Source organism: Plecotus auritus (assembly GCF_963455305.1).
Source record: "Plecotus auritus genome assembly, chromosome: 6".
NCBI classification, from domain to species: domain Eukaryota; kingdom Metazoa; phylum Chordata; class Mammalia; order Chiroptera; family Vespertilionidae; genus Plecotus; species Plecotus auritus.
This window is the reverse complement of record NC_137773.1, coordinates 37718419-37925824: the sequence shown is the minus strand read 5'-3', so window position 1 is coordinate 37925824 and position 207406 is coordinate 37718419. Positions and strand designations below refer to the sequence as shown.

General features: G+C 39.5%; 1 protein-coding gene across 13 annotated transcripts; it reads right to left on the bottom strand.

Annotated features, from left to right (window-relative positions):
• Nucleotides 1-19921: 19921 nt before the first annotated feature.
• On the bottom strand, nt 19922-202419 carry RAPGEF6 (Rap guanine nucleotide exchange factor 6). 13 transcript variants are annotated; one of them, XM_080672873.1, is made up of 32 exons: nt 202142-202396; nt 188984-189054; nt 187075-187131; nt 177015-177098; nt 165190-165259; nt 145197-145340; nt 133922-133990; nt 131988-132066; nt 121175-121306; nt 112969-113146; nt 110711-110847; nt 109447-109605; nt 108729-108881; nt 103214-103378; nt 100489-100596; nt 97940-98143; nt 94000-94108; nt 88416-88656; nt 78869-79026; nt 76371-76385; nt 70752-70992; nt 69816-70199; nt 59212-59423; nt 54081-54204; nt 51758-51781; nt 48134-48354; nt 42086-42277; nt 39436-39570; nt 32929-33157; nt 30128-30630; nt 24327-24641; nt 19922-23260 (listed from the first exon to the last, which is right to left on the bottom strand). In XM_080672873.1, the coding sequence occupies exons 6-32, from the start codon at nt 145319-145321 to the stop codon at nt 23235-23237; spliced, it is 4638 nt and encodes a 1545-aa protein (XP_080528999.1). In that variant the 5' UTR covers nt 145322-145340; nt 165190-165259; nt 177015-177098; nt 187075-187131; nt 188984-189054; nt 202142-202396; the 3' UTR covers nt 19922-23234. The 13 variants fall into 13 exon arrangements, with proteins under 13 accessions (XP_080528999.1, XP_080529000.1, XP_080528989.1 ...); XM_080672874.1 differs by lacking the exon at nt 76371-76385; XM_080672863.1 differs by lacking the exons at nt 131988-132066; nt 133922-133990 and having other exon boundaries at nt 202142-202419.
• Nucleotides 202420-207406: the final 4987 nt, after the last annotated feature.

Below are 207406 nucleotides of genomic sequence, written 5' to 3'. Positions count from 1 at the left end.
TGGGGTAAGGCCAGTCTTTTCAACAAATAGCCCTGGGAACATTAAACATCCATATGAAAAGAATAAAGATAGGTCATGTCTTGGCCTGTTTAGGCTGCTATAACGAAGTGTCACAGACTGGGTAGCTATAAATAGCAGAGACTCACTTCTCATTCTGGAGGCTGCGAAGTCCAAGAACAAGGTGCCAGCATGGCTGCTCCTGGCAGGAGCCTCTTCCCGTCCATCAGCTGCCCTCGTGTGGAGGAGGCAAGGCACCTCTGAAGCCTCTTTCATTAGAGCAGTGATTCCCTGCCTGAGGGCTCTGTCCTCACAACCTAAGCACTTCCCAAAGGCCCACCTACTAAAACCATCACTTAGGGCTGATTTCCATGGACCAGTTTGGGGGAGGGGACACAAACCTTGAGACCATAGCAGACCTTTCTCTCACAACGCTCACAAACATGAACACGAACCAGATGTAACACAAGACCCAACAGTGTAAAACACTTAGAAGAAAACACAGGAAAAGCTGCATGCCAATGGATTTGGCAATGATTTTCTAGACATGTCACCCAAAGCACCAGCAACAGAAGTAGAAATAGAGAATGGACTACATCAGAATGAAAAACTGCATCAAAGAACAACAGTCTGTACAGGCAACCTGGAGAACGGGAGAATATATTTGTAAACTACATAGCTGATAAGGGGTTTTGTCCAGTATAAGGAGTTCCTACAGCCCAGCTGGTGTGGCCCAGCAGATTGAGGGTCGTCTCATGCACCAGGAGGTGGCTGGGTGATTCCCATTTAGGGCACAAGCCAGGTTGTGGGCTCGATTCCCAGTAGGGGACATGCAGGAGGCAGTTGATTGCTGTTTCTCCCTTATCGATGTTTCTATCTCTCCCTCTCCTTTCCTCTCTCTGAAATCAATAAAAACATTTTTTTAAATGAGAGGAAAAAAAAATTCTACAACCCAACAACCAAAAAACCCAATTAAAAAATGAGCAAAGGACTGGAATAGACATTTCAACAAAGAAGACATACATATGGCCAATAAGTACATGAAAATATGCTCAACATCACTAACCATGAGGGAAATGCAAATCAAAACCATAATGAATATCACCTCACATCCATTAAGATGGCTACTATCAGAAAACCCAAACAGAAAAAACAAGTGTTGGTGAGGACATGGAGAAATTGGAACTCTGCACTATTGGTGGGAATTTTAAAATGGTGTAACAATATGGAGGTTCCTCAAAAATTAAAAATGGAGGCGGGGGACGGGAAGAGATTAACCAAAGAATTCATATGCATATATGCATAACCAAGAGACACAGAATTATGGTGAAGGCCTGGAGTGGGGCAGGGGTTGGGAGGAGGGGAAGAAGGGGGGTGGGAATTGGGGGACATCTGTAATACTGTCAATAATAAAATAAAAAATTTTAAAGCAAACAAAAATTAAAACTAGTACTACCATATGACCCGGCAATCCCACTTCTGGGTGTGTCTCCAAAAGAATTGAGAGCAGTCTCTCAAAGACATATTCCCATAGCCATGTTTACAGCAGCAGCATTCACAATAGCTAAGAGACATAAGCAACCCAAGAGTCCATCAACAACTGAAGGAAAAGATAAAATGTTCTACAAAACAGAATATTATTCAGCCTTACAAAAGAAGGAAGTTCTGACACATGCTTCAGCACAGATGAGCCTTGAGGACAGATGCTGAGTGAGACAAGCCAGCCACAAAAAGACATGTGCGGTCCTGCTGATACCATGTATCTACAGTAGTCCTATTCATAGAGGCAGAAAGCCAAAGGACGGGTCAGTTCACCGCCTTCGAAGGCAACAGCAGAGTGGAACAACAGAAGGGAAACCAGGAAAGTGTGACAGTCTCACAAAGGGTTCACTGCCTCGGGCTGCACTTGGCCCTGCAGCTGAGAAATGCATCGCTGCCCTTTCCTCTGGAGCTCCTCCCATCTAAATGCGTACTGGGAGACACTCCAGTGGAGACCACCTGCGCCCGACACTGCAGCAGAAACGATGCCTTCGGGACGGAGATCTTGTAACAAGACATGGGAACACGACGGCCACAAGAGCCAGAGACCCCCGACGAGGCCGGGGCAGAAGCTCAGGGTGTTCAATAACTGCCCGGCATCTCGGGCTCGGGCCGCAGGGATCCCGCACAGGCCGTAAACCCACTGCACGCGTCCCTGCTGGGCACCAGTGCGATGACACCGGTGCTTTACACGAGCCTCCGCACTGCCTGCCTGTGGCAGCGACTTGGGGATAAACGGACCATGACCGGCCCTGGGAACACATGTGATGGTTTCAAATGAAGCCTGAGACATCGGTCAGACACAGTCTTAACGTAGCTTCCATGTGAAAGCACCATGTGCAACACTCACGTGGCCTTGGGGCTCTCCTGGCGGCCGCACCAAGGACGGGGAAGCCCCAGGGCAGCAGCCAGTCGTCCCAGGAAGCCAATGCCTGGCAAGTGATGGGTTCTGCCAGGACTGGGCAACTTCGCGGTCTTTTTCACTGGGATTTTGGAGGCAGGCAGCTCTTTTTCTTCCCTGCTATTGGCACCCTCCGTTGTCTGCTTGGAAGTTAGTGAAATGCAAGTCAAAACCATAATGGACATCACCGCACATCCATGGAGATGGCTGCTGTCAGAAACCCAAACAGAAAAGGCAGGTGGAGCTTCTCCTGCCTCAGACGTCCTTGCGACTCTCAGTTACAACCACCAACCAGAGGACAGGCAGGGGTTCCGGTCTAGTCGAGGCTGCCTGTGGGCACATTCTTCCTCGGATCAAAGGAAGGGTTGCCAGGAGCAGTAAGAGAAAGTCGGCAGCACGGGCTTCGGGTGAGAGAGATGGCAAAGACACAGTTAATTCTGAGCTCCACAGCAGGTAGGGCTTCCAGGATAGGGCCATTGACTGGCTTATTCGCTGGGCTTTCCAGCTCGCCAAGGCACGTGACAGACATGGCCGGCCAGGGAAGGCAGGCAGCTCAGAGGCAGGCCTGGCTGGGGCTACACGGGAGGATGGGACACGGGAGGGGGGATGCAGACACGTTGGTAAACGGGTCACGTCCAGGCCTGTGCTTCGCTCCTTCTCACAGCCTTGCTAGTGAAGGGCTTTGTTACCCTCCAGTGTCACAGACGAGGAACACATGGTTGGAGGGCAAATAACCTGCTCAGGGTCCGATGGCTGTAAACGGGTATATTCCTCTTGAGTGGATGAGAAGTGTCCTGGCGTCACACAGGAACTAACCCTGACTTACATGCTAGGAATTCCAGGGAAGGCCTCACACGGGCTCACCTGCTGTCATGTACACGTGTGTGTGTGTGTGTGTGTGTGTGTGTGTGTGTGTGTTACTATGACTCACAGTCCCACCAGAACCCGATGGATTGGGGAAGGAATAGTTGCCTTAAAAAAAGGAGTGGGGGGAGCCCTGGCTGGTGTTTCTCAATGGTTAGAGCATCGGCCTGCGCTCCAAAGGGTCTTGGGTTCGATTCTGATTAAGGACACATACCTGGGTTGCATGTTCAGTCCCCGGCCCCCCTTGGGGTGCGTTCAGGAGACAACCAATCCATGTCTCTCCCCCCCAACCCCCCACCCCCATCCTCCCTCTCTTCCACTCTATCTAAAAAGTATCAATGGAGTGTTGGCAAAACCAGAGAACCAAGATGGTGGCATCGGTAAACACCTGTACTCACTGCCTCTCACAACCACATCAAAATTACAACAAAAACACATAATTCAGAACCGCCTGAAAGGAAGTCCTATAACTAGAGAAGTAAAGCAGAAAGCACACCAAGACTAGCATGAGGAGCAGAGGTGCCGCTGGCTGGTCCGACACTCACGTGTGCCTGCCGGTCTGTAATTGGAAGGGAGATCGTCTCTGTGGAACCCCCACTCCACGAGGAGCAAGGGGTCCCAGTCCCACACCAGACCCTCAGCCCGGGGTTCCAGAGCTGGGAAGAGAAGTCCCTGTAACTTTGGGCCGTAAAGACCAGCGGGGATTGGGGCTGAGGGGCACAGAGGCTGCTGGAGGCCCAAAGGGCCAGCACACGAACTCACCCTGCTTCTTCCGAGCCCCAGGACGGGCGGCTCTGGGGGACCCAGACACATACAGGAAGGAACGGGATTGCCTGGCATTGGGCAGGAACTTGGCGATGGCTTTCTCCCAGACTAGGGTGCCCGCAGAGGTCATTGTTTCTGTGCTGGGACCTCCCCTGTCCCAGGGCTGACTGGCAGCCAGATAGATCATTATGGCCCACACTGTTTGCTCTGCCCTGGGGATTCCCTGAGACCCCGCCCCATCCAATTTGCAGCTCCAAACAAGCTGCAGCTGGTGACAGCAAGCCCCAAACATTCAATAAAAGGCCGAAGACCCGGCTCTAGCATGAGGTTTTGCTTCACGGCTGGGCCTCATCTTCTGCACAGCAGCTCTCCCACTGCCATCACAGCTGGTCCTCACAGCCAGTTGGCCTGGAGGTCAGCTCCTCCCGGGACGCCAACAGCAATCAAGGCTCAACTACAAAACTGTGCACACGGCCCACACAGGGGAGCCCCTAGAGCAGTGGTCGGCAAACTCATTAGTCAACAGAGCCAAGTATCAACAGCACAACGATTGACATTTCTTTGGAGAGCCGAAAACCGACTTCTGCGCATGGGCCACGAAGTTTCAATCGCACTGTACGTGTGCGCCCGCACGTGGTATTTTGTGGAAGAGCCACACTCAAGGGGCCAAAGAGCCGCATGTGGCTCGTGAGCCGCAGTTTGCGGACCACTGCCCTAGAGCACCCAGCTCAGGAGACTGGGGAGGCTGAGCCACTGGGCCCCATAGGACACCTGATACACAAGGCCACTCTACCAACTCAAGGAGACACAGTAGCTCTACCCAATCATAGAAACAAACACAGGGAAGCAGCCAAAATGCAGAGACCAAGAAACATGTCACAAATGAATGGAAGCAAGCAAACTACTGGATATAGAGTTCAAAACCACAGTTATAAGGTTACTCAAGGATCTTCTAGAAACCTCCAAGGGACTCTGTGAGCTTTCAAGGATCTTAGTGAGAAAGTCAAAGACATGAAAAAGGACCAGTCAGAAAGTAAGCATACACTGACTGAAATAAAGAACAATTTACAGGGATTCAACAGTAGAGTAGAGGATTCTGAGGATCAAATTAATGATGTGGAACATGAGGAAGCAAAAAACACCCAATCAGAAGAGCAAAAGGAAAAGAAATCCAAAAATATGAAGAAAGTGTAAGGAGCCTCTGGGACAACTTCAAGCGTGCCCACATTGGCATTATGGGTGCCAGAAGGTGAAGAGAGAGCAAGACACTGAAAACAGTTGAAGTGCTCGCTTGCGCAGCACATACACTAAAATTGGAACATACAGAGATCAGCATGGCCCCTGTGCAAGGATGGCACCCAAATTCGTGAAGTGTTCCATATTTTTGGAGAGAGAAAGAAAGAGAAAGAAGGAAGAAAGAAAGAAAGAAAGAAAGAAAGAAAGAAAGAAAGAAAGAAAGAAAACCTGTTTGAAGAAATAATGACAGAAAACTTCCCCCAGCCGAAACTGGTTTGGCTCAGTGGATAGAGCGTCAGCCTGCAGACTGAAAGGTCGCAGGTTCGATTCCAGTCAAGGGCACGTATCTTGGTTGCGGGCACATCCCCAGTAGGGGGTGTGCAGGAGGCAGCTGATCAATGTTTCTCTCTCATTGATGTTTCTAACTCTCTATCTCCCTCCCTTCCTCTCTGTAAAAAATCAATAAAATATATAAAAAATATATATATGTTTAAAAAAAAAAAGAAAAAAAGAAAACTTCCCCCACCTGGTGAAAGAAATTGACTTACAAGTCCAGGAAGCGCAGAGAAACCCCAAACAAGAGGAACCCAAAGGGGGTTCCTCTTGTTTGGGGTTTCTCTGCGCTTCCTGGACTTGTAAGTCAATTCACATAATTAAAATGCCAAGGGCAAAAAACAAAGAGAGAATCTTAAGAGAAAAGCAGTTAGTTACCTACAAGGGAACGTCCATATGACTCCCAGCTGATTTCTCAACAGAAACTTTGCAGGCCAGAAGGGAGTGGCAACAAATATTCAAAGTGATGAATAGTAAGGAGCTACAACCAAGATTACCCAACAAAGCTATTCATGAACAAGAAAAAACTAAAGGAGTCTCATTACCACAAGACCAATATTATATGACTAGAGGCCCAGTGCAAGAAATTCGTGCACGGGGGTGTGTGTCCCTCAGCCCAGCCTGCACCCTCTCTAATCTGGGACAACCCTCTCACAATCCAGGACTGCTGGCTCCCAACTGCTCACCTGCCTGCCTTCCTGATTGCCCCTAACCGCTTCTGCCTGCCAGCCTGATCACCCCCTAACCACTCCCCTGCCAGCCTGATTGATGCCTAACTGCTCCCCTGCCAGCCTGATTACCCCTAACTGCCCTCCCCTGCAGGCCTGGGTCCCCCTAACTGCCCTCCCCTGCAGGCCCGGTCACCCCCAACTTCCCTCCTCTGCCGGCCTGGTCACCCCTAACTGCCCTCCCCTGCAGGCTTGATCGCCCCAACTGCCCTCCCTTGCAAACCTGGTCCCTCCCAACTGCCCTCCCCTGCTGGCCACCTTGTGGCGGCCATCTTGTGTCCACATGGAGGTAGCCATCTTGTGTGTTGGAGTGACAGTCAATTTGCATATTACTCTTTTATTAGATAGGATGTGTTGAAGGGTATTACTGAAGAAGAAGAAATAAAAAAATATGAATAAAATGGCAACAAATACATATCAACAATCGAACCTAAAAATAAAAATAAATGAAGAAATCCAATGAACAAAATAAACTGGTGAATAAAACAGGATCAGAGGCAAGGAGCATGGAAAAGACATGACCAATCTCGGAGGGAAGGAGTGGTGGGGGCAGGAAGATATTAACCAGGGATCTCACCTGTGGACACAGACAGTAGGATGGTGAAGGCCTGGGACGGGGCAGGAACTGGGTGGAGGGGGACAATGGGGGGGGGGGGAAGCAGGGGGGGCATCTGTAATACTCTCAACAATAAAGATTTTTTTAAAAAGTTGGCAAAACAAACAAAGAAACCCTAGCCAGTTTGGCTCAGTGGATAGAGCATTGGCCTGCGAACTGAAAGGTCCCAGGTTTGATTCCGGTCAAGGGCACATGCCTGGGTTGTGGGCTCGATCCCCAGTGGGGCACTTGCAGGAGGCAGCCGATCCATGGTTCTCTCTCATGAATGTTTCTCTCTCTCTCTCCCTCTCCCTTCCTCTCTGAAATCAATAAAAATATATTTAAAAATAAAAGAGAAAAAATCAATGGAAAAAATATCCTCAGGTGAGGATTTAAAAAAAGAGAAAAGGAGTGGGGGAGTTATAAGGGGAGGAAAGGCGGGAAAGCTTGTAGGGCAGGATGCAGATCTGGGGTTAAGAACACCGTTGGTCAGCTGCCTGCCAGGGCTGATCTCAAAGGAGACAAGCTTTGCAGACGAGAAGACAACAGGCAGAGTGGAGAGCAGGATGCTAAGCCCCTCTGCCCGCCGTGGCTCTCCATCACCTGAATGCAGGGCACTCCCGGCTCTGAAGCCTCCAGCTGCTCATAGCCCAGGCCCAACACTGTGTTCCCAGCCCAGAGGCCTGGGAGGAAGCTCTACTCTAAACCAACAGCATAGAATGAGAACCAATGCAAAATGTGGTTTTAATTGGGAAATAAAAAATATTGAAAAGAAAATAAACAGTAACCCAGAATGCCTGGAACAGCCTGGCAGCAGTACTGAGGTCAGGCCGCGGCCGGCTGGCTTTGGGGTCAGAAGCCGTGTTCTGCTCCACATGGTGAGTCGTGCGGGGTCCCAGAGGTGCTGCCGTCCCGAGCACCTGCCTCTCCAGCCCGGGGCCCGGGGCCCAGGACCTGTGCCTGCGTGCACCTCCTGGGATAGGAGCTCTGTGGCCCATCTCACCTAGCACTGCCTCTCACAGGAAACCATGAGCTCACACAGGACTTGGTGATGATAGAAAAATAACTCTTTCTAAGCTGGTTATCACCTTAGCAAGATGAAGCCCAGGGTGCTAGTGAAACGAAGGGCTGGACAAGCTGGAGTCGAACCCGAGGCCAAGTGACCCTGGGAAGCTGTGCCTGTGCAGCCTCAGTGCTGACTGGTCAGCAGTGTGACTGCCGGGGCCCGGCACTTCATGGAGGAGACACAGGAGGCCTGGAGGCTGGGTTTCACGAAGTGTGTGCAACGGCCCCACGTGTGCTCCGGACTCAGGGCTGGACCCTCCCAGTGCTGTTGGCTCCCCTCCCCCTCTCCAGGGGCAGCTCTCCACACATATTTCATTTCCTCATCTTTCTTGGAGTGGTTTTGGGCATTAGAAAAATTGTGGTAAAAATACACAAACATAAAATTTATCATCTTATCCATTTTTTAATTAAAATTTTTAATTTAGCTTTCCTACTTCAGTTTATTGAGTACCCATTGTTTATTTTATTTCTAAAAATACGTTTTTATTGATTTCAGAGAGGAAGGGAGAGGGAGAGATAGAAACATCCATGCTGAGAGAGAACCACTGATCAGCTGCCTCCTGCACGCCTCCCACCAAGGATTGAACCCACGACCTGGACAGGTGCCCTGACAGGGAATCGAACCATGACCTCCTGGTTCATGGGTCAACACTCAACACGGGCCGCGCCAGCTTAGCCATTTTTAAGGTACATTTACACTGTGTGCGACCCATGTCCACACCTTCCCGTCTCGCACAACTGAAACTCTAATACTCACTAAACAACTCCCCATGCCCCACCCGCCCCCTGCCATTACTATTCCTTCCTGTGTCTATGAAGAGGACTCCTCCCGATTCCTCACGTAAGCGACAGCATAGTGCTTGTCTCCCTGCTACTGGCTTACTTCACTTAGCATGGCTGTTCTCAGGGCTCAGCCATGCAGCACGTCCGTTTCCTTCCTTGTCCAGGCCGAGTCGTGCTCCCTTCTGGTAGACATGGTTCTCCTTAGGCATCTGCTGACGGACACTGGAGTTGCTCCCGCCTCCGGGCTGTGCGCACAAACGTGCCTGGCCTCTGCCCTCGGGTCTCCTGGGGGTCGCGCAGCAGGGCTGCTGGGCCTCGTGGGAGTAGCACCGCCTTTCTGAGGAGCCTCCGCACTGTTACCCCGGCAGGTCCCACCAGGTGTACAGGATCCCAATTTCTCTGCATCCTTACAGCACTTTCCTGATGGCAGCCATCTTAGTGGGTGAGAGGCGACACCTCGCTGTGGTTTCGATTGGCATTTCCCGCAGGATGGGTGGTGTGGTTCACCTGTTCATGTGTTTATTGGCCATTCCTATGTCTTCTTTGGAGACACGTTTATTCAAGCCCTTTGGCCATTTCAAAGCTGTGGTTTTGTTGTTGTGGGCGAGAGAGCTTTTATTTTATAATATATTATAAAATAAATAATATAGATATTTTTGAAGTATGTATTTATAATCCTCTATCAGATACATGTACTTCAAGGCTGGAAAGGTGAACTCTGCTCTCTGCTCTCCCAATCAGAGTGGAATGGCCTGTGAGGCCCTTGGTGACCACACTGTCATTAGACACACATCTGGAGACTGAAGTGCAGAGGATGTGCCTTGTCCAGCCAGACACTGCACCTGCCAGTGACGCCTGCGGGGACCCCGGAGCACGCCTGCCTCTGCCTCGCACTGCTCTGTGGGTTGCTGTTGCCTTTGACAGTCTTCAGGTGCTTCCCTCTCAGCTTGTCTCAGTCACACCGTCACTGCTGCGCCTGTGCTTCCTTCCAGCTTCCACTGGCATCTTAAACGTTAACGTCCCGTGCGGTTTAACTCAGAAAACAGGAAAGCTCGGCGTCGCCTCAGCCTGTCCAGAATGTAACTTCAGTGCATTTTCTATATGGAATCAATTTTGGTTTTGGAGCATCTCCGTTATATTTCAAATAGTTGAGGTTGTCAGATAAATGACCACTAGATAAAGGTTTTGGCCAGCCAAGACTATATGGGGCAAAGAAATGAAATTCTAGAAAAGGAGAGGCTATGGGAGAATTAAGGCAGAAAACTACAGAGAGGTGAAGAGGGAAAAGCGGGAGGGAGAGTGAGGAAGAAGAAAAAGCACATCACCACGAGGCTGTGATGATACAGGCACAAGCACCCAGCACTTCCAGGAGGCCGGGCCTTTGCGCGCGGATTACATGTGCACCAATCACTTCACCCTCGGCAACAATAAACAGAAGGCAGGGGACTGTGGTCAACCTGTTTAGAGGAGGAGAGAACGAAGGCCCAGGGAACATTCACAACTTCCTTCAGGTCGTACAGTTAATAAACGCCATTAGTTACCTATTGCTATAAATGAACACAAACTCAAGCTGAAAACAGCACAGCCTCGGTGGGGGAGGAGCCCGGGGCTCCCGCGGCTGTAACTAGGCGTGGGCTGGGCTCGCCTTCTGTGGAGGCCTAACCGCGGAGGAAGCTCACTCAGGTGTGGGCAGGATGCATTTCCTCGCAGAACCGAGAACTGAGAATGACGGCTCCCGCTTCTTGCTGACTGTTGGCTGCATCTGCACGTTCACTGCAGCATTATTCACAACCGCCAAGATTTGGCAACAGCCTAAGTGTCTGTTCACAGGGGATGGATAAAGAAAATGTGGTGCACACGCATGGAGGCTGTGATTCAGCCTTAAAAGAAAGAAGGAAACGCTGCCACTTGACAACATGGATGAACCTAGAGGACATTTCTGCTCAGTGAATTCAGTCAGTCACAAAAAGACAACACTGCACGGTGTCACTGTCTGTGGGATCCGCTGGTTCCAGGGGCGGGGGTGGGGGCTGTAAATGGGGAGGTGCTGGTCAAAAGGTACAGAGATTGGTTATGTGGGAGGAGTAAGTTCTAGAGTGGTATTGTATGCCATGGTGACTGCAGTTAAGAATGTCGTACTGTACACTTTAAACTTGCTAGGAGTTGATACTACCGTGTTTCCCCGAAAATAAAACCTACTTACAGGTTTCCTTCTGAGTGAAATATAAGGCATCCCCCGAAAATAAGGCCCCAGGCTCTGTCTCAGAATGAAAATTAATTTACCGTAAACTGGTCGCTAGGGCCGCCCCGACTGGCGTCTAGCAACCAGTGACATTACGCGGAGTCCTGACGTCACTGCTGTGTGGAGGCGGAGCGGAGGTCGGAGTGAGCGGTGAGCGCGGGGCGGGAGAGAGGAGGAGACTTTCGCAGATGCGTGTAGAAGAACAGGAGGATTAGAGCGGACGGGACACGGCGAAGGTGGTGAGTGCTGGTCTGTCTCTGGTGACACTACCTGATGCTCGCGGCCGCCTTCATGATGACGGAAGGTTCTCAGTCAGTGGCAGACCCTGCTCCAGCCCAGATCCAGGCCCCAGCAAGCCCAGTGACAGTCCCCAGGCAGGCCCCAGGGGGTAAATGTCTGATAAAGGGGTAGGGGGGATGTCTGGTGAAAGGTGTTCAGTGGCACAGGGGTGGGGGGAGGGGGATCACTTAAAATGACACAGGAGGATCAGAGGGGGCAATCAAAATGACACAGGAGGATCAAAAGGGGTTACTAAAATGGTAATCCCCCCTCTGATTCTCCTGTGCCATTTTGATTCCCCCCTCTGATTCCCCCTGTGTCATTTTGAGTGATCCCCCTCCCCCCACCTTGATACCCCAATTGCTTTTTTTTTACCCCTAGAAATGAGTGCAAAAAGAAAAAGCTACTCCGTGGAGTACAAGAAAGGAATCGTGGAAGACTCTTGGGGCCAAAATCTTACTGCTTTCTGCAAAGAGAAGATGTTGAGTATCCGATTGGTCCAAAAATGGCAAGCAGAGTATGGTAACCTCATTGAACAAGTGGACAAGGGAAATGCTATAAAGCGCAAGTGTGGATCAGGTCGGCAACCATTATTTTCCGAGCTGAAAGACCTGATCTGTGAATGGGTTGTTGACAGGAGAGCAAAGGCTTTGGTTGTGAATAGGTCTCAGATTCAAGAATTTGCCCTTGCAATGGCACCACAGTTTGACATAGCCCCCGAAGACTTCAAAGCATCACAACACTGGCTGGATAATTTCCTTCAGCGAAGTGAACTGTCTTTAAGAAGATCTACAACATTGTTTAGGTTGGAAGATACTCAAGTTATTAAGCGAGCACTTGCATTCAAGTCCTTTATTGATGATGCTGACTTCTCTAAATACAATCTTTCCAACATGATTGCTATGGATGAAACTGCAGTGTTTATGGGCCAATCATCTCAAACAACAATTGAACAGCGGGGTGCCTCCTTAGCGTACATTCCCTCCACTGCTTACGAAAGTGCACGTGTTTCCTGTTTGGCAATTCGTCTGGATGGCACTAAAATCCCACCTTTAATCATTTCTAAGGGCAAGAAGGAAAAGATTGAACGTGTTTTGGGCGTTTTTTATTCTTGAAACTGAAAAAGCCTGGGCCACACAAGCAGTTATAAGGAAGTGGGTCGATTTAATGCTGCCGCTTGTTATGCGAGGGAGCCAAAGAGGTCTGCTAGTCTGGGATGCAGCCAGCACTCACCGCGCTAAAGACATGAAGACATTTCTTCACGAAAGAAAAATAGATCAGATAATGATTCCCACAGGAATGACGGCCTATCTCCAGACTCTTGATATTGCAATAAACAAGCCATTCAAAGACAATTTGCGCATGGAAATTAATGACTACATTGAAAATAGAATGGAGAGAAATCAGCGTGGAAACTTTGTGAAACCTAAACTGCAAGAAGTTGTGACTTGGGTGAAGAATTCATGGGAGAAAATCACTGACAGTTGCATTGCAAATGCACTGCGAGCAGGCTACCTTGACAAGAAGTACTCATTTAAAGACAGTGCTATTGCTAAACATGAGAGATTTGGTCCACTGATTCTGAAAGAAATGGAGTCACAAGAAATTCACCAGGAAATTCAGGAATTGGATTGTTATGATGATGTTCCAGAAGATGATGACATGATTGTCATTGAATAAATGAGTAAATTCTTGATACTGTAGGATTCACAGTTTGTCTGGTTTGTGTTGACAACTACCGTACTACCGTACCGTATACAGGTAATAAATTTCCTTTATTTTCATTTAACAATAAATGTGTACCGTATTCTTCTTCATGGAAAAATAAGACATCCCCTGAAAATAAGACCTGGCGTGTCTTTGGGGGCAAAAATTAATATAAGACACTGTCTTATTTTCGGGAAAACAGGGTAAGTGTTCTCACCACACACAAATTGTAACTAAGTGAGGTAATGAATACGTTAATTAGTTTACTTGTGCTAATCATTTCACCATGGACACGTACAGCAAGTCATGTTGTACAGCTGTTCGCTGCCACATACTGATGTTTTTGTTCCCACCACCCCAATTTCCTATGTTGAAATCCTAACCCTAATCCTAAAGGTAATGGTTCTTATACGGATATTACCTGCTTCTCATTGCTGTTCAGCGTTGGGCCATTCGTATTTCCTGGAGCATGGCCCTTAGGAGCCTGGAATAAACCAATACTACCCCAAACCCTAGGTCCAGATGTACAGACACTGTATTTGGAAATAGCTCCATCCATACTGACCATTCATTAATGTCCAAATATTATCCAAAGAGAACCTGTAATTCTATATTTTCTGGTTGGAAGTGCTTTGGTTTCCTTACCTCTGTGAAGGAGTCTCCTAAAATATTTCACCGTGGGCTGCGGACTGATCTGGGAAAGTGTCTAAGAAATGACCTTGCTCGCACCTTCTTAAAGAGTTACACTGTAGCATGGCGCCGCCTAGTGGCGCCAGTGTAATATCACCACCTTTTTTAGTCTAAATTGTTTCTTCCAATGCAAGAAGTGCTCTGCCCATGATCATCTGCCACAAGTCCACAGGTCCACGCCCGACAAGGCAGGGCCCTATCATCTTTAGCTCATCTTTTTAGTCTGTTGCTAAGGAACCTTGTTGCCTGAAAGCAGTTCAGTAGTGGGAATCTGTATGAAGCAAAAGAAAACCAATGATTCTGAAACTTTCAAATTAGGCCATTCTAATTTAATCTGTCTATTTTGGTGCCACTTAATACATTATCTTTCAATTTTTATGTAGTGCTACTGTGATGTTGAACATCCTCCCTTGTACTCCAAAGGAAATTGGTCACTTGTAAATTTTTAACACAAAAGTTTTGTTAATGTAAGAAAACATTCAAACCTGTTGGAAGCCAGTTCCAGCATGTCAGCAGGGCTGAATCATCTGGAGATGGCTGAGGGCATTTCCCCAAACCTGAAAAGGATGCATAAAATGATTGCTTGCTGCCAGACAGCTGAGGGCATTTCAATCTACATGTTATTGCCTCCTGCTGGCCAAACACCTGAACAGCCGTAGGCAATTCTTCCAATTTGACATTGGATTGTTTACTAACCCTACCCTTTGATGTGTATATCTACCTTGCCTTAGGACAATTTGTGTGAATAAATCAGTAGTTCTCAACCTTTCTAATGCCGTGACCCTTTAATACAGTTCCTCATGTTGTGGTGACCCCCAACCATAAAATGATTTTCGTTGCTACTTCATAACTGTAATTTTGCTACTGTTAATGAATCGTAATGTAAATATCTGTGTTTTCCGGTGGTCTTAGGCTCTACAGCAGCGGTTCTCAACCTCAGCAGCGGTCGCGACCCACAAGTTGAGAACCGCTAGCAGGGTCGCCTAAGACCATCGGTCCCAGGTTCGATTCTGGTCAAGGGCATGTACCTTGGTTGTGGGCACATCCCCGGTGGGAGGTGTGCAGGAGGCAGCTGATTGATATTTCTAACTCTCTATCCCTCTCCCTTCCTCTCTGTAAAAAATCAATAAAATATATTTTTAAAAAATTGAAGTTGATCTTTGTCAGAGAAGCTGTAGAGACATGACTATCCACTATGAACTGCTTTTTAATTAAAGGCTTTAATTTCAGACCATCCTTTGTGGTTACTTTAGGTCTCTTGAGTTTTCAAGGCCCCACGCAGGCCTTCCCTGAGTTAGTCAGGTTAGCATGTGGCCCCTTTTTGTCCAGTTTGCAGACTGGCATAGCTGAAATGGGGAACTACAGTTCTGAATACTGATTCTCTATTAATACTTGTCTTTTCTTCTCGAAAATACTGTGAATTCCAAACAATTCCAAACAAATTTTTGCTTTAAGAGATCTTTACAGAACACAGGGAAAGGAAGACAAAGCTATTACATATGTGAAAGCTCTGAACTGAAATTTCTATTTGGAAACGAGGTAAGAGGACTGACATTTATTGCCAAAAAAAGGACATTGGGCAGATCAGAGCACTGGGGAGGGCGGCGGGTGTTTTAAGGAGCGTGGCGTGAGCTGGGTGCCAGCGCAACCCGGCACAAGACACAAATACCCACAGAAAAGGGGGTAACTCTGGGTCTTCGCTACTCAGCTGGAGAACCAGGTAACAACACACCGACGTCAGAACTGCAGACGGAGCCGCAGGGACCCCATTCAAGAAGTTTGGACACAGCCAGCCTAGCTTTGCCGGTCCCCAGCCAGTCTGATTTCCGCCATCTACTGGCGCCCCAAGTCTCACATTCGTCCACACTAAAACCTGGCCATGGTACCGATGGGATGGGCGATACAGCGGGTTGTCTTCAGCTCTGAGCTCCTTTCTCGTACATCTTTAAAAGTCCTTCCAGTCCCTCACAGACAACCGAGCAAACGGCCTGCGGGGTCCTAAGAAGCGACAACGTGCCGGTAACTAGAAAACGAGGGATCCAAATCCCACCAACAAACTGGGCAACTCGGCCCCCCCCGCCAGCCAGGAACCTTCATGAATCCCCAGCCACGCGCGCCCACTCTTCAGGCCGCCGCAGCGCTTTCCCCTGGACCCGCACGCCCCGCCCGCTGCCGGCGGAGGCCAAGACCCGCAAAAACAGTCTCACAAACAGCGGCGGGCCGGGCGAGAGGAGGAAAGGGCTGCCCAGGACGCCCTCCGCAGGTTTCCCCAGACCCGGAAGTGACCATTTATTTTTAGAGTAGAAGGTGTGTGTGGGGGGCGGGGGTCGGGAGCAATAGGAGACTCACACGTTGATGGGCTGCCTCCTGCACGCCCCACACTAGGGACCAAGCCTGCAACCCCGGCATGTGCCCTGACCGGAAATCCCAGCGTGGCCTCCTGGTTCATAGGTCCAGCTCAACCTGCGGGCTAGCCTTTCTACTAAGATGCATTTAAGGCTATAAACTTCCCTTTAAGTAGGGCTTTAAGCACACCCAAAATATTGTGATATTCACATTTTCATTCAGTTCAAAATAATTTTTACTTTCCACTGGGTGATTGGGATGTACATTTCTTCCAAATTTTGTAATTTTGTTGTTGTTAATCCTCATCAGAGGATATTTTTCCATTGAATTTTAGAGAGTGGAAGGGAGAGGGACAGAGAGAAACATTGATGTTAGAGAGACACATCAATTGGTTGCCTCTGCACACACCCCCACCAGGGCCAGGGATTGAACCTGCAACCCAGGTACATGTCCTTGACGGGAATCGAGCCTGGAACCCTTCAGTCTGCAGGCCGACACTCTTTCCACTGAGCCAAACCAGCTAGGGCCAAATTTTGTAATTTCTGTTGCCAATTTCTAGTCGGGGGGTTGTGGGAGGGGGTTCGTGAGGTATACTTAGGGACCACCACATCCTTTAATCCAGGCTCTGGGTCCTCAAATGTCAGACAAATACAGTAATGTGTATTAGTTTCATAGGGCTGCTGTAAAAAATTACCCACAATTGGGTGGCTTACCAGAACAGGCCAGAAGTTCAAAGTTGAGGTGTCAGCCGGGTGGCACTCTGGAGGCCCTAAGGAAGAATCTCTTGTCTCTTCTAGTTCCCGGTGGCCGTCAGCATCTGCTTTCACTTGTGGCTACATCTCTCTGTTGTCTTCACATTATCTTCTCCTCTATGTCTATTCCTTTGTTTCTTTTAAGCACACTAGTGAAAGATTTAGGGCCCACCCACAAAATCCAAAGGAATCTCCTCATTTCAGAATGCTTAATGACATCTGCAAAGACCCTTTCCTCAAATAGAGTAACATTTACAAGTTCCAGGGAGTAGGGCTTTGTATTTTGGGGTAGCCATTATTCAACCTACTACACTTGAGTTTAATGTTTTCCAAATAAAGGAATGAACTAATGACACTGTGGAGAGAGGGAAGGAATGGCCTGGGAAAACCTGCTGTTGGGAAGGGGTGAAGTAGGAGGAGGCAGAAGCCTTACCATTCTCTGGGTACAGAAGGGAGATCGGGAAGGTTTTAGAAAGAGACACTAAAGCCGAACTCCCTCCTTCTTTGCCAGGTCCTGAGATCTGATCCCATAAGAGAAACTGCTGCGTTTACACATGCTTCCTAAAGGAGTGAGCAGTAGGCATGCCGTGGTTGCCCACTCAGTATCCATTCTTTCCTGCTTCTCTGAAAAGAATCTCACTTTTAAAGAAAAGTTCAATACTTTAATGTCTCCATTGGTATCTATGCTTTTCTCTTTGTCTCCAGGTGAGTTTCAAGACTCCTCCCACTCTGTGGGTTCCTTTTGCAGATGTCATCTTGCCCCAGGCTTCCCTCGTAGGGATGAGGAAAGGGCATATGGAGGCCAGAGCTTCTCCTGAGCTTCTTCCTCGTCCTCTCCAGTCAAGCCCCACCTCAGAATCCAGAACTCTTGCCTGGGGACAAGGCCTGGCTCCAATCCCATAAATAGCCGCATAAAATACTGAACTTCAAATCTGTCGTCTATGGACAGGCCACTGACTCTGGGGACCAAGGAGTCCCCACCCCTGGCCCCCAACCTTTCAGGTTCCCAGTTTCCTCCTCTCAAAATCTGTAAGTAGGCTCTCAGCCTTCCCCTCCTCCCTCAGACCCAGAAGTCTAGCCCCCTAGTTACTCCTACGGGTCCTCAATCCCCTCCTCTCTTGGGCCTCCAGCCTCCTCAGGACCAAGGAGCCAGGACTCTCAAGTCTCCATCCCTCCTTAGGACCCAGGCCATGCAGCAAACAGCCCAGGTTCGTGCAGCCAGAAGCCCCACTGACTTCTCTTCGGCAGTTGAACTCCCTCTCAACTACCTCCAGCGTTCAGTTTTTTCCAGAGGCGGGTCTGACACAGGAGCCCGCCTCCGGAGTCTAGCTGTGATAAGCTACTCATGACGTCAGTCACTGTTCTCCAGCCAATAGACACTCCGTCTCCTACTAGCCTGGGCCACTCAAGGCTCGTTCCTTAGTAGGCGGGGCCCACGGCCTAAATCGGAGAGAGATAGGCTCTCAAAGATGCCAGTCTCCGCCCGTCCCGCCAGTCTGCCAATAGGTGGAGCACCTGGGGGAGTGGGAATGCAGGTGGTGAGGACCGAGGCTCTGTGGGTCCGGCGGGTAAGCCCTTTCTGGCACGGTCCGTGTTGGGGTTCTGGACTTACGAGTAGCTCCGGCGGGAAACGGTGGGCTTGGTGAGGCTTGAAGCGGAGCGGGGAGTTTAGGTGGCCACTGCCCATTTTGCTTTGTTGAAGAAACTGAATCGGGATGCAGTGTCAGATATCCATCCGTCCATTCCATTCCTCACATCCTAAATCTGATTCTTGTCTGTGCCTAGCTGCCCTGCCCACCGGTCCCTTCAGTCCTTCCTACCCGTTGGGCACATTCTTGCGCTGCATTATGCCCGTTGGGGGCTCTTGACCCTCCCGGTGATTTTCCTGTTATTCTCATTATAGGTTTCATAACTAACGGCCTTCAGTTTCTAGTAAACCGCCTCTCCCAGCTCCAGTAGACCGCCTACACCTGGCCCCACCTGCACCTGGTCTGACCAGTTACTCTGACCTTCATAAGAGACATACGTAAATGTCCCGCGCCCCCTCCTCTACCCAGCTGATGTCATTTTGGTCTCAGCCCTTCTGCTAGCAGATGTAATACATTTATAATTCTTTACCCCTTTTGGCCTCGTGCGTTCCTCCTTCCGCGACCCTAACACTACCTTCACTAATTCTCTCACTCACTGACTTACTCATATATAACCCCTCACACTCACCCATTCACACCCTCACCCACCCATTCCTTACACATTTCCTTAGGCTTCCTGTGTGCCGTCCGCATGCTGGGTGATGGTGACCAAGATGAGTCAGGCCTGGGTCAGAGGGGAGAACAGACCTGCACATTGATAGGCAGGGATGTCAGAGGCCGGGGAGTTCAGAAGAGTCTTGTTGGGTTTGGCGGATGAGGAACGGGGTTTCCAGAGAAGGAGCCATTGGAGGAGCAGGTAGTGCCAAGCAAGGGTGCAGGAGAGCGGGCGGCCTGGCTGTGGTCCGAGGCTCACCGGTGCGGCAGGCGCGGTGGTGCCTGGTGGAGTGAGGACCAGGCGGATGCGCTCCACACACAGCGTGTCTGGCTGCCGCATCTCAAGAATCCCACTTTTATTTGAGGTCATCAATTGCTCATCCCAGTTAGGTCATGTCCCAGGATTCCTTGCAGCTAGCAGGCACGCTACACAGTTCTAGTGAAATGTAAGCAGAAATATGCAAGTGGAGGAAATATGCAGGAAAACCTGTTTTGCTAATAAAGAGAGAGACTCATTTGCACCTTTCCCCTTCAGCCCTTCCTTCATGAAACACTAGTGATGCCCAAGGTGCAAAGGTCAGGACCCTGAGTCACTGTGGAGTCATTGTATCAGAGAAAAACAAGCCCAACTGGGTTTAAGCCATTGTTATTTGGTTTGTAATCAAACTAAATATTGTTTTAAAAACTGGATTATCTTCGTGCTTTATAGATACTATGAATATAGTTGGACCATTCAAATTTCCCTGAAGACTTAAAAAATAAGGGCTTCACACCAATGTGGGTCCTAGACTGGCCCTCTGAGTGTCAGTGTAATTATTTTATCTGCTGCCGTAACATTTGCAATAAAGTGCAGGGAAGGCTAATGTAGATTCTTTATTGATCTCACCAATGTATTAGTAGATATGATAATAATAAATGGTACTTTTACATTCTCTTAACCAAAAATATAACAAATATTTACACTCAGTAAAAATACAAAAAGCATACAGAGGCACCGTCTTTCTAAAAGACATAAGTTTAAGAGGTATCAAAATAGGAGACAAACATTGCTTGTTACAGGAAGCTTGACAATCACTGAATTGTGCAGTATAATTGCTATTAAACTTTTATGACTGTGCAGTTTTTTGTCTCTTGCTGAAGTTCATGTTTCACTCTTGAAAGATCAAGTACAACTGCATTCTGTGTATAAAAAATAAAAAAGCCTTTAAAAAGCACAACAAAAGCTAAATATGAACTGGGGTCCAAGTTTAAATTTGAAAATGTCCTATGACACTTTTCTGAAGATTTATTTCTCCATTTGTTCTAGCTTTTAAGGTAATTCTAAAACGACACATCTACTTGAGTATCTAATTTTTTAGAAATTTAAAACATCAGAGTAACAATCCTTGTTTTAAATACACAAGGACACCCTCCTGTTCTTTTGCAGGGAAGGAAACACTTTATAAAAATTAGGTTCGTTTGGGTTTAACCCCCTGGATCACTGCCACAGTCCAGCCGGGAGGTCCTCCAGGAGGCTATGCAGATGTGACATTATGACTTATCACCCTCATGAAAAACTGCTTATGGCTTTTCCTCCCCAAAATCATACTGAAAGTAATCATTTGGAGGGAGCAAAAATCTATTAATTACAATAAACTTTTATGGAAGTATGTATTGGATTTACTAATTCTGCAAATCTTTCATCATGAAGAGCCTATGCTGAAACTAATTTGGCAAAAGTTTGCACCACAAATTTACTGCTTTAGTTAGTAGTCCTGGCAAATTCAGAATTGTGGTGGGATGAAGGCATGAGTCTTATTAAAGTTATAAATTTATATAATAAAAACAAAAGCAAATGGGGATTTAGAATTGGATCAAATACAGGTTAAGGCTTCTCTTGTTGTCATGTGACGAGAAGGCAGGAATGTACCCTAAATAAAATATAAAAATCAAAACTCCATGATTTTTTAAGGGATACATTCATATCACACTACAAAGCATTTGGCTTTAGTTCCTGATCAATGTGATCAGCTGATACAGTTTAAGCTTCGATGAAACAAAGGTAGCTACAAGGTGCAAGAACAAAACCACAAGCCTCCAACTCTGCAAGATGTTACTGACACCACTAAGGACAGAGGTGTGTGAAGCCCTCACTGGACTGAAAGACCTGCTAAATAAACAGACGTTGTGCAAAGAGCATATTTTTCCAGGGTAATGAATGTAAAATGTGAGAATACCCAACCTTGATGAAAAGATGGTTATAGCAAAAATGTATTTCACTTTGGACATGAAAACAATGAAGCAAATCAGTGAAGGAAATATATGTGATCAGAGAACATCTGTTACAGGTCAAATCACAACAGTGTGACTTTCCAACCAGGATTTTGGTCTGGGCTACTTTCCATTTCAATGGACCCAGAAAGCTATGGAGCCAGTTAGCCTCATTCTAACATACCTGGGGTTTATTTCTAAGGCTTATGTTTCAGATTAACATTATTTTGCCCAGTGGAATTTTTCAAACATGCTGTTTTTCCTAAAATGAAGAAACATTGCTTAGATGGAAAAGATGGACCACTGCCATTTACCACTTGGAACTGACTTATGATTTTAAACTGAAGGGGACAGGCAGAACATAGGGACAGAGACAGGGATGACATGGCTGGGAAAAACAAGCACACACTTAAAAGGAAGTCATGAACACTAAACCCTATACATTTACATGTGGACCAGCACGCAGAGGTAAACCCATTTGGCTCCAAGCTGATCTGGGTAGTGCACGTCAATAGCTTTGGCTTTTTCTTTTTTTGGTAGCCACAGAAGTTTATTAAGCTCTCACTTGCCTTTACACTAAAAAAACAAATTTAAAAATGTAAATGTAAGATAGAGAACACATTATATTTTATTTGTAAAAATGTGGAAAGTCTAGCTTGTCCACTAAACAATCACGAAAACTTAAAATAAATACCTAAGAGTGCCATGCCCAACAGGCTATTAAAAAATATATTTCCTTTCTGTCTTAGGCTAGACTGGGAACCGAGAGATAATTCATTTCCATAATTCTAGCGCCTGTTTCCCCCACAGAAATTTCAACCAATTATATACCTTCATGAGCTAATGAGCTTTACTGCAGGCAGCTGGGAGATCAGCGGGCCCCAAGCTGTGGAGGCCCCAAGATGGGGAGGGTGCAGCACAGGACTGCCCAGAGCTAAATTCGTCCTCAGGGTCCCACCAGCAAGGATGACACATCCTTTAAAAAAGAATTCCATATTTGAGTTGAGAAACCTTTAGTTTTGGGTTTCTATGGAGTAGAATGCTCTAGAACCCATTCTCTATTTACTGGATTTATACTTTTAGTTAGATGCAGCATGAATTTAAGTTCAAAAAGCTTTAGTATACATTATTTAACATACACATTTCATTCTTTGGAAATTAGGATTACTCCTCCCTTCCCCAGAGGACTGGTAAGAAACCCTGTGGCAGTTCCTTTGGCCTTCCAAATCGAGAACAGCACATGAGTATTTTTCTTCCTACACCTCCAGTGCAATGGGCATCCAATTCCACTCAGACTGAGACCTGACACGCATTGGTGCTAGATCCTTAAAGTTCTGTACGGATCAAGCATATCACCCTACAAAGGCGACTTCTGTTTGGTCAGACCAGAGACAGTTTTATGGTCTCAAACAAACATCCACAAATGAGAGCTTCCAAATACAAACAAAACCACAAAACTTCAAATAATAAGTTACTTTTCAAAGACACAAGAATATTCTCAATATTGGCAGACATTTTGAATTTGTCCATTAGCCCAAGCTATGGCTTGAAAATACTACCACTACTATTTTAAAAATAACTTGTTAAAGGAAAACCTATAGTGATATAATATTATACACGAGGAGGACTCTGAGTCTGGATTTGTTCTAGTAACTTGGTCCCAAGGCAGGTCTGGTGTGCAAAGTGAAGACGTATCCAGGCACGACATCCACAGCTGAGGAGACTGCGCATCTGCAGAGATTGATGAAAGGAGGCAGGATACAGAGGACAAGGAATGAAACCTCTGGGGAGCGGGAGCAGGAGCAGCAGCAGCAGCAGCAGCAGCAGCCGTGTGCTGTTTGCTGGCCTGTGGAACCATGAGGTGGCTCTGCCCACTCCTTCCTCCGGGACTTTTCAGATTCAAATGGGCCATCCAAAGGCTAGACTGCTGACACCTGTTCATTTTCTGAAAATAATAAAAATACAATTAAGTGATAGATCAGCATATTCATGAATAATCTAGATATGTTATAAAATTAGTCAATTTCAACAAAGAAATCCTCTCAATGATCCTATCAAGGTCCAGATTTTCTTGTAATGATATTTATGAGTTCTGATCACAGTGAAAGCTGACAGTAAACTGGAATTTCATAACTTCTTTTTAATTATTACTCTATTGTTTAAGAGGATAAAATGTCATTTATTTTTAACAAAGCAAACCACAGCTGCCAAGTCAATGAAGGATTTTGCTCATAAAAGGAGCTATACCAATAGCATGATTTCAAATAATTTTGCATTTTGACACTTCCAGTTTCAAGTTTCCATACATTCATGTAAACCATGACTCCAATAACGTCAAGTCCCTCCTTTCAAAATTAGACTGAGCTGCTATCACTCATATATAAGAATTCTCCATTTTAGATGGAAGAAGGGGACTGGGCACACAATCAAGCGGTTTGACCTCTTTCATTTAAAAAACATGCCATCGCCCTAGCCGGTTTGGCTCAGTGAATAGAGCATCGGCCTGCGGACTGAAAGGTCCCAGATTCGGGGCACGCCCATCAATGATTCTCTCTCATCATTGATGTTTCTCTCTCTCTCCCTCTCCCTTCCTCCCTGAAATCAATAAAAATGAAAAAAATAAAAAACACACCATCATCCCAGTTGGTGTGGCTCAGTGGTTGAATGTCGACCTATGAACCAGGAGGTCAAGGTTCGATTCCCGGTCAGGGCACATGCCTGGGTTGTGGGTTTGATCCCCAGCATGGAGTGTGCAGGAGGCAGCCAATCAATGAGTCTCTCTCATCACTGATGTTTCTATTTCTCTCCTCCTCTCCCTTCCTCTCTGAAATCAATAAAAAAACAAACAAAACAAAAAACACACCATCATATTTAGGGATTTCTTTTTTTAAAACAAAGATTTCTGAGGCATTTAAGAAAACATTTCTGAAGATCTAAAATACCAGTATACAGGCCATTTAAACGTGCTCAGCAATTCATTTAAGAGCCGTTAAGGGAGTTTGTCAACATACCGTCTGCTTCGCTATCTGCATCAGCCACATCTGCTAGTTTAGGATGGGATGGCTGCAAACTATGCCTCTGAGGCTGAGTTACAATCTTCGATGGAACACAGGCCATGAGGTTGCTACTGAGAGATGCTGATGGCAGTCTAGACAGGCTGTTATGCATCATCTTTGACCTCTGCACTGCCACACTGTAATCTGGAGGTTTTAGGTGTAGGTGGGGTCCTTCCTTTAGGTCTGATAAAGAAATCCCCATGTATCCTGGAGGAGTAGGAGGTGGCTCCCTATATCTATCTTCCTTCTTGGGTGAGGTGACACAGTACACTGGCATAAAAAATAAGCAATGGACATGTTAATGAAAAATATAAGAAATTAAAAAAAATACTGAAACTTATTACAATGACAAAACAACTTAAAAACAGACACAATGAATATGTATATTTGAATACAGTGACAGCAGATTAAAACATTTTAAAAAAGCTTAATAAACGTAATATTTAAACTTGTTTTTAAAATATGTATATTACATTAGGTCAGTGGTCGGCAAACTGCGGCTCGTGAGCCGCGGTTTGCCGCTCTGTTGACTAATGAGTTTGCCGACCACTGCGTAAGGCATTACCCTTACCCAGAAGTTTTGACTTCAGGTTAAAGACATTAGTACATTATTAAAATGTTTTTTAAGTGTTTTTCCCTAAGGCAGTTGTCAGCAAACTCATCAGTCAACAGAGTGGCAAACCGCGGCTCGCGAGCTGCAGTTTGCCGACCACTGCATTATGTTTTATAAACATTAAATAGAATGAGACAGAGATGACAGATAACAGATTCCTTCGGCAGTTCAGCCCTCAAATCACAGAAGCGTGTGACAAACTCCTCAAGGAATAGTAACCCCAAAGATGACTGAGTCACAAACATTTTAAGAGTCCACCCTAAATATCTAGATGGATTTTCACAGAAACCACTTTTGGCCCTCTTTTTAAGGATGCTCTCCCTTTCCCTCTGTTTTATGGTACTCCTGGCTAGACTAAGTTGTTGGTTCTGGCATATAAACAACTTTAACTTTCCTGGTATAGAGGAGCTAATTCCTTTAAGGGCCTTATTCTAACTTTTGCTCTGTGATTAAGTGAACAAGAAAAAAAACACATAATTTTAGGAAATCCATCTTAAATCAAGTTTCTCTGATTTTCAGTGGATGTTAAAAATAATGGTGACTTAAAATTTTTTCCCCTAAGTTTATAAACCCTGGGTGGGACTAAGGTAAAGCTTCAAAAGCATCAGAAATAGGTTACACAGAGTGGAAGTTCCATGAAATTAAGACCAGCCTACAGAACCCACAGAACAAAAGGCTCTGAATTCCTTGATCATAAAAGTGACTTTTAAAACACAAACAGTAACTACATAAAAGCAGCACAAATTAAAAAAAAACCATTAAATAATTCAATATTAATTCTCCCTTTAGAGGATCAAGTTTGTCCGTAACTAAATTTCTAGAACTGTAAAATTTGCATGTAGTATCAAGGTCAGAAAGGATTTTCATTCCCATCTGTGGAGGATGGAACGAGGAGGAGATGGAGATGATGTCAAAAGAAGGAAGACAAGCTTGGCCGGTATGGCTTAGTGGTTGAGCATTGACCTAGGAACCAAGGAGGTCATGCTTCGATTCCCAGTCAGGGCACATGCCTGGGTTGTGGGCCTGACCCCCAATTAAGGGGCGTGCAGGAGGCAGCCAATAGATGACTGTCTCTCATCATTGATGTTTCTATCTCTCTCTTCATCTTCCTCCCTGAAATCAATCTACACTAATAAAAGAGAAAGATGCAAATTGACCGTACCTCCGTGACGACCACCAGCCAATCAGGATGAGTATGCAAATTAACTAAAAAATATGGCAGGTTAATTTGCATTTGCAAAGCCAAGCAGCCAAGGGCGGGGTGGCGCCAAGTGGCCTGGGTCCCCGGGACGGGCGCCAAGCCTGCAGCCTCCCGGGACCATCACCGGCCCTGGGAGGCGAGGACGGCGGCGCCAAGCCATGCCTGCAGGCTCCTGGGACCATCGCCAGCCCCGGCAGGCCAGGGCAGCCCTGCCAAAGCAGCCTGGGAGCACAGGCCATGGCCCAGCACAGGCCCGGAGTAAAATGTTGACAGCAAGTCCTTTCAGTATAACTGGAGCATTGGAGGCTCACAGAATGATCATTTCCTTTTCTATGAAACACATAACTCTGACACACTATTTACAATTAAATATTTAAGTTCCATATATTTTGACATTTTACAGCCCTGGAAAATTACATATAATGATCAGCAAAGTGAGAAGATGAAAAGAATTTTTAGGCTTCTAAAGATGTAACTAATTTCTGTCTAGAAGACACACCAATTCAAAAAGTGATGGTTTTATTGTCCTATAGCAGTGGTCGGCAAACTGCGGCTCACGAGCCACATGCGACTCTTTGGCCCCTTGAGTGTGGCTCTTCCACAAAATACCACGGCCTGGGCAAGTCTATTTTGAAGAAGAGGTGTTAGAAGAAGTTTAAGTTTAAAAAATTTGGCTCTCAAAAGAAATTTCAATCATTGTACTGTTGATATTTGGCTCTGTTGACTAAAGAGTTTGCCGACCACTGTTCTATAGGACATTAGCCAGATTGTATCCAATTTAGCAGTTTTACTTTAGGCTGCAGGCTCCTCCCTGGCCGGGGCCCAGGTCAGGGCTCATGCAGTATAGGCAACCAATCAAAGTGTCCCTCTCACATTGATATTTCTCTCTGTCTTTCCCTCTCTCTAAAAATCAATGGAAAAATATCCTCAGGTGAGGATAAAAAAAAAAGAAAGAAATGTCATATCCTATGAAAGACACATCTTGAAAATGCCTAAAGAAAATTGTGATTTTTTCGTGGTGAAGGGACTGGAGTCCGTGTTGATGAAAACACCTTGGTGGCTGCGGTGGCCAGCATTGGCAGCAGCAGCGGGGTGATGGGGGCGGCGCCTTCCCCTGATCAGCCAGATTGCCTCCTGCAGAGGGAGGCCTACTGATGGCTTAGACCCGCAGGGAGTGAGCCTAAGCCATCAGTCGGACATCCCCTGAGGGCTCCCGGACTGTGAGAGGGGGCAGGGTGGGCTGAGGGACCCCCCCCCCCACCAGTACACGAATTTTGTGCACCGGGCCTCTAGTAAAAACATATTGTTTTACAAAAAAGAAAGACAAGAGTGAAGAATTTGACCAGTCATCTAGAAATGAAAGAATAAAATATTTTTAAAAATCTATTATCCCAAATGGACAAGAAGGATATTATATCCATTCACAGTCATGTTTATATATCCATCCTATGGTTATCTATAAAACTTTAATTAAAAAAAAAAAACCCTTGGCAAAGAATTAACTAAAAACCCACTCAATAATGCAATCTGACTGATATCACAGAGCTATAATAATCAAAACATCATGGTATTGGCAGAAAAACACACACACAGATCAATGGAACATAATTGAGAGCCCAGATATAAACTCACATGTATATGGACAGATAATTGTTGACAAAGGAACCAGAAACACTCAATAGAGTAAAGAAAGCCTCTTCAATAAATGGTGCTGGGAAAATTGGAAAGCCACATGCAAAAGAATGAAACTGGATTATAGTTTGTCCCCATGTACAAAAATTAATTCAAAATGGATCAAAGACCTAAATATAAGATCTGAAATAATAAATTACATAGAGGAAAACACAGGTAGTAAACTTATGGACTTTGGTTGTAGAGAACATTTTATGCACTTGACCCCAAAGTCAAGGGATGAATGGAACTATATCAAACTAAAAAGCTTCTGTACAGCAAAAGAAACCTACAACAAAACAAAGAGTCAGAAGACCAAATAGGGTTTGATATTTGCAAGCGATAGCTCCAAAAAAGATTTAATATCCAAAATATATAAAGAACTCATAAAACTCAACATCAAACAAACGAACAACCCAATCAAAAAATGGGTAGAGGACCTGAACAGACACCTCTCCCAAGAAGATATATAAACAGCCAACAGATATATGAAAAGAAGTTCAACCTCACTAGCAATTAGGAAAATGCAAATCAAAGCTATAATGAGATACTACCTCATTCACACCTGTTAGAATGGTTATACCAACAAGACAAGTAATAACAAGTGTTGGAGAGGTTGTGGAGAAAAGGGAATCCTCATTCACTGCTAGTGGGAATGTAGACTGGTACATTTTACATTGGAATGGAAAACAGTCTGGTGACTCCTCCAAAAATTAAGAATAGTGCTGCCATACGACCCAGCTATCCCTTTCTTAGGTAAAAATACCTGAAAAACTCAAAAACATGTATTTGCAAAGTTATATGCATCCCTATGTTCATTACAGTGGCCCAGACATGGAGACAACCAAAGTGTCCTTCGATAGAGGACTGGATAAAGATGTGGTACAACCTGGCTGGTGTGGCTCAGTGGTTGAGCACTGACTCACGCACCAAGAGGTCATCGGTTCGATTCCTGGTCAGGGCACATGCCTGAGTTGTGGCCTTGATCCCCGGTGAGGGGTGTGCAGGAGGCAGCCGATTGATGTACCTCACTCATTGGTATTTATATCTCTCTTTCCCTCGGCCTTCCTCTCTTTCTCAAATCAATAAAAAAATAAAAAATAAAAAAAGATGTGGTACATATATACAATAGAATACTACTCAGATGTAAGAAAATACGAAATATCCCCATTTGCGACAACATGGATGGACCTTGAGAATATTATGCTTAGTGAAGTAAGTCAGGCAAAAAAAGCTAAGAACCATATATCACTCATATGTGGGAAATAAACTTGAACTTGTGAACACAAACAGCAGTGTGGTGGTTGCCAGAGGGAAGGGGTGGGAGGTTAGGGATGAAAGGGGCCTAGTATAAGGTGACAGAAGATGATTTGACTTTGGGTGGTGGGCACACAGTGCAATATACAGAATCTTGTAACAGAAACCCACACCGGAAACCTATGTGATCTTATTAACCAGTGTCACCCAAAAATTGTAATTTAATAAAAACTAATGTAATTTGACCAATATAAAACAAATGTGCTATAAAAATCATTAAATTGAATTGAAATTTAAAATTAATATTTAATAAATATTAAATTGAAATTTAAAAATTTCAAGTGACATCATAAGCTATAGAATTGAGTTGATTATGATAAAATTGATTCAAAGTATAGTCAGTCATTCCACATAAATAGAAAAACCGGAGCTATTATATTCATATTTACATAATTTAAGGAAGAAAGGAAAAAATGTAATTGATGGCTTGAATACTAAAAAGAACAGACCAAGCAAGCTGTGTGTAATTAGAACAGAATCCACAAACAGGAGTTTGTGCACCCATGTTGTGTTTCAGAAGAGTATTCTGAAAAAATGCTTTGGATTTCCTTATCACATTTCTTCTCACTTGTACTACCTTAAAAGTAATATCAGACTGAAAGTTTCTACCATGAATGCATAGCAACTGTGGTCCAAACAATTTATGGGGTGAAAAGAGTATAATCCTTTTATTACTATTGCATAGTAATGCAGTGTTTCCACAATGAACAAAAAACCTCTAAACAATTAAATACCTTCATACCAGCCTTTTCATTTTAATAGGCTTTAATACCTGTTCCAAAGTTCCTGAGAAATCATGAACTTTAAAAAAATAATTTATTTGAAGAGGGAAGAGGAGGTGAAGTGAGAGACGGGATTTTTTCAACAATAAAATTCTAAACCAAGATGTCCCAATGCCATTTTTACCCCTTAATCTCTAAATGCCACAGATGCACCAGAGAACACAGAACTTACCAATCAAGCCCTTTTCTGTACTCGAAGTAACAGTTTTATAAACTGGGTCAGCGCCATCCTTGGGGTCCAAGCCTTCAGATGACTCAGCTGCGGTGCTCTCTAACACTCTCCGCTTAACTGTCCCATAGTTTGGTTCGTACGTGTCAGAAAGAGAACTGGAGGAGGCCCAACTCTGTCTCATCTGATTAGTCTCTAGGCTTCCTTTACATTGACCACAAGTTCTGGAGCAGCTTTTAGGACAGGAATAGGGCTCATAGTCAGTGGGTTCAACTTCAGCAATGGGGCCATCCAACTGGGTATGTCGATAGGAGTTCAAAAAATCCCAGCCTTTTGGGTTTGGAAGGCTTTGGAAATTGTCATGGGAACTGCTTGAGCAGGAAGTCCAACTTCCACGACCACTATCGCCTGCTTCTATAATGATGTGCTCATGAGAAATCTCTTCATTGCTCATAGAAGATGAGACAGCTAAACTCTTGATTGGAGATGGCTTTGAGAGTGTCCACCTAAAATTGAAAATACAAGATTAAAAGTAATTTACTGGCTTACTGGAAAACCTTTCTTCTATCCATTTCAAGTATTAAATGCATCCAAGAGACTATAGAACATCCTATATAATAGAAGCCTAATAAAGTAAGTGTCCGGTTGTCTGTTCAACCAGTCAAAGCGTAATATGCTAATGATGTGCTAAGGCCACTCAACCGCTCGCTATGATGTGCACTGACCACCAGGGGGCCGACAGCTGACCAGTCACTATGATGTGCACTGACCACCAGGGGGCAGTCGACCAGTCGCTATAACGTGCATTGACCACCAGGGGGCAGTCGACCAGTCGCTATAACGTGCACTGACCACCAGGGAACAGATGCTCCAACTGGTATGTTAGTTTGCTGCTGGGGTCTGGCCAATCGGGACTGAGTGAGAGGGGCCGTACACACCCTGGAACCCTCCCGCAGTCCCTTCCCGGCTGGCCAACCCTCCCGTGTCCCTCCCTGGCCCCGATCGTGCACTGGTGGGGGTCCCTTAGCCTGGCCTGCACCCTCTCACAATCTGGGACCCCTCAGGGGATGTCGGAGAGCCGGTTTTGGCCCGATCCTGTAGGCCAGGCCGAGGGACCCCACTGGTGCACGAATTTGTGCACAAGGCCTCTAGTGTATCATAAGAGTTCATGCCAAAATAACCTTGTGGAAAAAAATGACCTATCATCGATCATCACTAAATTTCTATTGGCATTAATGTTAATACTTAGCTTAGAAACATACACTGAAGAAACACACTTAGCAAGGTTTCCTCAGAATTTTTCTTGAATTGAATTTAAACGAGAATGAAAAATGTGGCTTAAAATGAATAAAATTAAGAATACATTTTCATTCTTGGTCAAAATAATGCTAGATATTCTCTATGCATGCAGAATTAAGAGTTCCCAGCTACAGGAATGCACCTTTGAGGTTAGCTTATTTTTCAGTGTACCTCTGAGGTCAGCTGAGTACAACACTAAATAAATAGCAACTTTCCCAATTACCTACTACTAAATGAATTCTATTATTTACAGCAGGGGACCCCAAATTAAGGCTCACGGGCCAAATCCAGCCAACAGCCTCATTGTGTATGGTCTGGAACAAAGCATGGTTTTTACATTTTAAAGGGCTTAAATAAAACAAAATACTCTAAAGAATTTGAGACAAAGACAATATGCAGCCTGCAAAGCCTAACATATTTACCATCTAGCCCTTTAAAATAAAAAGTTTGTGAACCCCTGATTTATAGTATACAGCAGGGGCCAGCAAACTAGGACCCATGGCCAAAACCAGTCCTCTGCCAGTTTCTGTAAATAAACTTTTATTGGGACACAACGTGCCCATTTGTTTACATATTGTTTAAGGCTGTTCTGGCAAACAAGGTTGAGCAGTTGCAACAGACTTTATGGCCTGCAAAACCTAAAATATTTACTAAGTTTCATAGAAACACTGACCTCTGGCCTAGAAAATCATAGTTTAGAAGCCTTTACAAATATGATGGTAATATTTTACTACAGCTTACATTTTTCAATTAAAGTATACCAGATCTAACAATATTTACCAATTTAAAATCAACTTTCTCAAAAATTTCCATTTTGCTTGACTCTAATGAGAAATTTAAGAGTTAAACTCTTAATTCTTACTCCTTAAATCACACTTTCAGAGACTAAGGATCAAGGACACCCTACTCCCCCAACCTGTCTACAGTGTGTACCGCACTAGAGGTACCTCCCACTACACAATCTTTTTGAACAATCTCTAACCTGGGAGCCAGGTCCCCATATCAAAACAACTTCACTTTTCGTTCTTAATGATTGAAAAGGTGCATGTGTAGCCGAAGCCGGTTTGGCTCAGTGGATGGAGCGTCGGCCTGCGGACTGAGGGGTCCCGGGTTCGGTTCCGGTCAAGGGCATGTACCTTGGTTGCGGGCACGTCCTCAGTGGGAGGTGTGCAGGAGGCGGCTGATAGATGTTTCTCTCTCATCGATGTTTCTAGCTCTCTATCCCTCTCCCTTCCTCTCTGTGAAATATCAATAAAATATATTTAAAAAAAAAAAAAAAAAAAAGAAAAGGTGCATGTGATAGAAAGTTAACTTGAATTCAGTAACACTTAAGAAATGAGCACCAATACATATTTCAAAATAGTACTTATTTGCATATTCAGTATAGAGAATACAGGCTTGGCCTTCATATTCTTTTAAGGATCCTCTTGCAAACACTCCACGGGGTAGTGCTGAAGAACAGTGCAGTGGCCACTTGGCTTATAAATATAGGCGAGGATGTTTACCCGGGGCCAAGCTGATGATGGTCTCCTGTCCCTGAGGAGTGCTCTGTCCTTTCCAAAAGCCCAGTGGATTCAGGGACGGCTGCAACCTGGGAGGAACACCGTTCGTCCTGCAGAGCTGCAGACATGGAGTCAACAGAACAATTGCTCACAATGCTGGACCGTGAAGAAATCTCACTATGGCTGGAGTCAGACAAGTTGTCCAATTTAGCTGATGGTATAAGTGTGTAACCTGAAGAGAAAAGATAAGTGATCAAACTACGAAGCTAAAAAACAGGTGGGGGAATATGGTTGGGAAAGGACATTCCCTTACATGTTCATTCACTTACCTACACACACCATTTCAATTCAACCCCAAATTCAAGAAATAAAAAAATAAAAGTCCATTATTAGAGAAACTAGTCCAACTTTCTGCCCCAGGTTCTCACAGAGTTACAAGCATCTAATAAAACAAGAGGCATTAAGTATATTAGAAAGCATTAAAAAGTAGACATCCAGAGTTTCTCAACTTCTTTTTAACTCTATGTCCCTTCCTTTGATTAATATATTTCATGGCCTGACCTGAGTATTAACATAAATCTTTCATGGCCTGACCTGAGTATCTATATACCACCTTGAGGTAGGAGTGAGATAGTGGAGTCAGGACTCAAGGGAAAGAATATTTTTGCTTTTTCAAACTACATATACTTACCCAGATATTCTGCTTATGTCACCTAAGTAGTCTTGCCCCAAGTTGAAAGCCATCGTTTTAGTATTTTTTTAAAAAATGGTTTTAGATTTAATCTTATACCTAGTTTTCTTTTTTTTTATCAACTTTGCAGAATGTTATTATTGAACAGCTGAACTGACATAAGAATGTGTTATGAAAAAACACAGCATGTACCTGTTTTAAATTGTTTTACAACTTACTGCACAGCAGATATAGCTAGAGAGGCTTTCTTTTGCATTCTTTGGAATAAAGGGCTGGAGATGGAGTGAGGTGGAAGGATCCCAAAACAAATCTGCAGCCTGATAGTTAAATGTACGTTAAGAGTTGGTTTTCCTAAGTGTTAGAAAAGTAACCAAACTTCTTTTGCCTAGAAATAAAAGAAAATGCTATAGTAATCCCAGCAAGGAGCAGGCCTCAAAGAAGCAAACAATTATCTTCTTGTTCACTGAGAGAATGTGGTTTAATAGGTGTATAACCTTTGGTTCAATCCCTGGGAATCTCAAGAATTAATAGGCTTTATAATCACATACATATAACTCAAGTCATTAAAAATGTGTTTAACAATAACCACATTAAGCAGTTTCATTAACTATTTCAAAGAGAAAAATTAAGACCCAGAAAATGTGTGATTTATATTTAGCTTATGGGGCCAGGCACAAGTCTCGATTTCTACCCCAGTTCTCTGATCTGGGGTCACTACTATTTATCAGTGCCCATCAGGAATTAACTGGTCAAGTTTCAAGATGTGGTAAATAAATTAAAAATAAATTAAATTTAAACAAAATTAAATGAGATTCATAGGTACCAAGAACAGACTGATGATTGCCAGATGGAAAGGGGATGGGGGGAGGGGTTGGGTGAAAAAGGTGAAGATATTAATAGGTACAAATTGGTAGTCACAAAATAGTCACAGCATAGGGAATATAGTCACTAATATTATAATAATTATGTACGGTGCAAGGTGGGTACAGGAAATATTAGGGGGAGGGGGGAGCACACTGTAAAGTATATGATTGTCTAACCACTATGCTGTACACCTGAAACTAACACAAAATAATATTGAATGTAAACTGTAATAAAAAATAAACTTAAATTAAAAATTCTCAAAAGAAAAAAACAATAATTTCTTTTATCCTAGGGGATAACATCGCTATGTTAATCAATTCAGTATTTCGTAAATATAATCAATTTTAACAATCACCTGGAAAGCTTATTAAACCACACATTCTTGGGCCCATTTCTGGCAATTCAAATTTATGAGGTCTGTTGTGGAACAGAGTAACTATATTGTCTTAAAAGTTTCCCAGATGACCTGCTATGTTAGACCATCTCTTCCTCCTCCTCTAATCAGATATATGAAAAGTGGATGACAAAAAAAGTGTATGTGGACAAGATACAGTTTGTTACCTCCCAAACACTTCCTTTTCCTTTAGCTTGTGAGTAGCTGCAGGAAGAAGACAGCAATTAAATTCTCTGAGGTAAAGGTTCTGTCTGATCAGATAATTTTTGGGAGTTTCATTCTTTTTTAAAAAATATATGTTTTTATTGATTTTTAGAGAGAGAGGAAAGGAGAGATATAGAGAGATAGAGACTTCATTGAGAGAACTTCACTGCTAGGCTGCTTCCTCCACGCCCCCTACTGGGGATCAAGCCTGAAATGAAACTTGGGCATGTGCCCTGACTAGGAATCGAACCTGTGACCTCTTTCTTGGTTCATGGGTCGAAGCTCAATCATTGAGCTACATTGGCCAGGCTATTGGGGTTTTGATGTGAAAGTAAATACTGGTTCCTAAAAAGCCTCTTCTACTCATTTTACTCACAGACCCAGCTGCTTCTGGTAGGAAATAAAGCCAACTACAGAATATAAGAATATCAAGTTTACTAACATTAATAAAATAACATGTGAAAATAAGGCACTTTAATTCAATAGGACTTTGTTGCTTGAAGATCTGTAACACTAATCATAAAATACTTATAAATAGTATTTTACTAAATTATTTGCCTAAGTTTTGTTTGACAAATAACTTAATTTAAACTCCATTTACATTAATAAATAAAACAAATTTAACACTAAAATTAAGTTAGGAACTTCACAGTGTCTTCCTCCTTTTAGACTTGAATCGTGTATAGAAGCAGTTTAAAGCGTTACTGTTGCCTCGGCTATTGGAATTGAAGATGTCACTCCCTTTCTCATCTTTGATGTTGCTTCCAACATCCTTCACTTTATCAGAGCTTTCTGTAGCTTGATTGTGATCTGCGTCCTCTTTTTTGCTGTTGGCTAGTCTCTCCCTTGAAAGAGTTCTTTCCCTAAATCTTCTAAACGGGGATGTCATTCTTTTTCTGGCTGTGTTCTCACAACTTGTCCTGTCTCTATTCTCCTCAGTGGCCTTCTTGGTCCTGTCTGTTCTTTTGGCTGTGCTCCTGGTAATTTGAAGGATTTTCTTTTGCAAGTAAACCCCACCTATGCCGGGGTAGCTGCGGCCACTGATCTCGGTGCTGGACTCACTGGGAGGGCATGAGGTAGACCCTGAGAGGTGCAGCAGGATGCTGTGGTCAGATATGATACTGCCAACTGGAGGGAGAGATGCAAAAACCCTGTCATGGTCAATTAATTCTTTCCAATTAATCACAATTAGCCTGGTTTATATAACAGTTCACTATTAAAAATTCTAACATCCCACCCCACCACCAAAGAAAAGAAAAAAACCTAACATTTTGATAATATCTGAAAAATTGAAATCTAGCCACATATAAGTTAGTGCATGGAGAGCAGTCATCACAAGACAGAACACAGGATAAGGATAAGCTTGATCAGAATAAGCTGGTAATGGAAGTAAGCAAAGCTGGTAAAATCATAAGCAAAAATATTTTAAAAAATATTTCTTAAAAGTAACTATCTCTAGAATGTTCAGTCATTCTACTAAGAAAAAGTTTAGCAAAATCAGATAGGACATACAAATAGTATATACAATAAATGTTATAAAGCACAATTTCTGATCCTATTTTATCTCCAAGGTGGAAAGGTTGCCTTCTTTAAACATTGGGGAAGATAAAGGGTAAGGACTCTTGACTTCTTACTTTTTAGAAGTTCTTACTTGTTTATGGTGGGCGGATAGGTGAAAAAGGTGAAAGGGAATATAGTCAATAATATTGTGATAAGTTTGCCTGGCAACTGATGATTACTAAAATTAGGGGGCTGATCACATTGAAAGGTATGCAAATATCGAATCACTGTACTATACACCTGAAACTAATATAATTTTGTATACCAACTATATTTAAATAAAATATAAAAAAAGAAAAAAGTTCTTACTTGTGTATCTCCTTGTAAAAAATATGAAGATAGGCTTATTTTCTTAATTGTTAGAAAACAAAGAACTAATTCCAAAGTTTAGCAAGAACTAGGAACTGATCCTAATAATGTATGTTTAGTTTAATAGCATTTTTGTTCAGTCAAGATTACAGGCAAAAATCTGTCTATGGAAATATACAGAAATATTCCACGGGGGTTTTAAAGGAATGCATGTAAGAACAATTGGAAATTGTTTAAGAAAAAAATTTCTTAAGCATAACCAATGGATACAAGACACTGTGGGGGGCGGGGGAGGGAGCAGGTAAAGGCATGTACTGGGGGGTAGGGGAGGCCGGGGGGAGGTCAATGGGGAAAAAAAAAGGAGACATATGTACTACTATTTGTAATACTTCAAACAATAAAAAACAAAACAACAACAACAAAAAAAGAAAACAAACAAAAAAAAGAAAAAAATTTCTTCAGGTTCCTAAGGATTCTCAACATGACTATGACAGGCTCACAATAAACATCAGGACTGCTTGGTGGTCACACATGGGAGGACACATGGAGGAAAGACTTCCCTCTTCCAGTAGTGAGAGTGAATTTTCAGTTGGGAATAAGAGCAGTAGGGGAATTCCTGTTCCTAATACCTCTCCCACAAGTCACACTGGCTAGAGAACTATCTCTAGTGGGACTTCTGAACACCGAAGCGGTGGCGGGTGTAACGGTGTTCCTCAAAGAGCACTGAGGCGTATGGGCACTGTTCATTGGCCCATCTGTGTGACTGGCACTGCTCCCAGTTTCATTCCTCCAACCTGAAAGGACCACTGAGGCAGTAAAGTGATGAAGCAGACCCGTGAGCTTCACAAAATCATGTATGAGTTACACACAACAGGATCAGAAACTTGTGTTTTATTAATATACCTTTTATATATACTCTGTCTTATTTGATTTTTACAAAGCTTTTCTTAGTAAAATCCGAATGAAAACTCTGGCCAGTCTCAGCTACGTGAACGGGGAAAGGGCAGGTCAGCTATGGAGCTATGTTGCCCTGGGGTAGAAACAGGGAAAGAGGAGACACTCAATTTTCTGAACACTTACCATGCATCAGCCTTTATATATGTTATTTCATTCAATTCTCATATAAGTTCCCTAAAATAGGTGGTTTCCTCCCATTTTAGATAGGAAACCTGACCTTATAAATCAGTTGCTTATAGTGACACAGCAATAGGAGGGGACAGAGTCAGGATCCAAATCAGGTCTGATATCACTGTACTACACTGCTGCCACAGAGGGAGTGAAAATAAGAAAAAGCCTCTAAAAGTGAGATGAATCTTAGGACACAGGAGCTGAAGAAAGCTCTGGAAACTTTTCTTCCTGCTAGAATTCATAAGCTTGTCTTCCCTGGTCATGTACTACCCTGCACTGTGATTACTTCAAGATGCAATTCTTTTACATCCGTGAAGACAATGCCAGGACTAAGGAGCCTTTTCCCACAGGGTACAGCCAGAGTGTGGGTGGGCTAATGTAAAATCTACACACATCATTTAGAATGCTACATGCTAACATAATGACATCTCCAGGCACTGCCCAGACTACTCAAGAGGAGCTTAGTCTGAATTACGAAAACATGCAAATGAACAAGAGTGATTTCAGATTTTTTACCTCAAGAGGTCCTATATAAATATAAATGTAAAAATCCATAGGGTATTGGTTATTTTAAATCATGATTAATAAAAAGTTAATATTCCATTACTAAAGAAAGGAATGCTTCAACCTAAATATTTGTTTCTTGTGGGGAAACATGGGACTTGGTTGGAAAGTCTGTAAGGAGGATTTTCTGAAAGGCCAGAGGCCTCTGGGGACACTGCCTTGACTTTTCCAAACAAGTCTGAGCCCCTGGGTGTTTTACTAGAATCTTTATGTTTATGTTTAGACTTCAAAACATCCTTGTTTGAAAGAGACTACAGATGCAGGTGTTTTCTCAAGGATGCTTACCCTGCTGATTGTATCTAGAGGTTAATTTTAGTTCAAGCTGTTGTTACAATAAAAGCCTAAGGAGGCAGGCGAACAGGGCTATTTGCTCCTAAAGCAAAACAGCCCCTTAGCCCTCTCTTTCACAGAAACATTTGTCAGTGTAATCATTCATCTGTCATTCAGGGTCTGCTGGTCAGCCCCGGCAGTTTCTTTTCCTAAATGTTGTTGGTTAAAAACAATTTCTTGTAGAAATTCTTATTTTAAAATACTCCACAGAAATTTTAAATAATGGGAAATTTGAATAGCAACATCAAGAATATGCACAGAACAAAACAACTGTGAATTCTTACAGGAGTCCTACATAATACCTGGAAAGTATATGAACAATTCAATCCAAAACATGAAAGTTCAAAAAGAATCAGAAGTTATGCTTTCCTTCACATTTTGTTATTAAGACAGATTGAAAAACAAAATATATTACAAAGTATTGTTTGGAAAGTAAGAACTAGCTTGAACTGTTCCGCCATCTTACCTTTGCGTGGGGAACCTTGAGGAGATCCAGGAGGACTGGAATGTAAGGACGATGTCATGGAAACAGTGTCTTCTGAATGTTTCTTACCACTCATTTCTTCAGTTGTTCCTAAAACTTTCTGAGGTGAACTTGTACCTAAAAAGAAAGCACCCAAAATAAGCATCATTTCACAGTTAAAATGTCAGTAGTTGCCTAAATTACTACATAACTAAAGCCATGATACACAATGGCTAGTGTATTCAATTGAAATGTGTAAATGACAAACGGGGACTAAATGGGTAATGGAATACAGAGATTCTCACCTCTAGGTTATTTGTTCAAATTCAGCCAGTCAGCACAGACCAGATTATAATAGTTCTTTTTTGTTTGTTTTGTGACATAAGGGAAATTGATTTCATAGTCTAAGTCCCAACCCCCACAATTGACACACTTGTTGGAAGTCTTAATAGAGAAGGCATGGATTCAAACTCTTCCCTCCCCTCTAGAGGTGGCCTCTCCAAGTCAGGGCGAGGCATGTGACAGGAGCAGTGTAGGGATGTTGGCACTGTGACTACCTGTGGTGCATCTGTGCTGTGGGAATACAGAAGAGGCTGCAGGGCTGCCAGTCCAGCCCTTTTCAAGAGCACTAAATTCACACTACAGGAGAGAAGTAGACAACAGAAAGAATCATGAATTTATAGAATAGTATGGAGCCCACTGGAAACATTCCTGCAAAGTTCTATCATTATTCTTGTCCAGCAGCTTGTCCTGTTTAGTATAGATCAAACTTAGCAATAGTTTCCTTATATTCACATTTTTACATTCATCTCTAAGAAATGTCAAAGAGCTACTGACACTGTACTCAACAGTAAAGTAAGCCCAACTTTGACAAGGTTTCTGCAGTAACAAGCAGTCCTATAACACTGAAACAATTCAAATACAGGGGTCGAGCTGGCCTGCCAACTGCCTGCGGCCCCTCCCCCGCAGCCGGCCTGATCGGCCCTGATTGGGGTGGGCCCCACCCGTGCATGAATTTGTGCACCAGGCCTCTAGTTTTAATATAAATGCATTGATTATATAGATAACGGCCATATTACAAGAGGGAAGGGGAGTACCTGGTACATGTAATAATGCATCTCAGGTGATGACATCCAAGCAAGGAACCAGAGCCAGACCTATCCCATTTCTTACTCCTACAAACAAATCTATCAACTTCAATTTTGCATCCAATTCTCTCTTAATTTTCACATCCTCCAAACTAGTTCAGGCTCTGAGCAACTTCCAGTTAATTATTATACTAGTTTTCTATTCAGGCCTCAATCTCTAGTCTCACTGCACCCCCTACTCTTGTTCTCCAACATGAACTGGACCTTCCCTTGCTCAAATCTCTTCGATAGCTGCCCACTGGCAACTTCCCTTTAGCACACCATTTTACAATTTCAGCATGCTTATGACTTCACTTCTCTTCATCCTTGGTGGCTGTTTAGCACGGTGGTTAAAAAGCAAAGACTCTGTACCAGTTAGCCTCGGCTCAACTCTCAGCTCCAACACTTCCTGGTAATGTGCAAGTTACTTAGACCCTCCATGATAGCTTCCCCTGCTGAGTGAGAGTAGTTCCTATCACAGGGTTCTTATAAAGATTAAATGAATATAATATATAAAGTTAGCAAAGTGCTTAGAACTGTGTCTGACCTTCAATAAATGCTCTGTAAGTATCAGCTTTAATTATTACTGTTTCAACACTCTTCCTACAGCGTAGTATCCAGAGGCAGCTGCCTTAGCTCCTTGGAGATACCAAGGTTTTCCTCTGCCTGAAGCAACTTCTCTGGAATCTTTGCCTAATTACCTCTTTCCCCTATCAATCTTTTAAGGCCCTGCTTAGGTGTTATCTCCAAAAAGCCTACCTTACAGCTGCCTGCCCTAAAAGCTCTCCCTCTTCTGTTGTTTTATAGGTTCTGTACAGACCCCTGGCATAAGAGCAAACTTGTTCTATTAATTATCTGTTTGTGTGTCAATGTTACCAACTGGCAAAGGTAGAGACATTTCTTTTCAACTTTGGATCCCAAACCAAATCAAATTACATTCACATTTCACGAGTTCTACTAAATATGTCCTGTATATAATGCATAGACTAAGTAATAATACTAGGAACTAGGGCTTCCCATCTAAAAGCTAAAATAGTGATATTGTTAAAACCACAAATAAAAGTAATTTTGATAATGTCTACCTGGCTTAACAGAGGGGAAAAAAGTATGGCTTATACTTTATGCACTTTACATGCTGTTCTTGTCTTCTAACTAGGGTTTTCAGAAGTAGTCTTTAATGAAAAACCAACATACAGTCACTTTTAGAATAAGAACTTCATTCTTACAGGTTGCATTTATTTGCATTATGTAATTGATTAAATGCACCTTTGACTGTAGTACCCAAGTGTATTGCTGTTAGGTTTTCGGTTGATATTATAGGAATCTCAATGTTAGCATTTAAAATATGTATGCTGTCATCAAATACCTACAGGCAAAATGAAACATTTTAAAATTCGTAAGTGATGATTACATTCCACAAAATATAATAGCTGATTTCCTGAGCACTTACATTAGTAATTATTTTTCATTCCAATTCCCCTGGGAATTTCAATTAAATGAATGTGATATTAATTGTGAATACTCACTCAATGTGACAGGTTCTCTTGACTGCCCCTTCTTCCTCGTGGGGTGCAAATTAACAGCTGGCACTTGAAGAACCTGGCTTACTCTGTGGGGCTGATGAAAATGGGCTTTAGCTGTTTGGCCAGCTGACCTCATAGGCACTGGAGACATTTCTGATGATTTGGTTAATCTTTTTTCAGTTAAATTCTTGGTCACTAAAAGAAGAGAGTAAGAAACACATAATTCTGCACATTTAGGCAAGGTTATTACCACTGACAATAAATGGCTACTTTAAAACCACCTTTTCAACACAAAAAATAGATTAATTTTCCTAAAAATAACTTCACATAATTATATTATTATTTCTAAAATTTTTGTAGAATTATAGTTAAGTTTGCTTCCTAAATATTTTTTGAATCCATTAACTTCATTAGCTCCACCTCCACCATCACCCTGAAGGCCAATTTAAAATCTTCTTATCTATAGTATATATATATATTTTTTGTGGGACAGATCTTGTCTCTGGTTTCTTTGAACAAATAGCACAGGAGGACACCAAGCCCATGCAGACAGCAGCCCAGGGGTCACACCAAGCCGCAGCTACAGCCTGGGCCTTGGTTTGAGCCTTGGCCTTGGACTTTAGCCATAAGAGCCCGAAACCCTTGTAGATGTGGGCACGAGCACATTTCCCAAACTTGGGGTAAGTGATGCAGGCAAGTCAATTGAACTTGCGGCTGCCCTTTGGGATCTTGAGCTTGACCTCCTTAGGCTTTATGAGGGCCCTGATAGCTACGGCATGTGCACTCTTGGCCTCAGTGTTGTCAGCCTGCATCTTCTTCAAGCCTTACTTGTTGTGCTTCTTGGCAAAGCACATGTTCCTCAGGAACTTGGGGTTCATACCCTTAAGACAGTCCTATCTTTGTGGTTAGGGTTTCTTGATGCCATTTTGGTGCCATTTTGGGGACTACTTATGCGTGGTATGTTTCTTGGACTTGGCTGGGTCTGCACCAAAGCCTGCAGCTCTCAAAGCTCCTGGGACTGGAAGAGCTTACATCCTCTCATCTATATTACTGAAATATCCCCCCACTGCATCAGTTTCAGTTGCCATCAAGCCATTCCCCATAGAAAAGCAGGCTGACTTTTCCAACATGAAAATCTGATCATATCACTTTCCTTCTCCAAATGCCCAACACCAACCTTCAGATGACTTGCCACTACTATCAGGATCAAGATCCAAATCCCCCAAACAAGGCCTGACAGGCCTGTATGATCTGGCATCAACCCACTATTAGTTTCCCTAATAATATCCCGCCATTCTGCATAGATTAGATTAGATGCTAAGTTTTATATTCTCAAGGCATCCTGTGACTCTTTCATAGCACTGATAATTGCAGGGGGGCAAAAGTAGGTTTACAGTTGTTTGTATGGAAAATACAATGATTAATAAATAATACAAGAATAAACTGTTTCACGTACTCAAAACTGTAAATCTGTTGCCAACCCCTGAATCTGTGTGATGATCATCAATTCATGCCTCTTCCCCTGCCCAAGACTGTAACTAACGTGAGAGTAAGGACCATATGTCTTGTTCACTATTAACTCCCTATGTGTCCAGTGACCTACAGACAACAGATGCTTAACAGGTATCTCTTGAATGAGTAAGTGAAATTATTGCAACAGTTATATATAGGAATACCAAATATGGTTAGAATATTTGAATATGAATGTCTGAATTAAAAACAGAACTCTCATAGTAAAAAACAAAAAATTGCTTCGTTTGTACAAAAGCAATACTATGGTCCAAAGGAAAAAGCTCTTCCTTCAGGCAGCACTTTTAATTCTTCAGGGTGGTTTCAACACAGGTCCCACCTCAGTACTCCATGAATATTTGCTTTAAACACCAAGATAAAAGCAAAATTAGCAAATTTACCCTGTCCCAGCACAGCTATAATAGTTAGCTGCTATGCGAGAGCCTAGGGCCGTGGTCAGCAAACTGCAGCTCGCTAGCCACATGCGGCTCTTTGACCCCTTGAGTGTGGCTCTTCCACAAAATACCACGGCCTGGGCGAGTCTATTTTGAAGAAGTGGTGTTAGAAGAAGTTTAAGTTTAAAAAATTTGGCTCTCAAAAGAAATTTCAATCGTTGTACTGTTGATATTTGGTTCTGTTGACTAATGAGTTTGCAGACCTCTGGCCTAGGGAATATCTGAGTGGTAAGAAAGTCAAAACACATGGACTTCTGGGGAATAATATGTAGTGTCTCATCAACTAATTGAACCCAAAATGTAATCTTTTGGTTAGAGCCATAAAACACATTTCCCCCCTCCTCTCAATACTAATCAATTCTCTACTGACACTTTACTAATTGCTACAGTACAAAAAAAAAAATAAAATCAAGAGACTACCTTAAATATAAAAAGAGTTAATAGATGAGTGCCAAAGCCCACATATACTGCCTTATCATGAAGAACCAAATTCTACAATGCTCAGCAATCAAGTATTATTTGTGTTTGTGTTGGTCATTATTTAAACATTTAAAAATCAATTTTGCAATAGAAATCAAATAAAAACTCTCGACCAATTTAAAGAAATATGCAGAGTTAAATTTTCACAAAACTCAGTTTAAGGAAGTCCATAGGTTTTCTCATTTTAAATCAATATTAAATATGAAGTGAAAAACACCATTAATACATGAATAACTTTAAAGATTTTATATACCGTTTTGGTCTTTACTTTGTACATGTACCATTTTCCATGGCTGACACTCTTCTTGATAGCCCATGTGTGGTAAGAAATTTTTCCACATACCTTCCAAGTCTCACTCTCTATTTTAATGGCGATATACCATTCTTCATACTGATAAGGAAACAGTGTACTTTTAAGTATTTCCCAGCATTTTAATATCTGTGTGATTTCTTTTTCACTGTAACATATTAAAACATCTTTGTATAAGCAGTTTTGTGTGTGTGTGTGTGTGTGTGTGTGTGTGTGTGTGTGTGTACGCACATTATCTCATTGGAATACAATTCCAATACCAGACACTTCACAGATTGCTGTGAGGAGTAAATGACATTGTTTATAAAGAGCTTAGCATGGTTGCCGGCATATAGAAAGCTCTCATTAATTGTTAGCTTTTATTATTTCTTTCTCCTAATTTAATAGTTTTTGTTTTTTATTGATTTCAGAGAAAGGAAAGGAGAGGGAGAGAGGGATAGAAACACTAATGATGAGAGAGAATCATTGATTGGCTGCCTCCTGCACAACCCCCACTGGAAATTGAGCCTGCATCCTGGGCATGTGCCCTGACTGGGAATTGAACCATGACCTCCTGGTTCATGGGCTGATGCTCAACCACTGAGTCACACCAGTCGGGTTTTAATAGGTTTGATGTAGAAAGAATCACAGCGATAAAACATACTCCAAACCCTTGCTTAATGAAGAACACCTTGCTCAAATGGTAATAAATGAGATCCAAACCATGTCTTCATCCTTCATAGGTGATCTTTCCATTATACTCCTTTCCTTTTCCTATTAAAAGTGTTCAATATATTAATTTTAGAACATTTACTGAATGAATTGTTACCCTATGTCTTAAAAGTCATTGTTATATCTGAAATTTTTAAATCAATATTTGGTTGTATTTTCACTTTCTCTTTTTTCCTGTTGGTATGTTTTTTTCTATTACTATGCAAACACCATGCCATTTATCAATCTTAGGGTCAACCTATGATGGTTTCTATTTCCCTCAATTAGAAACACAGAAATAGAAATCTGAATGTTTCCCCTCCAATATTCTGTCAACATTTATCATGTTCTACTAGTGGCCTGGTGCACGAAATTTGTGCACGGGGGGGGAGCGGGGGGAGGTTGTCCCTCAGCCCAGACTGCACCCTCTCCAATCTGGAACCCCTCAGGGGATGTCTGACTGCTGGCAGTCGGACATCGCTCTTGCAATCCAGGACTGCTGGCTCCTAACCGCTCACCTGCCTGCCTGCCTGATCGCCCCTAACCACTCTGCCTGCTGGCCTGCTTGCCCCCAACTGCCCCCCCTGCCAGCCTTCTCACCCCCAACTGCCACCCCATGCTGGCCTGCTCGCCCCCAACTGCCCCCCCCCCCCCCGCCGGCCTGCTCGCCCCAAACTGGCCCCCCCTGCCAGCCTGCTCATCCCCAACTGTCCCCCCGCTGGCCCAATCACCCCCAACTGCCCTCCCCTCTTGGCCTGATCGCCCCTAACCACCTCTGCCTCAGCCCCGCCACCATGGCTTTATTTTATTTTTTTTATTTTATTGATTTTTTACAGAGAGGAAGGGAGAGGGATAGAGAGTTAGAAACATCGATGAGAGAGAAACATCGATCAGCTGCCTCCTGCACACCCCCTACTGGGGATGTGCCCGCAACCAAGGTACATGCCCTTGACCGGAATCGAACCTGGGACGTTTCAGTCCGCAGGCCGATGCTCTATCCACTGAGCCAAACCGGTTAGGGCATGGCTTTGTCCGGACGAACATCTGCAAGGTCTCTTGGAAGGTCTCCCGGTCTAATTAGCATATTATCCTTTTATTAGTATAGATCAGTGGTTCTCAACCTTTCCAATGCCGCGACCCTTTAATACAGTTCCTCTAGTTGTGGTGACCCCCAACCATAAAATTATTTTCGTTGCTACTTCATAACTGTAATTTTGCTACTGATATGAATTGTAATGTAAATATCTGTGTTTTCCGATGATCTTAGGCTCTACAGCAGCAGTTCTCAACCTGTAGAGCCTAAGATCATTGGCAAACACAGATATTTACATTACAATTCATATCAGTAGCAAAATTACAGTTATGAAGTAGCAACGAAAATAATTTTATGGTTGGGGGTCACCACCACATGAGGAACTGTATTAAAGGGTCGCGGCATTGGAAAGGTTGAGAACCACTGGTATAGATGCTTCCTATCAGTATACACACACCCACAAACCATCTTATATAATAAAAGTCCAGCAACCATAACGGCAGAATGACCAGAACGACCACTCGACCAGTCACTATGAGGTGCACTGACCACCTCTTGGTCCCTTTCCCCGGATGGCAGGCTCCGATCGCCGATGGCAAACTGGGAACTAAGGTGGGTGGTGGCGGGGGCAGGACTGGCGAGTGGGAGGAACATGCCGACCTCTTGGTCCTTCCCTCTGGCCCGCAGGCTCCGATTGCCAATGGCGAATTGGGAACCGGGGTGGGTGGCAGGGGATGCAGGCAGTGCTAGGCCAAGGCCCCCGCCCCACTGGTTGCCCCACACACAGAGGGCAACCTCTTGATCCCTCCCCCGGCCATCAGACTCACATCGCTGGATGGCAAATGGGGAACCGCGGTGGGTGGTGGCGGGGGGCAGGGCTGTACCCATGCACGATTTCGTGCACCAGGCCTCTAGTTCACTTATAACTTAACATCATCTTTATTTTGTTTACAACAAATGCAGTATATTGTATCATCTCTGATTTTTGTTTTTACAACTCGTGATTTCCTTGACCCAGACACACATGCATTTTGTTTTGTACTTGAAAAATAATTTTCTATTTTGAGAATAGGCTCTCTTTTGCCCATTATATATTTTATATATTAACAACATCAGAACGTGTCTGATTTTTCTTGTTTTACCTTACTTACTCACACCTATGATATACCTATGATCTCTAACAGTGTTTTAATTAAATTTATTGCATCTTCTATTTGGTAAATACTATCCATGACATTTTTAAAAAGGTAAACATTTCATTTATTTTTACTCTGAATTTAGAGATGAAGGTAAAAACGTTCTGAAACAGAGGGCTTCAGTATAATGTTCCAGTTCTTACAAGAATACTTTACAATGCTTTTAAAAGATGAACTACTTACCCCTCTAACTCTTCCATAAGGTAATCAGGAATGGACGAAATTCTCTGATTAACAGGATAACATGATCCTTGGCCTATGCCAGTAATCTTTTGTGAGTGAAAGTTAATCTTCTTGATACTTCAGCACAACTCTAGAGAAGTACATTTTTATTTTATTGTGCTATTTAGTGCCACATAAGAGAAAACTTGTACTTACAGGTACCATATGCAGGCTCCAACTGCAATGACATCATTTGGAACTTCTCCTCATCTGTCTCCACATCCAGACTGGAAAGATACTGCTTCACCTTCCTTGCCATCTGGGCGTCCTCGTATAGCTTCTTAGCGTTAAGCAGAGAGCTACGGCGTGCTCTTTTTTTGTGAGCACCCCCCTGAACATCTAGCATGTTTGAGTTTGTGCTGCCTTGACTCAATGACCTGTAAGTATATGGAGACCACAACAAGGGGCTGTAAAGATGAGAATTAAACATGGCAGGCTGAAGATGAAAATAATTTTGTTCTGTTAATACTATTTATTGCATGCTGATGTAAATGAGTTAAAAGATGAAGAGCATTAATGTGAAGTAATATGGCATATAGGGCAATCTTCTAAGTTTTAAGATTTGGCAAAGTGCAGAATTCAAAAGAATAATTCTTCCCTTAGCAATGAATTTAATCAGATTTGTGTTTGTGCCTATGTAACCCATGGCACAACTGTGAAGAGTAAAAGCATCCTCTGATTCTGGTGCTCACCCCTACTCTGAATATATGGTAAGAGCCAGAGTCAGGACAAGTCCATCCTCAGCCAGATCTCTGCACCAGGGTTCTTCAGCATGCAAGTTCGAGTAGCTTTGCTTGCCCGTACTGCTTTGGACAAGTTATGGCTATCACTGTACCAGTCTGCAGCAGGCCCACTCTCAGCATGCTGACCAATTTTACAAGTACCCAGATTTTGGCCAAAATTCAGAGATAACCAGTAAGAAAAATAACAGGATTTATACTCAATTCAATATAGTCAGAAATGCAAGTAAAAGGTACTCAATACTTCCACCGACATATGATATGGCTAGGCAATATGTGGGTCTAGGACTGGGGGTCTGACGTGATGGAACTGCAAGCTGGGCAGAAATAATCACAATTCAAACTAGCTTTAGTTCCATCCAATTCTCCTCTATTTAACCAACGCCCTTGTACAATGGCTATATCTAAAACCAGAGGAAAACTTGAAACACAATGCTATTTGTCCTAAAAGGCAAGCCAACCTGAAGTTTTATGATGAATTTGAATTTAAAGGCAGTTGCCATTCCAAAATAACCAAGGTATCTATGGGTTTTCTAAATTAGCCTAATATTTACACAAAAACATTCTGAATACATAGACCACAAGCATACAATAATTTGTTCTTAAGCATTCATATAACAAGTTTAAAAGATACTAAAATACTAGTGTTTTCATTGTAAATTAAGTGAAACAAAGTTATAAAAGTGTTATATATATTTTCTTTCACAATTTTAAGATCTTTGAAATAGGGTGTGTCTGACACTTTGATGGCAACTTTCAATTGCTATTGGTCAGGCAGAAACTGTGACATAGTTGTGACCAATTACACTTGCAGAAAACTTCAAAACTTGCAGAATGGTTTGGAAGAAAATACAATGACATTAGTGAATTACTCTATTAACCCAGGAACCAAATGATTTTAAGGAGGTGGTGAATCTGACAAGTTCAACAACATTTCCAAAGCAGGCATTAAAAGGAGGCTAGCTGTAAGTATTTGCAAAGCCAGCTTCAGAGCACAGCGCCAGAAGCTTTTACCTCTTTTATGACTTGTTTAAAAAAATGTTGCATTACCAACACATTTGATGGCAATATTATTTGGGGTGAAAAATCCAGAAACTAATAACTCTAAAAGTGATTTAGAAGATGTATATTCTTAATATGAAGAAGCTTTAGAAAGACCTAACCAATTTAATTTGCTTATATTTTCCTTTTTATGAATATAAAAGACTGTTATGTGATAAAAATACATACTTAAGTTTATATAAGAGCTCTTTTATCAAGTATAAGTTTAGTGGTACCTAAAATAATTACGTGTCCAACAACTAATGTCTTAGATTCAAAGAAATGCAGTTAAATCAAGCCCCATAATTTAGAAGCATATTTTAATATAAATATTTAATACTTTTATCTTAGTTGACATTGACATACACACACACACAAAAAAATCAAACATATATACAACATTTCTAATAAATGAAAACAATGTGATAAATTGACAACAAAATGTCTTCTACTTCCAAAACAGAAAATGCTCTGATGCAAAGGTGTAAGTACCTAGTGTCTGCTAGCATCATATAGTAAAGCTGAATCATCAGTGAATGTGGTGCATAAAGCATTCAAACACCCCAAATTCCCACTATGATATACTGACCAACTCCTCCTCTTCATAATAGTAATGCCAGAATTCAATATCTATTATCAGTGAGAAGAACCAGAAAAGACAGATGCATAAATGTATAATACAGAAGAAAACACATGAGCAACACACAAAGAAGGGAGGAAAAGGCAGAAGAAAATTCAAGTTTATAAAACTTCAACAGAAAACAAGACCATAAACAAGACAGGACTTAAGTAGTAAGTGGCTCATCAAAAATCCTTCTAACATGTAATAAAAACATCTAACTTCATGGTTCATTACAATCTTAAGTTAACGAAATTTTTCTTATGCAATCCTTTCATCCACAAACACCATCTCTCTTTCTTTCTTTTTTTAAACTATATATCTTTATTGATTTCAGAGAGGAAGGGAGAGGGAAAGAGAGATAGAACCATCAATGATGAGAGAGAATCACTGATTGGCCGCCTCCTGCATGTCACCATACTGGGGATGGAGCCCGCAACCCAGGCATGTACCCTTGACCGGAATCGAACCTGGGACCCTTCAGTCCGCAGGCAGACGCTCAGCTGAGCCAAACCAGTTAGGGCCACCATCTCTTTCTTCATCAAAAAATGAAAGGACTACATAGATGTTTTATTAGGTCCTAAAAATTCCTTTCTAAATAGGTATCTAGCTACATATAAGCAGAGATCTGAACTTACTTGAACAAAAGGTGGCAGTTTCTGATTCTACTGCAGTTTTAAGAGAGATAAGGGAATTTTTAAAAGTAGAAATTTAAAATAAAATTCAATCAATGCTGTAAGTTTCATGGTATTAGAAGGTCTGAAGAATTAAAGTCATCTTCGATTTCAATTATTTACTAACTCAATTTTAGTATAGTTAGGATAAGGACTGTCTCTTTTTGGAAAATTGATGTCAAAACTTAACCTTTATAACAAAATCTCCATTTTTATACTTACATATTTATTTTTATAAAACATGACATTTGAAAAAAAGAAAATGGTGTGGACTCTGGAACCAGATTACCTAGGTTTGGATCCACCACTAGTGAGTTTTAAGAATCTGGACAACTTTAACTTCTCTGACTGTACCATGGGAATAACAGTATTCATCTCATAGCATGGTTTGAATAATTAAATAATTCATATAACGTGCTTAGAACAATGTATGGCACATAGTAAGCACACAACAAATATTTCCTATCATCACCATCATCAACAAAAGAAAGGGACTTTTGGAACGTCAATAATAAAAATGTAAAGAAAATAAAAGCTAGCTCTATCACTACTTTCACCTAGTTAGCAAAAGGCATTTGTCAGGAATGTAGGTTGACAGGGTTAATAGAACGCATGCTACTTTATGCGCGTGCATTAATGAAGAGGATGCAGTATATGGTAAGAGTTGCACAACCTTCATTCCAGTTGCATTCATCTCTACACTTACCCCAGACTCCGCCACCTCTTCTTCCTGTAAGCAAGAGCCACAAACATTGAAGCATGTGTGTGAATAGGAAGCACAGAAAAAAGACAACAGTTGAGACCAGAAAAACTCTGAAGACAGAATAGGACAGAAAAATTTTACTAGGAAAAATGGTAGCTTAACAGTTAATGTCTTTAATGGAATGCAAAGGAATAAAATGAATTATGATAGGTATTGAAAGCCAAAAACCCCTACAATATTTTTAAAATATGCTTTTAGAACAATTATATTTTTAGCCTAATTCATAGATTCTAGAGGCTTATGTTAATAAGAAGCTTAAGGAAAAACATTTATTTACTAAAATTGTAAAATCTAGGTATTTAGGGGAGAAAACCTTAATTGTGGAATAGAACTTTTAAATATAATTTCACTTTTAAGTGCAGAAATTTCTCTGACAAGTTCAACAACATTCAAATTTTATAAGAAATTTGAACCAAGAAATTCAACCTAAAAAGTAAAAATATATCAAAATTTTTATCATATTGTATATCCTTATAGTACAATTGGATTGAATAAAGGCGGTTTTTAAATTTTTATTTATTCATATTTTTGTTCCCCTCTCAATCCCCCACTGGCCTTAGTGCACTGAGTGAGTTCTAGTGTGGGCAGTCCAAGATTGTTTTTTCAGCCAGTAAATTGATTACTGTTAAAATAAAGGGGTTACTTTGTCCACATTATGTAATATGCACCACCAAAATGGACAATTATTTGCTTAAGAAAAATAGTACATTTTAGTATTGGATGACAAAACTGATTTAGGAAAAGTTCAGTGCAATCTAATTATAAATGTTTTACTTTCTTCTATACTATATTCTACTTAGCCCAGGCTATTCCCAAGAAAATAGCTGAATTTATTAATTTCTTCCTATTTTTCATTCTTTGTTCATTTCTGAAGCATAGCTGTACTTAGTATATTATTAACTGGTCTGGCAGAGTTGCAGATTCATTATGTCTTCAGGAGCCAGAGTGCTAACATGTATGAGAGTAAATGAAGGCCCATGTAAGACAACATGCAGTGGAGGGGCCACTGTACAGGGACATGCTACAACAACAACAAAACTTAAAAAAACAAACAATGAGATAAACAAACCCTCCTCTAGATTTGTTTTGGTCCCTGGTTCTTACTGTTTTCCGCTTATACATTGCTGAGCAATCACATCTCTCATTACAAGTAGTGATTGGCAGGGGAGATCTGACACCCTTCCTCCATAGCTTGAGAATCTCTTAACTAGAGCAACCAACCATCAGAGCTACTACTTACAAAAACATAGGCCCCTGAACAGTAATTTAAATAAAATAAAACAAAACCAAAAAAACAATCCTGACACACACTAATTCTGTTTGGTTATAAAAATTCCATTTCCGATTTTTAAAGAACCAAATACTTTTGTTTTCTTACTAAACTGTATTTATTAAGTCAAAGGAATTGTGTCTGCCTATGTAAATATTTCCTTTCTAAAGCTCTTTATGTACTGAAGCTATACACATAGGCCCAGAGGAAAATCAGGCCAAAAATTAAAGCTCTACCATTTATTCTGAAAATTATAAAAATTACTGCGAACAGCTTAACAACATACTTTATGTTAAGTTCCATAGAATTTGAGGAAGTCTTTGTTGTTACATTAAAAATCAGTTTTACAAGGCATTTTTAGAAGATCAGTTTAATATGGACTACTACTAATAAAATAATATTTTCCATTTTTATTAAAGGAACATCTTAAGTCTGCACTTTCTAAATTGTTTAAAGAACTTACACATAAATAAACAGGAGTACCATGACTTGAGAAAAAGAATGTATTTTAGAAGAATAAAGTATGACTTAGATGGAACTAGAACTAAAAAATATTCAGTAAAAACAGAAGACATATGCACATTAATATTTTACAAATTAGGTTAGAAATCAGATGAAAGCATTTGTCCTCTGTGGTAACTTCAGTAAAGATCAGCAACTTATAATTAAGTTAGCTAATATTTTAAGTAACAGTAACAATACAGAACTTCCATGTGCTTTAAAAAGTAATGCAGAACTAGGGTTCAAATCTCAGAAAATTATGTAATCCTGGGCATTATTACCTAACTCTCTTAACTTCAGTTTCTTCATATATAAAAGGAAGGTCAATATTACCTACCTTTAAAGGTTACTGTGATAAATGATTACTTTGAGATTGTGTAAAGCACTTGGTACAGCATATAACAATGGTAAATGGTCAACAATGACAAATATTATTATTTTAATATATCACTCCTGATGCCACTCTGTAACACTTTACACACTTCACTACCATACCTCTGTCGGAACATCATAGCTGGGTCCATGTTAGCAGAAGTCATCCTAACAACTTGACGGATTTCCTTGGCAATCATTCTTAGCTTCTCAAAATTTACTAAACCATCTACTTTGGAGTCATTTCCTATGGAATAAAAGTAAAAGTTTTTAATTTTCAAAATTAAGGTATCTATATAAAGGTAGCAGAAGCCAATTTATTATTCTTGGGGATATAAATAACTTTCTTTCTCAAACGGTCACTCTTACCAGTATTTTTAAAAATTGATAAACCATAGATGGTTCAACCCTGCTCCCAGGGAATGAGCTATGAGAGGAATTGTATTTTTAGGGGGAGTAACAATTATGAATATTGGAAAGTGACAAACAGCATAGCTTCTAAAACCAATTTCATTATGTTATAGGCACACTAGTAAAATAAGCAGCTACTCAAATCTAACTCTCCAGTTACTCAGCCCACGCTCAGGTAGGTACCTGCATTTTCTCTTTTGGGCAATGAAAACTTTTTAGTCAGAGGTCACAAAGAATGAGCTTTGGGCTTATTTAACCCAGTGAGTTTTCTCTAGTTTACAATACTTGACAAATTGTTAAATGAGTTGCTAACATTTAAGAAGTAGAAGATATCCCATGAAAACAAGAATTTCTGACTTCTCTTGAAGATAAAAAGGGAAAAGGTTAGATGAGAGATTAAACAACAATAGGTCTGTTTTCCCAAATGGCAATAATTAGTTAAAATTAAGAGGTGGCTGACTCACAAGGATAAACACTTTTTAGTCTGCATTCATTTTGCCTCTCCCAGAACTTGAATTTACAATCATGACTTTAATCATTTAATACAATTTGCTCTTTCATAAGCTTCATAATTTTTGTTTCTGTACTGTTAAGTAGTTCTTTGAGAATAATTCACATAACTTTCAAAATGGTTTACTTTTCTTTGAAGAGAGTAGGTAGAAGACCAGACTAAAAGCTCATTTGTTGGCCTGCCCAGTTCAAACCACAAGGCAAAAAGTATGTTCAAAGAGCAATCTGTTTATAGCTGTGTTGTTGTTTTTCACACCTGTCTTTCTTATTTTTACATATATTTTTATTGATTTCAGAAAGGAAGAGGAAGAGATAGAAATATCAATGATGAGAGAGAACCATCGATGGGCTGCCTCCTGCACCCCCCCCTCTCCCCACACTGGGGATTGAGCCTGCAACCCGGGCATGTGCCCTTGACCGGAATCGAACCTGGGACCCTTCAGTCTGCAAGCCAACGCTCTATCCACTGAGCCACACTGGCTAGGGCCCATGCCTGTTTTATTTTTTTTTAACGTTTTTTTTTTTAATTTTTAAAATAAATCTTTACTCAGATTATTACAATTGTTTCTCCTTTTTCCCCCCCATAGCTCCCCTCCACCCGATTCCCACCCCACCTTCTGCCCTTACCTCCCCCCCACTGTCCTCATCCATAGGTGTATGATTTTTGTCCAGTTTCTTCCTGAACCGCCCCATACCCCTTTCCCCCTGAGAATTATCAGTCCACTCCCTTTCTATGCCCCTGATTCTATTATATTCACCAGATTATTCTGTTCTTCAGATTCTTAATTCACTTGATTTTTAGGTTCACTTGTTGATAGATATGTATTTGTTGTTCATAATTTTTATCTTTACTTTTTTCTTCTTCCTCTTCTTTAAGAATACCTTTCAGCATTTCATATAATACTGGTTTGGTGGTGATGAACTCCTTTAGCTTTTTCTTATCTGTGAAGCTCTTTATCTGCCCTTCAATTCTGAATGATAGCTTTGCTGGGTAGAGTAATCTTGGTTGTAGGTTCTTGCTATTCATCACATTGAAAATTTCTTGCCACTCCTTTCTGGCCTGCATAGTTTCTGTTGAGAAGTCAGCTGACAAGTCGTATGGGTGCTCCCTTGTAGGTAATTAACTGTTTTTCTCTTGCTGCTTTTAATATTCTCTCTTTGTCTTTTGCTCTTGGCATTTTAATTATGATGTGTCTTGGTGTGGTCCTCTTTGGATTCCTTTTGTTTGGGGTTCTCTGCGCTTCCTGGACTTGTAAGTCTATTTCGTTCACCAGGTGGGGGAAGTTTTCAGTCATTATTTCTTCAAATAGGTTTTCAGTATCTTGCTCTCTCTCTTCTTCTGGCACCCCCATAATTCTGATGTTGGTGCGCTTGAAGTTGTCCCAGAGGCTTCTTACACTATCTTCAACTTTTTGGATTTTTTTTTCTTTTTCGGTTGAGTGTTTTTTGCTTCTTTGTATTTCAATTCTTTGACTTGATTCTTGTGTTCCTCTCATCTGTTGTTGGGTCTCTGTATAATATTTTTTATTTCAGTCAGTGTATGTTTAATTTCTAGTTGGTCCTTTTTCATATCTTCGAGGGTCTCGTTATATTTATCGGCCTTTTCTAGGATATTCTTGAAAAGCCTTATAACCGTGGTTTTGAATTCTATATCCAGTCGTTTGTTTTCCTCCATTTCTTTTGTTTGTGATCTGTTTCTTTGTCGCTGCATTTTCACTGCTTCCCTGAGTTGGTAGGGTAGTTTTGTGTGCTAGATTTCCTATATGGCCCAGTGGGTCGGCCTCCCCAGTTAACCTGAGGTGGACACTCTTGGTACACCCCTTTGTGGATTGTGTGTACAGCCTTGTTGTAGTTAAGTCTTGACTGTTGTTGGTATCACTGGGAGGAATTGACCTCCAGGCCAGTTGGCTGTGAGGATCAGCTGTGTTTACGCTGGGAGAAGTTCGGTGCTGGAGACAGCCTTATAGGATTAGCCTTGCCAGATTGCAAAAGCCTCTGTGCTCAGCTTGGATGGGGTGGAGTCTCAGGGCGGAGCAGACAGTCTTGGCTTCCCGTCAGCCTTGCCCTTGCGTGCGCGCGCCTCCAGACCTCTGCCTTCCCCGGCTCCCGAGTCTCCGCCCAAGAGTCCAGATTTCCCCCACAAGAGCGTGGGTCCCCAGGGGCTTGCCTGGAACTGGGGTTCAGTGCAGTCAGAACTGGGGCTCAGTGCAGTCAGGAGCTTCCGACTTCCTTCCACTAGGGAAAGCCTGTGGCAACCTCCGCAGTCTTTGTGCACACTGGCACGCGCACCTCCAGACCTCTGTCTTCCCCGGCTCCCGAGCCTCCAGATTCCCCCCGGTAAGAGCATGGGTCCCCAGGGGCTCGCCTGGAACTGGGGTTCAGTGCAGTCAGAACTGGGGTTCAGTGCAGTCAGGAGCTTCCGACTCCCTTCTGCTAGGGAAAGCCTGTGGCAACCTCCACAGTCTTTGTGCGCATTGGCGTGCGTGCCTCCAGACCCCTGCCCGCCAGGGTTCCCCCGGGTCTCCAGTCTCCGGGTGCCTTTCTCTCTACCTGACAGTCCAGACTCCCCCTGTATGATCCTGGGTCCAGGGGGTTTTGCCTGGAACTGGGGTTCAGTGCAGTCGGGGTTTCCTTCCCCCTCCCACCAGAGAAAGTCAGCCAGGCTCTCAGCCGCCCTTCCTCTCTGTGTGCACAAAGACCCTTTGCCGTACCTCCAATTCTCTGTGAGCTTTTCTCTTTCCTTCTAGTTGTAGAATTTCCACTCAGCCAGCTTTCCTGTGGTTCTGGATGGTGTCAGTTCTTTTAGTTGTAGTTTTGAAATTGTTGTGTGAGGCAGCAGTGTAGGTGCTTACCTATGCCGCCACCTTGGTTTCTCCCCATGCCTGTTTTTAACAGTTAGCATAACCCCACTTATCTCCCATGGCAGCCCTTGAGGTGCCATTGTGGAACTCCAAGTCCGAGAAGACAAGTTTGAGAATCATATAGGTCTAGAACACATGGTGGCCCCCTGTCTCATAGTAAACAGAAGCTATACATTGGACATACGCATTATTTAAGGTTTCAACGTGAGTTGGAAACAAAATAATCTCCTAAAGTGCTTTCAAGTCACCTAAACATATTTTGAGGGAGCATGTCAAAGCATCAAAAGATCTTATGAAAAAGGAGTGATAATGAAAGGGGGGGCAGTAAAATTAGGTAATCTGAACTTTTGCTGAGAAATAATAGAAAATTTGGACAAAAGCTGAAAATAAACAAATGTTTTAAGGCATCAAAAGATATCCAGGCAGTGGAGATCTGAAAGAATAAAGATCTGGGGCAGGTTTAGCATTTCCCAGTGCTAGACTCTAGGGACATCTGCTGATTTCAGAAAAGGGGGATGCTGAGCTGCAAAATTGAGGAGTGCCAATCTGTCTTTTGAGGTTGGAGGAAATAATAAGTCCAGGTAAGCCTCCAATGCTTTGGGTTGAGATCCTGAAGGGCTAAATCCTGGGGACTAAGAATGAACTGAATATAGACTGGAGTAAAAGTTCAACGTTAAACTATCTCAAAATGTGAAAATGAAGTAATTTTGGAATGCTAGACTCCCTAGCTGCCTGGCAGAAGTACAGTATTAATTCTCTCTGGAGGAATGAAACATCATCTGAAACCAGATGATTTCTGTAATTTTTTAATACACAACATTTATTTGGTCAAAAATAACCAGGGCCATCAGGAGAAAAAAATAACATAATTAAAATGCAAAGGAAAAAAAAAAAAAACAACCACAGAAAGGGACCCACAAAGGATCCAGATTATGGAGTTAATAGTAATAAGACTTAAAAATAACTATATTGAATATGTGCAAAGATATAAAAACAACAACACTGAGAACTCTGGCAGAGATCAAGAAGATGAAAAAATAAACAAATGTAAACTGTAAAACTGGAAAAACACACACAGAGTAATTGGAATTAGGAACTCACTGATAAATTTAACAGTAAATTAGACATAGCTAAAAAGAGAATTAATTAACTGAACAACAGGTTGGAAGAAAATATCCAGAATAAAGCATGGTGCAAGCAGGGCTGGCCCCACTGATCAACTCGTGGGATGGCGGTGGCTGGAGCGGAGTTGCCAGCAGACAGGGGACCAGGGCCGTGGTAGGAGGGGCCAGGTGGGAGCATGGAGGATGGGCTGAGACTCACCCCTGTGCCTACTGCAGCCTCACGGCCCACAGTTCCTTTCAAGGTGCATAAATTCGTGCACTGGGCCACTAGTATTCAATATAATAAATCACAATTCTCTAGAATTAGCTGAAGTTAAACATGCTAATTTTCAAATAACTTTCAAATACCTTCATGTAGAAATGTCATATCTTTCTTGACAACGGGGAAGAGTGGAATAATTGGAGGCTGCATGCTTTGACTACTGAGAATATTTCTATACTTGGCCATGTTTCTGGATGGATCAAAAAGGTCTTGCAGATCTTGCAGGTGTTTCTCATACTTGCTTGGTAACTTTTCCCAAGTACCTTTGAGTCGTGCTACAGATGCCAGGTTCAAGCCACTGCCAAGGATGAGAATAAAAACATTAAAAAGAGATTTGGGTAAGAGAGAGGACTCAGGTAGGTAAAGTGCATACAGCAAGTTTCTCTAATAAATGTAAAACAAGCAGGGCCATATTTCAATGTGTTGAAATAAACAGAGAAAACCATAAAATAAGTAAATAAAAAGGATTCCTTGATCATAAAACAAGAAAATCCTCTTTTAGAGAAACTACATTACTTACCTATAGTTGTATACCTATAGCCTTTACTTTATAGTTTACATGCTAATAGACAAATAATAATTCCATAAAACACACATTTAACTATAAAATAAACCAAGTATCACAATATTGTTGTTTGTTTTACTTAGAAATAACTTTATGGAGATATTATCTATTTGTGAATGGTTTAAGTAATGCTGAGCAGAACTGTTATGTAAGTGAGGTAATTCTGGGGCTGAGGCAATCTTCCTTCTCTGAGATTTTATACACTAATGTCCCTGACTGCATTACTTCCATATCCCTAGGTTCTAATCCTTTTCCCCCGGGGTTCCATATATTCAATGTCTCCATTCTACAGGATTTTAAACACACTCAGCCCTAACTTGAAAAATAATTCATGCCCATTAGGCTTCAACTCTTCCTTATCCTTTTACTTCTATACTAATATCCCATTGGTAGGCTGTCACACGAATAGCACATAAATAGTGTCTCAATCTTCTCACTAGTAATCCCACTTTTATTCTAAGCCACCTGACTTTAATCACACCCTTTTATCCAAAATATTCTCTTGTGTTATTTTAAGGTGTGACGATATCTTTGTTCCCTTTGCTTCTCAGAAATCATTCCAAACAACTACAAAAAATGAATAACAATGCAAATTTCACCTCCACTGAAACAAATAGATATCTGTAACTCCTAAGCCCATTAGAAAGGATGACAAAGAATAGTCAAGGTCAAATCAGAAGTATGTGGAATACTGAAAAAATTATGTCCACAGCTGAAGATCTCAATGAAAGCTGGTAAAGCACAGTTCTCCAAAGCATGTAATCACCCTGAAGGCAAAAACAGCAATCTCTTATTTGATACAACACAACACAGACCATAGGCTGACAGAATTAGGCAGGGGCTCTGCTAGACTCTGTTCTCTACCACGAGGGAGTGTCAGGGAAAGTAAGATGATAACAGTACACACAGCAATAGGACATTGTGGTGAGAAGCAATTTAACAGTGAGACAGAATAGAAGGGAGAAACTCTGAGTTGTAAGCAGCCCAAAGGTGCCAATCTTCATTTGCTGAAAAGAAGTAAAAAGTAAAACTATTCACATGCAAGTTCAATTCCTGCTAGCTTTTAATACTACCCTGGCTCCTCTCCCACATGAACCTCCTGCAAATAGTTGGTATAAGAAAACTCATGTCATTTAAAAAGAAGTAATGAACACAGGATCTATAATAAGCTGCCACAAGGAAAAACAAATATTTTAAAAAACAAAGCAGAACAATGTTGCCAACGATTAAATAAAAATTGGAAGTAATTAACAACCTAGCCATGATTTCAAATGAATTAATAAAGTAAGTAAAGAGCTTAATGCAGTGATATAAGAGCTTAGAAAAAAGATGGTCAGAGAAGTTGATAAAAAACGTAAAGTTCAGAAAAAAATGGAAGAAAAAATAAACAGAGATATGAAGGCCACATTGGAACCTATATAAACAAAAATGACACTGCTAAAAAACATGCAAGTGACATGGAAAAAAGAATTAATAAAAGCAATAAATTGAAATGTACAGCTGAAAGGACAAGACAATAAATAGATATGGAAGACAAAGGAGCTCTAAAATCTCTGTAAGTGGTATCCTTGAAGAAGGAAACAAAAATAATGGAACTGAAAATAAAATATTCAAAGGTACAATTTGAAGAAACATTCCAGAAACAAAAGAACTGAATCTACAGATTGAATAGACACCACAGTTCCAGAGAACCTAGTACAGAACTAAAAAGATGAAAAGGTAAATGACTTAAGAGATACAAAAAGAATCTGGGAAGTAATCTCAGAAAATTAAACAGCTATATAGTAAAATGCTAGTTGTGGAGCCAATGTCTATGAAGTTTCCAAGAAATAACATGTGAGAAAAGAATTTTAAAGCCAGACAAACTGAAAACTGAAGTTCAAAGGCAACAGAAAGGTGCTTGAATATGCTCAGAAAATATAATTCCCACAAACTTCAACCAAGAGATGATTGGATAGAGTGATGTCAGCATCATGGCAGCATAAAATGTCCCTCATTTTATTCTCCCATCCCAACAACAAAAATGTGGCATATATCCATGAACAAAAGTGCCTCTGATGGAGTTGTGGGACCCACACCATACTCCAAGGGATCTGGGAGGAGGAGCCTCACTCACAGGTGTATTGGATAATAGGTAGCTAAACTTTGGTACAGGTTTGGGAGTGTTCTACAGCAGATTGGGAGTGTTCTAGCCCCTCTCAGCTGTGGTCTGAGAACACCTGCAAAACACAGAGTTGGGCAGTCACCCACAGACAAGAGAGCCTTGTGGAAGTCCAGGTTTCCAGAAGAGAATTTCCAACATTTGGTGGGAGTAAAACAAAAAGAGTTTGGATGCACTAAAGTAGGTAAAAAGAACAGTTTGACTTTACTGGCATCATTCCACCCTGCACTATCAGGGCTAAACTAGATGGCCCATGGTTTCTCCCATGGGGTAAAGGGAAAGCCAATGAGTGAATGCTTGGTTTCCTTAGCTGTGTGGGACACTGCCAAGGACACTCATTTCTCTCTCACATAATCCAGAGCATTAAAGTGAAAGCTCCATGACTGAGGGGAAGGTGCAGATCAGGTGTGTGGAATATGAGATTCCTGGAGGGTGTTAAAGGGATGCAGTTCCTGCTGACTGCTTCTGGACTACAATAGGAAGCCCACCCAGGAGACAAAGGGAACACCTCACCCACAGATCACTCCCATGGGTACCTGCAGTACACCCTGTACCAAACCCATACCTCCCCCTGGTCTGCTGCTGGCTCCCAGTGTAAGGTCCTGAGACCAAGCTCTGGTAGAGGCAGCATACGCAGTGTCTGCAGGCAAAGGAGAAACCACAAACGGCCACCTTCAAGAAAACAAAAGAGAAGCTACCAGCAACTGACATGATGTGTTATAAGATCGAGAGAAGACACACAAGCTTCATAATTCTGCCACAAGAGAAAGCAAGAAGCATAGAGCAGGTGTGTCCATACAACACCTGGGAAAGCCTCAAAATCTATAGAAAGATTGCCCTAGCCAGGATGGCTCAGTGTATAGAGTGTTGGCCTGAGGACCAAAAGGTCCCAGTTCAATTCCAGTAAAGGGCATGTACCTTGGTTGCAAGCTCCTCCCTGGCCCGGATCCTGGTTGGGGCTCGTGCAGGAGGCAACCAATCGATGTCTCTCACATCAATATTTCTCTCTGTCTTTCCCTCTCTCTTCCACTCTCCCTAAAAATCAATGGAAAAATATCCTTGGGCAAGGATTAACAACAACAACAATAAAATCTACAGCAAGGTTGATGAAAGGGTTTTTTTCCTTTTTTTTTTTCCATCTTGAAGACAGTAAAAAACTAAATGCAAAAACAAACAAAACAAAAGGAAAATGCAAAACTCCAATAATCAAGAAAATATTACTTCACCAAAAGTTCACAATAATCTTCCAATAACTAAGCCCAGAACATGGAGATCTATGATTTACCTGGTAAAGAATTCAAAATAGTTGTTTTAAGAAAACTCAAATGAGCTACAAAAATACACATAGGACAATTCAATGAAATTAGGAAAATAATAGATACTCAAAATATAGAAAGTAAAAAAGGAACCAAACGAACATCTAAAGTTGAAAAATTCAATGAAATGAAAAATGTAATACAGAGCATTGGCACCAGGGTAGACCAAATAGAAAGAAGAATCAGTGAGACAGAGGATAGGAACTTTGAAATAACCCAGTTTAAGGAAGAAAAAAAAAAAAAAGTAAGAGTATTGCACAGCAAAGGAAACCATCAATAAAACAACAAGAAAGCCCTCTGCATGGGAGAACATATTTGCCAATGATATCAACGATAAGGGTTTAATCTCCAACATTTATAGGGAACTCATGCAGCTTAACAAAAAGAAGATAAACAACCCAATAAAAAAATGGGCATCTGATCTAAATAGACACTTTTCGAAACAAGACAGAAGGAAGGCCAAGAGACATATGAAAACCTGCTCAAAGTCACTAATCATCAGAGATGCAAATCAAAACAACAATGCGGTACCATCTCACACCTGTCAGAATGGCTATTATCAACAAATCAACAAATGACAAGTGCTGGCGAGGATGTGGAGAAAAAGGAACCCTCGTGCACTGCTGGTGGGAATGCAGACTGGTGCAGCCACTGTGGAGAACAGTATGGTGTTTCCTCAAAAAACTAAAAATGGAACTCCCATTTGACCCAGTGATCCCACTTCTAGGAATATATCCCAAGAAACTAGAAACACGAATCAGAAAGGATATATTCACCCCTATGTTCATAGCAGCACAATTCACCATAGCTAAGATTTGGAAACAGCCTAAATGCCCATCAGCAGATGAGTGGATTAAAAAACTGTGGTATATTTACACAATGGAATACTACGCTGCGGTAAAAAAGGAGGAGTTCCTAGCATTTGCAACAACATGGATGGAGATGGAGAGTATTATGTTAAGTGAAATAAGCAAGGCAAAGAAAGATAAATATCAAATGATCTCACTCATTTGTGGAATATAATGAACGGCATAGACTGATGAACAAGAACAGATCCAGAGACTGAGAAACGTCAAACAGCACGTCATACCTCAGGGAAGGTAGGGGAGGGTGGGGATAAGGGGGAGAGATCAACCAAGGGATTTGGGTGCATGCATATGAGCCTAATCAATGGACACAGACAACAAGGGGGTGGGGCATAAGTGGGGGGTGGGGGGTTATGGGGGAATAATTTGTGTTTTTGCCTCCCTGACAAAGTTTATATAAAGTTACAAAAAGAAATTGACAGCCAGTTTGAAATTGAATTGCCATGGCCTAGAGCAAAGAATATCCTTACATGATATTATTCTACAATGTCATTATAATTTTAGATATTTTACAACAGCATATTGTACAATTATCCCAAACAAACTTACAAACTAATTCTTGGAATGTTTGGCAGCAATTTAAAAAAAAGGACATGAAAGGATATGATCCCTTTCAGAAGGAATTAGGGCGCTGGGAAGGCACTTGAGCATTCTATATTGGCCCCTCTTGCCTTTTGTGCCAAGAGGGACCCTCTTCTCACAATGCAATTGCCCTCAGCTGTTGCCTGAGCTTTCTTTTCATGCTGAGCTTGAAGCCTCGTGGTGGCTGGTACCATGGATCTGTCTCTCACCCAATTGTGTGAGCTGGGCCCTCCCTGGAGAAGAAACCTGAGTTCCCCGAGATATGTGATCAGTTCTGGGGCCCCGCCAGCAGGCCAGGGGATCCCAAGGCAGGTGCTGGGCGTGGAGGCCATGGGGCATAGGCTACCAAGGTGACAGAACTGAACCTCACATCACCCTGCTTGGCCCCGGAGGATGACTGGTTAGCCAGAGACGGGTAAGATTCCTCAGGGAAGGAACAACCTAAGACAGGCACAGTCGCAGAGGGGCCATCAGGAGACAACTTGGGGATCATCAGAGGTGGGGCACAGACCCTCACCCTCCCAACCTTGCAGGGGCCTGAACCCTCACCCTGTCTGAGGGAGGTCTCCTGCTCCCATGGCTGCTTTGCTTCCCACACCCAGCTCAGATCGGGACACTGGTGACAGACAGAGACTTGGCTTACAGCAGCTGCCCTGTATCTAAATCCAGCCTAGCACCAGGAATGCTCAGGGCCTACTCAAGAATGCAAATAATCCTTTCCACTAATATTTACAGGGTAAACTAAGATTGTTGGTAGAGTATTAAATTTGACAGTAAAATAATAATCAAGTTTTCAGATTAAATTAAATAGGCTAATTCAAATAAGTGAATATTCAAGAAAATTTAATTGTACTGGACAAAAAGCTGTTTCTAAAGTGTTAACTAAAATTTCTATTGGTAGTTCAACTCATGGTAAAATTCCTAAACATGCAATGAAACTAAAGCAGTCATATTTTTGTGCAAAAAATTAAAATTTAAAGTTATCAAGACTGCATTATAAAATTTACAAAAGCCTCCATTAATCAAAAAAAGGGGGGATAGTAGGGTAATATCACGTAAGGAATAATATCCTATAAGTAAATTACATCTAGAAAATTTTTACTTTACAAAATTAATTTTCATTTGTAATGCTAACAGCAAGACACCCATGAAAAACACACATGGTGTCTGTCTAAATAAGACAAAGGAAAATCTTTTGGGCAAAAATAAAAAGGATCCCAAATCAATTATATAGAAAAGATTCCTTTATTAACTTTTGGTCGAGAATATGTTTGTATATTTTCAGAAAACAACTCCAAGACCATGTGAATTCCTGCAATAGAGAGGAATTGACAGGTCTGCTCCAACCACGAAGACAAGAGGAGAAACAGTCCAGAGATGGGAGACGCTGACGACGCCTTGCCACGCTAGCAGTCAGAAGCTGTGCGACACAGCAGCTTGCCTAGGACCAAACCAGAGAGGGTCGGACCTGCATTGCCACCATGGGCCCACCATCCAGATATCATTGCTGACATGTACACTTAAGGAACTGTTTGACATTGAAATGGGGACTCAGAACTGTTGGACATTGAAATTGGGACTCAAACATTTTTTGTTATTATACGTTTATTTCTAGTCTGCAGAGGCAAGATTTTTTAAAGGAAAGAAAAGGGGAAAAAATAGATACAGAGACAAAGCAGCATTGAACAGACTGTCAAACTACAGCGGGAAGGCAGAGGAGGTTTTGGGGGGAGGGGGGCTGTAAGAGATCAACCGAAGGACTTGTACGCATGCATATAAGCATAACCAATGGATAAAAGACACTGGGGGGGGGGGGGCAGGTAAAGGCATGTACTGGGGGGAAGGGGAGGCTGGGAAGAGGTCACTGGGGGAAAAAAAAGAGACATATGTACTACTATTTGTAATACTTCAAACAATTAAAAAAATAAATTAAAAAAAAGATCTGTAATTGCAGAAAATGCTTGAAAAAAAAAAAGTAAGAGTAAAGAAAGCCTACATGATCTAAAGAAAACCATCAAAAAAATCAATATCCAAATCATTGGAGTTCTAGGAGGGAGAAGGAGGCAGAAAGTCTATTTAAAGAAATATGGCAGAAAACTTTCCAAACCAGAGAAGAGACCTAAATATCCAAGTTCAGAAAGTGAGATCACTCCATTATTTCAATCCAAAACAACTTTCTTCAAAACACATTATAATAAAACTGCCAAAAATCAAAGAAAGGGAGATAATTCTAAAGGCAGTAAGAGAAAAATGAATGGCAGAATTCTTAGCACAAATCATATAGGCCAGGAGAGAATGGGATGATACATTCGAAGTGCTGTAAAAAACAAACAAACAAACAAACAAACAAGCAAACAAACAAACAAACTACCAACTAAGAATAATCTGGCAAAACTATACTAGAGAAATAAAGCACTTTCCAGAAAAACAAAAGCTGAGAGAATTCATCAGCACTAGAATTGCCTTACAAGAAATGCTGAAAAGGGTTCTTCAACTTGAAATGAAATGATAACTAGTAGTAACATGAAACCACATGAAAATATACAACACTTTGACAAAGGTAATAAAATTCTGCAAAATCTCAGTACTGTAATTTGAGGTGTGTAAACCACTCAACTAGAGTATAAAGGTTAAAGGACAAGAGTATCAAAAATAACTATAGCTACCATATAATACACAATATAAAAAGGTAAATGTGACATTAAAAACATAAAATGGGGGAGGTTAAAGGGTAGAGTTTTATTCGTGATTGAAGTTATTAGCATCGAATAGACTGTTATAAATTGTTTTATGTAAGTTTCATGGCAACCACAAAGCACAAACCTATAGTAGACTCACAAAAGATAAAGAAAAGGGAATCAGAGCATGTGTATGTTACGTGCCATTAAGTCCACTCTAACTCCTGTGGAAATCTATGAATGAGTGATGTCCACAATATCCTGTCCTCAACAGCCCTGTTCAACTCCTGTATGTACTCTCATGCCTCTGGCTTCTTTTATGGAGTCAATCCGTCTCATATTTTCCTGCTGCTTTCTAGTTTTACCAGCATTATTGTCTTTACCAAAAAACCCTGCCTTCAGGCCCCTGCCTGGTGTGGCACAGTTGGATGAGCATTGCCCTGTGCACCAAAAGGTCACCAGTATGATCCCCAGGCGGGGTGTGTTCGGAAGGCAACTGATAGATGTTTCTCTCTTACATCGATGGTTCTCTCTCTCTCACCCCCCTTCCTCTTTCTCTAAAATCAATAAAAACATTAAAAAAAAAAAAAAAAAAAGAACCCTGCCTTCTATGATGTGTCCCAAGGACACCACAATGAAAAATCACCAATTTACAACAAAACACAGCAAAAGAGTGGGGAAGGAACAAAAGAATTACAAAACAGCCAGAAAATAAATAAATGAGATATAAAATGGAAGTAGTAAGTCCTTATATATCAATAATTACACTAAATGTAAATGGACTGAATTTTCCAATCAAAAGGTACAGAATGGTTGGATGGATAAAAAAACAAGATCCAACTGTATGTTGCTTACAAAAGAGTCAATTCAACTTAAAGGACACACAGAGGCTCAAAGTGAAGGGGATGGAAAAATATGTTCCAGATAAGTAGAAACCAAAAGAAAGCTGGGCTAGCTATATTTATGTCAGACAAAACAGACTTTAAGCCAAAAACGTTAACATAAGACAAAAGGTCATTTACATTAGATAATGATAAAAGGGTCAACTCCTCATGAAGACATAATAATCGTAAATATATGAGCACCCAACACTGGAGTGCCAAAATATATTCAACAAACACTAACAGATCTGAAAGAAGAAATAGACAACAATACAATAATACTGGGGGACTTTAATATCCTACTTTCAGCAATGAATAGATCATATAGACAGAAAACTAGTAAGGAAACATTGACCCTATATCCATTACATTCCATCTAACATCAGTAGAATACATATTCTTCTCAAGCATGCACAGAACATTCTCCAGGATAGATCTTAAGATAAGCCACAAAACAGAGCTTAGTCAAGTTAAGATTGAAATCATACTTAGTATCTTTTCCAACCACAATTGTGTGAAACTAGGAATTAACAAGAGGAGAACTAGAAAATCTACAAATAAGTGGAAATTGAACAACACACCCCTGAACCACCAATGTGAAGAAGAAGAAAACAAAAGGGAACTTAAAAAAAAAAATCTCTAAACAAAGGAAAATAGGTATACAACATAACAAAAGCTATGGGATGCTGCAAAAACAGTTCCAAAATGGAAGTTTATAGTGATAAATATCCATATTACAAAAAACAAAGATCTCAAATAAACTACCTAACTTTATGTATCAAAGAACTGTAAAAAGAAGAAACTTAGCCCAACGTTAGGATAAAGAAGGAAATAAATACAGAACAGAAAAAAATAAAATAGAGACCAGAAAAACAATAAAAAAGATCAATGAAACTAAGAACTGTTTTTTTGAAATGACAAAATTGACAAATGTTTAGCTAGACCAGCGATTTTCAATTGGTGTGCTACAATTTTTTTTTCGTAGCAATATCTTTTTTTATAAAAATTTCTTTATTGATTAAGGTATCACATATTTGTCCTCATCCTCCCATTCCCATCCCAAACCCCTCCCCATGCATGCCCCCACCACCCTGTTGTCCGTGACCACTGGTTGGGCTTATATGCATGCATACAAGTGTTTAGTCAGAGGCACAGACTTCTTTTCCCTTATATTATCAAATTAAAAAATGACAACAGCAAACATAACAATAGCTATCCATGCGAATGTATCAAAATCATACCTATTTTTTTTGTCAGATTGGAAAAAAAAATTATTTCTGGTGTGCCACAGAATTTTAGCAATTAGTTTATGTGTACCATGAGATGAGGTACTGCAAAATGCACAGTATAGAAGTCTGATGATAAATAAAGACCAACTATTGGGCAGCACTATGCAAAGGGAAAGAAAGGAGGAAAAATGGGAAACAATCACCCACACAACCCCCTCAAAAAATGTTTAAGTAACAGAAAGATGGGAGGAACAAGACAAAAAGCGAGAATCACAAAAATGGAAGACATATATTAGTTTTTACAAGTAAAAACCTATTAGCTTTTTCTCTCCTAGCCATTGATACCTAAGCAGAAAACCAGCTTCACATCTAATATCATGACAAAATTGTACATATATTTGTACAAACTTACCTTATTATTGCAAACATGGAATTGAAGTTCTTACATTCTCGACAATGAAGTGCGATTTTAATAAAATGTTTAATAATCTTCATTCGTTTAAGCTGATTCGATTCTGTTAAAACCTCTGAGGCAACCCAGAATGTCTCTTGGTTTACAATGTCCTCAAACTCTTTCAAGTGAGTATTTCCTGTTTTGGAATCTAACTTAAAAAGGTCATCAATGTATTCAGTAGGCTCAATATTACGAAACAAATCGAAGTCCCTCATTGACAGCTGAGTGGCCAGCTCAATGGTACTGAGCTGCAGCATGGATAGTTGGCTTTCCTTAACTAGTTCTTGAGCATCTTCATCTGAACATAAGGTCTCTGTTTCCATGTTATTTTTTAAATAATACCTAAAAGGAAAAAATTGCTTTTTGTAAGTGATTTTATACTTGTAAGAGTACTTTCCTTCTTTATTATTGTCAAAACATTAAAAATTTTTTCTAAATTCCCACATATGCATAAAAGGATAACTACTTAGAAAATAAATTGCGAAAATTATGGCTTCTTTTGCCCAAAGTACATATGGTCATATTAAAAACAAATTTATAAATTAATACAATCAGATACATGTAAAGATATGTATCATTTAGTTTCTTCTCTGTATAAAACAGAGACTGAACTATATCATTGATTCTAAAACTTTATTTTAGAAAGAGAGCTAAAATATTTAACAACCTGTCTTCCCTTTACTTTTCCCATGTTTGGATAGCCATTTTGAGTACTTTTCTAAAATTATGGAGATAAGAAAAGCTGGGGCCAAAAGTAAGAAATCCTACTTCAATTTTAGGGAGAACTCAGTGGCCCTAAGACATGATGTTTCTATTTAAAATATCGGTTTTGACATGGAATCTTCAAAAACACATCTAGAAATAAGTACATTCACTAATAATAAGCACATTCACCTTCCATTGAGCTGAATTCTATCAGCTAATTTGGAAAATTGGTCCGGAAGTCTTCTCTGTTTTATGACACCCTCAGGAGTAACAGAAACTTCACAGAGAGAATATGTGTCGGATGCACCAGTCAAACCAAATTCATGAACAGCATGACAAACAACTTCTTTAGCTGTAGAGTCTTTACTGATGATAATGTAGCAACTTTGTTGATCTGCTTTGAAAACTCTTATAACTTGATCAGGAATATCTATATAAATAAAAAAAATGTGCCCTGTTATTTTCAGGATATTACTTTTACCTGTTCAAAAAGCAATCTGGAACACAATGATCCTTCTCAACAGTAAAATACACATTTCTATTTCAGATAAACAGAAATCACTGCTGCATGTGATTAATAAACATATCTATCTCTTCAAGTGACAAAAAACTAATATATGTTAACAGAAAAACAAAAAGATAAAAATTAGGGTCATACTATACATACAACTTGGAAGTGACAATTCTTTTTATTTATTTATAAACATCTTGATGCCTTTTTTATATATTTTAATTATCCAAACCCCTAATGATAGGCACACATTTTATTTTCTCTTCTCTTGTGAACATACTATAACCATATCTGGGAAGGAACAGAGAGTTGTGTATCTGCTAAACAGTGTAAAAAAAGTCATACTCTGTTAAAGCCACCCGCCCCCCCCAATGCAACAAACTGTTGTATAGTCATGTAGGAGGGATTTGGGCATCATAAATGGGCACCTCCAGAATAGACCCCGCAAATGGGATTATTCAAAGGATTAAGACAAACCCTGATGAATTTACCAATAAAAATACCAACTTGGAAAACATTTCAGAGACAGAGAAAAGAATTCTCTGCACTAATATCAGTGTCAGTGTAAATCTTTTTCTATTTTAGAACTGCTACATGAATAATACATATATATTCTTTACAAGCATGTTTATTACTGGGAGAAAATCATACATGCCAAACATAATACTTGGAACGTGGCAGACCTTCAAATATTAACCAATTATATGAATGGTAAATATGAGGCTAGAATCAAGTTGAATCAACCAAAATTAGTTAATCAGTTCAAATTTTAGGTTTGGAGCTAGACTATACTTAAAAATATAATCCTGTAAGGGCAAAATAGACATTTTAAAAGAATCATTGAGAAGTACAGCATTTATTAGTCTTATAATTCCCACTTCATTCATAAAATTCTGATAGGTAAATAAATGTTAGAAAAGGATTCTCAGATATCTAGACTTTTAACCCCAAGGCAAAATTTGTAGAGTGCTAACTATAATCTTGCCTAAGTAAAATAAAGTGAGATATATGAAGAATGCATACATTGACACCGAGGTTACATTAAAACCAGAGAACACTTTCTGTATTTAAGATGATCATAAAAAGAAAAAGAAAAAGACTCAATCTTCTTTCCGCTTTCAATGGTTATTGCTGAATTAATATTTATGGAGTTCCTAGTATGTGCCAAGAATGTTCAGGTGATAAAGACACAGTAATAAATGAGAAGGACAAAGCCTCTTCTCTCAGGGATTTGCTTGTATTCAAGAGAGTAAGTGGTGGTTCAAGACAATTAAGTAAATAAGACATGCCATATAGTGAAAAGTGTCACTAAGAAAACACAAAGCAGTGGTAAAAGGTATAAATGATTAAGGAGTGGCAAACTTGTATAAAAGAGCCAGACAGTAAATATTAAGTTTGCAAGCCAAGAAACAAAACAAATCTCCACAAGAGTTTTTAAACAAAATTCAAAATATAATAATAATGCAAATATAAAACATGTAAAGATATACAAACACTGAGGGTTAGGTGACACTCTAAATTAAATGTCCACTAAAAGACTGGTTAAATGGAATACTATTAGCTGTTTTCTGCATTCTGACACAGAAATGTATTCAAGTTATATTGTTAAGTGAAATGGGCTAAGTGAAGGAATAGTGCAGCATATCATTTGGGGTGAAGGAAATGATACATCATTTTATATGCACTGAAATCTCGGGAAGGATAAGCAACTAAATGAAGAACTGCTAATTCTGGGGAGTGAAGACATTTATATTGCATCCTTTCTCTACAGTTTGATTTTTAAAAAACTAATGATATGTTCATTTATAACAAGAAATTCGTTAAAATAACAGATTTGCAATGTAGAATGGATTTTGAAGTTTACTAAATATTAAATAAGTTTTTAAAAAAGGTCTGTTCTATTAAATGAATAAGAAGCAGCAGAAATTCCATATACAAACTCAGAAAAAAAAATTCTGAAGTTTCAAAATCCTTTTAGCCACACTCTGAATTATTTTAGGCCTCTTCTTGTATTAGGTCAAAAATCCCCCCCAAAAACACTTCACGATTCAGAATAGCATGTATACTCTAATGCTATGAATATAAAAACATATATGGTCAAAGGAAGTGACTAAAAGAATACATGCCAGAGTGGGGGCAGGGAGAAAGAGAAAGAGAAACATCAATGTGAGAAAGAAACAGCAATTGGTTGTCTCTTGTAGGTGCCCTGGGCCCTGGATTGAACCTGCAACCTAGCTCTTCTTTTCCATGTGGAACTATGGCTATGCCCTAGAATTGAGGAGATGAGGAAGATTCGTGATGTGGTGACGCAGCTCAATCATTCTAAAGCAGGGGTGGGTAAACTTTTTGACTCCAGGGCCACAATGGGTTCTTAAACTGGACCGGAGGGCCGGAACAAAAGCATGGATGGAGTGTTTGTGTGAACTAATATAAATTCAAAGTAAAGGAGCGGAGGGGAGAGCAAGAGAACCCTCCGCTCTTTCGGCTCCGTGGGCCGGATAGAACAGCCGAACGGGCCGGATCCGGCCCGCGGGCCGTAGTTTGCCTACGGCTGTTCTAAAGGCATTGGTGCCTGAGGGGCCACCACGTGTCCTCACCAGGACATTCTTCAAAGTGCAGGACCAGCATTCCTCAAAACTGCTGAGAGAAATTAAAAATGGCAGCAGAGTAGGAGGATGCTGCATAGACATGCTCTCAGACACAAACTGGAATTACAACTGAAATTTGGAAAGGCTTTCTGAGAATCAATGGAAAACTCACAGGAGAGAAACCTGATACCGAAGGATTGAAGGTGGAGACCGCACAGAGACTAATAGGAGAGGTGGCGGCGCGAAAGGGCTAGCCGGGCACCGATAGACGGCAACTGAAGTCCCGGAGAGATATCTCAGCTATGGGCGGTTGGAGGGTGCCACTGAGAACTCTGGAATCTAATCCCGAAGCTGGGCTCCCCAGCAGAGAGCACCAAACTGAGGAGGGTACCCACATAATATCTGGCTGTAAAAAGCAGTGAAGTGCTTGTCTGCCAGGGAGTGGCAGATGAAAGTTCAGGCACTCTCTTAAAGGGCCAATGCACAGAAATTAATTCCCTTTGGAGCCACCCACCTTGTGCTCTGGCAGAGGGAGGGTGAAGTGGACTGGAGCTGTGAGAGCAGAACCCAGGACTGGGGACTCAGGGGATAGAACTCAGAAGGCAGACACCCCAAGTTTCCTGGGCTGAGTCATTCCCTCACACTGCAGAGGACATCTTTCCCACATAGACATCTGCCTGGCCAGGGGGGAAACAGTCCCTATTGGAAAACGTCTTTCCCTGAGGCCACTTAAAAGATTAAAGGTAACAATTATCCTCCAGGCAGAAGCAACTGCTCCACCCTGTTGAGAAAAGTCTTGCCACACCTGAGGACTATTGCCTGGGGGCAATTCAACTTGGAATCCTATTAGTCTGTAGACAGAGGCAGTCTCTGGAGGCTTTGAGTCTTTGCTTGATCCAATTAGTCAGAAACAGCCTTTAACACTGTCCTGCACTAGAGATTGAGAGTCATAGAAGATCTACCTAAGACATAGTCACAAACCCAGACAACCAAAATGAGGAAACAAAGAAACAACCCCCAAATGAAAGAACTAGCAAATTCTCCAGAAGAGATAAATGAAGCAGAAATAAGAAATTTATCTGAAACAGAGTTCAGAGTAATGAGGTTAAAAATGCTCAACAGTATGAAAAAAGATATAATAAATATGAAAAAAGAATAGTCTGAGATAAAGAATGACATAACACAAGTAACTAACACAATGGAAGGAATACACAGCAGATTAGGGGAAGCTGAGGATCAAATCAGTGAATTAGAAGACAAGAGTTGAAAACATCACTCAATTAAAGAACCAAAAAGAAAAAAACACAATTAAAAAACATGTGGACAGCTTAAGGGAGCTGTGGGACAATGTGAAACGTAACAATATTAGAATAGTAGGTGTGCCAGAAGAGGAAGAAAGGGAGAAAGGAATAGAGAAGGTGTTTGAAGAAATAATGGTAGAAAACTTCCCCAACCTGGTAAAGGAAAAACTCAGGAGGCACAGAAAACCCCAAACAAGAAGAACCCAAACAGGCCCACGCCCAGACAAATCATAATTAAAATCCCAACAATTAAAGACAAAGAGAGAATCTTAAAGGCAGCAAGAGAAAAGAAAACTGGTACCTACAAAGGTGTTCCCATAAGGCTGACACCTGATTTCTCATCAGAAACTCTACAGGCCAGAAGGGAATGGCATGAAGTACTCAAGGTAATGGAAAGCAAGGATCTGAGACCAAGATTACTATATCCAGCAAGGATATCATTCAAAATACTCGGTCAAATAAAGAGCTTCCCAGACTAAAAAAAAAAGGCTAAAGGAGTTCATCGCCACCAAGCCAGCATTACAAGAAATGCTAAAGAGATTGCTGTGAGGGATTGCTGAGAAGAAGAAACAGAGAGAGAAACCTAGCCATACAGAATTAAAATGGCTATAAATAAGTACCTCTCAATAATAACCCTAAATGTAAATGGATTGAATGCTCCAATCAAAAGGTGTAGGGTAGCTGAATGGATACAAAAACATGGACCCAAACCATATGCTGGCTACAAGAGACCCACCTCAAAACAAAAGACACACTCAGAATGAAAGTGAAGGGATGGAAAAAAATTTTCCATGCAAATAGAAAAGAAAACAACTGGAGTAGCAATACTCATATCCGACAAAACAGACTTTAAGAGCATGATGCTAAGTGAAATAAGCAAGTCAGAGAAAGATAAATATCACACAATATCACTCATTTGTGGAATATAATGAACAATGTAAACTGATGAACAAAAATAGAGCCAGAGGGAAAAAAATATTCTGGAATATAATAGGAGTAATCCTGTTATTTGCAGATTTTAGTATTTCCTACAACTTTTGTGATATCATACTGCATTAGTAGTTTTGGTAATATTGTTATACTTAAAATTCTTTTATTATTGAAGTATTAATGTTTATTGCATGTAATATTATATGTAAGATTTTTCTTGAGTAATTGGTGTTTATTGCATGTAACATTATTATATTTAAAATCGCTTCTCTTGAAATAAAAAATACGGAATTCACGTGCAAAAAAAATAAATAAAATCTAAAAAGAACACATGCCAGTTTACAATGGCAATCTTATAAGTGAAAGGAAAAGTTCTTCTTTCTGCTTCATTCAGTTCTTTCTCATTTGATTTTTTTAAAAATAAAATACTACATATAAACATAAGCAATAGAAAGCATAGAATCTTCAAAATACTTACAGTAAAAACCAACAGCTGTAGGCAGCAAAAACAAAGCAAAACCACAAAAAGGTCAGCAATCAAAAGCAAACTATTCAACAGTTCTGTAGCTTTTTACCCACTTTCTAGTAACTTTAAACATGGAGCATAAACATGGCTGAGATAAAGATAGATCAAATTAATTAAACTTGGCTGATGTCATATATGTATTGCAATATATAAAATTCAGTGCTGTTGTATATAATTCAAGCTGAATTTAAAATTAATTGATAATGAACATTTTATTCAACATAAATATAAATAGCACCATAAAAAGCCTTTCATAAAGTTGCACATTTTGGAGTTTAAAAATATAATTTATAAGTTAAATACCCATTTTATATGTGGTCATTTATATTGCTGCAGACTAAGCTTTGCAGACAAATCTTTCCTAAATGGATTTTTAAAAAGCATCTTCAATCCTTTCACCATGTTTTCAATGAGAAAAGTATGCAATCAATCTGAAATAAAATTTAGTAGCAACTCCTCTTAGGAATTCTGAATTTTAACACCATGAGGCTTACAGTTTTTAAATTTTAAAACGCCAATCTCTTCCACCCTTTTCCCCCCAGCCAAATCCCCAACGCCCCTCTCTTCTCTCTCCTTTCCCTACAACCCACCCTTTACCATCTTAATCCCATTTCACCATATTCCGGTGGCAAAAATACAGCCATAGGATCATTCAATCTATAAATCATATGTCCCTAAAAACTTGTCTTAAAATACAGGCAGACCTCATTTGATTGCACTTCACTTTACTGAGCTTCACAGATGATGGGTTTTTACAAACTGAAGGCGAGATCTTCCAATAGCAAAAAGATTATGACTCCCTTTACTGTGATGTTTGCTTTATTATGGTGGTCTGAAATCAAACTTGCAATATCTCTGAGGGATGCATGGATTAATACTGTAATTGTGTTTTGGTAATGTGAGAATATTTTACTTGTGAATGCAGAATAAGAAGTACTACTCTGGAACACACAAACACACAGATATGGAAATAAATTCTTATGACAAGCAATTGAGAGTCAACAAAAATTTTCGTGCTAGAGATTTCTGGAAAAGGAGGGACTAACTATTGCAAAGGGACCTGGGCTTCCCTGATGAGTATTGAGGAAGAAGAAAAAGTTCGCAGGATATGCAGGGAGAGAACACCACACGTTGTGAACAGCATGAGCAAAAAGAGTTCTGAAGGTACATGTCGTACTCAGGAAAGATGGATGCGGTGTCAGTGGACAGAATGGAGGCACAGGAAGCTAAGAAAAGGATTTATAATCATGCTGTGAAAACTGGACCCTGACAGGCTTGCTTAGTTACCTTTTCAGATAAATAGTTTACTTTATACCATGGTAACAACTCCTTATATTAACTTTGATCAAATATCTCAAGTGGTTTCTATCTCATGACTGAATCTTAATACAGAAGTCACTAGAAATATGTAAGGTAAGTAACAACTCATTATAAAATCTTTGTTCTAGAGAAAACACAGTGGTAGTCACGTAGAGAGCAGGATGTACCAAAGACAGATTAGTGAGTTTAGTAACCTCTCTGGTGGTAAAGAGGCAAGTAAAATAAAAAGGAAGAAACAGTGTGTAGAATGACTTTCACTAACTGCATTTTTATGTTATGTCCTAGTTTTTATTTAAGTTACTATAAAGTATAAGCTTTACTATTACTCTTGTATTTCCTCCTTTCTAATACTGAGACTTATGTGATTTGAGTTTCCTCCCTCTGTATACTAGCTGCTAGGAATTTCAGTACTGAAACTGAAGCTGAATCACACAATGCCGAACTTTTTAGAGGTATGTTTTTCCCTCCTCTTCTTGGGCCCAGTTATATACTTCAGTTCTTACCTGTATGCGTCTTTTATTGAAAGCCATCTCAAATCTTTGCAAATGATGAATATAAGAATAATTTTTCAAAGCCAAAGTGTTTCTTCCTCATAATGAGCTTTTAAATTATATAGTTAAATGACAATTTCTGCCTTTGTTTATCAATAGACACAGAACCATTAACTTGATGCCAGACACTGAAAGTTTGAGCACCAATAAAAAAGATGCTATAGTACTTTTACAATACATGACAAAAACTTAGTTTCAGATGATGGGGTAAAATCAGTGTTTGTAGAACATTATGAACCCATTTCTATATATCAAAGAGAATGATATAATCTAAGTCAGGCCACTTAAAGTGACCATATCCACACCCTGGATAACATGTTTGTTTTTGGCTCAGAAGTATCTCTGCTCTCACTCCACTGTTTGGATTGGGGTTATTCAAAGATACCCATATTGAAGGAAGTATCACTTCAGCTTAGACAAAAAGACAAAATCTTCTCTTTAGCTTTTTTAATTAAGTCATAATCTAGAGGTAGGAAAAGAAGTCTGCAAGTAAACCTAGCATTTGTTGCACAGGCCTAACCATCTATTTGTCCATTTGGTACAACATTGCTGTAAAAAAAATCACACAAAAAAAATCACCTGAAGGATTGGAAAAATCCAACATGCTGGTAGTAGGCTGAAGGAGGTCCGGGCTGCTGGATGACAGTGTTCCAGGAATGGGCATTATAGCCAGACTGTGTCTACAGTGTCTCGTTCCCACAATGCTGTCGTCTTGTGATTGGCTCAGGCCTCCGTCACTTCAAAAGAATGTCATATATCACTTTAAAAGTATTTGAGGGTTCTAATAGTAAACTTTACTGTTCTCCGTGCACTAAGGCATATAGAACCAATTCAAAGTGGTGAATTTAACAATTAAATTTTTTTTAAAAAGGGCAACTGTAATAATGAAAATGGCAATAAAATGCTTTTTAACAATGACACTCAAATAAAACTTAACTTATACATCTAAGTAATTCTACCACCTCATAGAGCAGTGGTTCTCAACCTTTCTAATGCCGCGACCCTTTAACACAGTTCCTCATGTTGTGGTGACCCACTACCATAAAATTATTTTCGTTGCTACTTCATAACTGTAATTTTGCTACTGTTATGAATCGTAATGTAAACATCTGTGTTTTCCAATAGTCTTAGGCTCTACAGCAGCGGTTCTCAACCTGTGGGTTGAGATTTAGGCGACCCACAGGTTGAGAACTGCTAGCAGGGTCGCCTAAGACCATTGGAAAACACAGATATTTACATTACAATTCATAACAGTAGCAAAATTACAGTTATGAAGTAGCAACGAAAATAATTTTATGGTTGGGGGTCACCACAACATGAGGAACTGTGTTAAAGGGTTGCGGCATTAGAAAGGTTGAGAACCACTGTCATAGAAAAATAGTCGTGTTAGTTTTAAATGGTTTGGGGAGAGAAATTGAACCTGAGTGTTAAGAAGCCTTTGAGATTTGCCAGTTTCAATGGATACCAATATATGTATCCAACAATGCCCAGCCAACACGACAGCAAGGTTCTCTCCCTTAACAGAAAAGCTTCGAAACCTCCTAGGCAAAGGATGGAGTTGGGTCTACCCAAACCAAAGAAAGGAGAAATTGTAAAAAAACAATGTGGGGCCAGGTTCAAGTGACAAAACAAGAAAGGTCTTTAAACATATGAACAATCTCACTGTCCAAATCATCAACAGAGAAAAGATAACAGGAAGATGGCACAGAGAAGAGCAACGAACAACAATGAAAATATGTGACAAACGGAAGAAGAAGGAAAAGGAGGACCAGAGACAAAAATGGAAGAAAAGAATTTTATAGTCTCTAATGTTTATTCGAAGGGCACATTATTTCTTTGGTGATCAATCAAGACTAATTATTTGTCTGTTTCCTAAATGAGAACATCAAAACCAGAATAGAAAGCAAGTCATCAAAAGTTAATTCTCTTTAAAGGTTTAAAAAACAAGTATCAATTAAATGGCCATATTTAAGCAAGTAAAATACTTTTACTTTAAAATATTTAAAGTGTCACATAAACAACTCTAAGAGAAAAATAAAAACAAAGAAACATAACTGTCACTTAACTTTTAGATAACTGCAAAAGTCCTATAAAACACAGGAAAAGTAAAACTATCCAAACACAGAATAACCATAAAAAGTTTCCATCTGCATCAATAATCAATATATCACTTATTTCTAAGGGTTATGCTTATGTTAAAACCAATGCTTTAGGTTATTATCAATTTTCATCTAAATTTTATTAAATGTAGCATTCTACCTAAACCTTGCTACACATACAAACAGAGGTAACATAGAATACTTACCTATTAGCATGGAATGGATTAATGAAAAATGAGTAATATGGGATTCATCTAGAATATATTAGGAGTAAAAAAATGGATTTAGGCAGACTAGGAAAATATGCAAGATGAAATGTAGAGGACTGTTAAGTAAACAACTAAAGGAGTGTTAATAGCCAGACAAAGAAGAAAGAGCCAGGACAAGAGAGAGAGCAGAGAAGTCAGGAAAAAGCATCAAGACATAGAAGACAGCCAAGGTAAGCATTTCAAGAGCAAGCTATGTCAGACAGACCTAGGTTATTAGCTGTGTGACCTCAGAGACTTTTCTGCTTCTAGACCTTGATTTCTTCATCTAAAAATGTGAATAGCACTATCTCCCAGGATTAGTTTAAGGATTAAATTAGGTAACATAGGTAAACATCTGACACAGAGAAAAATAGGATTCCTATTTTTAAGAAGATGGTGAAGTATTTTTACCAAAATTAAAATCGAACAGTAGAAATAAGAAAGGATTTTAAGCAATTCACACTAAAATATAGTAGGGGTCAGGGTGGGTATGACAGGTAAAGGCACTACAGAAATAGAAAATGTTTCCCTGAGTAGAGAAGGCAGTCTAATTTAACAGAAAAAGCAAAGGAAATATCTTATTTAATAAGTAATTTGAGCTTGTGCTAAACTGGCTCCTTATAATTAGGTGTATTTTCCTGAAGATCAGAACAAAATGTTTTAAGATTAGGTAAGAGAAAAAAAGGAGGCAGGGGCCTTTCACAGATATAGTATCTACAGCTTAATAAGTAATTTGGCAACAATTTAAATTATGTAGTAAATAAGAGACTTTTAAAAAATATAATGGTCTTTTATAAATTTTTGAAAACAAACCTGCCAATTTTTGAACACAGAGGGTCAGATAACTGAATCCAAGGAAGCAAACTGTTAAAAGAGATTAGCCGGCCCTGACTGGTTTGGCTCAGTGGAGAGAGCGTCGGCCTGTAGACTGAAGGGTCCCAGGTTCGATTCCGGTCAAGGGCATGTACCTTGGTTGCGGGCACATCCCCAGTGGGGGGTGTGCAGGAGGCAGCTGATCGATGTTTCTCTCTCATCGATGTTTCTAACTCTCTGTCCCTCTCCCTTCCTCTCTGTAAAAAAAATCAATAAAATATATTTAAAAAAAAAAGAGAGAGATTAGCCGGTCCTACTAATCTCTTAAAAGTTGTTAAAAACAACTTTAACAATGTTAAAATGTTACAATTTCCTATTAAAATACGTTGTATTAGCTGCAATAAGTGGAAATTTAGAGACTAAGAGAAATGTACAAAATATTCCAATTCTTAACTCTCTTACTGATCTTATTTAACATTACTTGTTTTTTTAATAAGCAAAAGATTTAACACGGTAGAGTTATAATAATTTAAAGCTGGTTACAAATCCATGTTAATTAAGGTGTGAGCATGAATAAATGAAAACTATAGTCATGTTAAGTACAACTCATGCTATGACATGAATGACATAGTATCTAGTTGGCAAAATATCCATGCTTGTTTGGAAGCTGAATAAAGCCTATTTGCAAGTAATTATGCCATTTCTTACCAAAACAGTCTCCTGAGGTGATGCAGTAACAGAAACAAGACAGTTTTGAAAAATTCCTTAATAATTCCCTGACACTAAATTTATTTAAAGTATATTTTAGTTTTATATATTGAAACTAAAAAGGCAGTGTAAATATCAATATGCAAATAAAAAATAATCCCAATATTAAAAGAAAAAAACATGCTGACAAGAAATGAGGAGGAACAATTATTTCTGATAAGAAAATAAGGCAGTCTATTTCTTGGACTGTTACAATGAATAATATAAAGATGTTACTTAGACAATCTATGATTAAAGAAAACAAATGCTGAGTGATTAAAAACATAGATCAGAGTTCCTGAATTGTGAAATAATCTCAGGTCAATAAAAACCACATTGCTATGTCTTAATTTACAGATGTTATTCAAAATCAGTAACTTTTTTTTAACTTCTAATTTTCAGGAACTTCTAATTTTAGGTTATTATCAATTTTCATCTAAATTTTATTAAATGTAGCATTTAATAAATGCTATTATTCTTGCATTTTAAAATTATGTCATGGCTAGAGATTTTGAGAATTATCTGTTCTTATTTGTTCCTCCCTCGCATTCACTTTCTTTTGCTCATCTCACAGATGTAGACATTCTTTCTCAGAGTATCTCTATGACAACCTATCCTCTACTCTTAGAGAAGTGTGCTGCAAAAGGCAGAGACCAAGTGCCCCTTCCAGAGTCCTGGAACATAGATGTTCAGAAACTGGGGAATTAAACTCATTAATTTTTTTTCATTAAAAAAAATATTCAAAGTAGAAAACTTAAAAAATACAGAAAACAAGCAAGGAAGAAAAAATTACTAATAAAAACCGCACCTTAGTAAAAACCATAATCAACATTTGTCTTCTACTCAGTTTTGCAGTATACAGTGAGTGGCCAGATTATTATGATCTCTGAACGCATAATAATCTGGCCACTCAGTGTACATATATTAGAGGCCCGGTGCATGAATTTGTGCATGGGTGGGGTCTGGCAAGCCTGGCCAGGGGGAGGGGACATGGGTGGTTGGCCGGCCTGCCTGCTAGTCAAACTCCTGGTCGAGGGGACAATTTGCATATTAGCCTTTTATTACATAGGATATACACTGAATGGCCAGATTATTATGCGTTCAGAGATCATAATAATCTGGCCACGCAGTGTGTATAGCACAATTATTTAACCAACTAGAGGCCCAATGCACGAAGATTCGTGCAAGAATGGGCCTTCCTTCCCCTGGCTGCCGGTACTGCCTTCACTCCAGCCCAGAGCCATCTTTCTGCTCCGGCCTGGAGCTGCCTTTCTGCCTTCCCACGCTGCCCAGAGGCCTGGAGCAGCTGGGGTGGTGCAGAACGCTTGGCACCTGCGTATGCAAATTAACCCAACATCTTTGTTGTGTTAATTTGCATACTCACTCCTGATTGGCTGGTGGGCATCATGAAGGTACGGTCAATTAGCATGTTACTCTTTTATTAGGTAGATTGCTTTATTATCTACACTAATAAAAGAGAAACATGCAAATTGACCATCACTTTGCTACGCCCACCAGCCAATCAGGAGTATGCAAATTAAACCAACCAAGATGGCGGCAGCCCCGCCCCCCAGCTGCTCCAGGCCTCTGGGCAGCACGCATGTAGGCATGGAGTGGCCGGGCGGAGTGGGACGCCTGCTATGAGGGGGAGGGCCACAGGAGCGGCGCTCCACCCAAAGCGAAGACTGAAGGCGGCGGCCAGAGGGAAGGCCTGGGTCCTGGGTGCCGGAGGAAAACTGGTGCTGGCAGCCGGGAGAAGGAAAGCCTATTGCACGAATCTCTTAGTGCAACTGGCCTCTAGTAGATAATATTACTGAGAACATCCATAAACTACCTGAATCTAATTATTACTAGAAATGGAATTATTAAATCAAAGGTATGAACCTTCTTAAAGTTTTTCATCAAAAATATGCCCAAATGCTTTATAGAAAGGTTGCATCATTTTATATTTCCACAGCAGTCTAAGCTTATTATCTACTCTACTAGAGGCCTGGTGCATGAAATTAATGAATGGGCAGGGTCCCTAGGCCTGGCCAGTGATCAGGGTTGATCTGTGGGGCAACCAGCAGGGCAATTGGGGAGCCCTGCTGGCACCTGTCTTGGCCAGCCTGGCGCCACCTGCTCGTCAGCCCTGACCCCCGCCGCTGATTGCCTCCCTCTGTGGGGTGACCGACACAGTGATCGGACAGTCCCCGCTGGTACCCACCTTGGCTGGCCTGGGGCCTGTGGGCAGCTCCTGTGTTAAGTGCCTGCCCCTGGTGGTCAGTGTGCATCATAGAAACCAGTCATTTTGCCGTTTGGTCGATTTGCATAGTAGGCTTTTATTATATAGGACTAGTGGCCCGGTGCACAAAATTTGTGCACATAAAAGGGGAATTAGAGGAAATATTTTATTATTGCTATTTGCCCTTTCTCTAAAATAAAAGTGTCAGAGATTAAAGAAAATTAGTAGCCGAAACCGGTTTGGCTCAGTGAATAGAGCGTCGGCCTGCGGGCTGAAGGGTCCCGGGTTCGATTCCGGTCAAGGGCATGTACCTTGGTTGCGGGCACATCCCCAGTAGGAGGTGTGCAGGAGGCAGCTGATCGATGTTTCTCTCTCATCAATGTTTCTAGCTCTCTATCCCTCTCCCTTCCTCTCTGTAAAATATCAATAAAATATACTTAAAAAAAAAATAAAGAAAATTAGTAAAATGTATATGAAAGTCTTCCTCCTGTCAGAGTTTGGGGCACACCACGGGACCCAGAGTCAAGTCCCCGTCCACCCGTGCGCGCCTTGAAATCATGCGAGACCCAGACCTGGCTGGACCCACCTCCATTGGGCAAGATCCAGACCCGGCCGGCCCCACCCTTGTCAAGCCCCGCTGGGCGGGGGGCGGCCTCAGGTCCCCCATCAAGCACCACCGGGTGGGGGGGCACAGCCTCAGGACCCACGGCCCGGCACTGGGCGCGGCCCAGGCTGGGGTGGGGGGCGCGGCCTGAAGTCCCCTGTCAAGCCCCGCCGGATGGGGGGCGCAGCCTGAGGTCTCCCGTCAAGCCCTGCTGGGTGGGCGGGCACAGCCTCAGGTCCCCCGCTCCAGCCCGGCACCACGCAGCCTCAGGTCCCTGCTGATTGCTCGTTACAGGAACCCTGCCTCCACTGTGGGCACAGCCATCTTGTGTTACGGGAACCCAGGCTCCACTATGCGTGCCACCATCTTGTGATGGCGTGAGGGTCAATTTGCATATTACCTCTTTATTATATAGGATGTTACCAATTCTGTCCCTAACTAATTTTTGTCAATCTTTAATTAAACAGTTACCTGTTTAAATTTTGTCCTTGATTATTATTGATGCAGAACATCTGTTTCATGTACTCTACTTTTCTATAGAAGTTTTCTATTTAGTGATTCTTTTGCATGTATAACAAAAAGCGTTGTCTAAATTCATTTTTAATGATCAAGTATCAAGAAATATGACATACATTCTCAAAAATGAAAAATGGCCACTCTGGAAAGTAAAATAACAAATCAGTTTTTTTTTTTTTTTTGCAGAATGGATTCCAATAGAAAACCTTTATAATTTCTATCAAAATAATCTATTTCTTGGTATTTATATGGCTGAAATAGCATTTTACTTAATCAAAACATGTTTAGAAGAGACAGCCAGTTTAAAATGAACTCTTGAAGGGCAGCATTTTATTCATGTTTGTATTCATAGCCAGCAGCCTCCTATTGGCACAAAGCAAGAGACTCAATAAATACTTGTTAATAAATGAAAAAAAAAATCCCTTCTGAGTTTAAGTAAAACTTCTACTAGATATTTTTTTTTGGTACCAATATAAAGAAATAATGCTTGAAATTATTTAATTAATTGCTCCTTGGACATTTCCATGTCTCTGCTGTAACCAAAGATAGAAGTCAAAGATTGGCACACATTTGGTCCTGTCCAAAACATCCATAGAGACATTAGGTCCAAAAGGTCTTGAAATCTGGTCCTGTCAAAATGTCCTTGAGTATATTTGGTCCATACCAAATGATCCTAAGTATTTAAATCCCAATCTGAATCCCAACCCACCTAGGCTAATGAGGGAGGAAGGGTTATTATTGGAAATACAGTCACAACACCATTAGACCAATAAAACACAATAGCATTTCTTATATACTTATCCTGTAAACCAAAAGTAAAAATAACTCTTGTAGGCTATTTGAACTCAGGGACTTTTTCTAAGGTTGGACATTTCTGGACAGGACCAACAGTCTGGCAAGGAATCCAAGTGGAGTAACCAATTCCTACTCCTGAAGGAGACACTGTGGAGATGTTGATTTAGCTATCTGAAACCTGAATATAGCTGGTTGGAATGTGAAGCTAACAAGCTAAAGTCAGTTACAATCAGTGTACTTTAGTTTTTGATGACACATATCACAACTATGCCACTGTTGAAAATGGGAACCACTTAAGGAAGATACATGTTTTCCAGACCCAACCCACCAGGGTTTCTGGAAATGGAACTCAGGGCATTACCTTCTGAGGAACTCCCCTTGTACACTCCTTTCTGCCTCTAGTCCTCCATCCACTTCCTTTCCCTCAGTGCCTTCATACAGTGACTTCTGCTCATGCCAAATTGTCCCCAATCTCTTCAGTGTGAGCTGGCCCTCTTACATTCTCCTTACTCAATGCTCATTTGTTAGAACAAGACTTTTCTGACAGTATTTGCTGTGCTGCTACAGTATGCTCATAAGAACTTTGCTATTTTAAAGTTATGACTTTTATAGACCACTCGCCTCAAGGAGAGCAGTTATTCCGAAAGGAATGAGTAATAAACCTTCTAGATATGAGTGACATCAAGAACAGAGCTCAGGATGTTTCAATCCTCCGTGAGCCCCAAATTAAATGAAGAGCAAATTTATTTCCCAGACTAGAAATAACATTTCAAGAACATTTCCCAATCAGGAAATCTTTTGAGATCTTGACGTAAAAGACGAGAGCTGACATTTACCTATTTCAAAGTTGCCTCCTAATTAGTCTCCTCACTATTACTGCTAATTTTGCTGCACCTTCAACCCCAAACTACAAACACGCTAACAGAGAAGTTCCTAAAAGCACAAATCTTATAACATCATATGTCTTCTCTGGCTCTCTATTATCTGGCTCCCTAGTATGACATAATAAAGTCCTTATCTGTGGCATAATATTAAAAATCCTTCATAACCTAGCACTTACTGATCTCTTCTGCTTCACAATCTATTCAAACCTACCAGACTTGTTCCCGCTTTTTTACATTATCAAAGCACTTTTCATCCTCTAATGCACCATTGGCCTGCTTTCCCTTTTAGATAATCAACTCTTGAAGGACAAGAAACTTGTTCTACTTATCATTCCATATTTCTATCTTTGGACATTGTGCCTAATGTATAATAAATGTGAAAGGGTTTCTGATATGAATTCCTTAGAGGTAGGAACTACCTCTTTTCAGCTTGATAATTATCATTTGTCATACTGCCAGGAACCAGAAGCCAAATAAGTTTTCTGTGAGCATGTTTTGTTTGAATATTCTTTCTTTTTTTTTCCCTGACTGTGCCGGCCTACTCTGCTTAAGTACTGTATTTGATTAGAACTTTTGTGATTGCTTAAAGAAATAGATAATGTAGAATATACACGACATAATATATACCAGACTCATTTCCAGTCATGACCCTTCAGTGGATTGATTTCATCAGTATTTTATAGACCTTAATTTACATAGAAAATCTTGAACTTTTACTCAGTTTTAGTGACACCTCATTTTGGAAATAGAAATAGATTTGATTAATAAGGTCAACTTTAGAATTAAAGAGGGAATAAATAGTGCAATAAGAGAAAGTTAATTTAAAAAACAAAAACTACAATTAGTGAATGTGTCCCAAGATTTAAGGTGTCCAAATTTGTAGGTAAAAGGACTGAAACTATACCAAAAATATACCCCCTTCCCCCCCAACCCCAAAAAAAAGATTTTATAAAATGGCAGTTGTTTCTAAAATTCAAAAGAAGGCTAAAAGAAGACTATATAATCTAAAAATGGTAACTTCAATGAAAAGATGGGGAGACATTCAGAATTTATTCTTTTTTATTTATGGATTGCTTATAGATTTTATGATGCATTAGTTGTATAAAAAACAAACTGACCCAAATTTCACTTCCCCCAAATAAAAAATTTATAGTCAACAAGAAAATGCCCACATGACTGAGAATGGCATTACATACCTAAATAGTTTGGGAGGCAAGATACTAAATCGTGTTTTATCCAAAATTTTCCTGATTTTGTTTCTTCCACCTGAAACAGTATTTGCTTTTACTTTCTTATTTCCTTTCTCCTGTGGTGCCTGCTCAATATCTCCTGGTACATCCTGGATTGAATGGCGATTACTTTTTTTTTCAGCAATTTTGGGAATGTGAGGAACACCAGATTTCTCTTGTTCAGTCCTACTAAGTAACTCTTTGAACACTGTGGGAATAAATAAATAAACTTGTCATTTCTTCAGGTTAGAAAGCTTTTATATCAACAGCAAATTTTGAGAACAGTCACTTTTTTTATCACTTGACTTTTCACAGACTTATTTATTCATGAAATTTATATCTTTCCCTTATCAGTTATATCCACTTCTCGTTGCAGTTTTTATACCTGACTATACTGCTGATGTTGTCTAAGAGTGATTAAAAATAAAAAGTGAGGAAAATGCAAAGGAGGTAGACAGCCAGCCAGCATGTTTGAGAAGTTCAGGGGTTCCTATTTAGGAAATAAGCTATATAATTGCTCATCAACTCAGATTTTATTAAAACAGATATTTAGATTCTATTATTTATGTTACTTCTAATGATAAGATGAGATGAGATATAAGTACTATATTAGGCTCAGTTTTACAAAAGCCATTAAAAAAATGGAAAGAGCCCTAGCCGGTTTGGCTCAGTGGATAGAGCGTCGGCCTGTGGACTGAAGGGTCCCGGGTTCGATTCCAGTCAAGGGCATGTACCTTGGTTGCGGGCACATCCCCAGTAGGAGGTGTGCAGGAGGCAGCTGATCGATGTTTCCCTCTCATCGATGTTTCTAACTCTCTATCCCTCTCCCTTCCTCTCTGTAAGAAAATCAATAAAATATATATATTTAAAAAAAAAAAAAATGGAAAGAGCTTTGCTTGACCTGTTTTTACCGGAAATAAATAGTACTACATTTGGTAACATATGACAACTTCCTCAATGTTACACTCATGAGACTTATGTCACTCAATAAAATAAAGCAACTAATAAACATTCACTACAGTGGTATGAAGTGAAAAACCAACCAATTGTCCTTAGATAACTTTCTATCGACCCTAAGTCTGGTGTATTACTTCATCCTTAAGGAGAATACAAGTGTACTGGGGGACTTGCCTGTCTAGCAATCTCTTTGCCAAGATTCACTTTTTCAACTTGTGAGAGGAGCTTTATCTCCCTGGGATCAGGCAAAAGAAAGAAATATCTGTAAGAGGCTATATATCTAGAACAGCCGTGGGCAAACTATGGCCCGCGGGCCGGATCCGGCTGTTTTATCCGGTTCTCTTGCTTTCCCCTCCACTCCTTTACTTTGAATTTATATTAGTTCACACAAACACTCCATCCATGCTTTTGTTCCGGCCCTCCGGTCCAGTTTAAGAACCCATTGTGGCCCTCGAGTCAAAAGTTTGCCCACCCCTGAGAAGCTATTAAGTGACTCATTTTCCAGTTAGAAAAATCTATCACCTTTTCTCATTAAGTAATATCATGAAAAAAGTTTTTTTGGTGGTGGTTGTTGTTTAAAATGTGTGTTCTTAAATAAGACAGATCAACTGCTAGATGAAAAAAACACACACTAAAAAGATAAATGCTAAAGTAGAAGTAAACTTTCCTAAAAACTTGTGGTGCCTAGGGGGCGAGGGGGTGTCTGAATGAAAGAAAGATGGTGGCTGCATATTTTTAAATATTCGGGTCTTCAGCCCCATGAGATGTGGAACTTAAGGTTAACAGTTATAGCTTTAAGCAATACTACTCTGTATCTCCATAGAAGACAAGCTGTAAACTGTATAAATGTGCCCACTGAAACCCCAACCACAGAGAACTGTGATACTTTCAGTTATTTTGGGGGATAAATCATTTTCCACAACATCAAGGACTAATAAGATTCAAATGGACAAAGCCTTAAGAACTAACACCTTACCACCATAAATAATTTGGTTTTTAGTTGTAACACTGGACCATTTTGAAAGTTTCAACCAGGATGATTTTACATTACCAAAGTATATTGTAAGCTTACGAAAAGCACATTTCTGCCTTCAAAACAATGGAAATCTTTAGGAGTCACCTTTCAAATATACTCTCTCTGCTTGATTAAGATACAATAACTGCCTTTCAGTTTCTATTTTTATATTCACTTTAAAACACGTGGTAAAGGTAAAAATGCTTTTTTTGAGCTAAAACGAAGATATCCATCCATTCAAAAATATTTGCCGACCTGTGAATATATGTCAGGCACTATACTACATGTCTGCAGAGCCCTCCTATTGGGGAACATACAGTCTACAATACAGAGAGGACATAAGGGACAGAGAGAACGTAACGAGAGGAACTAATAGAGATAGCAAGAAAGGAAAAATTTTCCTTCAATAAGTCACTGTGTACGAAGAGGTCAATAAAGTGAGTAGATTTTTAATTAGGCAATGGGAGGGGAAGGAGGAATAATTCTAGGTAGAGGAAACCTCTAGTTCAAAGTCCCTGTGGTAAAGGAAATGTTAAGAGCAACAGTAAATCTCTGAATGGGCAGCAGATACTCCTGGCTGTAGTGTGTATGTAAGGTGACTCAACAGTGTACAAAATAATTTCTAATTTGGGGAAAATATTTACAACCCTTAAGACAAAATGATAGGACATTCAAACGTATCAAAAGATGAGTAACTCAGCATAAAAATTGACAAATAAAATACTTTTAATAGCTCTGGCCGATGTGGTTCAGTTGGTTGGACATCGTGTGTGTGTGTGTGTGTGTGTGTGTGTATGTTTCTCTCTCTCCCCCTTTCCTCTCTCTCTCTAAAAATCAATAAAAATTTAAAAAAGACTTTATAACACACATGAAAAAGTGCTCAACCACTCTCATTATTAAAGACTACAACAATAACTAAAGTTGATTATGCCCACTGCCGAGGCATGCTTATACACTGATGAATGAAGTGTAATATGCAGACTGGGGTAAACTTTTGGAAACTGATTCCACTTTGAGAAATTTATAGGTGTGTCATATAAGCATAAAAAATAAGTACAAAGAATTTTTATTACATAATTGTAAATAGCAAAAACTGGTAATAAGCTAAAACATATATTTGAGTTGACATCAACTCAATAGATTGCAATGATAATGCAATGGAATTCTATGCCATAACAATTATACAAGAGTAAATCTGTATGAACTGATGTAGAAAGGTAAAGAACACTGTTCACAATATAGTTCCATGATGCATCTTTCTTTAGTGTTTTAATTTTCAAAACATATCTGTGTATTACTTTTATTGAAAAATTAAAATGCTTCCCAGCCAGCGTGGCTTAGTGGATAAGCATAGATCTATGAACCAGGAGGCTGTGGTTCAACTCCTGGTCAGGGCACATGCCCGGGTTTCGGGCAGAATCTCCAATGTGGGGTGTGTAGGAAGTAGCTGATCAATGATTCTCTCTCATCAATGATGTTTCTATCTCTTTCTCCCTCTTCTTTCTTCTCTGAAATCAATAAAAATAAATTGAAAAAAATTTAAATGCTAATAAATTATCTGAGTGGTAGGATTTTAAAAGATGTTAGAAAGTTTTGAAAGCCAAGAGGAACAGATGAACTAAAATTCCAGAGCAGGAAGAATGTCAGCTGAGAATACCAGCTGTTTTCTTCTCTGGGGACATTTGCTGAGTCTAAACATGAAATGTGGATCAGGCAGAGGGAGTCTACTAGAGGAAGGAGGATTTCGGATGGCTGTGAGTACTGGCATAAAAACTGGAATAGAGAGAAGTCTAAAAGCAGTGTCACTTTTTTCCACGGGACATCTCTATTAGTAGTATTGCAGCCTTTAGATCTATTTTACTGTCTCCCAAGGTCCATGTTGTTAACCAGTATGTTATACTATTTTTGTATCTTTATACATAATATTTGATATCAGTTAGTAATTATTATGTGCCAGGTACAAAAAGTTAAAAGTATAAGAACCCTATAAAATACAGAGTTGGAGAAACTGAAGCTTGAAGAGACTAAATAATTTGGTCTTGGTAATAGAGCAAGCTCTGCTTTCATATTTTTCAAAATCAGAATCCTTTTGGTTTAACCCAAAAGTTGATGTTTCTAGATACTAGTTCCAAACTCCAGGAAATACAAAATCTGTCAAGACTTACTTATTTGTTGCTTAGTGAATACAATATTAGGAATTGCAAATAGATAGTTACTTACCATGACTTCACATGAGGTAATTCAGTAAAAGGAACTCAAGTGAAATGAGGAAAAACAACATGTTTCATTTTTCATTATGACTAAGTGCAGTACAAAGAGGAGCCAAAGAGAAAAAAACAGACACACTTCCTTTTCTATACGCATAGCTTTTAAATTCATTATTTCTCAAACTGCAACCTAAAGGACCTAGGAGAAACTTTTTCCTCTCTACTTTGTAAAGACTCAAATTTTCTTTGATAATTTCCAATTGTTATACTGTTTCCCCTCTCAGAATTTCAGGGAAAATTCAATGGCATTTAATAAAACCAAACTACAAAAAGTCATTCCTAAATGTCTAAAAAAACAACAACAAATAGATTAAGTTAAAAGTACAGGCTTAGTCCTTGGTTCAATCAAATATAAAGAGGATCAAAACACACTTCAGGCACAATAATCAACATTTTTACATAAAAGTAGAGTATGATGTTATTATAAATTTATAATTTACTGCTTAATTCAATGTTTTACTCAAATTATTTCCATGAAACATCTAATCTGGCATTCATATTATTATTTCAAAAACCTAGCTAAAACATTAGAAGTAGAATGATTTGCACATTAGCAGGGGGTGGAGGGTGGGGAAACCTAATTCTGATTTCTAAGTTTCATTGGGTCATTCTAAGTCTTACTCAGTATCTTCCTACAAAGTAAAGTACATAATAGATTCTCAGTAGCATTTTATATATGACAGACTGAATATAGTTGTACATGTTTTACTTTATTTTTAATTTTTAAATATATTTTATTGACTTTTTACAGAGAGGAAGGGAGAGGCATAGAGAGTTAGAAACATCGATGAGAGAGAAACATCGATCAGCTGCCTCCTGCACACTCCCCACTGGGGATGTGCCTGCAACCAAGGTACATGCTCTTGACTGGAATCGAACCTGGGACCCTTCAGTCCGCAGGCTGACGCTCTATCCACTGAGCCAAACCGGTCAGGGCTGTACACACATTTTAAAATGTACTTTCTAGCCGTGGCTGGTGCGCTCAGTGGTTACAGCTTCCACCCCTGCATGGAAGGGTTGCGGGTTCGATTCCAGTCAAGGGCATGTACTTGAGTTGCGGTTTGCTCCCTGCCCCAGTTGGGGCATGTGTGGGAGGCAACCAATAGATGTCTCTCTCTCTGACTCTCTCCCCCCTCCCTCCCTTTCAGTATCTCTAAAAATATAAATAAAATACTACATATCCCAACACCAAAGATCCTAAAAATGTTCAAATACCTAGAAACATGTTTACATTTTACTATTCTCCTTTACATTATAATGATTCTTTTTCTATTACAAAAAAAGCTCAGACAGTTTTTAAAACAAAACTCACCAAAAATGTTGGTCTTTACAGTAAGTGCAAGATGAGTATTATTCCTCAAAATTTCAAGGGCCTTCACAAATGTAATATTCTCAAAGTTTTGTCCATTTACTTCCATTATCTTCAGAAAAGTATTTGAAAAATATAAATTAAGACAGAAACAGTATCAGTTACCTCTGAAACTTTAAGTTTAATGGTAAAAAAAATAAATGAAATGAAACAAATAAAATATGCCTGTAAGTGAACAATGGTTATCTCTGAAAAGTGGGATTACTAATATTTTTCTCAATATTGTTATATTTCCCCAAATCTCTGCTATAAACATTTTTTAAAAGTTCATTTTCTCTGGAATCATATTAGAGAAATTTAAAAAATAACACAGGTTGGTTTTTATGAAGGAAAATTTTTAATCATGCCATCAGTCCATAAAAATTACTGCCTGTGTATACATACAAATTTTATGAAACATTCTAAATGAAAATTTATTGCATTTAAAAGAGATAAAAGTGGTACTCTGAATACATCTAGTAACATTTCCTGCCACTGTTGAACCAGGCAGTCCAAAAGCAAGCAGCACAAACTGTAATTTGGTTCTTCCATATGACACTGCTGATACTTCAAACAGAAGGGCTTCTCAAACTTGCTGTGCCTCAGAATCACACAGGAAGTGTATTTAAAAAACACTAATTCCAAGGGAAAAGGATAAAGAAATAAACATATTGAACAAAAAAGAAAGCACAGAGGACAGATCTCGGGAACTGACACAAAGATTCTCAAACGATACAAAAAGAGTGAGAAACCAAGTAGTAGGAAAAGAAATTAAAAAATCACAGAGGTAAAATTCCCAGAGTTGAAAATATCAACTCTATATACTGAACTGGATCTTCTAGTATATATAAAAATAGAAATTAAAAAATAAAAAGATTTTTAAACATATCTCATGAAAATTTTGAATTCCAAGGACAGAAAACAAGAAGCTATAAGCATTACTATAGGGGTGGAGGTAGGGACCAAAGCTACCTAAAAAATAAATATAAAAGTTGGTTTGGACTTCTCTTGAGCAACAAGCACTAAAATGATATGATACTTATCCGTGACTAAAAAATTGTGAGGGAAAAATCACCGTGACCAAAGAATTTTATACTCCACTGAATAAAAGCATTATCAGACATGCAATGATACATAAAACTATAGTACCCATTTGTCCTTTTTCAAAAAAGTACCAGAAGACAATGAGACAAATCCAATGAATGGGGACATAGGCACAGATGAAATGATGGTGATCAATTAAATTAGTAAGGTAGGTGGTAAATGTCTAAATAATTATAAGTAATAAAATTATAAAACTTAATGCATATGTCAAAAGCATTCTTAAAAAGGAATTTTTTTAAAAAAAGTATATTTTATTGATTTTTTACAGAGAAAAAGGGAGAGGGATAGAGAGTTAGAAACATCGATGAGAGAGGAACACCAATCAGCTGCCTCCTGCACACCTCCTACGAGGCATGTGCCCGCAACCAAGGTACATGCCCTTGACCAGAATCGAACCAGGGACCCTTTAGTCCACAGGCCAACGCTCTATCCACTGAGCCAAACTGGCTAGGGCTTAAAAAAGAATTTTAAAAAAAGACTTAATAATCCTATATAATAAAGAGCTAAAATGCTAATTAGACCAGACGGCGGAATAACCTTCTGGAACAACCTGCTGGAACCACCAGTGGGTGGGGCCGCGGTCGGTGAGCCTGCGCCGCCACGCCAGCCATGGTGGTCCCGGCGCCCCCCCTTCCGCAGAGGCGGTCACAGGGGAGCGGGCCTAAGCTGCAGTGGGACTTCTCCCAAGGGCTCCCAGGCTGCAAGAGGGCACAGGCCAGGCTGAGGGACGCCCCCGAGTGCATGAATTTTCGTGCACTGGGCCTCTAGTCTAGATATAAAATCTCAGATAATTTCAATGATACTTGGGAGGATTGAAGGAAGAAGAAAAGCATGATTATTTTTTTCTTCTCTCAGAAATGAAATAACTGGATTTCAGTATTTTTTTTCTGTGAAGAATAAGTTTCTTAAATGTGTTCATAATAAATATACTGACTCTAGTATCCTAAATACTAGATATTCTTAATAAGCAATCCCAGGTAAGGCTGAGAAATCTCTATTTTTTAAAAAGCCCCCTAATGAAAGAAGGGGATCATTACAACTTTATATCAGAGTTTCTTAACCGTTTGCATTATTGACATCTGGGTTGGATAATTCTTTGTTGTGGGGCTGTTCTATTGTGAGGTGTTATAGTTGGTATAGCAGCATCCTGGCCTCTATACACCAGATGCCAGTAGTAATCCCAAGTCATGACAAAAATATCTCCAGACACTGCCAAATTTGTCCTCGGGGGCAAAGTCACCCCTGGTTGAGAATTCCCGTTCTGAAATACAGAACAACTTTTCTAATGTGAATGCCTAAAAATTATACAAAATAAAAAAATAGTATGGTTCAGTTAAAAGTAATATAAAGCTACATTCTCAATTAATGGATGAACTAACCAAAATTTTAAAATGGGAAAAAGCTTCTCAAGTGATTCAGCTAGATTTGGGAAACCACTCTTTGCTGTACATGAGAATCATCTCTAGAGAGCTTCGTTAAAAATACAGATTCACAGACTTCATATCTGGAGAATGTGATTAATAGGACTGATGTGAGCCTAGGAATCGAATATTTTAGTAATAAGGTTGTCAGTAATCAGATTTTGAAATATGCTGCTCTATAGTTCCTTAATGCCTATAAGGAGAGAATAAATCCCTACTAACTTTCTTCCAATATCACCTTTCCCCTAGTCTCTTTCCGGCTCATTGCTTATGAATTATAGTCTATTATCATATGAACATTGTTTAAGCTGAAACCATCATTTATGGTCATCTCAAGCCACTTACGTTTTTGAGTGCTATGAATGGAAGTGCTTGCTCCTTCCAACCTTCCAAGGGTGCTAACTCACATATTGAGCTTTTTGAAATACTCTGAAGTTGCCAGATATACAGCTTCCTAATCCTTAGAGGATGGGCAGGACCATTCAAAAAGGTCATGCTGATAGTGCCCAGACAACCATGCTGTTTCTGGCCATACTACATCAAATTTCCCATTAGAAGTTATAGATATATGACAAACACATTTCAACATAAGCCATTTTAAAATACCACATCTCAAAAAACTCAAACAATACTTCCTTAAATTGATCATGTTTATTTGAAGAAGTAACAGGTGACAAAAGAAGTAGCAGACATATCACTTATAAGAAGGCTTTAATTTAGCCCTGGCTGGGTGACTCAGTTGCTTGGAGAATTGTCCCGTACACCAAAAGGTGGCAAGTTCAATTCTCAGTCAGGGCACATACTTAGGTTGCAGGTTTGCAGGGTGCATATGGCAGTCAACCGATGAATGTTTCTCTCTCACATTGATGTTTCTCTCTCTCTCTCTCCTTCTCTAAAATCAGTAGAGACATATCCTGGGGTAAGGATTAAAAAAAAAGGTTTTAAGTTAAAAAAAATTTTTTTTCTAATTTTTAGAGAGAGAGGTAGAAAAAGAAACATCGATGTGAGAACAAATCATCAATCGGCTGCCTCCTGCAGGAGAATCAAACCAGCAACCTTTTGGTGCACAGGAAGACGCCCAACCAACTGAGTCACAGCATCCAGGGCAAACAGGCTTTAAGTGGTCGGTTATCACTTACCGCACAATTTTTAAAACACACAACACCTCACTATTTAGTCAGGAGCATTACTTCTTTTCCCTTAGATCGGCAATAAAAAAATGACAAGAGCCAACACAACTGGCCAGTGTGAATTAATAAAAAGTATACCTATTTTTCTGTCAGATCGGCAAAAAAAAATATTTTCTGATGTGCCACAGAATTCTAGTAATTAGTTTATGTGTGCCACAAGATGAAAAAGGTTGAAAATTGCTGACTTACCTGATCACCACGTTTCAGTCCTGCATCAGCAGCTTTGCTACTAGGTTCTACTCCTTCGACAAAAATACCAAATCCCTTCTCACTTCCTCCATTAAGGCTGAAATGCAGAGGGGATTCCCGGGAGGCCTTTTGCAGCACAACTTGTCTCCACTTAGCCTTTGCAGCACATGCAATATTCAATAACCGCAGATGACCATTCATTTTCTAGAAAGTAGAAAAAAGAAAAATGTATACAAATGTGTGTATCTACTCCGATAGGCTTTAAAAAAAATCACCTAAAATTATTAGAATTAAAGCAGAGTAAAGAACATGTAAGTTGGGGTAAATAAAAGTGAAGGAGAGAACTTCCACCCCAGAGCACTCTTAAGAATCTCTTAATATGAAAACTTCTAGATAATTACAAATTAGAAAAGATTTCTAAGTGATGTCTCATTTAGAGAGGGATGACAAGAAAATTACTCCTCATTTCCTAAACCTCCCCTAGTACTTACTGTACTACCTTATCTCCTGGCTATTATATACAACTCAAATCATTTTAAAACATTTATTTAAAACCTTACAGGACTTGACCCACCTTTCCAAATACTAATATTCAAAGACACAGTCATGTTTCCACCTTTCCCAAGAATGTTATTCCTATATTATTTTAGATATTCTTTAAACTTAGTAATATTCTAACTTCTATGTTCTAATACCAGTTTAATATCCAACTACTCTCAAATAGTGTAATATGTATAAATCTCATGTCCATAACACGGAGCTAAAGTTTTTTCAGAGTAAGGACCAAATCTTACACCTGTTCTGATTCTATATAACACCTTGAAGTATAAAGTAGAATTCCATAAATAATTGATGACTAGCTGATTACTGGGGGGGAAAAATCCCATGATTGTAAGGCCCCTTCTATCTTCCATTAGCCCCTTGAATATCTATTCAAGCCAGCACTGGAAGACCCAAATGATGGAGGCCTCTATGACCTCTTAGTCAGGTTCCTCAGTTCCATTCAATCTCCCATTTTGCATACAGGAGACGTGATGCCCAAAAGGCTAGAGGAACCAAGGAGTAGAAAAAGGGACAAAAGTCTGCCAATTTCCCCCTCTTTATGCAACTCAATCTATTTATACTCTATGACTAATAACAATAATTCTTGAGCATTTGCTATGTGCCCGTTTTGTTCTTAGATTGTTACACTCATTAGCTCATTATAATCCTCATAACATTCCAAACTAGGGACAACTATTTATAAAATAAGACAACTGAGGCACAAAAGTTTAGGCAACTGTCCAAGTTCACATATAGCAAGTGATGTGTTTTGGGTGTTAATTAGGTCAATGACTCCTCGGCTATATTATTATTTACTTCCTGAAATTGCAGTTGCTTGAAGCAAAGACAACCCAGTTGCAGGTCAAAATTTTGTATCTAGCTGGGATAATAAAATGGATTTATAAATAGCTACTGTGAGCACCTTAAGGTGATTATCTTAGGTGTTAAATATTTAGAACAAGTGAAATCACATGCAGAAGGATGACTTAGAAAATTTAATGTAGAAATTATATATCTAAGATAGGCCTTGAAGTACATCTGGAAGACTTAAAGAAGAGAATTACGGCTTGAGAGAACTTCAGAAAAGAATATAAAGTAACCTGGTTGGCTATAATCAAGGGTTCATAGGAAAAAGGCTAAAAATGTAGATGAGGGACCTAAATATACAGGTGAGGAATTATTTTGGTAGGAAACACTTTGGTTTATTGACAGAGTAATAGTCATCTCATTTGCGGTTTAAAACCAATCTTTTGACCAAAAAGAATGGATTAGAAAGAAGAGAGACTAGAACTACAATCAGGAGGCTTTTGTATCAGAGCAGGCATAAGAAAATGATGGCCTAAACTGGGGAGTGAAGAAAAAATGGCTGAGCCCTGGCCAGTGTTCTCAGTGGGTAGAGCGTGGGTCTGCACACTGAAGGGTTGTAGGTTCAATTCCCGATCAAGGGTCGGTTGCAGATTTGATCTCTGCCCTGGTCAGGGCGCATGCAGGAGGCAATTAATCGGTGTGTCTCTCTCACATCCATGTTTCTTTTTCTCTCCTCTCTCTCCCCTGCCCCCTTCCTTCCACTCTCTCTAAAAATCAATGGAAGAAGAAGAAAGAAGAAAAAGGAAAGAAGAAAGAAGAAAGAAAATGTGGCTGAGACAGACCATGGGAAATATGTGTATAGTGACCCAGGTCACTTGAGCAACTCTGTACATCTTGACCAGAGAAATCAAGGCAGAGAGGGAGACCACATATGCACAAGAGTTTATAAGCCTGGGTGACTAGGAGAAAACATTATCATTAGTCTTATAGCAGAAACAGAAGAGTCAGGAGGAAACATGATGTTTGTCTGGGTTGGAGTGGCAGAAGATGAATAGAAGAACAGAATGTGGATATGGAAGTTCTCAGAACAGACATTCAAGACACACAAGATGAAAGCTGTTCTGAATTGCTGTTCCTGGGGAGAATGGGGGAGGAATCCCTAAACTCTAAAAAAAAAGATAAATTCTTTTGAGCCTTACTGTATCTTCCAGATTTTTTTCAAATTCCTCCAGAAATCGAGTCATAGCAGGATCACCTTCAAAATCATTAAAATGATTATTTACCCATAATAAAACAATCCGTGTTACCTGTGGAAACATGAAGGCGGCAGTGTGATGTTATGAGAGACATTCTTTCGCAAAAGATTCCGAAAACATGTCCAAAACTAAGTTTTATGGCTAACCCTCCCCCGCTCCCTTTCCTACACATGGCTAACACCCTCTTCCCTTTCCTGTACTCAAAAGGTTCATTCTAACAGAGACATGGTTTAGTTGAGCTTGGGAATACAAGTAACATAGAGCCAATACTCAGTCCTCAGTGAGAATACACAAGCCTGGATGTTAACATGTAAGAACATGAGATATATATTTCAGACAGTATCCTAAAATGCAAGCTTCTGAGGACAAACATATAAAAAGTGTTGCCATAGCCAAGACCATTTAACCAAAATTATAACAAAAACAAATCTGAAACTTACTTCATTTATAAATACTGCGAGTTTTCAAAGTTATGAATTGCTTTTACTTTGTGTCACAAATTAACAGAAAAATTAAAAGCTAGCAAATGGAAATTGAATTGAATAATGTGCCTAGCTAACTATGCAATTTATGTCATATATTTTAAAAATTGTGATAGAATACACATAAAACCACTATTTGACCACTTTAAATGTTGGCATTTAGCTCCTTCACAGTGGTGTGCAACGATCACCACTACCTAGTCCCAGAACATCTTCACTGCCCCATTCCAATTAAGCAGTTATCTCCCATTCTGGCTTCTCTGCAGCCACTAATTTGCTTTTCTGTTTGTGTGTATTTGCTTATTTTGGATATTTCATACAATATGTGAACTTTTGTGTTTGGTTTTCCACTTAGCATATTGTTTCAAGGACCATACCTGTGTTTCATTCCTTTTTATGGTTAAATAATATTTTATTATATGGCTATACCACATTTTAAATTTTGATACAACTCAGCTTATCTATTTTTTCCTTTGTTGCTTGTGCTTTGAGTATCGTATCTAAGAAAACAGTGCCAAATCCAAGGTTATGATTTTTGTACCCCTTCTTTTCTTCTAAGAGTTTTATAGTTTTAGCTCTTATTTTAGGTCTCTGATCCACTTTGAGTTAATTCTTTTGCACGTGGATATCTAGTTGTCTCTACATAATTTTTGTTCACTCTTAGCACCCTTTATTTTCCCACCAATCAAAGTAACTCTTTATAATCCTGGGGGGAAAGGGAGGGGTAAGCCTGTAGTTTTGGACATTTTAGTTTTTTAAACAATAGAATAATGCAGTCCAGCTAATTCTAACTTATTTCCTTTAAAATATAACTCAGACACACTAAGCAATTATGGCCCTACTTTAATGTTTCTTAAAATAACAGAATTCCACCGATTTGCAAGGCATTACCAGTCTTTCCATTATATATGAACACCCCATGAAATAAGGTTAAGATAATCTATTTAAAATAGAAAACTATTTAATGCAAAAAATATTCAAAGGTAGATTTAAATAAGTCACAGCAGATGTAAATTAAGGTAAAAAAGACCAACTGTTTTCAAATGATTCTATAAGTAAGAAAAATCAACATATTCTATTTTGCAGCTTACAAACAATCTAAGCCCTCTTGAAAAAAAAATTTACTTGGTGAATATTCTTTCTAAACTATTAATCAACTTTTAAATCTCCTTCAGAAACAAATATTTTGAGAAAGTTCAGCAATACTCTCATGTGACTATTGTGTTTTCTGAATTTGCAGCTACACCACAGCCTTATTTTTGTTTGTCTTATAAGGCTCATATCCACTTTTAACACACTATCCTATCTTATAAAGAGGGACTATGCTAATTGACCATCATGCCCTCACAAGATGGTGGCGCCCACAGCCACAAGATGGCGGCACCCAGTCCCCTCAGCACCGCCTCATCCAGCCAGAGTCCCTCAGTCCCCTCAGCCCCGCCTCAACCAGTCCCCGCAGTATCCAGCCTCAGTCCCCCAGTCCCCTCAGTCCTGCCTCATCCAGCCGGAGTCCCCCAGTCCCCTTAGCCTCGCCTCATCCAGCCGGAGTCCCCCAGTCCCCTTAGCCTTGCCTCATCCAGCCGGAGTCCCTCAGTCCCCCAGCCCCGCCTCATCCAGCCTCAGTGCCCCAGTCCCCTCAGGCTCATCTCATCCAGCTGGAGTCCCCCAGTCCCCTCAGCCCCTTCTCACCCAGTCCCCCCAGCATCCAGCCTCAGTCCCCCAGTCCCCTCAGCCCCGCCTCACCCAGCCGGAGTCCCCCAGTCCCCTCAGCCCCACAGGGGAAGGCAGTTGGAGGTGATCGGGCCGGCAGGGGAGGACAGTTGGGGACAATCATGCCAGCAGGGGGGCAGTTAGGCGTCAATCAGACCGGCAGGGGAGTAGTTAGGGGGCTATCAGGCTGGCAGGCAGGCGAGTGGTTAGGAGCCAGCAGTCCTAGATTGGAGAGGGTGCAGGCTGGGCTGAGGGACAACCCCGCCCATGCACGAATTTCATGCACCAGGCCTCTAGTTTTGTCATAAAAGTAACTAAACAGAGATACATCAATACTAGCTCACTATTTTTTTTTTTCGGTGAATTGAATTTTATAAAAATAAAATAAACATTTAATTTATCAACTGCAAAAGGTTTTATGAATAAAATTTAAAGGTTAAAATCACTTCCACATCCTTTACATTTATAATACAAACCTTATCTCTTAAGCTGTCAATTCTAAACCATTCCAATAGTTTGATCCCAACATCCAAAGGACTTTCAAGAAATGTCCTATAAGTTAATAGAAAATCTTCTATATAAGTTGGGTCCACAATGGAATGCTCTTCTATTAAATGCATGATGAGACGCTCAGGTGTTGCCTAAAAATCCAAAGATAGAAAAGATTAGAAAATAAACAGCTGAAATACCAAAGAACTGCTATTAATCACTTCCCCTTGTAGCCACTCCATTAGACAAGTCCTCAAAGAAGAGCTTCTCCCTTAAAACACTTAGCACAGGGATTAGGTAGTCTCTATAGGCTGTAATCCATCAGCACCCAGATTTAGAGTAGGGGCAGGAAATGTCCAGCCTGAGGGCTGTGTAAGGCCTGTGAAATCATTTGGTCTGGCCCTGCCAAGGCAACCGCAAGCGGCACTTGAAACTCAATAAATCTAGGAGTTTTTTTTCATAGCAACATAAATTTGTATTAAGTGAATTACAGTAAGTGAATGATGTTATAAATATGGAAATGGCCCTTGGCAGAGAAAAGGCTCCCCACCCTGGGTTTAGAGAGAAAAAAGGAAGAATAATAAAAATTTACTCAGCTGTAGCTGTTTTTTATTGGCATTTCATTGTAGCAGGGCGTTTAAATTTCACTGATTTACCCCTGGTGTGGACTGTTACTGCAAATTATACTGCAAAGGAGGGATGTAATGATGATTCTCCCAAGGCAACAGAAGGAAGAGTTGAGAGTTAAAACTTTAAACAAAAAAAATCCTACCCTAGCCAGTTTGGCTCAGTGGCTAGAGCATTGGCCTGTGGACTGAATGGTCTCGAGTTTGATTCTGGTAAAGGGTACATGCCTGGTTTCAGGCTCAATCCCCAGTAGGCGGCATGCAGGAGGCAGCTGATCAATAATTCTCTCTCATCATTGATGTTTCTATCTCACTTCCCCTGTCCCTTCCTCTCTGAAGTCAATAAAAATATATTTTTAGCCCTAGCTGGTTTGGATCAGTGGATAGAGCGTCGGCCTGCGGACCACAGGGTCCCGGGTTTGATTCAGGTCAACGGCACGCACCTTGGTTGCAGGCTCCTTCCCTGCCCGGCCCAGGAAGCAACCATTCATGTGTTTCTCTCATATAGATATTTCTCTTATATAGATATTTCTCTGTCTTTCCCTCTCTCTTCTACTCTCCCTAAAAAAAAAAAGGAAAACTATCCTTGGATGAGGATTAACCAAAAATAAATAAATAAAGAAACGATAAAATAAAATATATCTCTATAAATATATTTAAAAATCCCATTAAAACCAAACAACAAAAAAACACTAACAACTTTCCTCCAAATTAATTAATCATATTGCAAATTATCTTCTGCCTCAGGCTACAGGAAGAACACACCAGTTCAGGATAGCTTGTTTTATTGTTGCTACTTCCCAGAATAGAAGTTTCCTCTTCTTTAGTTTCTCCATGCTAGTTCACCATCTTGAGAGGAACCAGAAGTTCTAGAATTTTTATATAACTCAGAGTATTAACTGCTTGCCTGTCTCCAAATTTATAAAAAGGAATGTAAATAACATTTATGTACTGCTCATCTTTGAACTTCTAAGTCAATGTTAAAATTACTTTTGAAGCCTTTTCAAAAGTAGGTACACAGAACAAATACAGAAATAAACCAGATGCTAAGCCAAATATAAAAACATGACTGCTGTCCATAACCTCAAATTTTAATTTGTTTCATTCATCCAAACAATTCATGGGTCAAAATAACTACATAGAAAACATACACTAATCCTAACAATGTTCATATCTAAGATTTTTTTTTAAGTACCCATTACTACCAATGTATGTAAATAATTTTTCTAACAGGAAGTCAGAAATAAGGCTCTTCATTTAACCTAATTAAGGAAAAAGGCAACACAGGTCATTCTCAATCTTCTCCCACCCTCCAAAACATTCTACGAGCACCACACTGGGTTTATTATTTAGGCTAATCATGATTTGAAGTCACTTAAATCTGGTTCTTAGATCATGTATGTAAGTCATGGGTGGAAATGATCAACATGTTAAAGGCCATTATTCTGACAGGCTAAATCAGTGATTTTCAACTTGTGTGCACTGATAATTTTTAAAACATGCAATATCTGACTATCTAGTCAGGGGCATTGAACTCTTTTCCCTCAGATTGTCAAATAAAAATATGTCAACAACCAACACAACAATAGGTGGATGGTGTGAATGAATTAAAACTATACCTATTTTTGTTGTCAGGTCGGCAAAAAATATATTTTTTGGTGTGCCACAGAAATTTTAATAATTAGTTTATGTGTGCCATGAGATGAAAAAGATTGAAAATCGTTGGGCTAAATCATTGAGGCAGGACACTTGTGGGGACTAGGCTGACTAAGTCATTGAGACAGGAGAGCTGTGGAGACTAGGTCATATATTTAAAACTTTATATAGAGTCATACAAAAGCATGTCACTGAAGTGCTCAGTAGCATCCAATAAGCTGGATACTGGGAGACAGTGAGTATAGAGCTGCCTGGTGAAAGAGATTGCTGGCTGTAGAGATTGGTTATGATGAGCAAATAAGTAACTATACAAAGCGTAAAAAGAGCCACTGTTGGGGAAATTATTTACAAATATAGAAAGGAAAATCTAGAAAAAACTGTTGTAACCCGGCTTGTGTGGTTCAGTGGTTGAGTGACGACCTATGAACCAGGAGGTCAGGGTTCGATTCCTGCTCAGGGCACAAGCCTGGGTTGCGGACTTGATTCCCAGTAGGGGGGGGCATGCAGGAGGCAACCAATTGATGATTCTCTCTCATCATTGATGTTTCTATCTCTCCCTCTTCCTTCCTCTCTCTCTGAAATCAATAAAAATATATAAAAAAACTATTGTATAGTAATTATTGGAAGTATTGGTATGGACTCAAGATTGTTACAGATAAATGGATAGATATACAAACGTTATAGATGTGTTATGTATTTATAATTAAAACATACATATACTAGAGGCCCACACGAAATTTGTGCAAGAGTAGGCCTTCCTTCCTCTGGCTGCCAGCACCGGCTTCCCTCTGGCAGCAGGGCCCCAGGCTTCCCTCTGGCACCCAGGACCCGGACTTCCCTCTGGCACCTGGGACCTGGGCTTCCCTCCCGCCGCCGGCAGGCACCCGGGACCCAGGCTTCCCTTACAGCCCCGGCTTTTTACGGAAGGTCATCTGGAAGGTAGTCCGATCTAATTAGCATATTACGCTTTTATTATTATAGATTTCTTAGCTCTGCCTGAGAGGCTCTAGAACAAGCACATCAAACTCGCAGGAAGCAATATTTCAGTGGCAATGAATAAATGCCCAGATCTTGGTTTTCAAATGCTATTCTCCACTAGAATAATCCAGGAAACTCTAGAGAAATTGATGATTCCAAAGCTATAAATATAAGGTGAACCTGGAATACCTTGCTTTGCCAGATAATAAGGAAACTCTCAAAAAATGATGGCGACATGTCAAAAGGATACAGAAGCCTGGCCAGTGCGGGTCAGTGGTTGAGCATTGTTGACCCATGAACCAAGAAGTCACCAGTTCGATTCCTGGTCAGTAGGGTGTGTGCAGGAGGCAACTGATGGACGAAATTTCTCTCTCATCGATGTTTCTATCTTTCTATCCCTTTCCCTCCCTCCTTCTCTTTCTCTAAAAATCAACAAAAACACATATTTTTTAAAAAAGGATACAGGAATCAGTCTTAAGAGAGTCTCACTGGCCAACTCTGGGAAAATTTGACCATTGAAACAACACTGATGATAGGAGAATGCTCATCTTTATAGAATGACAATAAAAGTAGAAAAAAATAATGGAAATAGAAAATCACCATTTTAGGCAGGAATAGTCAATAGAAGTAGGACTGATGGATAGAGACTTGTAGAACATATTGCTATTAAACCAGAACATCTCTCCTCCAAATACTTATCAATTACAAAGGGTAAATGGTAACTTTTCAGTGAAAAAAGTTACAAAAAAACATCCACCTGACCAGGTGATTAAGGTGGTGGGACAGGTTGACATGTGCTCCTTGATATGAGGCACTGAAAAGAGCACACCATTTATGTAGAATTCCTGCCAGGAATGCATGACTTGAGTTTAGTCATCAGGAAACACTGAATAGATAGATGCAGGCTGAGGGTCATACTACAAAATATAAGGTCTGTATTCTTTATAACTACTGAAAATATGAATAGGAAAAGACTGTTTTTGGAGTAGACCTAAATGCAACTGTGTTCCCAGATAAGATCCTGGACCAGAAAGGAAAAAGATCTATTGCTGGGATAGTTGCTAAAAATTTAAATAGGGTCTGTGGGCTACATGGTTTTACTTTATCAATGCTCATTTCCTAGCTTGAAGGGTTCTATGCTATTTACATAGTAGAGTGTTTTTGTTTTAAGGAAATACATAATGGAATATTTAGGAGTGATAAGGCATCACATTTGCAGATTGCTCTCAGTGGTGCGTGCAGAAAGAGACTGCTGATAATGGACAAATGCAGTGAAATGTTAACACTTGAGGAATCTGAGTCAGGGAGCTCTCTGGAAATTTGAAAAAGTCATTTAAAAATAAAGTATTAAAAACCATAAGCCCCACACAGGCATCGATCCATATGCTCAATTTTCTACATACAAAACTTACACTTATCATAGGAAAAAAAAAAAAAAAGACTGAGGAACAACAGCCTGACTCCTGACTCCAATCTGACCTCAGTTCCTCTTATTATTAAATAAGCGGTTACATTTGTAACACTTACTTATTTTGCACCCAAGATTAACTTTAAAAGAGAAACAGTCATGTGATTATTTCTTCTCTTACAACTAGGATTGCTCTATTTTATATCTAGAGGGCTTTAAATAGACAGGAGAGTGAAGGGGTGATCAGAGGACAAAAAGGGTATGGGGTAGAAAAGAGAGGGAATTAGAGAAGGGAAAACATCATGGGCATCAATACTCAGATTCTACAATGTGCAATCTTTTTTATTTACCTCATTTAGCCCTAATAAAGCCTTTCATATCATCTGCATTTGCAGACAAGACAACTAAGGTTCAGAGAAGTTAATGCCTATTTCAACGTCATAGAGATCCACTAAGCACTGCATTTTCATCTAAGATTCCTTAAGCCTTTATGGTTGGTCCTTTCATTTTCTGTTGTTTCTAAATATTGCTATCTTTGATGAAATTAATTCCTATTATCAATGGATCACAAAATGAATTTAAGAAGAAAAACTTTGACCAGTATATCCTAAAATAATATCCTATCCATACTGATGTTAAATAGCAATGTCACCCTTCATCAATAAAATGTGTAAAAATCAACTTTAAAAAAAGCAAAGAACCAATACAGTTATTCAAATTAGATTTCAAAGTTAACCAATTATCTTGCACTACTCAAAAAGTGGTTCAAAGCTTTCTAGTTAAGATTAAAGCTTTATTCTATCAGTGACTAGAATAATAAGTAAAAACACTCACCTTGATTACAATGTGTCCTTTCCTGGTTCCACTCCGATCTAGTTCACGGTGCTCATGCACCATAACAATTTCTCCCTCTTCTTCAACTTTATGGGTATTCTTTTCCACATGATTTAAAATTCTCCAATAATCCTGCTGGGCTATGCAGACAAACTGACCGAGAATAACATGGGGACAATTAACAAATCTGTAGTACATAAATATATCACTACGCACCAAGGCAGAGCACAAAGGTAGGAAATCAAGTGGCATCAGTTCTTTTTGATTCAATCCCTTTAATTCTTAACAAAAATCAAGATAAAATAAATAATTCATGCACAGAGACCAAGGAGTTTTTGATTTTGAATTCTGCTCTAAAAGGAGAAGTGAACTACTCTCAAAACTGATACTATGCAAAGAAAACATGAAGCGGGAATTAGAAACAACTCAGAAGTTCCTATTTCTTTCCTTTATTTAAAACAAGAAAAGAAAAAAGAACGAACTGGTTAATATCAGATAGAAATTTAACAAACCAATATTTGGTATACCCTCTTTAAAAATTTTACAATTTGTTCAATCTCACAAACATGTGAGATATAAAATCTAATTTCCTTTATTAGCTGTGAACTTTCGAAACTGATAATTTTCAAATAAAGCTATTTAATTTTAAGGAAGGAAAAACAGGCTCAGCCATTTTAAGTCAACAAACGAGAGCGCATGACCAAAGACATAAGCTTACCTGGCAATCATCTACTTTAGTCCTAACAACTCCATGCATGTACTGCTTATCCAGAGTGGGAGTAATTCCAAAACTATTTCCCATAAAGAGATTTTCAACTTTTCCATCTGAATGGCTGATTTCTACAGTGCCATTTAAAATAACATACCATGAGTCAAGCTATAGAGAAAAAGACAGGTTTTAAGAATCTTTTTTTTTTTTTAAAAAGATAATTATATGTTAACTTGGAAAAATAATCAATAAATAGAACTTGTATAATTTAAAAAAGTAAAGGGAAGGTCTGATTATATTACTAAATACTGTCAGTAGTACCTGATGCCTGTCTATGCAAAACATCGAAGCTTATTTTACTCTTTCTTCTTTTAGTCACCAAATGAGTTCGCAAAGAATTTCCATCAAATTTTAAAATGACTTGAATATCTACATAATATTACATCCCATGGTTTATAATAATTCAGTTAACCCCTTCTTATAATTGTATTACTTTTGGTCATTTCCAATTTTCACTATTATAAAAATGCTGCAATGATCACCTTTTGGCATAAATCTTTGAGTTTTATATAATGTCCCAAGGAAAGACACTCATAAGGGGAATAATAGGTTAGAAACTATTAATACGTTGGGGCCCATGTTAAAAATTTCTAAATGACTTTCCAGAAAAAAATACTCAGCATTTTTTTATCAGTTTGATAAGAAAAATAGTGAAGTACTTTCTAACAGCAATAATACCTTTCAATTTCTCTGCATTCTTCCCCCACCTATCCATGATTGCCATGGAGCATTTCTCAACATTCAAATTGCTACATAAAGGCCTCAACTGATAGATAGCAGTCCCCTGGGAGGCATCTGTATCAATGCCTCCCTCATTCTTTTTTAAAAGAACATTAATATACAAAAGGGATAAGGACAGTTGAATAAATACCTAATAAACATTTTAAAAAATGATATAAATATACAAATAGAATAATTATTATGAATTTAAAAAAATCTTATCACTTAATTTGAGAAGTAAAAACAAATGTGATTCAATAAATATTAACTATTAAACATTTATTCTATGCTAGGAAATAAAAATTAAGACAAAATACAAAAACAAAAGTAAAAACTTATCTCTTAAGAAATTGTAACTACTGCAAACTCGGCATTCATTTAAAACAAGGTGTATAAATTTTAAGTCAAGATTCACACACGTTTATGGAAATTATATTATTCTGAAAATTACCTCCCATACTATATAATGTGTAACATTTATTTGCTAACCTACCTCTTGTCCATCTTCAAGAATAATAGCTCCAGCCTGCTCTACCACTTCAAAAATCATCACTGAGCAGAGTTCTCTCCTTACACTCATGGTCATGTTTGCAAAAGCGGGGAGCTGGTGCATAAACTCCAGTAATTGTTCTATTAAAAAACAGAAATTGTAGTGCAGAGACCATTAAGGACACTTTAAACATATAATAAAATCTAGAATTCAATGCCCAATTTCCCAATCAACTTATGACTATATGCTGCTGAAGTAGAGAAATCAAGGCACAAGATATATGCTGGTTAAAAAAATCAGTTATTTGGTTAAATAGATGTATTCAGACTCACATGAAAATATAGGCACATTGGAAGATACCAGAACTCACAAACTCCAGATAGAACCAGGAAACTACAGATTTGGATGAGACTAGAGAGTTATTTAATTTTCCTAGCCTGAGATGGTACTACATAGTGGTTAGTATAGTGATGTCCTTTGATCTAATAGATTAGTGAAAAAGATTTCATCTAGTTCTTACTGGGCTAAAGTTTAATAGAAAAATGTTATTAATAAATGTCAATAATTAATTAGAAATAACAAATGTAAATTCTAGTTCAAGATTTTTCAAAGTAACACAAGGTAATTCTTTAACCAACAAATGTTTATGAGTGCCTGCCTTAGGCTATTCCCTGGTATAAATACATGAATAATAAAGATAAATATAAGGAAGAAACATATATAAGCAGTCAGCTAAGGGCTGACACAGAAATAACTATAAGGTGCTATCCACCCACAGATAACTGAGAGTTCGTTATATTTCAATTTTTAAAAAGCTTTGTGAAAATAGCATAGTATATAATTCTTCATCATAAAAAATGCACTTTGTTTTTGTCCAGATAATATTCACAATATGAAACTAAACTGCAAGTTACTTAACTATACGTCATTAGAGTGGCAAGGAATGTTCAAATGTATTGACACAGATTATGATTACTATTAATACCAGCATCTTCTGATTTGAACAGCAACAGTATAACCATTATAACAGAAAAATCTAGGATAAAATCTTAATTGAATCATAACAATATATAATGAAACTAAGTAATCTTTGTCTTTAAAGGTAACATTAGCATCTTTAGCATTTTTTTTCCTTCTTTCTTTAGCATTAGTTAACCTCCGGAAGTTACTACTTCTGTAAGAAATTAGATAAAAGAAAATTCAGTTTTAACCAGAAATTATATACATATATATTTCTTCAAGCTAGAGAAGTAAAAACATTTTTTATAACAGAAAATTTTTTTAAAAAGCTAATTCACAAATATTGGACACTGATGTACTATGTTTTAAATGTCTTATAAGCACAAATGGGAAAATCACTTTAATGGAATCAAAGCTTTTGTTTTATAAATTTGGGCAACCAGGATGTGAGTGAGAGTGGTCTGGCTGTGACATCTGTTTGACTTTCAGGGTTCATTCAGTTAATCTGGTAGGCTAGGCTGGTGACTCCTTCCTCCCTCACAGTTCCATGAGCATCCATGCCAAGGCTGCACGTTTGAAAAGGACGACCATCCCCAATAGAGGAGGACTGTTCTTCAATCAAGGGCATATCTGTGCTCCCGTTAGGCCCTCTAAACAAGCTCTCATATTGGGCAACCAGCCTCAAAGATAGCCCTAAATGACACCTCTTTCTTGATATTTATGTCTTCATGCATTCCCCTCCCATATTATATGAGGGTTGCTCTGTGTGACAAATAGAACTTTGAAGAAATAATGATATGTCATTCCTGAAGCCAGATCATAAAAGATATTGTGGCACCTGCCTTACTCCCTTGACTTACTTGCTTTGGGGGAAAGCCAACTGCCATGCTGCGAGGACATTTAAGCAGCCTCTGGAGAGACCCACATGGTGGGGACTTGAGGTCTCGTGCCAAAAGCCATGTCAGTAGCCACCTTGGAAATAGGTCCTCTAGCTCAGTCCAGCAAAGCCTCAGATGACTTCAACCTTCGTATTACAACCTCATGACACTGAGCCAGAACCACTCAGCTAAGCTGCTCCTGAATTCCTGACCCAGAAAATGTATGAGAAAATGTGTGGGGTTTTCTTGTATTGCTTTTTAATTATTGACTCTTACAAATGTCCCCTATGTATCCCCCCACTTTGCCTCCCAAGGTATGTTGTTTTAAGTCACTAAGTTTGGGGGTAATTTGTTATGCAGCAATAGGTAACTATATCTAAATTAAACTATAAAATTCTTATTGTGAACAGATGTTTTTCTTACCAATGTCATCATCAGTTTTGTCTGCAGGTTCTTTTTCAAGACATTCTCGAACAAGATCTCGCCCCTGCAGTGGATCTGTTCGATCAATCTCTTCATCTTCTTCCTCTTCATCTTCAGAATCAACAGGTCCTTCTGGAAGACGTGTTAAATCTACATCTCCTACTTCACTTTCCGTAGCCTGCAAAAAGAAAGCTTCATGTTATAAAAATTATATGTTACAGTCTGAATTAATCAAAACTATTCCTCAATACCAAATGTTATAAAGAATTAGGCAATATTTTATGTTGTATCAAAAACAAAATGAGACTTATTTATAAAAAGTTTTCTCTCTGCCCAAAATAGTCTCATTCCATGGTGTGACACTTAGGTGATATATCTGACTTGGTAAATAAAAAATGGTTAGGAGACTCAAACATCACTAAATGTTTTAATACCTGTTTTCCTACAAATACTTGCATTTCTAAAAAATACATTTCCTAAAGCATGAAGTGCAAGAAATAAAGACAGTTTACCAACAATCATTTTATAAGTACTTATGAGTTTAATAGTATACTGTGTGTTGTATATAAAATACCATTCTTTCACCACTAAGGTTTAGAGTCTAGTAGGGTAAGCAATCATGTAAATTAAGAACAGAAGTATAAGAGGTAAAGAGTAGTACTGAAAAGTGCTAAAACAGACCAACTGTGAAGGACTCAACAAATATTCATGACTTCCCAATGTCTTACTTGAATCTAATATTGTGTCAATCAAGAAGAACAGAAATTATTTTAACCAATCTTTAATATAAGCTTATATTTATAACCTCAACTCTGGAAACATTTGTCTCAGATACTTGTAAAGGAACTAGCAGATTTAAAAAAAACCTGTAAACTTAAATATCAGTTATAGAAAATAATGAAGATATCTTTTAGAAAATAAAATTGTTCTGAAGTGGATTCGCTGGCAAAATTTCTAAATATTGCACTTACTTGATACGTATTAATAAAAAAGCATGAATACTGAAGCAGTTACAGGAAAAATGAGTTGAACATAATCTTCAAATATTTAAGTCTCATCTTCTATCAAACATTTACTGTTTACTCTGCACAGAAGAGGATCTTCCTTCTTTCAGGGAATTGCTGTTCTCCTCCAACTTAACCCAGAGATTACAGTGGGGAACAGTGCCCAGTCCCTGGCTATGTAAGCTAAGATAGAAAGACCTCTTGTCTGGATTTTTGTAACTGGAACTGGAGGGCAGAGTGTCCTTTTTCCTCTGGTTCCTGAATCAGAAGAATGTGATGCAGAGCAGCATGGGAGAAAATATAACTAATAGGCAGAGAAAGAGGCAGGGGAATTGGAAATACACTGAACAAGAGAGGCAGACATAGGAAGACACAGAGCAACAAAGCAATAGAAATAGAGCATGCAGGATAGGGCCTGGCACAAAGAGCATCTGACAGAAAGTACCACAGGAGAGAGGGAGGAAGAGCAAGCAAGCTACCAGGCACCAAAGGACAAGAGAGAGATGGGCAGACGCACCTGGCAAGCATCCAGGTTCCCTGAGGCTGGAACTGTCTCTGCTTTCTCTGTGGGTCAATAAATTACCCTTTTTGGCTATTGTTAATTCAATGTTAAAACTGATACCCGCAACTGAATTTGTTTTCTAAGATTCTGTTTTATAGTTCCTTCGGATTTCTGCATAGCTTTAAGAAACAACTAGTTTAAACCAGATTAAATATTCAATTTGAGATCTATAGATTAGACAAGCTGTTAAGGATAATATAAGAGTAATCCTACCTTATGACTAGTATGCTCTCCTGAGTTATTTTCTGGTTTTAGTGAAGTACATCCTATCTAATAAAAGGGTAATATGCAAATTAACCGTCACTTTGTCACAAAAAGATGGCGGTGCCCACAGCCACAAGATGGTGGCGTCCAGTCCTCTCAGCCCCGCTGGAGTCCCTCAGTCCTGGGGTTGGGGGGGTTGGCGGCTGCTGAGAGCAGGCAGCATGAGTGGCCTGGCGGAATGCTTGCTTCGTTGCCGCAGCGACAAGGCAAGCGTTCCACACCTGGCCGCAGATGGGCCTCTGGGCAGTGGGCGCGGAGAGGCCAGGCCCCGCAGAGAGCTACTGGCACATGGATTCGTGTGCAGGGCTACTAGTTTCTGAATAATATACCTTCAGAACCACAAACTTGCTAGCAGATTACAATCCCTTTTCAAAGACAGTAGTTTTAAACATGTGTACATGCTAAAATGATTTTCCCACAAGTTTATTTACATACACTGATTTTAATACAAGAAAGTAGTATTAAAAAACAAAGCAGTATTTTGCACACAAGTTAATTTAATTTTTCAGAATACAGAAGCTCATCCCAGGAATAGCCTTTTTTCACTTTATCAATTCTCAAGGACAATCTACCTTATAAATTTGAGTTCTTAAATCACCCTTGTCCTCATCTAATATCAGGTTTTCATCCCTTGACCCAGATTATTTCAACTTTTAGGTTATATCTGATAAAAAGATGGATGGCTCATAACAAAAAAGCAAGATGCAGTTCAATTATATGGACAATAGGGAAGGTGTATTGTCATCTACCTGAGGAGTGAAGACATTTAAGAAAATAGCTCCTTAGAGAGAATGGAAGTCAAGGGTAGGGATGGGGAGAAGACTACTAAAGAACTCTTTTAGGAAACTTTTAAGGCCATGTGCAAATAAAAGAATTTAATCTATCCTTACAATTGTCTTCTCCTGCCTGTCTTTTTTTCAAAGTAGGATACAAAAGGATGAATAAAATTAGTTATGAGAACATACTAAACTGCTAAAATGTTAAGTGTATACAAGAGAAATATGGTGCCAAAATAAGAATTAAGAATAAAAATAAGAAAAAGTGGCCAAAAACATACTAGAAAATTAAAAGTTTTGGTAATTTAAAAATAAATAAAATAAAGTGAGCTACATAGATAGAGTCCAAAGTCTAATTCCTTGACTAAAACAAAGGCAAGCCATATCTTTAGGTAAAATTAGATATGATGATCACCACCAGGACTGGAAGTCACTGAATGATGCTTCTGAGGATGCAACTCCTTAGCAGAAAATTTAATCCTATAGTAACTCGATAAGAATTTTTAAAATGTATCCTCAATGTCCAACATATAACAAAACTTACTAGGTAGGTGAAGAAGCAGAGATGTGATCTGTACTAGGAGAAAAATCTATCCATATAAAGAGGTCCAGGAATGACAGAGATGATGGAATTAGAAGACATGATCTATAGACATTTAATATCAAGAAGTTGAAAGATTTAAAAGAAAATACAAACGTAATTAGGAAGAAAATGGGAGATCTCAATAAAGAAACCCAAACTTTAAGAAGAGTGAACTTGAAGAAGGGCAATAAAAAATAACCAAATGGAAGCAAAGAGAGGGCAAAAGCCAAAAATAAAATTCAACAGGGCCTCAGAGGTATCAAAAGCTTTTATAAAAAAGGTAGGTGAAAAGATATGCCATATTCATGAAGATAGGGTAAACAAAAGATCAGAGCCCTGGCCTTTCAACCACTTTATCCTAGCCCTTAGAATAGCAGACGATCAAGAAGATTTTACTAAATGAATTAAGTCCAAATAAAAAAAAGTATATCGGTGGAAGGGCTGACAAGACAAATATTAAACTTCTTGTGTTTTTCCTTTCCCCCAGTATGAAGTGTCTCTATGTATATGTGTAAATATAATTTGGTGAGGCAGACAGTCTGAGGTGATTTTCTGATGACTTGGCCTTCCCCAAAAAACCACCAGAGGATTTCCTTTTCCTGTTTGCATCCAGATAAACATGAAGCTACAATAAGGGGAACTACAGGTTAGAATGAAAAGTTACACAAATTTACAAAAATCACATTTTCAAATTTAGAGCAAGTATTAGGCCAGAACCTTAGGTCTTCAGTGCTTCTATATTCTGCATTCCTATTTTCAGTATTTCTCTCAACATTATTCATGGACCACTTAGCTGTTATGTTTCTTCTTTGTCTTTCTGGTCAGGGTGAGAATCCTGTGAAACCAATTCTTCAAATCGTGCTGTCCAGGCTGGCCCATTCCATAATCTCTACAACAGGGCAGGCAGGCAAAGTAAAGCCTCCTATGCCCCAGATAATCATGCTCTAGTCTTGGAAACAATACTGGTTTCTACCAATAAGTGTAATTCAACTGAAAAAACTTCTAGGTTACTTCCTAAGTGCCAAAATTGTGCTCAACTCAGCATGGGATATACAAATAAGAAAAAACTCTACTCCCCACAAATGTACTATGATAAAAAAGAAGTCAAGTGTACACATAACATATCTACACTAAACAAGAGAAGAGAAAGAGACACGACACAGAAAAACTGCTGTGAGGTTCCAAGACATGTGAGACAATGTGAAATGTCATCCAGGTGGAGCTGCTGGCACAGTAGCATTACCACACACTGAACTGGGAAAAGGTACATGGTCAGGGAGTAGCCATTATGTTAGTCATGGACCGGATCTACAATGTGCAAGTGGAGATTAGTGGAATATAAAACCAAATTTGCAAACTGTGGTTAGAATGGAAAGGCTTGGATATAAATTTGAAATGAAGAGTGTAAATTAGATAACAGTGAAGCATTGAAGCTTTTTAAATAAAGTTATAACTGTATTTTTTGCAATTTATTTCAGGTAAAAATTTAAAAAAAGAAAACAAAGATGACAGATATTGACTAGGGCACAGATAATATTTTTAACAAAAATATTAAAGTAGAAGAAAACATGTAGTAGACAAAGCTAGAAGAGGTGTCAAAAGAACATCCCAGTGGAAATGTGACACCAGGGACCTAAAGAGACTGGGCAGTAGAGCTCTGAATTAAGAAATCAAGCTGTAAGGAAATAACTAAAGCGTCAGGATTTTAGGAACATGTTTACGTCCTACATAGAAGCTAAAAAAATAGGTGGGGATTAAATGTGCCCCTCAGACTATCTAAAAGTACAGTCATGTGTCACTAAAAGACAGGGATATGCTCTGAGGAGTTAGGTGATTTTGTCTTTATGTGGTCACAGAGTGCACTTTTACAGACCCACTACACAGTGGGTCTATACAGTATAGCTATAGCCTATTGCTCCGAGGTTTCAAGCCTGTACAGCATGTCACAGTACTGAATACTGTAGGCAACTATAAGATGATGCTAAATATTTGTATATCCAAACACATTTAAAAATAGAAAAGGTACAATAATAATACAGTATAAAAGTAAGTGTATGTGTATGTGCATATACTTGGCAGGGGAGGGGGGTGGAGTTCGGAGGAAGGCTATGGGAGAAAGCATCACTGTAGGAAAAGTAGTTATCAGGAGGAGTGAGAGAAGAAGGCAGGCAGGGAGGGAGGGAAGGAAGAAGAGAGGAGAGAAAGGGAGAGCAGAGACAGAGATCTAGGAGATGAAACTGGAGAGGAGAAATAATAGAAGGGGTGGGAGTAGGAAGGGGAAATGAGGGGAGAGAGAGGCAGAAACTGGACTGGGAGTAAAGATAAAGAGAAATGGAGGGAAGAGAAGTAAGTTTGTGTGCAAAAGTGTGTGTGCATGTGCCCATGTGCAGGGGTGGGCTCCAGGGTAGAAAACAGATTGGAGGTTGCCAGGAGCTGGGAATCAGAAGAAGGGACTATCTACAGAAGGGCATAAAGTACTTGTTAAGGTGATGGAAATGTTCTATGTCTTTATGTAGGCAGGCCTTCCTTCCCCGACTGCCAGCACCAGCTTCCCTCCGGCACCTGGGACCTGGGCTGCCGGCACCGGCTTCGCTCTGGCACCGTGACCCGGGCTGGCTTCCCTCAGGCCCCGGCTTTGTCAGGAAGGACATCCAGAAGACGTCCAGTCTAATTAGCATATTACCCTTTTATTATTATAGATTACATCTCAATTAACATTAAACACATATACACAAATACACAACAATTCGTGATGCAGCATACAGAATTGATATGATTTGGTGCTGAATGTGATGATCAAGGAAGGAGAGCCAATGTTAACTTCCAGGTTTCTGGGTTATAAAATGGAGTCTTCTTCACTTTCTAATGGAGGCACTCCTTTGACATGAAGGACAATGGCAAGGATACCTGTCCATAGTTTATCCAAAATGAAACTTTTTTCTTCTTTCTCATTTTCTATCTATCTATCTATCTATCTATCTATCTATCTATCTATCTATCTATCTTTTATTGTTGAGAGTATTACAGATGTCCCCCCCGTTTTTCCTTACTGCCCCCCACCATCCAGTTCGCGCCCTGCCAGGCCTTCACCTCCCTACAAAATGAAACCCTTAAAAGTAGGGTGAGGTGTAGAGAGTGCTACCGAAGAAAGAAAACATATGTAAGGCTAGAGCAGGCACTTACAAGGCCATGGTACTGTAGCAAAAGACCTCCAACCACACCAGTAGGTGTATTCCAGCTCCAGCCTCAAGTGTGCAATCCAATAGGTGAACATCCTGTAGATGCTAATATAAGTGCAATGCTTCAAAATATCCTCCAGGATCTTGCCAAAGATATAGAACCCTACTGTGTGTAGCCCATCTTTTAGTTCATAATAAAGCACTGGCCTTCTCAAGTGACCTTGAATGTCAATCTGTACGCTATCCTCTTATCTCTTTTCTCACATTCATCTAGGGCTCTGTTCCTTGCTCCGAAAAGGTGGTCACATCTGGTTTAGAAAGGATATACTAGTGATACTAGGTTATCTATTGTCTGTCAACACCATATATTAGTTGTATAGTCTCTTCTAGCAAGGTCCACATATTCTCACTTATCCTGGGAGAAATCTACAGCTACATCCCTAAACTTCATTAATCCAGAGTTAATCTTCCTTGGGGTTCTTCTCTAGAAAAAAACAGAGTCCAGAGAAGACACTACTCTACTTTGATGGTTAGGTGTGCAACAACTATTAATTTCTTCCATAAGATACTTTAGGTGAGGGGCAGAATGCATGGAGTCCAACAACTAAACAAACACATAGTAAGTCCCCAGAGCCATTTACTTTAAAAAATTTTTTCCTTTTCTGTCTACTATAAAATGGTGAACAGGGAGAATTCCTTGCTCTATTTTAAAATGTCAAAAAGGAAGATTTTGTTGGCCAGAGCAATGACTTTTGTGGACAAAGCAAACATGGAGGCTTTTTCCAACTTGCTTCTGCCTACAAACTTCCCTTCACATAGAAATGGTGATATTCCTAAAACATCTGAATCTGGGTAACTCAGTAAAATCAGAGTCTAAAATGTTTTCCTCAGACAACAATGATTCTATTTCAACAGAGTGGTACTATATGGTAGCCACAATCCACATGTAGCTATAGGGTACTTGAAATGTGGCTAGTCTAAATTGAGATTACTGCTGTAAGTTTATAATAAATTCTGGCTATTGAAAACAGTAACTTAATTTAAGTAACTCATTCATAGTTTTTAAATACTATTTAAATGTTAAAGTGATAATATTTAGATATATTGTGCTAAATAAAATGTTATTAAAATTAATTTTACCTGTTTCCTTTTATTTTTTTAATGTGGCTACTAGAAAATTTAATAGAGCCTTTAAAAAGCAACTCTAATTTTCTTCATGATCTTACTTATAGAAGATTTATATAGTAATAATAAAAATCAGCCTTTTTATAAGTTTAATTGTTTTAAATACTATTTTTTGTTGTTGTTAATCCTCACAGAAGGGTATTTTTTCCACTGATTTTTTAAAGAGAGAGTGGAAGGGAGGGAGACTAGAGAGAGGGGAGGAGAGAAAGAGAGAGAAACATTGATGTGAGAGAGACATATCAATTGGTTGCTTCCCTCACGTACCCTGACCAGGGCCAGGGATTGAACCTGCAACCCAGGTAGGTATGTGCCCTTGACCAGAACTGAACTTGTGACACTTAACCATTGAGCCACACCAACCAGGCTTCAATAACTAATTTTTACCAAGACAAACATATGGTTTCATCTGGATAAAAGAACACTATATCCATACACTGCTGGATCATATTTAATCACCCTCAAAAAATGGATCACCTCTTTAATTAGACTTCCAACTCTGAAACAGTAAATAAAGCATATTTTCCCCAAAAACTTATGCCTGGATTTCAAACCTTACTTAAAAGACATGTGACCAGCTAAATAAAGCACAAGCACAGGATACTTGGTAGAATAAAAAATCCATATACATAACACACAAACCACTAAAGTATTACCTGATAGATATCAGATAAACTGCTGCTCCCAGAGTCACTAGCGATGCTACAACCAGACTGACTGGAAGATACATGAGTCACCTGTGGATGAGGGTTGTCTGTGATATGCATCTTCGTAAGATCGGCTGGAAGCTGAAGAAGAAAAATAATTTAAGATATTCTAAACATCAAACCATTTTTATAGGAGTTTTTGACACAATGCAACTTCTGCAACAAATTTTTGCTTGATGTACATTACTGTACAACTTCACTTCTAAGCGAATTTTCCATTTTTAGGGAATCGCTTAGGAAATGATAACCAAATTAATATTCTGACACCATTAGGCAAGCCTACAGTGGAAACCCACTGAACAGTTTTCAAAAAAAATCACTATTAGTAATGGTATTTCAGAGGAAAAACTTTCCCTCACCACAAATATCAGCTGTTTCCACCATAAAGGGAGGGAATATTATTATATATACATATGGGCACACACACCAATACAAAATGATTGCTAGTAGCAGAATAAAACAGTAATATCTTGAATTAAATTGTAATATCCCGTGATCATAGTGCAAATAAGGTAGAAATAAGTGAAAAAAGACAACTAAAAAATTATCATGTACTTGCAAATTATAAAACAGACCTCTAAATAGCCCATAGGTCAGAGAAAGACCAAGATGGCGGCATAGGTAAACACCTAAACTGCTGCCTCGCACAACAATTTCAAACTACAACTAAAAGACAAAACGTCTATCACCCAGAACCATGGGAAAGCTGGCTGAGTGGAAGTTCTACAACTAGAAGGAAAGAGAAAAGAGCAATGAGAGGTGCACAAGCGCTGAAAAGCTGAGGCACGGAGGTGCGCGAATCGGGCTGGCGGCGGGCGACTGGGTGTGCTGCTTTTTTCAACCCAAAGAGAGACAAGCTCCCGATTACTCTGAACTCCAGTTTCTGGGGAGAGGCTGGGGACCCAAACTCCTACAGGGAGAAGCTGGACTGTCTGCCATCAGGTTGGAAAGTGAGGGTGGCTTTCTTGCAGAGGTACGCGCAGCAAGCATTGTTTACTGTGCTGGGGCACGGGGACTTGGAAACGCAGTCGCAGAGACGGCTGACTGGCAGTCATCGCTGTTTGCCACTCCCTAGCCTAGTGACTCCCTGAGACCCCGCCCCGCATAATCTACAAACCCACCCAAGCTCCACGCAGTGGCTTTTGCATATAAATGGTCTGCCCTATCGCAGCTTAACCTAACAAACTGCAGCTCTGGTCAGACAGTTCCAAAACCTCCAAACCCCAAGCAAAGAGGAGAAAACTGTAGTTCTTGCTGTAGCTCCTGCTGGGTGGCCTCAGACAGTAGCTGACCTGCACCCCATTGGAGATCCAGAAGCTAGTGTATCTAGTGGTCAGTGTGAGACGACACCAGACTTCAACTACTCACATCCATAAGTGACACATTCAAGATGCAGACTCAGTGAGCACCAAAGCCCCACTGAAGCAAGTCCTGCCCCATAAGCGTGTCTCCAGCAGAGCAGTTCTTCCATTATAGACACAGCGGGTCCTCACAGCCAACTGGCCTGGAGGTCAATTCCTCCCAGTGTACCAACAGCAATCAAGGCTTAACTATACCAAGACTTTGCACTCAGCCCACAAAGGGGTGCACCAAGAGTGTCCACCTCAGGTGATAGGCTGAACCACTGGTCACCTACCACAGAAAACCACTCCATCAACACAGGGAAGCAGCAAAATGCGGAGACAAAGAAACATGTTACGAATGAAAGAAATGGAGGAAAGCAAACTACTGGACATAGAGTTCAAAACCACATTTATAAGGTTACTCAAGAATCTTCTAAAAACTGCCGAGAAACTTGATGAGACCTCCGAGGAGCTTAGTGAGACCTTCAAGGACCTTAATGAGAATGCCAAAAAAAATGGAAAAGGACCAGTCAGAAATTAAGCATACACTGTGTGAAATAAAGAATAAACAGAAATTCAACTGTAAATCAAAGGACCCCAAGAATCAAACCAAAGATCTGAAATATGAGGAAACAAAAAACACCCAACCAGAAAAACAAAAAGAAAAAAGAATCCAAAAATATGAAGATAGTGTAAGGAGCCTCTGGGACAACTTTAAACGTACCAACATCCGAATTATTGGGGTGCCAGAAGAAGAGAGAGAGCAAAATATTGAAAACCTATTAGAAGAAATAATGGCAGAAAACTTTCCCTACCTGGTGAAAGAAATAGACTTACAAGTCCAGGAAGCGCAGAGAACCTCAAACAAGAGGAATCCAAAGAGGACCACACCAAGACACATCGTAATTAAAATGCCAAGGGCAAAAGACAAAGAGAGAATCTTGAAAGCAGCAAGAGAAAAACGGTTAGTTACCTACAAGGGAGCACCCATACGACTGTCAGCTGATTTCTCAACAGAAACTATGCAGGCCAGAAGGGAGTGGCAAGAAATATTCAAAGTGATGAACAGCAAGAACCTACAACCAAGATTACTCTACCCAGCAAAGCTATCATTCAGAATTGAAGGTCAGATAAAGAGCTTCACAGACAAGAAAAAGCTAAAGGAGTTCATCACCACTAAACCAGGATTATATGAAATGCTGAAGGGTATTCTTTAAGAAGAAGAAGAAGAAGAAGAAGAAAAAAAATAAAGATAAAAATTATGAACAAAATGACAACAAATACATACCTACCAACAAGTGAACCTAAAAATCAAGTGAATAAAAAATCTGATGAAGAGAATGGACTGATGAATATAATAAAATCAGGGACATAGAAAGGGAGTGGACTGACAATTCTCAGGGGGAAGGGGGTGTGAGAGGTGTGGGAAGAGATTGGACAAAAACCTTACACCTACGGATAAAGACAGTGGCGGGGCCGAAACCGGTTTGGCTCAGTGGATAGAGCCTGTGGACTGAAAGGTACCGGGTTTGATTCCGGTCAAGGGCATGTACCTTGGTTGCGGGCACATCCCCAGTGGGAGGTGTGCAGGAGGCAGCTGATCGATGTTTCTCTCTCATCGATGTTTCTAGCTCTCTATCCCTCTCCCTTCCTCTCTGTGAAATATCAATAAAAAAAAAAAAAAGTTTAAAAAAGACAGTGGCGGGGGTAAGGGCATGAGTTGGGTGGGGAATCAGGTGGAGGGGAGCTATGGGGGGGAAAAAAAAGGAACACCTCTAATAATCTGAACAATAAAGATTTATTTAAAAAAAAATAAATAGCCCATAGGTCAATGAAGTCACACTTGGAAGTTAGAAAATATTTATACAGAATAAAAATTAAAATGTTACATATCGAAAGCTATGGAATAAGCTAAGGCCATACTAAGAGGCCATTTTATAGCTCTAATATATGTATTTATAAAGGCAGCAGAAAATCAATGAGCTAAGTAAAACTGTTTACAATAACTATAATAAAAATATATTGATGGGAATAGTCCTCAACTCAGAGATCTTCCTCCCACTTTGTTTCTATTGTTTAGATACAAAGAAAAAAACACGCCCTGACCAGAGTGGCTCAGCTGGTTGAGTGTCATCCCATGAACCAAACGGTCATGGGGTTTGATTTCTGCTCGGGGCACAGGCTGCCCCGCAACCCCCGTTGTGGGCTTGACTCCCAGTAGGGGAGCATTCGGGAGGCAGCCAATCAATGCTTCTCTCTCACATTGATGTTTCTCTCTCTCTCTCTCTCCCTCTCTCTCTCTCTTCCTCCCTCCCTCTCTTTTCCTCTCTCTCTAAAATCAACAAAAATATTTCTTTACATGTCATGTAAGAATGAAATAGATTGAAAGGTAAAGACTGAAAATTGTTTAGAAATGTCAGATATTTGGTTGTGGTGTGGGAGATACTCTATACTCCCAGATTCCTACAGAGATAAGACTAAGGAGAAGGTCATTCATAAAAGTAACACAATAAACCAAAGCCAGAAGAGCAAATCTGTAAATCGGCTTAGAAAAGATACTTAAAATGTACTGAGCAATCTTCATCCTCACTAGATCCTAAAAGGCAGGCATTATTACCCTCCCTACTTTATTGATGAGGAACTGAGGCACTAGGATTTGCAACTTGCCCAAGATCTCACACTCAAGTTAGTAGTGGAGTTGAAATTCAACTCAGATCTATCTGATTCTAGTACTCTCCGATAAACTCTTATTTTGTGCCAGGATCTCTGCTGGTAACATAATGCTGAAAAAGGATGGATCCCACCTTTAAGGAGCTCAGTGTAAAAGTGAGAGAGGACACATTTTTATAAGCATATAGCAATTGCTTTCAACTTCAAAAACTAAGATTTTCATTAGGAATCCCCTCAACCTCTTTATTCAATGGAAATAATAATAATGATGGTGATTGCACAGCTAACATCTGAGGGCTCACTACATGTCCCAAATATGTAAACTGTAAAAAATATATTTCTAGTGAAGAAGAAAGATCGGGGCTGATGATCCAAAGTAATTATAGCTTTACCTGCAATATCCAGTTGAAATGCTTTATTTTCACATGGAGAAAGCACTCTTTTATCATTTCTATAAATAATTTGACTTTTTTTTCAAAACGGAAAACAAATACATACACATGTATGTAAGAGAAGTTTTATCTTCTCTTTTAAAAATGGCCACAGACAATGGAATGTGTTGAAATTCTATAACCCTTAGCAACTAACAGTTGCTATACACATAGTACACAATCTGACTTTTTATGATGAAAAAATGTAATCAAGATTCAAAGATGAGTGTTATTAGAATGCCTTGTGATAAATATTAATATACTTAATATATAATGGAAAGCTGAGAATAAGCATTTATGCTATAAGCACTGAAAACAGTAGAAAGTGATATAAATTAGATAACAAAAAACTCCCAACATAAGGACCTGTATGGGAGGGAAGCTGAGAAATCAATGGAAAGTGAAATACTTGTGTTTTTTTCTCCATTTCTTTGATTGCAGCATTCATGCTGTCTATATCCCAATTATACAGAGATAATGTTATCTCTGCATCTAAATTCCTCTCTCTCTCTCTCTCTTTCTTTTTCTCTCTCTCTCTCTCTCTCTCTCTCTCTCACACACACACACACACACACACACACACACACACATGTCCAGGCAACTCTACAATGATATACTTGTATCTTAATGAAGTCTAGCATAGTGCTTACACATGAACCTATACATTAAGTATTTGTAGAATAAATGAATACATTTGCCTTCCGAACACTATCATTGCTGCTCAGATTTCCTCGAATATATGAACAGATGAAGTTTCAGCACAGGCAGCAAATTCAGTATTTTAGTGAGGGCAGCACTTCCTCAACTGTATACTTTGGAATAATACTCATGGATATATTTAAAAAAAAAAAAAGGGTGTGATGTTTTAATAGCTGAATAACTTAGAAAATAATGTTATACTATATGCTCCTTAGTTCTTCACAACAAACATAAGCATATTTATGGAGAGTCTAAGAAGTCCAGTCCCACAATCAAGATACCTGTTTCACATAGCATTCTCCAAACTTTTCCCAATATTCTTACCCCCGCCCCCCCTTATTCTTATTAACATCTTTCCAATGTAAGAAATAATGCTTTGGGACAAGCCTGTGCATCTATCCAAGAAATATTCATAGGGCAATTAATTTTTGCAGGCTGGTGGCAGAGACCTACTTGAATCTAGATTGTCACAAATGCAGATGTGTATAGCACAAGAGCAGTATTATATGAACGTTCAAAATTTCACCTCATGTTTAAAAACTTAGTCTTCAAGAATAACCTTCCACAACTAAGAACGATTAATAGGGAAATGTACTCTTTAATAAGAAACTTGACTATCTGAAACTTTTTGCCCCTTACAACCCATTTCTCAGCATTATTTCATTTAAGAGAAGGGCATGCAAAGGGCTCTGTAAGTATGAAGTAATATTTACTATTAACCCTAAAAAGAATGTTTAAAATTGCACAATTCCCCAACAGAATAGCATTCCTCAAAGATCCATTGTTAAATTCAAAGCTGCATTATTAGAATATGCTTTTTAAAACATAGCTACCTGACAGAGAAGCACCATACCTATCTAGAAATCACCTACCCATTAACCTTATTTAGAAGACCAAGAAATAACGATGATTCTTGTGCATTTTACAAAGTCTATAAGTTCTTGTGTGCTACTCACTGGAAGACATTTCAGAACTCTATACTCAGTTACTATAAATATAAATAAATTTCTATTAAGCTTGCTGGTCTAATTTCCCATTTACTGAACAAGAATACTAGTCATAAAAGCAATAATAAAACATCATGAGGTTTGAGAGATTAAAGAAGACAATTAAAATACTAAAACAACAAATGCAGCTTAGAAAGACCTCATTTTCACTGGGGACAGAGAGCAGGGAGAATGATATTTAAGAAGAGTCCCAAGGATGCCAATTTAGACTAAATGTATTGAATAGTACTGACAAAGACCCAGAACTGCAGTGTCCAATACAGTAGCCCTAGTCATACATGGCTACCAAGCCCTTGAAGTGTGTGGTTAATCAAACTGACACATGCTGTAAGTGTAAAATGCAAATTGGATTTAGTAATTAAATCACTACTACATTTTCATTATGTTTTAAAAACTTACTAAATATATTACATTTCACCTTAAATATTTTAATGTGGCTACAAGAAAGTTTAAAATTACATATGTGGTTCACATTTTATTTCTATTGAATAAGAAGTAAACAGTAAGCAAACCACTGTAGCTCAGGTACAGGTTTATACAGGAAGATATAGGAGACGAAGGGCCAGATGTAGCATTCTTGGGTGCTTAGATTTTCTGAACGAGAAAAAAGCTACTGAAGAGTTTTAAGCAAGAAAATGAGTAGAAGAGACTTGGTTCTTTAAAAAATTACTCTGGAAGTATAGAAGATGAAATGGTAGAAAATTATACTTATGGGAAACCGGAAACATTAGTCAAGGCACAGGAAGATGTAGGCTTTATGAAATCAAAAGGAAACTACAAGAATTATAAAGGAGCTTCTACCACTAGATAGTAACATATCATAAAAATGTCAGCTGATGCCAAAACCGGTTTGGCTCAGTGGATAGAGCGTCAGCCTGCGGACTGAAAGGTCCCAGGTTCGATTCCGGTCAAGGGCATGTAACTTGGTTGCGGGCACATCCCCAGTAGGAGGTGTGCAAGAGGCAGCTGATCGATGTTTCTCTCTCATCGATGTTTCTGACTATCTATCCCTCTTCCTTCCTCTCTGTAAAAAAATCAATAAAATATATTTAAAAAAAAAAAATGTCAGCTGAGAGAGAGAGAAAAGATTCTAAAACCGCCAAAGCAGCCTGGAGCCTATTTTATGGAGAAGTCTAAACTTTCTCAAAAGCCCTAGAGGAAGTAGCTATATCTAATCAAAGTGGCCTTGGTATACACCAGCACTGTGCCTGAGGCATGCGAAGATGAAACATGTATTCATAACTCATTACACTTTTATTAAAAAATGAGAGATTGGGGGGGATATTGTTAAATAACTCAATAAGTATTAGAAGACATATTTCTCCCACTTTATTTTTTTAAACCACAGAGCAGCTTTCAATTAATATGTGTACTAACAATGAGTTTATTAAAAGTGAAGATAGACTTAATGAGAAAAAAAAAGAGTGTCTGGCAAATCTGAGGACAAGCAAGGAAACCAGAGTGAACAAGCAGGAGGGGTAGTCAAAGATAACACCGTCTAGGAAGTCATGGTGAAGACTCTGACTTTGACTCTGAAGAAAGTCAGCCAAGGAAGAGGGCGTGATCAACTATGTCAAATGCTGCAGACAGGTAAAGTAAGATTAAAGGCCAAGAAATTACCTGTAAATTTAGCTGTGTAAAAATGAGAGTGAAAGTACTTCCTAGACCGGTGGCTGACTGTAGGAACACCCAAAGAAGGAATATAGAAGCCAAAGTGGTAATGCCTCCTTCACTCATTGAACACTTAGGGCAAGCAACTTTAAATAGACCAGGAAAGTGAGCTCTCAACTAAGAATCACTCAAGGAAGTCAACTCCCTGAAAGAAACTCCAAAAACTCAACTAAGAGAAGAATTTAAACTGAAGAAAGAGATAATAAGACAATGAGGAAAAAGAATAGTATTCATAAAATAAAAACAAGTTATTAAACAAGGGTAATTGTGCAAAAGCATCACTTAGATTCAGAAATGAAGGATATGATGATTAAATTATGGAAATTTAAAGATAACTAGCAAAATAGCAATTGGTCACAAATGGAGAATGAATTAATTAATAAGCCAGAAGATCAAACTGGGAACAAAGGATAAAACAAATGTTTGGAGACATTATGGACAGATGCACAGTTCCAACATCTGGAGCAATAACAGAAAGAGTTATAGTTTTCAAAAATAAAAACAAACCAACAAATTTCCCACATCTGAAGACAAATGGGAATCTTCAGCTTGAGAGACTTCCAAGTGCCAAGAAAGGAAAACAAAATAAAATAAAATTTAGACAATCCATGTAAAACTTCATGGCATCAACAAGGATAAAAGATAAAACAGAAACAGCCCTAGCCAGTTTTTCTCAGTGGTTAGAGCATCAGCTCTAGAACCGAAGGATCTCAGGTTTGATTCCAGTGAAGGGCACATTCCTTGGTTGTAGGCGCCATCCCCGCCCCGGTCAGGGTGCCTTTGGGAGGCAACCAATCAACTTGTCTCTCTCACATTGATGTTTCTCTCTCTGTCTCCTCCCCGTCCCTTCCACCCTCTCAAAAAAAAAAAAAAAAAAAATCAATGGAAAAAATATTTGTTAATCGTCTAGTGAGGATTAACAAAACAACAACAACAACAACAAAAAAACCCCCCACAAAACAGAAACAAAGTAAAACACAATACTTAACAAAGGAACAAGAATCATAAGGAGCCCAGACTTCTCATCCCCAATACTGAATACCAGAAGACAATGCATTAACTTTTTCAAAGTGCAAAAGGAAAAAGACTTTAGACTGATTATTATATATACAAATAAACAATTATTTTAAAGAGTTAATATAAAATAAAGCATTTTGAATATATAAGGACTTAAGTTCCAGAATCTTGCTGCTAGAAATACTTATTTCCTCAATAAAATAAATGAGTTCAGAAGTAATGAAATCCAAATAGTAGCATGGGAAAAATACAGGAATTAATAAATAAAACCAGTAAAATGTATTGGAAAATCAAAAGTAGCGAATATAAAAAATTAATCACAAGTTTAATGTGTTTACTCACAATCCAGAGTTAAAATTCCATCAACAGTAACATGAGAGATGGAGGAGAGGGAAGAAGATATGTACTCTAATATAAATACTTAATTTACACAGTAAAGTACCAATCAGAGAGTCCTGCGCAGATAATATTTGCTGGCATTTAATGAAACCTTAGAATCTTATCTTTAAAATCCTTTTTGGCTTTTCTATACTTTTAAAATCTTAAAAGTTGGTTACCAGCACCCCCAAAGGCTATTATTTGCTGCCATTCTAAAAAAACAACCCCTATATCTCATTCTTAATTTTCTTTAAAGATTTTTCACCTGGTCTTATCCATTTCTCATCTACATGTCATTTTTAAACCTTAGTAGTGCCACTCTCAAGCATCTGCAATGTGTGGGCCCTACAGGTGGCATTTGTATTAAAGAGGCCATCCATGTCTTACCAGATTAATAGCACAAATGAAGTGTGTACCTAGGCTTCCTTCCATCTCTTTACATTTCAATCAGGTGTTTGCCAAATGGACAGTCAATTTAAATGTCCTTCTAGAAGCTGCTTTGAAGAAAGATATGCAAAGAGCTACCTTTCAGATAAAACAGTACACCATAATGCTATCATAGTATTTCTCCCTTAGTCACCATCAGTAGGACCTTTTAACAAAGACATGATTTCAGATCATGCTAAGTAATGCCTCTATTGTGCCTGTCTCTAGTCAACAGAACTATAAAGAACTCTTAATATGTCTATGTTACAATTACAGTGCTTACTAAAACATTTAGTTTCATGAAATCAAACCAAAAATTCATTCTTCTCTGTCTTCCTGTTTTTGAAATGTTCTAGCAGGAAAGACAACTTGAGAGGCATCAAATTCAGATCTACATAAAGAGCCACTAAGAACAATATAATTTGTTATACTGTATTTTTCCTAAAACCTAGCATGTCCTGATATATAGCAGTATGCTTTTTTTCTGAGTTAATATGTTTGCTTTAAGTGACAAGTATAATATATGATCTTAAATGGTTTCAAGCTAGTAATTGTTCACTTACTGCTATTTTGAAAATAATTAAGAACAGTATTAAAATATTTTCATATAATTACTTTTCATGAGTATTTTCTCTATATTATTTTACTGCTTAAGAAGTATTACTGTTTTCATAAAACAATACAATTTAATTATTTTATTTGCTAACACCATACCAGTGAAAACGTATAATAAAAACATAGCTCAATATGTCAACTATTTAAGGAAATGAGGCAATACAATAATACATTCAAGAGTACATTTAAGAGTATGATCTCAGAAAAGTACAGCAATAGCCATAACCAAATGATGATTCAGTCTTAAGACAGTATACTTCAAATGCATTGCATTTTAAGTCTATAGATTATTATGAAGGTTCAAACCCTCTTAGAGGCAAATAAATATTCCTTTAATTGAAAAACAAAATGGGCATGAGATTGGGCTTTTTAGATTGCTTTGTAGTTCTTATTTTTAAAGTTAAAAAAATAAAAGAGCACAATAAAGTTCACTTACAATTCAAAACAGAACTTAAATTTAATAACTAGATTAGTTCAATCTTAAAAGAAAATAACAATTACTTACTTTGGAGGCCCATGGCTGAAGACAATTGGCATAACAGCGAACAAGAAAAGCCATTTCCTGGGCTGGAAAGGGTAGTTTCCTTTTCAAACCAGAGCCACACCGATGAGTATGCTGACAAAATTCTATTAAGTTTCTTTTTACAAATCATATACCACTTGTAGTGTTATTTATATAAAGGCAGCTTCTCCAAATCCCTTTCAAACTGAAATCAGCTTTCAGTAGCTTATAGTATTGTTCTAAAAACTGCAACAATTTTCATCAAAATGTTCACTTTAAACAAGCAAATCACAGTAAATCAAGATGTTTATATTTCTGGCTCAGAACACACAGACATACACATGCTACCTCAGACACCTGGCACAGACATGCAGTGGTAACACAACAGATAATAATGTAACAATGAAAGCAAATAAGGCAACATGCACCAAATCTGGGTCCTGGATTCTGAGAAACCTTTCCTCTCTATAATACAGCTTTGTCTTTTCTTCAACTTATTTCATTCTGTAGAGCAAGCACTGCAGTGATTCTTCTGCATCAGAAGCAACCAGAACTCTGTATCCTTAAAATGAAAGTTTCTTCTTTATATTCTTACCACCAGAGGTTAAAAAAGAAAAAAAAATCAACCGTTGAGCATATGGTAGTTAGAAGACGTATGCTCTAACAGGTTTGTCCTGTAGCATGCCTGAGAATCTTCAAAATTACAAATTTCTCTTTTCACATTCACTATTCACAGCTCTGCAGTACTGCTTTCTTGTTTTAATGCATCACTAAGACAGAACTGTTGATCTAAGTCTGGCTTTCTGGTTGAAATTTATATATAATATGGTACAAAAACACTACATCTTTTGCTAAAGCAAGACTGTATGTTAGTGTCTTAATTCCTACTGTCCTTGCCTGTTTCACAGCAGCTCCCTAAGGAGAAGCTCCTATTGATTCTATGCTCTGCAGTAAGATGAAATATCTAATAAGAAGGAAAGAGAGTGGGAGGAGAATACAGCTAAAAGGATGACATCACCTGTATAGAAAGCCTTCAGAAACTGCATTAGATCAATTGGCTACTGTATCTGCAGATGCAGCCCAAAGAGCAATTTATTTTAAAAAAGCACACACACACTCTTCCGTTAGACATGTCAGCAAGCTAAATTCTATAAAGTAAAAAAAAAAAAAAAAAAAAAAAAGGTTTAAGCACCTCTCTATTTCACAGTTTTAAAAATCCATTTTGGTTTTTAATTCTGTGTATTGATACATGGCTTATTTAAGAAGCCATATCACCTAATATTATTATTCAAATTTAACATAGTATTATCTTCCCAAGGGAAAATAATTAGTTCTGGTAAGATACACTTGCATTGCAAATACATAAGGCAGCCTAGATCTCAGATGTCACACATGTATTTGTAATACTACTAATTCAGGACTTTCTGCTTGCAAAATTTCCTATTTATCAAATAGCTGAACTGAAAGGTAAAACCTTCAGGACCACTCTAAATTAAAATTAAAAATATCAAAAACCGGTACTAAGATTTGTATGTAAATAGTACATTTAAATGGAAACAATAGAATTTCATTTTGTAAAGGAAAGCTGAAAAAAAAAAAAAAATCACAGGCACCACAGTCCACTTGCAGCATGCACCAAATCCTCTGAGAAAGAATGATCCATGTAATATGGTACTTTCCTGCAGCCCGATGCTCAATTCCTAGAAAGAGACGGGAAGCCACTACAACTCAGAAAGAACCAGAGAAGAAAATGATAAACCCTGCCTCTAAATTGAGCTTGGGCTAGAAGGAAATCTCATTTTTTCTATAAAAATAACATTAAAAAACCTTTAATTTTGCCACACCCTCTCCAATCTGAAAACACAATTCCTCTAGTACCCACCCTTATTCTTCATGCTTCTGCTACAAGGCTACTCCCACAAAGAGTTTGCACTTACAGTTGTAATGGTGCCTCCCAATGGTCAAAAGAAGACATAGTTTCCAATGGTACAATACAGTTAGTACACCTCCAGGTAGCAAAATTATGAGAATAACAATCAATGAACATATCAAAGTAATAGAACAATTTTTCTGTATTCACCTAACACTATTTTGGGGGAAAGAGGTTTGCAACCTAAGAGGAGAAATTACTACCTGAGTATTACAAAGGACTCCACTGAATGCCATAGGAAAAAAAATCTTATTATTGGAGAAAATTTTTCAATAACCCCACACAAAGTATGAGTCACTTTCTGAACAACACTATGACAATGTGAATTAGGTTGCTACTTACAAGACTAGAATTTACTTTGGTAAAACTAAGTATTACTCTGAACAAAGACAAATTATAATTTAAAAATATGTGATCATTTTTAATTTAGGTTTCCATAAAACTTAAGACTTACTTGTTTTCTGCAAAAATTTAAAAAGAACACCCCAAATTTGCATTTATGCATAAAACTAAATCTCATAAATAAAATAAGCATGACTCTGGTTTTCTAAAAGTAAAATAAACATGGAAAATATGTACAGGTTGATTTTCAAGCACCAATGAACGTTTTTCAACTTACCTAATTTAAATAAACTACAATGGGTTAGAATGTCAACAAAATATTAAACATTCAAAAATAAATTAACTAAAATTTAATTTTGATAACTCATTTTTTAAAATAGAAAAACAGTAAGTAGGCACTTTGTATGCAATGAAGCCAAACATTTCCTAAAGATAAATTTCTAAAAGACTAGCGTTTTGTACATAAACATTAGTAATATAACTCAAAAACATTTTCCGTTTCAGTGTCAGACAGTAATTATATTCATGTATAGTACCAATAGGATAAATTACAACCAAATCAAAAAGCAAAATCCTAATGGGCACCTTTGCCCCTTTTTATAAATCATGTTGATAGCACACAAAGGAGGACCTCAAGCTGAGCTAGCTTTTCTTAGCTGCTTCAAAAAACTGCTGCCCTCTTGTTGAAATGCAATCCACTAATGCCTTATGTTAGAACTAGTAGTAAACACCAACTCAATAAAGGAACAACTCTTTTTCTTTAGTTTGGCCTGTGAGGATGACATCATCCTTTTCCTTGGTCTACCTATTGTCTCATAGTATCTGCCATTCTAGGGAATTATAAGGTGAATCTAGCATGCAAAATCTCCCTATGCAACAATACCATGAAATAAATAACAGGCTAAATTCTATGTTCAGCATATGAATCCACTACCACTATGATAATACACTCTCAACCATAATGCTTCTCCAGAAACAATGACTTAACCTCTTAATTACTGAAGGAAGAAATAAAATGTCTTTATAAGAGAACAGCCAGTAATTTATCAAACAACTAAAAATATATGATTAGGTGAATAAATGATTTTCACTCATCACTTTTAGAATTTTATCTTGATCTCATTTCATTATCTTACCAATTCAAATGAAGTAACTGTAGAGCATGCCCTCCCTGATCTACACACTGTCCAGGAATCATCACCACAGGATAACTATTTAAGAATATATTCTTCCTTCCCAAAAGAATATATTTCCTCTGCATATAAAATGCATGATGCACAGCTACAATGATGAAATCTTTAGCTTTCAAAAGGTCTTTTACACTACTACAAAATAAAGCAATCAATTTATGTGGCTTTGCAATGTTTCAAACCATTACAAAATATTTCTATAAAAACATAAATACTATATAGTTAATAATTAAAATGTTAATGGAATAAATTATTTCTAAATAAAAATACAGAGCAAAACATTTGAAATCATACTGTATAGAAAGCCCAAAATGGGTTCTGATAGTTACTAAACAATAAATATTTCTTTTATTTCAATAAATAAACACAATGAAGAGGGAAAAAAGATCATCATGAAAAAGGTTATCAGAAGATATATATTCTAGACATTATGAAAACCAAAACCCAAAAATAATTAAAACCAAGTTTGTCATAATCTCAGACATAGTCACAGTTTTATTCACCAGCACAGTGAAATATAATCAAAATTTAGAGAAACCAAACCAAAGGGTGAGGAACAACAACAACAAAAATATGTACTTTTACAAAATAAAATAAGCAGGCTATTCATTTCTGCATTTAGTTGTATTTGGTCTTTCAAGTATAAACTGTTATATGAACTGATTTATGTAATAAAAATACTTTAATCCTTTTGGAAAATGAATGAAACTTTACAATAATGTCAGAGGTAACATACAAGCTCTTATGAAGAATTACAGCAAGCTTTTCCACCCTTCCTGTCCCATCTCCCTTGGTTAACCTGAACATATGAATCTTTGTAGATATCAGAATATGGTTAACGCTAATTACGAGTGCCCCTCAGGAATCCTGCTTTTAAACTGCATCCTATCTATTCCTTGGCCTTTCTAGGGAAGCCAGAGTACCAACACTCTCCCTCCTATTCTTCTGCAAAGAACAGTGCTGCAGTACACTGTCATCTCTGTGCACTAAATGATCAGCACCATGCTGTTGAAAACCCTGTCAAACCCACCAGCAGGACACATATGCACTATGAAATATGATCCATCCTTAGGGAGTTATCGAGGAAGAAAAAGCAAAAAGGGAGAGGGAAGCCTTCATCATCAACTAAGGTGATGTAAGCTTCTATAATTAGAATCAGTGAAACTGAAGGAACAATAAAAAGCACCACCTTGCTCTATTTTCCAACACTGTGCGGTTGTATCAAGCATTTTTCATTCACTCACATACACACATAAAAACAAGAATACACTATGCATATATAGTAATCAGTCATGCTACATACTATGGGCAAACCTAAAGTTTTAACATAGTGTATGGTTTTCTTCAATAAATAAAAGCTGCCCAATAATTAAGACAGAGCTATACATAAATATGACTGGAAAAAGAAATCTCATTTTAAAAAATTAAACAACTGAAAACACTGTTTCTATTTGTAAATTCTGGATTATATTAGAGATTACCTTCACATCACTTCTCTAATTTTACATACTGCATTTTCTAATACTATGGAAGCCAAATGCTGAACATAGCTTATTAAACAGATAACGAATCAAACTAAAAGGCAATAACAATCAGCATTAATTTGTTTGCTATGTCTGAGTGGTTATTCCCCTTACAACTGGAATGCTCTTGCAAATCATTATCTTTGACCCCTGGTATACATTAGTATCAGAGTTGCTGTAAACAATCTTCAAAAGGGCCTTCTTTAGCAATTATTGTGTAAGGTATTTCAAGTACAATAAAAATCTTCCTAATTCTGGTTCCCTGGGCACATCCATATGAATCAGTGTCACCTTTAAGGGATGACTGACCCAGACAACCATAGCGGCACATCCTGCCCTTCTCCTCCTAACTCTCCTGAAGTTCACACGGAGTAAATAAGACAATTTTAAATAATGACTACCTAGAAGTTAACAATACTTATGTAGAGTCTTAAAAGTAATTTTAATATTCTTAATACAGTAACTTAACTTCTATGAATCAATCCTAAGGGGGGGGGGGGAGCCAGTCATATACAGATTTATTCCTACAAGTTGTTTGTAATAGGAGAAAAGTAGGAAGGTGCAGGAAAATATCTTGTTACACTAACACAATATAATACTAATATTAAAAATAATGTTTAGGGAAAAATTTAATTGTATGGGAAGAAGGAAGTCAGGATATATAACTAAATATTCAGCATTATCTAAATTAGGTAAAAGATCTGAATTAAGCACGATACTACGTTTCAAAAAATCATTAGCAATGCTAGCTATCTCTGGTTTTGAGGATTACAGCAAATTTATTTCCTTCCTAATATTCTTCTATATGTTTTTACATTTCTACAATAAGCATTCTACTTCACAATTTTAAAAAATCTGCTGTAGGCAGGCATTTGTTCTACTTAGTTTGATTACAATCTCATCCCTTTGCTTATTCTCTGTCCATTTGAATTAGATACAAGAATCTCCTATCTACAGTCCACGTATTTCCCAAAAGACAAATGAGAAGCAGAATTCTCCTAGGAGATGTTAGACACACATAAATAAAAAATAAAAAAGTCCTCTTCTGTTGTAAGCACCATAATGAATGCACCTGTCCAAGCACTCTGGGTTGTAAATACTAGTAGAGTGAGAGGAAGCTGCAAACTCTCAGAGTTGGGGCTCCAAATTTCTCAGTAGCTGTCTATCTAGTCAGCACTCACTGTCTTATATACGAGTTAAGATCAGCAAAGCCTTCCTTTAGAAGTGATAGAAGATTGTTTATTCACTCATCCTTTCATTCTACAATATTTACCAAACAGGAAATAAAACTGAGAACAATCAAGACCCATCAAGTTCACAAATACAAAATAAAGTTCACCTTGTTGACAGTTTCTTCATCAATCAGTGACTATAACTTACACATGCCAAATTGGAAATTCTGATAATAGATACAAACAGGAGTGTTTGTACCTCCTTCATTCTGACTTGAGTAACTGTTTAAATTATTTGTTCATTGGTGCTCTGCTATGGTCTGAATTCAAAATTCGTATGTTGAAATCCTAATCTCCAAAGTGATGGTGGGGCCTTTGGGAAGTGATTAGGTCATGAGGGCCCTGGGATTGGGATTAGTGACCTTATAAAAGAGACTCCAGAGAGCTCCCTAGCCCTCTTTTGCCATGCAGAAAAGAAGTTGTCAGTCTATATATAAGAAACAAAAACAAAAATCCAACTTATTATCTAGTTTAATTCCCACACATGATGCAGTGACTAAGGGTCTTACATATTCCTTAAAATAGCAAGTTAGTGCTTGAGAAAGAACCTGTATCATCTGATTTCTAGCTTAATATCTATTCTATCACCTCAAACTGAGGCTCTGGCTCTTATAAACCTACCCCTAATTAAGGGTATTACTTATCTGCAACTAGTTTCTTTGGAAGTCCAAATGGGTTGTCCTTAGACAAATGCTGGGACACTGCTATGATCTGAAGGTTTATATTCCACGAAAAGTCGCATGTGGAAAAACTAATTCCCAAGGTGATGGTATTAGGAGGTGGGGGTCTTTGGAAGGTGATCAAGTCATGAGGAAGAAGCCTTCATAATTGGGATTAGTGCCCTTATAAAAGAAAACCTATAGCGCTCGCTCCCTAGTCCTTTCCACCATGTGAGGAGACAGGAAGAGGTCAGCAGTCTACAACCCAAAAGAGGGCCTTTATCAGAACTCAGCCATGTTGGCATCCTGATTTCCAGCCTCCAGACTTGTGAGAAATTAATTTCTGTTATTTACAAGTTCTTGAATCTGTGGTATTTTGTTATAGCAGTTTGAACAGACTAAGACATTCTTTAGGAGGAGATTTCAATAATCACATGTTTGAAGCAAAGTCCTCTATTTTCCCATGAACAGGTTGGGGGGTAGGATTGTATTTCTTAGTACAGGAATGGCTTGATTAATAAGACATATAGAATCCATGAAAGCAAACACATTTTGCTAAAAACTTGAAGATGTCACATCCATGGTCAAGTGAAATATCTAGCCATTATTCAGAGTACTAACATAAAGGTGGTTAAATGATCTGGTCTTAGTAATCAACTCTTAATTCAGCTAGACTGACAAATCTGTCTTAATCTCTCCAAATACGCTCTGAATCCAAACAAAACATGGAGCACTGCAGGAGAGCAGGGAACATAAGGTGTAATCCCAGAAGTAGCAAATGAGAAAGAGCTCCTTGCTGCATTAGTAATTTGTGAGCCTAAAATGAAACAGTAGAGTGTCATACCATGCCTACTACCTGCCATAGTATCCTAAAACAATAAACTAGAGCAGTAATTTTCAACCTTCTCATCTCATGGAACACATAAACTAATTACTAAAATTCTGCGGCACACCAAAAAAATATGTATTTTTGTTGATTTGACAACAAAAAAAGGATATAATTTTGATTCATTCAGAATGAAAGGCTATTGTGTTAGTTGTTGTCATTTTTTAAAAATGACAATCTGAAGGAAAAGAGGTCAGTGTCCCTAACTAAAAGATCAGGTATTGCATGTTTTAAAAATTCTTGCAGCACACCTGCTTAAGAACACTGAATTAGCCAGTTTGGCTCAGTAGATCGAGTGTTGGCCTGAGGATTGAAGGGTCCGGGTTCGATTCCAGTCAATTGCACATGCCCAGGTTTGGGGCTTGATCCCCAGTAGGGGGCATGCAGGAGGCAGCCGATCAATGATTCTCTCTCATCGTTGACGTCTCTCTCTCTCTCTCTGCCCCCCCCGCTGCCCCGACCTTTCTCTCTGAAATATATTTAAAAAAAAAAAAAAAAAAAAAGAACACTGAATTCAAGGAAAGAAAATATATTAAAAAAAGGGTGATCAAAAGGAGCCCTCTAAATTTAAAACCATGACTCATGATGCTGCCATGGAAATCACTCTTTCTAGGTGTCCCTTTGGGAAGTTGTCAGGGGCTATGGTGGAGAAAGAAAGGAAGATGGCCAGTAGCTCATCCTGTGCATGAGAATATAGAAACTACCACAGACAACAAGAAGAAGGTATGATTTAGTCTACTGAGAAAATTGGAATATAGTTAAGAGAAGATAGCAAGAACATCAAATATCCATATTATTTATTATTCAAAAATAGAGAAGAAATAAAAATAAAAATATTACAACAGCCCAAAAATAGCCATCCACTGTGAATGCCCTCTTGAACCATAAATATACTAGAGGCCCAGTGCATGAAATTCATGCACAGGAGGGGGGGGGGTCCCCTCAGCCCAGCCTGCACCCTTTCCAATCTGAGACCCCTTGGGGGATGTCCGACTGCCAGTTTAGGCCCGATCCCTGGGTTGGGCCTAAATCGGCAGTCGGACATCCCTTTCACAATCTTGGACTGCTGGCTCCTAATCGCTCACCTGCCTGCCTGCCTGCCTGGTCGCCCCTCACTGCCTCTGCGTGCCAGCCTGATTGCCCCTAATTGCCCCCTCTGCTGGCCTGGTTGCCCCCAACTGCCCCCTCTGCCGGCCTGGTCACTCCTTACTGTTCCCCTCACCCTGCCAGCCTGGTTGCCCCCAACTGCCCTCCCCGCGGGCCTGGTCGCCCCCAACTGCACCCCCACCACTGACCTGGTCGCCCCCAACTGCCCCCACTGCTGGCCTAGTCACCCCTAACTGCCCCTCCCCAACTGCACCCCCACCACTGACCTAGTCTCCCCCAACTGCCCCAACTGCCGGCCTGGTCGCCCCATGCAGCCTGCTTGTTCAGGCGTTTGGTCATCCCTCACTAACCCCCCTGCCGGCCTGGTTGCCCCACGCAGTCTGCTTGTTCAGTCATTTGGTCAACCCTCACTAACCCCCCCCTGCCAGCCTGGTTGTAGGCAGCTATTTTGTGAAGGTCAATTTGCATATTTATTTTATTTTATTTTTTATTATATAGGATGGGTCATATAATAGAGTTGCATCTTATTGGTCACACTACATAGTAAGTATGCACCTTATTGGTTAATTCTTGGTACCAGAAATCCTTATACACAAGAATAGGCACCCGCTTTTTAAAAAAAAGTCACTATGGAGCAAAAAGGGTAGGTAATTACTACTACTATTTTTTTCTAACTCAATCAAAATCATACTTTTTTTTAAAATCAGATGGGCTAAAAATGTATTTTTTGGTATGCCGCAGAATTTCAGTAATTAGTTTGTGTATGTCGAAATATGAAAAAGGTTGAAAATCACTGTACTAGACTATTTCCACTTGCCTTAATTATCCATCCTAGTCATTGAGTATTGTTTCCAATAACCTTTTTGCTATTTCTAAATATCAAATACACTCTCCTCAAAGATCAAAGCTCTGAAATCACTGAGAAATTTGGAGACATTTAAATCTGTTGCAAGCTCAGATAGGAATACCCAAAGGAGTTTCAAAAATGTTATTACTGTAATAGAAGTGCTCTTTTTAACATTAAAAAAAATTCACATTAAAATTATGGTTCTGCTCTAGCTGGTTTTGCTCAGTGGATAGAGCGTTGGCCTGTGGACTAAAGGGTCCTGGGTTCAATTCCCGTCAAGGGCACATGCCTGGGTTGCGGGCTCGACCCCCAGTTGGAGACATGCAGGAGGCAGCCGATCAATGATTTTCTCACATCATTGATGTTTCTATCTCTTTCTCCTTCTCCCTTTTTTTCTGAAATCAATAAAAATATATTAAAAAAATTAAATTATGGTTCTCATCTTTATGCAAATCAATGTATGACAAAACTATGAAAATATTTTATAAGATTAGAAGAAATCATCATTTTCAATCATTCTAAACATTCAGTTAGAAAATACATGCAAAATCCTTAATATTTACAAAACCTTTGATGTACAGTTTATATACTAATAATTATGATAAAGAACACAACAGTAACAAAAGCTTCTGTACACCTTTAAGCATTTTGACCTTCAACACTCTAGCAAGAAAAAGTTGATGATGGTTTGCAAATGAGAAAAGAAACTGTCAAATTTCTACTGCTGTATAAAAGAAGAAATGGCTATTTCTGATCTTTCTCTCTGAACTGCTGACAGAATAAAAAAAATAAAGAAGTCCATAAGTAGCCATAAAATCAATTCTCTACTAGGTGGTAAATTATCAAATGTTTAATTAATATGAAATAAGATTTTTTTGCTACACCACATCTTTATTCAGACCAACTACCAATATGTAGTAATTGGCCAGATACATAGGTTTTACGTAATTGGTTAAATTAACTATAAGCAAATGAAAATCACTTAATATTGCCATTTTCTACATTACCTGAAATATATCATCTAGAAAAAACACACAAACCTATTACTTCAAGAAATAACACATGCAAGTAACATGACCAAAAATACTTCTCTAACCCATTCTCATAGTTAATAAATGTTTTATTTAAATTTGAATCAACTTAGTTCTCCCCCTCCTTCCATGAAAAGTCAAATTCCTGATGGATGACTACCTAAAATTTGCTATATAAGCCTTCACATGCAAAACTGCCACTCTTTCTTTAAAGTAATCAATAGACAGAATTCCAAGCAGTGTGCTATTGGTCTTTCTGGTCCACTCAGGAAACCAGCATATCCAAGAAGACAACTTTCAGATACCAAAAAACTTGGGAAGAGAACACACTAAAGTTGAGACTAGAATAAGAAAGCAATTAAAAACATACAAAAGCTATACAGTTCAACTCCTATAATAAAAATAAACTAACAAAGTGGAGACAGACTCATGGATACAGAGAATAGACTGACGATGTTCAGAGAGGAAGGGGTTGGGGGCTAGGTGAGAAGGGTGAAGGGATCAAACAAAGAAAAAAAAGAAAGAGTAGTAGACACATAGACACAGACAACAGTATGATGATTGCCAGAGGGGAAGGGATGTTGGGGGAGGTAGAAGGTAAAGGAGGGAAAATGGTGATGGAGACTCGACTCGGGGTGATAAATAATACAATATACAGATGATGTATTATAGAACTGTATACCTGAAGCTTGTATAATTTTATTAACCAACCAGAGGCCCGGTGCACAAAATTCATGCACCTGGGGAGGGGGGGTCCCCTCATTCTGGCCTGCGCCCTCTTGCAGTCCGGGAGACCTTGGAGGATATCTGACTGACGGCTTAGGCCCGCTCCATGTGGGGACATCCTTAGTGCTGCTGCGGAGGCAGGAGAGGCTCCCGCCACCACCGCTGCACTTGCCAGCCGTGAGCCCAGCTTCTGGCTGATTGGCGCTCCCCCTGTGGGAGCACACTGACCACAAAGGGGCAGCTCCTGCGTTGAGCACGTGACCCCTGGTGGTCAGTGCGCATCATAGTGACAAGTCATTCCGCTGTTCGGTCAATTTGCATATTAGCCTTTTATTGTATAGGATGCCATCCCAATAAATTCAATTAAAAAACACCATTATATACTCTAACTCATACAAGGAGAACAAAATACCATAAATTAGAGATACTTCAATTTAGCAATTCTAGTCCTTGAAATTTTTTCTCAAGAAACCAAGATATGGGCAAATATAACCACATACATTTAGCACCTTATTTTTCTAAAATAGAAAAACTAGAGAAATTTAAATGACCTAATATTGGAAATGAATAAATAAATTATGGCAATTATTATAATGGAGTACCATGACATTATTAAGACAATGGTTACATAAATGGATTGTGAGATTAATCAAGTTTTAATTTAGGCACATTTAAAACTGACACATATTACTTGTGCAGTAAGGCAAAACTTAAAGTGTAAGCTTAAATTAATTAGTGATGGGGAAATTTATTATAAAAAATAAATTATTAAATAAGAAGAGTAGAAAATGAATTTTGTATGGTCTGAATGCAGCAAAACAATTTTGGTACTATATCATGTTATTGTTTGTTGTCAGAAGTAGAATGTACTGGATCAGTAAAATTAGGCAAATGCGACTAAATCCTTAGAGCTGCCTTAAATTTAACACTTATTCCAGTACAAATAACTTCCTCTATAAATAATCCTTTGTTCCTAACATTAAATAAGTAAATGTCTGTTTCTGATATTCAAAAGAACTAAACATACCCTCAGGAATTTTGCTGTGATCAATCTCTAGACTGCTTTTATATTTTGGGGGATCATGACTCCTTTGAAAACTGATAAAATACACCTGGATTTATTCTTTAAATTATCCTTACTTCTTGATTCAACTACTTTTCCATCTAAAATGAAGTTATCTACAGTTACAAAAACTAAAGATTTCTGAAGAAACAGCTTATGTTCCTTCTGGTGTTATACAAATTAATATTTCATCTATTTTTTCAATATTTGCATGTGAAATATACCTTTAACACCACTTGCATGTTTCTGCAATAACACATTAAGTATATCTGTCTCACACCTCAGGAAAGAATTTACTTTTTTTTTTCTTTTGAATGCCTTAGAGCATTATCAATGAGTCTAATGCCTGAGTTTCCAGGACTCTACTCTATATTCCATTCAGGCAATATAAAGACAAGAAAATCCACAAATATGTCTAAAAAAATACAGTAAGATTATTTTTTACATTATTTAAACAGAAAATAAAAACTAAAGCAAAAACAAAACTCTCACCGGTAGAGTATTTCTAACCAACTCAACAGAGCAGAAGTATTTTTAAAAATTATAGATATATTTACCAGCCCTAAACTTTTAAATGTAGAGCCCAAAGTGTTGATATTACCAAAATATATGTAAATTAAAGATACTGTATATGAAAATTAAGGAAGAGCCACAAAATGCTCTTAAATATACTCACAGAAAGATAACTGTTAATGTCCACATCATCAGTAATGGTTTGGCGCTCTCCTTTATAGTTAATTTTCCGAAATCTTCGTCGAGACTGCCTGGCAGGAATTTCTCTTTGGAGTATATTATCTTCATTATCTTTGGAATTCTCTACCTGAAACACATGTTCATATTCTTGATTAAATATCCAATTTTTCCATATTACTGACAGTCTATGGAGTCTTAACAAGCTCATAAGGAGGCTTCATTCACTTCTTGCAAGAAACTGCCTCAAGAAAATGGTCTGTATAATGCTCATGAGTTCAAAAAAGATTAAAGGTGACATCATTGTAAATATCTGGAGACCACAGTTTCCTTCCAGGAAATAGTCTCTCTTGCTCACACAAACATACTCTAAGTAAAGTCATTTACCAAAAATGAAGACTGTTAACTACACCTACACATTCAATAATTATAACTTCTTTGCTAGTCTAATTACAAGCTGCCTGATCATATACATATTTTATTTAGTGAACAACCAAGGATTTTAGTTCAGTGAACTTATAAACACTAATGTATTAGTGTTTGGTGTCCATCTTAATGTATGACAATAGCCAAGAGTGAGGCTGGCATCTTTTAAGGAAGAAGGAAAAATTAATATGTATTGAAGGCATAAAATGGGCTGGTGTGCCTATACATTATACCAGTGGTCGGCAAACTCATTAGTCAACAGAGCCAAATATCAACAGTACAACGATTGAAATTTCTTTTGAGAGCCAAATTTTTTTAAACTTAAACTTCTTCTAACACCACTTCTTCAAAATAGACTTGCCCAGGCCGTGGTATTTTGTGGAAGAGCCACACTCAAGGGGCCAAAGAGCCACATGTGGCTCGCGAGCCGCAGTTTGCCGACCACTGCATTATACTATTTAGTTCACACAACAGCCCTGTAAGCAAGTATTGCTATCTCTAATTTATAGATGAACAAAGTAAAATCCAAAGAGATTAGTGATTTTCCAGTCTCAGAACAGTAATACTTACTAAAAGTGAGTTGGAATATAGGCCTATCTCTATAACTTATGCTACGGACACAAGACCACACTGCCTGTCTAATCACAGATTAAATCATACTTTTTAAAACTTACTTTTACAAATGATATGTCCTAAAGCATACTTTATTATTAGTTTCGCATCCAATAAGTAACAATTTCCGTTTCCACCTCCCCAACTACTTTTCCTACAATGCTCTATCTTTTGCTAATATAAAAAATGTCCCAGTCACCCAAGTATGAAATTTCATCAACATTTCCAACTCTTATCTTCAGTTGTTTCTTAGAACTTGTCAATTCTTTTTATAAATCACTCTCATAATATTCTTTCTTTTAAGAAAGAAGGACTTGCCCTAACCGGTTTGGCTCAGTGAATAGAGCGTCGGCCTGTGGACTGAAGGGTCCCAGGTTCGATTCCGGTCAAGGGCACGTACCTTGGTTGCAGGCACATCCCCAGTAGAGGGTGTGCAGGAAGCAGCTGATCGATGTTTCTCTCTCATCAATGTTTCCAACTCTCTATCCCTCTCCCTTCCTCTCTGTAAAAAATCAATATATTAAAAAAAGGAAAAGGACAGTTACTATGGTAGGCAGTTAGATAGACATGAGCAAACCAAGGACAATGGGCCAGGCATAGAAGGTCACCAGGGTGAAAAGCCCAGGGTGCCTAGCAAGGGACAAAATTAAGAAAACAAGGATCTTGCCCCCAGGATAACTTTTCCTCCCCTAGCATATTGCTGGTCATGCAGTTTAAACCCCCTGACCTTCTATCCCCTGGCATGTTGCTAGTAATGTGGTAACTTCCTTCTTAGAGAAGGAACAAGGGGCCGAAGAGTAGCCTCCTGGAAGGTGGCCCCTTGCATGACCACTCCCTTAAAACCCTGACTCCTAGGCATAACTTCGAGACTTCAGTTGTGTTTCAGCTCCAAGCTCAGAAAAGCAGCAAAACAAGACAAGCCATGCCATGGCTGAGTCAGGACCAATTGCACTGACTAATGACCCCTTGCCCTGTCACCAATCAATCAGTAGAGACCACAACCCTGAAAGGACACACCTGGAAAGCTGATGAATATTCTATTAAGATCATCCCTTGGGACATACTGTAAAATCTCCATCCTTAAAAGCCCTTAGGACTGAGGACCCAGCATTCTTTCCCTCTCAGAGACACACCCTCACCTTTCCAGTCCTCTCCACTTCCTCCCAGGTCCTGTCTCCTCAACTCCAAGGGCCCTTTCTTTTGCCTTTGTAACTTGTTTCCTGAGCCCATTCCTTCTACAGCTCACTTATTCTACCTCTGTATCTTTGTAAATAAACTTTCTCTCATAGTTTGAGTCTTGGCTCTGAATTATTTTTTAGCCAAAACTCAAGTATTGAGGTTGCTGAAGCAAGGTCCAGTCTGACTCATTCTCACTGCCAACATTATTACTACTACTTATTCAAGTCTTAATCACTTCAGTCTTGAAATATAGTAATAGGTGATCCTGCTGCTTCTGACATGTTCCTCTCTAATTCCATCTGGCACGGTCAGATAAATCATTATGTCAAGTCTCCTATTCAAAATGCTACAATGGACCTCCCTAAGGTCACCAAATAAAATTTAAACTATTATATTGGGTAGTCAAAGTTACATACACTCCATCCCCAAAATATTTTTATCACTCTATCTTATGTGTGTAAGTCTGAAAAAAAACACTCTCTTAGCTCCTCCCCACCAAAAAAAAACAAAACCCAAAAAACAAAACCACTCACATAAAAGCTCTAATGAGCTTTTATCTAAAATTTCCTGATGATTTCTCAGAAAGAAATTATGTCTAAGCTGCTCTGTTTTAGGCACGGGAGTTCAAGAGTAAGTGGCCGAGTCAATGCGACTATTCATGGTTCTCATAGATAAGTAACTTATATTCTGCTAAGTAACTTATTTCATCAATTTGTATTATCCTACCCATTCTATCTTCACATGCTGAAACACTACCAATCATTTAAGACACATCATCCATACCACCAGACATTCCTTTCCTCAGACTATGACTCATTTATTGAATGCACACAACCTAGACTTCTCATAAACAGAATATGCTCCCCACAGGCATCAGACCTTTGCATATGCTGCTGTTACTTCTGCTTAAAAACCCATTCCTCCTTTGCCAGTATCTTGGCATCCTACACAAACTTCATGACCCAGTTCAGACAACTCTTCCTCTGTCCCAGGAAGGTGCTACTTCTATAGCACTAAGAATATCAACCATAATTATTAAAGCCTACGTCACAGGCTAACAAGCTCCCTAAGATAGGAACTGCATTATAGTATATACTAGTGCCCCGGTGCATGGACCCATGCACATTGAAAGGAAATTAATTAGAAGGTGGTCTGTGGGGCGGAACTGAGCAAGACGGGCCAGACACGCCCTGGAGCCAACCTCCTGCGGTCCCTCCCCGGTCACCCACAACTGGGGTGGGCGGCACTGTGGCTAGAAGGGGGTCTGCAGAATGAGCGGGGTCCCTCCAGCAGGTGGGGTCCCTCCGCCTGGCCTGCAGGGTGGGGCCAAAACTGGCTCTCCAACTTCCCCCGAGGTGTTTGTCGGGTGACATACCATGGAATCAGGCTCCCTCCTCTCTGGTTCCAGGGTGCATCACCCGAGAACCCCCGCTGCCAAGTCACCGCAGCTCGGCAATTCCTGCGTTGAGTGTCTGCCCCTTGGTAGTCAGTGCGTGTCATACCTACCAGCTGGTTGGACAGTCGGAAGGTTGCTTAGCCTTTTATATATATAGACTAGAGGCCTGGTGCACGAAATTTGTGCACTGGAGGGGGTGTCCCTCAGCCCAGCCTGCACCCTCTCCAATCTGGGATCCCTGCAGGATTGGACCTAAACCGGCAGTCGGACATCCCTCTCACAATTCAGGACTGCTGGCTCCTAACCGCTTGCCTGCCTGCCCCTAACTGCTTCTGCCTGCCAGCCTGATCACCCCCTAACCACTTCCCTGCTGGCCTGATTGACACCTAACTGCTCCCCTGCCCCCCCAACTGCCCTCCCCTGCCAGCCTGATCGCCTCCAACTGCCCTCCCCTACTGGCCCAATTGCCTCCAACTGCCAGCTCCCCTGCCACCCCGATGGCCCCCAACTGCCCTCCCCTGCAGGCCTGGTCGCCCCCAACTGCCCTCCCCCGCCGGCCATCTTGTGACAACGTGGGGACGGCCATCTTGTAAGGGTCAATTTGCATATTACCTCTTTATTATATAGGATATAGGTGTTTTTTCACTTAACATTCAAAAGGTGTGCCATAATGGATATTACATTAAATTCTATTAAATTATCTCTTCCCAAATATGTCAGGTCCTTAGAAATATGTATAAGGTATTTAAGAAATATACCAGCAGGCAGAATTAGTTACCAAACATTACTCTTCTGAAAGGTAAAATCCAGAAGAGACAGGGAATTGATTTCCAGCTCAAGTACAAAATTTTGTGTAGAAAATATATGCTTCTTCCTTGTAATTCAATTTCCTCTCCTAAAAATTGATGGGACAACCACAGTACTTCCTGAACCACTACACTAGGCCATGTACCAGGAACTAGATGTTGTATCATTTAAGGCTCACAATGATTCTAGTACGAGCTAGTTTTAAAAGATGTTACAGAGTCTCACAAAACAAGTAACTCACACAAGTGGGTGAGTAAGGTCTCAAAATCCAAGCATGACAAAAAAGTTCATCTCCTTCATATTGCTCTATTCCAAAGGATGAACTAGATTATCTATCTTAGGTGAAATTCTAGTATCATATGATTCTTAGATCTTTAAATATAGTAGTAAATTGAACTTAGGAAAAAAGTTTCTAAGCTCAAATTATGGGGACAGTATAAAATGAAAAGAAAATTTGAATAATGTATAAAGGTTTAAATGCTTTTTAACAAAGCTCCTTCTAAATACATGCAAAATGTGCCTTGGCCAGTATTGCTCCGTGGTTAGGGTGTCGGCCTGCACACCACAGGTCAGGTTCAATTCCCAGTGAAGGGCACCTACCTGGGTTGCAGGTTGGATCCCCACCCTGATCGGAGAGGGTGTGAGAGTTATCCAATCAATGTGTCTCTCTAATATCAATGCTTCTCACTCTCCCCTACTTCCCAATCCCTCTCTCTCAAAATCAATGGGAAAAATATTCTAGGGTGAGGATTAACAAAAAGTAAGTTAAAAGTTAATTAATTAATTAATTAACATGCAAGCAAATGTGAGACTTTTAAAAAATAAAACTTTGCAAATGCACACTGAAATGGCACAAAGTAAAAAAACCAAAGACCAAGAATAAAGTGAAACCAAGAATACCATGAGGTAGGCTAGCTACCAACAAAGCCTCTGATCTACCAGATGATTTCTCAACTCTAGAGACTACACTTTCCACTTTGAGAGTTGTAGGGAGCAAGAGAGACAGGAAATAAAATAGAAAATCCACCAAAGATGGGGAATCCAATAGAGACCTACTCAGAAAACTCATCCCAAATAGCAACAACCTTATTGTAAAGGTTGAGCACAGTATAAGTCCCTTCTGCAGGGTACAGAAAGAAAACTTGCTTAGTACTGAGATAAGAGGGAGGAAAAGTAACCAAACAAAAACATTTCCTCTGAGAATTCAAAACATAAGCCATTCCTCATGCAGGTCTGTTGTTCAAATTCACAACACCTTAAGCACATAAGTAAATTTAAAGAAGTTCAAAATTAACAATGTACATATGCAACTGACAACAACAAATCTAAAACCTCTTTGCAAGAATGCAACTGTAACCCAAACCTCAAAAAATTCTCACACCTACAGTTCAAGACATATAAACTCATGTACAAACATACAAAAAAACCAAAATCCCTAACTATAATAAAACTCAAACACATGAGCAAACAAAACATGATGAGCAATAATAGAAAAAGGACCGCAGCCCAACCAGTGTGGCTCAGTGGTTGAGCATTGGTCTATAAACCAGGAGGTCACAGTTCAATTCCTGGTTAGGACACCTACCCAGGTTGCAGGCTTGATCACCAGTAGAGGGCGTGCAGGAGGCAACCAATGGATGATTTTCATCATTGATGTTTCTCTCTCTCCTTCCCTCTACTGAACCCTCTCTCTGAAGGCAATTAAAAAATATATATCTATAATAATAAAAGCGTAATATGCAAATCGACTGAATGACCGAACAGCAATACGACTGTCTGGACGACCGTGCTGACACCCACTGGCACCAGGTCAGCCAAGGTGGGTGCAGTGCGATTGATCGGGGGCCCGGCCATTGCCCCATGATTGCCCTGCAGAGGGAGGCCCAGGCCTGGCCGGCGGGGCGATCAATCAATCAGGGGCTGGGGGGTGGGGCTCCACGATCGCCCCAAAGAGGGAGTCCCAGGCCACCCAGCGGCAGCGCTGCAGTGGGTGGGCGATCCATCACAGAGCCCCAGCTGGGTGGGCAGGGCCTACCTCTTTGGGGCACTCGATCATGAAGCTCCCAGACTGTGAGAGGGCACAGGCTGAGCTGAGGGGACGCCCCCCCCCCCTTAAGTGTACGAATTTCATGCACTGGGCCTATAATATATATATATATATACACACACACACACATACATAAATACAGCAGAATCATACTTGCAAGCACTTCAATGTATTGGAAGTATCAGAAAATAAAAAGCTATAATTTGAAAAACTTTCAAAGATAAACTTGAAAATGAACCAGAGGTTATAAATAACAAAGCAGTTGAGAATTGACCAGGACCAAAATAAATAAATAAATAAATAAAAATAAATTCTTCCCTAAGTGTTTGTCCTCTCTCCTCACTACCAGGCTAACAAGCAGTGAGTAACAAGAGGGACAAGAATACCCTGCCCGAAACAAAAAAACACAATCTGTAGCACAGTCAGAAAGAGATGAATATAAGAAAGAAGCCATAAGAGATATAGAGGTTGAGCTGAAAAGATTAAACATGTATCTAAAGAAATTTCAAGAAGGTGATAACAGAAGAGGAATGAGACATACCAAGAAAAAAATGACTTTTTCTATTAAAAAAAAAAAAAGCCCAAAGTAGCCCAACAAATCCAAAGCAGGATAGAAATTACAACTATAAATTCACACAATAAAGATAAACACAAGACTTTTAATGAGGCCAGAGGAAAAATATAGATCAGCTATAAAGGAAGGGTAATTAGAATAATCACTGGCATCTCAAAAAACAATGGATACCAGTAAATAGAATATATTGAGTGTGCTGAAGAAGAAAAGATTCTTCTCCTAAAATTGCATTCATAGCAAAAACCAACTTCAAGAAGGATGCAAAGTAAAGCTATTTTCAGGCAAAAAACAAACAAACAAACAAAACACCCAGCTGAGATGTTTACCAACAAAACACCTTTATAAAGAAAAATTTAAAGGGGATACCTCAGACGTAACACATGTGCACATAAGTAATGTTTCAGAGATGAGAATATTTAAAATGAAAAAATTCTAAGTACATTATCAAATATTTGTATAAGTATTTTATGCAAATAATGATTGCATAAAACAATACAATAAGGAAAAATTATGGAAGAAATATGTAGAACTAAAATACTGGATAATTGCAATTACATTTGGATACAGTCACCAGCATTAAACGTTTATAAGTTCACTACTTATTAACTTTGGTTATTTTTAGGTAGGCATATAAAAATAGCTCGAGCCTAGCCAGTGTCACTCAATGGTTGAGCATGGACCTCTGAACCAGGAGGTCATGATTTGATTTGTGGTCAGGGCACATGCCCAGGTTTGGGCTCGATCCCAGTGGGGTCATGCGGGACGCAGCCGATCAATGATTTTCTGTCATCATTGATGTTCCTATCTCTCCCTCCCTCTCCCTTCCTTTCTGAAATCTATAAAAATATATTTAAAAACAAACAAACAAAACAAAACAAAAAAATGAATAAAAATAGCTAGAAGTAGCATAAAAAAATAGACCAAACACAATGGCAGGATGGGTACTTACTATAAAAGAAAACAAAAATAAGAGGAAAAAAACCCTCCAAAAAAACCACGAGCACATAATGTAGTAAAGTTAATCCAGCCTGTCAACAATCTCAATGAAGGTACATGGAAGTCGTTCCAGGTTAAAAAAACGACACAAAACCAATCTTACACCAAAATGCAGAAAAAAAGGGCAACAGTCCCCAAGTATTAAGGCTCATAGCGTCCTCATACAAAATTATAACAAGAGAACTAGAAATTAAAAGCATAGGTTAACATCTCAATAAGAAATAATGAATGCAAGAATCCTACACTTGATTATCAAATGGGGCCCAGAAATGCAGAAAAAAAGATAAATAGCTCAACTCAAGCTTTTACTGGGAATGCAAGGGTAGTTAATATTAGAAAATCTGTTAATATAAATTATATTAAGAGACAGAGGAGGAAAGGGGCATAGATCAATGTAACAAATGCAGTAAAAGTTTCTGATAAACTTTTAGCAACATTTTTTGACACTCAAGATACCTTTTAATGGACTCTATGAACTTTTGACAGACTCCCAATAGTTTTGGTACTTCTTTGCTTTCTGACACAAGAAATCCCAGTCAAATAATTATCTATTCCACATGTGATGTTATCCATTATTTCATGAAGGGTTATATCCTTTTAGTGGAGGAATGGTATTTACTCACCATAATCTGGGTTCTTTAACCTCTAGGAATAGTTAAAACTACTTGGTGGGCACTTCTTCCAAGCTTTTAAAATGAAAAGCCCAGCCGAAACCGGTTTGGCTCAGTGGATAGAGCGTCGGCCTGCGGACTGAAGGTCCCGGGTTCGATTCCGGTCAAGGGCATGTACCTTGGTTGCGGGCACATCCTCAGTGGGAGGTGTGCAGGAGGCAGCTGATCGATGTTTCTCTCTCATCGATGTTTCTAGCTCTCTATCCCTCTCCCTTCCTCTCTGTAAAATATCAATAAAATATATTTAAAAAAAATAAAATAAAAAAAAATAAAATGAAAAGCCCAGGGGATAACATTTTTTCATAAAGTAAAACAACTTGGGAAATATATTTTTTTAAAGTCTTATGTTGATACTGACATTTCCTATTCAAATTTTGAACTAGAATTGTTACTTAATATATCTGATTTTGTATTAACTCTTCAATGTTAGAAACAAAGTTGACTCCTAATGACAATAACACATTTTCCTTATAATAGGTAGATGAAGTCCATTTACATTTACTGGTATGACAAATATTTATCTCAAATTTACAACATTTTATAATTATGTGTATTTGGCTATATTTATTTCTCTCTGAAATGTATGTTCCTTGCTTTCAAAATAAAAGGTTTTTTTGGTACTTAGGAAGACCTACATATTTTTTTTATACTTCAACATTTTCTGTTTTATTGATTGGTTGATTTTAGAGGGGGAGAAGGAAACGGAGAGGGGAGGGGGAAAAAGAGAGAGAGAAATGGCTTTGTTGGTCCACTTATTTATACATCCATTGTTTGATTTTTGTATGTGTCCTGGCCAGAGATCAAACCCACAACCTTAGCTTATCACACTCTAATCAACTGAGCTACCCAGCTAGGGTTTGCAATTTTTTTTATTGAGATATAATTCACACACCATAAAATTCAACCTTTTAAAGTGTACAATTCAGTGGCTTTTTAATGTACTTACAGGACTGTACAACTAGTATCGTTATCTAGTTCCAGAACAGTTTCACCATGCCCTACCAAAAAAACTCATACCCATTAGCATTTACGTTTTGTCCCTAGGGATTTCCCTATTCTGGGTATTTCATAAAAATGGGATCATACCATATGTAGCTTTTTGTGTCTAGCTTATTTAGAATGTCTTCAAAGTTCATGATGAAGTATATATCAATACTTGATTCCTTTTTATTGCAAAACAATTTCCCATTATATGGACATATTAGAGGCCTGATGCATGAAATTAGTGCAAGGGGCTTGGCAGTAACAGCCCCAGCTGCCTCAGGCCCCGCCCACTGGTCGTTTCGGAAGGTCGTTCTGCCGTCCGGTCTAATTAGCATATTAGCTCTTTATTATATAGGACTAGAGGCTCAGTGCATGAAAATTCGTGCACTCAGGGTGGGGGCATCCCTCAGCTCGGCCTGCGCCCTCTTGCAGTCTGGGAGCCCTCAGGGGATGTCCACCTGCTGGCTTAGGCCCGCTCCTCAGGGGATTGGGCCTAAGCTGGCAGTCAGACATCCCTCTGGCAGCCCGGGACCCCTCGGGGGATGTCTGACTGATGGCAGTCGGACATCCTTAGTGCTGCCAAGGAGGCAGGAGAGACTCTCGTCACTGCCGTTGAGCTTGCAGCTGTCAGCCCAGCTTGTAGCTGAGCGGAGCTCCCACTGTGGGAGCACACTGACCACCAGGGGGCAGCTCCTGCATTGAGTGTCTGCTTCCTGGTGGTCAGTTCCCATCATATCAACCTGCCGTTCCATCGTTAGGGTCAATTTGAATATTACCCTTTTATTATATATGAGGATAACATTTATTCATTTATCAAGTTGATGAACATTGGTTTGTTTCCACCTTTTAGCTATTAGAAATAATGTTATGAACAGTAGTGAATAAGACTTTATGTTTTATGTTTTCAATTCCCTTGAATATATACTTAACAAGTGAAACTGATGGGTCACCTGGCAACGCTATTTTTAACTGTTTGAGGAACTATCAAATTGTTTTTTCAAAGTAGTCTCACCATTTTATATTTCCACCAGTAATGTAGGAGTGCTTACATTTCTCTATACCGGATTCTCACCTTTTTCATAGCATGGCACACAGAAACTAATTACTAAAATTCTGTAGCATGCTGAAAAATATATATTTGTTGCCAATCTGACAAAAAGTAGGTCTAATTTTTTTTTACATAACTAGTGGCCCGGTGCACAAATTCATGCATTGGTAGGGTCCAGCTGGCTGGGGGAGGGGCTGCAGGCAGTTGGCGGCCCTGCTCCCTGGTCAAACTCCCAGTCGAGGGGACAATTTGCATATTAGCCTTTTATTATATAGGATAATAATAGTAACAACAATGATTGCTCCTATCCTTTTGGCTCCAAAGTGACTTTTTAAAAACAGCAGGTGCCTATACTTGTATATGAGAATTTCTGGTACTAACAATTAACCAATCAGACACAATCTTATTATATGACATGACCAATAAGATGTAACTCTATTATATAACCTATATATTTACAGTTCAACACAAAGCACTGGTGTTAGCTCTTGTAAATTTTTTTCTTTTTTACAATCTCAGGGAAAAGAAGTTAGTTCCCCTGACTAAATAGTCAGGTACTGCATATTTTACAAATTCTTGTGGCACACCAGTTGAAAATCACTGCTCTATACCATTGCCAGTGCCTGTTATTGTCTGCCTGTTTTCTTATTACCCTTTTACTATCTGTTGGGAAAGAGAATCTTTCTTGTGCTTCTACACATTTTGCTAGGTGTGCCAAAAATACTAAATCCTAACTGCTCATTCACTTAACCATTTCTCAGAGTTGTGTTGCAGCAAGCAATCCTGAAGGATAAGGTAATGTTTCTGGCTGGATTAAGAGCAGGCTTGCCTACTATAAAACCAATACATTCCCCAAGCTCAGTGTTTCTTAGCTGCAATGCAAACCTACTATGTGTTTGGCATCCATATGGGCCATCCAGCATTAACTCCATGAGACTTGGGGAACAAAGGGAACCTATAGAAATATGCCAATCATTATTCTGTTTGTTACACCATGAGTCATAAAGTCTTTTGTTTCTGGCCCAAGTGTCTTGAGCCAGAAACCCATCTATATATATATAAATGGCTAATATGCTAAGTGTCCCTCCCACTGCCGACTGCTTGCTATGACGCACATTGACCACCAGAGGACGCTCAACGCAGGAGCTGCCAAGCTGCAGTGACTTAGCAGTGGCGGTTCTCAGGTGATGCACCCTGAAACCAGAGAGGAGGGAGCCCAATTCCTCGAGGGGCCGTGCGATTCCACCTTCGGCTGTGGGTAATGTTGTTGCTGGGGCACTGTCCGCCCCGAATCTGATTTACTGCACACTTGCATTTGCATTCCACAGCCTGTGCGACAGCAACTTTGCAGAGTGCCCTCTTGCACTCCAGGACCCCTTAGGGGATGTTGAAGAGCCGGTTTTGTCCTGATCCCTGCAGGCCAGGCTGAGGGACCCCACTTGCTGAAGGGACCCCACTCACTCCGCAGAGGCTGGGGAAAGACCACGGGAGGTTGGCTCCAGGGCATGTCTGGCCCATCTCACCCAGTCCCGCCCCACTGGCCACCTTCTAATTAATTTCCTTTCAATGTGTACGAATCCGTGCACTGGGTCACTAGTGAAATAATAGATAGCTTGTAAATACAGGAAAATCAAATCCCAGACCTGATATTCTCTAATTTAGCAGCTTTTCCTGGTGTTTTAACTCTTTCACCTATTGTTTATGCAATGCACAAAATAATCAATGTACACTTTTTTCCTGTTTCACTCTTCCTTTTCCTCCCTTTTTTAGTTGTCTTATTTCTACTTTATCACAACATGTAACATATGTACAATAGTCTTTCCCTCACATATCTCCCTACCTTATTTTTAGTCGTAGCAGGTTTATATATTTTAAATGCTCATCATCACTTTTTTTGCTGAGGTTTTCCCATTTATTTAATTGGATAAAACATCGTCTTGTAGATTCCTTAAAAGTAGCTCTGCATTATTCCCTAAGTTCTTATATGCTGAAAGCTACTTTTCCATAACCTAGATATCTGAAAAGCTGTGGCTGCATACAAAATCCTTGGGTCACATTTTGTTTTTGTTGTTTTTTAAATGCTGCTCCACTGTTGCCTAGTTTTGGTTACCTAAGTGGATTTTAAAAATGTCTAAACCAGTGTAATTCTTTTGCCTTTGGAAGTTATATAACATTTGGCCTAGAAACAATGAGGATTTTTTATCTTTGAAATCTAATAGTTTGAATTTCCACTATTTTCTCTAATACTTGTTTTTTTCCAGCTTTGCAATATAACTGACAGATGTATAATATTGTGTAAGTTTAAGATGATGTGATTTGACACATTTATATATGCAAAACAATTACCATCATATACTTAGCTAACACCTCAATCATGACACATAATCACCATTTCATTTTTGTGGTGAGAATGTTTAAGATCTCTCTCAATATCTTTCAAGAATATAATACAGTGTATCTAACACTTTTTACTTCATTCTTTGTATAATTTTATTCACTTGGTCCTTTCCCTGCCTTTCTTTCAATGTACCTTATTACTAGTAAATTTTCATTTGAATAGACTCTCCCTGGGGTACCTTGTAATTTGTTTCTAATATAATTTTTCCTTTGTATCCCATTTCTTTATTAAGTTCATACTCTTTTTACTCCATTTTCTTTTTTCCACTTTCTTTGCTTGGTTTTAAAATTTCTGATTCTACATGGTTTTTTAATATCCTCAAATGCTTGATTGAATATATGTTGCTCTGTCTGGAGTGTCATCACAGTTTTCATGTTTGTGGTTATTTTTCTGGGGGTGGGGAGGAATTTCCCACAGTTGATATGTAATTAATATCATTTTCTTATATTTTTGTAACAGCTATGTAAGGATTTATTAATTTTCTCTTTTTACCTTTTTGTGATACTAGGATGTTTTTTATAAGATTCCTAGTTTAATAGGTTCCCGCCTTTGTCAAATATTTTGAAGTCCAGATATTTTAGGATATATTTTTCCTTTTGTTTTGCTGGTGGGAGGGGTAAAGACCTTGATTTTAGGTTCACTTTGTCTTGTAGAAAACTAAAACTTCCCCATGTACTTTCCTTCTTCGGCATTTCAATGCCAAAGAAAACTTGTCTCCTTTTATCTTTTGTCTTAACCCTGCGTTCATGTGCTTAGAATACTTCTGCAAATTACTCATAATTTAAAATAACTTCCCAACACACGCACACATGCACACACACATTTAATTTTAAACTTAATGAGATAGTCTTTCTGGCAGTGCAGGTCAATTTGACATCCATTTACTAGCTTCCATCTTCTGTTTTCTGCAGTTCTGCTTAGTCAGCCTTTGCTCATCACAGAGCCTTGCTGAGAGTTAGTAGAGATGGGAGTGTGAGAGATCACATGCTAGGAATTAGTGGTTTCTCTTTTATTTACAACTAGAGGCCCGGTGCACGAAATTCGTGCACGGGGGTGGGGGTGTCCCTCAGCCCAGTCTGCACCCTCTCCAATCTGGGACCCCTCGAGGGATGTCCAACTGCCCGTTTAAGCCCCATCCCGGTGGGATCAGGCCTAAACGGGCAGTCGGACATCCCTCTCACAATCCAGGACTGCTGGCTCCCAACTGCTCGACTGCCTGCTTTCCTGATTGCCCCTATTCGCTTCTGCCTGCCAGCCTGATCACCCCCTAACCACTCCCCTGCCAGCCTGATTGATGCCTAACTGCTCCCCTGCCAGCCTGTTTGCCCCTAACTGCCCTCCCCTGCAGGCCTGGTCACCCCTAACTGCCCTCCCCTGCAGGCCTGGTCCCCCCAACTGCTCTCCCCTGCAGGCCTGGGTCCCCCCCCCAACTGCCCTCCCCTGCAGGCCTGGTCACCCCTAACTGCCCTCCCCTGCAGGCCTGGTCCCCCCCAACTGCTCTCCCCTGCAGGCCTGGGTCCCTCCCAACTGCCTTTACCTGCAGACCTGGTCACCCCCAACTTCCCTCCTCTGCCGCTTGGTCACCTCTAACTTCCCTCCTCTGTAGGCTTGATCGCCCCCAACTGCCCTCCCTTGCAGGCCTGATCCCTCCCAACTGCCCTCCCTTGCTGGCCATCTTGTGGTGGCCATCTTGTGTCCACATGGGGACAGCCATCTTGTGTGTTGCAGTAATGGTCAATCTGCATATTATTCTTTTATTAGATAGGATAGAGGCCTGGTGCACAGGTGGGGGCCAGCTTGTTTGCCCTGAAGGGTGTCCCGGATCAGGGTGGGGGTTCCCTTGGGGCATGAGGTGGCCTGGGCAAGGGGCCTATGGTAGTTTGCAGGCCGGCCACACCCCCTGGCAACCCAAGCGGAGGCCCTGGTATCTGGGGTTTATTTATCTTCTACAATTGAAACTTTGTAGCCTGGAGTGGAGCCAAGCCTTCTGCTTGCTCCATGGCGGCAGCCATTTTTGGGGGGATTTATGTATCTTCTATCATTGAAACTTTGTAGCCTTGAGTGGAGGCCTAGGCCGGCAACGGCAGGCGGAAAGCTTGGCTTCCTCCATTACCGGGGAAACCCAAGCCTCCCTCCTGCTCTCTGTGGCTGTAGCCATCTTGGTTGGGTTTATTTGCATATTCGCTCCTGATTGGCTGGTGGGCGTGGCTTGTGGGTGTAGCAGAGTGATGGGTTAATTTGCATATTACTCTTTTATTATATAGGATTATTATCAAATTTGGGCATTCTCTGTCTTCAATTTATGCTACAAGCATTGTTTGTGTATAGATTTCTTTTACCCTTCTTATAGAGTTCTGCATTGTTTTAGGAGGAAATATTGAAAGACAAGTAGTTAAGTTGTTACTATTTTCTCTGACTACCTAGTAAAGTCAGATTTAAAAGTTAAAATAATGAACTAATAAACTTCTATAAAGCAATGCCAGTTAAAAGATAAATGATATCATCGTGGGGAAGGTCTTTCTAATAAGCATGACTGCAAACCAAAAAGTCATAACATAAAAGGAAAAAAAGTAGAGCAAAATAAATAAATGACAAAAATTCATGTTAGATATAAAGTTAACAAACGATAAATTTATACCCTTTTATAAATAAAAAGGCTCATTAACTTACTAATGTAAAGCTTATAATGTAATGAACAAATAAATAATCCAAGTAGAAAAATGGGCCAGACATATAAGTAATAAGAAAAAACAAGTCCCCAATAAAGCATATGAGAATATGCATAAGTTAAAAAAAGGAGATTTCCATATAACGTTCTAGGTTAAGATGACTAACATTTCAGATAATCAGGAGGGTATTTGTAACAGGTACCTGTATTCCCAATTACCTGTGGAATTACTCAAATTTGTATAAATATATAGTACATAATAAAATCATGACAGTACTTATCAAAATAGTACACATGTACTTATAAACATATTTACACTCAGACCAAGCATTTTTATGAGTTCTAAACAAGTTCATCCAAAAAATACACAGATGTACCAAAGATTTGTATTGGTTCAAAATGTTCAACACATTTTTCAAAATATATTACAATAGTGAATAACTGAAGAAAAACAAGATTCATCAATATGATGAAATGACAATTAAATCCTTCAGAAATCTCAGAAATAAAAATCTTGAAATTATTTTGGATTATTTTCTCCTGTAACACATAAAGCATTTTAAACCATGCTGATCATCAATAAAATGTGGTCTTGGAATTAAAAATCACCAACCATAAATATATATACAAGTATACATAATGTATTTTTTTGGAGATTTTAAAAATTTATGTGTATATCTGCATATTTTTTTCCTAAAACATTTGAGTATAAATTGAATAGAGAGTGCTTCTTGATCCCAAATATGTCAATGTATATTTCCAAAGAACAAAGACTTTGTCTTACAAAACCCCAGTACAGTTATCAAAATCAGGAAATATGACCTAATAATCTGAAGATCAACTGTACCAACAACACTTACACCAATGCCCTGCCCTCCTTTCAATATTTAGTATAAAATCAAGCCTTGCATTTAGTTGTGTCTCTTTTCTCTAATCTGGAACTGTTCCTTCATCTGTTTCTTGACATCGGGATAGTTTAAGAGTATAGACTCTCGATTCCAATAATTACAGGCTGTTGTTGTTTCTTGTGATTAAGCCCCTATCCCAGTGGTCGGCAAACTCATTAGTCAACAGAGCGGCAAACCGCGGCTCACGAGCCACATGTGGCTCGCGAGCCGCAGTTTGCAGACCACTGGTATAGAACAGTCAATTTGTAGAATGTCTTCAATTTGATTTGTCTGATATTTCCTAATAATTAGATTCAGGTATGCATTTCTGGCAGGAATATATCAGGTATGATTTTAGTCCTTCTCAGTGAATCATATCAGGAGTAGTATGATATCAGTTTGTATCCATGTTGATAGTGGTGGGGATGATTTTTGTTACAATGGTATCCTTTTCGTTTCCCCACCAGAAACTTGATAATTTTTCCCTTTGTAAGTGGTATGTGGAGAGATAGCTCTGAGACTATGTAAGTGTTCTGTTTCTAATTAAACATAAGCCACAAGTTTTACCATTCATTAATGATTTTCTAACTTAATCTTTTGTTCCATATTTATTAGTTGGCTTTGGACTATTAGGAAAAACCTTTCCCTTTTCCTTCCTTCCTTCCTCCCTTTCTCCCCCTCTCTCTCCTTTTCCTTCCTTATCAGTAGAACTTATAAATTCCACGATTATACATGGAGGTACTATCCATTACTATGATTTTTTAATTTGCATTACACCAAATTGTCCCAGATTTGGTCAATGTAAGTCCCTTCAATCTTCAATCTGGCTGCTCTGTCCTTTTGCCTGGCCCATCTAATTTTTGGAATAGTTCCTTACTTTATAGGGTGGGTGATGAAAATACTTTGTATTTTGATATAGAGGTAGGTTATAAGGCATATGCATTTTTAACATTTCCACAAAGTGTACATTTAAAATATATAAATATGTGTATGTTAAGACTGTAGCTAATAGTGCTTTCTACAATGCTGTGGACAAGCAAGTCTTTTTTTTTAAATCCTCATCCAAGGATATTTGTTTCCACTGAGACAGTGGAAGGGAAGGTGAGAGGGAGGGAGGAGGGAGAGAGAAATGTCGATGTGAGAGAGACACATCTATTGGTTGCCTTCCTCAGATGTCCTAACTGGGGCCGGGGATCAAACCTGCAACCCAGCTATGTGCCCTTCACCAGAAATTGAACCCAAGACCCTTGGTGCATGGGCCAATGCTCTAACCACTGAACCACCAACCAGGGCTGAACAAGCTATTCTTACACTGCTTTATGTGTAGGTAAATATATTGAAAAACAAGTTTCTCACTGATAGAGAAAGAAGATATGGATAAGGAAAAAACAAAATAAACTCTGGGTTTTAAACAGATATATAGATTAGAAAACAAATATAGACATGTGTACACATATATATATGTAGTGTATACATACACTCAGACGTTTTCTAGCTCTCTTCCCTGAGTGGCCCTAATAGCAATTAGTCACATAGGGCAATGAAAACAACTGGCAGTCAGATCTCAGTTTCTCCCCTTAGAGAAAAGGCTAACTCCAAGTATGGGGTGGGGAAAGTATAAGTTTTCCCTTTAATTTCAAAAGAAAACTAATTTAATAATTACACTGAAATGTACACTTAGAAATGGTTATGTTTGATAAATTTTATGTTAATTGTATTGTACCACAATAAAACAATGTAAACACTGCAGTAAAAGCATTACTCTTTCCCCTATAAAGTATGGGGGGGGGGGTGGGGAAGAGTACATCAACTGATAAATAAATGAGAAAACCAGAAGTGCCTGAGGTAGTTTTCTTGCCATGTTCCTCAATATATTTATTTTAAAAAGATAGTTCTGAGGCTATAATAAATATGCCATCTATAACAACACTTAAAGAAAATAAACGTAAAATACATAGTCCAAGCCTTGAACAAACTTGAATTCAAGCACAATTCACTGAATACTTATTATGCAGGCAGCAAAATAAGACATAATCTTTGCCTTTTAAGAGCTTAAAATCCTGTTGTTTTTATAAAATACTAGAGACCCAATGTATGAAATTCGTGCAAGGGGCTTGGCCCTTGTAGCCGCAGCAGCTTGCCTCGGCCCTTGCAGCTACGGCTTCGTCTGGAAGGTCGTTCGGCTGTCTGGTCTAATTAGCATATTATCCTCTTATTATTATACATAGGATACTGGCCCGGCTGGTGTGGCTCAGTGGTTGAGTGTCAACCTATGAACCAGAAGGTCATTGTTCAATTCCTGGTCAGGGCACATGCCCAGGTTGCGGGCTTGATCCCCAGGTGTGGGGCGTGCAGGAGGCAGCCAATCAATGATTCTCTCTCTCATCATGGATGTTTCTCTCTCTCCTATCCTGAGATCAATAAATAAATAAATAAAATATAGGACACTGAACTCTTGATAATGTAGATGATGCAGTTTGGGGAAGAGAAAACAAACTACTTGAAGATGTCAATCTGACTACAGCCCTATAAAATGGGAAAATGGTTTAGTTTTTTTAGTGCCCTGGCATTCAAATGCTTCCTTAAGAATTCAACCTCACTTCTCAACAGTTTAAATCAAGTCAAATGACATGATCATCTACATGAGATGCAAATAGGACAATGAGCCCATTCAGTATAAGCTATTTTCTAGTAAGGTCATCTCAGAACAAGGTAAGAGAGAGCTGTGTTCTGGATTTTTCTAATGCTTAAAAAAAAAAAGTCAGTGTTTTCTCAAGTTACATCAACTACCTAGCTTTCTTAGAAAAAAGTAAAGAATTATTCCTTAAGTACACTCTTAAAGTAAAAATATTAAGATCTAAACCATTTCTTACTTAAATAGAATTGTCTTTCATTTTTTTCTCTTTTCTGCAAGTTGAGGGCACAGAACATAGATATTCAAAGATTATTAAGTACATTGAAGAGGAAAGAGAAAATACTTGAAACCTAAGGGTCACTTTTTAAAGCCGTTATTTAAAATTTCTGGTAGAAGTGGTAAAAGAAATGACCAAATTTGGAACCTGTTATATAGAATTGTATCATATTTCAAATTCTCTCAAGGATCAAAAAAAAAAAAATTTAAGTAGATAAAAATGTATCAAACTTGGTAGACGGTTCTGATGCTACTTAATAAAATATTTTAAAAATCACAGCAATGGAACCTCCTTGAGTATTTAAAAGCCTACTACATTTAAAGTTGAAACTGAAGCACATCAAAAAACAATTCAGCATTCTTTAAAGTTCTTACCACAATCATTTCTGAAGGCTCTAATACAAGACAATCACATCCTCTTTTTCCTCCAAACTGCTTACCAAAACTATAAAAACAGAAAAACAATTTCTTTAGCAAAGGTTACAAATAAAATATATCAATATAGGAAAACAAACAACCAAACCTCCCCCCTCCACATGTTAACCAAGAAATTCTGATCCTATCTCTTTTATTAATGATTTTCTTAAAATCAAGAGATAACTGACCTCAATACAGTTCAGTGTGAAAATTCTTTAAAAATTTCCGCCTTTAACTAGTCTCTAAAACTGATTATAGAAGACCCCTCCTTGCCTAATCTCAAATTTTAAATATTTATCAATATGTGCTGAATAAAAGTAAAAACACACCTAATACAGACTAAAGCCACAATTATGAAATATTTTATAAAAGTAAATTATTATTTTGGGAACAGTTTTAAATAAAAGCTATAAACAACTTAAAAATATTCACATTAGACTATGTAAAGAAATGTAGCAAGAAACAGAGGTGATTCATTTAAAAATAGTGTTGGAGCCACTGACTAGCTCTTTGGAAAAAACTAAAATTGGATTAGTTCTAAAAGAAACTGTATTTTTATATTCTTCATCTGTGAGGATATTTCTGATGAAATAAAAAAAGAAAGCATTTATATAGTAATAAATTGATGTTTTAATTTAAAAAAATAAACTAAATACTTTAAAAGGTAGGGAATAGAAAAAATACTTCATAATTATATGATACAAAAGGTGAACATATGATACAGAGTGCACTTATAAAATTACAAAAAGCAATCTAAAATATTATAAATATAAAAATTAAGTACCATGGCCAATTATACTATATGTATAATTTATTCTAAAAACCAAATATTTGAAAAAAACCTCCATTAATAATGCAAACAAAATATAAAATACTAAATAAATGTCATTTATAAAAACTATATCTAAAAATCAATTGTTTTATTGTATACTAGAGGCCCAGTGAACAAAATTCATGCACTCGGGGAGGGGGTGGGGAGGGTTCCTTAGCCTGGCCTGCGCCCTCTTGCAGTCCAGGAGCCCTCACATCCTTAGTGCTGCCACAGAGGCGGGAGAGGCTCCTGCCACCGCCGCTGCACTCGCCAGCCGTGAACCCAGCTCAGGGCTTCAGGCTGAGCAGTGCTCCCCCTGTGGGAGCGCACTGACCACCGGGGGCAACTCCTGTGTTGAGTGTCTGCCCCTGGTGGTCAGTGTGCGTCATAGTGACTGGTCGTTCTGCCATTTGGTCAATTTGCATATTAGCCTTTTATTATATAGGATTAGCAACAATGAAATTACGAAAAAATCTTTTAATTCCATTTAAAATACAATAAGAACATACAATATCTAAGAGATAAATTTATCAAAATACTAGAGGCCCAGTGCACAAAATTCATGCACGGGGAGAGGGGAGGGGTGTCCATCAGCCCAGTCTGCACTCTCTCCAATCTGGGACATCCCTCTCACAATCTGGGACTGCTGGCTCCTAACCAATCGCCTGCCTACCTGCCTGATTGCTCCTAACCGCTTCTGCCGGCCAGCCTGATTGCCCCCTAACCACTCCCCTGCTGGCCTGATTGATGCCTACTGCTCCCCGGCCAGCCCAATCACCCCCAAATGCCCTCCCCTGCTGGCCCAATCACTCCCAACTGCCCTCCCCTGCCGGCCCAATGGTCCCCAACTGCCCTCCCCTGCCAGCCATCTTGTGACAACGTGGGAGCGGCCATCTTGTGGTGGCCATCTTGTGGTGACCATCTTGTGACGATGTGGGGGCAGCTATCTTGTGATGATGTGAGGGCAAGGGCCACCTAGGCTTTTTGTTAGTATAGATGCACAAGATCCCTAAAAAACTACATACTAAAAAACTACATAACACTGCAGAGAGAAATTAAAGATGATGCAAATAAAATGAGATATATCCTGTTTATGGGTTGTTCTACATATTAAATGCAATAAAAAAGTTGCCTTAGGGAAATGACAAAACTCCAAAATTTACATAAAAATGTAAACCTAAAATAGTTAAAACAATTTTGGAAAAACAAGAACAAAATTGGAATATTTATATTATGAAATTTCAAGATAAAATGTAAAGCTAGAATACTCCAGATAGTATAGCATCGAATCAACTTATAGATCAATGAAAAAGAATAAAACAAAATCAGACCCTCACATACATGTTCAATTAATTTTTGATGAAAGTATCAAGGCAATTCAATGGGGGGAAAGATAGTACTTTCTGTAAATAGTGATGAAAAACCAGGTAGCAAAACAGGAAAAAAAAAAAGACCTTACTATAACACCATAAATAAAAGTATTAGAAATGATGACATAAATAAAAAATGGAGATTATAAAATTCTCACAGCAATAAAATTTCTGTACGTGCCCTACATGATAGTTAGGAAGTTTCCTTCTGTAAATTAAGTAGGTTTAAAATATTTTATTATGAACAAGTTTTAAATTTTGTCAAATTTTATTCTGTTTACTGAAAAAGGTCATATGGTTTTTGTCCATTATTTTACTAGCAGAATATATTATATAAATTGATTTATGATGCTAAACTTCCTTGCATTTCTAGAATAACCACAACTTGTTCAGTGTCCAATGCTTTTATTACTGGATTATGCCCTAGCTGGTCTGGCTCAGTGGATAGTGTCGAACTGCAGACTCAAGGGTCCCAGGTTCGAGTCCAATCAAGGGCACATGCCCAGGTTGTGGGCTTGATCCCTAGTGGGGAGCATGCAGGAGGCAGCCAATCAACGATTTTCTCTCATCACTGATGTTTCTATTTCTCTCTCCCACTTTCTTCCTCCCTGAAATTAATAAAAATATATTCAAAAAATATATGTATATATTACTGGATTTGGTTTCCTGTTTTTTGTTAATGGTTTCTACATGTATGTTCACGAGAGATAATTTGTAGTTTTCATTCCTTGTGATGTTGTCTAGCATTGGTATCAGGGTAACACTGGCCCCCAAAAATAAGTTAAAAGTTTCTTCTCTTCCCATATTTTCCAAGAGTTTGCACAGGATATGTAATAATGTTTCCTCAAATGTTTGAAAAACATTTAGCAGTAAAGCCACCTGGGCCTAGACTTTTCTTTGTGGGAATATACTTATTAATTTCTTTACCTTTTATAAGTATATTCAAAGTTTCTATTACTTTTTGAGTATTTATGGTAATGTCTGTCTTTGTAAAATCTGCCCATCTGGTAATATAAAATAGCTCATAAAATTCTTTAATAACACAGTTGACCTTTGAACTGCACAGGTCAATTTACATGTGGATTTTTTTTCACTGTTAATATATCTTCTCTTCCTTATCATTTTCTTATGACATTTTCTAGCTTACTTTATTGTAAGAATACAGTATATAACACATATAACATGCAAATATTTGTTGACTGTTTTATGTTATGAATAAGGCTTCCTCCAGTCAACAGTACGCTATTACATACCTTTTCAACTCATCTTGAAAAGGAGGGTCATTACCTGAACTCGAGTAGTTCAAGGATAACCTGTACTTTTAATTTCTTTAGGATAGTAATATGCTTTCGTGCCTGATTTTGATACTTTGTGTCTTCTCTTTTTTACATGATCAGTCTCAAGATTTATCATTTTGTTGACCTTTTCAAGAGCCAACCGTTCAATCATTGATTTTTCTCTCGTGTTTTTCTGGTTTGTGTTTCATTAATTTACTTCTGTTTGCTTTGAGCTTACTTTACTATTCTTATTGAGATAGAATTTAAGATGACTAATTGAGACCATTCTTGTTTTCTCATATATTTCCCTCTAAGATGCTTTAGTTGAGTCTTATATAGTTTGATATGTGTTTAAATTCATTCATTTCAAAACATTTTCTAATTTCTGTTGTTAACTCCTCCTTGACCTATGGGTCATTCACAAACGTGTTGCTTAAATTCCAATATTTCATTCTAGTATTGATTTATAATTTAATTCAATATACTTACTTGGAGAACAAACTCTGGATGATTTCAATCCTTTTAAATTTGCTGATTCTTGTTTTCTGTTCTGAATATGCTCTAGAATTACGTATCAAAAAATTATTTATCAGCCCTAGCTGGTTTGATTCAGTGGATAAAGTGTCAGCCTGCAGACCAAAGGGTCCCAGGTTTGATTCTGGCCAAGGGCACATGCCTGGGCTGCAGGCTCGATCCCCAGTAGGAGGCGTGTAGGGGGCAGCCAATCAATGATTCTCTCTCATCATTGATGTTTCTTTCTCTCCCTCCCTCTCCCTTCCTCTCTGCAATCAATAAAAAAATATTTTAAAAAATTATGTATCAAATCAAAGTGGTTGATAGTACTTTTTAAGCTTTACCTTTAACTTTCAGTCTAATAGTGCTATCAATTATTGAGTAGAGCTTTGAAATCTCAGAATTTCTGACTGTTTCAATTGTCAGTTTTTATTTCTCATATTTTGTATTATTAAATGCATACACAATAAAATTATCATGTATTCCTAAAATTATGATCCTACTCCCTAGTAATATTTCCTATTTTGATTGATATATGACCAACTATAGTTTTCCCTTTTTAGAAAATCTTTATTGTTTTAAGTTTTACAACTTTAACCTCTTCCAGCCTGCTCCTGTCCCACAGTCCCTCATTACCCCATTATCTGTGTCCACAGGTTATGCATACATTGGTTGATCTCTTACCATCCACACTCCCCTGCCTTCCCTCTGAGGTTCAACAGTCTGTTCTATGTCTCTGGGTCTATTTTTGTTCATCGGTTTATTTGGTTCATTAGATTCCACATATGAGTGAGATCATGTGATACTTACCTTTCTCTGACTGGCTTATTTCGCTTAGCATAATACTCTCCAGGTCCATGGATGCTGTACCAAATGGTAAGAGTTCTTTCTTTTTTATTGCCGTGTAGTATTCCATTGTGTAAATGTATCTTGTTTTTTTAATCCACTTACCTGCTGATAGGCACTTAGGTTGTTTCCAAATCTTAGCTATTATAAATTGCGCTGCTATGGATATAGGGGTGCATATATTCTTTCTGGTGTTACTTTTGTTGGGGCTATAGAGGCCTTGTGTACATTCATGTTCTGTTCCTTCTGTGTCATGTCTTGTCTTATATTGTATTTTGTGCTGTTTGGTCAGCACCTCCACAACGGCTGGCATGATATGGTAGGGAGTAAGCCACATAATCAGATACCCTGAGAGGAGACTCCATCCACAAACCAGACAATAACATTCAAGACCCAACTACAAGAGGAGAACACAAAATATCTCAAGTAGGGGGCCTCCCTAAAACACCCAGCCCAGTAAATCTGAGAGACTGCACCACTGGGTCTCACAAAATATCTATTACATAAGACCAACCCAAAAAATCTGGGTGGCATAGCAGTTTGATCTAATACATAGAAACAAATACAAAGGAATAGCAAAAATGAGGAGACAAACAAACAACCCCCAAATGAAAGAAAAGGAGGAATCACCAGAAAAGGAGCTAAATGAAATGGAGGCAAGTAATTTGTCAGAGAAAGAATTCAGAGTAATGGTTATAAGGATGCTCAAACATCTGAATGGGAATTACACGCAACTCAGGAAAAATTATAAGGAGCTTAAATGAGAATACACCAATATGAGTAAAAATCAAGAGGAAATGAAGAATGACACAGCTGCAATAGAGAACATCAGAAGGTTTCAACAGCAGTCTAGTTTTCTTCTGAATACAATTTACCTAGTAAATCCTCTTCCATCCTTTTATTTTCAACGTCTTTGTGCTTAAAAGTAAAGGATTTCCTGTAGACAGCATATAATTAAATCTTGGATTGTCATAGAACCTGATCATCTCTAACTTTTAAAAAAATACATTTTTTATTTATTTTTGAGAGGAAGAGGGAGAAATAAAAACATCAATGATGAGAGAGAATCACTGATTGGCTGCCTTCTGCACACGCCACACTGGGGAGTTAGTCCGCAACCTAGGCATGTGCCCTGACCAGGAATCGAACTGTGACTTCCTGGTTTATAGGTCCATGCTCAACCACTGAGTCACGCCAGCCGAGCTCATCTCTACCTTTTGACTGGACTGTTTAGACCAGTGGTCAGCAAACTCATTAGTCAACAGAGCTGCCGTTTGCCGACCACTGGTCTAGACCATGCATTCATAATAAAATTATTGATGTGGTTGCATTATGTTTGCCATTATCATATTTATTTTGTGAATGCCTCATCTTTTTTGTTCCTCTGTTCCTTCACTATTTCCATCACTTCTGTTAAATGAATATTTTTAGTGTACCATTTTAATTCTGTTGGTGATTTTTAAATATAAATTTTTGGCTCTAGCTGGTTTGGCTTAGTGGATAGAGCTGAAGGGTCCTGGGTTCGATTCCAGTCAAGGTCACATGCCTGGGTTGCAGCTCCATCCCCAGTAGAGGGCATGCAGGAGGCAGCCGATCAATGATTCTCTCTCATTGATGTTTCTAACTCTCTCTCCCTCTTCCTTCCTCTCTGAAGTCAATAAAAATATATATTTAAAAAATATATAAATTTTTGTTACATTAACAGTTAATCTAGAGATAACATATGCATCATGAATAAGGCAAAGCTGTCTACTCTCACTACTTCAAACCAACATTGAACTGCAGATTCTAGCCAGTGTAATAAAGAAAGAAAAGACATTAAAAGCATACATATGGAAAGGAAGACATAAAGCAGTCTTTACCAAAAACAACTGATCCTGTATATCGAAAACTCTAAGGACCTATAAACTAAACCACCAGAACTTAGAGTATGTCAAGGTCAAAGGATATAAGATCAACACATTAAAACCAATTTTATTTCTCTATATTAGCAATACCTAAAAGAAAATTAAGAAAATAATGTCATTCAGAAGGTATCAAAAAGAAAACGATATTTGGGAATAATTTAACAAAAATGTAAGATGTATACACTGAAAAAAGAAAAATATTACTGAGAGAAATTAAAGAAGATATAACTATATATAGAAACAATCCATGTTCGTAGATTGGAAGATGCAATACTGTAAAGACTGCAAGTCTCCCCAAATTAATCCATAGATTCTAAATATTTCTGGACATCTAGTTTCCAGTCTGGCATGTAAAAATATTGGAAATTGCACTCTGTGCTAATAATAAGTAAAAAGCTGAACAAACTGAAAAATCAATTACCTTTCTTACTAGATCTGTAAGAGAAGTGAGGTAATAAGGGAAAAAAATGCTGTCTACAAACTGGAGAAAATGACAGATGAATAAAGAGAATCACAATTTAGAGCATAATCTCCAAGAGAACTAGTGCCAAGATAGGGAAAATCAAACTATAATTAATGAACTGCTGGAAGCTCAGAGTACACAACTCCGAGAGTTAAAAGTCCTACTCAGCTGGCATGGGTCAATGGTTGAGCGTCAATTTATGAACCAGGAGGTCACGGTTGGATTTCCGGTCACGGTACATACTTGGATTGTGGGCTCAATCCCCAGTAGGGGGTGTGCAGGAGGCAGCTGATCAATGGTTCTCTCTCATCATTAATGTTTCTACCTCCCTCCCAATCTCCCTCTCTGAAATCAATAAAAATGTAGTTTTAAAAAATAAAAACAAAACTCCAGTGAGATGCAGGTCACTGAAGGGGCCTTCAAACTTACTTGAGTTTTACCCTATGGATTTCTACCAGGTTCCTACAGTGAATAAGAGAGAAAAAGCCCCTTGTGTTCCTGGCAAGGGGAATGGAAAAGGAGCTATTTTGAAACATGCCACAGCAAGGTCTACCATTAAGAGAAACCATTCTATTAGAGACTAACAGACCTGCAAAAAGGAAAATACCCATTTCAAGTTGGCTCTAGCCTTCCATATGGAGAGAGGGAAATATCTAATGCCAGCCCATTCTAGCTATCCTGTCTCACCTACTAGTAAAGGCAAAAAACCCCACAGAAACCCAAAATGAAGTTCACAGTCCAGAGGCAAAGGCTCACTAAACAACTAAGTCCTAATCACAGGACTATCAAATGCTTCCCCTCTCCCTACACCTTACTAGCACATTACTAAAGGCCTATTTACAGCAATTCCTTTTGCCTAGTACCTGATGTCCAACTATCAAGAAAAGAATTAAAAGGGATACTAAAGGGCAAAATACACAGTTGGAAGACAGAGCAAGCTTAAGAACCAGATTCAGATATGGCAGGGATGTATAAAAAGAATTATACAACACAACCAAGTGGGATTTTCCCAGGTATGTGAGGCTGGTTCAACATTCAAAAATCAATTAAATGTAATCCACCACATCAACAGACTAAAAAAGAAAAATTGCATATCAATAGATGCAGAAGAAGCATTTGACAAAGCAGAACATCCATTCATAATAAAAACTATCAGTAAACAAGAAATAGAGGGAAACATCCTCAATTTGATAGACTAATTCCAAAAAAACTGATTCCAAAGTTTATATGTAAGCACAAAGAACCTATAATAAACAAGACAATTTGGCAAAGTTGGAGGACCCATACTACCTTAGTTTGTGATTTATTATAAAACTATAGTCATCAGCATAATGTGGTTCTGCAACCAGAGAGAAAAATAAATTAATGAAAATAAGTAAAGATTTGGGAAATAGACCCACAAATATATGGTCAATTAAAGTTAGGTCAACAGATGTTGGAACAACTGAATATGCACAGATAAAAAGACAAAATTATATCTATATATCATACGATGTAAAAAAAAAAAATAGCTCAAAATACATAACAGACTTAAAATAGTGTGGACCAAAAAGGTGCTGTTAAAGTAACCTCACAGGGTGATTTGATCATAAATTCCTAACTGGGCAGGTCATGGTGGATAGCCATTTCCCAGGCCTATAAAAAGGTTTGTGGTAGGCAGTTAGACAGACATAAGCAGAGAAAGGACCTTGGGCCAGGTACAGAAGGTCACCAGGACAGAAAGTTCTGAGTGCCTAACAAAGGACAATTGTAGGGTGGGACTCATTCCTCCACTAGCATATCACTGGTCATGCAGTTTGGACACCATGACCTTTCCTCCCTAGAGATAACATCTAGGCCTCAGTTGTATTTCAGCTCCAGGCCCAGAAAAGCAGCTAAACCAGATAAACAATGCCACACTTCAGGACCAGCTACATTGAATAATGACCTCCTGCCTTGGGACCAAATAATCAATCAGTGGAGACCCCTAACCTGAAAGGACACACCTGGAAAACTGATGAATATACTACTGAGATATCCCCTGGGACCTCTCCTAAAATCTCCACCCTTAAAACCCTTAGGACGAGGACCCAGCATGCTCTCCCTCCCGAGAGCATGCCTGCACCTTTACCTTCCCCCTCCCCCAGGCACTTCACTTTGACCTTCCTGATTTCTAAGCTCCAAGGGCCCTTCCTTTGCTTCTATAACTTGTTTCCTAAGCCCATTTCTTCTATGAAATACTTCTTCTACCTCTGTGATTTTATAAATAAACTAGTGACCTGGTGCACGAAATTCGTGCACATTAAAAAGGGAATTAGAGGAAATATTTTAATATTGCTATTTGCCCTTTCTCTATAATAGAAGTGTCAGAGATGAAAGAAAAATTAGTAAAATGTGTATGAAAATCTTCCTCCTGTCAGAGTCTGGGGCGCGCCATGGGAACCAGAGTCAAGTCCCTGCCCACCCACATGTGCCTCAAAATCATGCGAGACCCAGACCCTGCTGGCCCCACCCCCATCAAGCCCCGCTGAGTGGGGCGTGCAGCCTCAGGTCCCCCAGCCCGGCACCAGGTTCCCCTGCCTGGGCCAGGGTAGGGAGTGTGCCTTGAGGTTCCCTGTCAAGCCCTGTGGGCAGGAAGCACGGCCTCAGGTCCCCCTGCCCGGGCCAGGGTCAAGGGGCGGGGGGGCACACAGCCTGAAGTCCCCTGTCAAGCTCCACTGGGCAGGGGACAGAGCCTGAGGTCCCCCGTCAAGCCCTGCTGGGTGGGGGGCGCAGCCTGAGGTTCCCCAGCCTGGTGCCGGGGCAGGGAGCGTGGCTTGAGGTCCCCTGTCAAGCCCCACCAGGCAGGGGGCGCAGCCTCAGGTCCCTGCTGATTGCTCGTTAAGGCTCATAATGGGAACTCGGCCTCTGCTGTGGGCGCAGCCATCTTGTGTTAGGAAATCCCTGCCTCCGCAGCCATTTTGTTACAGTGTGATAGTCAATTTGGTTATTCCCTCTTTATTAGATAGGTTGTTTTCTTACAGTTTAAGTCTTTCTCATCTCTGAATTATTTTCTATCCAGAACTCAAGTGCTCAGGTTGCTGAACCCAGGTCTGGTCTGACCCCATTGGTCTAACACAGGGGTGGGCAAACTTTTTGACTCGAGGGCCACAATGGGTTCTTAAACTGGACCGGAGGGCCGGAACAAAAGCATGGATGGAGTGTTTGTGTGAATATAAATTCAAAGTAAAGGAAAGGAGGGGAGAGCAAGAGAATCCTCCGCTCTTTTGGCTCCGTGGGCCGGATAGAACAGCCTAGTAGTTTGCCCACGGCTGGATTAGACCGTCAAACCTCAGAGGGAAGGTAGGGGAGGGTGGGGGTAAGGGGAAGAGATCAACCAAAGGACTTGTATGCATGTATATAAGCCTAACCAATGGACACAGACACCAGGGGGGTGAGGGCATGAGTGGGGGGGTGGGAGGGCAATGGGGAGATAAGAACACATATGTAATACCTTAATCAATAAAGGAAAAAAAAAAGAAAAAAAATCTCTTCTCAACATTATTGGAAAAAAGTCACTAAAAAAAATTACATTTTATGTCACCAAACCATAATTTGAGGCTCCACAATATTAAGAATTACTGTCAGAACAAATGGTAATACAACTATATTGATAATTACTTATTAACAGTCAGGCAATAGTCTAAGAGCTTTACTACATAGTAACTCATTTATTCCTCAAAACTAGCCTATGAATAGGTTCTATTATTGTCCTTATTTTACAATGTGGAAACTGAGACACAAAGGGCTTAAGTAATTTGCTCAAGGAGTAATAAAGTGCAGATATGAACTCAGGTAATCTGGCTCTAGAGTGTCAACATTTATAGACTTCTGTTGAGACCTTTGAGTAGTGGCCTGCCAATCTCATAAGACACTTAAGTAGGAACTATTATTATCATTTCAGTGTCAAGAAACTAAAATTTGCCCAAAGTCAGATCACTAATAAGTGATAAAATCAGATTATATCTCGTTTGCCTTTCTCTAAAAACCAATTTCTTAGCTATTAAGATATAGTGCCTCTCTATATAACCATTAAGAGCAACGTATCCAGAAACCATTAGATAAAGCAGATCAAATTTCACATAAAAAACTAAAGATCAAACAGGAGTAAGATATATGTCACGGTGTAAACTTAAAGACATATGTTTCCTCAGAAATACAAAATATTGCCTGGCCAGCGTGGTTTAGTGGTTGAGCATTGACCTATGAACCAGGAGGTCATGGTTCAATTCCCGGTCAGGGCACATATCCGGGTTTCAGGCTCAGTCCCCAGTGTAGGGTGTGCAGAAGGCAGATGATCAATGATTCTCTCTCATCATTAATGTTTCTATCTCTCTCTCCCTTTCCCTTCCTTTCTGAAATCAATAAAAAAAATTTTAAAAAATAAAGGAATATGAAATATCCGTTGATTTCTGCCAAGTACTGCCAATTATCAATAAGCAAAGACATTTATAAAATGTTATCACCTAATGAGAGAAAAATACACATCCTACATAAAGTAGTTTAGCATAAGAGATAAAATAAATAGATATGTTAACTTTGCCTGCCACATGTACTAAACACCAAATGTAAACTTACCTACAAGGAGGCAAGACCATGGAGTCTTTCATAAGCACAGATCCAGAAAGCAGGATGTACCAACATCTGGCAACAGTTTCTGAACTATTTAAATAAATAAGTAAATAAATGAGTAAATAAATACACACATTCACATGTATATGGATTCAATACAAAGAATAGAACATGAAATATATTCTAGTATTGCAAATCGTTACAAATTAAGTAACACAGACTATGTTCACATTCATCATTTTTGTGTACTAGATCATCACATATGCTAGAGATTAACTTAAATATTGTACTATATCTGCATATTAGAAATTCTACTTCTAATAACTTTTCTGTATATTGAGGACAATATTATTTGGAATGCATACATTTATCAATGTTGTATCTTCATTTTCAACTAAATTTGGATAATAATTACTTCTTTTCAATGCTATTCTGAAAGACATAGAATGTCTGTCCAATCTCTCGTTTTATGTTTGAGGAATAAATAAAAGAGTATCAGATAACTTAAGTCCATCAGCATTTTAGTTCAGTTAAATCTCCAATAAAAACCCAGAATCTTGTTAGATGTCAGTTTATAATCTAATCTCTTTCTCTCAAATATCTTTATTTACAATACCTAAAGTCTTCAATCAATTTTAATATGAAGAAGATTCTAGTATCTATATAAAAAAAAATCTCTCCTTTGAGCTAAGAACTGTATATCTATCTGGCTCTCTACTTGACATGTCATCTTGTATATCTAACAGACAATTCAAACTCAACATGTTTAAAATCTACCTCATCATCAATTTCTTCAAGCACGTATCTTTTCTATGTCCTCAATGAATGTACCATCCTCCATCCAGAAACCCAGGCCCACAAACCATTCTACATACCACCTAGGGTAAGCTTTCTGGGTCAATTCTAATTGCTTATTATCAAAAGAAAAACATATTGTCAACTTTCCAGTGGGTACTTGAAAGTTATGACCCTTTCTCTTTTTACTGAAGGAAGATGCAAATGGCTATAAAATTCCCACTTAAGGTTCTTTACTTAGAAATTCCACTTACTTATTCTTTTGAAATATGACTTTTACAAAATCAAGATGGAATAAAATCAGTGAAGGAAAATTTGTCCAAATCAAGATGGAAGAGTTATGACTGGATGCCATGACAAACATCCAATTTTTATCTTACATGGCTGAAACAGTCACAAAGTTGTCAATAAATTTCAGTACAAATACAGGAAAAATCCTGAAGTTCACTCCTACCATGGAGAGAGTCATGATGGTTAGAATGTTGTCCCATACACCAACAAGATTTCGGGTTAGATTCCTGGTCAGGGAACAATACCTAGGTTTTGAGTTTCATCCCATTTGAGAAGCAACCGACCGATGTTTCTTAATCGATGTCTCTCTCCTCTCTCTCTCTCTCTCTCTCCCAGCCCCCTCTCTACAAAAAAAAAAAAAAAAAAAAAAAATCAATAAAAACATATCCTCAAGTGAGGATTAAAAGAAAAATACTGAACAAGTAATACATTTTTCTGAGGGGGGGAAAATATATATACTAGAGGCCTGGTGCATGAAATTTGTGCATGGGGGGTGTCGCTCAGCCTGGCCTGCGCCCTTGGGGGATGACCAACTGCCAGTTTAGGGGATCGGGCCTAAACCGGCAGTCGGATATCCCTCTCGCAATCCGGAACGCTGCATGCACCAGTGACCATACTTTTCATACAGGTGAAAGGCATCTTGCTATTGTATGGGCAGCTACATTTTTTTGCCCTGTTTATAAAAAGCAGTACATAACATGATCCTTCTGAGGCAGTAATACCATTTTCCCCAACTTATGGGTGGAAAACTGAAGCAGAGAGAATTGGCTTTGTCACACAGTTATAAGTGTCAGAATAAGGGCTGGCCAGAAAAGTGCAAGTCAGAGTCCATGCATGTGTGTCATTGCTGCATCATCCTGTTTTTTCAGGGTTAAGTAGTCTTGCCAGGTTTTAATTTTTAAATCTAAGAGACTGTTCCCAATATATAGGGTAGGATCCCTAGGCCTGGCCGGTGATCAGCGCTGATCTGTGGGGTGACCAGCAGGTGGGGCAATATGGGGGGGACCCCTGTTGGCACCACCCTGGCTGGCGGCCCAGCTCCCAACCGCCTTCCTCTTGGGGAGCAGACACTCAACGCTTGAGCTACCCCCTGTGTTGAGTGTCTGCCCCCTGGTGGTCAATGCGCATCATAGCAACCGGTCGTTCTGCCATTCAGTCGATTTGCATATTAGGGTTTTATTATATAGGATGAAAGACATGCCAGTTTATGAATCAGCAACAGTTCAGATCTTTGCAAAGAATTCCACTCTCAGAGCATGGTTCACAATACAGCTGATAAGAAAACACAAGGAAAGTGGAACTTGTTAAGTGGGGCCCTATTACCTCCTTTCTCTTTGCAAGCCAATGAATCTAAGAATAATCTAGCCCAGAGAACGGAGGCCTACTTAATCTTGTCAGATTTTACTCCACCAAAGGCTTCATACTGCTCCTAAAATAAAGACCAGGGGAGGATCCAAGATGGCGGCGTAGGTAAACACCTAAACTGCTGCCTCGCACAACAATTTCAAAACTACAACTAAAAGACAAAACGTCTATCACCCAGAACCATGGGAAAGCTGGCTGAGTGGAAGTTCTACAACTAGAAGGAAAGAGCAAACAGCATTGAGGGGTGCACAAGTGCGGAAAAGCTGAGGTATGGAGACGCGCGAATCGGCAGCGCAGCTGTTTTCAACCCGAAGGGAGATAAGCTCCCGATTACTCCGAACTCCAGTTTCTGGGGAGACGTGGGGGACCCAAACTCTTACGGGGAGAATGGGAGAAGCTGGACTGTCTGCTGTGGGGTCGGAAAGTGAGTGAGGCTTGCTTGCAGGGCTGCGTGCAGGAATAATTGTTTATTGTGCTGGGGCACAGGACGCTGGGACGCGGGTCGGAGACGCAGAGCCAGCTTCTGGCAGCCATCGCTGTTTGCCACGCCCTAGCCTAGTGACATCCTGAAACCCCGCCCCGCACAACCTACAAACCCACCCAAGCTCCAAGCAACAGATTTAGCATATGAAAGACCTGCCCTATCGCAGCTTAACCTAGCAAACTTGCATCCCGGTCAGACAGCTCCAAAACCTCCAAACCCCAAGCAAAGAGGAGAAAACTGTAGTTCTCGCTATAGCGCCTGCTGGGTGGCCTCAGACAGTAGCTGACCTGCACCCCATTGGAGATCCAGAAGCCAGTGTACCTAGTGGTCAGTGTGAGACACCAGATTTCAACTCCTCACATCCATAAGTGACACATTCAAGAGGCAGACTCAGGGAGCACCAAAGCCCCACTGAAACAAGTCCTGCACCATAAGCGTGTCTCCAGCACAGCAGTTCTTCCATTACAGACGCAGCGGGTCCTCACAGCCAATTGGCCTGGAGGTCAATTCCTCCCAGTGTACCAACAGCAATCAAGGCTTAACTACACCAAGACTTTGCACTCATCCCACAAAGGGGAGTACCAAAGGCGTCCACCTCAGGTTATTGGGGAGGCTGAGCTACTGGCCCCTATAGGTCACCTACCACACAAAGCCACTCCATCAACACAAGGAAGCAGCAAAATGCAGAGACAAAGAAACATGTCACGAATGAGAGAAATGGAGGAAAGCAAACTACTGGACGACATAGAGTTCAGAATCACATTTATAAGGTTGCTCAAGAATCTTCTAAAAACCGCTGAGGAACTTAGTGAGACCTTTAAGGATCTTAATGAGAATGCCAAAAAAATGCAAAAGGACCAGTCAGAAATTAAGCATACACTGTCTGAAATAAAGAATATACAGAAACTCAACCGTAGATCAACGTACCCCAAGAATCAAACCAAAGATCTGAAATATGAGGAAACAAAAGACACCCAACCAGAAAAACAAAAAGAAAAAATCCAAAAATATGAAGATAGTGTAAGGAGCCTCTGGGACAACTTTAAGCGTACCAACATCCGAATTTTTGGGGTGCCAGAAGAAGAGAGAGAGCAAAATATTGAAAACCTATTAGAAGAAATAATGACAGAAAACTTGCCCTACCTGGTGAAAGAAATAGACTTACAAGTTCAGGAAGCACACAGAACCCCATACAAGAGGAATCCAAAGAGGACCACACCAAGACACATCATAATTAAAATGCCAAGGGCAAAAGACAAAGAGAGAATCTTGAAAGCAGCAAGAGAAAAACGGTTAGTTACCTACAAGGGAGCACCCATACGACTGTCAGCTGATTTCTCGGCCGAAACTATGCAGGCCAGAAGGGAGTGGCAAGAAATATTCAAAGTGATGAACAGCAAGAACCTACAACCAAGATTATTCTACCCAGCAAAGCTATCATTCAGAGTTGAAGGTCAGATAAAGAGCTTCACAGACAAGAAAAAGCTAAAGGAGTTCATCACCACCAAACCAGGATTACATGAAATGGTGAAGGGTGTTCTTTAAGAAGAGGAAGAAGAAGAAAAAGGTAAAGATAAAAATTATGAACAACAAAATGACATCAAATACATACCTACCAAGAAGTGAATCTAAAAATCAAGTGAATAAAAAATCTGAAGAACAGAATGAACTGGTGAATATAATAGAATCAGGGACATAGAAAGGGAGTGGACTGACAACTCTCAGGGGGGAGGGGGTGTGAGGGGTGCGGGAAGAGATTGGACAAAAAGCTTACACCTATAGATGAAGACAGTGGCGGGGGGTAAGGGCATGGGGTGGGGTGGGGAATCAGGTGGTGGGGAGCTATGGGGAAAAAAAGAGGAACACCTGTAATAATCTGAACAATAAAATTAAAAATAATAATAATAATAATAAAATAAATAAATATTTAAAAAAAATAAAATAAATAAAAAAATAAAAAAATAAAAAAAATAAAAAATAATAAAAAAAATAAAGACCAAAAATTCTTAGGGGTGGCCTCAACCTGCCACTCCAGGTTCCTCTGTTGCTGTGTCCTCTTCTTTTTCCAGTTTCCATGTTTTTTCTTTCTTTTTTTTTTTTTTAAATCCTCTCCTGAGGATATTTTTTAATTGACTTGAGAGAGAGAGGAAGGGGGACAGAGAGAAAGAGAGAGAGAGAAACATCAATATGAGAGAGAAACATCGTTTGGTTGCCTCCCATATGCACCCTGATCACAGATTGAACCTGAAACGTAGGTATGTGCCCTGACTGGGAATCAAACCCACAACCTTTTGTTGTACGTGATGACACTCTAACCAAATGAGCCACCTGGCCAGGGCTTATTTTATTTTTCAATTATAGTTTGCATTCAACACTTTTTTTATACAGGCAGTCCTTGGGTTATGTTGGACTTGACGTACGTCGTTTCATGGTTATGTTGCCACCTCTATTAAAAAAAAAGTTCCGTCATTTCAATGTATGTACATATGTGCTTTATGTTTTTTATTATTTATTTACCACAAGTAAAGGTCAGGAATTGTTACCTTTCTTTTAAATTTTTTTTCTGTTTCACTTCATTACTGCTGTGTATGTGCTCCATGTGAGTGACGTAGGTGCTTATGTAGGTAGGTTCGACTTACGGTGAAAATCGCGTTACATTGCACCGTAGGAATGGATCTCCAACGTAACTCGAGGACCTACTGTATTAGTTTTAGGTATACTGCCCAGTAGACATTCATGTAAGTTGCAAAGTGTTCCAATAATTTAAGCAACCACATGGCATCACAGTTATTACAATACTGGTAAGTAAATTCTCTATGCTTTGCCTTACAGACCTATGCCTATTTTGTAACTACCAATTCTTTTTTTAAAATATGTTTTTATTGATTGTTTAGAAAGAGAGGAAGTGAGAGGGTTAGAGAGAAAGAAACATCAATAAGAGAGAAACATTATTGATGGGTTGCCTCCTGCACACCCCCTACTGGGGATGGAGCCCAAACATGGTCATGTGCCCTGACCAGGAATTGAACCAGCGACCTCCTAGTTCAGGGTGAGTCACACAGGCCTGGCTGTAATTACCAATTCTGAACACTCTGGTTTTAAAAGAAATGTGCAAACATCAACACAACCCAGTTTTAGAACATTTTTTGGAATCACAAAGAGATCTCTTATGCCTTTTTTACAATCAATCTCTTCCCCCCAGGTAACCAATAATCTGCTCTGTCTCCACATATAAATTTCTCTTATCTGGACAGTTCATATAAGTGGAATCTTATAATATGTGGTGTTTTTATCTTGTTTCTTCCTCTTAGCATAATGTTTTTGAAGTTTGTCCTTGTTGTAGTATATATAAGTACTTCGTTCCTTTTTATTGCCAAATAGTATCCCACTATACAACTATACGAAATTTTATTTATTCATTCACTGGATATTTTGATTGTTTCCAGTTTTAGGCTAAGCATTTGTGTACAGTCTCTATATGTACATTTGTTTTCACTTCTGTTGGGTAAATATGTAAAAGTAGAATTAATGGTTCATATGGTAGAAATTGCTTAACTTTTTAAGAAACTAGCAAACTGTTTCCTAAAAAGTTCATACCATTCTTCATCCTCATCACGAATATATGAGAATTCCAAGTGTTACCATATCCATGACAACATTCATTACTGTTTACCTTTTTTACTGTAGCTATTATAATGCGTATGGAGTGACATCTCATTAATTACTGTATATAGTATAAGGTACCTTTCTGACTGTATCTATTTAATAGGTACCTTTTTGACTATAGCTATTCTAATTGCCATAAAGTAACACTCATTAATTTTTGTATATGTTATAAGGAAAGGGTCTAAATTAACCTTCTACATGTGAAACCTCAACTAACCAAGCACCATTTGTTGAAAAATTTGTGTTTTTACCACTGAAATGCTTTAGCACCTTCATCAAAAATAAACGGTTCATTGGAGATTCCTTTTTAATCCTCAATCATATTATATGCACAACTAGAGGCACGAGGAGGGGGGTGTCCCTCAGCCCAGCCTGCACTCTCTCTCATCTGGGACCCCTCGAGGGATGTCCGACTGTCCGTTTAGGCCCGATCCCGGTGGGACTGCTGGCTCCAAACTGCTCGCCTGCCTGCCTTTCTGATTGCCCCTAACCACTTCTGCCTGCCAGCCTGATCACCCCCTAACCACTCCCCTGCCAGCCTGATTTATGCCTAACTGCTCCCCTGCCAGCCTGTTTGCCCCTAACTGCCCTCCCCTGCAGGCCTGGTCACCTCTAACTGCTCTCCCCTGGAGGCCTGGTCACCTCTAACTGCCCTCCCCTGCAGGCCTGGTCCCCCCCAACTGCTCTCCCCTGTAGGCCTGGGTCCCTCCCAACTGCCTTTCCCTGCAGGCCTGGGTCTCCCCCAACTGCCCTCCCCGGCAGGCTTGATTGCCCCCAACTGCCCTCCCTTGCAGGCCTGGTCCCTCCCAACTGCTCTCCCTTGCTGGCCATCTTGTGGTGGCCATCTTGTGTCCACATGGGGGCAGGATCTTTGACCACATGGGGCAGCCATCTTGTGTGTTGGAGTGATGGTCAATCTGCATATTACTTTTATTAGATAGGATAGAGGCCTGGTGCACGGGTGGGGCCAGCTGGTTTGCCCTGAAGGGTGTCCCGGATCAGGGTGGGGGTTCCCTTGGCGCGTGGGGTGACCTGGGCGAGGGGCCTGTGGTGATTTGCAGGCCGGCCACGCCCCCTGGCAACCCAAGCGGAGGCCCTGGTATCTGGGGTTTATTTATCTTCTACACTTGAAACTTTGTAACCTGGAGCGGAGCCAAGCCTTCTGCTTGCTCTGTGGCAGCAGCCATTTTGGGGGGGATTTATGTATCTTCTATAATTGAAACTTTGTAGCCTTAAGTGGAGGCCTGGGCCGGCCAAGGTGTGCAGAAAGCTTGGCTTCCTCCATCACCGGGGGCAACCCTAGCCTCCTGCTCTTTCCAGCTCCGTGGCTGCCGCCATTTCTGTTTGGTTTTATGTATCTTCTATCATTGAAACTTTGTAGCCTTGAGTGGAGGCCTAGGCTGGCAACGGCAGGCGGAAAGCTTGGCTTCCTCCATCGCTGGGGAAACCAAGCCTCCCTCCTGCTCTCTGTGGCCGTAGCCATCTTGGTTGAGTTTATTTGCATATTCGCTCCTGATTGGCTTGTGGGCATGGCTTGGGGTGTAGTGGAGTGATGGTTAATTTGCATATTACGCTTTTATTATATAGGATGTGTACAGATCTTAGCTACAGGCCATTTTTAAATAACAAAACTGTTACCTTGCAGGTGTAGCAAAACTGTTCATAAATGTAAGTTTATTTCTGGGCTCTCAATTCTGTCCCAATGATTTATATAGCTATATTTTTCTTTGACAGGACTTAAATATGTGTAACTATTCTAATTAACTCTCTCTCCCCCAATACATGTTACACAATAAGAACAAATACTTTGTCTTCTCACCATTCTATATTAGGATTAGCATAATGTGTAGCAGACAAATATTTAATAATAAATGAATGGATCAACAAATAAATGAATGTAGCTATCAAAACCCATATGAATCATGCAAATAGTTTAGAAATAATGATAAATATAATGTGCAAATAATAAAATATGAAAACCAATACCATTCCTATATACCAGTTGAATATATATAAAAGGCTAAGCAATCTTCTAATTAATTTCCTTTCAATGTGCATGAATCTGTGCATGGGGCCACTAGTCTATATAATAAAAGAGGTCACTGTAGGAAAAAAAAAAAGAATATCTTAATAATCTTGAGGAAGGAATAGATTTTGTTTTTAACCAGACATGGAAAGTACTAATGACAAAGGGAAAAACTGAGGAAGTTAGGAATTTCTCTTCTTCAAGATGCCATTAATAGAGTGAAAAGGAAAGCCACACAGTGGGAGAAGATATATGCAATGTAAGTATCCAACAAAGAACTTGAACAGAGAATTCAGAAAGAATTTCTAAAAATCTATAGAAATAAGACACACAACCCAATTAAAATATGGTAAAACTTGAAACAGAATTTCAGAAAGAGCTATCCAAATAGCCCATAAAAATATGAAAATTATTCATCATCATTATTAAGCAGGGAAATGTAAAATAAAATCACAATGAGATAACAAAATGAAATGCATGTTAGATTCTGTTAGAATCTCCTAAATTTGAGCATGTGAGGTTCCAATAATTCTATTCCTAAGAAAATGACCAACAGGAATGAGTAAATAAGGGCATAAAAAGATATGAACAAAATGTTCAAAGAAACTATTATTCATGATAATAAAAAACTGGCAACAACCTAAATATATATTAACAGGATAAACAAATTGTGTTATTTTCACACAACAAGATACTGTAAAGCAGTGAAAAAGAATGAGTGCAGCCCTGGCCAGCGCTACCCAGTGGATAGAGCATCAGCCTGAGCAACAAAGGGTCGCAGGTTAGATTCCTGGTCAAGGGCACGAACCAAGGTTTCAGGTTCGATCTTCAGCCCTGGTCAGAGTGTGTACAGGAGGCAACCAATAGATGTGAGACACATCGATGTTTTTCTTTCTCTCTCTCCTTCCCTACTTCCCTTCTACTCTCTCTGAAAATCAATGGGAAAAATATCCTTGGGTGAGGATTAACAACAACAAAAAATAATGAGTGCAAAAACATGGAAGAAATACAGACATTTGTGAAGTTAAAAAAAAAAAAAAAGCCCGACGAAAGATTTTATCTGTATGACATTCAAAAGAAGCAAAACTAATAGACAGCGATAGAAATTAGAACTAGATTACCTTTCCAAGAAAAATGACTAGAGCCTTCTTGAGCCCTGGCATATTTTGCATGTTCACATGGGTAGGAATTACACAAGTATGTGTGTGTGTGTATTTTATTTTATTGTTGACAGTATTACAGATGTCCCCCAATTCAGGTGTCTATATTATTAACCATTGCCACACTGTACACCTTTTGTACACTCGATGCCTGTTATATTTCATAGTTTGTGAATATATTTCAATCTGTTCTACAGAAATTGTTCCAGAATTTCAATGCTAAAAGTCAAAATTTAAATATTAAAGCAATTAACTTAAGCTAATTATGAAAGTACTTACCAAAAAAGAATTTGATTGCCACTGTATCTCTCATAGCGCGCTCTTGCAGACATTAATCTATTTTGAAAAGTAAAAAGTTTAAAGATTTTTATCTTAAATTTTGTTTAAAAAATTGTTATAATCACCTCAACAGAAAATGTTCAGATCTACCACTACATTTTTCACTAAACTATAATAGTTTAGAAATATATACATTAAATGCAACATGTTAAAAAACAATTAGATATTAAGTGGCAACAAGTATAATACTCTTTATGTAGATTCTATAACCTGTCAATTCACACTGAATCCTTGTGTGAAGAACAGTTACTGACAGATGCAAACACACACACACAAATTCTGTTGAATAACTATATAAATTTACTTTCATTTAAAAAATATGCTTAGTATTACTAAACGTTCTAATTTTCAGTTTTCTTCTTTCTTATTTGATACATACTAACACCTGAATTGTTGTAAAGGAAACAGAAAATAATAAATTCCAAAGACTTAATTAGCAATCTGGTCCATAACCCAACACTTAAGGAACAGCCAGATCGGTATGGCTCAGCGGTTGAGTGTCGGTCAACCTACGAACCAGGAGGTCACGGTTCGATTCCCAGTCAGGGCACATGCCCTGGGTTGCAGGCTTGATCCCCAGTAGGGGTCATGCAGGAGGCAGCAGATCAATGATTCTCTCTCGTCATTGATGTTTCTCTCCCTCCCTCTTAAATCAATAAAAACATTAAAAAAATAAATAAAAACAACAGCCAGAAAAAGAGATGGATAACCTGGCCATGGAAGGCAAACACATTTCAATTAAAATGTTATGCAAAGTTAAAATAGCAGTTAGTAGCACACAAAACTGTTTTTACAAATTCAGGGTGGAGCAAAAGTAGTTTGTAGTTGTTTGTATGAAAAATAATACAATACTTAATAAAAAATAAATAAACTGTTTTGCATACTCACAACTGTAAACCTACTTTTGCCACACCCTGTGTAATCTCAATGACATAGGTAGAAGGAGAGAAAGCTCATTTTACAATAGGAAAATGAGGTTTAGAAAGTTTATGGATCTTGTCTACAAGAGCTTATACCAAATCAAGAATCCTGTTCCTTCCACTTTAATACATACAACTCTACATCATACCATGCCCATTTTAAGCATCTGACATAGTAAATATCAATATGAACTACAAAAACAAAACAAAACAAAAAAGTTTTATTTTCACATGCTAGCACATGCTGTGCTTTGCTTTACAGAGTTACAGTTGACCCTTGAACAATATGAGTTTGAACTGAGCAGGTCCACATATATGCCGACTTTTTTCAGTAAGTACTATAAATATATTTCTCTTCTTCATGATTTTCTCAATAACATTTTTTCTCTAGCTTACTTCATTGTAAAAATACAGTATATAACACATATAACATATAAAATATGTGTTAGCCCTGGCCAGTGTGGCTTAGTTGGTTGAAGCATGGTCCTGTGCACCTGAAAGGTTGCAGGTACGATTTTCGGTCCGGGCACATACCTAGGTTGTGGGTTCAATCCCGTTAAGGCAAGTATGGGAGACAACCAGTTGATGTTTCTCTCTCACAAAGATGTTTCTCTCTCTCTCTCTGCCCCAACCCTGCCTTCCCCTCTCTCTTAAAAAAAAATCAATTAAAAATATATTAAAATGTGTTAATCGACTGCTTATGTTATCAGTAAGATTTCTGATCAATAATAGGCTATTAGTAGTTAGATTTTGGGGGAGTCAAAAGTTATATGGATTCCCATGGCTAAGAAAAACTGGTATGAAAAACACAAATTCCTTATGCTCATTCTATAAAAAGTCCTTAAAAAGACTTGGGTCCTACAATTATCTACCTAAACTCATTTGAATAACTCCATAGCACAGTGTCTTAAACACAGCATCACACTTACCTAAGCTGATGTTCTCTGAGGTTTGATAATATTTCCATTCCATGAAGATAAGAATAAATAGTGTTTAAATCCTAAAGAATAGAAATTATTTTAGATTATTTCAAATATACTTTTAAAAATATGATACCCCCAACAATTATGATTATAAGCAAACAACCACTTATAACAGAATGGTGATCTAGGAGAATCATAAAATCTCTGAATTATAAGAGATCTGAAAAGAACTCCCTCAACTCCCCCCAGTATGGCTGATGGCCTATACACAATTAATGCCAGAAATTAAAATCCCGCTATTTCATATGAAAGTCTATTTCATTTCTAAACAGATGTAACCTTTCTTCTTCAGTGACCTCCAAATATTTGAAAAGTTTTTAAAATCTTATTTTTGTTTTTTCCCCCTACAGATTATATAGTCTCAGTACTTGCAGGTTCCAAATATTTAAGCATCCTGGCTGATCTCTGAAGATGACCCAGTTTGTCAATATTACTCTTAAAATATTACTTTCTAAAAAATATTTTTCTAAAGGTACTCAAAGTGATATTAATGTGCTACTAAATAAGACATCCAGTGAGACAACCCTATTGTTCACACTATGAAAGAGGTGGGGAACCTTTCTCTAGCACAGTGATTATACCCAGTTTAAATTATCTACATAAAATGTACCTCCTTATTCTCTTATAAAGAATAACACCTTAATACCAGGGCAGACTGCTCCCAAACACTGCTTTCCTGCTTTGATACACAAGAGAATTATCAGAGGACAGAAATCCTTGGGTGAGGATTTAAAGAAAAAAGACAATACTGTTTCCAGAAAAGAAAAGGATAGCAAACTAGTGCCATCAGTAAAGACTTAATTAAATTAAGCAAGGGTGATGCAGAAAGAAGATGAACCCTACAAAATGACTGTAGACTGCCACAGATTTAACCAAATCCTAGCCCTGGTCATAGCTGCAGTCCCAGATATAATACTGTTGTTACAACTGATTAGTTAAGCTTCAGGTATTGATGTGGTGAAGGTATTTTCCATTCTAATTACAAAAAGGTTCAGAAACGGTTTGTATTCATGCGGGGCAATATTAATTTAGTTTCTCACGTGGAACAATATTAACTTACAATTTTGCCTTAGGGCTATTTTAACTCTTACTCTCATAAAATAACCTGAAGACAGATCTCCTAACCCAGTAGTCGGCAAACCGCGGCTCTTGAGCGGCAGTTTGCCGCTCTATTGACTAAAGAGTTTTCGGACCACTGTCCTAACCCATTACATAGATGATCTTTTGCTGACTGGATAAAATGAATAAGAGAATAGGCAAGAGGTGGCTGATACCCTAGAGCAGTGGTCGGCAAACTCATTAGTCAACAGAGCCAAATATCAACAGTATAACGATTGAAATTTCTTTTGGGAGCCAAATTTTTTAAACTTAAACTTCTTCTAACGCCACTTCTTCAAAATAGACTCGCCCAGGCCGTGGTATTTTTTGGAAGAGCCACACTCAAGGGGCCAAAGAGCCGCATGTGGCTCGCGAGCCGCGGTTTGCCGACCACTGCCCTAGAGTCCTTGGTAACACATTCAGAAAGTGGTAGATAAACTCTATGAGGACTAAAAGACCTGCCACTTTAATGTTCTTTTGTATTTTTTTAACTTATCTTTATTGTTGAAAGTATTACAGATACCCCCTTTTTTCTCCCCATTGATCCCCTCCACCCTGCTCTCGCCCCCTCCCCAGGGCTTCACTGCATTAATTATTGTCTGTCCATGGGTTATGGATATAAGCATAGAAATTCTTTGGTTAATCTCTTCCAGCCCCACCCACCCCATCCTCCACCCCTTTAATGTTTTTAGGGAGTGAAGTGGTCAGGACATCCTCTCCAAAGTAAAAGAAAAATACTTGGGACTTCAGCTTTAGGTCAAGATGTAATAAGAGGGATTGAATTTATCCTCCACCTAAAACAGCTAAAAATCAAAACAAATATATGAGACATTTTTCAAGAGATAAGACCTCAGGAAACAAGACAGTTTGACGGGAAACAAAAGAGTGAATTTACAGGATTATCATACCTTACCGGTGGTACCACTTGTCTGATAGTATCTTGAGGAAAGAAGCTGGCAGTCTGGGGAGCAAAAGGTGGCTTGAGTTTGGAGAGAAGGAGAGACAGAGAGAGAATGCTACATAGAGACAAAGTATGTTCTGGAAACCTATAGAGGGTCTCCTTTGAGTCTTAAGTTGAGTACTGATCATCTCATGCATATGAAGAAATATCTGAAATTAGGGAAAGAACCATCAGAAAGAAACCAGCATCAAAATGAAAAGGGAACCCACAGTATGGGAAAACATACCTGCCAATGAGACATCTGATAAAGGGTTAATTTCCAAAATATATGAAGTACTCATACAACTCAACAAAAGGAAGACAAACAATCCAATTAAAAAATGGGCAGAGGGCTTCTGCTCAGCCCCAACCTGCAGGGCCGGGCCCCACCTCGGCAGCTGTTATACAAAGGGACTCCCCCAGTTTGGTGCTGTGCTCAAGTCCACTGTCAGCCGGGCACAGAGCTTCCTCCGGGGCTGGCTGCAGGCTCCTGCTTCCCCAACCCCTCCCAGGCCCAGGACCCAAGCCTCTGTGTCCAGGAGCCACTGCCCGCCATCTAGCCAGGCACTCTGCCTGCCCTGCCTCAGCTAGGGCCTGTGCCCTTGAGCCCCATCCCCACCCCAAACTCTTCAAACTGAATGAGTGTTGCCTGCCCAGATGGGGAGGGCCAGACTGCAAGGGCCTGACACTCTCCTTCTTCTCTCCCATCTGCTATCACAGAAACTCCACAAGCCAGCCTCTTCCCTCCCTCCATGGCCACCCCCCAGCCATTTTGTACCATTATATAAATATCCTATCTAATAAAGAGGGACTATGCTAATTGACCATCACTCCGTCACCAAGATGGCTGCATCCACAGCTGAGGCCAAGTTCCCATAAGAAGTCTTAACCAGCAATCCGCAGGGACCTGATACACCCTCCCCTGGCCCTTTGGGGCTTGACAGGGGACCTCAGGCTGCGTCCCCCACCCGGCAGGGCTTGACAGGGGGCCTCAGACTGCGCCCCCCACCCGGCAGGGCTTGACAGGGGACCTCAGGCCGCACCTCCCACCCCAGTGCCAGGCCAGGGGACCTGAGTCTACACCCTTCGCCTGGCGGGGACTGACAGGGGACCTCAAGGTGCGCTTCCTGTCCTGGTGCTGGGCTAGGGAACCTCAGGCTGCTCCCCCCGCCCCAGCGCCAGGCCTGGGTACCTCAGGCCATGTCCCCCACCAGGTGGGGCTTGACAGGGGACTTCAGGCCGCACCCCTCACCCAGCGGGGCTTGACAGGGGACCTCAAGGTGCACCCCCAGTGCTGGGTCGGGGGAATTCAGGCCGCGCCCCTGCCCAGCAGGGCTTGACAGGGGACCTGAGGCTGCACCCCCCTCCCGGTGCTGGGCCGGGGGACCTCAGGCTGTGCCCCCCCCACCTGGCGGGGCTTGACGGGGGACCTCAGGCCATGACCCCCACCCAGTGGGGCTTGACAGGGGATCTCAGGCTGTGTCCCCCACCTGGCGGGGCTTGATGGAGGACCTCAAGGCACGCCCCCTGCCCCAGTCTGGGCTGGGGGACCTCAGGACATGCCCCCCTTCCTGGTGCCAGGCCAGGGGACCTGAGGCTACGCCCCCTGCTCAACAGGGCTTGACAAAGGTGAGACTGGCCGGATCTAGATCTAGCCCAATGTGGGGGAGGGCAGGCCGGGTCTGGGTCTCACGCGATTTTGAGGTGCATGTGGGTGGGCAGGGACTTGACTCTGGGTCCCGTGGTGTGCCCCAGACTCTTGACAGGAGGAAGGTTTACATATACATTTTACTAATTTTCTTTCATGTCTGACAGTTCTATTATAGAGAAAGGGCAAATAGCAATATTAAATTATTTCCTCCAATTAATCCCCTTTTAATGTGCACGAATTTCGTGCACCGGGTCACTAGTATATAAATATAAATACATAAATACAAAAAAATGGGCAGAAGACCTGAATACCCACTTCTCCAAAGAGGACATAAAAATGACCAAGAGACATATGAAAAAATGCTCAAAGTGACTAATCATCAGAGAGATGCAAATTAAAGGGACAATGAGGTACCACCTCATACCTACCAGAATGGCTATCATCAATAAATCAACAAACAACAATTGCTGGCAAGGATGTGGAGATAAAGGAAAACTACTCTACTGCTGGTAGGAAAACAGACTGGTACAACCACTATGGAAAACAGTGTGGAGTTTCTGCAAAAAATTAAAAATGTAATTGCCATTTGACCCAGTGATCCAACTTCTAGGACTATATCCTAAGAAGTCAGAAACACCAATGAGAAAAAAAGAATGCACACCTATGTTCATAGCAGCTTTATTTGCAATAACTAAGATCTGGAAACAGCCCAAGTACCCATCAGTAGATGAATGGATTAAAAAACTGTGATACTTTCACACAACGGAATACTAGGCAGCTGAAAAAAGAAGGATGTTACCTTTTGAGACAGCATGGAGGGACCTGGAGAGTATTATGCTAAGCAAAATAAGCCAGTCAGAGAAAGACAATTAATACACGATCTCACTTATATGTGAAATCTAATGAACAAAATAAACTGACAAACAAAAAACATCCAGAGCCAATGAAGCATGCAACAGACATATTTCAGAGGGAAGGGAGGGGGGTGGGTGGGAAGAGATTAACCAGTGAACTTACATGCATATATGCATAGCCCACGGACAGACAATAGTGCAGGGAAGGCCTGCAGAGGGGACAGGAGCAGGGTGGAAGGGGTCAGTGGGGGTTTGTGGGGGGCGGGGGGACATCTGAAATACTTTCAATAATGATAAATTTAAAATATATATATTTTTCACATATACAAAGGCTGAATGAATTCATCACCAGCAGACCTGCCATATTAAAAAAAAGTTAAAAGTACTTCATAAAGGAGGAAAACAATACCAGATGGAAATCTGGATCTACACAAAGGAATGAAGAAAACTGAAAATGGTAATTATGGGTAAATATGAATTTTTTTCCTATTTAAAAGATAATTGACTATTTAAAACAACAAAGATAACTTAATTGTGGGGTTTATAATACACTAGAGGCCCAGTGCACAAAATCTGTGCACTCCGGGGGGAGGGGGCGGACGCATCCTCAGTCCAAATTGCGAAAGGGCACAGGCCAGGCTGAGGGGCCCCACCGGTGCACAATCTGAGCCGAGGAGGGCACTGGGAGGTTTGCCAGCTGGGAGGGACCACAGGAGGGCTCCAGGGCATGTCTGGCCCGTCTCGCTCAGTCCCGATCGGCCAAACCCCAGCAGCAAGCTCACCTATCGGCCAGAGTGTCTGCCCCCTGGTGGTCAGTGCACATCACAGTGACTGGTCGAACAGTCAAACAAATGGTCGGGCACTTAGCATATTAGGTTTTTATTATATAGGATTATTTACTCTGTTCTCAAGTCAGAGGACATCTTTGATACACCATTGATGATGCCATGATTAGCTGACAAAGAATTATAAATTAACTTTTCAATTATAAAGTCCAAGCGAGAATATAATTCTGAAATTTTAAAATAGATATGTGGTTCTTCAGTTCTGTCTTAGAGAGACTGACAAGTTTATCAACGTTAGATTCTAAAAGCCCTTCTTCAAATATCTGAAAGTTTGCCCCTTTGTTTGCCTTCAATCTCCTTACTTTAGAGGAACAATCTGTCCATATGAACAATATTCTCCAACAGCATCTATAAATGGTAACTGCATAGGCTTGAATAGAAGTATTAACATTATTCCTATCAGAGGTTGGCAAATGTTTTCTATAAAGGGCCAGACAGTATATATTCTAGGTTTGGGGGGAGGGGGCTATATGGTTTTTGCAACAACTATTAACTTTGCCTTTGTAGCATGAAAACAACCATTTAAAAAGTAGGTAAATATCACATTTAACATGTCCCACACCAAGCTCACAGGTATGGGGGCGTCGTGTCCTTCCTGAAGCATTACAAAGATGGAAAGTTTTCTCTTCATGTGAATTTCCCCTCTGAAGTTATTTATATGTTCTATATATAAGTGCATATGTGTGTATATATATATTGTTCAGCTCTATGTAGCTGAACAATATATTTTAGAAATATAAGCACTCATTCCCATTACAGAGAGAGCGTCAGCACTTTTACCTCCCTGTGAGCACTTCAGACCAGTATTGCGTTCATTTTATTAATAAATGGGTCTCTTTTTCATTGTAATATAGAGCTGGGCTGTTTTTGTTTTCCTGAAAAATAACTGCTTTTATGTTCTCTCACTGCTTCTCTCATTTCAGAGGGCAGTTATATTATAAATAGTGTACGGACTTTGTATATTAAGAGAGGAACTCGTTTCAGGTTCCTGAAAGAAAAAAAAAAGAGACATTTCACTCTTATTTTTTTGAAAGGGCATCTTTTGATTTTTTTGTTCTTGTTCACTTTTGGATATATATATAAGTAATATGGTGATATAAAAACTTTACTTATGTGAAAATATTTAAGTCAGAAAACTGTTACATAATATTACTTTTTTTTTTCTAAATAAATGAAAAGTAGGTAAATGAATGGGTATGGCTGCATTCCAAATATATATATATAAAATAGCTGGTAGGCTAATGTGGCCCCAAGGCTATACTAAACTCCTAATGCAATATGGTAAAAAAATATCTACCAAGAAAGTCAAGCCACAAATAAACTCCTCTTTGGAGAATAACTCAGCTTATGGGTTTTAGTGGAAGCTGAAAACAGCAGATTTTCATTTTTTCCAACTTTTGTAAAAGTAGGACTTGGGCAAATGATGCAAGTGCTGCCAATCAGACACACCCATTCCAGACTTTGAATCTTGTGATTCCGAGGAACAAGAACTGCACAGAATCCACTTTGGCAGCTAGCAGTATAGTGGAGTCTGTCCACATATGCAGTATATAGTACAGGTGATCAGCAGTCCTAATGAATAAAAAGTAGTCTCTTTTTAACATAAGCAGTTTACAAAATTAATTCTAAATTTTGTTTTAACATATTTATTTTTAAAAATTATGTTTTTATTGATTTGAGAGAGGAAGAGAGAGGCGTGGAGAGAAACATCAAAGAGAGAAATATCTATCAGCTACCTCCTGCAGGCCCCCTACTGGGGATCGAGCCCACAACCCAGGCATGTGCCCTTACCAGCTACCTCCTGCAGGCCCCCTACTGGGGATCGAGCCCACAACCCAGGCATGTGCCCTTACTGGAAATTGAACCAGAGAACTCTAGGTTCATGGGTCGATGCTCAACCACTGAGACACACTGGCTGAGCTTGTTTAACATATTTATGGATCATTTAATATGTGTAAAACATGGTATTAAGCACTCAGAAAGGGAACTAAACCACAAGAGAGTGAAAAGGAGCTAACTCTGATTGGGGAAAAAGGGGTGTATAGAAAAAGAACAGTGTTGAATTTTGATTGAGTTGAGGTCTCAGTTTTGAAAATGAATACCTTAACAGCTTTTGTTGTTTTAGAGCCCTAAACTTCCCACAGAGTATTTCAGTCTAAACTTTTCCACTAAAAAAAAAAAAACAACAAAAAAAGTTTGCTAAGTGGAAAAGGAAATCACAGAGCTAGCTCAAGAAAGGCAATGTGCTGTGGAGGCTGAAGCTGCAAAGTAGGAGAAATGGCCAGGAAAGTAAAAACTGTGTTAGAGCATACTTTACAACACATTTCTACACTCAGCGTCTAGCTTACTAGAATTATGTTTGAGTTGATAGTTTCATATAAGGACAACAGATGGTTCAAAATAAAGGAACCATTAATTTTGTCCCCCCCACAAAAAAGAAGAGTTCTTTACTCATTAATAATATGATACAAACACCTAATTACAAGATTTTAAAACACTGATTCTTATCTACTTGTATATTTTTTTCATAATTCTTTGCACCTGATAGGTATTCAAGGAACAATAAGATAAATGAAGGAATTGTATGCCCATCTATTATACACTTTGTTTGCTTAGCTTCCAAGGACACTATCTCTTTCTCTCTTGGTTTTTCTTCTTCTGCACCGTTGGCTTCCGTCCGTTGTTCTTTGCAGGTTTCTGCTCTTTTCTCCTTTACTAGAGGCCTGGTGCATGAAATTTGTGCATGGGTAGGGTCCCTAGGCCTGGCTGGCCATCAGGGCCAATCGGCAGGGCAATCGGGGGGCCCCCACTGGCACCCACCTTGGCCGGCCTGGTGTTGCCTGCTCGCTGGCCCTGACCCCTGCCACCACTGGCCAGCCCCACCCCCCCGCCGCAGGTCACCTCCCTCTGTGGGGCAATCAGGAGGCCCCCGCTGGCACTCGCCTTGGCTGGCCTGAGGCCTGCAGGCAGCTCCTGTATTGAGCGTCTACTCCCTGGTGGTCAGCGCACGTCATAGCGACCGGTCATTCCACCTGTCGTTCCGCCGTTCGGTTGGTTTGCATATTAGGCTTTTAGTATCCTAATATATAAAAAGCCAGGAGCCATCACAACCAAAACAACCGAACGGACAACTGAACAGCAGGCTGCATGGGGCGACAAGGCCGGCAGAGGGGTTACTGAGGGATGACCAAATGACTGAACAGCAGGCTGCGTGGGGCAACCAGGCCAGCAGAGGGGTTAGTGAGGGACAACCAAACGACTGAACAGCAGGCTGCGTGGGGCGACCAGGCTGGCAGGGGGGATAGTGAGGGACAACCAAACAACTGAACAGCAAGCTGCATGGGGTGACCAGGCCGGCAGGGGGGTCAGTGAGAGACGACCAAACGACTGAACAGCAGGCTGCGTGGGACGACCAGGCCGGCAGAAGGGGGCAGTTGGGGGCGACCAGGTTGGCAGTGGGGGACAGTTGGGGTCGACCAGCCCGGGGAGGGGGGAGGGCAGTTGGGGGTGACCAGGCCGGTGGGGGGGAGCAGTTGGGGGTGACCAGGCCGGCAGAGGGGGGCAGTTGGGGGCGACCAGGCCAGCGGGGGAGCAGTTAGGGGCGATCAGGCAGGCAGGTAGTTGCGGTTAGGGGTGATCAGGCTGGCAGGGGGGGCAGTTAGGGGTGATCAGGCAGGCAGGCAGGTGAGCAGTTAGGAGCCAGTGGTCCTGGATTGTGAGAGGGATGTCCACCAAGGGGTCCCAGATTGGAGAGGGTGCAGGCTGGGCTGAGGGGACCCCCACCCTGTGCACAAATTTCGTGCACCAGGCTTCTAGTATAGGATAATCATCACGTGCCCCAGCACTGTCTTTGGTCCTCTTCTATTCTCTATGTACACTCACTACCTTGGCAATTTCATTTAGCCTCACAACTTTAATATCTTTAGGCTAATTACTATAATATTTCTATCTCCAGTCAAGCACTCTCTCTCGAAATAGAAATTTATATATGCAACTCCTTCCTCAACAATTCTAATAGACATTTCAAACATGGCATGTTCAAAATTGAATTTCTGAATACCCCCAACCCCTACTCCTTCTGCAGCTTTCCCCGTCCATCTGATGGCAGTTCCAACTCTCTTTGATGGTAATTCCAATACTCTAGTTCAGTGGTCGGCAAACCGGGGCTCGCGAGCCACATGCGCGGTTCTTTGGCCCCTTGCGTGTGGCTCTTCCACAAAATACCACATGCAGGCGCGCACGTACAGTGTGATTGAAGGAGTACCCTAATTAACTAAACCTATATAGTTTAAGTTTAAAAAATTTGGCTCTCAAAAGAAATTTCAATCATTGTACTGTTGATATTTGGCTCTGTTGACTAATGAGTTTGCCGACCACTGCTCTAGTTATTCAGGCCAAAAACACCATGCTCAATTCTTCGCTTTCCCTCAAATCACACAACCAATCCATGAGCAAATTATGTTAGCGCAATCGTCAAAATATTTCCATAATTGATTACTTCTCACCACCTGCATTATTATCACTTAAATCTGAGTTATGATCATCTCTTCCCTGCAATGTGACAGTATCTTACCTGATGCTCCTGCTCCTTTCTATCCTTGCTCCCATACAGTCTAGACTCAAACAAGCAAGCAGCCAGGGGACTTTTTAAAAAGTATGATAATGTCACTTTTCTGCTTCAAAACTTTTGGCAGTCCCCTCTCACTCAAAATAAAAGTCAAAGAATTTACAATGATTTAGAAAGTCCTACATGATATGTTTCATCCTATACCACCACCATCACCTCTCTGTCTTCATCTCTTACTACTCTCACCCTTATTCACTCCTTTATACTCAGAGCTCCTTGCTATGCCTTGAGTGCACCAGAGATGTTCTCATCGTAGGGCCTCTGCAATAACTATCCTACTTGGAAAGCTCTTTCCCCAGATAGCCCCATGGCTAACTCCATCATGTGTATCAAGCCTTTAATTAAGAGTTATCTGTACCAGCACAATATTGACCATCTTATTTAAACTGCAACCCAGCCCTATCCAATTTGGCTCAGTGGATAGAGCATCGGCCTGTGGACTAAAGGGTCCCGGGTTCGATTCCGGTCAAGGGCACATGCCCGTGTTGCGGGCTTGATCCCCAGTGGGGGGTGTGCAGGAGGCAGCCGATCAATGATTCTCTCTCATCATTGATGTTTCTCTCTCCCCCTCTCCCTTCCTCTCTGAAATCAATAAAAATATATTTAAAAATTAAAAAAATAAACTGCAACCCAGCCTTTGCCCCTTGCTTCCAATCTCTTTATTACCAATTATCAGCTAACATATATGTAACATGTCCTATATAATAAAAGCCTAATATGCTGTGTCCGACTGTTCATTCGACCAGTCGCTATGATGCGCACTGAACACCAGGGGGCAGATGCTCTGACCAGTAGGTTAGCTTGCTGGTGGGGTCTGGCCCATCGGGACTGGGTGAGACTGGCCAGACACGACCTTGGATGAATCCATGCACCGAGCCAGTTTCAGCCTGATCTTCACAGGCTAAGCCAAGGAACCCCACTGGTGCACGAATCCGTGCACGGGGCCTCTAGTTTATTTTATTTATCTGCCTTCTACTCTCCCCTTCTATTAGAATGTAGGCACTATTAGGGCAGGTGTGTTTTGTTTTGTGTTTTAAAATATTTTTGATTTCAGGGATGAAGGCGGGGGGGGGGGAGAGAGAGAGGGAGAGGGAGAGGGAGAGGGAGAGAGAGAGAGAGAGAGAGAGAGAGAGAGAGAGAGAGAGAGAGAGAGAGAAACATCAATGATGAGAATCACTGATTGGCTGCTTCCTGCATGCCCCCCCACTGGAGACCAAGCCTACAACCTGGGCATGTGCCCTCGACCGGAATCGAACCCAGGACCCTTTAGTCCGCAGGCCAACACTCTATCCACTGAGCCAAACCAGCCAAGGTAGTAACCTCCTGGTTTGAATCGTGACCTCCTGGTTCATAGGTCTATGCTCAACCACTAAACCACACTGGCTGGGAGGTAACCACTTCTTTAATCATACTTTTGTACTCCAAATTCTACACTCCTTTAAAAGCACTTCCAATGAATTAGGTAGTTAACAAGCTATGCTGCTAGATGTCAAGGCTTTAGTCTGTGTATTGTGGGCAGTTGTTTAGTATTCCCTTAAACCATGCTGCTTTTCCAGTAAAACAAGATAAAGTACTTAACAAAGGCACATAATGGCCAACATAATTTTGTGAACAGTTTAGAAAATTTCGTAAGGCTCAAAAACAGGCAATTTCAAATTAGGTAATTCTGCTATTAAAGAGAAGTAGGAGCCAGGCTGGTGTGGCTTAATGGTCACAGTCTGATTCAGATCAGGGCACATGCCCAGGTTGCGGGCTTGTTCCCCAGCAGAGGGCATGTAGGAGGCAGGTGATCAATAATTCTCTCATTACTGATGTTTTTATCCTTCTCCCTCTCCCTTCCTCTCTGAATAAAAATGTATTTTTAAAAGAGAAAAGTAGGATGTTCCCATTAAGATGTGAATGTATCATCAGTAATATTTTAAATACTGACAGTAAACATTGCAAGCCTTACATGGCATTGTCTAATAATATAAAAATTATGGCAGATTCACCTGTTCAAGGTGAATGCTTTCAATTAGCTCACAATTACTTTAAGAATCATCATAGGGAAATTAAAGCACATTGGATTATAAAAGCAGATTTCAAAAAAGAACTCTGGAAAGTGCCAGTCTTTGCCTGTTTCTATGCAAATTGGGATCTCCAACAACGGAAGTTCTACTCTTCCTAACTACAATTATGGCTTGAAGAAGGTTATATTACAAAAGATCAGCCCAAAGTTACTGAGACCCGCTATGAAAAACGCTATAAATCTGAAAAACTCAAAAGTGATTTAGGAAAAATTAACCAAAGCTTTCATTTCATTTATTGCAACTATACAAAAGACAATCCAACAATCCTTCACATGTTTTTAGTTTTTGCTTTCTGATTTAGGAAATATACCACTTATTACAGAAACTTCTCCAAATCAAGGAAAACCTGCCAAAAAAAAAAAAATCACTCTATAAGGTTAACAGGTTTTAGTTATGTATTTGAAAACTAGCCTTAAGGTCAAATTAAAATCATTTAAGCTAACCCAATACAGAAAGTTTGAATCCAAACACAAAATACTGTAAAATTTCCCAATGAGTGTGAAAAAGTACCTTCAGAACTGATCTTTAAATATGCATCATCCTCCACCAGAATTCATCACCTGACTGGATGCAACTTTGGAAACCGATTTTGAAAACTATCGTTTTTTAAACACTTGTACAGTATTTCAGTCATCCTTAAAGAGATGTTATCTCTTAATAACATGGCTGTTACACTTTACTTACAATTCTTATCTCGTTTTTCAGTCTACCTACCTACGAGTAAATTACTCAGAAACCTACAGTTTTACCCTGAGAAAACAAGGATTTAGTAAAGGTGCTTTCTAATCGAAAACACTAGGAAGTCACTGGCAGGGACGGGTATGCGGGGAAGGCGGCAAGACTAGCAGGAAAGGTGGTCGTCACCCGCCCGATAGAAGGGCCCGGGTCGGGGGACGCAGCGAACAGATACTCCGGCAGCAGGTGTGAGCCTCCAAGGAGACAGTCGCCGCAGGTTTCAGATCTGACATAGGTATGCCGCCCGCAGGACAGCGGAATGCGCGCCGGGTCCGCCGGCCTTACCTCCGGGGTCCGCTCCGGCGGCTTCTTCTTCAGAGCTTGCCTAGCGCCGGGGTCCACGGGTGAGTTCATGGTCGCGGCCCCGGCCCCGAGCTCCCCAGCCAGACCTTAGCAGCGCACGCGACAGTCCATTCACCCTAGGCAGGGGGTCTGAACCCCGTCACCTGCGAGGAAGAAACTCCGGACCACGGCGGGTACCCGGCTCAAGCAAACAAGCCTTCGCAACACCCGCCCAGGGTCTCAGCCCACGCGCGACTGGCCAGAGAAGCTAGCTCGGAGGAGGAGGGCAAGTGCGCATGCGCCGCGCGCGCGCGCGCGCACACACAAACGAGCGCCCAAGGGCGTGACTCCGTGGTGACGTAAGAACTGGGGCGGTACAGTTAACCCTCTTGCAACTCTTCTTCCTGAGATTTAAACACACGTCGCGAGACCTCACCTAAACCTCTCACGGGATCCGCCTCGGAGGTGAGGCTTGGGCTGTTCCGACTTCCGGTGGAGGGCCCGGATACCCGCTGTGAGGGACTGAGCAAAAATAGCACGTTGAGGCCGAACTGTGGGGACGGCGTTTTAGGTGGAGTTGTGTTTGTACCCAGATCCGGAAGCTGAGGGCGTGGCCAAGCCAAAGACCCACGGCCCGCCCTTGGAGAAGGTACGGAAGTCGAAGCCACCTTTTGGCAAACAATTTCATGCTGCTTCGTATCGACGTTTCTTCTAATGATTAGTTTGTGGAAGAGCCCCACCAAGTACTTGTCCTAAAACTGATATTCTGAGATCAGGGCAGAGAAATCACAGCTTCGCGGGTGGACAACCGCCTTGCCAGCTGCCAGCAGTTAACTGCTGGTTGGCAAAGCCAGTCTGACAGCGTTCACATAACCAGGGTCCAGGGCAGACCTCTATCCGTCCAACCCCTTCATCAGGCAGCAGGGCTTCGTGTTGCCTGGACTCGAGTGACTGCTTTTGTACTACATTTTGCATACAAGTTTCCCAACAAACTGATCCATTGGTAAGAAAAACAGACCACTATCGGGGCAGCCGGACACCTGCAGAGGCTGTTTCCACCATAAGATCACTGACGTTATTTCCAAATCCATCCTTCTGGACCAGTCCTTTGCACCCCTATCTCATTAATGCATAGATGGGCCTCACTGGTCACGAATTGCTTACTTTGGAGCCACCATAGGTATGTCCTTTCCACTGAATTTTAAGCTCCCCGGGGGCTGTGTATCACATCTAGGTACATCTTACTATTGCTCACAGCAATTACCACAGCTCAATAAATTTATGATCATGACGTTATTCACGGTAATTTTTTAATGGGATAGTCAGAATTAAAATTATCTTTTAGAGTAAAAAAAGGGAGCGTTCAGGCTGCAACATTTACGTTTCTAAGATCCGATAATGGCTGATGTTGATAAGGGTTTTGTTTTCCGTTGGTCGTTAGGCTTGCTCAAACTTAAGTTTACAACATAATATTAGCACATTTCTTTTTTGAGTGTTGGACAAAAATCTTAGAGTGGTTGTGCCTCAGACATTCTGAAAAGCAAGTTATTTTGGAGAGATCATGAGAATTGAAGACCCATTTTCAACATTTTGTGTGTGTGTAAATATATCCTCTCAAAGGTCTGCCTAAGATCACAAAGGTTATCCTTTCCGTTCTTCACGGATCAGTTTCCAGAGCCACAATATTTGAAAGAGGGAAAAAGAAATAAAGCATAATGATCATTAGCTTAGACTTCAGGGACAAACACCAGAATTTGTGTCTTTAATATGTCATTTCTAGTAAAAGACTCCAGTGAAGTTATCTCTGAACATCGGTTTATCTCTAAAATAGTAGCGCTGGCCAGTGTGGCTCAGTTGGTTGGAGCGTCCTCCCAAGCACTAAAGGGTCATGGTTTCTATTTGGGTCAGGACACATACCCAGGTTACCGCTGGATCCCCATTCCCATTCGGGAGGCAACCAATCAATGTTTCTTATATATCAGTGTTTCTATCTCCTTTCCCCTTTCTCTAAAATACCAAATTAAAAAAATAAAATGGAATAAAGAACCTATTGCTTTGGGATTCTCTTAGATTGTGAGATAATTCATGTGAAATACTTAAGATGTTGCCTGCCCAATCCAAGAACTATTCTATTACTTTACCTCTGGGAAGTGACTTCTCTAAAGCAGAAATCAAGTCACAAGAATTTAATAGGTTTTTTCTTAATGCCAATTTTTTCCATTAACTATTGGAAATATATTTAAGTATTCATGAAGATGTGGAGCAACAGGAACTCTCACAAACTGGTTATCTGTAAATTGGGAAACCACTTTGGGGAAAAAAAGTATCTAGTAAAGTGGAAACTTAACATACTGTATGACAAGTCAACTCCGTGATATTCTAAAGAATACCCATGTATACCAGAAAAGTACAAAAATGTCCTTTTGTTCATAATAGCCAAAAACAGGATATAACCCAAATGTTCATCAGCAGAATACCAACTTCCTAGCATATGGATGATTCTCCAGCATAATGTTGAAAGAAAAAAGCAAAACACAAAATATAATTACATATACACAAAGTTCAAACACAAGCAAAATTAAAGTATATCACTTAGGGATGCATACACAGAGGTAAATCTATAAAGAGAAAGCAAGGAAATTATGTTCAAAAAGTCAAATTGGTAATTATAAAAATGAGAAGGGGAGGACTTCAATGAGAATAGGACACTTGGAGGAGGGGGCTTCCAAGTTACTTTTCTGTATAATACTTTACAAGGAAAAATGAATTAAGTATATAGACATAACTTTATTAAGCTTTATTTTAAAACACCAACAAGTAAAAACTGTTACTATTCATGGTAACTACACATACCTAAATATTTTATTACCATCTTATATTATTCTCTGATATGCTGAAAAAAAAAAAAGTGAGGAGACATGAAAGCTTTAATAGTTATTTCCAGATGAAAGGCAACCTCTAAAACAGGATTCACCAGCATTAACATGTGAAAGAAAAAAATGATTCTGATTTCAAGTAATTTATTAAATTCTGGCAAAATAAAAACTGGTTGAATCTTAAAAGGAAAAAAATACACTATACAGATGATGTATTATAGAATTATATACCTGTAATTCTACTCACCAATGTCACCCCAATAAATTCAATTTAAAAAATTAAAAAAAAATTTTTAAAGAAAAAGTGTTTAACTCCTTACCATACCTCATTTTATTTTATTATACCAGTAAGTCCTTCTCATTCAGAATTACAATTCCCCAGCCCTCATAGCACCTTCAGGTCAGGTTTGGTCTGTTCCCACTTGCTATTCTACCCCTATCGTCCACATTGGCAAAGACACATAAAGAAATCCTGGATATCTTTACATCTGTCACCACATACTAGTTGGAAACCGTTCTGGTCTGAGAGACAAAATGGACCCGATAGGAAACACTATTAACCTCAGATTAAATTTTCTGTATCTGTTTCTCATCAACAAAATCATTCCTTTATGTTTCTCAGAAAAGTTAGTAAGAAAACAGCAAATATAAACACAGGTACCAATTATAAATCTCTAAAATAACTGATGGATGCTTCTCAAATATTTTGCTATTTCCTCTGCTTTAAAACAGTGCACTTACTCTCTCTGGTCAAACCTAAGAGTGATACGTGTAACACGATATGAAAACAGGCACTACAAAAAGCCCCCAGTCTAATCCTGCCTCTTGCCCATATCAACCCAGCCTGACTAAGGCAGCTTCCCAACAGCCTACTCAGGGCTGAATCACTGCTGTAGAACAGGCACTAAGGACAGATGGAAGAGCAGACTTCCCTACAATGTAGATAAGAGGACAGACTTGCTGAGTCACATGCAAATCAGTGAACAAACCAGGATTAAAACCCAAAACAACTGGCCAATTTTTAATTGTAAAGTCAATAGTAATTTGTATTGGATACAATGTTCGTTAACACACTTACAGGGCTTTTTCTAGGTTTTAAAAGATTTTCAGTTTCTTTTAATAAAAGCATTTATAGAAATTTTCAATTTGTCATGGTAAGGATTAGGTCAAATGTAATATACCAGTATTTTTATATTACATTTTCATTTGGAAGACTGTATATTGAATTCTCCCCACAACAGGTGGGGGCCATAGAGAGGAGGCTGGACAGATTGCTTAGAAACAGTAGCAGCCACAAATTAATGAGTACTTGGGGTATGCCATGCATTAAGATAAATTCCTGACATTCATTATTTCACTTGATTCTCACAACCTCATAGATTGTACTAAGTTACCAAAACAAAAATTTACGATTAGAAAAGGACATTATAAAACAAGGTCACATGCCTAGAAGTGTCACATCTGAAAAAAGAATCCAGACATCAGACACATGAAAGAAAAATCAAGATCATACTTCAAATTGACATGTGTGTTTATTGCACAAATTTCCCCTAGGACTGGGAGGTTATTATAATACAGGTGCACATTTGAGAAATGTATACAGAACAAGAAACAGTATGTACATTTATCCCACCATCTAAATAAGTTAAAGAAAGCAGAAGGATCTCATAAGACATCTACCAGAAGTAGACATTGTGTAAAACCCTTTTTTTTTAAGTGATCATTCCCAGTGTATGCCAATTGCAGCAAAATTAAATTGGTGCTGATATGTTTATTGCACTTAACAATTTCAAGCTCAAAATTAAGACATATTAATAAAAGCCAGTAATATTTAAAATCAAACCAATTAGTTTATATGAAAAAAAATTATTTTAAATCTGCAATGTAAAAGATCCCTTTTTTATTTTCTATTGCAACAAATAGGTTTTTAAAAATATGTAATACATATCTGTCTGTACCATAAGAAGTTGAAAAATTATTTCGAACAGTCCAAAACTCTTTCACATTCATCATAAAGACCATACTTTAAAAGCAGCAGCAGCTTACTCCATGGTCTTTGTGTAAGGAAAAAAATGACTATGATGAAGGAAATAGAAATTACAGAAGGGCTGGGAATTATAAAGCTCAGGAATCCTATAAGGATTAATAATTTTATAAGAAACTATAGGCCTTTTCCTTCCAAGCAAAGCTTTAAGAGTAACAGTAGCATGAGACATCCACTTATTGAAGACTAAATTTTCTAAATAATTTATTAGATTTCAAATAGATAGGACTGTGAATAGCTTGATGATTAATTTAAAAAAAAAACCATGCAAAACAGACATTATCTATCTGCTACATATCATTCTAAACTACAAAACAATGTACAATGACCCACATATGAACTTTTCTA

Bases quoted from the DNA above. Each gene is read 5' to 3' on its own strand.
- RAPGEF6 (XM_080672863.1), bottom strand. From the start codon at position 202,210: ATGAACTCACCCGTGGACCCCGGCGCTAGGCAAGCTCTGAAGAAGAAG. The intron at 165,260-177,014 runs GTAAGTTTACAT...CTGTTTTTATAG, and splicing joins ATGGTCTTGCCTCCTTGTAG to TTTTGGTAAGCAGTTTGGAG. The intron at 145,341-165,189 runs GTAAGAACTTTA...CATGTGTTTCAG, and splicing joins AGCCTTCAGAAATGATTGTG to GTAGAGAATTCCAAAGATAA.